General features: G+C 41.0%; 2 protein-coding genes across 4 annotated transcripts; one reads left to right on the forward strand and one right to left on the reverse strand.

Annotated features, from left to right (window-relative positions):
* Nucleotides 1–16,749: 16,749 nt before the first annotated feature.
* On the forward strand, nucleotides 16,750–23,639 carry ARL14EP (ADP ribosylation factor like GTPase 14 effector protein). Its single transcript, XM_063160543.1, has 4 exons — nucleotides 16,750–16,860; nucleotides 18,613–19,118; nucleotides 19,958–20,085; nucleotides 21,062–23,639. Exons 2-4 carry the CDS (start codon nucleotides 18,696–18,698, stop codon nucleotides 21,288–21,290), a joined length of 780 nt encoding a protein of 259 aa, XP_063016613.1. The 5' UTR covers nucleotides 16,750–16,860; nucleotides 18,613–18,695; the 3' UTR covers nucleotides 21,291–23,639.
* A 38,499-nt stretch (nucleotides 23,640–62,138) lies between these two features.
* Nucleotides 62,139–183,981, reverse strand: MPPED2 (metallophosphoesterase domain containing 2). 3 transcript variants are annotated; one of them, XM_063160544.1, is made up of 7 exons: nucleotides 183,890–183,981; nucleotides 178,922–179,164; nucleotides 141,302–141,483; nucleotides 117,539–117,764; nucleotides 69,127–69,242; nucleotides 65,788–65,901; nucleotides 62,139–62,334 (listed from the first exon to the last, which is right to left on the reverse strand). In XM_063160544.1, the coding sequence occupies exons 2-7, from the start codon at nucleotides 179,047–179,049 to the stop codon at nucleotides 62,216–62,218; spliced, it is 885 nt and encodes a 294-aa protein (XP_063016614.1). In that variant the 5' UTR covers nucleotides 179,050–179,164; nucleotides 183,890–183,981; the 3' UTR covers nucleotides 62,139–62,215. The 3 variants fall into 3 exon arrangements, with proteins under 3 accessions (XP_063016614.1, XP_063016615.1, XP_063016616.1); XM_063160545.1 differs by lacking the exon at nucleotides 183,890–183,981 and adding an exon at nucleotides 181,894–182,640; XM_063160546.1 differs by lacking the exon at nucleotides 183,890–183,981 and adding an exon at nucleotides 179,354–181,841.
* Nucleotides 183,982–288,358: the final 104,377 nt, after the last annotated feature.

Genomic DNA, 288,358 nt, shown 5'->3' on the forward strand with positions numbered 1-288,358 from the left:
CAGAAATACCTTCTGAACCACCCAAAACTCTGGTTCTCTTTGGAAAATATCTGTTATACGAGTAAATTCCTCCCACTCAGAAAAAGGTACAGTCAAGTCTATAAAATGCTGTCACTAGTATTTTTAAATGTTGCTTTAACTGAGCAAAAAACTGAGTCTATTTTACTATTGTTTGATCAAAAATCATAAAAAATAGAATTAAATTGATGTTGTGAACTCATAATTGAACATGTGAGTAATGCACTCAACAAAGGTTCCTTTCAGTGTAGAACAAAACACTATTTCTCTTTTTACGTCTTCAACTCAGTCAGCTTTAAGTGTTTATTGAACTCAATGTTTTGATTTCCAATAATGTTTTTTTCCCCTGAATGAGAATGTCCTCTATGTGGCACCTGCACTAAGGGAAAATTCATTGGGAAACCAAGGCCAGACAGATTTTCCTGGTGAGCACTTGAGTTTCCAAAACAAATTACATGTTATTCATTGTGAGCAGTACTTTCAGGAACTCAGCTTTAGTTATCTAAATTAAAATCTCCACAAGTCAGGTTTCCTACATCTCATATAGCCTTTAGTACACAAATGTGTCCCCGGTAGCAGAATAAGCCACAGTCTAAGTAAGAGTTGCCTGAATTCAGCTCTGAAATTCCATCTAACTTGTATGAATTCCTGCATTTGACTTCCTAAATGCAGAATTATTTTATAAAACCAACTCTAAATCGCAAAAAAAGGCTTTTCAGCATAAGAAGCCGTTGTCATTTGCCTATGGAGCATTAAGAGTGGCAAGGAATTAATGCAAACCAAAGGTTTTATATTTAGGTTTTTGGTGGTGCAACTCCTCTCATTCCCCTTTCTTCAAGCAGCTCAACACTCTCAGGAATCCTTGTTAGGCCTCAGCCTTGATTAATGGTTTCTGGGCAATTAATCTCCCTTGAGCTCATCAACTTTCTCTTCCCAGAAAGTTCTATTGCCCAAGGAACTTCTGTTGTCTAACAGAACAAGGCCTTGAAACATTATTTGCCAGAATTACAGCCACAGTGAATCAATATTAATGTCACAAGACTTCTGAGGAAAATCCCAGTAATGGCCACCTCAGATTAAAGCCAGGACAGGGACTGGCAGGGGACTGAAGCCAAAGGCCTGGCAAACCACGAGCAGCAGCCCTGTGACACCCTCTGAGCTTTGCTGGAGGCGGTGCCAGCATCTCCCTCTGAAGGGGAAGTGTCCAGAATTTGCCAGCCCTCAAATTTGGGATGCTCAGAGAACCATCAATACAAGGAGACAACAGGGCTGATACCCCCCTCTGATGCCTTGTGCAGGCTGCCCTAGAGAGAGGCTGGACAGAGCTACAGAATACAGCAGGGATTGTTTCAAAGCATCTCCTCCATGGATCCACCTTGGGCAGCACCAGAGCCCAGCCAGGGCTGCACCCAAGAGGACCCAAAATGGCCCCAAAATGCACGAGCGCTCCCGGGCTCTCTCCCTGGGATCAGTTCTGCTCCATTTGCACCTTGCAGTTCATTGTCCCATTCCAGCTTTAGCCCAGGCACTCCCACCCTGCTTGTTTTTCTCTCTGCAGCCCACGGGGTTTGTGCTCTGGGGCTGAGATTGGCATCATTTGTCCTTGGTGCCCAGCTGGAGCAGGAATTGTTTTGTCTCCCTGCTCTGTGCACAGAGCTCACCATCCCTGAATGTGAAGCTCAGACCCACACACTAAAGCAGCACAGAATGTGAAAATAATAAAAGCTAAAAGTTAAGACATCCCCCCCTGGAGGCTAAACCCATTGCCCTATGAGGCAAAAGCAACCAACATCAAAATTTAACACCTTTGCACATAGTCCTTTGCATCTGTGTGTACCTAAGTGTAGAATAAATGTTGCCTTCTCTCAGCTCTACAGTTAAAGTTACTCTTGAGCTCATATAAATCCTACTGGATTGTTTTTCAAATATTAAATTAGTCAATGATTAAGAGCTGCTAAATGCCTTAGAAATAAATCATTCTGAACTGATTCCAAGCAGATTTCCTTTTGTGAGCCTCACCTCTCCAGTAAGTAATGGAGTGAGCCCTTCACTGAACTTTGGTAACAGTGTTGCTTCTGCATATTTATATTAAATCTGGTTTTGCTAATATCTTTGAGAGTGATTCTTTCAAGTGACCTACACCACTTATTTGCATCAAAGTTCAAAACTCATTTATGGGTGGCTTCCCAACATCTTTTTAAGAATGTATTCAACTCCAGTGTAATTTAAGAGCACCTCTGGGCTATGTCCCTTCCAGGAAATTGAGAAAAGATGAAATGGAACCAGTTACTCTTTAATTTGGGATGGCAAGAGTCTCTTTCATATGGTGCAGATGTTGTCTTTGACTGTAAAATGGACCCTGGCAGTAAGGAGTTCATTTCCTTTTATTTCAGTAGACAGGAATCTTACCTTAGCAATCTACCACTGATTAAAGACAGTGAAATGTCATCTGATTTTGGAGTGGAGGGAGTTTTCCTTTTAATTCCCATAGACCTTATCTGGAAGCATTATTACTCTCTGGATCAATACTTACAGATACAGCATTCAGAAAATAATCTTAGATTAGTGTTTGGAACAGTACAAAAACCTAGGATATTAATAAATTAATATAACCTCTTACTCAGCTCACAGAATTCTAGAAACTGATTTATCTGGTGATTTTACCCCCAGACTGATTCAAAATATTTCCAAAGGAAGTGGTAAAAACTCAATATTTGAAATCTATCAGTCTTAGCAGTCATGGTGAGTCACACAAACCAAGCAGCACCATCCTTTTCCAGCTGAAGAATGTCAACTCTTACAAAGACTCCCTGGCACACCATCAAGCATGGGTACAGATATGAAGTTCCCCAGGTATGATAATCCCCACATGCAAACCTGAATGTCAGTCTCCTGGAACAATTGGCAGCAGTAATTCCTCAAAGGAATTATCTATTTTTAAAAGATGTTAAGACCAGCAGAGGATTGCTGCAGCACATGAAGTGGGGGGGAGATCCCAAAAAAAGAAATTAAATATACACAGAGAAGTTGATTCTCCTAGTTTGTAAGCATCAAATAATGGCCAAATAGCATGCACTGACAAACACATGCCAGGCACCTGTCACTGTCATATTTCCTGAAAAATCCCTTGGTCAGGATTTTCTTCTTCCTGGGAAGCTGAGAGGCCTCAGAGAAAAATGTAAAAAATTATCTGATTTGCTTCTCCTGTGTTTGGCTGCTTTGGAATGTGGTCTGGAGATTGTTTATTCAACAGGTGAATGTTTGATTGGTTCCATGTGAATTGCTTTTACTTAATGACCAATCACCATCAGCTGTATCAGACTCTGATGAGTCAGTCACAAGTTATCATTCTTGCTAGGCCTTCTGATGTACCCTTTCTCTTTCTTTTCATGTAGTTTTAGTATAGCATTCTGTAATATAATATCATAAAATAATAAATCAGCCTTTTGGAACACGGAGTCAGATTCTCAATTCCCCCTTCATACTGGGGACCTCACAAACACCACAGCACCCACACCACTAAGAGGGCATTTCAGACCTACAATGTGGTTTCACCTGCTTTCACTCAAGTGAGTGATGCAGTTGTGGCTTGCCAGGAAAGCAGCAGAAAGCCAATGAAGAATTAAGCATTGCTGTTTCAGATATGCTACAGCTAACAGTTCTTCAAGGCTCTGTGTCATATGAGTGTCTCACTAATTTAGCTGCAAAATGAAGAACGTGCCACGCCCCACGTGATGCTGTGCTCCAGTGACACATTGGACAGAAGGAAAAACTGATGATAAAGAACACTTCTTTGTCAGAGATTATGTTAACTTCAAATAGTAAAAACCATAGAAAAGTAAAAGTCTTTCCAGTTTTTATAGATAACAGGTTTAGAATGCTGCTGCACAAACCAGCCTTGCTTGCCCATCCAAATAGATCTGTGCCACCTTCTGCTGACCAGCCCTTCTCCACTGCATTAAACAGAAGGTATTTGCCATCACATTTCAAGCTCAATATGACTGTTCCTTCCCAGCCATCACTTCTCATCAAGTATTCAGAGGCCTCCAATCAAGCTGTAGTGACAGCTCCCATCATCTTTGTGTTCATCTTTTAGACAGGCACCTCTAGACTTTCTGTCAAGTCAAGAGCTGACACATCCAGAAAAGCAATTTCTGGTTATCTTTCATATATTGCTTAAAATTCTCCTTTCCTGTGATGTCAATAAGAAGAATATTGTGCTGTTTGAAAAGAGAACATGTGTGATCAAGAATATTAAATTGTCTCCCTCACAACCTATCTGTAAGTACCTTTGTGTTATTCTGAAGCCATGAATTATTCACCCTCCTTGATAAAGCCTTAGAGCTCTGTGGTTTATTAAAGGTAAATGTGCAGGTCTCCCTCTGAGGTAAAAGAAAAGCACTCAGCAAACCCACAGAGCAAGATGGTATTAAACAGGGCATTCCCAGGTGAGGAATACTGGCACTGGCACACTCCCTGTCCTGCCTGCCCTGGTCTGGGAGGATGCAGCCCTCTGCAAACAGCACTCAGAAAACTTATCCTTACCCAGAAAGCTGACATCATTCCATGCTTTTCTATTCCTTTCAAGCCTTCTGATGAAATCCTTTCTTACATTCTTTTGGTACAGTATTAATATATCACTTTCTTTTAATATAATATATATCATAAAATAACAAATCAGCCTTCTGAAACAAAGTCAAGATTCTCATCTCTTCCCTCATCCTGGGACCCCAGTGAACACCACCACAGTACTCACTTAATGGGTGAATTTTACAGAGAAATGAACTTTAGGTGAGAATGAATAGGATACTCCAAGCTTTAGGCTCACTGTCACTGCAGAATTAATTCAATTACATCCTGACCACTGCTGCTTATTCAATTCCTGCCAAATACAATTCTCTAGCTGAATAAATGCTTTCCACACAAGCTGACTGGCCCAAAAAGGATATCATTTAAATACAGTGAAAATCAGCATAGGACCAAAAAGCAGACTCAGCCTCTCTGTGCAATTAAACGAGTTATCTGGCCAGCTATTTTTCCTACTTTGAGAAACAAGTGTACCTAGACTGCCAGAAGGATCAAAGCCAGGTTTCTCATACATTATAATTTTATCAAGTGAAATTAACTGGAGGGGGGGAAATTGCAGTAACTTCAGAGCTTTGGATTCCTCCATTACTCCCATTTATTTCACTTTTTTAAATCTTTCTCCTTCAATCCTTCCTTTCCCAGTCCTTGATTCTTGCTAACTTGCATTCCCAGTTCACCTCTAAGTTAGGTTCTCAGTCAGTCCTCAATGGTCCTCCATTTGTTCTATTTCCAGTGCCCTAGTCTCTCATTTTGTTTTCCTCTGGTACCTTTTCCCCTTCTGTTCATCCTGCTAAGTTCTGGCACAAATTCTTTCTGCACTAACATCTGCTTTGGCTTCTCAGAGCTAAACATTTTGCAAAGCTAGAGAACTTGTCCCACAGGGTTGCACTGTACAGGCATCAACCTGCTTGAAAAATGATAATTCAGACATCACTTGGTGCTTGGGGAGACAAGAGTCTGAAAAGGATTGGATGGTTGTACAGTTTTTCCATGCAAATGACTGTAACAGAGCACATTGCCTCTTTTCTGTTAGTCATGGTGCTATCTGGAGAGCAAAGACAAGTCAAAACAATTCATACCCATCCTGCTTGGTGCCACAAATTATCCATTCCCCAACACAAAATCTTTATTCTGCTTTTTTATATCTTGGCCATTATTTTCCGATGCTCTCCATTGTTACAAAGCAAGCAGACAAACAAATAAAAACCTACCAGTGCACAACCCATTGAACACAAGAGTGAGCTGGCTCCAGAGCACTCCCCCTACCCAAGCACAGCACACAGGGACCATATTTCACTGCACAGAATGAGCTCTCCCCTCCTGCAGCAGAAGAATGTTCCACTGTGCAGAGTACAAGTTACCTCATGGGAACGAGCCCAGAACAAAGCAGATGCTTCTGTGCACTTCACTGTGCTGTGCCACCCCAGAGAGCGAAAGAAAAAGCACTTACCATCTGAGAAAGCTGATAGATACACAAAACATCAGTTTATGAGAGCATTTCTCCTGAGACTGAAAGTTCTGAAAGTTCTCTGGAGTGTCCCTCACTTGAAAAGCATCTTAGGATGAGCCTGCACATCAGGACCTTTCAGGTGTCTCTGTATTGTGAGAAGACCCAGGTGAAAATCCAGATTTAAGACCTCTCTCCAGCCAGATCAATACATTACAAAACTGTAATGATTCCAGCTGAGAATTTCTAAGAGGCTATAAAATATTAATAGGAAGCAGCCCTTTGGGAGAAAAATTTTCTCAGCCTACATCCTCAGAATTAATTTGCTGAACTGTTTTGTTGACAGGTTTCTTAATAGAAGAATTCAACAATAGAAGAATTCAATTCTTTGGTTTGCTGTAACTTTTTTTTATGCAACACTCGACACATGCAATTTGCAGACCATAAATGTGGCTCCTGGCTGTCAAACCAGGACAATCAGACACTTACACAAAACTAATGAATTTTTAGAAACCAAGGACTTCCTAATATTCCAAAAGCCATAGACAGTTAGTGAATGAATGCTTATCATCAACAGTAAGAGTCATGGAGACTCTAAAATTTTAGAATTATTCCACTCATTATAGTATCATACTGCAAAGAGGCTGATTGAAAGCAATATGCATAGGCTTCAAAATAAAGGGGAAAAAGCAATAAAAAGCACCAAAATAAAGGGGGAAAGGGCAATAAAAACCACCATAAACACTGAGATTACAGAAAAGAAAAGGAAATGACACAAAATAAAAACAACATTTTGGTCACAGTCTATTAAAGTGAATAATTAACCAACTTGTTTCAGTGGTATGTTTATGTTTTTAAAATAACATGAAATCAACATAAAAAATAGCCCCAAATGTTTGTCTCCTACAGCTGGAGGGCAATAAAACCATAAAAACAAAGCAAAACATAAAACCACAAAAACAAAACATGTTCTGAAAGGATTATCTGAATTTCAAGTATCTGAAAGATAAGTGTCACTACACAGTTATGAATACTTTAAAACTAAAATTAAAATACTAAAAATGTAAGAAAAAAAAGGCAGTTTCTCCTTTGAAAACAAAAACTGAAAAAGAACAAGGAGATATGTTCAAACAGTTAGCAATCATCTTACAGCTGGAAACCTGAAATCATGTCCACATGTCTAGACATCAGCTGGACAAGCAGATAAAGGGAATCTTTTTGTTCCTGCTAAGGAATGAGCATCTGGATAAAATGGTACCACCCCCAATAACAGAACTGTGCTTTGCACTTGAGAATTGCTTGAAGAAAATCTCAGAACCAAAATTAACCCCACAACGTAGTGAAACAATGATTTCTCTGGGATTTCAGTCACCCCTGAGCACATTTTTATCAGCTGTGAAAAAGCCTGTGATGCCTCCTAACAGCAGCAGATTTGGAGGAGGCTGGATGGCTCAGCAACTACAAAAACATCTCAAGGAATTTTTATAAAATCTCAACCACAAGAAAAAAAAAGGTTAAATATCTCGCTACTGACTAAAAGAAATAAAAGTATATCCTATTCTCAGTCACACAGCAACACTGATTGTCCTACATGAACAGAGAATCAAGTCTGAAAATGAAAAATGGGTACTGACACAGCAACTTAATTATCTGAGAATTACACTGAGCTGATCCAAAGCAAGAAAGAGAGGCAAAAACTCCCAACAATTTGCCAACTATAAAGCTCAGGAAAACCATGGGCTTTCTAAACAAAAATTTGTTTAAACAATGAATAATTTATTTTTCCACTGTAAGAGTGGTTCTAGATCATAGAAAATTCATATTACTGACACAAGAAACAAAACCTTTGACATATACAACAAAGACTTAGAGGACAAGGAATTCTTTTATCAGAAATATTATTGGAGAAATGTGGAATTATGTCTGCATCAAACCAGCAGTCTAACATGCTGTGGCTGCCTCAGAGACAGACATGGGAAAACCATTACAGATAAAATGACAGCATGTCATTATGGTGAAGCTGGTACTCAACTTAGCCAGGGAAAAACTTAAAAAGAACATTTGGGGCTGGCTGGAAGGAGAAGAATGTTATGACACGAACAAGTAAAGCCAGCTGATAAAATGAGCTGCCTCAAGAAGCTGTTTGGAGAAATTCTAGAGGGTGTTCAGATATAGAATAAAAAGCACCCTGGGCTCTCAAAGCAGCTCACTGCAGAGCTCCTGGCACTGGACACACACATGGATGGAGCCTCCCCTCAATACTTTGGGGACACACACGACATCAGCCACTATGTTGGCACTGGAATGGCACTAAAACCCAGAGAAACAACAAGTCTCAATGTCACTGCCTCCACAAAGAAACTTTCATTGTGTGGTGCACAGCATCACCTTTCCAAAAAGGCATAAGATGAAAATTCTTCATTTGAAAAACCAAAGCTTAAAATTACTGTCAAAACTAGAACTTCTAGATGGCCTTTACGATTAGTTACACTTTCTTTTGTCTGCACACCTGCTAATATCAACTTACATTCATTTCCTCTGGAAGCTGAGTGGTGCCTCTTATATTACTTGGATTCAATAAAGTCTATAAAGAAAACTGTTGCTGTAACTCCTAATATACTCAACAACATTAGATAAATTGTAGCCTGACTCATATGTTGCTTAGTTCAAGCATAATAAGCACTAGCCCTGGTTTGGCTTTGATACCCAAAGTACACCCACAAACTGGGTCAGGCTAAACAGGTTTACTGTGCTTTTTATGGGCAGTGCAAAACACTTGATTTTCCTTCCATAATTTGTCAGCCTCACCCTGTTTATCTTTCAAAACAATGACAGAGGATAAAGCAACCAAAAATCTCATTTTTGAACACTTTTAAAAAGCACAGCCTAATGCAATATGTAATGGGTTTACATTCATTTCTGCGAGTCAAAAACTGCTAGGATTAGACTGAGACTATGCACAGTAGTTGCTGGAAGCTGCTAACAGGCCTATCAATTGCAGAGAAATTGAGTATTTTCACTCCAAATACCTAATGGGGCATGAAATCAGGGGGCAAACAGTGTGGTTTTAGGTCAGTGATTTGTCAGAAGGCCATAAAACTGATGGACAATGTAACTGCCTCCCATGGCTTGAGAAAAAAAATAAATCACTCTCAAAAGTAAAACCAGAAAAGATATAAATAAACTTGATTTCAGTGAAGGTTTCACGGGATAACTGTCTTATTTCTAAAAGGATTTCAAGGCACCATGGTAATTCCCATAGCTACAGCTGACAGAAAATTTTGATGTACAGTGAGTCACGGAGCAGAGCACTGCAGAACTGAAGAACAGTCACAGAATTTCTTGCAGAGCCCAACCCTTGCAGCACAAGAGGACTGCAAAAAAAAGAAGCTACACTCACAAACGTTTATTGTTTGGTTTGTGCATACACCCAGCTGCAGTGAGCATTTTAATATCAAGACAAGAGTATACGCAGCTCAATTCATAATCAAATGTCAGAGTGAGTTTCTGACATTCCCTGCCTCAAACATTTCAGGACTTGCTGCTCCATGAGTGGAATTGGGGAAGGGTGGCAGAACCCATAAGTCAGGAACAGAAAACTCAGCAAGCAAACATCCTCTTGCAGTAAAACGTTCTAAAACATGTGTCCCATGTGAATTTTGCAGCCACAAAACATTGCACAGGAGACCTCAAGTCCACACTGAGGCTTGTGAGGTGCTGTTACTTTGCTACTGGTCTGTTCCAGGATTTCAGCAAGCCATTCAACTTCCCTAAGTAATATTGCTAAGGACCTTCTCAATGAGATAACCAGCTGGTGATTATTAAGAGAGATGTGATTTGCCCTGGAAAATATCCTTTTTTTAATACAGTATGCATCAGCTACCCATAGCAGCAGTGCTATGCCAGTATAGCCATGTCAACAGAGGAAAGGTTTGCCTTGCATAAAAATAGCACAGGAAAATTTCTCCCTCTACAGACAACATCACACACAAGAGTTTCCAAAAAATGGCTAATAATCAATCACTGCTATTTATACATTTATTTATTTTTCCACTTTGCAGTGGCTGCTGGCAGCCACAGAACTGACAATTCTTGACCTAAATGCTGATCTGTCCCTTTCGTCTCCTCAGCTTTGGTGCTCCATCAAGGCAGCCTTAATTGAAGGCAGAGAGCATCAAAGAAATGCTGAGTAACCATGAATCAAGCCCTATTTAACAGGCAAAAATGTGGAAGGCTTCCTGGAGTGCTGTGTGATCCATAAACCCACACTCACACTGACAGGAAGCCCACTCACAGAACATTTATTCATGGTCTCTTTGCTCCCTGGGACATCAGGGTGCACTGGGGAGAAGTAACACCCAGACAAATGATTCAGCATGCACCAAGTCAAAAAAAAAAAAAAAAAAAAAAAAAAAAAAAGCAGTTTTCCCTATTTGATTCTTCATCAACTGTCAGATTAACAACCCTCATTTGCCATCAAGCCAAGCATGGAGAGGACATTTTTCTCAGGAAAGGACGAACCCTAAATTCCTCAAGCACCCTAACCTGTTACCAGTGAGTAACCACTGACTGTCTTAGGGCTGTGCAAGGATTGGATGCTCTGGAAGTGACTAGAAAGAGGCTGAATGAGATTGCTTTTAGCAATGTCCCTGCTTTTTGAATCAGAAATAAATTCAATACCTTTAGAGAGCAGTAAAAGAAACTCCCAGACATTGGGTTTGTGTCCCAAACTGGCACAGAGTGGCTGCACCAAATCCAAGTTTCTGAGCACATCCCCTACAGCCCCAAAGCAGGGAACACAGAATAGCAGCAGGGTGATGCTGCATCATCTGTGAAGCTGCTCAGACAAGAGGAGCAGGCTGGAAGCAGCAGCCAAAATCCTCCTCAACACAAAGATCTCACTGAGCAGGGAATGTTCCAGGCTATAAATTTATAGGGACTGTCACAAAGTCAGCCTGGAAAGGGCAGAAGATTCCCAAAGAGGCATCCTAAGGTCAATGCCAGTAAAGCAGAGGATTCTCTTCACGACACAGCAACACTCAAAGTGTCGAGGGGGAACTTTAGGGGTTTTTTTCAACCTGACAGAATTTCTGTTATTTCTAGATACCCTAAAAACTCCACATAACACAAATCCACATATTCAACACTTGTGTGCCAAAATGTAAATGTGAATTTAAATAATCAGAAGTCTTTCTAACATTGCCAAATGAAAATTAAAAAAAAAAAAACAAACAAACAAAAAAAAACCAGAATAACTAGGCCAGAGAGCAATTTAAGGCATGACATGCATACTATTATATCCACAGCTAACAAAATAAAACCTATTAGCATGCTACAAAATATGCCAAGGTAATTTTTAAGACTTTTTAAAATGAGTTTTATGGTGTTACCAGACTTTCAAGACTTAAAGATTTAGTGTGAAACAAACAGTTCTGTTTGTGACATTACTTGATGACTTTTAGATAAAATACAGCACTTGGCATCCACATTATCTACAAGGAAAACTCACGTAGGCTATTTATTTCCCTTTTTCCATTTATATCTAAATGCTCCCTACCAAAACCATCAGCTTTTTTCTGCCTTTTTCCCTGCAACAATTGCTCTCTGTATCTCTGACTTCATTTTTCTGAAAGAGCAGATGACAATATTTTATAAGAAAATCCTAGAGAAACTCAAAGCAGACAACATCTATGCCTACTTGATGTTCCAGCACATTTTGTAGGAGCTAGACAGAGATGTTTGCCTTGAAAAAAAGTAAAAGGATCCCTGGTGGTAGCAAAAAGATATAAAACCACAGTTACATTCAGGTTGTTTTTTTCCCAAATACGCCAAATAAGATAAAATGGACATTTTATTTCCATTTGACACTAAAGTTTAAATAAAATTTCACTCAATGAGATATTGATCCTATACTAGTGGAATATCTTAGCTTGTTTCATTTTAATGAAAAACCAACTTAACAGCATCCTCCAACTTGCTTAGACTGAAAAAGAAATTAAATCTGACACTTTCCACTATTCTGCTGATTTCTAGACCAGAATAACTGGATATCATATAGGTGAACAGAATTTCTGGGAGGTTTTTAAAATAAAGCATAAGATCTTAAAATAATGCTGAACAATGGTCAAATGACAGACAGTTGTGAAAAACTTTTGCTTGATTACCTTTGAAATTTGAAGTGAACTACCCAGAGTTTATACTATATTGAATACAGTTACACATGGCTTTCTTCTGAGTCTATCACAAAGCTTTTTGCAGGTCAGCAACAAATCTGTCACTGCCTTAAGCTCTGGAAATCAAGGCAATAGAAAAGTAGCAATTTTTAAGTGATGATGTAAGTCAATACTGCTTTGTGCAATTTTTACACATGAGGGAATAGAGGGACACAAAAATCACTGACTTAGTGAGCAGACACTAACAGGAGAGAGGAGGACTTGTGCTGCTGCACAACAAAAACTCCATCGAAAATAACCTTGACATACATATTGCTTTGCAGCAAGAGCTTTGACATTTTTCAGATACCCTTATGAGTGAAAATGGCAAATGGAGCCAACCTGCACTGGCAGAGAAACAAATTTAAATTCCCACCTGCCACAGCTGAGACAGCCACAACCCACAGAGTGCCACCACCCAACTGCAGAGAGCTTCAGCCCATGCAGAACAGCACCACACCACTTCAGAAGGCTGCGAATACCTTTCTTCTTGTCCTTCAGCCTTTTATACCCCTCATGCCCTGCACCTGTGTGCTCTCTGCTCCCTGTGTGATTGCTCAGCACCCTGGACACTCCATGGCTTGTTACCTTTAATATTATTCACCTGCTTTTCACAGCTGGGGCCAATTGGGGATCAGGCTCAGCTGCAGCCCCACTCCCAATCACCACAAACTCTGTGCCTGCACCCACCCAGTATCACCAGAATATGAGAATATTTCTACCACACCCAGTTCCAGTTCCCCTTCATCCTTATTGGGAATCATTTAAATCCCAAAGGTCTCCCTCATTAAAGCACCATCCCATTCACACACAGCACAGCGAATGTGATTGACCAACACCAGTCTAAATCCATGGCTGGCAGATTTGTTAATCCCCAAATAACCTGGGATCAGCCCCATCCAGTCAGCCTCACATATTGACACTAACAGAGAAAAAGTGAACACACCTCACTGCCCTTCCTATATTTATGTACTACAAATTGATGTCACAAGCTGTAGCTCAAATATCTCCCCTCATGAATTATTCCCCTCCATTAACTCCACATATTTCATCCTAAGCCACACAAGTTAGCAGAAGCAGCCTCACTGAGGCTTTCTTGAATGATAGCACTTCACAGTCTCTCTGTCACTGATGGCCCACTGCATGATTTAATATCTGGAATTTACAATGGTTTTCTTTAGTGGTCAGATGGAGAAACAGCAAATGGCACAACCTGCATGATGCTATTCCCACATATTAAAGCTTCACATTCCCATGCTTTAGAACCCTGGGTATCTCCTGAAGTAGGGAAAAAATAATTTCTTCACAGGCTTTTGATTATTTTCAGACCACAATCCCATCAATTCTCCAACACTGTTCAATAAGTTAGGTAAAAAGTATCCTGATTTAGAGTCTTGCATTCTAAAGGCAATTTCAGTGTCATATTTCTAGATGAAAATACCCTCTCCCTAATCTTTTCATAGTACTGACAAAGGCTACTGTAAATAACAGAATTTTTAAAAAACCAAACAAAAACCACTTTGCTGCTTTGGGTCTTTTGTGATGTTTCTATTCCATGGGCCCAGCTGGCTTCAGTACTCCATTTTCTAATATATAAAAACATAGCAAAAATATACCAAAGTGATAAAAACCTACTGCTGGGTCTCAAGAGAGCACCTAGCACTATATCCAAATATTTATGGGTAAATAAAGCTGAGCTTCTATTACCCAAACTGCTGCCTCATCTCAGTCCCAAATGATTTCTTTAGAACTAAGTGTCAGCACAGCTGTGAATCCCCATGGAATTCCCTGTTCTGGCACTCACACCAGCTCCTATGGCTCACTACAATTCTTCTTTTTAGGTTCTTGCCATGCCTTTCTGTATTTGCCCTAAGAATCAGCTTCCTTACTGTTAACACCCACTGGAGATCTGTTGGAAAGCAATTATTTAGTTAGAACAACAAAAGCTTTGTATGGGCATTAGGAGGTAATTTGAGGCTTTATTTTAGATATCACTAGTACCATCATAATTTGTAATATTATAAATTTAAGTCACTTATCAGGGCAACTGTGTTCTGTTTGCTCTTTGAACTCTAGAACTAACTTTGTTCTAAAAACTAAACACTCCATGAATAATCAGGATGTGCTGTCACAATTTAGACGGGGACCAAATGAAGGCAGGTCAAAATTTCATATCTCCTCCCTGATAAATCCATTATTGTCCTGAATGATGGAAGAGACCTTCAGGATCATCCCAGCACAACCACCACACCACCGAGGCACCTCTTGAACAGACAGTAGAATTTATTTTAAAAAGCCAACCAACCAAAAAACCCAAACCCAACCAATGAAAAAGAGTAACTTTTGAGGGACATTCTGGTGACCAAAAATGAGTGACAGACTTTTGAGGGACATTCTGGTGACCAAAAATAGGTGACAGACTTTTGAGGGACGTTGTGGTGACCAAAAATGAGTGACAGACTTTTGAGGGACATTCTGGTGACCAAAAAAAAGTGAAAGACTTTTGAGGGACATTCTGGTGACCAAAAATAGGTGACAGACTTTTGAGGGACGTTGTGGTGACCAAAAATGAGTGACAGACTTTTGAGGGACATTCTGGTGACCAAAAAAAAGTGAAAGACTTTTGAGGGACATTCTGGTGACCAAAAATAGGTGACAGACTTTTGAGGGACGTTGTGGTGACCAAAAAAGAGTGACAGATTTTGAGGGACGTTGTGGTGACCAAAAAAAGAGTGACAGACTTTTGAGGGACATTCTGGTGACCAAAAATGAGTGACAGACTTTTGAGGGACCTTGTGGTGACCAAAAGAGTGACAGATTTTGAGGGACGTTGTGGTGACCAAAAAAAGAGTGACGGACTTTTGAGGGACATTCTGATGACCAAAAAAGAGTGACAGACTTTTGAGGGACGTTGTGGTGACCAAAAAAGAGTGACAGACTTTTGAGGGATATTGTGGTGACGAAAAAAGAGTGACAGATTTTGCGGGAGGTTCTGATGACCAAAAATGAGTGACAGACTTTTGAGGGACATTCTGGTGACCCAAAGGCCTTGTTGTGTTTTTCCCCTGAATGAAGAGACAGATTTGAGGGGGTTTGGTTTTATTTATTTATTTATTTGAAACAAAGAACAGCTTTGGTAAGAACTGATTTTGGGGCTGGGGTGAGATGAGAAATAGAGGCTGAGGGACCTGGGGGAAGCACAGGGTATCCTGGAACAGCACAGGTGTGAAAAATGCATGTATTATATGACTGGCTTTTCGCAAATATTAAAATGAATATTATATGTGTTGTGTTAGAAAGAAATGCTGTATTAATTCTCTTAAATACTGTGTTAAATATAGTTTTAGGTTATAAAATTTGTTAAAATAAGAACTATATTAGTGGGTTTTTTTAAAGAAAGAAATGAGGCACTCGCAGCAGATAGCAGCCACAGGACACCTAAATCTTTCAGGGAAACGAATTTATTGCCTTCTTATCAGAAGAAACGAACTTCTTCCCGCCTTGAAGGCGCTGTTAGGATTAGAAGGAAGAAGTTGAAAATGACCAGACAAAATCCTGTGTTTGAATGGAATTTATGCATCATGTATGAAGTCTATGAATATGAAACAGGCTATTGTTTTTAAGGGTTAATCCTTTGTTAGCAGGGGTCCTTTTTTGGGCTCGTGTTGCCCAGAAAAAGGTACCTGCACGTCTGTAACTCTTTGTTTTTATTGTCTCATATTGTCCTAATTCAATTTTTCCAAATTGTTATTACTCTAATTGTGTTACTATTCTTTTTAACCATTTTATTACTATTAAACTTTAAAAAATTTTTAAAACAAGTGATTGGCATTTTTCACAACAGGGAATCCTGAGACAGCACAGGGTATCCCGGGACAGCACAGGGCATTCCCGGGATAGCACAGGGCATTCCCAAGACAGCAGAGGGTATCCCGGGATAGCACAGGGTATCCCGGGACAGCCGAGGGCATTGCCAGGATAGCACGGGGTATCCTGGGATAGCACAGGGCATTCCCGGGACAGCAGAGGGCATTGTCGAGACAGCAGAGAGCACTCTAAGATAGCACAGGGTATCCCGGGATAGCGCAGGGCATTCCCAGGACAGCACGGGCCACTCCCGGGACAGCACAGGGCATTGCCGGGATAGCACGGGGTATCCTGGGATAGCACAGGGCATTCCCGGGACAGCACAGGCAATCCCCGAGCCCCGGCGCGGCCCCGGCCCGGCTCAGTGCCGCTCTCCCTCAGCGCCGCCGCTCTGCAGCCCGGCGGAGCCTGCACCGGGCCACGGCCCTCCGCTCACCGGCCGCGCCGGGGGCGTTCGCTGAGCACCGGCCCCGGGAATCACCGGGAATAATCACCGGGAAATAAACACCGGGAAGTGCCGGGGAACACCGGGTCCCTCAGGTCGGAGCCGCTCCTCCGCGCCGCCAGGTGTCGCTGCGGCCGCCCGCCCGCCGGAAGCGCCGCTGCGGCCGCCCCGGGCTCTGTGGCGAGGCGCCCTTGATGGCCACCGCCCGCCGGGCAGCGCGGAGGGACGGAGCCCAGGGCCGGAGCGGGACACGGCCCACAGGGCGGGACACACACCGCGGGCAGGTACCGGCACGGCGGGGAGGGAGGCACCGGGGCGGCCCGGAGGCAGCGGAAGGGCCGGGCCTTCCTTTGCCGGGACGTTGCCAGGCCGGCGTGGGGCGGGCTCCTCCTTCGCCGTGCTGCCCCTCAGGGAGCTCGGGTGTGCGGGGAGCGCTGGAAAACATCGCACACACAAACCCCGGGGGTTTGCTGTTTCTAGCGTTTTCCTCTTTCCGCCGCAGCAAAAGCAGCCGCGATCTCCTTCCAGGCGGAGGAGAAACTGCAGCTCCCACCAGGAATTGCTGTGGATGAATGGATGAGATCCCCATGTTCCCTCAGCAGTAGTGTCCTTTGGACAAAGCGAGGTGACAGACTTGTGCTTTTGTGCAGTTTAATATCACATAGCATGGTACAGATACCACACATTGTAATAATTATTTGGTTTGGGTTTTTTTTTTTTTCTTTTTCTTAGAAGACAAATTGGATTTCTCCATAGGAGCATCTTCCAAGAGTCCTGACTTACAAATGTTGAAAATTCAGACTATCACTTGTATATTGGCATGGTGTGTTTCAGCCACACACACGAACCCCACCTTCCACAGCAGGAATGAGTCTGAAATGCACATTAGCACTTGAAGCAGGCTGGATGGAACAGGCTTCTTTGAGTAAAGTCACTTGGTATTGCCTGAACTGCTGTTCAAATGTTAACTCGTTTGCAGTGAACTTTGGTCATTAGCAGCTCCACTTACCGTGGCTTGAAACACAAACTTTGTGCAGCTAATAATAAAAGATTGTCATTAGAGCTGGTTCACTAAGATGGTGAAGTTTGATAGGTGGTCTTTTAAAAAAAGATTAAAATATCATTCACACACCAGCTGTTGTGAAGTATTTGATTCCCTCTCAGACACAACCAGTGGACTGCTTTTCCATTTTTCTGGGTTTTGCCTTTGCAGAGCAGGGTGTAGGTGAACATAAGCATCCCAGTTAAACTACACTCATTGTAATTAAGGTTCTTAGAGGATTTGAGAGCAAGTGATTCCTTTCTTTTGATAAAAGTTTGTTTTTTATGTTGTGGTGGAAAAAAATAGTGCAAGATGGGCTCAGGCTCTGGTGTGTTAGGACCACAACAAGCAGGGTGTGAGACCTAAATTATTGTTACTTTTAACTCAATAACCAACCACCCGTGCCCACAATGTGGACTTTTTAATGCAATTACACAAAACCACCCAAACCCAAGGAGAAGAAGGTGAAGAAGAAGGACCAGCCTCCACCCCAGAACCTTCATCTTGCTTTATATATATTACTGTATTCTGAAACCTTAAACTCTGCATTTTCCACCCTGTGATATTACACACTTCTATTCAAACTCCACAGCCACAATCCCAGTTCTGTCATTCCATTTTGGAAGCCTTATCCACAGTCTCCACAGTTCTCTTGGGGGTCGGTGCCTGCCAGCACAGAAATTCTCAGTTTCCAGGGTTCCAACATCAGTCTGCAGTGGCTCACTTGGCATTTTGTAGTTTAATTTGGTATTAGTGCCTAACTATGAAATAACTGCCCAACAGAGGGCTGCTCATAAAAGCCACATGACCCCAAAATAAAGCCTCTGAAAGGAATATAAAATGCATGGTTTAGTTCCAGTATAAATTTTAGTTGTATCTGGACTAGAATGCTATATTTTCTTTATGTGTTTTTTAAATTACTTAAATCCAGTATGTCAGGCTTATGGAGAAAAGTTTGCGCTGCAAATCTGATTGATTTTAATGCTTTCTCTAGGGTGGTCTTCACAGAAACTCCTGAAGGCTTCAAAGATTTATTTTGGGCAAAATAAACGAGCTGAGTTGTTCTGATAAAGCAAGATGGATCCCTGTACAGTTGGCGTTCAGCTGCAGGCTACCAACGAGTGCCACAAGATCTATTACACCCGTCACACTGGCCTCAAAACCAAACAAGATATCTCTTCATCTGACCTCCTGCTGCTTCAGCTGAGGACTGGCATAACCCTGTCAGAGAACAACACAATCTGCTTCCACCACGCCAAAATTTACATTGAGAGGTTTGAAGACTTACAAAAATCCTGTTGTGATCCCTTTAACATCCACAGAAAGCTGTCAAAGAAAAACTTGCGAGCCATTGACTTGGACGATGCAGCTTTCCTGAGTGCCAAGTTTGGAAGGCAGTTTGTTCCTGGTTGGAAGCTTTGTCCCAAGTGTATGCAGATCATCAATGGAAGTGTGGATGTGGAACCTGAGGAGCGACAGAGGAGAAGGCTGGATCCAGATGTATGTATATGGATCAGTTTTCCAATCCCCTCTGCGCTCTGCAAGCTGTTCCACTTCATATAACTACCACATAAATTTCATTTTTCTCACCCAGAAATAAGAAAGGATGTAGTCTTTTAGATGTTCAGGTTTACTGTATTTAAACCTTTGTTTGGAGAACCTTAAAATCTTCTCTAATTAAATAATATGGCCTTTGAGTTTTGAAAAATTGTGTCTACTTATAAATTCATGTGGATACCAGACTGCTGCTGGTATTTTAAGCTGTTATTCAAGCCTTGCAAACAACAAACTCCTGTGCTTGAAACTGAGCACTGCAAAAGCTGCTTCTAAAGATGTCTCTTCAGTTAAAAAGGAAAAGAAGGCATTTTCTGCTGCAGCTCATTATGAAATGAGCCTGCAGGGAGGTGCATTAAGTGTGCTCCTGTTGTGGTGTCTGGGCTGTGAAGGTCAGGGACACTGATGAACAGGTGTGGGAGGACACTTCTCCAGGTGCTGAGCTTGGAATGTGGCTGGTGCCTTGCTGGCTGCAGCGTTCAGGCTGTGCACAGGGAGCCTGCACCCTGAGCAAAGAGGAGTGGCATCCTAGGAGCTGCTCCCCTGATGTATTTTTCAATCACGTGTCAGTGTGATTAGGAGGATGATTCGAAAGCATTGATTAAAACTGCCACTGCAAAGCTTGTGTTGCTGGGGTCAGAGACAGTTTTAGCTCTCCAGCATAAAGATTTGAAGTTGTCATAGAATTACAGGTCAAGAATTCATCTAGGTTATTACAATATCCTTGACTAGATATTTTCATAAGATTTGTATTTCTAATGTGGTGACATTCTCTCTTCCTTCAGGGGCGTACAGCTAAGGCTTTAAAGTCTCTGCAGTTTGCTAACCCAGGACGGCAGACTGAGTTCACTCCAGAGACCAGTAAAAGGGAAAAAAGAAGGCAAACAAAAATCTCAGTGTTTAATTCAGACAGGTAATTTGTTAGCTCTGTTTACATTAACTTTCATTTGAAAATAGGTCAGCCTGTAACATTAGCTCTGTGGATGTTTGTGTGGGTATGGATTGGGTTCTTGGTTTTAGGGATGTTGAAGCTCCCTCTCATTCCTGAGATAAATAAAAGAGAAGATAAAACATTAGCTTACAGTTCATATTTCAGGCAAACACAAAAAGGTGTTTGTGAGGCACAATACTACACAGACCATAGATGTAACTATTAATACATGCATAAACTAAAATCCTGATTATAAGATAAATTTGAATACAGTAAGATCAAGTAGGCTACACTGAAATATTGGTCATCATCTTTCTGTAAACTCAGTAGTTACACTTGGTAAACAAAAATGTGCAAGTTAGGACCTTACCTTCCTTTTGAATGACAAAGTTAACATCCAGTTTGGAAATTACTGGATAACAAGCTACAACCTTCTAATGTGATTGATTAAAAAAAAAGTAAAATAGAAAGAAAAAAATCTATATTCAAAATATACAAGAAATAATCACGTTAGTGTGTTGTATCACATTAAGTGTAACTGTAGCAGACAGAAACAGACACTAATATGCTGCTCACCAACTACACATCCTTCCCTCTCCCTCTGTTTCTCCTGCTTAGTTTGGGCACAGGGTGGGGATACAATTTTTTGGAGATACAATTAGGACTGACATTACCAAACACAGTAAGGTATCTTTGAAATTAACAGTGTTAAAGTGAGCACCTGCAGACAGCAAACTTCCCTCCTGTCCTGGTTTTGCATGGGAATCATTCACAGAAGTGATGCAAAGCTTTTAGCCACGAGAAGGCTGTACACACCTCTATGAAAAAACACATGTAAAAGACAAAAGAAAAACTTCTTTCTGGGAAGTTCCTTTCAAAAAATCTCAGCAACTTGGTATCAAAACAATGAGGGGATTATAACACGGAAAAAAATAGCTGTTTGTTTTTCATTGCACAGGCAAGTAATTCCAGCCAAGAGCAAGGTGTATGACAGCCAGGGGCTGCTGCTATACAGCGGGATGGACCTGTGTGACTGCCTGGACGAGGATTGCCTGGGCTGCTTCTACGCCTGCCCCAAGTGCGGCTCCAACAAGTGCGGCACCGAGTGCCGCTGCGACCGCAAGTGGCTCTACGAGCAGATCGAGATCGAGGGCGGGGAGATCATCAGGAACAAGCATGTGGGCTAGGGGCCACCATGGCCTTTGTTCCATCCTGAGTGCGTGGGCCATGCTTTGGGTAAACACAGCACACGCAGGGTTTAGTTTGCTGTAAGCTGTTGGGACTTGTCAGCACTCGCGGGGTGAATGCGCTCACTTTCACTGTTGTTTGCAGCGTGGGTATGTCCATAACCACGCTGCTGTCTTTGCACTGATAAAGCAAGATGGATCCTTGTACAGTTGGAGTTCAGCTCCAGGCTACCAATGAGTGCCACAAGATCTATTAAGATCTATTAAGAATCAGGATTCTTACTCATGCAGCTAGGATCTCACTGAACAGCTCTACTCAACTACAAGGTGCTGAATTCTAACGTGATCTCTCCTGAGCCACTCTTCTTTCACACAATTCTTTCATACATTGCTTTTTAGAATGTACCATCTGTGCATATCCCTCATTTCTCCTGCTCAAATTCAGGATCTCGTGGGTTTTAATCTGATTTATGTGAAAGTTCTCAATGAATTTACATGCAGTATTAATAGAGCTCTCTTTCTAGTATTAATAGTGAATACTGTATTTTCTCTAGAGTACTGAAGCTACATCTGGTAAATCCAATCCTGTTCACTTAAAAAGGAGTCAAAAGCATTTAGGTGTTCAGGTCTCATCCCAGTTACTGGCTTTTGAGGTCAAGTTACCCTTATGAATTCATAAGGATATGAATTCATAGTAAAATATTGAAATTAACCTGTCAAGGCACTGTGTTAAAATATTACTTATTACTTTGTTGGTTTCTGTAGAACAAAATTAAAACAATTTTCCTCTGTTACCAGTCTGTAATTGGACTGAACCAGTACTTCAACAGCCCTCTCCCTGGTTTTTTGTCTTTTTACTGATTTTTAAGGTTTAGATGCAGCTGAAATAAACTTGAGTGTCTGTTTCCAGACCAAGATTATCTAGGCCGTTACCTTCCATTCATCTGGGTTTTTTTGGTATCTTTAGTTGGTACATTATCTGTCCTCATAATATTAAACTTTTACACTGTAAGAAGGCTTATTGAAAAGATTTTGTAAATTAAGTCTTAGTAACATTTTTATTCTTTGTATTTTTGTTGTGTTTTGTATAAATTTCCTGTCCTTTGGTGATTTGGTTTGCTGGGTCACATTTTCTCAATAATACTGTTAAGTTCTTGCAGACTTACTTGGTAAAGTTGATAAAGTTGCAGTGTGCTAGCAGACCTTGTTCTGTTCTGAATGTGGCCTTGCCAAAATCCAAAGTTATGTTTTGAGTTATGCTGACATCTGCTGGTCCTGCTGGAGGATAAGCACTGAGATGCTGCATTTTTATTAAATCTGTTCTAAAAAGAAATAAGAGTCTTTTTTGGTCAGAGCATTGGCATCTGTTGCAGTGGATGTCTCCCACTGTTTCATCTCTTAAGCAATCTTTTGAACCAAGTGAAAATATAAACAGGTAACTTTCAGGAGAGTGAGAGGTGAAAAGCTGGTTGAGTCATGTAATTTCCATGTGTTTATTATTTTTTTTTAATTAGACCAGAGTTGGCAGTACCCACTGTTAATAAACTTAACAGGCTTCCATGTTTGTGCTGAGTGTAACCCCTTCAGGTCCACAGCCAGATTTTGGATTCACTAACTCCTTAAGGTGCCTAGAGCATCTCATGATCAGAACTGGATTTCTGCACCTCCATTCAGTCTGTGCAAAGTGAGCACATTCAGTCTCTCATTTTACAGCTGCACTAGCAGGTGATGCCTTCCCAGATAAAACACTTCTTTCCTAACAATGCAGATAGTGAGTACTGTCCCCGAGGACAATCAGGGTTTAGGTTTTTTTCTGGTAAAAAAAAGACATTTTGGTGTTGGCTGTTCACATGTCTTCCTAAGGTATTTGTGACATTTCCATTTAGCTGCATCTCCTAACATGCCTTGGCTGTAGTGTGTCACTAAGTTCAGTAGCATGTTTTTATACAGTTCCACGTGCCTTTTTTCTCTTAAAAGACATTGTTACAAATCAAACTTTACCATTTTGCTAGATTTAACCTGCTTCCAGCATGAGTTTCTCTTTTTGCTGTTTTTATATACACACAAACTATTTTTTCAATATTTAAAGTGAGTGCATGTGACTCCCAGCTGCACATGTACTTCCCCATCTGCCAGAATTACAACTAAACCTGTTAAACAGGACATTCTTTTAATAGAGCCAAAAGAAACAACTGCTTTCCATAAAATCCAAAATCCAGATGTACCTCAGTGGCTGTATTAAAACTTTCCTTTTGCTATTAATTGCAAAAATTGATGTCTTGGCAAAGTTTACATATTCAAGGGACAAAAATCAATGACAATAAAAGACTGGTTTATGAAGAATGAATATCCCATGAATCAGTTTGGGATTATTGAGCAGAAGTTCGAAAATTGTGTAAGAAACCAAGCCAGTCCTTAACACTCTGCTTTCTCACACAGAGCAAACTTCACTTCATGTTTAGAGAATGTTCAAGTTTAACATCTTTAAAAGTCAGTGAGGGTTCTTCTGTTGGCCCTGTGAGAATTGCTGCACAAACCTGTGGTCAGACCAGAGACAGGATGTGCTCCTTTGGGAAGCTGAACATTTCAAACCAATGAAGTATCCCTTGGGATTATTTGTGTTAAATACTCAACAGTATAGTGCAGTCAGGTAATGAACTCAGAGAAGCTTTACACTAACTTTTTCAGCATTATGCTGCAAAAAGACATTTATTCTTGGGAGGGTGTTATAGCCTTATCCTTAGACACAGCATGAATCTGGGTTTTTTGTTTTTTTAATCAGTTAAATTCATTACTTCAGTAACATAAGACAACTTCTAACTTTTGAATTTCTTGCCATTCAATACATCAGAGAGATCTGGAAGTGGACAGACCTACACAAAATTTGTAATTTTATAAATCTAGAAGTCAGAATTAAAGCTTCTAAGGGAAAAGAAGAAAGTTAAGGTGAGAAATTTATACCTATTTTAGATCTGTTTGAATGTTCCTTTCAGCCTTTTCTCATAGGCATTACATTAGCCAGAATGGACAACTGCACAAACTCTGACTGAACTCCCATGGTGACAGAGCTCCAGAGAGGTTAAGTGGACATCTGTCCCTTGGTGTGTGACAGAAACACCTACAGCACTCAGCATCAAGGCCTTAAGAGTCCTCAGTCTCATGGCAGAACACAAACACCATTTCCAGCTTGAATTTGTTTTCCCCTAAAAGTCTCAATTTTCTTTTGTCGTATTTGCGTGTCAAGAAATGCAGTTCCAGCATTTCTCAGCTGATCTCTCAGTGGAATAAAGGGTGTGCTGACATATGGTAGCTTGTCCCTCATGATCCAGGTGTTTTTCCCCAATAACTCCTCAGCAAACATTCTGAAAGCTTTGTTCATATTCATACTGATTTCTAACCAATACCACGCTAATGCAAATTAAATAAAGGCTCCTTCTGACACTTCTCTCTAAATTATACACTCTTTTAAATCCAGCTGATGGCAGAGGAGCAGTTCATTGAAATTAATATATTCAAAGATCATTAATTAAAAGTTGCATCTAATATTCACCAATGTGGAAGCCATAGCCAGAACTACTGTTATTAGAGTTCAAATCAAATAGCAATTAGATCTCAAACCATCAGCTGCCCTCCAACATGTATTAAAAAATATTGTAGGGAGGTGTGAACTCTTGCCATTAAACTGTCCAGTGGACTGCTGGAAGGAGTTTTGGGCCATTATCCCACTCTGCAGTAGGGAATTTCCACGTTTCTAGTCTCTCACACCCAGCAGAGGGCATCAGTCTACTGCAAACCTGTCCGTGAGTTCTGTGCTGCACCTGCAAGAGATGTGACCCCAGAGCTCGGGGATTCCTCAGGGATTTCATGGGAGCAGTCAAAAATCAAGCACAGGATGAGAGAAGTGTCACCCACAGCCACGAGGCTTCAACAGAGCTGACTCAGGCACAAGATTTGCACTAAAGAGAAATTGATTTTCTTTGTGGCCTTGCCAAGAGCTTTGCAGCCAATCCCCAAACACCTCGATGATCGCTAGTTCTTCCAGAGGAGAACAGCACATTTTAATAGATACATTTCAATTTTGCTTTCCACTGTGAAAATTTGGTTTAGATCTCCTGCCTGAACATTGCCTCAGAAATGCAGTATTGGGTAGCCAAGGAGGCACTCACAGCAGGGCCCTGCTCTCCTGACAAAATGGAAAACTTTCCACACAAACAGGGAAAACTTTCCCACACAAACAGGGACAGCCTTTTCCCAGAGCAGCAATAGCAGCAGCCAGAAGCAGCCTAGCCTGAGGCTGGGGTAGGGAAAAGACAAGAGAGGGACTTTTCCCTTGTTCTCCCACCATAATCAAGCGGTGCCTTAATTCCTGTCTCCTTCCCTTCAGCAGCCCTGTGCACGTACTCAGCAGCAGATGAAATCTGGATCACACACTGAGTGAGTTGCCTTTCTGAGCTCTAGTTAGGACAGCATTTAACAACTTGGGTCACCAGCTCAGCTCTCCATCTCACCCACAGATGTCAGCATTTCCTACTGCAACCTCCTGAGAGGGGCTCCATGCAGAGCTCCAGCCTGCAGCCTCAAGTAAAAGCAATTCTCTTCTATCATCTTCTGGATTTCTCCTTGTTATTCTTCCAGTTCTCCTTGCATTTTAACTGATAGCTCTACCTACTTTTAAATTGATTGTTTTAGCTGCTGAATTAGAACCATGAAACATATTAACAAGTAACATATTAAAAAGAATATATATATATAAGTATGTAGGTGCAGCCTGGGTAAGCTGGTTACCAGCATCATCACAACTTCAATTCTCAAAGAGAAATCACTGGGAATTCAAAGATCCTACTTCACTCACAACTTTTAAGGTCTGACAAGTCATTTGAGAAACCTTTAAACATAACCACTCAGCTTAAAGGTAGAAAATAAGATTTTAGCAAATGTCAGTAACATAAGTGTTCTTAACTCGCCATTTCTTTTTCTAGTTAATCCTGCATTATAATCCAGGTGAGAATGAGTTTTCTTCTCACTTCATCCATTTTCTGTTGCAGGTTTTTTAGCACACAATAAAACCACCCACAAACAACCCCAAACCCCACCCTCAAGCCTCCAAGCTGCTGCTCTCCTGTTTTATAACATGGCAGTGTTCCCTCAGCTGACTTGCTTGTCACTTTTCAATCAGATGGGCTGGATCTTGACGGCTGGCTTCAATGCTCCTGCAACTTCTCTCTTAACCATCTCTTTTTATTAGTCATTATAATTAGAGTGATTATATTTTGGCTTAGTTTTAATTTCTTATCTTTGTGCTGCTTCCTGGGAGTTTCAGTTCAATCTCTAAATAAAAGAGGAAAAAATCAGAGCTAGTTCTCTGTTAAATACACCTGTGCAGGATGCCAAACCTCCAGCGGGCTCCTCGAATTGTCAGCACTGAGGGAGCCCCAAACCTCAGCTGCACTGCTCCCTGTCTCACCAGTGAGCTCCAAATACCTGTCCTGGGGGTTTGAGTGGAATTGCTTAGAGCAGAGAAGGAAGCCAAGCAAAGAGGAGTGTCCTGCCCAGGTGAAACATGTCAGGATGAAATGCTGGCACTGACAGAGCTGTTTGGACAAAGTCACCGCTCACCCTCACTGGTGATGTGTGAAACAGGAGGGGAGATTGTGCCCAAGATCTTGTGATCCTAAGGAGCCACCGTGGAAAGCAGCTACAGAGTGTACACCTAAAATAAAATCGCCTTCTGTTGTGGGATTCCCAAAATAAAATGCTGGGTAACCTTTGCAGGATTGTTCCCTAAAGATCCACAGAAGGCTGAAGTGCCAAATGCCTGGATCTGAACTTCAGTACTTTTGTTTCCCTCAGGATGAGGCTTGGAGATGGGACAGGGCAGCCAGACAGGCACAAACAGAACAGATGACTTTCCTTCTGCTTTCTGTTGGATGTGGTCAGTATCAACAAACTGTACTAATGAAAGTTGGTCATATCTCCAGACAAAACCAGAAATTTATTTTTCACGAGAGAAGATTTTATCTCTTCGTATTGGGTTTGAGGGTTGGTTTTGCTTTTATCAAAAACCCCAGGAAGGCCAAATTTATCCAGCCTAACCTCTCTGCTTTATGACTCCCCGGGTTGGTTTTTTGTCTGTGAGCTGCTGATTTCTTGAAGTACAGATTGGGCTGGCCGTGCTTTGGAGCAGATGAGGATGCAGGGCTGCTGTCAGAGGACATCTGTCACAGGAGCTGCTGCAGAAAATGTCTGCAATTCCTTCAGTGCTGGCTGCAGCACCCAGCTCTGTGTGCACGCTCCATCCCACCAGGCACCTCTGGCCCAGCCATGGTTTTCCTTGTCTGCCCTCTGAGCACATCCTGACTCCTTGGCTGGAAGTTCTATTTCTGCTGCAGTGAGGCAGAACCCACCTCACCAACATTGCACCTGTAACTTATTTAATTGCTGTCTGCACAGTGCTCAGGGCTGAGCCAGATCTCAGTGATGTGTCTGTGTGCACACATGTGTGCTTGTAGGGCTGTAATGTGCAGTTAATCCAGCTAAACTGGGTGCATCTCCTCTCTCAGAAATGCCAGGAACAAATGGCATGGGTCTAAATTGCCACTGCTCTGGATTAGTTTGAATCTGCCCAAGAAGGAAGAAGTAAAAGCACTTTTCTGCCTGAGTGTGTGTTCTGTCCCACAGGGTATGAGGAAAAGGGACCTGCACTCCATTGTACTGACCTCAGTAATTATTCAGTAGTCAGACACCACCATGTGCAACAGAGCTTCTGGAGGAGCAGAGCTGGAGTCCTTTCCCCTTCCGCATCTCCTCCTCCTCCTCCTCCTCCTCCTCCTCCTCCTCCTCCTCCTCCTCCTCCTCCTCCCTTTCTTCTTCTTCTTCTTTCTTCTTCTTTCTTCTTCCTATTACTATTACTACTACTATTACTACTACTACTATTACTACTATTATTACTATTACAATTATTACTCTTACTATTACTATTACTATTATTACTCTGGCTCTTACTATTATTACTATTATTACTATTACTACTATTACTATTACTATTATTATATTTTCACAATATTATTTTTCCCACCCAGCACTGGTTGCTGGTGCTTCTCACATGCCCAAAATGGCTACATTTCAACTTTATTTTTTTCTCTTTTCCTTGATGGAATTGCATTTCTATAAATGTATATAAATACATTTATATTTGAATAAAAAAAGCAAATCATGCATGTCAGCGTATGCATCAGGGAACATCAAATCGGTTTTTTCCAGTTACGAATCTATTTCAAATAGGGTAATGCAATTAAAGGATAATTACTGGAAGTGCAAAGCCAAGGTTATGCTCAGAAATGGTTGCCCTTTCACTTCAAAGGGCTGGCTGACTAAATAAAACATTCCTGTGGGGCAAGTTACCCTGCATTTCTGCAGGTATCCAGAAGCAACGTGTCTACAAGTAGAGGGGCTCTTCCAGTATGAACTCCCACTTTAGGAAAGGGGACAAATAGAAGTGGCTTTATCACTGATTGATGGTTGTACAAGTTCACTTCAGGATAGGATATTAATTAATTATACATTGGAAGTTTTTAATAAGCAGCATCTTAACACACTTTAAATAGCAGTAGTGGTAAACTAGTCGTACTTCCTCAGCAGTGAGCTTAGTTGGAGCTGCCATTGCTTTGATAAACAACCAGCAGCAAGATAAAGAAGCAAAAAGGTAATTCCAGTGTTCTGAGCAGTTCAGAACTGCTGGAATTCAGGGGCTGCTGTTCCCCAAGGGGGCATCAGGTGGGGTGGAGGAGCTGCAGAGCAAAACCCTGAGCCCACAGCAGCTGTGGTGCCCTCCTGTTGCCACAGGCAGGTCCAGGGGCCCAAACAGACTGGCACTGGTGATGTGGCTCTGCCTGTTCATCCCCATTTTGGTCCCAGACCAGAACTGAACCAAACCAACACATGTGTGCTGCACCCTCAGGGCCCTTCATCTGCCAGCAGGAACACATTCCCTGTCCTTCCAAATGGCAAAGGACCTCAGCCTGAAACACTGCCAGAGGGACCTCCCACCTTCCTGCATCCTCCTGTACCCAACTGGTTTCAGCTTTTCTATGTTTCCCATTCTGTGCTGCTTTAGTGTGTGGGTCTGGGCTCCACATTCAGGGATGGTGAGCTCTGTGCACAGAGCAGGGAGACAAAACAATTCCTGCTCCAGCTGGGCACCAAGGACAAATGATCCCAATCTCAGCCCCAGAGCACAAACCCTGTGGGCTGCAGAGAGAAAAACAAGCAGGGTGGGAGTGCCTGGGCTAAAGCTGGAATGGGACAATGAACTGCAAGGTGCAAATGGAGCAGAACTGATCCCAGGGAGAGAGCCCGGGAGCGCTCGTGCATTTTGGGGCCATTTTGGGTCATCTTGGGTGCAGCCCTGGCTGGGCTCTGGTGCTGCCCAAGGTGGATCCATGGAGGAGATGCTTTGAATCAATCCCTGCTTTATTCTGTAGCTCTGTCCAGCCCCTGCTCTAGCTCCAAGGCATCACCCCATGGCAGTGATGGAGCCATGGGGGAACTGGGGGATCCCCTCTCCCATGGAAGGGCTCTCCCTCTGGGCTTTGGCTGTCTCCTGACAGGAGTTGAGGTGAGCCAGAAGCTCCCAGAAGTGAGAAGTTCCTCTTCCAGAGCTGATTCCCCCTCCTGGGGAGCAGCACAGCCATGCTGTATCCCATCTCATCTCAGGGCCATCCACTGGGAATCCAGCCATGGCAGCAGCCCAGCTGTGCCAGCTGTGCCAGCTGTGCCACCCACACACAGCACAGGACTAAAAATGATTTTCCCGTGGCACGAGCATACTTTTATAACAAGCACAAAATAATGTCAGCCCCTGTGTCGCTGCCAGGACCCTGGGCAATGGGGCTTTTTCCTTCAGCTGCCTCAGAGAAAGCTAAAGAGGATCTAAAATAGCTGACAGCTATGGGAGGTATGGTTATAGAGGTCAGGGTGCTTCAAACTTCATTCAGATGAAGTCATGGACTCCCAACCTTCAGAAGTCCAAAGCTTCTGAAAATTCCTGCCTTTCTCCAACAGCCTGTCTGCTGCTGTAGTGCTTCAGCGTCAGAAATGATTAGCAAGGTTTTGCCAATCTCTTCTATTTAAGTGCAGGAAATAAAGCAGCAATCCTTTATTATTAGCTGCTTTATTGGACTGGTAATAGTGCCTAAAAAGGGTTGGGACTCCAATTTGCTCCACTTGGAACCACTGTTAGCTGTGAGAGCACGTGGCCTCATTTCCTGCCAGGGTTTCAGAGGGACAGGGACTGAGGCTTGATCCTGCTTCATTTGTCTTCATCATTTTCCTGGAGGTGCCTGGCAGGCAATGCAGAGTACCTGTTAACTGCACCCTGGGAGCAAGCCTCACTTCAGTGAATGTTCCCAAGCACTTGGGTGAAAATGCACTGGTTTTGGCTGTGCCCACTGGCTTTGCCCTGCCAGGCCCCAGAAAAAGGGTTTCATGATGTTGCCTTGGGAGGCAGCTGAGCCCCACAGAGATACACACCCCAGAAAACACAGAAGGGTTCAGCCCCTGGTGCTGTTAATCCCCTTGTGATCCCCTAATGAGAAGCCAGATGGTGAAACTAAACATACAGAGAATTTGGTTTATAACATTCGCATTTTAAACAAATAAAATAGTATTAATAACAATATGAATGATAAAAGTGATGATGATAATAATTATAGTAATGATAACATATTCATAAATTAAGTGATAATTTATTTTATTTGTCATGTCATACCTCCAAAACATTTATTTTGCCTGCATCCCACAGTACCTGAGGCAGACAAAATTGCCCCTCTGTTTACAAACTGGGTAAATGGGGCAGAACAGCAGACCAGGAAATACTGAGCCCTATGGAGCAAACAGAGAGTGGAAAAGCAGCTGAGGTCAAGCATTTCCCTCATTCCCTGGAGGTATTTCCCCATCTCAATGACTGGAGGAATAATAAGTGAATAAATACAATGTCTTATTTAGCTGTGTTGTTGTTGGAGCCCTTTGTCTGCAGCGTACTCAGGAAAAACTTTTGGATTGATCTGGAGTGCACAAGCCTATTTTCTATTAAAGTGTATTAATGCCAGGTTCTGTGCAATTAGTGAAAAGTCAATTCCCATTACTAGTTAACATTATTGAGCATCTGCTTTCTTTAATAAAAACCTATGTCCAGCATAAAGACAATAAATCGATAGGCAGCCACTTTCTAAATCTATTCTGTCTCCTCCAAAAATGCAGAGAGTGCTGCTGTTTGGAGTCAGGATGGATTTACAAGAAGAGATCCCCTGCAATTCTTTTTTTTTTTTTCTTTTGGAAAACCTTTGCTTTTTTTCTAAGAGCTGTACACGTGCAAACCGGTGTTAAATTTTACATTCATGCAGCAGCACCTCAGAAATCGGACAAAATGAGAGAAATTAGAGAGTGCCACATGATTGAATCAAATATAACTGGTATGTTTTCTTTTTCTGTGAGGGTGCTGAGGCCCTGGCACAGAGAACCTGTGGCTGTGCCACCCCTGGAGGTGTCCAAGGCCAGGCTGTGCTCATGGAAAGGGATCCATTGCATCCTACCATGGCAGCAGAGACTTCTGAGTGCCAGGAGCTCAGCTAAAAATCAGATCTGCAAAAGGGCTGCTAGGTGCATTTTTAAGCTTTTATACATGCAGGCTTCATGTCTGGTTAGCCCTGAAATAACTGAGGAATGTTATTTGAAATTAACAAAAAATAACTAAAACAGGAGGGGGAAAAAACCTTGTTTTTCTTTTGGGTGAGAAAAATGAAAGCTAAAGGAGAATTGAGAGGAGGTGTGAAAGATTTATTGTTCTTCTCCTGATGTTTCTTTAGTTTACTCTGGGCTTTCACTTTCCCCATGGAGCTGCAAAACCCCAAAGGCTGCTGCTCAAAAGGGAATAAAAGGCAGCTGGAAGGCAGCTGCTGTCAGTGGCCTTTTTTGTTGCTGTTAATGTCACCGGCAGGACCAGGGGGAAAGCAGTGGCTGGGTGGCAGAAGGAGCTAAAGATGGCTCAAGGAGAGCAAATGGATTTTCCCTTCATCCTTTATGAGAAGCAAGGAAATAAAACTGCTCTGCCTGTTTTAATGATTATTTGCTAAACATCCGAGCAGCTGAGTTGTTAGTCAGAATGAATGTAGATGAAATTCAGGCATAGACAAAGCTATTTGTAGGAATTTGGTTTTTATAGACACATTGGCAGTACTTTTCCCCCAGAAGAATTACATTTTGATTTAGCTGAGGAAAAGGAATTGTATTATGTGATTTAATTACACGATTGTGACTCACACTTTGTTACAAATACTGAGCAGTGAAAATGGGAGCAAAATGCAAGCTATCTGTTAGGTAAACATGTTCTTTTAAACTGTTGGCTGAATTTGAATCATGAATAAATTGGAGGAAATGGCAATCTGCTTGTAGAGGTTTCAGAAAAATAAAGAAGGGCTAAACTCAAAAGGTAAATTATTAATTTTGGTATATTCGCTTTGTTCCTGTTATTTATAACATAGGAAATGTGATTTGTGTGCATGTGTCATTTTAATATTAACTCAGTTGCCAGCTCAGATCTGAAATAATGAGACAGATGCAAGTCTTTCATTTCCAGAGAAGCATTTTTAATGCAAATGAAATCAATATGGTCAAACATTCTGCCCAAAGAAGAGCTAAACGCTGGGGTTTGGGAGGTTTTACACTCTTCATTTTCTCCACCTGTGGTGGGACAGACACACGCACACATGGAAGAGGATGGTGGCACCAGCTGCTGCTCCTGAGTTCAGCACATGCTGGGCTCTTGTCTGCAGCCAGCTTGATCAGCAGCAACTACAGCACTATAAGGGAAAAAATGAAATATCAGCTACTTAGACACAGCTGTGTACAGCTGCAGGGCCTGAGAGGCAGTGAGTGAGAGCTGATGCTCTTGGGGAAGCCTGCCCAATGCTCTGGTAAGTGTGAAGGGCCACAGCAGCACAGGAACACTCAGGTCCTCTCCTCCTGTAAGTGGATCCGTGTGAATTACCATGGAATTCCTCTTGGACACCAAAGGGAAGTGGCAGAGTGGGTCTCACCTGGCTTTGAACCTGCCCAAAACAAGGAGGGAAACGCCCTGAACTTTGAAGGAAATCCCCTAGAAAGCTGGGGAGATCCCTCAAGAGAGCAGATCTGCTCTCAGGATGCTTGCAGGGCTGCAGCTCTTTCTGGGGTTTTGTGTAGCTGAAATGGCTCCTGAGGGTATTAAAGAGTCTTTTTTTTTCTCAGCCCCGCGACTGAAGAAGAAATTGAGATTCCTCAGCTCTGCTTTTCAAGGTTGTTTATTTTCTCTTTTCTGTAACATTCTTTCTCTGACCCGCTGAGGTCTGCCCAGCAGGTTGGTTTGTGGCACAGTCCCTGCCCTTGGGGTGGTGTTGGCTTTTTATACTAAGAGCTACATGTACTTTATTTACAATAATTTTCCAATACCTATCACCTGTGTTAGACAGTCTGTCTCCACTCTAAACCAATCCAAAAGTGTCACCACCACAGCAGAAGATGGAGGACAAGAAGGACAAAGGCAGGACATGCCCAGATTCCTCCATCTTGCCTCCTGAACCCCCATTCTAAATCCCCAAAATTCTACTTTTTCCCCCTGTGACAAATTCACTATCATTCTATTCAAACCCTTGTGGCCTGTAACTCCTCACACAAAGTTGGTAATTGTTTCCAGGGGCTAAAATCAAAGGCACAGGTGTTTGTGACTCTGTGCCAAGGTCTCTGAGCCCCCTGCCAGTGTCTCCAATCACCCAGGGCAGCCAGAGGAATGTTCTGGGTTCTGACATCTCCTCTCCCTTCCCTGCTCGTGGAGCTCACTGTGTTTGCAGCAGGAAGGGAGCTCAGGTGAGCAGGCCCTGCCACCCATGCCCTGTGGAACATCCCTTGTCACTGTGATATTTTATGGAAAATCCCTTCACCAGGGTTTTTCTCCTGAGAAGCTGAGAAGCCTCAGAAATGAAATGTAAACAATAATTATCTGAGTGCTTGGAGTGTGGTTTGGAGGTTGCTGACCGACAGGTGCATCTTTGGTTGGTTCCATGTGAATTGTTTTTAATTACTGACCAATCTCAGTCTAGCTATGTCGGGACTCCGGTCAGTCAGGAGTTTTTATTATTCATTCTTGTCCAGCTTTCTGATGTCTCCTCTTTCGTTAGTGTCATTTTAGAATATCATATCATATCATATCATATCATATCATATCATATATCATATCAATATCGGCCTTCTGAGAACTTGGAGTCAATTCTCATCTCTCACCTCATCCTGGGGACCCTCACAACACCACAACAATTGGTGACCACAATCCCTGGGGTCAGGAGAGGCCACCCCTCCTCCAGCTGGGCTTGTTCAGCCCCACTGAGCTCCAGCTCACACCTGAGCAGCTCCTGGTGCACACCTGGCCTGGCCCCAGGTGCTCATGAGTGTCACACACAGGGGAGGCAATGTGACAGACAGAAAAGCTTGGAGATGTCCCCATCCACTGCAGCTCTCAGCTGGGATTTTGGCTTTCCAGGCATGGGAAACACAGAGCATTGACTATAAGCATTCTCTGAGCTGGGATTTTGGCTTTCCAGGCATGGGAAACACAGAGCATTGACTATAAGCACTCACCTTGGCCTGGAGGGTTGCTTCAGACCACAGCAGCCCTGTGGTGACGGGTAATGGCACAAGAATGAAATAACCCTCACCACCTCCTGGATCAGCTCTCTCAGCAGCACACATAGAAGAAATAATAATGGGAGTTGTTTTTTTGTTTTCAGCTTGGGCAAACCTTGTGCCAAGCTCAGTGGAAGTTGACGCCTATGAGCTCCAATGTGTGAAAATAATATTGCCAGGCAAAATTCAGCTGTTATTTACATACCACAAGAGGACAGCAGCTCAGGTGCAGTTACAGCTGGATAAAAATGCCTCTTTATTTGACTCAAAGGGTGGTGGAGCAGAGGTGAAGACACTGTGGAGTTTGGTCCAGCACCTCTCTCCTTTATTCATGTCTTGGGCTGGACCCACAGGACAATGATGGCTTCCTAAATGCTCAGAAATTTCCTCTCCTCTTATTTCCCATGCTGCTGACTCCGTGTTCCCCAGAGACTCCTTGTTAACAGCGCACATCACCGCCAAAAATTAAAAACAACCACAAAAAAAAGAGGAATGGGATGGGGAGAAGGGAGGAAGGATGAGGAAACAAGACAAACCTGCTGTGCATTCCCTCTGTGTCCCACCAACAGTGTCATGCAGGAGGAAAATTGTTCCATCAGTGAGTGTGTTAGATTCATGACCCCACCACAACCTTGAATTGGCCTTTAGTTGTCGCTGATGGGATCTGAAGAACAGCTCCTGTCGACATGATTGCTGCTCTCCAATGAATCAGAACACACAGGGCACAGAGCAGCACATTAAACCAGCAACAGAAATATATCACTGCACTTTTATATAGATGTATTGCTTTTGCCCAGGCACATAAATGATTGGGCTATCCACTTATTTTTTTTCCAAGGACTATAAATTAAAAATAAGCTAAGGGTTTGGAAATTATGTTCTCTCTCTTTCCCCCCTCCCCTTCTCTCTCCTTTATTTTTTCATTTTTTTTTTTTTTTAACAAAGCTGGGAAGCTATTTTAGGTCTCCAGTAAAACATTTTAAAGGTAATCTTCCTGCCTATGCCTACTTGACCATCCTTTTTTCTAAGAGAAATCTACCAGTGCAGTTCTTGCTTAGGTAATTTAGCATTTCATTTTGATCCCACTAACTGTAAGTATGGATCCCCATGCTACTTCTGCTGCTAATGAACACCTACAAGGCTGTATTTTTTCATTTTGCAGGACAAGTTTCTGAAATGGCAAAATCTATGTGTGCCAGGTGCTGGGGGGTTTTCCCCTAACCCATATTTTATAAAGCAAGATTATTTCAATATACTTTGACCAAAGGTCACTTTGACTTGAAAGTTAGTGTGATGCACTGCTGCATAATTCAAGGTAGTGCCTCAGAAATGGAAATGCTTCACCATTAAACTGCACCTAATTTTTGCAATTTTCTCTGCTTGCTGATTGAATCATCTGTTAAAAATATCCCTTTAAATTGGAGGTGATCTCACCAGATACCTGCAAAAACTGGCGTGCATTCTGTCCATTGCACATTCCCAGTTTTTTGCAGCTTATCCTTTACCAGCTTTGCAGCCAGAGGTAGCAGCAATAAGAGAGCTGCTCCCCTTGCATCCTTCCCCCAGCTTAGGGAATTTTATTCGGATGAAAGGCAGAACAAGAGTCCAGGGATCCATTTTTTGTGGTCTGAGGCAGGGCAGGCAAGCATCACCTTGTCCGGGTGACCAGCTCCTGGCTGTGGAAGTAGAACAGCTGACCACCACAGGGCAATGTTTTCCTACAAGGATCTGTGGGACTGAGCTTGCCAGATTGCTTTCTGTTGATTTTTTTGTGTTGCAAAACCTTTTTAACTGCACTTTTCTTGCTCTACCTGCTAAAGGAAGTTGGTGGTAGCCACGTGTCCATGTGCTGAATAAAATGGTTTTGCTGGCCACAAGCAAATGACCTGATCAAAGAAAAAAATGAGCTGGTCCCAGCTATTTCCCCTCAAGAGTCATAAGCAGCATAATTGTGTTTTTTTCTGGGCCTTTTCAGCAAGCCTTGAATCTGTGCTGTGCACCTCTTCCCAGCAAAACCAGTAAGGTGCAAATGAAAACCTGGCTGCATCATTGTCTTTAAAAGAGCAGTAATCTCCAGAAGTTATTCTACCATGGTCTCAGCGCCCACAGTTAACCCAGGGCTGATGGGTGAAGGGCAGCATCTCCTCTTTGCTGAGTTTTCTCAGGGAATGGAGGCACAGCTGTAGGGTGAAGGGTTTGTGGTGATCACCTGCATGGAGAGCCATGCTTTGCTTGCCCAGAGGAGCCAGAGGTCAGGCCTGGACTCTGCCTTCACAGAGCCACCAGCCAGCCAGCCCCATCTCCTGTGCATCTAGTCCCTTCCAGAGCCCACCTCTGGGGTATTTTGGAGGTCCCCAGGATGAAGAGAGAATTCAGAATCTGACTCTATGTTCTTAGCAGGTTAATTTATACTATATTATATTATATTATATTATATTATATTATATTATATTATATTATATTATATTATATTATATTATATTATATTATATTATATTATATTATATCATATATCATATATCATATATCATATCATATCATATATCATATCATATTATTACATTACATTATATTACATTACATTACATATTATGGAAAATAATGCTATACTAAAACTATACTAAAGAATGCAGAAAGGATACTTAGAGAAGGCTTAACTAATTAAAAACTTGTGACTGACTCCTCAGTGTCCAACACAGCTTGGTACTGATTGATCATTAAGTAAAAGCTATTCTCATAAAACCAATCAAACATTCACCTGTTGGATAAACAATCTCCAACCACATTCCAAAGCAGCAGAACAGGGAGAAGCAATCAGATAATTATTATTTTCATTCTTCTCTGAGGCTTCTCAGCTTTCCAGGAGAAGAAATCCTGGTGAAGGGATTTTTCAGAGAATGTGACAGTGACACACCTGGTGGTCTGTCCATGTCCGTGTCCGTGGTCCACATCCATTCTTAGGGTAATGGATGCTGATAGCCAGCCCTCCAGATTTAAAAATTAATTTAATTTTATTTAAAGGGAAAAGAGACTTGCTTTGTGGCCAAAGGGCTGCCCCAAGGCATATCTCTCCCTAATTTTCCTTGTGGTCTTGGGAAAGCCAAGTAACTGGTACCTGTTTGCTGAGCTGGGGAATTTGGAAGTTTGGCACGTCATTCTTTTTTCCTTTTTACAGAATTGTGGTAAGCCTTTCCTTTCTAACAGCTTTAGCATATCCTAGTTGCTTACAAAACTAACTTTCAGGCCTGACTGATGCTAAGTTCTAGACCTAATGGAGTTTTGTGTCTCAGGATTTGCTTCTGAGCACTTTAGGCTGTGAGGATGAGTCTATTTCCACTGCCCTCCTGTCAGGCTTGGGGAGATCTCCTGGCAAGGGCATTTCTCCCTCTCTGTGCCCAGCAGAGAGTGGTGCCTGGGAGTAGCTGCCTAGAACAGAGGCTAGAGAAGATTAAAAGAATAAAGTGGGTATTTATTAAAGGCTTTCAAACAGCACAGTCAAAAGCCTCTGAGGCTGCACCCAAGATGGATAATGATCACAAGGTTTTCAGACAATTATAAGTTTGGTCCAATAACATATCAGAGGTTAATCCTCTAATTGAACTTTCAGGTAATGAAGTCATGTTCCCCCTGTTCCCCCCACCAATTCACTTTTGTTTATATTTCTCAGGGCCTGAGGCTGTAGGGTGTCTTTGGATCACAGGCTCAGAGGGATTGTTCTGTCTGACCAAAATGTGAAGAGAGTTAACACACTCTCTGCACGGAGTTTGGAGTTATGCACTAATTCAGTAGAGGATTTCAAAACTATAAAAGCTAAAATCCTAAGGCATCAAGGGGAGCAGAGGGGGCAGGGGCACAGCTTGGCTTTTGATCTTCAGGGACAAAAGGATGATCTCTAACTGAGCTGGGGACTGGCTCAGGTATCTCCCTCTTGTGATGCCTTGTGAGGCCTTGGAGCTAGAGCAGGGGCTGGACAGAGCTACAGAATAAAGCAGGGATTGATTCAAAGCATCTCCTCCATGGATCCACCTTGGGCAGCACCAGAGCCCAGCCAGGGCTGCACCCAAGATGACCCAAAATGGCCCCAAAATGCACGAGCGCTCCCGGGCTCTCTCCCTGGGATCAGTTCTGCTCCATTTGCACCTTGCAGTTCATTGTCCCATTCCAGCTTTAGCCCAGGCACTCCCACCCTGCTTGTTTTTCTCTCTGCAGCCCACGGGGTTTGTGCTCTGGGGCTGAGATTGGGATCATGTGTCCTTGGTGCCCAGCTGGAGCAGGAATTGTTTTGTCTCCCTGCTCTGTGCACAGAGCTCACCTATAGGGGCCTGAGTAAATGTGTGTATGGCAGTAAAAGATCTCTGTATTGTAGAAGCGACCCTGCCCTGATTCTAGTTATTGTAAATGGGCTGCAGCTGTGATGTGCTTGATTGGGCAGCAGCTGTAGCCCGTGTAGGTAGCAGGGATAAAAGGGGGTGAGGCATTCAGGGAGGGCTGGAGAGGAGCCTTGAATGAGAAGTGACAACAACACTGCTGTGAGAAAACCAGCCAGAGAAGGTATGGACTTTAGAAATAAGATATACAACTATATGATTACAACACTCACCATCCCCTCATGAGAAGCCCAGACCCACCCACTAAAGCAGGACAGAACCTGAACAATGTAAAAGCCAAAACCTAGAGGAAGGAGCCTATAGGACTGTCAGGTCAGCGAACCTCGGGCCAGCTCTTGGCAGGAGCATGCCTGCATGCTGTTTTCTATAAAATACCACATCACTTTCTAATCTGGTCTCAAAAGGCCAGAAAAAGCTCTTGAGAGCAGCCATGGGATATGAAGAAGGAGGCTCTAGGAACTGTCTCAAAATGAGATAGTGGTGGCCAGGGAGTAGCACAGGCTCCCAGCACAGTGTTCCATGCCCTGAACTATTCGCATCCAACTGTAACTCAGGCTTGGTCCTGATCTTAATAGAGGTGAAGTTTGAGTGATCAACACTTGTGTAAACACCAATCCCCAGACTCGGACAAACCTGAAATACCCCCCCTCCAATAAGCATTACTTGAAGGACACATAGAAAGTCACTGCTGAAAGGTGCTAACTTTCCTGATAATGAATTAGTTTTCTGACTCCCTGAATGCTTTGTCAGCCCAGTCAGGAGATGGTTTACAGCACATCTCTGGCATTGCTCCTTGCTTATTGATGTCATGAAGCCCATAATTTTACTTAGGGTTCAGGTTATCACCAGATGTTGAGATTGTATTGGGGGATGGGGAGAAATCTTGCAATGTCCTCACCTGATCTATTCAACTGTTCCTGCAGCAGTTGATGTGAAGGGAATTTGACAAATTCCTGATCTCAAGCCCAGCTGCCAGAAGAACACGTGGTAATAGCTGTCCTTGTCAAACGTGCCAATGAATTCAGCAGCGTGTCAATGCAGGGGGACTGATGGACTCCCCATTCTGGCTGAGTAATGAAAGCCCAAAGCCTTGCTAAGCCCATTCCAGCTCCTGAGAGATCCTGCCATCTCACCTGAGCTGTCGTGAGGGGCACTCAAATACACCCACACAGAACACAAGAGCAGGTAGAGGTTCCATGTTAATCTTCATTTTAAGGGTGGAAAAGGATGTGAAAAGAAAGGCTGTGGAGAAATGCCATAATATTTTGGAGTGAATGTTTTGTTCAAATACTGCTTGAAGTCAAATAGAAAATGCAGTTAGAGGAATTATTTCTCTGTGAGAAGCAGAATGTGTTTTGTAGCCTTCCTGTTAATGAGAGGGTTGCTTTTAGAAGAAAATGTGGCCATTGTCTTAAAAAGTTGTGGAAAGGCAGTGTCAGCTCAGCAGGCTCATTAGCATAGTCCTTTGTCTGACTCAGAAATATTTGTTAAGAACTTATAAAACAACAACAAGAAATTGCTGTTGGGGTTCCCTGCCTACTGTGCTGGCTCATCTGCTTGCAATAGAGATTTTAGTTTAATAAATAAAGGCTTGCGGTCTTCTGGCTTTAGAGGGCAGGTTTTATATTAGGCACTCCTTTTACCCAAGGGAAAAAAAAACCTAAACAAAACAACTTTCTTCTTTATCACCATAGCACAGGGATAAGGCTGAGCAGAAAAAATAATAATAACATAAAAAAGAATGAAATGTGTCTCACCCTCTGCTGGGTTGTCACAGCTAGGGGTGCTGCAAATGCATCAAGGCTCTTTGCTTTGAGAAATACCTGCTTGCTGGAAGGAGCAGGGCCAGGGCCAAGCCTGCTTCTCTGGGCTAGCACAAATCATCAGCAGCAGCAGCCCCAGGGAGGGAACAAATCCCACCTGGGATTTTCATGGATGCTCTGAGAGTCTGAAATTAAAAAAAATAAAAAAACAGCAACAGATCTTCTAGGATAATTTAGGACAGCTTTTTATGGGGAGGGACTGTGGGTTCTTTATGCAGTTCAGGAGGTGATTGAGGGACATTACAAGCACTGGCAATGATGAGAAAAGCAGATGAAAAAGGACCAGCAATACCGGTAGCTCTGCTTTCCTGCTTCCTAGGATTTATGTACTTAGGGATGAATTTAATACTTGGTGATCAAAAGAGTTCAAATAGTGGTTGTATTAATGATTTCAGCATAACCTCTAAATCCCAGGATGGCAGTAGGAATCTTCAGCTTGGTCTTAATCTCCTGACATATTTTATTAAGAGCAAAATTAAGTGCTGTTGCCCGATGATAAAGCCTCTTACAGAAGTGTGAACACTGGCACTGCCACCACACTGTGCCCTGCTCTCAAGTCCTGGGCACACCAGCCAGTCCTTTCCCAAAAAAATGAGTTACTGGAGGATAATATCCTCTTTGGTTTTGATTTTTGTTTGGTTTGTTGTTGTTGTGTTTTTGGGGTTTTCTTTTTTGGTTGGTTGGTTTGTTGTTGTTTGTGGGGGGGAGGGCGTTGGGATTTTTTGCTGGTATTTGGTTAATTCTTACCTGGTCTTTACAGTCTCTGGCTCTGACTCTGCAGAGTGATACACATTATTGCCTACATTTGTCACAGTGCACTGCTGTGTTATGTACTGAGCCTCTGCCAACTGCCTTGGTCCTAAATGAACCACTTTTCCTTCCTGATTTCTCACTAAATATTTGGTACCCATTAAAAACGCCTGCAGGGCTCCCAGCTCATACAGGTGTTATGCATCTTGCAGCAAAACCTGCCTTGTTTTGGAGCTCAGCTCACCTGTGATCTGTGCTTTGTGGCCAAAGAAATATTAATGTGCCTCAAAGTAACATGGAAATCATCTCCCCATCACTCTTCTTCCCTGCCTCCCATGCTTTCCCTGAAGTCTATTGATCTTTGATGTGCTGCCTTTCTGGAGCCAATTTGAAGACAAATTGGGATGGAAATAAGTGATATTTGAAGCTGCTCTCAAACCTTAGGACAGTTCATTCTGCCTTTGCTACATGAGTCACAAAGACTCCTCAGTTTCTCACTTAGGGACGGTGTTACTTGCTAACTGAAGGCAATGACATTCCCGAAGATGAAAAGTGCCAGCTGTAGTCTTGATTTTGAAGCTATAAAATGTGGCAAGGTCTGATCCCAAGGGCCTTGAATGCAGGGCAGGGATTTTGGGGTTGACATGCTATTACTGTACTGCCCCCATTGCAGGGGGGACATTATTCTGTATAATCCTCCTGTGGCAGAATTGGATGGTGATAAGAGATAAAATAGCTTCTGCAGAGTTTTTTGTCCTCCCTTACATGAGGGAGCCCAGATCTCACAATATCAGTTGTGATGTAGCCTGACAAATGCTGAGGACAGGGATGTGATAAGCTCCTCTAGGAGCTGTGCTCACTCCAGCACAGTCCCTCCACAGTGCAGGATTTGTCTTTGTCCTGTTCTTCCTGTCCCTCAAGAAACACTCCAAGATCTCTGGATCAAAAATGAAATGCTTATTGTACTGTTATTCTAATTATTAATTAAACAATAATTAATTATAATAAGTATAACAATATAATATTAACTATATAATAATATAATTAATTATATTAATAATTATTTTAACTAATATAATGAATAGATAATCAATTACAACTTATTATTAATGTTATTTTTATGTTCCCACATAGGATGTGAGGAAGGCAAGGTGTTATACTGACAGCTCCTACTTGTTAAAATGCATCTAGGGTACTTCCAGAGGAAAAAAAAAAATGGGAGGAGGGCACAGTGACAGCTTCTCCAAGCTCCCCCACTCCCTGACCCCAGGTTAGTTGAGTCCCTGCTTGTGTAAGATACATGGCAATAATATCTGAATCTTGTGGCCTTCAGTGAATGCAAGGTTTAAGGTGTGAAGGGGAGACATCCATAAATTCTCTGTGATGGATGGCTGGCAGTTTCATTTGAGTACTTCTTGCCACAGATATTTAACATTTTCCCCAAGGTGTCAAGGTTTAACCCCTTAGCTGGCAGCTAAGCCCCACACAGCCCCTCACTTACTGTCCTCTGGAGGGATGGGGGAGAGCATGGCATGGGTGGAAGTCAGGAGAACCCTGGTAAAGGATTTTGCAGGTAAAGACAGTTTAATAGAGAAAGAAAAAGCCATGTGTGCAAGCAAAGGAAAGCAGGAATTCCCTCCCCAGTTCCCCTGGGCAGGCAGGAGCTCAGCCATCCCCAGGGCCCAGCTCCCGTATTGGCATCTTGGGGAGACAAATGCTGGCCCTGAATCTGTCCTCTCCTCCTTGCCCAGCTTTTCCTGCTGATCATGAGGCCATGTGGCCTGGGATGTCCCCTGGGTGAGCAGGACTCAGCTGGCCTGGCTCTGTCCCCTGCCAGCCCCTTGTGCCCCCCAAGGCCCTGGCAGGGCCCAGAGGAGGAAAGGCCTTGGTTCCATGTGAGCTCAGCTCAGCACCAGTTAAGCTTTTCTGTATTATAAGTTAAGCTTTTTTAAACTATTTTTTAAACTTTGCTGTGTTATTGACACCACTCCCTAAACAGCCTGTCCAGACCCAGGACATTCCTCTGGCTGCCCTGGGTGATTGGAGACACTGGCAAGGGGCTCAGAGACCTTGGCACAGAGTCACAAACTCCTGTGCCTTTGATTTTAGCCCCTGGAAACAATTACCAACCTTGTGTGAAGAGTTACAGGCCACAAGGGTTTGAATAGAATGATAGTGAATTTGTCACAGGGTAAAAAGTAGAATTTTGGAGATTTAGAATGGGGATTCAAGAGGCAAGATGGAGGAATCTGGGCATGTCCTGCCTTTCTCCTTCTTGTCCTCCATCTTCTGCTGTGATGGTGGCACTTTTGGATTAGTTTAGAGTAGAGACAGACTGTCTAACACAGGTGATAGGTATTGGAAAATTATTGTAAATAAAGTACACGTAGCTCTTAGTATAAACAGCCGACACCACCCCAAGGGCAGGGACTGTGCCACAAACCAACCTGCTGGGCAGACCTCAGCGGGTCAGAGAAAGAATGTAACAGAAAAGAGAAAATAAACAACCTTGAAAAGCAGAGCTGAGGAATCTCAATTTCTTCTTTGGTCACAGGGCTGGGAAAAAAAGACTCTCTACTGCCTTGGGAGCCATTTCAGCAACACAAAACCAGAGAGCAGCAGGCACGAGGCAGAGGGAGAGTTAACCCCAGCACACAGGGGCCAGTGCCAGGGACCAGGAGGAGGAGGAGATGGTGGTGGTGGTGGTTTCAGCTGCACAATCACACCCCCTGGGCATGGACACCATGGCAGCAAAGCCAGAGGACATCAAAGCCCAATCCAAGCCAGTGGCCCGTGTGGCTTCCCCACACAATGGGAAGGATGCAATGCAGCAGCTGCACTGCTGGGACATCAGCTTTGTGGAGAGCAGCACAAACATGCAGCACCCCCTCATCTGCAGAACGCCCTCATCTCCAACGTTATTGCCCTGGATAATAGCCTTGGGGAGTGCCAACAATCATTAGGCATGCAGGATTGTCACAAGCCAGCACCAAAAGGTGGGAGCAGCAAGCTGGAAGTTGTGTTGGTTTGTTTAGAAAAGGCCAGAGAAAGCTGGGCACTCTGTCTCTGCAGGTTTAAGGCTGCACTCTGAACCTGCTTGGGGGGAAAGGATAACAGGATCTGAAAACCTGCTTTCTTTGCCTCCAAGGACTGAAGCTTTGTGCCCTGAAGCCCACTGGAAAAGAGTAGGGCATGTTGTCCCTGCTCTGAATCAGGTCGATGTTCCCAATATTCAACCAGCAATCAGAAAGGGAAAGGCCACAAGACAAGCCTTTAGCTGTGTCCTCTGCAGCAATTCTGACCTAAAACACATTCAGTTACCTGAGGCAGAACTCAGAAGAAGCATCTCATACTCTCCTTTTGGTGAAACAGTTGGATCCACAAAGCTCAGTGCAAGGCTCACCCTTGTAAATGGGGCGGAACAGTGAGATTTCAAATGAAGAGGCATTTTACTTTGTAAAGGGCCTTGTCCTTATTTCTTTTTCAGGGTGATTTTCAAGTTAAGTTTTTTCCCACTGTTTTGTGATCAAAATATGAGGGGGAAAAAGATAATCTGCTCACCACAAACTTTTTTTTTTTTTTTTAATTTAGAAATATTTCAATGTGAGCACATTGATTACCAGAATAACTACAAGAGTGTCAGGGTGATTTTTAAATCATGAGACATGAAAGTAATTTTGACAAAAGATTTGTGCCAATAGTTTTAAATTTGCTGGGCTCTGTTAAAGGAGTGGAACAGAAGCTCAGGGTGAAAGGGGCTGATTTAGGGATGGGATGGTGTTTGGGATAATTTCCTCCACGGGAGCTGGTATGGGATTGTGTTTTGGTGACAAAGTTGGTCATACAGAGATGCTTTCCTTCCTACTGAGCAGCACTTAAGAGTTTCAAGGCCCTTTTTGGGGAGTTGGGAGGGGACACAGGACAGCCAACCCCAGGGATGTTCCAGACCATCATAGTCCCATGGAGAGCTGGGGGAACAAAGAGGGAAGGGGGTGCTGGTGTTTTTCTTCCCAGGTAACCCTCCATGGATGGAGCCCTGCTCTCCTGGGGGTGCTGAGCACCTGCCTGCCCTGGCAGTGGGGAATGAACCCCTGGCTTTGCTTTGCTTTGCTTGCACCTATGACTTTTGCTTTCCCTGTTAAGCTGTCTTTATCTCAGTCCAGGATTTTCTCACCTCCACCCTTCCCATTCTCTCCCCCATTCCCATCTGGAGGGGAGGGAGTGTGCATGTCCTGGTTTAGGGCAAATTTGGGAGAAAACTTCTAAAGGGGTTTGGAATTTGCTCTAGAAAGGAAAGATTTCCTTGGAGAAAAGGGGGGAAAAAACCTGTTTACCTAACAGGCAAAGCATTCACAAGCACAAAAAGTAAACAATATTAAAAAGCACTAAAAAGTCACCCCAGGACACAGCAGCTGCTGGCTGGGCTTAAACCATGACAGGACAGGTCCAGGCAGTAGAGTTACCCAAGTCCAAATGTTATGAATATCAAAGATCAACCTAGAGGGTTAGATTTCTGTTCTTACCTTTGCACACAAATCCAGGATCTTTCCCCTCTCGTGCCCAACATTTCATTTCTCTCCTCTGAAGAAAATGTGAGTGGAGACACAAAACCCAGCAAACTGAAACCAGCAGCGTACTTTGACTTGAGCAACCACAAAGAGAGAGGGAGCAGAAGGTGCTCTGAAGGCTGGGTCACTCTCTGGGTGTCTCTGAAGGCAGAGGAAGGCAGCAGTGAGCAGCCCAGCTGCCCTGAGTGAGTGAGGGCTGCACCAGCATCCCCCTGGCACAGCAGATGCCACCCTCGGCCTGCCTGGGGAGCAGTGAAACCCAAAGGAGGAGCTGAACAGCAGCTCTAGAAAAAAGAATTTTGAGCCTGATTTCCCCCAGCCCAGGTGTCTTTGGAGCTCCTTGTCTGCTCCAAGCCCTTGCAGGGCTCCTGGGCATTTGGTGTCCCAGCAGGGTGACACAAGCTCCCTCCTCAGGTGGCTCCACTCCCTCTGGCAGTCACCACCAAGACACCCTGCCTTCCTCAGCCATGCCCTATTGATTTCTGCAGCCTCTCCTTCCCTCGGGAATTGATCAAATGAAGAGCAATCTGAGCATTTAATGGGGCTCCTTCAATATGATGAAGTTTGATTGCTTGAAGTTGAAGTTCATGATAATTTTTTATGCTGACAGCACCCTCACAGACAATAAAGCCTGGCCCTTTCCTGAAGGCCTCTCTTCATCAGGGAAGTATTTTAATCCTGCTGTGCTTACCTGATACACTTCTCATTATTAAATATATTTACTATATATATTACTAAATACACTTATATTAATTATTAAGTATATTTACTTCTCATTATTAAATATAACAATCAGAGAACAAAATGTATTCTATTTCCACCAAAAGTGGTATCAAAACTCTTGTTTATGTTCTGTACTCACCAAATAAAACCCAGCAGCAGCTCACCTGCAGTTTGGAGGTTAAAAGCAGAACTTTTGGCTCTCCTGGGTGGAGGATTGGGGCTCTCCCTGCTCATTTGCAGTTGCACAGCACTTGTTAAATCCATTTGTGAGGAAGAGTGCAGCATTTTTGTCATGTCTAAGAGGTCTGCCTGTAATCATCACTGTGAGTTAATAAACAGATTTATCTGCGAGCAGGTGTTTTCATGAGTGACAGAGAGGCTGAAAAATAAATCTCTTTCAACTTCTGGACTTCTGTCATTAAAAACCCTCGTGGCTGAGTACAATGAAGGCATCCTCAAAGTGCGTGTGTGTGTTTGTGGGTATCCCACAGAACCTGAGGATGTTTGTCAATGCACACAACACCAGCAGGTTTGCACTTCTGCTGTGTGTACACACACACACACACACACAAAAGTCAAGAGAAGATGTGGTGCATTTTTACACACATATAGAAATACACAGGTATAAAGGAGCTCTCCACTATAAATGGAGCAGTGTAACTCCTCAGCCCCCCAAAAAGTGAAAAGGCAAAAAAAGAGAAGGCAATTTTCTGATTATTTTTTCCCTTTACTTTCCTCCCCCCAGCCTCAAACAACAGCTACATCCATCCTACTTTTCTCTACAACACAGCTGTTAAAATAGAACACATTTTGGGACAGCCCCACACAAGTGCTGCTTTTCTGTGGCAGACAGAAAAGCAATGTCTGTGGCTTTCCCAGCAGGAATGTAGCACTCACCTGGGCTGGGCACTTGTTGGAACCCAGGAAATTCCTCTGGCTGCCCTGGAGGGCTCCAGCCCCTGCCCAGGGGGCTCAGAGACATTGGCACAGAGCCCAGGACCCCTGTGCCTTTGATTTAGCCCTTGGAAAAAACAATTACCAACCTTATATGAAGAATTACAAGCCACGAAAGTTTAAGTAGAATGATAGTGAATTTATCACTGGGTGAAAAATAGATTTTTTGGGGTTTTTAGAATGGAGGTTCAGGGGGCAAAATGGAGGAATCTGGGCATGTCCAGCCTTTCTCCTTCTTCTTGGCCTCCATCTTCTGCTGTGATGTTGGCACTTTTAGATTGGTTTGGAGTAGAAGCTCACTGTCCAACATAGGTGATAGGTATCGGGAAGTCATTGTAAATAATGTACACGTAGATTTTAGTATAAAAATATAACACCACCCCAAGGGCAGGCAGTGTGCCTCTGTCTGACCTGCTGAATGGACCTCAGCTAGACAGAGAAAGAATTTTATAGCTAAGGAACAATAAACAACCTTGAGAACTAGAATAGAAAAGCTCTGCCTTCTTCAACTGCTGGGCTGGGAAAAGAGACTTTCTAACCCATCTCAGAGTCACTCTGAGCAGCTCAAGCCCCAAGAGGCAGTCCTCCTGTGCTGGAGAGGATGTGGACAGGGCTCTGACACAGCCTCCTGGAATGGTCCTTGAGGTCCTGTGAGCAGCCAGTCCAGCATCCCTGCTGTGTCCAGCCCACCCTCCCCAGTGCAGCTTTCTCTCTGAAGAAATCTCTTGCTCTCCAAGCTTTCAGGTGCAGGGACAGCTGCACGCTGGGCTTAAACATGACAGGACAGGTCCAGGCAGTAGAATTACCCAAGTTCAAATGTTATGAATATCAAAGATCAATCTAGAGGGTTAGATTACTCTTCTTACCTTTGCACACAAATCCAGGATCTTTCCCCTCTAATGCCCAGCATTTCATTTATGAATATCAAAGATCAATCTAGAGGGTAAGTGTCACAGACACATTTTATGAAAAATCCTTTCTTTAGGATTTTTTCTCCTGAAAAGCTGAGAGGCCTCAAGAACAAAATGTAAACAATGATTATCTGCTGCTGTGGAATGCAACAGGTGCATCTGTGATTGGTCTCATGTGGTTGTTTCTAATTAATGGTCAATCACAGTCAGCTGGCTCGGACTGTCTGGTCAGTCACAAGATTTTATTATCATTTCATTCTTTTCCTTGCTAGCCTTCTGATGAAATCCCTTCTTCTATTCTTTTAGTACAGTTTTAATATAATATATATATATATAAAATAAAATAATAAATCAGCCTTCTGAAACATGGAGTCAGATCCTCTTCTCTTCCCTCTGCCTGGAACTCCTGCGAACACCACCACAGGTTAGATTTCTGTTCTTACCTTTGCACACAAATCCAGGATCCTTCCCTTCTCATGCCCAACATTTCATTTCTCTCCTCTGAAGAAAATGTGAGTGGAGACACAAAACCCAGCAAACTGAAACCAGCAGAGTATTTTGATTTGAGCAACTACAAACAGAGAGGGAACAGAAGGTGCTCTGAAGACTGGATCACTCGTGGAATGCCTGGTATTACACAGTGGCTCTCCAGCCAAGGGACTGAGCAACAAAATCAGCCTCTTAAGCCATCTAAATGCAAAAGCTGTGTTCCTGGAGGAAAGTTAGCAAACATGAAAATGGAACTGAAGCTACAAAGAGGCAGCAGAGGTTCCCTCTTGTTAGGAAATTTAATTTGCAGAGATTTATGTCTAGAAAGGAGGCAGAGGTGTCCTTTTACTTGGTTTGAATAAACGGAGAGGCCACGGGGCATTCTCCTGGGATCTCTCAAATTTTTTGAGGACACAACTTCCCTTTTTATCCCAATTTTCCAGCCACATTTCCCTTTTCTCTTTCCCCATTAGCTGAGGTACTTGAAAGATACAAACTTCCTGATACACCTGTTACCAAAAATTTCCTTCTAATGTATAACCCTCCCTTTTAATTTTTAATTCTTATAGAATTTAGGGGGTTTTCTTCCCCATTGTTTCTTTCATCTCTCAATGTCTAATTTCATTTATCAGCAAAACCTAAAGTTTATTTGTAAAAGCAAATTCCTTTTCCTATTCATTGATCAGTAGAATCCTTCCCGTTGTTTCTTTTATCTCCCAGTGCATCTACCAGCACATCCACAGCTTGTTTGTAAAGACAAATCTGCTATTCCTCTCACTCTCCTGCAGCAGTGACAGGGAAGGAGCAGCTGATCCAGGAGGGGAGGAGAGCACATTGGAGGAGTTCCCTTGGATGGATGGCCATGTTTATTCCCTGCTTTGGCTCTCATTTGCTCTTTGTCACATCTCTGCCCATCCCTTTGGACTGTGTGTCACAGCACATCTCGTCTGGCTGGATTGGTCTGACTCCCAGGGATGCCTTGGCTGCTTCCATCCCCCTGAGGGGTCAGGCACGAGAGGCTGGAGCTGCCCCCAGCACATGCCAGGGTTTGCATTTTGGGGGGCACTTGGCTGCTTGGAGCAGGGGAGGGGTTTTTTGGCAGCATGGCTTGATGCCATGAAAGAAAAGGGCTTCAACCTGCTTGTCTCACTTTGAAAAAAATAATAAAGCAGGGATGCAGGGAGGGAGCTGCTCTGTTTCTGTAAGGGAGGGAGTCAGTGTCAGACCCTCTGCTGAGCAGTTCCTGCCATTCCCTGCCCTGCTCCAAGCTTCTCAGTGGCACTGAACTCCAGGTGACCCTCACAGACAGTAATTGCTTTAGCATGGGCCTGACAACAACAGCAAATAAAAATAAGCAAAGCTTAAAATAAATTCCAGCTCTGGAGAGCTGCTGGTGTGAGGAATCCAGTACACCACCTGTGTTTTCCTTGAGGAGCACCACAGTTCCTGGCAGCTGGAAAAAATGAGAGTTTTCAAGGGATTTCCAGTGCCTAACCTGGCAGGGAGTCAGCCAGGAAAGAGAGGAGGTGGCCTTGGAGGGAACCTCATGGGACAGCTCCAGGCCAGCATCCCTGCTCACTTACCCCAACAGCTACATCACTGAAAGGAGGGATTTAGAGAAAACCAAATTTCATTTCAGTGCCTGGGATAAATACCTGTCCTTGCTTTGCAGCTTTAACGAAATGAATTTAAAACGAGTTCATCATACCTGGAAATAAACAGGACCTAAAAGCTGTTCATTCATCAAAAATGCATTTAGTCATTGGGAGGATGAAACAATTCTCTGTCATTCTGCAGGGAGAGGGAAAATTCCAGCTGCAAGTGCTGCAGGAATTGTGTGTTCTGGAAGAGGTGCCCACAGGACACACACAGAGTGAGGCAGGTCTGAATTCCCAGAGCACTTCTGGAGCATTTCCTTTATAACAAACCACCTGCAAAGTAATCATTGTGGCAAATTAGCCCTGGTCCTGCACAAGATTAAAGAGGCGGATGTACTTTGCTGCTACAATGAATCTGGGGTGCAAATTTTCAGTAAATTCAATAGAAAATAACCTTACCTTCCTTTTTTCAAGAAGAGAGTGTTTGACATGAAGAGAATGCAGTTTCCCTTTTCCAACCCACACAGCAGTGGCACATACACACACAGAGGATGGATTTTGATGAGTAATGAAGAAGAGAAGCAATTTTTTTCCCCTGGCTCTTTTTTAAGGACATTTTCCTCAGTGTTCCAGGCTGACTTTCTGCAGGCAGCTGTCTCACAGTATGAACTAGTGAAAGTTAGAAAGTGCCTGCCCACATGGCACAGCCTCCCTTGGTTCATGTTTTTGAGGATGAGACATTAGGAAAAGGCTGTCAGGACATTGCAGAAGAACCCCAAACATGGAATTGTACACAGAAATGAATTTGTAGAAAATTCTTAAAGCTTAATCTGGCAAATAACCCAGACTCCTGTGTTTTATCCTCTTAGGAAGACTTCAAGTATTTCAAGAGAAGAATTCACATCAAGTTTCAATCCCCTATAGAAAAAAATATAGAAAATAAGTGTTCCAAACTTTAAATACCGGTGGGTTCCATGATGTGTTGTGTGAGGCAAGAGGAGACATAATTTCCCTGCATACAGCTGTCTGGAAACTGGCTTCTTTTTCTTTTTCCTCCCCCTCACCAATAAAAACCAGAGTCAGATCCCAAATGTAAACTGAAATACTCACCTAACAGCAAATATTCAGATATTGCAAGTAATTTTTAAGCAGCACTTTCTCCTGTGACAAATGAAAGGTCTGAATTCTGAAAAACATATATATACTCTCCAACCTTTGCCTGTTTTCTGATTAAATACACTTCTGCTCTATCATCACTGCTGAGGTCAGTTTGGTCCAGCAGTTTTTGATGAGACACTGCAGTGGACTTGCTGTTGGCTTTTTATTAAATGCCTGCATTTTAAAACAAAAAAAAAATTGTCTATATCAGCTTGCTAAATAACACAACTCATGAAATTACTTCTTTTAGTCAGCATTTGGATTTGCAGTAATGATGCCTGTAATAGTAAAATGAGATTTTAATGCTGATTAATGAAACTGCTAAATTGTCAGGACTGCTGGCCACAGTTATCAGTCTCTGGAGACTGTGCCCCAAACCAGTTGTCGTCATGTGTGTAATATGGCTCCTTTTGTGGGGCCAGATGTGAAGCATATGGTGACCTATTACAGCAGGGATGAGCTGTGAGTTCAGCAGGGCTGAATTGTATTGGACAAACTGTGAAGAAATAACATCCACTGATCACTGCAGCATCACAGCAACTTTCTAGAGGGTGAGGGGTGGGGAAGGACTTGGGAAACTGCCTAGCTGAGGTGACCATTGCTGTAATTCTGATTTTCTTCCTCGTTTGCTTGTATCCTGGAGGAAAGCTGCGCATGCAAGCACACTGTAGAACATATTGCTGCTGTTTGCAATCTTTATTTTCATGCTGTTCTCCTTCCTGCCTGTCTCAGGGAGGGAAATCCTGTGGGGTGCTGGGTGATGGCAGGGGGAGCCTGTGTAGCTCCCCAGAGGAGGAAAGGTGCTGGGTGACAGGAAGGATGCTGGGCTAGCCAGAGCACCAAGCACAAGACAGGAAAATGAAAACTAATGTAATTAAACTCACTGCCCTCATATGCAGAGACAATTCTGGTGTGCTGGGCACATTTCAGCTCCTTTTGGCCACTGTTACTGGGGCAGGAAAGCAGTGAGAGGCTGCACTGGGCTCAGCAGGGCCATCCTGAGAACACTTGTGCCCTGGGAGGAAGAAAGAGAGCAAACTTCTCTGAACAACCCTATTTCCCTGTGCTCATTACCTTGATTGCAATCAAAAACTGTGCTCAGTCCTCAGTACACTGGCAGGTACAGCCCAGAGCAAAACACAATGCTTTTCAGTTTTGCTACTGCCACTTTGTGTCACTCCTCAAATTTCTCATTTTGTGAACAGTTTAACCTATTTATTCACATGCAAATGGACAGGGTTGAAGATCAGAGGGGTTTCATTTGCCTTGAGGAGCTTCTCCTTTTCTCAAAGGCAAAGGCAGCAGCTGACCTGGATGGCAGGTCAGGCACTCTGTCCCAGCACCCTGCCAGCCCACGTGTGGAGTGACAAACACCCACAGAACACACACAAACTCCTTTTCAGAGGCCAGGGAAGTGTGCACAGCTATTTCAGTGACTAAACACACGAGTCAGATGGTTCATAGGCACGTGCACTGTGCTTCACAGTCATTGCTAAAATCAGTGCTGTGATTGCTGAGGGTCACACTTACCTCAGGCAAGATGCTCTTGCTTGAAGACGCTTGGAGGAGGGAAGAAACTTTGTGGAAACCCCTTGAAATCTGTCATTTTTTCCCAGCTGCCAAAATATCTATTAGACACACTTCCAGGATTTCTCCCATTGCCCTATTCTTGGGCCTGAGGACTGCTCTGTCCAATAGAAGTGGACAACAACTTTATTATCTTCCTACAACAACTTTATCTTCCTACAACAACTTCTTCCAACAACTTTTATATCTTCCTACAACCTGCCAGGTCTCACTGCTTTGTGTGTGCTTTCACAGCAGCCAGCCCTGCACCCCTGACACACACGAGCAGCATCACCAACTTCACCAAATCAGATCCTCAGAAATGCTGAAATTCCATCCTACCATTCTGTAACCATGCAGGGACTATTATCATTATCATTATCATCATTATATATATGTATTATTAATATATATTAATATATAACATATAACAGAAAATATAATATATATCATAATACATAAAATTATATAATTAAAATATATAATCTGCAACGATATATTATATATATTTATGATATATGATATATAAAAGTTATACATTATATGTAATATATAAAATATATACTGTATAATTATATATAATTATAATATATACTATAAATTAATATATAATAATATATACTATATACTATATATAATATATATAAACACATAACATATATAGTATATATAACATATTATATAATATATAATTATATATATAAATTTTATAATTATAAAATTATATATATATATAATTATATCAGATAATCAGCATCTGATTTACTGCAGCAGAAGCTCTCTTCAAATTGTCTGGCAACAGAAACTGAGGTATTTTTATTATAAGGCCAAGCTTTCTGTGACAGATAGTGCTACCACAGCTTAACTGGCATTTCTACAAATTTTCAGGTCTGCAAATAATACTGGTGGAAGCCAGAGCTACAGCTGGGGCTGTCTGCATATGGTTACTGCACTGGGGATGGATAATTTGTTCCTTGGAAAAGTCTGTTTTCACAAAGCAGCCTCTCAAGTGCCACAGTGTGGGGAAAGCACATCACAGGCAGAAGGTAATGACTGCTGACACCAGAGCAGCTTTCCTCTTGTTCCAAATAAAAGCCAGCAAACTCTAAATCATCAGTGCAGCCATGCCGTGTACCTGCCCCCATTGTTCAGCCTTGGCTTTAAGCTGTGAACAAAATCTATCAAAATGCAGCTTCAGGGGGAAAAAAATGCACTGTGTGACACGTACAAGTGCAACTGGCTGCTCTGAACAAAAGTGAACTGGGATTAAGGTTTCAACAAAGAGCACTTCCTACTAAGGAACAGTGCCTTGGGAACTGCTCCATACACACACACACACACAAAACCTCCAAAACCCCCCCTCCCCTCTCCAAACAAAAGCAAAATCTAGGGTGGGATGGTCCTGGATTTGTTCCTGCCCTGGCATTTTGGCACACACACCCCCTTAAGAAGGAAGATTCCAGTAAACAAATTATAAACTACTGTTTGTCCAACATTTGCCAAAACTACAACCTGTGTATTCTAGCCTGGAAATCCAGTTTGTCTCTCAAATGCCCTTCCTGTTATCTGTTGGTTATCTTTGGCTCAAATTATAGTTTTCATGTGAAATCTTTTGTGGGCTTTCAAATTATTTTGTTTCTCCAAATGAGGATAAGGAAGCTGATTCATTCTCATTGTGTGATCTTTCTAAATAAAAAGGTGTGAGGAACTAAACAGCAGCAAAAATCAGAAAACAAGGATTCCACCCTCAGTTTGGCTACAGGGCACTGGTGTAACTGTGGCTGATCAACTTGATTTTCCTCCCACAGCTGCTCTAACTGTAAAAAATAGCACAGTTATTGGCTTTTTGCTTTTCTCTGATTCTTGTTTGACTCAGGCTTCACAGTGAAGGGACCTTCTGACCATGTTTGACAAGGAACACCAAGTCAGGGAAGTCTTTGTGCTCCTGGAGTGCAGCTGAGAGCTCCAGCTTTTATTCACACAGCTGACAGTTTGCTGCAGGGCATTATACTAAGAAAAGTAAATTTTATTATCTGACTATTCACTGTGCTAAAGTCTGACTGGTACCTACAGCACTTCCAGAAAAATCTTAGAACAACAGGTAAGAATTTTTTTATAAGACATGCCAAAAAACCAGGAATTTTTAAAACATGTTTTCAGATACAACATGTGATGGGGTATTCAACCTAAACATATCTGAAAATCTGTCCTCAATTTGCTAACAGAAATGCAAATCACCAATAACAAGAAGCCACCTGAATTTCATTTTAAACTGATATAGCTCTTGGGTTTCAAAGTTCTGTACTGAATGTAATTGATTATGAATAAGTCTATGCATTTTGGAGTTTCAAGTCTGCACAAAATTCAATAGCACTTTGTGCAAGAAGTCGTTCTGTTGATTAGGAGACCTTAATCAATACAATTTAGCTCCTCTTAGGAACTGCCCCTCTCCCAGCCAGAGCTGGGCTTCAGCCTTATGGTGTCAATATGATGCTCAAACAGAGCCTTCAAAATTCTCCAGATACCTCCTAACACAAATCCAATAAAAGGGTGGTGTTACAGACAGAGCTGCAGCTTGTACCTCACAATAATGCAGATTTTCTACCTGCTTCAGACCTCTTAAAGAATCTATGATAGTGCTCATAAAAAAGTTCACATTCTTCCTGCAATTGCAGTAAGTGACCAGAAAAGAAATTTATTTTGCTGTGGTCCTTGCATGACAGTGAATATTGAAAATGCTTGAGCACAGCATGCAAAACCCCTCACATTTGTGGTGCTGTTCCTTTAGTAACTGAGGGCCCAACAGACTGACACTTCTGAGCCACTTCAACAGCAATGGTAATAAAAAAATACATCTCAATGCAATTCCTTTTATTTTATGCTTTTAAGTCTATGCTTTCTAGCCCAGTTTTTTGAATATGTTGCCATTTCTCTGAACTCCTTGGACTTTGTGCAGTCCCAACTCCTGAGTCCATAAATCTGACAAGCCCTATTGTACCACTGACACCTACAAGAAGTACCCACTGTTTGGGGAAGAGATGAAGGTGGGCTGTTCACTCAGTCATCCTAAACTCAGGTTTTTGTCACACTCCCTTTTGTGAATGCAAACCTTCAAAAAATAAGTGACTGAGCTGTGTGGTAAGAATTACAGGGAAATGCTGCCCAGAGGAAATGAAAGGCTCCTCTGATTCTCTCCTATAATCAATCAAGAAAGCAAATTGAGCCTGAGGAAAACAAGAGGGAAAACAAAATGAGATGTATCCACATAGCCACATGCTAATGGAATCACTGCAGCAGTGCTGGCTCCTGCAGAGGTGCAGGCAGGAAAGGGATAACTGCATGGGGAAGAAACAAATCAATATGGATCACTGAAAACTGATTTAGAGCACTGAGCTCACTCAGACCTCTCTTGCATTTTCCCTGGATTAGGCTGGCAGGAAGTGGGGGTGAAAATGTTCAAAGCTGACTTTAGTCTTTAGGCTGCACTCCTGTGCTGGACTCCCTTTTCCTGCATTTCTGCAGAGCTCTGGCAGCTGGAACCTGCCCACAAGGCTGTCCTCTGGCTGCTGACATCCCTGGCCAAGCCTGATCACAACACAATTTCATTTGGGTGGCTCAGGTAAGTTAGCTGGTGATGGTGCTCAGCAGCCTGGTCACAGCAAATGAGGAACCTGCAAGGAAGTTAGGATGGGTATGAAGGGAAGGAAATACAACTGCTTTTACAATGCAGTTCTCTTTCCATTAAGAAGCTGTGATGTTAGGCGGAGAAAAATCAGAATCCCTGCCTGCCTGTAACTGCTAGAGAATATTAAGTTGAAAAAAAGCCATGGGAGGGTGAGGGAGAGAAGGGGTGAAAAGAAAATTCCAGAAATATAATTCAAATACCTGTAGTCAAAAACCAAGCTCTCAAGAAAGGCCCTGGGGTCAATATAACACAAAATGGAAGGACTACAGAGTTTGGACTTTAAGTCATTCCCTGTGACTTAAATTCCATATAGTTTCCAAGAGTTTCCTTAATGAAATTTGTCTAAGGAGAAAATATCGGTGTCAGTGAGGGGAAAAAACTCTGATCCACAGAAAATGGAAAAGAGAAAGGCAGCCTCAACCAGGAGCCAGTCATCAATCTATAGCCGAGACAGAGTCTTGGCAAAACCCACCCTCCTGGTAGAACTTGCCTGGAGTAGAGCAGATTGATTTGACAGTCTCTTAGCCTAATAAATGCTTGACCCCAAGGTCTGCTGAATTCACTAAATCCACTATGCAGGGAGAATTGGGAAGCAGTCACCTCTGGGGAGCATCCTGCTCCTCAGCCCTCCCCTGCTGAAGGCCTTGACTGCTCTCAGCCTCGTGGAGATGAGGAGATGGGAGCTGCTCTCACAGGAGGAAAGGTTAATCGACTGCTCTGCTGTTAATCAATCACCTGGGAGGTTCAGCACTTACAATAGCTAGGGCTCTCCTCCCACCCAGAGATTCCTGCATCTTAACCAAGCACCATCTCCTCCAGCTGGAAGGATGAGTAATAGGCAGGAGCAGAGTCCAGAGAGATGGCAGGTGTCTGATGCAGAGCCAGCTGAAGTCAATAGAAAGACTCCTGGTGAGTTCACTGGGCTTGGACCAGACCCCAAAGAAAGACTTATTACCCAAGGTTTGTTCTGCATGCATGCATCAAGCTACTTTCAGCAGTGAAAGATCCTTGAAAAGAAGCAGATTCATCACACACTTTTGCCTCCCTGTGAAATCAAACTTCTACAAGCCAGGCTGTGTCCCAGTCACCCTGATTGTCAGATATGGCTGACATCCAGCAAAGGAGAATTACGTGCCTGTGACAGCACACACGGACACCTAGAGACATTTCAAAATCTCCAAGGAGCACAACAAGGAAAGAAAGCCAAAGTGGTAATATTTTCCTGGCCTTTTTTGTAATTGCTGCTAGCCAAAATGAGAGCTTCCTCAAAAGAGGAAAACTAGACCAATGCCTGAAAGGACTAAAGAAAACTGAGGGAGTAAAATTTAAAATACCCTGGCATGGAGGAGAACGAGCTCAGTGCTGAACCACCAGCAAGGTGAAGCTGACAGAGCCTGAGAGAAAAAATACCAGGAGGAAACAGAGGGTTAGGAAGTACCCCTGAAGACTTAACCTCTGTAAATTTACAGCTGCATTTAGCACCAGCACCAACTGATGACACAGCAGTGACTGTCCTTGATGTGTCTAAATGGCAGGAGGAAGCCTCAGCTTGCTGGGACAAATCCAGGCCCTTGTATGGCAGTGCAGAACCCCTCAGTAACACACCACAAAGCCAAAAAAACATGTGGCAAAGAGCTGAAACCAAGACTCATCCCTTTAGGACACCCATGGCTACAGGTACCAGCTTAGAGGTTATCCCAGAGGCTGCTAAAGATCTGCTCCCTCACAGCTTCTGGTCTGTCCTCACCACCAGTCTCACCCAAGGCACACTCCTGGATGAGCTTCCACTCCTTTTGCTGCCAGAAGTCTGCTCAAGTGCTGGAACAAAGCTGTTGGCTTGGGATTTTTGCTCTTGCAATAACCCAGTTTCTGTGAAGAGGCAGAGACACAACAGCCTGGTGCTATGGGCCTCCTGCTGTAGCTAATGAAGAGGTGCCAGGCTCTCCAGAAGGCTGGGGAGCAGCAGTGGTTATTCTCTGCTCACCTGAAAATTCATCTGCAGAGCATCTGAGGCCATGGGACTCCCTCCTTATGCAGTGACAAGAAGCAAGAGATCAGTGAAACAGAATAATCCAAGGTGTGCTACACATATGATTTCTATGTGCTCCAAAAATTGCTTTTCTTCCAAGGACAGCAGCCATCTCAAAAGCTCTTTGCCAGCAGACAGCTGTGGTTGTCAAAACCAATTTCCTTGTGTTCTCACTGCTAGATTAAAAAAAACCCCACAAGACAGACCCTGCATCTACACCCAAAAGTAAGGACTAATATTTGGTAACCTTTCTTCCTCTGGCTCAGTTGATAAAACAAGCAGCACTGCAAACAAAGTGAGGCAGATATCATTAAGGAGCGAAGGTACCTATCTATTTCCTAAGGAAACCTGACAAGGAATTCCACATACAGAACAAGAACTAGATTTAAGAGATACAGCAGCTTCTTCCCCAAAAAAGACTTTGGTATGGCAGCCTTATAAATCTGAAGATTTTGGCCAAGATCTGTGACATGCATGTTGCATAAAATACAGACAGTGGCCCTTTAAGTTGTGCTCTGCTGTAAGAGCCTTGGATTTGTTTTGTCTGTTTTGTTTGCCTAATTTTTCTAACCTTTGTATCAAAATCATGTCCAAAGCCACCAACCTGTTAAGATGAATGGGGATGCTCTATCTCTCTCCAGGTGTTGTTGTTACTGAGGATGCAGATTCATGCAAACTGCACCTTATTTTCTCATGTCTAAAAGCAGATTTTTGCAGCCATAGCTCCTGGTTTGGAAGAAGACTCTGTTATTATCTAGATGCCTGCATGCAGCATCACCAGCAGCTCCTGCAGTGTTTGTCATCCCCCTGCCCTGCCAATGCTGGATCCTGCTGCAGCCACAAAACTGACAGGAGATCCACAGAAAAACTGATGTATTTCAGCTACTGACTATTAATTTTTTTAACCCAGAGTGGGTGAGAGCATGAGACACCTGCAGCTCAGTGCCAATGACCAAGTGAGGCAGCAAAAAGGTTATTGCTTGATCAATTCTTCCTGGTGTCACCTGGAGGAGGGTCCCACAAGGCTTAAACTTGGTCCCACAACCCCTAAAGACAAAATCTCTTCTGCCTGAAAGGAATGAGAGATGGATGGCACAGAAACAAGGGAAACTCTGAGTGCTCCACTGAGCCAGCTGGCATCTGATGAATATAAATATATTCAATATAAATGTGTTGAGAAATAGAAAATTTCTTACTTACCTTTATCATCACTCCCCAAAATCGTCCATGCCACGAAAACAACCACAGAATTCCCCTGAACCAAGTATTTAAAAATCTTGCAATTTTATTTGCATATAAAGGCCGCTAGATATAATATCACAATAATTTTAAAGAAACAACTGCTTTTCTAAATTCCATTAACAAGGTAACATAAAACAGAACGAAGCTCAATAGCATTTACAATGGTGGAACAGAAAAAACTATCTGCAACAATATTTTGTGCTAGTGAGATTGCATTTACACACAGTGCAAAATAAGAAAAAGGAAATAAAAAAGACAAGAAGAATATTTAAATATAAAGGACAACTAAGCCTTATTTTATTTAGGCTTGATTGTATCCATTTGACTCTATACATGCCTGAACTACAACAAAGATTTAACTCGGGCTCTTGAAGGCCTTGAGCACTTGGAAAAACATGTCACATCCTTCATAATTTAGATGTGCTGTACAGCATAATTTTGCAGATGCTATACTGGCAATATTAAATCCTAGCTTAGTTATAATGCACAAAAAATACATATATATATAAATTCATATTTAAAAGGAGTCCGCATTTACAATTTTTTTTCTTTTTTTTTACTGCATGAAATACCTGCTCTTTGCAGCTTTCACCCCCAGTCTTTTAAAGCTAAAATAATTTAAAAAAAGAAACAACAGAAGGTAGATATCACATACAGGCTGTGGCTATCAAGATCAGTCTTTATAAAGCAAGTAGAGACAAACAACTGAGAAGTCTATTCTCCCCTTGCTGCCATGAATATTCTACCATGAATAGAAACAAGTTGAAGTACACGCACACATGTTAAGAGGCAAATGGACCCCAAAACACTGTTTGTGCTACTAAAAAAATTGATATAAATTGAGATAAAAAGCTGACATTTAAACCTAGGGAAAAAGAAGACACTTAAAAAAAACCCGACAATAACAAAAGTTGTGCAAATTTGGGTGTATTTAAATGCTGCCTATTTTTTAGCTTATAATATAATATTAAAATAAGGTCTCTCACTTATTAAAAGAAAGCTTGGCTGTCCTTTTGAGAACACTATAACAATTTACAATGGCAAATTTATTGAACAACAAAATTCATTGTACAAATTCACAATGCTTTATCAATTTAAAATGAATGCTGCATTTCCAAAAAGCACAACCTCTAACTTCTCTTCCTGTTTCTTTTGCACCAGCAATTTACAAATAAAAAAACCAAAACAAAACAAAAAAATCCCAAATCCCACCCCAAAACAAAACCCCCCACGGCTCCCCCAAAATCCCCCCTAGCCCCTATTTTGAAATAAACATGAATGTAAGTTTTTAATTAGAAAATGGCAGTTTATAGACCTTCCCCAGTAGTGCTTCAGGATCCTTGAGGGGTGGGAAGGTCGAAGATGATGGGAGGGTTGGTGGGCTGGAAGCTGACAGTGCACGTGGAGGCATTGATGTAGGTGGTGTAGCCATCTGTCATGATGCCATAACCTGTGGGGACAAGGGACACACTCACTGGGATGCCTCGGGTTTCAGCTTTTCTATGTTTCACATTCTGTGCTGCTTTAGTGTGTGGGTCTGGGCTCCACATTCAGGGATGGTGAGCTCTGTGCACAGAGCAGGGAGACAAAACAATTCCTGCTCCAGCTGGGCACCAAGGACAAATGATCCCAATCTCAGCCCCAGAGCACAAACCCCGTGGGCTGCAGAGAGAAAAACACGCAGGGTGGGAGTGCCTGGGCTAAAGCTGGAATGGGACAATGAACTGCAAGGTGCAAATGGAGCAGAACTGATCCCAGGGAGAGAGCCCGGGAGCGCTCGTGCATTTTGGGGCCATTTTGGGTCATCTTGGGTGCAGCCCTGGCTGGGCTCTGGTGCTGCCCAAGGTGGATCCATGGAGGAGATGCTTTGAATCAATCCCTGCTGTATTCTGTAGCTCTGTCCAGCCTCTGCTCTAGGGCAGCCTGCACAAGGTATCAACTGCCAGGGACACACAGACACCCCAAGGCTGCTGGGGCATCCCTGCTGTGCAATAAAACCAAACCGACCTCTTCAAATGACACCAGCCCCTGCTGGTACCTCTGCCACAAAGACTCAACTATTAAAAACCCAGTGGGCTGTGTCTGAGATAAGAACAGGCACTTTTGGTTTATGTACAAACCTTTTTTTACCCCTGGAATATCCTCTCTTGCAACGGGGTGTGGCAGAAACACAAACCACACATGTTCTTTTTCTAATTACTTAATTAGTGAGTTATAGCTTGCATGCCTGTCAGAAGAAAAAAGACCATTCAGAAGCAAAAGATTTTAAAGTAACTTTGGTTTAACCTCAACACCTGCTCCCAACAAACAACCTGAACTCTGTCACCTCCCCTGTGCTGGCCCTTATCACCCTGCTCCTCATCCCAGCACTGCCCAGCTGCTGCTCACGCTGCCTTGTGCAGGCTGCCCTGGAGCAGGGGCTGGACAGAGCTACAGAATACAGCAGGGATTGATTCAAAGCATCTCCTCCATGGATCCACCTTGGGCAGCACCAGAGCCCAGCCAGGGCTGCACCCAAGATGAACCAAAATGGCCCCAAAATGCACGAGCGCTCCCGGGCTCTCTCCCTGGGATCAGTTCTGCTCCATTTGCACCTTGCAGTTCATTGTCCCATTCCAGCTTTAGCCCAGGCACTCCCACCCTGCTTGTTTTTCTCTCTGCAGCCCACGGGGTTTGTGCTCTGGGGCTGAGATTGGGATCATTTGTCCTTGGTGCCCAGCTGGAGCAGGAATTGTTTTGTCTCCCTGCTCTGTGCACAGAGCTCACCATCCCTGAATGTGAAGCTCAGACCCACACACTAAAGCAGCACAGAATGTGAAAAATATGAAAGCCAAAACCTGAGGCATCAGCTTCTGAGACCTCAGGAGCTCCTCAGCAGGTTAAGAACACACACTTTCACATCCTCATGCTGCCCAGAGAAGCTGTGTCAGCCCCAACCCCAAAGTATTCAAAGCCAGGCTGGACAGGGCTCAGAGCAACCTGGGATAGTGGAAAACATCCCTGTCCATGGTAGAGGGCTTGGAATGAGATGATCCTAAAGTCCCTTCCAATCTAAACCGTTCTATGGCTCCATTATTTAATTTATACATGTATTTCAAAAGAATTTTATAAAAGTGTGGGTGTGTTTTCAGCTGACATCTACAAAAAGCTAACAAAGAAGCTTGAAAACATCCAGAAAGTATTTGGCCCAAATGCACTTAAAAAAAAATTGGAAGAAACACTCCAGAGTATCATGGAGGAAGAAAGCTTCCCATTGCAAACCCACAGAGGAAAAAGGTTTTTTTCTTTCAAACCATTATGATAGACTACAGATCACTGCTGTCTGAAAGCTCAGATAAATACAGCTACCCACAGTGCCTATCAGAAAGAATAATCACTTCAGAATTGCTTCCCTGTCCACCTGTATCACTTTATTTATTTAGACTGGCAATTTTGATTTAGATCATCTCATGGTGGGAAAAACCTTGTTTGTGGTTGTTTTGCTTATCAAACAAGGAAAAAGCCTGCATCACCAAAATGTGTGTATGGCCTCTGCTGGTTCAAGGGAATGTGGTGCATATTTATCTCAGCTGAGGCTGGATAGAAGTTAATTGCACCCTGAGATAATGCACTTAACACTTTGCTATTTTTTCCTGTACTGAAGCAAGCCATTCTTATGTTATTCTGTGTAAGTACTAGAAATCACTTTAAATTTTTGCTGGTATTTTTACAAGAATTTATTTGAATGCTCGCTTTTAATATGTCCTGCCACCTTTCCCAGGAGATTTAAACATGCTGCTTTCTCATATGATGGTCCTGTACATTCAGACACCCTCAGCACTATTACAACCACAAGTTTCACCACCCAAATTTACAATTTACACATTTCAGCTGGGAGTCTTGCCATGTTCATTTATTTTTAATATGTGAGGACTAATATTTGTACAAAATACTCAATCTTTTTAATGGGCGCCTTAAAGGACTGTTATTTATGCCTCTGTGCAGAGGGTCATGTCAGTATTCCCAGTACAAACTCTTTATTTACAGATGCCAGGCATGGAAATCATTTCATGAAGTCACAAGGGCTTCAGAAAAACCAACACCACTGGCAGAGAGAGCTGTCCTCTTTTTATTTTGCTTTTATGAAGTCCTGAAATCTTTAGGCCTATGGAGAACCTAGTTAGAGACAATGGAGAAACCTCCAGGGGGAGAATATTAAACATTTAATGTGTAATTTTGAGTTCTGGGGTCATGAAGTCTCACACTCTCTCTCAGGCAGAACTCCTAGTGTTTGTCTCTCAGCCACATGAAAGCCACAAAATTGTATTAAATATTTAAGTATCTCCAGAATGTATTTAATCTCCCAGTGCCACAAACTGAGCTGGTTGTTCCTGAGGCTGACACACTGCTCACACTGCCTGTGCTGGCAACCACAGAGGGGGAATATCTCCCCTAAAACATGGCACTGATGCCTGACTCCACATGCCCTCCTTTCTGCTTCCCCTCATACCCTGAGGGAGGTGAGGAGAGGCAGCAAGTTGTCTGCACATTTCCTTTTTCTCCTCCAGCATCTTTCCTAGCTCCTGTGCTGGGAGTAACGGGGATAATTTTCATTTTGGCTCGCAAGTGTGGGGAATCTCATCTGTTTCTCTAGCAGAGTTTGTCAAAACTTGAATTGCTTTCAAATAACCTGCATGGAACAACCTTTGCAGCACGGTGAAAGATGTAGGTGGCTAAATGTAGCACACATTCCTGAAAGAGTCTGCTTTAATTCTGGAATAAATTCACAAAGTGCCACACAGGCAATCACTTCCCTGAACTCCCTCCTTTACTTTAATGCAATCTGCCATTACCCACTGCAATACACCATCAAAATGTGCCTCTGAAAATGGGAGCTGAAGCTGGGAACAGCTCTGCTGCTTACCTTCATGAATCCCACCAAAGACATGCAGCTTGGGCCTGACTCTCCTCTGCACTGTGTTCAGCAGCTCCACACAGCCCACTCTCTGCAGCTCCTTGGGAACCCAGTCTCGGAAACCTGGAGGCAAAAAGCAATCAGTGCATTAATTTCCCCTATTCAGGTGAGGTTTCACCTATTCTTTCAGGAAGTCATCATTCACACAGGGTTTATTCCATTATATCCAGTCATAACCTCTCCATTAAAGCACACAATGGCTTTTAAGAAATGTTTTTCACTGTCACTTTGCCTTCCTTAAGATTTCCTCCCTCCATCTGCATTAATATTTTTCCTGGATGTGATTTGTTTATTTTTTTTTTTTGAACTATAGGTTTCTTCCACCTTGAAAACTTGGGCACTGCTGCAGATTTTTCCTGGCACTGCTGCCGATTTTTCTTCCCTTTCCCCTGGCTCTGACAGCATTCAGCTCCGTGGTTACTCCAGAAATGAAACAGCTCAGCGTCACAGACATCTTTTCATGCAAAATCTTTCTCTTAAGATTTTTTTCTTCTTGAGAAGCTGAGAGGCTTCAGGGACAAAATGTAAACAATGATTGTCTGCTGCTGCAGAATGCCTCAGGTGGATTTTTGATTGGCCCATGTTAGATCTTTATAATTAATGGCCCATCAAGGCCCAGCTGTCTCGGACAGAGTCTGAAACAGCTGCCTTTTTGTTATCATTCTTTTCTATTCTATTCTTAGCTTAGCTAGCCTACTGAGATAAAAATTTTCTTCTATTCTTTTTAGTATAGTTTTAATGTAATGTATATAATAAAATAATAAATCAAGCCTTCTGAACGTAGAGTCAACATTCTCATCTCTTCCCTCACCTGAAAACCCCTGTGAACGTGTCATAGCTCAAGATGATGAGCTGAGCCACCTCTCAATCCCAAAGATTTAAAATACAGATTCCCACAGCTTCTGGAGGATGTGGTCTGCAGCCATCAGGCCACTTCTGAGCCCTCATCACTGTGCAAAAGTTGCAAAGCAGCTCCCAACAAGCCAGTGCTAATTGACCACTCTTGCAGACATCTTTTATGAAAAATCCTTTCCTTAGGATTTTTCCTCCTGAGAAGCTGAGAGACCTCAGGAACAAAATGTAAACATTGATTATCTGCTGCAACAGGTGGATCTTTGACTGGGCTAAGTTAGATATTTCTAATTAATGGCCAATCACAGTCAGCTGGCTCAGACAGAGAGCCGAGCCACAAACCTTTTTTATCATTCCTTCTGATTCTATTCTTAGCCAGCCTTCTGAGGAAATCCTTTCTTCTATTCTTTTAGTATAGTTTTAATGTAATATATATCATAAAATAATAAATCAGCCTTCTGAATCATGGAGTCAGATCCTCATCTCTTCCCTTTTCCTGACATCCCTGTGAACACGGTCACAGACCATGCTGCCACTTGGTCTTCTGGACAGTACAGAAAAATGCAAAAAGATTTTACAGAAAAATGTAAAAAGCTGCCATGAGTCCCTGCAGGAGCCTGCTGCCTGGACTGGCATAGAAAACATCAGCAGGACAAGGGAATGAGGAGCAATGAAAGGGAAATCAGGAGCCACGTCCAGCTGCAGCACCATTCTACTGACTTTGGTAAAAACATGAGCTTGGCTAAATTTTAGAGTGGCCAAAGAGTCCAGTTACAGCTCTACTTCCCTTAATATTGACTTAACATTAATAAGTAAAAACTTATTTAAAAACCAGTATTTTATCAATGATACCATGCAGGCTGAGTCCTAGAGCCCCTCATTTTAGGGACAGTACTAACACCAAATCTGTGTCTGTGGTTAAGACACAGTGCCAACCTTTTGAAACTGAGCTTCATTATATCCTTCAAACACAAAATTTAAGCAGGCTTGTTCAATGACATCACTCATTGGTGTCTGCAGCATCACAGTATTTCTGTATGAACCCAGTTCAGAGCAGGTGGATGAGCAACCCATGTAAAACAGCACCCATGAAACATTATAAACACACTTGGGTTTTGGGGTTTTGTTTTTTTTCTTCTTTGGGAAAATGAAGTGATTAAGAGAGTGCTGTTCAAGGCCCTGGTTTGCAGCCGCTGGCAGCTCCAGCAAGGTTAAAGGGAATTTGCTGATCTTCTTACAACATTCTCTAGGTAGCATTAAAAACTATCAGAATATAAAAGTAGCAGTAAGTACATTGGTCAAAAACTTTTTGTGGAGCTTTCTTTTTTTCCCCTTAGCTTGGATTGCTGACTCTTAACTTAATTGTGGTAAAAAAACACAACTTCAAAAACACAAGTGGTTTTTGAAGCGTGCATTAATTCCTGACTCCACAGTCACCAAGAAGCTCCAAAAGAACACTGAGCCAGCCTGGAAGGACTTAAAATGCTGGTTTATTCTATTGAAATGCAATTGTGAGAAGATTTTACATATTCACTACCACAAACGTAGTAAGTGACTGCGATTTGGCCACTTCCTGTGATCGTGTGACCCCTTGGGTTACAAGAACTTCCTAAAACCCTGACAAAAATCCTAAAACCCTGACAAAAACCCTAAAACCTCGACAAAAATCATTCTTCTTACAGTAAGGGCAATGAAGCCACTGCCACACTTCCTCATGGTGATCTGATAAGTGACATTTGTATGAGTCGCAGTTGCTGTAAACCCAGCAGGGCTTAGTTTAAATCTTAAACCTGAGCTCAGCCAATGACTCACACTGAGAAGAAAAGCAAAACTCAACTAAATGAGAAACTTTAGCTGCCTAATGAAGAAACAAATTATGCATTCAGTGGCTGGTGCTCACCTGTCATTAAATCAAGTTAGGAACAATTATCTAAGAACATAATTTTATTCCTTCACAAATTTTTTATGAGCCAATTAATACCTTTAAAACTATTCTTACATATTCAAAGTTTACAAGGGCATTATCAAGGAGAATGTGTGACTGCAAAGTTCCAAACTCTTGACTGCTGCTCTCAAACCTTAAAATGACACGACACTGTAGTGAGAAAAGGTTTCAAAAGTTTTAGTCAATCTCTAAAAAGTCATAAGGGATTGAAAACTGGTTGTCAGATGAATACTACTCTTAAATAAAATGTCATACTATAATGGTTATGGTGTCAGATATTTGATCTTCCCTAGTTTGAATTTAATAAAAAAAAAACCCAAGTTTTTTTTATGGAAACTCAACAGATCAGCTAAGCCTAATCATAATTTTCCACTTCTTTCAGAAAGTTTTTACTCTGGGTGCAATTACAGTATATCTTACAGCATTATCAACTTAGGAAGTAAAATTCTCACGCAAAAAATAAAATCACACAGAACTTTTGTTTCACTTACCAAGGGGAGGTCCATGTGTCATTAGTATATCAATTCCCTCAGGAATAAGGTTCCACTTGTCTAGCAAAGACTGACCTCTGGGTAGATTAAAGCCCCATCCATTAAACCATGGTGTCCTTTGGGGAAAATAAGACAAACTGCATCAGTGTAAAATAAAAAAATTTCTTCCCTTCTCCAATTTTTTTTCTGAATTAAAACAATTTCTGTGCTTCAGAGATTACCTGCAGACAGCCTTTTTTGAAGGGGATGCCTCTAACACACACTGATTTAAATACATACACACATATGATTAAATGTCCATTTGAATTTAGATTAATGTCTGAAGTTGTTTTTGTACCTTGAGTGCATTCAGCCCTGGGGGCATTTTCTCACTATAGAGAAAGGAAAAAACACTAAAATAACAAAGTCTAAATCTCAAGCTTTTTATCAAAGTATGGGAATGTTCAACCATAAGAACTCCTTCCCTATGCTAACTACCAAAACAACCCAAGCGTGTTTTTGGAGGCAAAAATCAGTTTATCCCAACACAAGGCAGCAGTTCAACAAGAGGCTCAATGGGGCAGCACCACCTGTGCCACTGTGGCATCTCACTAAACTCAGCCTTGCTCCTTTCATCACTTTTATTACCAGAACACTCACAAAACTGGGGTTTGAACCCCTGAGCCTCCTAGACATAAAGGAAAACAATAAAAATGATAAAAGAAATAAACATTCACACAATGTTTAGCCTTATAGTGGCTTTTTAAAAGGATCTTATAATTTCAGTAAGATTTTACTTATAAATATTTACAATTATATATTATAATTTAAATAATAAAATTTAGTATTTTATTATAATAATAAAATGTAAATAATAAAATTAAAATAATAATAAAATTTAAACAATAAAATCTAGCATTTCTCAAGGAAAATTGACAACCTCAGTGTTCTCCAGGGGACCACAGAGTTGTTCTGAGACACTTTATCCACCAACCCAAGCATGTAGCGATGAAAAGCACATTTTCTAGTATTTTTTTAACATAGAACTTTTTCAACACATAATTTTGATACAGGTCTATCGTAATAAACCCTTTCCCTACCAAACCAGCACACTGACGAAATACAGGACTATTTAGATATGTTACCAATAACCTTTCTTAGTATTGTACTAATTTTAAGAGTTTCCATCTGTGTGTGTGTTTCCTAGAGCTCAGGCAACAGTTTTAGACTTTGATTTCTAGGTGGGATTCTCCTGTCCTAGCCCATATTTCTGAAAGTTCTGGGTAGGATTCTCCTGTTCTAGCCCATATTTCTGAAGGTTCTAGGTAGGATTCTCCTGTTCTAGCCCATATTTCTGAAAGTTTTAGGTAGGATTCTCCTGTCCTAGCCCATATTTCTGAAGGTTCTAGGTAGGATTCTCCTGTCCTAGCCCATATTTCTGAAAGTTTTAGGTAGGATTCTCCTGTCCTAGCCCATATTTCTGAAAGTTCTAGGTGGGATTCTCCTGTCCTAGCCCATATTTTTGAAAGTTTTAGGTAGGATTCTCCTGTCCTAGCCCATATTTCTGAAAGTTCTAGGTAGGATTCACCTGTCCTAGCCCATTATTCTGAAAGTTCAGGCTACTCTTGAAGTCTCCTGTGTGCTGCAGTTCTGAAAACAGAAAACAAATCTGGGGGCAAAGAACAACCACAAACCAACCTTGAAAACAGCCATACCTATTAAAACAGAGATCATTCGAGTCCTGTGTAATTTCATTATGTACTCTGCCTCCCCTGCCCTCTAAATTATTCATTTTTCCAGCCTCAAATATGTATTTGAGTGAGAATGTCCTGCTGAGACGACATCTCTAACTTTTAATTTTTCTTATAATGAAAGCATTTAGTTTTGCTGAGACACCAGTTTGACCAATGAGGGCTGTACCCAGCTCTGGGGATGATCTGCATTCCTGACAACTGGCAGGATGGAAAACCAGCAGGCACTGCTAATATAGGGGCAGGAAGGTCACTGGTGCCTTTGTGACAGATAATAGACATATCCCATGTAGTCCTGCTGCATAATGCTCATACTACACACACACACAGGAACTCATTCAGGCCAGCAGACTTCCTCAATGAACACTGACAAAAGGCAGGAAAATTAGATGTTAGCCAAACATTTCATGCGAGCCGTGGGCTCCTCAGCCACAGGAGAGGCTTCACCTCTCACAGCTGCCTTGCTCTGCACCCACCAAAACACCCAAAAACCCTCCTGGGTTTAAAGCAAGGTCCCACCAAGGTTTGTGTGCAGCTGGGTTAAAATTGAAGGCTGTGTCTTGGCTTTGAACCACAAGAATTTCTGCTTTCCTGAAACACCTATCCAAGTTCCCCTTCCTATAACATTCCTGAGTTTTAACCCATGGAGATTATTGTAACCTTCAGGGCTGCAGGCAGAAGTTAAAATATCCCTTCCTACAACATTCCTAGATTTTAACCTATGGAGATTAAAATATCAGAAGTTAAAATATGGTTTGGCTAAACATTCAGCTGCTTAAAACAAACAAACACACAGAGCTGGGGTCAAACTTTTCACTGTCAATTAATGATTCTTTCCCCACTTGCATTTCTCCTGCAGATAAGACTGTAGTTATTACAACATAGTTAAAGCTGAAATGTGAAACCACATCTGTGATTTCGCTGGAGCTCTTTGGAGACCACGACCACAGGAAAAAAAAAAACAAACTGGATTTATCTGCAGGATTTTTATTTTATTTTCTTCTGAAGCACTGTGGAAAGAGGAGGAGGGGAACCTGAGCTCAGATATATTCCTCATTCACCAACCTCTGTAATTAGCTGTGACTAACAGGCGCCACATGGGAAGAAAACTTTTGAGAAACCTTCCTCATTATGCACAAAAAAAAGAATGGTCAAGTACTTACTTAATATACTAAAGATTTTTATACAAAAGGGGTAAATCAAAGAGAGGAGCAGGCACGACTGAAGAACACCTGGATTACAGATTTAGGCTTCAGGCTTTTAAAACATGAAACAGTGAATTCCTGACAGCACTGCAGGCTGGCCAGGCAGACTGAGGGTCCCTGTTTTGGAGGGGGCTCAGGCTTTGCCAGAAAGCCAAGGATGTGCTCAGAACAGCACCAAGAAGCCAAAGAGCTGCGTGGCACAGGTTCAGGAACACCAGGGAAGGTGACCTGATGGGGAAAATAAGACAAACTGCATCAGTGTAAAGTAAAAAATCTCTTCCCTTCTCCAATTCCAATTCCAGTGAGCATGGGATGGGGTCGGTGTGCTGTGAGCCCTGGGAGTGGCTGGTCACCCCAGCAAACTCCAAGTTCCTGCAGGAAACACAAAGCCTGCTCTGTGGATCACAGAGGGAGATTTCACTGCTGCTAGTGCCTTTTTTGCATACACAAGAGTCTAACAGAGTCACTCTCAATGTCTAAATAACTTAGAAAAAAAGAATTGTGCACAGAGTTAGGTGCCTTCTGCAATGTATTTTCAAGCTGATTACTTACTGTGAGAAACCACTTCCTAGGTTGTCTAGGAAGAAATGTAGATGAGGAATTTTGGCTGCACTGTCATGGTTTAACCCCACAGCCCTTTTCCTTGCCTCCCATGGGGTGGGAGAGAGAATCAGAGGGTAAAAGCACATATTACCCACTCATGGCAAACTACAATCAAACACAAGTAAGTAATGAAGGCTACGTAGTCATTAGCAGCAATATTTCAGATCTGACCTAATTCTTTTTTCCTATGGATCTCTGAGTCAAATATTTCAGCTAATTCCTAAAACTTCATTTTTTTAAGTATAGCTGGCAACAGCAAGAAGTTATTGAATTTAATAATAAAAAAAAAACAAGTTTTTTTAATGGATAATATGATGCTGAATAATGCCACAGGGGAGGCGTGGATGGCAAACCCACAGGGACCGGTAATGAGAGATTACAAATTATTTTGTCATTTTAGGTTTGGTGGACCAGAACACAGCCTGTGTGCAGAGGAACCTAATTGAGGCTCTGCTCCTCAGAACCACAGCTCACAGCTTCCCCCACGTGCCAGCAAAGCCCCAGAGGAATTCCTGCTCCCCAAGAGCTCCCCTGACAGCTCAGCCCGCCCTGAGTGCAGCGCTCCCTCATTGTCGCAGACATCTTTTCATGAAAAACCCTTTCCTTAGGATTTTTACTCCTGAGGAGCTGAGAGGCCTCAGGAACAAAATGTAAGCATTGATTATCAGCTGCTGTGAGATGCAACAGGTGCATCTGTGATTGGTCCATGTTGGTTGTTTATAATTAATGGCCAATCACAGCCCAGCTGGCTCAGACAGAGAGTCCCAGACACAAACCTTTGTTATCATTCCTTTCTATTCTATTCTTAGCCAGCCTTCTGTGAAAACCTTTTCTTCTATTCTTTTAGTATAGTTTCAATGTAATATATATAATATATTATAAATTTTATTATTTAAAATAATAAATCAAGCCTTCTGAAACATGGAATCAGATCTCCATCTCTTCCCTCATCCAAGAACCCCTGTGAACACCGTCACACCTCATCACTGGGGAGAGAGGCTGTGCTGGCACCAGATGCGGCACAGGGAATATCCTCACGAGGGGCAGACACCTGGCCCATCCCTGAGCTCTCCTCAGCTCCTCATTCCTGCACAGGAATCCCAACAGATCCCCCTCCACCTGGCCTTTTGGAAGCTTGTCTGAAATTCAAAGGAGGAGGCTGCAAATTATCTTCACACCTCATGCTGCAAGAGCTGCAGACACTGCTGGACATCGTGCCAGGAGGGAGGGAATGCTAAACTTCCCAACAAGGCTCATCCTCCTTTTCAATTTTTAATTTGTTTCTAAAAAAATTAAATTTTTCTAGGTGCACTGGGAGAATCCCTGGACTAATCCATCTGCTTCCAGCAGCAGGGAGCTGCAGCTTCAGCAGGTGACCTGATCTCCCTTCTCCCAGGTGAGCACTGTACAGCTTTATTATTTCACTAATACATTAAAAAACACCCAAAACAAACCTGCAACAAAAGCACAGCCATGGAGCATGATTTCATGGCACAAAAAGATCACAACTGCTCCTTGGTGCATTCACCTCAGAACCAACACTAGCACATGGGCAAAGGGGACACAAAGTCACAGCCACGTTTACCCAGGTAGCACAGAAATGTCAACTTTAAAGCTTTTGAAGGGTGGCAACTCCTACAACCCACTTTCATCTCTTCTCTGACTCATGAATTTAATTACCTGATCCTCAGAGCTCAACAACTCAAAAGGTAAATGTACAGGGAGACCTTCTATATTCACATTTTCCTCTTGACTCCACCAGCAAATCCATTTATTTCAATAGTTACTTCTGAACAGGATTAGAAAAATGAATTATCTCGTAGGTCTTTAATCCCAGGTATTCATTCATTTTTAAGGATACACAGTCTTTTAGGAAAGCTTCAATTTTATCTTTAATCCAATGAGTAAAGTGCACAGGAGGCAAAAATCTCATTCTGTCTCCCTGCACAGGATAACAGCTGAGGGAGCATCTACCCAGTGGGAAGCACTTCCACACCACCAATAACAACAAAATGCTCTCTATTTTTATCAGCATTCAAAGGGAGCACACAGCCCTGGCTCACGGGGCAGGGAGGCAGCTCCAGCAGCAGAGCAGAGCTGCTGGCACAGGACAGGGATGAGCAGCCCTGGAGTGGTGTGTCGCAGACATCTTTTATGGAAAATCCTTTCCCTTAGGAGTTTTCTTCCTGAGAAGCTGGGAGGCCTCAGGAACAAAATGTAAACATTGATTATCTGCTGCTGTGGAATGCAACAGGTGCATCTGTGATTGGTCTCAGAGTTGTTTCTAATTAATGGCCAATCACAGTCTGCTGGCTCAGACAGAGAGCCGAGCCACAAACCTTTGTTATCATTCCTTCTGATTCTATTCTTAGCCAGCCTTCTGATGAAATCCTTTCTTCTATTCTTTTAGTGTAGTTTTAATGTAATATATATCATAAAATAATAACTCAAGCCTTCTGAAACGTGGAGTCAGATCCTCATTTCTTCGCTCATCCTGAGACCCCTGTGAACCCCATGGGACCACCCTACAGACACATCCCCAAAGCACCCACTCCCCTCCTGGGCCAAGGCTGCAGGACAGCAAAGTTGTCAGAACCCAGAACATTCCTCTGGCTGCCCTGGGTGATTGGAGACCCTGGCAGGGGGCTCAGAGACCTTGGCACAGAGTCACAAACACCTGTGCCTTTGATTTTAGCCCATGGAAACAATTACCAACCTTGTGTGAAGAGTTACAGGCCACAAGGGTTTGAATAGAATGATAGTGAATTTGTCACAGGGTAAAAAGTAGAATTTTGGGGATTTAGAATGGGGGTTCAAGAGGCAAGATGGAGGAATCTGGGCATGTCCTGCCTTTCTCCTTCTTGTCCTCCATCTTCTGCTGTGATGGTGACACTTTTGGATTGGTTTAGAGTAGAGACAGACTGTCTAACATAGGTGATAGGTATTGGAAAATTATGTAAATAAGGTACATGTAGTGCTTAGTTAACACCACCCCAAGAGCGATCAGAGAAAGAATGTAACAGATAAGAGAAAATAAACAACCCTGAAAAGCAGAGCTGAGGAATCTTAACTTCTTCGGTTGCGGGGCTGGGAAAAAGAGACTTTCTAATATCTCGGGGTCATCTCAACAACAGAAACCAGAGACAAAGTGACAAAACAGCCACCAGCAGTGACTTTGTGCAAGGAGAAGGAGGAGAAGGAGGAGGTTTCAGTGCCCCCTGGCCCCAAGGGCACACACACAGGGTTTGCCGGGGCCAGCAGCACACACTGTCCCATGGGAATGCACACACAGGGACAGGGACAATGGCAGGAGGGGAGAGCCTGGGGCATCATCCAGACAAAACACTGAGCAGAGCAAGTGCACAATGCATTTGAAGCCTCAGGTTTTGGCTTTTTATATGTTTCACATTCTGTGCTGCTTTAGTGTGTGGCTCTGGGCTCCACATTCAGGGATGGTGAGCTCTGTGCCCAGAGCAGGGAGACAAAACAATTCCTGCTCCAGCTGGGCACCAAGGACAAATGATCCCAATCTCAGCCCCAGAGCACAAACCCCGTGGGCTGCAGAGAGAAAAACAAGCAGGGTGGGAGTGCCTGGGCTAAAGCTGGAATGGGACAATGAACTGCAAGGTGCAAATGGAGCGGAACTGATCCCAGGGAGAGAGCCCGGGAGCGCTCGTGCATTTTGGGGCCATTTTGGGTCATCTTGGGTGCAGCCCTGGCTGGGCTCTGGTGCTGCCCAAGGTGGATCCATGGAGGAGATGCTTTGAATCAATCCCTGCTTTATTCTGTAGCTCTGTCCAGCCTCTGCTCCAGGGCAGCCTGCTCCAGGCATCACATTGAGGAAGCACATTTTACAGCAGCTTCTGTAAAGCCACTGAAACCTGCTTTCAGTGTCACTAAAGCACTTTTTTGGGTGAAGCTCCTTTTTAAAGTGAAGATTCAAATGCTTTTTCATAATGTAGCAACCAGCAGGAAATGGTAAAGGCTAAATTGTTTCCTAAATGTGCTCATTATGTGCAGTGCTGTGACATGGGTGAGAGGCACAGCCTGGGGGCTCCAGCTGGATGCCATTCCCACCAGCCCTCACCTGCTGTGCCTCAGTGTCCCATTTAGAAAGTGAGAATAATAACACAGAACAGAAAGGAGCACTGGTTCCTTGGGATTTTGCTTACCCTGCATCTTTAAACAGCTGAAGCTCTCACAGAAGTGAATCATCAGTGCTGCAATTATGTTAGCCATGTACCTTCTCATTACCAGCCTGCACTTCACTCAGGAAGTCTCTAAAACATAGTTCAGCTATTTTCACAAGGTCAGAAAAACCTGAAACCTCAACAACCTGCTGGTTGTTTTGATTGGTTCTGCTTTGCAGATTTTTCTCTCTCTAACTCACAGTCTCTAACCTCTGGTTATCTAAATGACAAAGCATTTGAGGCGTAGGACGCCCCATCCTGCAGTGAGTTTGGAGGGAAGCAGCCCTGCAGTGCCTTTTCCCTGGGGAGCAGGGAATGAGGAGCTGCAGGATCCCCTCAGCAGCCAGCATGACCTGGCATCCTCCTTGCCCCAGGCAATTCTCAATTTCTGACTGTACCAACTGGCCAGTGCAGGTTTGAGTTTAAACTCCTGTCAGACACAGATTCAGCCCTGGATCTGTGAGAGCTGTGAAAAACCCAGGACCTTTAGTGCTGCCATTCATCCTGCTCCATGGATGTGCTGATGTGGACCAGATTATCACATCAAACAGGAACAGGACAGCAGCAAGTGCAGCTTTAGCCATCCATACAAATGGAACATGGAAAGAATTCCCTCCTGCATCTCCCCTCTCTCAGTGTCTGCACATCTCTGCCTCCAGACTGCTCCTGCTGTTATTGACAGGGAATGAGCTCTGGCCCCCAAATCTGCAGCCAAATCTACCACCTCTTTGCATACCTCTCACTTATTTCTCCTCTCTGATGGTCCACACCAGCCACTGACATCTCCTACCCTATGTCTGACCCTTTTTGCCAAGGATTGTCCATTCGTGTTAACAATACCAGAACACCACAGTGTCACAGACATCTTTTATGAAAAATCCTTTCCTTAGGAGTTTTCCTCCTGAGAAGCTGGGAGGCCTCAGGAACAAAATGTAAACATTGATTATCTGCTGCTGTGAAATGCAACAGGTGCATCTGTGACTGGTCCATGTTGGTTGTTTCTAATTAATGGACAATCACAGCCCAGCTGGCTCAGACAGAAAGTCTGAGCCAGAGCCTTTGTTATCATTCCTTCTTATTCTATTCTTAGCCAGCCTTCTGATGAAATTCTTTCTTCTATTCCTTTAGTATAGTTTTAATGTAATATATATCATAAAAATAATAAATCAAGCCTTCTGATACATGGAGTCAGATCCTCATTTCTTCCCTCAACCTGAGACCCCTGTGAACACTGTCACACCACAGTTTTTATAAAAACTCATCTGTGGGGAAGATGTGCTTTAGTAAAAAGAAAAGAACCTAAAAATTTAGTTAGAAAACAAATAAAAATACACCAGGGTTTAAGAGGCTTGAGAGCAAAGGAGCAGGAGGTTGGAACCCAGTAATGTCACAGAGGCACTGAGGACAGCAGGACAAAGAGCACAGCAGTAAAGAACACAGTGAGGCAGAGCAGTGGACATCACCACTGGAAAGAACAGGAAGGGACTAGGTGAATTTCTCAAGTTTATGATCCAGGCAACTTTTGTTAAAGTATCCAAATTGCTCATCAAAGGAAATTTCCTCCAAACCTTCTGGGGCTTTCGAATGCCTAACTGCATTGCAATTATTTTATTTAGGGCTTTACTTAATGAGATCTGGGAGATATTTTAATATCCCCCTCAAAAAAATTGAAAATAATTCAAACTTGACTCAAGGGCTAATTTCATTCTACTTTTAAAAAGTACAGAATTACAAAGGCCTATGAACAGAATCAAGTACCAGACCTTACACATCTGCTCTGTGTAGCTGGGGCTGGCTGCAAGGATAGACCTGGCTTAAGTTAGGACCAGACTCAATTGGATGCAGACATTAAGCACAGCGGTGCTGCACTGTGGCAGAGCTCAGACCTCCAGAACACACTCTGGACTGACTTTTAGAACTGCTTCTCATTGTGGAGTGAGCCCTTTTAGTCCTTCAACCCCACATTGAAGGACACACGTGCCCTTGAATCATCAAAGGATGCTGCAGCACAGAAAGGAACTGAAATGACTCAAGTTCTTATGGCAAAATTCTGTGGTCTTGGTAAAAAACATAGAGAATCTTCAAATATCTGTCTAGAGGAAGGAGCTCTCTGGTCCTGAAGCTCACCACAACATAAATCAAATCTCTGCTCCCAGGGACATGCCAAGGGAAAGAGGAAACAAAAGAAAGAAGGAAGAAACCAGCTGCCTAAAATTTTGATTCAATTTTGCTCAACAACTGTGCATGTTTGAGAATGATGCTTGGATGCTTGATTTCTCAGAGTAAGTATGATCATAACATGCTATTGTACCACATCTTAAATTAATTTCCTCCATTCCTCTCATTATCTGTGCAGGAAATGTAAATTGACAAAGCTTCCACCCCAGGTCAGTCAGGGAGAGGCTTTTACTAGCAGTCCTGCTTCTGTGATGACAACACACATTAAAGTAGAGCAAAAAAAAGAAAAAAAAAAAAAAAGAAAAAGAAAGAAAAGCAAAGAGCTCTCCCCCAACACATACTTAATAGTGCATATCTTCAACCCACTGGGGTGGTCTGTGTGCCTGACATGTAAAACATCAAAATCTGAACAGATTTTCTGAACAAAATCTGAAATACTGGTCTAATTACATCCAGTAGTTGAATATTTTATATACTTGTAAAAGCAGCATTTGGAAAATATTAACAGAAACACGTCAGCCTTTAAAACAAATAAGCTGCATTTCAGTGAATTATGAAAGAAATGTTGCCAGATGTAAGTTAGTGTAACAAATAAAACACTCCAGAGTAGTTATGTCAACCTGCCCTATTAGTGAAATTGGTTCTTGCTTCTAAGAAACAACCTCTAGATATTTAATTATTTGGAATGCTCCTTAAAACAGAATTCTTTAGCATTGATAAAGTCCCTGTAGTTCCTCCAAAAAGCTCTGAGGGTCAGCAGATGTGATAGCTTGTTCATTAATTAATGCCACAGACCAGACAAATCCCAGACACATATCTTTATGCAGTGTTTCAGCACCTTTTTATATGTTTATATCTGTGCTGCTCCTAATGTACACAACACTTAATGACACCTACAGGAAAGGTCTTTTTTATACTGAGGAGCCCTAGCACACAACATCACAAAGAAAAAGGTTTGGTCTTGGCTGCCTGTGCTTTTCCCATTCTAATTCCCAGAGTTATCAAACCACTTTGGTGTTTCTGAACCATGAACCAAAACCAACCCAAAGGGACGCGAGAAGCACAAACCTCCATCACAATCACAGGAATTTGAAGGCTTTCAAAAACTCTTTCAAGTGCTTCACAAGCAGTAAATAATTCAGGGTGAGAACAGTCTGGTCACAGCACTGTTTACAGAGGTGCAGAACTAGGCTGGCTAACCCAAAAATAAATTTGCCAGAATTCATGCCCAAGAAACTTGCACAAAGTCAATCAGACAGCAGACACAGAATTCTGCCCTCCATGGCTTTCACCATTAGTCTTTACCAATGATTTAATTATTCTTAGCTACTCCAATGACCTAAAATAAGACACTGAGATTGCTTATTGCCAGATGGTGCTGTTTATCTTTAAATACCACCACTATTTTCACTTATGTTTTGCTCCAAATGCTGGCCAGCATTCCTTAATAAGAAACTGAAACTTTCCAGAATACCTTGCTAGGAAAACCAAACAAGGCTCTCACGCATTAAGTCCTCCAAACATGCACAGCCCACAATATTTAATTGTAGGAACTTGTAACGTAATCTTCTAAATATTTACAGGAAAGAATGGAAACACTTAAGTTATAATTAGGTCACAGGATACTCCCAGCATTTCTTGTTTGTCTGAGGTCTGTGCTACCTCCTGTTCCAGCTTATTCTTGATGTAAAGTCTCTTATCCTCACTAACCAGATGAAAACTGAGTTCCCAGTGTCACAATACATGCTTAGTTGGCATTTAGGTACAGTACAAAATATCATGGCTTGGTCTTAAGCCATCATTTGCTCGTTCACTGTTCAATTGTAAGTTTTAGGAAGTGAAAGTTATGCAGGTTGGTTAATTTTCTTCATTTATTATAGACCTTGCTTCATGCAGGAATTTAACAGCTGGCATACCCAAAATTCCACCTTTGCTGAAAAACGTGATCCAGCCTTGGAGCCTGCAGGAAGGGAAACTTAAAGCTCCTGTTAAGTCTCCATCAAAAACCACTGCTACCTCATCTGCCAAATTCTGCCTCCCAACAAACTTCCTCTGCAAAGCCATCTGGGGAAAGGGATGCTCATGGGTCTCAAAATGCACATCACACCTCCTTCCCAGCTCAGGAACCCTCAGGAGACTCAACTGCAAGCAAAGTCCACACAAACAGAAAATCCCACACCTGATGTACCCCTGGTGCATACAACATGTGCACTTGTGCATGGATATGTTTATATATATGTATAATATAAATAAACATTCATTCCCTGCTGCTCTGCTTGTATCAGGGGAACTGAAAAGCAGCTTGCAGAAATGGCTCAGTGCACTCCCAGACCAACGAGAGCTCCCAGTGCTGCAGCACTCGAGCATGGCCACAGGAATGTGAGCAAACATTTCCAGGTTATTACCTGGAGGAGCTGTCTCATGTATGAGCCAATTCAGCAAATCAAAGTAATGCAGCTACTTGATCAACAGATGAACACAAAGGGGAGATTGAGGGAAAAACATAAGGGCCATTAGAAAAAAGCAGCTGAAAGGACTGGAGAGAGCATTCAGCATCACAGAGCCAAAGAAAGAATTATTTTAATTGAAAAGGCTCTGTTTGAGCAATGGGTCACTCCGTTTTGTTGCCTTCAAGATTAAATAAGGAACTCTGATGACAGTTGGGTCATTTACACAACATTTCATTTTAAGGCCCCCTCCACCTTGGTGTTGTCCTTCCGACAAGGTTTGTGGGAGATGGGAATTACCACAGGCTGAAGGAGAGTTAATTTGACTCTTCTGCTGAAAAAACGAACAATAATAAAATAATATTTCTAATAACAGAATGATTAGAAACCAATGTAGCAGAACTTTTGCATCTGTGTCAGTTACTTGACCAACAAAATATTATTCATGTTCGACCCAGTTCTCACCTTGAGGGACAGAAGATGTGAGCCCCACATCTCTCTGAGGCCACAGCTAACTCCTCTCAAGACTGTTAGTGGAAAATAATTAAGTGGAAGCAAACAGGAGAACAAGGATGCAGGGAAGATGCCTTTCTCAGTGACCACCAGCCAAAATCCCAGATCTTATTGAAAGCCTGAGGTGCCTCCTAGAGGATTGAACTGCGCTTCCAAAGGCTGATGAAACTGCTCCTCCTGGAGCCATGGAGCAGCAGCTCCAGCCAGAGGGCAAGGACTGCTGCTCCTGGTGCTACAACCCACAGAGTGGCTTGGGCTGGAAGGGACCTTCCAATCTACCTAGCTCCAGCTCTCTGCCATGGGCATTGTTACAAATATTATTCTATTATTAGTAGTTTTTTCACCAGAAGAGTCAAATTAACTCTCCTTCAGTCTGTGGTAATCCCAATCTCCCACAAACCTCGTTGGACATGATTCCTCAGGTTTTAGCTTTTCTATTTTCCCCATTCTGTGCTGCTTTAGTGTGTGGGTCTGGGCTTCACATTCAGGGATGGTGAGCTCTGTGCACAGAGCAGGGAGACAAAACAATTCCTGCTCCAGCTGGGCACCAAGAACACATGATCCCAATCTCAGCCCCAGAGCACAAACCCCGTGGGCTGCAGAGAGAAAAACAAGCAGGGTGGGAGTGCCTGGGCTAAAGCTGGAATGGGACAATGAACTGCAAGGTGCAAATGGAGCAGAACTGATCCCAGGGAGAGAGCCCGGGAGCGCTCGTGCATTTTGGGGCCATTTTGGGTCATCTTGGGTGCAGCCCTGGCTGGGCTCTGGTGCTGCCCAAGGTGGATCCATGGAGGAGATGCTTTGAAACAATCCCTGCTTGATTCTGTAGATCTGTCCAGCCCCTGCTCTAGGGCAGCCTGTACAAGGCATCAGAAGGACAACACCAAGGTGGAGGGGGACCTTAAAATGAAATGTTGTGCAAATGACCCAACTGTCATCAGAGTTCCTTGTTTAATCTTGAAGGCCACAAAAAGGAGTGACCCATTGCTTAAACAGATCCTTTTCAATTAAAACAATTCTCTCTTTGCCTCTGTGAGGCCGAATGCTCTCTCCAGTCTTTTCAGCTTTTTCTTTATGACCCTTATGGGCAGGGACACCTTCCGCTGTCCCAGGCTGCTCCAAGCCCCATCCAGCCTGGCCTGGAACATGTCCAGGGATCCAGGGGCAGCCACAGCTTCTCTGGGCAGCCTGTGCCAGGGCATCACCATCCCCACAGTAAAGAATTTCTTCCCAGCATCTAATTTAACCCTACCTTCTGTGGTTTGGAGCCAGTCCCCCTTGTCCTGTCCCTCCATGCCCTGGTCCAAGTCCCTCTCCAGCTCTCCTGTAACCCCTTTAGGCACTGGAAAGCTGCTGGAAGTTCACCCTGGAGCATTCTCTTTTCTCCAGGCTGAATAATCCCAACTCTCTCAGCCTATCTCTGCAGGAGAGGTGCTCCAGCCAAGCTGTAGTGTCACAATTACATATTCACCCCTTGGGATATTATATACTCATAATTTTTTTAAAAAGCTGCATTCAAAGAAAAGTTGTGAGCTCATATTACAAGTTCCCAGCTGAAGTAAATTTTTTACTGATGAGTTACCAGCCTATGCACTGGTGGTTTATAACAGAAAGGCAGACTGACATTTAAATAGAGTGGCTCTAGAATAATGGCTTTACATTAGTATTTTATGGGAGGCTGAATAACCACAGAGTTAACATACTGTATTTTCTGGCAATAAAAAACCCTTTGAAAACAAAAGGTCATTTTATTTGATAATGTAAATGAATTAGATCTGTATTGTACGGCCAAGAGAGTAAAGGAAAGATTAATTCTTGGAGAAGAAGTCAATATATCAGCATGGCTAGGATTGGTTTGGTTTTAATTCCTTAAGCATGCTGTAAAGCCTGCAGTTCATAACCCACAGCCATATATTGCTGTTCACTGGGGGTTTTAGCACAGGCCCTGGACTTGAGGCTGATCTGATAAAAATCTGAAAGTTGCAGCAGGCCATTATGTGGGCAAACGATTCATTTTCTATTCACCTCCTTGTCGTGTCAGTGCAGGGGTCATCTAGAGAGGGGGCCCAATTAATCAAACTGTCAGAGCCCATGAGGAGGAGCATGTTAATGGGACTTTTATTTCACCCAGGAAAGCAGGGCTCTGACAGGAAGCAGAAAATATGGCCTTGATGTTGCTGTTTATTAGCGATGCTGAGATCAGTCCTGATGGGTGCCAAGCAGGCAGAGTTTGAAAAATAAAGCACAGGGGTGTCAGAGCCTGCAGCAGGCACACATCAGGCACACGAGGGACAGAGGGACAGACGGACAGCAGCCACTGGGCACAAGTGGGGCTGTTATTCCAGCACGGTTACAATCATATCATTGCAGATGTCTGTAATTTCTTTTACGTTAAATAAAATGTCAATTTCTGAGCCAAATAGTACATTTAGAGGATCAGGAATCAAGAATTGGTAAAATTCCATAAAAGCAATTGATAAATAAGCAAATAAACAATTGACAAAGGCATAGGTTTGAGCACAAAGATGGTCCTTCAAAATTATTAATCGACATGCGAAGCAAAGTCACTGGTATTTTTGCAGGTCATTCAAAAAACAGCATATCCAATTAATTAAAATTTAAAAAAGCACTTAAATCTGTATCAATACCTGTAAGAAAGCTGGAAAGTACTACATGGAGAAATGTCAAACACAATCTGACTGGGTATAAGAGTTGAATATATAATATATATAAGTATCATATAATGCTAATGTGTGATGCAAGGCATGGCTGTGTCTCTCAGAGCACAGAGCCTGAGCCTGCACGGGACACACACTTGGGTCTTCAAGAGTACATTAAAAATAAACAAACAAAACCAAGAAAAAAGAGAAAAAACAAAAACAAACAGCCCCCCCCCCCAAAAAACAATCAAAAAAACCAAAAATAACCAAAATCCCCCCAAAACAACAAAAAATCCAACAAAACAAAAAACCCAAAAAAACAACCAAAAATCCCCCCCAAAAACCAAAACAACAAAAAACCCCAAACAAAAAGCAAAAAAGAACTCCAAAAATCCCCAGAAATGAAAAAAACCCCAAAACCCCAAAAAACCCAAAAAACAAAAGGAACCCTAAAAAACAAATAACAAAACCCCCAAACAAACAAAAAAACAACAAAAACAACAACAACAACAAAAAAAGCAATAACAATAAAAAACCCAAAATCTAAACAAAAAACCAAAACCCCCAAAATAAATAAAAAACCCCAAAAAACAAACAAAACAAAACAAAACACCAAAAACCCCAAAAACCAACAAAAAAAAAAGCCCACAAAAAACCCCAAACAAACAAAAATAAAACCAAAAAAGCCACCCCTCACTCTTAGAATACCAAAAGCCAGCAGCTCTTCTCCTGCACTTAGAGGTGAGCCTTTGCAACATTCAATACCTGCATGGCACACACAGGGGCTCCGAAAAACCCCTAAATTTGGTGCTGAACTTTCAGGATTGCCTTGAAGGGATGCTCTGATGCCCTCTGAGAGCTGCCAGGACTGGAAATGTTCCCAAGGCACCACCAGAGCTGGGCTTAGCTGAGCCAGAGCCAGGCAGGAGCAGTCAGGGCATTGCCACATCAAGCACCCCAAAAAATCACAAAACACAGTGCTAAAATAACGTTAAAATCAACACACAGAGCATTTCTCCAAAACTGATGTTCTTAACACAAATTGCATCCTCAGAGTAAAGAAACAAACCAGGATATCTAAAAGGGAGTGAGGGGGAGATGGAAAAGATGCTCAGTTTTTGAAGGGCACTGGACTCATTTTAGCAGCAGCCAAGTCATTTGCTGTGTGGGTGATCGATGTAAAATTTTAAATTAATTATTTTAGTAATGTTCCCCCTACATGATTTCTCAGACTGCAATGTATTTTATACTGCAGGCCATGGTAGGCTTTATAATTAACTACTTTTTGAAGCCATTTTAATTATTTCCCCCCACCCCCCAACACCATTATTTCCAAATGAATAGAGAGCTAACATTAAATAGCCTTCTAAATAGAGAGCTGCAGGAATCTACTCTGGTAGGATGAAGCACTTGCAATCACTATCCTAGAAATGCCCTCAAAAAGGTTTAAGCAGCTGAAAGGAAATGTGTTGTCAAAGGGAAACCTCGGGCACTAACAGGGCATGCAAGTCCCCAGCCGGGTCAAATTTTTTCTTGGTGGAAAAGGAAAGCTACTGTGGTTTTGGCTGCTCGAAATATCCTCATCCTGAATGAACTTTTCCTTTTCTCCATTGTCTGGCTCTTCCTCTTGAAGGCAGCAGTACCAGAGTTGGAATGAGGTGATTCAGAACCAAGGTCTCCCTGACTGAAGTGACTCAGGGGCCTGGGGTAGATGAAATGAAAGACAGAAAATTCCACAGATACTGGAGGGTTTGATTTGCAGCCTTGGAAGAAGCTTGGGTTGAAGTAAAAAAATAAAAGTACACAGACATAAAGCAGAAAAATGATAAACTTATGTTTCTATAGTTGTAGGGAAGAATATGCCTTAAGTAAACGATAAATTGTATTGGGTAGACGGTGAAGAGTTTATAGTGCAGTAATGTAATTTTGTAAGAGTTCAGATGTTATAATAGAAGCATGTGTGTGTATCCATGGGATAGCAGCCCATTGGATAAAAGTATCCACAGTGCAGCAGAATGAAGTCAAGGTGATAGCTTAGAAAAACAAAATAAACTTTGTGGCAGCTTTCCATTGGATTAGAAAGTTCTGTATTGTCTTGTACTGAAAAAACTTGTGACTATGAGCTACAGCTGAGTTCTTGCTCCTCTAAAATCTCATAGCCTCTGAGGCTGATGTTTATCTGAGCCATAAATGGTTTTTAGCCCAAAAACAGTCCCATCCCTTCATTAAGGCATCAATATTAGCCCCCTGCAAGTGGACAGGCACAATCCCACCTCCAGAGGCTGCAGAAAGGTGTTTTTCTCTGCTAACAAAACATCCTACTCTCTTTTCCTCAGGAGCCCGAGATGAGGCCACTGACAGCACCCTTGTCAACAAAAATGGGAAGAACTTTTTGGTTGTTTGGTTTTACAGCACTCAAAACTTCAACCAGCCCAAATGTGGGACTGGAGAACGAGAGCACTGGGCTCAGGACAGGTTGTTCAGGGCAGGAGCTGCTTTCCTGACAGCAAAACTCACAGCCTTAGCACCAAACTACAGTTTTGACTATAACAATGCATTCCTGCTGCAAAAGAAATAGATGAAGAACAATAAAGACACTCTTCCTGTCCTAATCTTCTGCTGTTGACAATGCCCTTTTGAATGGTAAAAATTATATTTTCCCTTTCGTACTTTTTAATTTAAAAATAAGGCACAGCGCCTGTACAGCACAGAAAATACATTAGATTGAAAAGCAATGCAGAAAGCTAAAAGGTAGTTAAAATACCTATCTTTGAAACCCTTAGATGGCTGTTTTCACAGCTACAAGAAATATAAATGTTGATGTGTAAAATCTTAATGGTTATGAGCTGCATCTTGTTATTTCTCAGCGACAGTGGCGTTAAAAACATTAAAGTCAGTTCACTGTTAGCAAATGGAACAGTGCAGAAATTTGGAACTATGCTGAGCATCTTTTTAAAAAGTACTGAAGAGGGTTTTCTGTCATTGACAGTGCATTAATTAGCCATGACCACATTATTCTGTTAGTGTTAGTACAATTACCTATACTGTATTAATAACTTATAAATAGTATCATAAGCTATATAAATAGTACTTATAAACTACATAAACTTATAAAGAGTGTTATTAAAAAGTATTATAGTTATAGTATATAAACTTCTAATAGTATTATAAACTTACAATACCTACTATTAACTTATAAAACTTATAGGAGGGGAGGTCTGAATGTTTTGAAATGTTACACCTTCATCTAGAAACATTGCGTAGTCCAAGTATGAGCACAAACCTCCTGCTCCAAAGGCTTTGCAAGAGGGTATTCCTAAAATGCCTGCCTAACCTCCTGGAGATATTGCTCTTACTTTGAAACAAGAGAAAACCTGCACGTTAATCCCACTGACATTGCTACAGGAACCTTATTTACAGTATGATTAAAAAATGGCCCTTTCTTACAGCCTCATTAAATCTAAGCCTCATTTAACTACCAGGACATTTTTACAATGGGTTTGCTGACATACCATGATAAATGTCTGTATAACATCCTTCAACAATGGCCCTGACTACAGCCATAACCACAAAGTGTATAAACACTGCACCAGCCCTAACAATGTGCTGTCCTCAATAGTAGGAAGTGAAGTACCACTAAACACATTTTTACTAAGCCCCATGTCTCCAAACCTGTGTTTTGCTTTAGGTTTTTTCACTGGTTTCTCTTTTGTTTTTTTGGGGGGGCTTCTTTGTTTTCCCTTCTCTGTGGGAAAAGAAATTCAAATTACGAGAATTAAGATGTTAAACTTTGAAAATATCACGGGCCCCTTTGAAATTGTGACCTAGGCAGAAAGGTTTCCTGAAATTTGATTCTTTGGAGATAAAAGGGCTGGCAGGAGGATGAAAGCAGCCCTACCCTTTTTTCCATGTCAGAGAAATGAATGGCACAGCTTATGAATACGTGTGAGGCACCCATTGAGGAGCCAGGCTGGTGCCTGTTTGTGCTGCAATATCAGTGTCAGGTTACTGTGCAAAGCCACGTCACCCTGAGCCAGCACCAGCACATCCACAGCAACCATCAGGACCACAAAAAGCACTTTGGAGATTTAACAAACTTTTCAAACTTCCAGGCGAGGAATCACAAGACATTTCTGTGGGAATCATACTTTCAAAACACCTCTATAAATGGTTATCCACTGTAACTTACTCCTGCAAGGCATCAGGAGCACCAGAAGTGTACAACAAACCAAAAGTGAGCAGGCTCAAATGCTCTCCTGTTCCTGGCTGGCCTCTGATTTAATTTCACATCAAATGATATCTCAAAGCTGGACATGGTAAACCTACAGTATTTTCGCTGGAGACCAGGGTCTGACATTCTGTCCAAATGAAATTTCCCAGTTGTCTCAAGCACTTTTTATCTTATTTCCATGCAAGCAGTTTGAAATGCCACTATGCATTGCCACAATGACAGATGAGCAAAGGCACAAGGAAACAACAGAGCTGCTTCCTGCAATGAACCATGCCTGGCAAATGTGAAAATTCACTTTTGCCCCTGGCTCCTGGCCCACTCCCAGGTATTGATGGTAACAGCTCAATAATGTGACTTCACACAGGTTGAAATATAGAGCATGAGGTAAGAAAACTTTGTATGTATGTATAAATACTCATTTAAAATAGAAATAATTATTTAATAGAAATGCTTATTTAAGAACATTACTAATGGTCAAATCTTGCAAATATTTGTATGTACATATTTAAATACTCATATAAACACTTATTTAAAAACACCACTAAGGGTCAAATCTTGCAAATATTTGTATCTATGTATATAAATACTCATTTAAATACTCATATAAATACTTTTTTAAAAACACCACTATTGGGCAAATCTTGCAAATATTTGGATCTATGTATAGAAATACTCGTTTAAATATGCATATATATATATATAAATACTTATTTAAAACCACTAATTTTAATACTCATATAAATACTTATTTAAAAACACCACTAAGGGTCAAATCTCACAAATATTTGTATCTATGTATATGAATACTCATTTAAATACTCATATAAATACTTATTTAAAAACACCACTAAGGGTCAAATCTCACAAATATTTGTATCTATGTATATGAATACTCATGTAAATACTCATATAAATACTTTTTTAAAAACACCACTAAGGGTCAAATCTTACAAATATTTTTTTGCTTTCTTACCACAGGTTATCAGATCCTGACAGCAACAAACACCCTGGGATACAGGAGATTAAGTCACATGGCCATAATAGACTTTTATGTGGATTAATAGACTGGGACCTAGATGATAGTGGTAAAAAACTAGAAAACACTTCAGAAAACATTTTTGTAGGAGGGGATGCCTCCTGCTCCCAGGGATTTCAGAACCTACAGACATCCCTTCGGTGGCAGCAGGGAGGAGAGCACAGGAACGTTTCTGACTGCCATAACTTGCAAATTCCTATCAACTATAGAAGACCAAACTGTGAACTGGGGTTTCTCATGGCTAAATCCTGCTGTAGTGAAACAACAATCATCTGCCTAACTCCTTTCTATGGGCAACTCCTTTCTGTAGGCTTGCTCATGCCAAAGAGCTGACCACCAATGGGAGAAACACAGACGGGGCTCTATCAGCAATTCCCACCTGGATATTGCTCCCTCTGTCCCATCTGAGGCACTGCTCACTCTGCCCCTCCTGTTTGCCTGCCCTCAGCAGTGGCTCCTCCTGCCTGGTGCTGAAGGGAGCATTGGGATGGGATGCAGCAACCTCCACCAGCGTGTGAAATGCTGCTCTCATCCAAGCCAGGGCTGGAAATTTCACCCATGATTTGTTTTTCAATAAGTTCACCTCTTGCTGTCCTGCCCTTTGGTACTGCTTTGCTTCTGAGAGCACAGAAGACATGAGAAGGTGCATTTCTGTTAGCAGCATCCCCTTTAAAACTTGGCATCCTACCCTCTCTAGAAGGCCCTGCTGCCTTCCATTCCCCAACACAAGCTGTTGCTCAGCCTTCCCCTGCCTTAATCATCGGAAAAAAAATCATTTTGACTGGCACAATAAAGCCCGGAGGTCACCATGATGTCTTTTAAGAGCATTAGGAAACAAACTTTTTAGTGGAAGATAGGCTAAAAATCAAGTCCTGCACCGTGTTTTGGCTACACTCCCCTGAAGAATTTCATCTGCACAACTTTTTTCTTTAAAAGCAGAAAACCCAGGCCCCATGTGGCCAGAATTCCCCATGGCTGAGATGACACAAATGAGACACACCATATTTTGGGGGTGTATTTTCAGCGCACATTGGCATCCACCTGAAAGCTTCCTCTGTCCCCCTCACACCCACAGCCATTTCCTTACAGCAATGCCAGCTGGGCTTCCCCTGCCACACCTGAGAGGAAAAGGGAAAGGGAAGACAGATGGGATGGTGAATTCAGTCCATACATACTCCAGTAATATTTAACGTGCATATAACATTTTACTCCAACCTGTGTTTGAACCAATACAAGTGGAGAAAAAAAGACTTCCTCAGAAAGCTCAATTCAGGAGGTATGAACAAAATCCTCCTTAAAAACCAGAGAAAACTAGAGAAACAGCCTCAATATGTCCTACACACAAGGCCAGCACCCCTATAAATGCATGCAGAAACACAGTGCCTCTATTGTACTTACATGCACATTATTATCCTTAGATGCAGCACACTCCATCGATTTTCTCATATCTACCTCTACACATAAATAGGCAAGAGGCTGCAATCAAGCAATGAAATCAGCACGAGGATTTGCCATGGTGAAGGAGTTTGACACACTTTGCACATCAAAACCTGCAAGCCCTACCAAACTTTGTTCAACAGATTGTTAGGGCAGCTCGATTTCTGCCTGAAATTTCTATTATAAATTATAAATTTATAATTCTGTTTAATTTCTATTATAAAAATTTCTATTATAAATTATGATTTCAAAATTTAGTTTTATATTTAGAACCAATATAAATATAATATAATATAATATAATATAATATAATATAATATAATATAATATAATATAATATAATATAATATAATATAATATAAATAATATAACATAACATAATATAATATATAATTGTATAGAAATATAATAAATATTTACATTGATAAATATTACGAAGATTTCTCTATAATTTTAGAAATGTCTATTATAAATTGTAATTTATAAATTAATTTAGATCCAATTTAATTTATATATTTGAATTTAATTCGATTTCTATATTAATTTATAAATTATAATTTCATTTACAAATCAAATTAAATATAATAAATTATTATAAAAAGAAATATAATAAATTACATCTAATAAATTAATTTATAAAATTTATAAAGGGGAGAACAGTGTTCACTGTTGTGCCTCTGCCTAGTTGCCACCTTCATTGCAAGGTGTATTTGGCCAGATGAATTAGCCCAGTGTTTAAAACACAAGCAATGGCTCTCAGTCATTTTTTCCACTGCATTTAACGTTTTGCAGCGCTTCAATGACTTTCGTGACACCCTTACAGAGGTAACTTTATTTCTTACAATGCATCAGGACGAAACATGACCTGTTTTCATTAGCCACAGTGCATGCAAGCCTATTAACACTGCAGCTAAATTCAGCTGCTCAAAAGTCAAATATTTGGTGCAAGGCAGTTTCCTTGGCTCCCTTATGGGCAGCAGAGAGAGAAAAAAGCCCTTTTTGCAAAGGGTGCAATGTGTAAAGCATCTGGGATGGATTGCAAGGGCTGCTTCCATGAAAACAGGGAGCTGAGGAAATCTTGCTTAGTTTCACACTGCAACTTTTAAATAAAAAAAAAACAATATCAAGGCTCCAACCCCTAGATTTACTGCACCTTAAGGGACACCATGCATTATATAAAATAGAGCTCCTGCAGAAATGTGGTGAGATAGGTGTTTGTTCACACGAGCATGCACGTATATATACAGCACATAAAATCTGACACCTAAAAAAATATATATATCAACTTCTGGCAATATTGAAAAGCCTTCAACATGCCTCTTGTGTGCAATGCTTCTAAGAAGGCAACTGTGATACTGCTTTTAAGCTATTTTAGTAAGGGCCCTTGACAAGCTTCACATAAAATATTCAGCATTGATGCTTTCAAGTCCACACAATTTAACTTAAAAAGCTCTCTTCTTCAACCCACATTACAAATATGTTTATTCTGAAGGTGGTGTGTGGATTAGATGTTTCCCTTATCCTTCCCAAAGCATGATTGTACTGGGCTGCAGCACAAGCACAAGCAGAAACTGAAAAACAATTTCTTTTTGAATTAAAATGGATTCTTCAATGTTTTGAGAATTTTCAAGAAACTAAGAGGCATTTCACATACTGTTTCAAATAGTTGTGTTTACACCTCCAACAAGTAACTGTAGGGCTGAAAAGCAGTCAGAATTAGAAGGGTACTGCATTAATTTAGTCCTCCAGTATGAAACTTTTCTACCCATGCCTTTATTGGAAAGAATTTGTCTGCCCAACTATTGAAATTACATCCTTTCTTTACAGAACTGAGGAGCGAATGCTACTGATTTCAGAGAGAGCTGACTTCCATCCCTAATCTTTTATTTTTCATTTGCATAATGAACCGATAACCTGCTCAGTGTAAGGAAGTTCTTTAAATAATACACTGAAATACCACAGAAAACACGGCAGTCAAACGACTTTTCAAACTCCAGCTGCAATGAAGGCATAAAACAAAAAGCCTTTTTCAAATTCTTACAGGCCTGGAGACTCCAATGTGTTTTTCTGAGCTGTTTAGATGCCCAAGCTGGCAGCAAGATGCAGACATGGCCGGGCCTGCATGCTGTATTTCACAGTGCAAATCTCCAGTCCTGAGTCAAGCAGAATTCCAAGTAAGGAATTTTAATTTTTTTTTTTTTGTCTGTTGTCTGTTGTCTGAGAACCCCAGGATCAAACACATGATTTAAAGATCAGGGGGGAAATCCTATTGGCTTCAAGGAGCTTTGGATGAGACTCAGAGGACCTGAGTCAGAAAGTTTTCCAGGGCTGGAAAAATGCATCTAACCAGTTCTAGGCCAATTTTGTAGCTCAGCACTGAAATTACTGGTCATCTTCATTTTTCATCTCAACTTTTCAGTCCCAGACTTTACTAATCAGATTTCCTTTATTCAAAAATCTAATATTCAATTATCAATAATCAAATGTCTCTTTTCTGTTCTGCTTCTCTTCTCTATTTGGTACATTTGGGGATTTTATCACTGACAACAGAACTCATGATAAAATAGAGACCAATAACACTTTTAACTTCTTCTAGTGTTACACAAAGATATTTTAACTGCTGTTGAACTCCAGCTATAGGAAATTTGAAAGTGAATTTGGTACAGTCATTGAAATATTTCCTATAAATATTTTAGATGGTAATTCTATTCTTCCCAAAGAGAAAATGACTTCATTATCAGGGGTTTCTGCTCACAGTATTCATGGGAGCAGATATACTTTTTAGCATATTTAAAGAAACTAAATTATGAAAAGCATTTCACACAGGGTAATTATTTGATAGTTCGTTATGATGAACAGTACATTTATTTATAATAGGTGCCATGTTTTATAGCATGATACCAAAATCAGATACTACTTCATAGCTGTTAGAACTCTGGTTATTGAGAATTTTTGACTTCTTGTGCTGATAGGCACTGATTCCTAAGAGAATATTACATTTGACTTGAGGCTGTAGGAAAGGTTTCTAAAATTGAATGATAAAATTTGGATTATGGGTGTATAGTTTAAATAAAAGTGTGTAATACCACATAGTAAAAAATGTAAGAGTTTAAGGTTTTAGACTACAGTAATATTTATAAAGCAAGATAGAGGTTTTAGAGTAGAGGCTGATCCTTCTTCGCTTTCTGCTTCATGGTTTTGGGTGGTTTTGTGTAATTAGATAAAAAAATTCCACACTGTGGGCCACAAGTGGTTAATTATTAAGTTAAAAGTAAAAATAATTTAGGTGCCATTTCCTAATTAAACAAATTTATCCTTAAAAAAACTTTGCCATTCCCCATGTTGTATAATTCCCCCCTTTAACCTTGAAGCACGTGTTCACCAGAACCTCCACAGGCACAATGGCTTTCTTCAGCTGGAGAGCTCCAGGCACACAAGGCAAGGTCTGTGCAAGGTTTCAACTTCTGCTTGACTGCAAGATACATCCAAACAGTCTCCCTGTTTATCTTGGGGTGGAGAGGGGGAACAACGTTCCTCTGTCTTCCCATCCCAGGTCTGACAGTCCCTGAGACTTCACCTCCCACTGAAATGAGCAATGAGAGCTCTGCCCAAGGGTTTGAAGTGGATCAAGATTTAATGGAGGCGAGTATTGGCAAGGCATTTACTGCAGAGTTATTGCAAAACTCATTTCATTACCGACAATGATGCTAAAGCATTGGAAATCCATAAAGGTGGGATCAGAGAGACAAAACGCTCACGGGAGCGTTTTGTGGAATGGAAATAAGCTCAGGACCCCAATTTGCTTACAAAGCAACACCTTCTTTAGAGTTAGCAAAATTTTACACAAAGGATTAGTGGCATGCTACCTATTATTTAAAATAGGTGTTATTTAAAATCCCCATTAAAAATGTAAAGAGAGTAGATATGAATAGTGAAAACACAGCAAGGGAGAGGACGGAGACCATAACGCACAATTACTGACACTCGTTCAGGAATTACTGACATTTGTTCAGGGGAGCTGCTTTAACAAGTGACATTTTTCACACCACAATTTGCCGGGCTGACTCATCCCCCTACTTTCAGCCACCCCATCCCATATTTGATAAATCAAGCACAGAGACCACAGTGTGCAGACTTCACTTGGGGTTTTACCAGCAGCCTTTTCCCCCTGCACAGCTCCCCAAGCTCAGTGTGTCTGTCCAGGAGCAGCAGCACAACAGGATCCTGTGCTCAGGGCCCTGTGCCTCGAAGGAATCACCACCCTGATGACAAAAAAAAACACCCAGCTGCTAGGACAGCATAGCAAAATGAGCAGTTCCTGCTCCCTGGCAAAGTTTGCCCTTTCTTGTCAGCTTCTGCTGAAGTAAAAATGACTTCACCTGAAATATAACCACCAGAGTGAGGAGAAGAAAGTGCAATATTATTAGGACCAAAGTGAAAGCTGTGATGTGAAAGTCACAACCCCCTCCACCCCCTCTATTTATTCCAACTAGAATAACAGCTTTGCTCACGCCAATATTCACCTCCTTGTCACTTGAAGAGAAAGAAAAGTCAGACCAACTTTTAAATTAACTTACATACCACACCTCCAGAAGTGATTAATTCTTCTTGAAAGGAAAGTTAAGAACAGCAACAAAAGGAAAACCTAGATTACTGTAAATGGGCACAATTTCTTCTTGACCTAACCTCAGACAGAGATTTAATTGACCATGTTGTAAGGTCAGCCGCTACAAAATTCTGATTATCCAAGGTTTTCAGTGCACAATTCAGCATGATGCTTCTGTGGCAGAATCACAGAATTAACTAGATTGGAAGAGACCTTTGAGTTCATTGAGCCCAAGCTCTGACCTAACACCACCTTGTCACCTTGTCACCCAGACCGTGGCACTGTCCAGAATTTCTCCCTAACGCCCATCCTAACCTCCCCCTGGGGGAGCTTAAGTCAGGCTGAAAAACACAGGCACCTTCCATGACAGAAACACGAGAGGCAAAGGGGAAAATCAGTGGGAAATCCATCCCTGGGGAAGGAAGGCTGACCTGCAGTGCCTGCCCCCATGGACAGAACCCATCAGCTCCAGCACCACCAGGAGCACTGGAGCTGCCCAGAAGCTGCCCCTGGTGTCAGCCTCTGCTGGTTTTAGCTAAAACAGAGATCCAGGAGCAGAGCAGCACTGAATTTCAGCTTGCTGTGCATGCTGAATCTCTGTTTGCATTGAGTGGGATGCCTCGTTATTATTTGTTGCCTGCTTTCATTGTGGAAGAACGCTGGTGCCTCTTTTATCTCTAGCAAAAGGTCTCCAAAAATATTTCAGACTCTACTGACTGATTGCTTTCTTGCACAAATTGTTTTAAGTAAGTTTCCATGGAAAAGGGTATTTTGGAATGATTAACAGCTAAAGTTAAAAAAAAAAAAATAAGGTGGGGACACATTTGAAATCTTCAGCAAGTTTTTGGTGCAACCTCCTCATATCGTGTAGCTAAACATAAACCCAAGTGTCACAAGCAGCTGCCACTCCTGGAACTAAAGGGGGACAAAAGACCCTACAGGAAGGAGAAGAGAAGCCTGGTATGTGGCTTCTCTTGCAGCAGGAATTAAAATTCAAAAATCGAAGGCTGGTAGAGAGACAAAGTCATATTTCTGATTTAATTCACGTGGATTTTTGAGTTTTTACATAGCAAATTCTGGTTTGTATAAAGCACATTATTACTGCTTGGGACAGCTAATTGTTTTTAACATTTACCCTAAAGATGTAACCACGCACACAAAGTCTACACTTAAAATAATATAATAAAATCCTTAATACCCCAAGAAATAAGCAATATTTACTTGTTCCTAAAATTAAAGGTCAACCATTTAACTGAAAGAAATCTCTGAATAAACTCTTAGAATTACAGTTTGCTGGGAAAATTGTTACAGGATTCATTTCTAGAAATGAATTTGCTATAAATTAATTGCTTTTCTAGAAAATAATAATATTTTTGTTTTAGTTCCTATAAGTAGTACATACTAATGCTTGATTAAAATGGAAAGGAAAAATCCCCAAAAACCTGGGAATCAAAACAGGAGAAGTGCCACCTATTATTTATGAATAAAAACTAAGTCTAAAACACTGTGTCCCTTATCTCTGAAATCCTGAAAGACTGGCTTGACCAGGAACAATAGATTAGTTGAAAGAGCTGAGACAAAGGCAATATTTTGTCTTATAAGATAAAATTTGCTGTAATGAACTTTTTCCTTATGCATTCACAGTCTTAAGCTAGTTTCATTCTGGTAAGAGAATGCATTTTAAAACATACTCTGTGTTAATTTATAAATTATTTCTAATAATTTGCATCAAAAGACAGCTGGAATTCATGAAAAAAGATATTAAAAAGCATAATTCACCACTTTATAACCAGCAAATATTTAAATGCATGTACAAAAAGCAGAGCAAAAATATTAATGTATTACATTTTTATACTGCCACTTAAAGAGTCAGCAGCATACTGTCCCAAATTTAAAAACATGACATGCTGCCAATTATTGACACTCAATTTCCTGCACCTGAATAATCACTTGCAGATTTTCAAGAAGTAAAATAGCAACAACAGGGGGGAAAAAATTACAAAAAAAAAAATTAAAAATTACAATACATCACAAAATAAATTTTAAAATAAATCAAAATTAAAAATTAAACAAAATAAGGGATTACATAAATAATAATCGATTTAATAAATTAAAGTGAGATTAAATAATAAATTAAATAAAATTAATTAATTAATTAAAATAAAAATAAATTGAATAATTAGTTAAGTATAGAATAATTATATAATTATAATAATTAAATATATAAATATAATTATATATAATTAAATATATAATAACCCAATGAATAGATTAAATAATTAAGTGAAATCATGTGAGATTAAATAAATTAAATAATAAATAAATAAAATTAACAAAATAATAAAAATTAAAATAAAATAAATCAAGTATATAATGACGTATTTATTTATTCATTCATTTAATTTGGGTAAAATTAATAATTAATAAAAAAATAAATGAGAATTTTAAGCAAGCAATACATTACAAAATAAATAAATAAATAAAATTATTAATTAATTAAAATAAATCACAAAAATCACTTGACCCAGCCCACCTTGCACAAAAGAAAGAACCCAAACAGGAGCCCTTCCTTCCCTCTGCCCCCGAGGTTTTTCCCCAAGCACTGCTGCCTGCTCTTTGTGCAGCTCCATCCCAGGCTGCACTTCCCACTGCCCTCGCCCTGCACCTCAGCCCTGTTTATCCCCCTTATCAGCTCAGGAAGAAATTTGGGCAAAACTCTTCCTCTGGTCACTGATATCTCTGGGAACCGAAGCCATTAAGTTATTTGTGAGCCCCACTTGTGCTGTTTTAACTGTCTGTTGTACAGGAAGGAGCTGATAAAAATAGGATTACAATGGCCTTACAGATGAACTAGCAGGAGGCTTGATTGTGATTGATGCCTGAATAAATATACAATAACAGGCCCTACATTTCAACAGGGCTTTTGATGGAAGGGAAGAAGCAGTGTCAGTTTTCACTGCCTGGACTGGAGGACTCTTTGCTCAAATACCTGCTAAGAGCCTTTCCTTGGAGATTGAATCTTCTACCCTTAGTCTGCCTTTAAATAAAGAGCAGGAGGTGGTTATTAGGAGGTGGGAATGAATATTTGTATTATTTGGAGAGGAACAAAGGTGCATTTCTTCCCACAGGTGCTCATGTGCGGCCCACTCTATTTTCCTTTGAAATCTCAGTATCTTCCCCACAGATAATCAGTGCCAAGGCGGGAGTACTTTAAAAATACACAGCACCAAAACAGCGGGGGGGGGGAGGAATGGGCTGGAATTGGGGTTTGGGAAGGCTGGGATTGTCCAACTCATCTGGGCATTGGGAGGAGAAGTTTTCAGCAGTGAGCCAGGCACAGGCTTGGCCCAGGAAGAGTTTCTGCAGGAAACTGTTCTGGACAGCAGAGGAGAGAGCAGATCTCTGTGCCAGATGGCTCTCCCTGACCCCATCCCCTCTGCAGCCTCTCTGCATCCCTCCAATCCTTCCTAATAACCCAATTCTCAATCAGCAATGCGTTTACCACCCAAAGCAGAAATTCCAGGAAGTAAACTCAGAGCCCTGCAGTTTTTATTTATTAATCTTCCTCTTTTGGAGAAGAGGGCTTCAAGTGTCCTGAAATCACACGCTATCAGCTCCCACTTCAAGTAACACAGCTATCTATTCCACTTCAACAGGATCTCAAGAACGCCCCTTCTTATCCTGCAAAAACCAGACACCTCCTTAGCTCTGCAGTGCAATCATCCAGCCAAGAGCCCCTGCAAGCACACAGACTTCCCAGGGGCAAAAAAACCTCCCTGAGGCTCCCCTGAAACCATTCAAGGAGGAAAGGCTTGAATTTGCTCAGGACCTTGCTGGATCACCTGGCTATAAATAAGTTAACAGCAATACTTGGCACTTTGCAAGTGTTTTCATGTGCTTGAAATTTCCTGTGAATTTCAGAGGTGATCCCTTGCTGGATCACCTCTGAAACCAAGGAATTTGAATTTCAGAGGAGATTCATTGCTGGATCACCTCTGAAACCAAGGAGGCTGAATTTCAGAGGAGATTCCTTGCTGGATCACCTCTGAAACGAAGGAATTTGAATTTCAGAGGAGATTCCCTGCTGAATCACTTCTGAAACCAGGGAATTTGAATTTCAGAGGTGATTCCTTGCTGGATCACCTCTGAAACCAAGGAATTTGAATTTCAGAGGAGATTCCCTGCTGGATCACCTCTGAAAAATAAGTTAACAACAATACTTGGCACTTTGCAAGTGTTTTTATGCGCTTGAAATTCCTGTGAGTTTCAGAGGTGATTCCCTGCTGGATCACCTCTGAAACCAAGGAGGTTGATTTTCAGAGGTGATTCCTTGCTCCATCCCCTGTGAAACCAAGGAGGAAAGGCTTGAATTTTCTCAAGACCTTGCTGGATCACCTGGCTAAAAAAAAGTTAACAGCAATACTTGGCACTTTCCAGGTGTTTTCGTGTGCTGAAATTCCTGTTTAAACGGCAGTCATATAACTGCTACTTGTTTTGTTGATAGAGAAGTTAAACAAAAAGTTGGGACTTTCCTTCCCTGCTCCCTCATCCACATTCTCCACCCTCCTGGCACCCACATGTTTCTCTTCACTGAAGGCACACTCACAGCAGTTTGGAAACAAATTTAAAAACTCAGTTCCACCACCCCTTACCACATTAATTCACACCACACACTGAAATCAGTCCAACCCCCTTGCCATGAGCAGGGACACCTTCACCAGGTTGCTCAGGGCCCCATTCAGGCTGGCTTTGGCTATTTCCAGAGATGGGGCACATGCTAGTGATTTCATCATTTGTTGTCAGCTGCTGCCCCTGGGCCTTTTATTTCAGCTTAACAGGTTTGGGTTTCTTCCTCTCACTGATTCTTTGTGCTATTCAGCTCTCTTCAGATGTACTAGCCTGCATTTTTTCCACAAGGAATTCCCTTTTCTTACTTATCTCAGTGTTTCTAACCTCCTCTGGCATCATTGCTTCCCCCACTGTCGTGTTTATAACACTTCTCGCTAGATTGAAATCTGTGAATTTAATTATTGCACTGTTTACCCCTTCTTCCAGATCATTAATAAAGATCTTAAATAAAACTGATCCCAATACCAATCCCTGCTAATGCAGGCCTTACTTTAAGTACTAATTCTGCTCTGAAGCCATCATCCAACAAGACAGTAAATCCTATTTTGGTGCACCTGAACCCCAAATCAAGGCACTGCAGCAAAGTATTGACCCAGTATAAACCTGGCCAGTCCAAAATTTGGAGCACACACCTCCTAACTATACTCTGGAGAAGAAAACAGAGTTTGCCCCCACAGTGACTTGGAGGAAGCTGTTAAGGGTTAAAATGGCAGATCTCAGACTGAGACAGTGGAACTGAGATTAAGCCCTGTTCCAACCTACCCTCCTGTCTCCAGTTCCAGTGGTGTTTAAATGCTTCCAGCGGTGTTTAAATGCTTTAAACCACTGTGTTTAAGGGCACTGGATGCAGCATCTCAGTGCTGGGGGAAAAGGGAGAAATCCTGGCTCCAAATGCTCCTGAGCATCACTGGGGCTTGGCTCAGGCTGCAGAGCTGCCCAGCCCCAGCCAGCAGGCTTGAATATTATGCCTAGTTTTAATTACGTTAATTAAACTTAAGTTTCAGGTTCAGTTTCAGTTAATTCTTTTTGGGGTTGTACCTCAGTGCACTAAAGATGTTACTAATGGGAACTAATATTCTGCTTATGTGTATCCTAAGTTTATTTTATTAAAAAAACCCCTCCAAACTGTGCCATGTTTGATGAGGAGCCTAAAGGTTTCTTGTACCCTACAGGATGTTACTTTTCTAGCTTTGTGTCATTTATTTTATACCAGGTTGCTCTGCTTTTGTGCTCCTCAAGAGCTCTGCATTAGCACAGACCCAAATCAGCCAGATTTTAACACCTCTTAGCCAGATTTGGTAATTCAGTGGTGCTTTGCAGGGCATGCCATTCCAACCAAGGTGGGATAAACGAGTTTTCCATGCTAAAATTTATAGACTAAAAAATGGGGCGTTTGCACAGAGCTTGTAAAATCCAGCCAAACACAGTAAAAGAAAGTGAAATCTCACAAGGTTGGTTTCATTCAATTGCTGCATGGCACAACTTATTATTCGAGTTTGTATTGAAGCACACAATGAAGTTGTGAAGCACAAAATTTTTCCTATGCCAGTTTAAATACCTTTGAATTTAAAGGAAATTTTTCCTATTCATGTTTAAATACTTTTGAATTTAAAGGAAATACAAATTCAGTGTGCTATTAAACAAATTCTACAGACCCTCAAGCTGCACAGCAAGAAAGCACTTAAACCAACATTGAATTTAAGCAGAGATAAATCTCAAAAATTTCGCAAGGATGAAAGTGTGCACTTAAAAGTGCACTTCAAAGCAAAAGAGTTTATTATTGCTTTTGCAAACACATAAAAATAAAATTTCAAATAGACACGTATACTTATATACAACTAATTATATTTATATTTAATTATTTAATTTAAAATTAATTCTATTATATTCCATTTTGTTAATTATTTTTATAATTATATATATTGTTGGATTTATTATCTATATATTATCTATATATTATCTATTATATATAGATATACAGATATATATGTTTTATATGTATATAAAAACCACAAAATGACGACTGCAGCCAACCAAGCAGCAGACAATTCAAATTGCCACTAGACAATTGAACTACCAACAGAACCATTCCATCCATAGCAGTTTGGAATTTAAAATCCAGCCCTGGAGAAGCGGTGAGGAGCATGGCACTGCTCAGCACACTCTGAATTACAGAGCAATGCTGAGAATCCTCTCCTAGTAAATCTAAATTCAGCCCAGTATAAAATGCTGGTGTAACTGGGGTGGGGGGTGGGTGGGGGTGGAGGAGGTGTAATTGCTCTAAGAAAGCAGAATTATAGCTACTCAGCTGCCAAGATCTCAAAACACTCCAAAACCACAGCTCTATTTCATCACATTTAATTTTTGTACATATATTAAATTCAGCCAAGTCGGTAGATTAAAATAATAGAGTAGATTGTATCAGCCCAGACTTTGGCAAAAATGTGACACAATCCCTTTTCAAAAAGCCTAAAATTGGCTTGCTTGTGAGGACTATCACATGGCTGAATAGTGGCTAAAGGGCTATAAATAAATAGATTGCAGCAGCACAAGGGAGGTGCTAGCACATTGCCACAGGGATTGGTATTAGGATCAGTTTTATTTAAGATCTTTATTAATGATCTGGAAGAAGGGGTAAACAGTGCATTAATTAAATTCACAGATTTCAATCTAGCGAGAAGTGTTATAAACACGACAGTGGGGGAAGCAATGATGCCAGAGGAGGTTAGAAACACTGAGATAAGTAAGAAAAGGGAATTCCTTGTGGAAAAAATGCAGGCTAGTACATCTGAAGAGAGCTGAACAGCACAAAGAATCAGTGAGAGGAAGAAACCCAAACCTGTTAAGCTAAAAGAAAAGATCCAGGGGCAGCAGCTGACAGCAAATTATGCATGGGCTTGCAACATGAATAGGGAAAAAATAAAATTATCTGGGCCACACATGTGGCTGTACCACCACATCAGAGCCTGATGCAAGCCCGGACGTCCTGCAGAAGCAGAGGAAAAACACAATCACCATCCTTCAGTAGGGTCCAAGCATCCAAGGGTCCCCTCACCATACAGCAGTGACAGAATTCTGCAGTTTGGGTCTAAGCCTTGTGGAAATTTGCGGGGAAAAAATGTTAACAGCCCAGATAGTCAATGAAGCAAATATCAGTCACCTCACCACAAATAACAAAGAGGAAAAGAGAAAAATCTGAAGGGATTACAAAGGCTGAGAGTATAAAATAAATGACACAAGGCTAGAAAAGTAACATCATGTAGGGTACAAGAAATCATTAAGGTCCTCTTCAAACATTGCACAGCTTATTTTTTAAAATAAAATAAACCTAGGAAATGTATAAGCAGAATATTTGCTCCCATTACTCACATCTTCACTGCACTGAGGTCAAACTTCAGAAAGAATTAACTGAAACTGCTTTTTTCATTCATTAAAACTAATGATAATATTCAAATAATATTCAAAAATATAGTGTAGGAGACAATCCTGCAAAAGCAGGATGATTTAATAGGTCTTCTCCATCTCTAACTTCCATGATTCCTTAAGAGACAATAAGCAGAGAGACAACCCTCTGCAAAATTAAATCTCTGGGATTCAACTGGAGAACAAAAATTAAATCAGAGCAAAGTATTTTCTTCTCTGTAAGCATTAGCATTAATCACATGCAAAAGTAAAATATTAGTTAATTTGATTTCCTGTGCCTTGCAGACTCTGGTCGAAATGAATCAATGCAGGAAGACTGATTTCTCTGATAACTGGGGAAATGGTAAGGAGGGAGGAAAAAAAGAAGTAAGGAGGAAAAAGGAAAAAAAAAAAGGTAGAAATAGCTAGTGAAAATGAAATTACCAAAAGGAATTTGACTACAGAAAACCACGTTAGAGCACCTATTTCTTCTCTATTCCTAATAAGAACAGTATATGTAAAATTTCACAGTGGTGGCTTTGAAAAAAGTCCTATTTAACCATGGCTAGAATTGGGATGAGTCACCTTGGGCAGTACAAACTCTCCAATTTACTGCTTTAGGTGACTAAAACCTCTGAAAAAGGGCTTTGCTCTGTGTCCCCTTTGGGAGGGCAGCCCTCTGCAGCACCTGGGGTTTGCCACAAGGAGAAGGGGGTGGCACACCAAAATGCCAACTCCATCTCCCAGCAAAGACTGGCCAGGAGGAGTTCACAAGGCACAGCTCATTTGGGTGTCCCTTCCCCTGTCCTGCTCTGAAAAAAAAAAAAGTGGTTTAGGAGCCCCTTCTCCTGCCCTGCTGTGTAAAAATTCCTTTGGAAATCCTTCTCCTGCCCTGCTGTGAAAAAACCTGATTTAGGAACCCATTCTCTTGCCCTGCTGTGACAAATTTGGTTTAGGAACCCCTTCTTCTCCTGCCCTGCAGTGATGATCTCCTTTGGGAACTCTTGCTGCCCTACTGGGAAAAAACCTGGTTTGGAAACCCTTCTCCTGCCCTGCTCTGAAAAATTCGGATTTAGGAACCCCTTCTCCTGCCCTGCTGTGACAAAAAATGGTTTGGGAATCCCTTCTCCTGCCCTGCTGTAAAATATCTGGTTTAGGAACCCCTTCTCCTGCCCTGCTGTAAAAAATCTCATTTGGGAGCTCTTCTCCCACCCTGCTGTGGAAAATCTGGTTTGGGAACCCTACTCCTGTCCTGCTGTGACAAAAAATGGTTTGGGAACCCTTATCCTGCCCTGCTGTTAAAAAATTCCTTTGGGAACCCTCTCTCTTGCCCTGCTGTGAAAAAAAGTGGTTTGGGAATCCCTCCTCCTGCCTTGCTGTTACAAACTGGTTTAGGAGCCCCTTCTCTTGCCCTGCTGAGACAATCTCCTTTGGGAACTTTATTGAGCTGGCTAAGGGGTACATCACCAGCATCACAAAAAACTTAAAAAATAAATGAATAAAGCCAAAGGAACGAAATTGAAAAAAAAAAAAAGAACTAGCGATCTGGTTTGTTTCTTTGGATACATTTTAAAATATGTGCTTTCCTCCTAAAGGCAAGAAACACTGCATTTAATTAGAAGAATAAATCATTACATTTTTATAGTTAGCAGTTTCTTCTACAATGAAACTAGATTAGTTTCTCACTACACATGCTGTTTATTGTTCAAGTTTTATGGTAAGTTCTAATAATTCAAGTGTTACAAACAGTTCAGTTTGAGGTTGGTTTTTGGGTTTTTTTTTGGTATTAAACCAGCTCTCAGAGTACTCTTTTGTTACATATATACATATACATATATATACGTATATATATAAAAAATTGTATTATATATATCATATGTATTACATATAATTAGATATATATATAAAAATATATAAATATTATATATATTACAAAACTGGTTATATATATATAGATATATGTATATATGTACATATATACACATATATACATATATATATACATACAAATACATATATACATACATACATATCTATATATATAGATATATGTATATATGTACATATATACACATATATACATATATATACATACATACAAATACATATATACATTTATATACATATATATAATTGTATTCTATATATCATATATATTACATATAATTATATATATTAATTTATAAATATATATATTATATATATTACAAAACTGGTTATATATATAGAAAACTTGTTAAATATATTATATATATATGTATTTAAATATGTATAAACAAGTATATTTAAAAATATATGTCTCTTTCACAAAAAATCTCTCTGGCTTTCTACCTATTGCAGACAAATACACATTCTCTTAAATGACCCACTGAATGTTATGGGAATAGACTTCTCCCTCAAATTCTACCAAGAGTTTAAAGCTTAGTCCCATCTGTGAGCAAAGTTTGAATTTTAATTCTCACACTTATAACTCACATCCAAAACACAGGTAAAGCAGTGGCTCTGCTGTGACAGGACCTGTCCTGCAACACAGAGCCACAAATGTCACTTATTTATGCCATTTTCTGTAGGATTGCAATTATTTCCCTCTATTTTCCCCCTCCAGCAGCCACACAATCAAGATGTAAACACAAAGAAAGTGCAGCAGACACCTCCCTGATTTCAGAGCCATTTGAGACAGGCCCAGCAGCTCTGTGCTCTGGGCTGATGAGGAAAGCACATTAAGCACTTGCACCAGAACATCCAAGCAGACTTGTTTTGCAGCCTGATTAATAGAAACAACCTCTGAGGACTAATCACAAGTCAAGCCCTGTTTTGTAGATTAATAGGACAAAAGCACAAGAGAATAGGGAAGGTTACAGGACTGGAATATAAATAAGAAAAGGTGTACATTCTAGGCAGATTGACTGCTAGTAATTATCAGCTCATCCTTACAGCAAGGTCTTGCTGCTGTGTGCTAGAACAGCTCATTTCCAGATGAACCATCAGGCTGTGGATGTCCCCAAATATATCTATCTATATCTATATCTATATCATCTATATCTATATCTATATCTATCTATATTGATATATCTATATCTCTATATATGCATATATATTTAAATATCTCTATATATGTATGTATATATGTCTATATCTATGTATGTATGCATATAATATATAGTATATATAATTATTAAATTTATAAAATAAATATTTATTAAATATATATAAATATATTAAGTATATATCTATATATGTATGCATATAATATATACTAATTATATATATAATAGAAATATATAATTATTAAATATATATCATAAATACATATTACATATTTATTACATATAATATAATATATGACATGTATAATATATAATTAATATAATAAATATATAATTAAGAATTTTATATATAGTAAATATATATTATATACAATTAATTAAATATATATTTTATCTATATATAGATATATATTTATCTATAAATATATAACTTATATATAAACAAATAATTACAATATTATATTTAATTAATAATTTGATATGTATAAAATTGCAATATGTCCCTCTTTCTTTCTTTCTTCCTTTCTTTCTTTCTTTCTTTCTTCCTTTCTTCCTTCCTTCCTTCCTTCCTTCCTTCCTTCCTTCCTTCCTTCCTTCCTTCCTTCCTTCCTTCCTTCCTTCCTTTCTTCCTTTCTTCCTTTCTTTCTTTCTTTCTTTCTTTCTTTCTTTCTTTCTTTCTTTCTTTCTTTCTTTCTTTCTTTCTTTCTTTCTTTCTTTCTTTCTTTCTTTCTTTCTTTCTTTCTTTCTTTCTTTCTTTCTTTCTTTCTTTCTTTCTTTCTTTCTTTCTTTCTTTCTTTCTTTCTTTCTTTCTTTCTTTCTCTTTCCCCAAATCCACAAAACAATGACATAACAGGTGTTTGTTCTCTTTTTTCCTCTGAAACAAATCACACCTTCCTCTCACTCTTTCACTTCACTTGGATTTCTAGGCTGATATTAGGTGAATTAAGTTGGTAGCAGTTACACTTTTCAGCTGTGCATCTGTGGGTCAGAAATGCAATCCTGGCACGTGAGGAACTGTTGCACAAGCCCTGCAATATGGGAGCAGATGCTGCAGCCCAGCAGAGATGCCCCACACCCCATCTGGCCCTGCAAGAGCTGTGCAGAGCGATCCATACTTGGTTTGCTCTGTCATTTTCCAAGCTGTCCCAAATGTTCCACCTCTATACATGCAGCAATGTCAGCTCTTGAACTCTATAAATCCAGGAATTTATAAAAAAGATCTGCAGGTTAGGCAGTGGAAGACAATATTCCTTAAAATGGCACTCTGCAGGTTTCTCAAGAAACATGAAACTTATGTTATATTCATCCAGAGAAGAAGGAGCCAAGCTTGCTAAAATCTGAAAAACATAATTGAGGGAGCTATAACTTGAGATTACAGTATTTTAGAGCATTCCATATTAAAAATGAGAACACTTACAGCTTTCAGACTAGCAACTCAGGTTGCCTTTCTCCTTTTTCTTGCAGTGCAGGCCATGGAAGTGTCCCAAGCAGCCCAGATGGAGCACCAAGGGAAGTGTTAAAGAGAACACCTTTCTTGAAATTTATTACATTGCCAGTTTTGAAAACAAGATGCATTAAAATCTGTGCCAGGAGAAGGAGACTGAAAGACAGCCTTCCCTCTTACATAAAGCTCACTTTATATAAAACTGGAGGCGATACACAACTATAAATACCAACAAACCTGACTCAAGAGATTAATACAGTTAGCAGCTGCAAATATCAGCTTTTGTCAGTGATTCACATTGATTCACATGTGCACAAAAATAAACTGGCTTTCTGAAGGACCAGAGCCTTCCTGCAAGCTCTACCCATCCTACAGATGCTGCTGAAGGAGCAAACCTGGAGGTGAGGGTTCTCCAGGAGGAGAGGACAGACAGGCTGGCACATCTGCAGATACAAAACCCAAGTGCTTGCACTACTTGCAAAATAAATACAATGGCAGATGTGTCAGATGATTTCAAATCATCACGAGATCACTTCCTGGCAAGCATTATTCCCTTTGTCAAAGTGGCTGTGTTAGAAATGTCAGCAACCCTCACATTTTACAGGCACACAAACCATAATCCAGACCAGCACCTAAACCTTGTAGGGGTGGTTATAAATACCCACGGGTCTCATTGATTTTCTACTGAATCCATGAGTGTTGACCACTTCTGAAATGAGGTGCCAGATCTATTCCACTGAACAGATTCTCATGAAAATCTGATGAATGCAGTTGTCACTCTTGACCTTTATGTCTCTGCTCAGATTCACAATCAGTGGTCTCTTATTTAAAGTGCATGTGCAATTTTTGCTTTATTTCATAGCTTCTGAGAATTACTTAAAGCATTTTATACACATGTCAGGGTAAAGTTAGCATTGTGATCAATAAGTATTAGATAAATATGACCCAAATCATCTGAAAGACAGTCATGAGAGATCTTACCCTTGCAAAATCTAGTCACTTGCTTTTGGATTAAAAAAAAATAAAAAATAATTGCTTCTCCATTTCCATTGCATTTTATCCCCATCACATCACATGAGCTTTATTGTCAACTCTACCTGCAATGTACATTCTCCCACATTTTTCCTGTTTGTCCTGAATAGATGAACTGTGAAACAAACCACTTGTAGATTGCATCTGTTTCCCATACCCAACCACCTTCCTCCCTGTCACCTCCTCCATCCTTATTTCATTCATTTCACTCCCCAGGAAGCCAGGCTCCATCACATGGAGTGCTTGCTCCAGAAGGCAAACACTGCAAATATCAAACACCATCCCCCCACTTTCCTTCGCTTTTCTATCTGAGCTGACATCGTGTGGTGTGGAATATTCCTGTGGTCAGTGTCCCAGCTGTGCTCATTTCCAAAATCTGCAAGCCTGATGGAGGGCAGGGGTGTTGAAGACAGCAGTGCTGATGCTGTAGCCAAACACAGGTGTGTTATTTGCACCCTTCCAGCCCCCAAAGCAGTGCTGTGAGGAACAAACTCCAGCTCAGCCAGGCCCAACACATCCTCCCACAGGCTCCTCTGCCTGTCACTCAGAGCATCCACCTGCTCCCTAATCCTTCTTGCTCAGGGCACAGGGGAAATGAAGCAATGAGAGTAATGAGGCTTGAAGAGCGCCACGCAATGCAAAATCCATCCTGGTGTCAGCTTGTCAGAGCTGCAGCCCCTCTCTTACTCCTGCACTCTGCTGCCGTGGAGGTGGCTGTCCTAGAGAGAGGTAATTTTCCAGTTAATCTCAACAGCATGGTGTTCTCAGCTTTGTCTGCCTTCCCTTCTGTACCAGACCACCACAGAGAGCTGTGGGGCACGTGCAGGTGAAGGGAAATGGAAAAGCAGGAGCCCTGAAGTGCAGAATTCCTTCAAGCAAGCATCAACACACTGCAAGGAGTCCTGTCCTGTACACAACAGCCTATCTCCAGATTTGCCTTAACAACTCCTCTTTCCCAGCTCCCATTCTTTAAGGGGCTTCAAACCCCTTCCCAAGACAAAGCCTGATGCTCCAGAGTTAAAAATGCCAGGAGTTTTGCAGAATTCTGTTTCCTGCTCTTGGTAACTCCTTGCTGGCTGTGAATACTTTCAGCCTGCTCCTTGCACAGTGACCGCTGTGTTATTCCAGGGCTCAGCTGAAGGAAAGCAAACTGATTCTGGCAACTGAAAACACACCAACCAAAGCAAAACTACAAGTATAAGCACAGCTTGTCTGCCAAAATGTCCTCCTTGCTGAGCAAACCATACTTCAACCTACAAATGAGGAGGGCACCATGAATAACGAGCACTACAACACCAAAACTCATTCTGGCTCCTTGTGCCTCTCTGCTTTTTTCTTGGACTCCAAGAATTAGAGACTCAGAGCAGATTTCCACAATCATTTGTCTGCTGCTGTGGAAGAATTCAAATCCCTGTTTCCACACCAGGGAAAGATTTAGGAGAGCTATCATTTTATGTCTGGCTTAACTGGCTAGAATTCCACTCACAAATAGGAACAGTGTTATTTGTTAACACTAGTAAAGAATACTCTAAAGCTCTTATTCCTGCTGAAGTCAAGACTGAAGAAAAGATCAAGACTTCATGATCTGCCCCAGTGCCAGGATGCAGAGCTGTCCAAAGAATTAAATAGGACAGGTTTGTGGCACAGGATTAAAAATTACCTATGAGTGAGTGTATTTAAAATGCCAAACATCCTACTCTTTATTTAAAAAATAAAAAAAAAAGGAAGAAAAAAAGAAAGAAAGCTTTTAAAAGTAATCAGGACAATTTTTTACTTGGAAGCGAATCTGATATCAAGGAGACCAAAGAAAAATCAGCCACATTCCCAACAAGGCAAAAAATGTAAACAAACCTCTGCAATTCTAGACCAGGGGGAATTCATTCTTCCATTCTAAACCGAGAGACCTGGAGGAGAAATGCCAAGAAAAACGAAACAGAAGCCTGCACCTTTAAACACAGCCACGCTGCAGTGGTGCTGTGTTTGTTTAACATACAGACAGGAGACTTCAGTCTTTGCCAATAATTCCCTCAGTTGCTGACTTCCACTGCATAAACACCAGAATTCCTGAAAAATTGGTGCAACACACACAGCCTCGTCCAGTCTCCCCTGGCTTCCTCACCACTAAGCAGCAAAGAATAACTTTTTTGCTGAATAGCCCAATTTCTATCCCTCCTTTTTTTTCAGACAGGACCTAATTGCCAGCTAAGACCATGAAAATAAAAGAAATGAGATCCATTCCAACCCATCAGTGTATCTGAATCCCATCATGTGAGTTGCCAATTGGTTTTCCAGTCCTCACGCTCAATATCTGCTGTTAATTTGCTTGCTATTTCAAGAACTTGAAGACTGTCAGCAAAACCCATGATGCATTACAAAACTTATAATTGGAAAGGAAAAAAAAAAACCCTCTGACACCTCTCTGACAGGATAAACAGAGAGTCTGAAAACACTGATCAGAACAAGGCAGAAGTACTAACTTGGAGCTGCTTGTACTAAAATATCATTGCAAATGAAGCAGAGAAAGAAATCGAGTCAGGGAAATAATTTTTAACTGATGTAAAAATCATTTGATGAAACCCCAGATTTTACACTGGGCTGAAAAGAAAAGATTGCACAAAACATTATTTTTGAAGGAGATGGCTGATCCTGCCTCTGCTTTCTTAAGGTTGCATTATCTATGCCAATTAAAACTTTGCTTCTGAAAAAAGAGTTAAGGCACTTCCTCTGGAGTTACTAAAAAAAGCAAATGAAAGCCTTGGCTGTGCAGACGTGAGTGATAGTGAGCCGTTTGTTCCTGACCTCTGGATCACCCTCCAGATCAAATTCTTGGACACAGGAAAAACCCACTAGGATTCATTAAAAGCAACTGGGAGGCCAGCTTTGTGCTTCTGTTCTCGAGACCTGAGCAGGCTGCAGCCTGACAAAGGCGCAGGATATTGCTGAACAATGCTGCTGCTCCTGCAGGAGGGCAGAGCTCCGCTCCCACCTGCGCTCAGGGGGAATTCGTGTTCATCACAGGGATGGAAATCACTGATTTCAGGCATTATTTAAATAATTGATTGCCATTTTTATGTTTGTGGTGCTTTTCAGTTATCCACAACAAGCTGACTCTGTTAACCATTGACATCCATTGATTTATACAGAATTGGCTTTTACACTACACATTTCTTCCTTCAAAAAGGTAGATGTATCTCCAGTTATCTAAATATATAAACTGAAAGTCTCTATATAATTATTGTCTATATATTATATATATATATTATATATTATATATTATGTATTTATGTATATTTACACTACACCTTTCTTCCTTCAAAAAGATACATGTCTTGCCAGTTATCTAAACAAATATGTAGGCTGAAAGTCTATAAATTTTTATATATATACATATAAATATATGTTATAGGTATAAGATTGTATATATATTTAATATATATATTTATATATTTAAACTACACCTTTCTTCCTTCAAAAAGATAGATGTATCTCCAGTTATCTAAACAAATATATAGGCTGAAAATCTATATATGTATTATTTATATATATTTTATATGTGTGTATATATATTATAAACATTATATATAATGTATATAATATATACATTATATAATATAGTAGATACTTATTTACATATTTACATATTTGTATATTTTTACACTACCCATTTCTTCCTTCAAAAAGACACATACCTCTCCAGTTATCTAAACAAATACATAGGCTGAAATTTTATATAGTCATTATTTATATATATTTATATGTGTATATATAATATACAATATATAATATATAATATATAATATATAATATATATTTTTATATATTTATATATAATATATATATTATATTGTAAATATTTATTTATATATTTACATTTTTATATATTTACACTACACATTTCTTCCTTCAATAAGATAAATCTATCTCTAGTTATCTAAACAAATACATAGGCTGAAAGTTCCAGACCTCCAGCTTTACTTCTCATTCTGTGAGTGGAATTTCCTCACACACTTTCATAGCTAAAAATGATGTAAAGGATTGTTTTGTTAGATTATTCTACACTTATAGCTTTTGGCATTTCCTGCGAAATTCTTATGCAGAACAGAATTTAAAATCCATAAATAAGCCTATTGCCTCCTTCTTCATAAAGGTAAGAATCACGAATTTCGATGCACACAAAGTTAAGTACAGCAGAACACTTTTTCCTTTTCAACTACTTTTCTCTTTCAAATAGGCAAAACCCTACAAAAGTTATAGAGCTGATCAGCAGAATGAAATAAACCAGCAAAAAATATTCTCCCTGAACAATTGTTTCTGTCAAAATGTGGTTTAAACAAATTCTGTCTCCAGTTAACTGCAGTCCTCTGGTGGTTTGAGTGCTTTTAAAGCTTCATTAGAAAACACACACTGTGAGAATATTTGTATCCAAATGTCTACAGCACACTGTGGTAAATTCAGCCCTCAGCACGGATGAACCATTTCAAATATAATTTAAAAAAAACCAACACATATTTTAAAATAACATTTGAATATAAGTAAAACTTACACTAATTCACTTATGCATATTCAGCACCCAAAGCTGCAGTAAAAACAGACTGTGTCTCCTTACCCTTTCACAGATACATCAGCATGAGTTATGCTCATGTTTACTTCACAGAGGGAGTTTGAAAATTTAAAAATTCATAAATCCATCACTGGTTTTATTTTCCATCCTGTTTAATAGCAAACCTCAATCTCGAATTTCCCAAGGAGGAAACGTTGTCACTGGAATCTCACAGAATTTTTTACTGCATAAACTATCAATTATTTTCCCAGCAAACAAGCCAGGTTCATAGGGCAAAGTCAGAAGGAAGAGAAAGGAGGGGAATGTTTTTGTGGATTGTTATCTATAGACCAAATGGAAAATCTTCAGCCATTTTGTTCCTTCAAGGTACATCAAAGAATCTCCTATTTAAGGTGTGAAAATGTCACTTACATTCTTCACCTCAGAAAATGAGCAGAGCTCTGAATGTGATTTATGTCCCACCCTTGCACTTTTCTCTTTTAGGAGCTGAGACTCTTCTTTTCAACTTCCCTCCAGCTAATGCCATTTAATGCTCTCAGAACTATCGGGCTAAATTCAAATTTTCTGCTCCTCAGAGGCTGTTGTTATGCACCACGGCACATTCCAATTGCAAACACACACCAATGCTCCCATGTATTGTAAGTTATTTTTTTACTCACAAATCCTGCTAAATTGCAAGTTAGGAGGCACTACTTGAATTCTCTCAGGTCTTTAGAAAGCTTTTAGATGTACCCTGAGTAATAGCATGTAATGAATATGAACTGATATCTCCTCTCTGTATTTACACTGAGCTGGCAATTTACATTTTCTAGATAGATGAATTATAGCCAGCCTTCCCAGTACTCTGGCAATTACTTCTTAGAAACCCCTGACAGGCTCAAACCTCCAGAATCACATCTGTTATTCTTGGTTTGATCCCTCTTTTTTAAATTAAAACCAGTAGCTTTATCAGCAAATGAGATTCCCCCCCCCCCCCACCTCTGGAAATACTTACAAAACTGCACATAAATTGAACATACCAACTTATTTCTTGTCAAGGTTGGTATATCTTCTGGGTTAATGACCAGTGCCCCATTTCTGTGACAGAATTAATTGGGGTAAGGAGGCTGTAAATAAACACAACATCCCACAAATTCTCCTCCTTTGGGGTAATCTGAAGATTTATAGGAATAGAGCAAGATGTGATTGGAGGGGAGAGAGCATAAAAATTTAAGAAGTGGTAAAATGCTTGTCTGATCATTTTGTCTCAGTTTCCAGGCACAGAATAAAATTAGAGCAGATTTTACTAATATCTGATGGGACTTTTTCTTCCTCTGAAAGACTGGCTAAAACACAAAAGAAACACCTAGTAAATTTTCACATTTTCTAAAAACTGTCATTATTAAAATTTAAAAAAAAAAGAGAGAGAGAGAGAAAATGCATGGACAATACCACATTTCTGACTGGCTGATTGATCTAAAAAGCTGAATTGAAAATGGTAACCTCAACTCCACACCAACAGCTGCTCAAGACATAATTTGACAACAGTTTTTGGCAGCTAAACACAACTGAAGATCAAGACAGAGAAATCCTCACTTGGTCAGGGCTCAGTGTCAATTTCTCACTATCTAGCTTCATTTATCATGCATCACTAATGGGAAAAATCCAGCTATCAGTGGATTATAGGAAAGATTAATTTAGGTTTGTCTTCCATGGCTAGGTCAGGAGACACATGCCATTCACTTACTACAGCTAGGACCACTCAGGGCCTTGATGTGATGTCCCCTAATATTCCAGAGCAAACATTCTAAATCCGTGTGCACACCTGCAAATTGAAAGAACTTCTAAATGCAGATGGAGACAAAAGGATGACAGATTTCCATTACAGATTTGGGAAGGAAAGAGAAGGAAAAGGAACATGATGAGTTGCCAGTACATATAAATGTAAAGGCGCATCACACAGTTGTCTCCTGTGCTCTCCAGGCCTCTCCAGACATGCTGCAGGAAGCTGAGTTCATTAAATCTGATCCAAATAAATTTGGAAATATGCCTGCACTCCCTAATCACTGGAGAGGCCCTCCCAAGTGTGATGCACACACACAGAAGCAGCTGAACACAACCCCAACCTCATCTTCCCCAGCTCCTCACCCTGCAGCCACCCTCAAACCCACCTCACTACCCAAGGCCTTCTGTGCTGCTATTACAAAAAAATTACTTTGAAATGTCTCCAGGAGATGATTCCTAACCTGAATTAAGACCATCTTTCCCAATTTGCTGATATTGCAAGGATTTAGAGCATTACTCTTTTTTTAGCCAAGCAATGTCAGGCTGATTTAAACTAGTAGCTAAAGGCTATGACTTAAATTAAAAGATTAGCAGCTCAAGTCAAGACTGTGAGATACAGAGCTAGATCACAGCTTTCCAGCCAGCACTGATGCATACAACAGGACGAGGAGAAAGCATTATCAGAAGCATCAACAGATGTGGTGCCACACCAACCCACCAAGGAATGCAGGCCAAGGCAACAAAGACGAGCTGAAGGGGAAAATTTCTAATGCATTTATAGGTTTGTCCCATTTCCTGGTTCAACCCCACTCCTGCTTTCACCCTTAAAGCAAGCCTGACATCAAAAATAAGTTATAAGCTCATACCAAGCCCTTCTTATAGGTGTGCATAAATTAGCATCTCGGTGCTGCTGCTGACAATTGAGAATTCCAAGCAACAGAGTGATTATCACCATCACTCAAGTTCAGGTCTCTGGTAAAGTCTGAGAGGACTGTGGCTGTTCTCAGCATGAGAATTTAGAACAAGTGCTACCCAAGGCTCCAGAGAAAGATGTCAGGCATCACAATTAAATGACATGTAGAAAAAACAAGGCAGGATCTCCTTAGCACAAAACTGGGCAGCAATCTTTCCTGCATGACATGCTTGACACATGGGTGGAACGAGACCAAAAGTGGTTTGAAATTCTGTTATCACAGCTTCACAAGCAAAAAGAAAACAATGCCCAGAACTGCTGAAAAATAAGGCTTAAAGCACCTGCTGCTTTGTGCCCTTGTGCTGTGTGGGTGTTAAATGCCACCACACTAATCTATTAGCACAGCAGATATAAATAGCTCAGCGGTATAGAATGTAAATGGAGTTTCCCTAATGCATCCCAAAATGCCACCACAGTTCATTCACAAGCACAGAGTCAGTATTGACTCCACAGTTTAGGTGCATTCAACAGGCAGAACAGAAATAGTTACAAGTTCCTTTTGTCTTATTTCACACACATGTCCAAACAGAGATTATCTACCCAAAAAAAGAAAAGGAAACATAAATTTAAAAAAATAAAAGCAACTGTGTCAGAATGGTTACAGCTAGGTCTGATTCTGTTCTGCAGGGCAATGCAACAAAGCAGCTTCATGCAGGGTCAGCAGGAATGATTCCTGCTGGGGTTCAAGCAATAAACAGCAAAGAAAGTTGAAATTGAGACTTACCACGGGGCACCATATATTCGGAATCCTTTAACTGTTACCTCTGAATCTTGTAAGTAAATACTATTTGTCAGGAGTGACTGAACATTGTCAAAGTCCTCTGGTTTCAATTTGGACACAGAGGGAAAGCGGTAGTAATCTTGTTTAACAAGGTCTGCCATGAATTCCTTATCAAATGTCAGTTCATGATTCCCAGCAATCACTATTTTATATTCATATGGTAGGTTTCCTGAAATAACAAAAAAGAGGACTTCATTAGCACATTTCCTCCTCCCACAACAAGCAGCCAGCCAGCAGTGACAGAGTGCAACACCCGAGGCCTGGGAGCATCTCCGTGCTGGGCACAGCGCACGGATGGAGGCTGCTCCTCCTGCACCCAGTGCAACAGGGTCAAAATGCACAGAATGACACCCAAAGCCATGGCACAGCACAGAGCCCCTGCTGCAGGGCTCAGCTACACAGCTGCTGGCAGTCAAACCAGCTCCAAAGGGGACCTGAACCAGCACTGCTGGGTTATTCACCTGGATGTGCCCACCAGGCTTTAATGCAGGTCAGGAGCCTGGCAGGGGAGCAGGGAGTGCAGGATGCCTGCCAGCCATGTCCTGAGAGCCCCAGACTGCTGGGGATGGTGGGTTTTAAATTATGGCTTTATTTGATTCATCTGTATTTCAGTGGCACTTATTTCTGTGCTGGCAGGCACTGACCCCCAAGAGAACACTGCATTTCACCTGAGGCTGTGGAGAAGCTTCCAAAATGGAATGACAGAACTGGGATTGTGGGTGTGGAGTTTGAATAGAAGCGTGTGATATCAAAACTTAAGAGTTTAAGGGTTTAGAATGTAGTAATATATATAAAGCAAGATGGAGGTTTTGGGGTGGAGGCTGGTCCTTCTCCTTCACCTTCTTCTCCTTGGGTTTGGGTGTGTTTGTGTAATTGGATAAAAAAGTCCACATTGTGGGTTGGTTGTTGGGTTAAAAGTAAAAGTAATTTAGGTGTCATTTCTTAACTGGACAGTTTATCCTTAAAAGGCCTTGTAGAGAGGGAGATACAGCTCCATTTTTAGTTTGTTAGAGTGAAGTGCTGCAGAGCTCATAGTTTGTGAGACTGTAACACAGATAAGAACTAATAAACATCTGAGTCTGAACAAAAAATACCTTCTCACACATTTAATCCTGACCCTGGCAAAAAAGAAGCAAAGAATCCACATTTATTCAAGACCTAGCCTATTTCCCAAAACTTCAATTCATTTGCAACACACTTTTATATTATTATTATTATGTTTATGAGTATCTCATTTCTTGTAAAAAGCACACAAGTAGAAATAACCATGAAACTCAGCCATATAAAACAAACCAGGAAAAAGGAAAATCTGATTAATTCATTTACCATCAGAGTCAGGAGTAAAGAATCATGTTTGCTCCCCTCAGTTCAGGGGAACTAATAGCATTGTTTGGAAGGAGGCATGGATCATGCTCACAGAGCCAGATTTTTGGAGCTCAGAACAGATTTTCAAGCACTTGGTACTAGCAATCAGTGCCAGATCTTCCAAACAAACATACTGGGTGCTGAGCTCCCTTAAAAATGCAGTCCCATACTGTGGTGTCTTCACAGAAGTTAGGCTCTCTTACAAAATCTGTCCCACTGTGACTTGCCAAAAATCCCACATAGGATTGCATCAAAGCTAACTGCTCCTGCCTTCCTGACAAGCCTGATTTGTCAGCCTCATACCTTATCCTTCATCTTGGTGTTTATTACTAAGAATCATTTAGAAAAGGTTGGATTTGTTATGGGGATTTCTGTGCAGTTTGGCTTTGTTTTTATTTTTTCACAAAGGCAGCAAAATGAAATGGAAATCTTTGGGTTTGTCTTCCAGGTCTGGAATTCACAACGTGTGTCCCAGGGAAGACAGAATCAGATGCTACACATTTCTTGTGAGTACAGTGCTCCTAAACAGAAGTGGCTTTGCTGGTTTAAAACTTGTCTTTCAGCTTTTGAAACTGTTTGGTTTGGGTTCTTTTCAAAAGTGGACTTCAGAGTAAAGCTGTAAGTATATACAACAAGATTAACTTTTCCCCTAAATAGGACTTACAGGGGAGCCAGTCAGAACCCTCTGATTTTTCAGCATTTACAGCACAGAAACAGGAATTGCACGAGGCATCATCTCTGCAAAATTAGTGAATTCTGGAGGAAAAACCAAAATGTTACAAATCCCTTGAAAAAACCTAGCAGACTATGTTTTTCGTAGACACCTCAGGTCTGAATAAAATACATATTCATAACTCTCTGTGGTGGTGCTGCACTAGAATAAAAGCTGGGGAGATGCAATAAATGCTCCTCTACAGTTTTTGACTCACTCCTTTCCCACTTTCCTCCCCTTGCCCATCTCCACTACGTGCTGCTCTGCAGTGCATTTTTATTTAAGAACTCTGTGTGGCATGTACCTGCAATTCCTGCTCTCTGTGACTCCTGGGCACAAGATAAAAGTGCTATTTTCTCTTCTCCCAGGAAACATAAAAGATTATCACCAGCATGAAATTTGATACACTTGTCATAACCATCAATCCCCCAAAACAAGCTAGGTGTGATAATATTCTCAGAGAAGTGGAATGGAGGAGTTAAATTCAGGTTTCAGCTAAGTTATCAACATTTGCCTGCTTTAACACAGAAAACCCTTCATCTTACCTGATACATGTCCAAGCTTTACACTTCCATTTATTTTGATACACTTGAAAACCAGCACGTTTTGCTGATATTATGCCCAATTAAGCCTGGAGCATTTTTGCCCAGTATTTTTTTTTTTTTTTATCTTGACATTGTAAAAATAAGGGCTTACTTTGGAGGCACACAGGACGTGCAAAGGCAAACTAATGGTGACGTCTGTAATTATTAAAACACATAAATGGAGCATTATACATGTTATATTAGCACCTGAAATCTGTAGGGGGTACCCAGACAGTATTTCTTGCAATTGGCGTGAAGACAGCTGCTGGTGTTTTCAGGACTAAGATACATCAAAAGCCAGGGCAGCAGCAAGAGAAAGTCTCATTTAATTCTTCTCTCTTCCTTGAGGAAAAGGACTATATAGCACTAATCACAGTAATAAGTTACCTGCAATCAAATCAGCTATTTATTCATCACATTCTGGTTTTTCCTTCTTGAAAGGCCCCATGGCATTGCACAACATCCACTCTCTCTGATGTAATTTGTGAAATATTTTGTTTTCTTTTGGCAGACCTGCCCTTTGTCTATAATCTGTTAACCTCGTGTTTAATATGGAAATAGAAACAGTCATCTTCAAAAATCTCCTACTCCATGGTAATTTAGTTTTATCTTGACCAGATTAATCTCTGTGTCTCTGCATCAGTGCTGCCTGTACAGCACCACACAGAGGTTGGAAGGCTTTTCCTCATTTTCCTTCACTAAATCTTTGTTAAACACATTTGGTCTTTATTAGTCTGATTTCCCAACTATCAAATCTTCCATTTTGCATCAGCAACATCATCCATTCTAAATTTATACTGTGACTCTGGAAAACAATTAGAAGAATCTTTTCCAAACTAGAAAAAGTGGGATCTGTTTGCTGGGCTGAGCACTTCAGAAACCCCCATTATTAACTCCCAGCATAATAACTGAGCAATTTGAAATACTTAAATGCTTAACAGGTGAGATCAAAAGGCTAAAATTACAGCTACCAAAAGCAACCAGGGCACTGTGCCTGTGAAGCAGAGTCACTTATATTGGAGTATTTGAAACCCATATTTATGTGTATGTACACACACGCACACAGGGTGTGCACATGTGTATCTTCAAAATATATTTATTATTTTGGTTCAGATGTTTTTCAACAACCCTCAACAGCACAAGCAAGGGCACACTGTAATCATTGATCAAGAAAATACTGCAATTAAACAAGCTGTTCTCTTCTGGAAGCCAAAAGGTCAATACTGCTCTTGCTCAGACAAAGGCAACAATGGTTATCTCTGAATGCCTTGGGAAAATTGAATTGTTTACAGTAAATGCATTAATCTGGGAGTCTCAGAAAACTTCTGTGACTGGTCTAACAAGTCAGCCCTCAAGCTATAATCCCAGGTACCTTTGTCCCCCAGAGGTTCATCTTCACCCCTGTGCCATGACACCTTCCTGCCAACACAAGGATTTGGTGGGCACAGAGCAGAGTGCATCAGATGAAAATGAAAAATGAGGAAAAGATGAAAAATGATGTGGGAAAAAAGGAAGGGGGTCTGAATGCTGCTAAGGCAGAACTTCTATTGCTGGCTGCAGCCACTTACATCAGTGCAAGTGTCAGCTGAACAACAGACTGACTTTAAATATATCTATTACATGGGACAAGGGGGCAAGCCTGGGGGCCAGAGGGCTGTGGGGTTTTTCAGCCTACGTAAGGAGTTGTTTCAGTGGTTTTCTTTAAATTCACCTTATGCACTTGGAGCCTAGGAAGCCTTAATCTGTTGAACAGCCATTCCCATTTTAATAGCATGCTTCATATGAGTACAGTTTAGTCACACAACCCAAGTTCTGCAGAGCTGCCAGACATGAAAAGGAGTGTGCCTGGCAGTGAACGTTAACTGCTGAGCCCTTATAAAAATAGAAAACCACATTATTTTTCTACTACTGTTACCTGCAAACCCCACAGGGAAGTAGGGGAATGAGAAATAATGTGATGCTAGCTGTCTGTAGAGTGGTGGAAACTTGTATTTACACACAAATTATATGCAAGTGGTTTTGATGCAAAGCTCTGAATATGCATATGCATGCATTAACTATTCAAACCACACAGCACTTCCATGAAACATGGAGCTTTTTTCATGCCTGTTTCATAGCCTCATAAACCCTTTGGCCATATGCTGAGAAACAGCCTGAAAATCCTTGAAGTATAAATCTTAAAAAGAGGGGAAGCTGCACAAGAGAGAGACATGTGTGCAAATGAATCATATCAAATTTCTGGTATTTTGTGCATGCCCCAAAAGTGTAAAACTGGTCATGGAGCATTTCCCCTGTAACCAGCCCCATACACATCCAGGGGTAAACACAGAAGGAGCAGATTTTGTGCTGCCCCTGCAGATTTCAGCCCCCACAGCTGCAGCTGCTGAAGGCAACCAGCAGAGCCCAGCTCTGGTCAGCAGCTCTGCAACTTCTTCCTGAGAGGTTTCTCATGGAAAGCCCTTGGCACCACAGGGCCATGGTCACTCTCTCTTCCCAGCATCTACAGCACAGCCCCAACACACAGAGGCTCCTTTCAGCTTTTTAAAACAAAGGCAGAATGGCTCAAAGGCTGCTATTTCTCCTTCAGCAGCAGTAAGTGAGTTAGACTGCATTAAGTACAGTTATAGAGACTTGAGCTTCCACAGGATAAGCTGGGCCTATCCCACCAACAACCCACTTCAGGCACTGAAATCCAAAACTGGGCAAGAAAAACACCTTTTCTAAGAGGAGACTGACCAACTGACTATGAAAATATTTTGGCTGTTTTAATCAAGTCAGCCTTCACAAAAAGTCATCAACAGAACAGCTCAAACTGGCATCAACCAACACACAGGCTGAAAACATAGCCCATGAATTTCTATGCAGCTTAGCTCCCTGTGTCTGTAGCAACCTACACAATGAAACAATTAAAAGCAAAAAAAACAAAGCAGCAAATAAGAAACAGAATATGCACAAAACCAGAGCATGCTTCTAAAACAGTACAAAGAACTGAAGCACAAGATCTCTCAAAGTCTTCCCAGTGAAACCAGTGAAAAGTATTCAACCATGCCTCTTTTTTTCTTTTTTTTTCCTTTTCCCCTCCAGTTTTGAAGAAGAAAAAATAAAGGCAAAACACACATGGGCAACAGAGCAAGAGGAGAGGATGAATGAACATGTAAGTGTTTTGCCTTTATGCAAAGAAAACATCGCATGGCAGCACAGAGAGAAGCAAAGGCTGAGACCCTGGAATCCCTGCGATAAATCCAACGCTTGTACATTAAAGCTCCCCTTTGTTGAGAGCACTGTTAGACACAACAAAACAGAAATGTTAGGTGAGTGCAAGCTCTGCCTGTGACCTTTCCCTCTGTAGCCGTCAGGCTTCATTAATTTCCACAAGGCCTGACAGCTCCAGCGTTAATACTCACGCTTGCGGATCGAGCCACACAGCAGGTTCAGAGTCTGCTGCCTTCTCCTCTCAAACTCATGCATTAGGATTTCCTCCATGCTGGCAATGGAAAACCAAGTCTAAGGAACATTAAACACAAAAAACTACGTTACAATAATGCCGGGGCTGAGCCATAAACCCATGAAAGCAAGGAAGCGCTGGGTGGATGTGGAGCTGGGCCGAGCGGTGCCCAGGGAGCACAGGTGCTGCTCCATCCTTGCAGGCACTGCACACAACTCTGATGTGCACCATCACTGGTGCCTAACACCCAGTTTCCACTCATTCTCTCTCTTCCACAAGAAAACCTGGTGAATTTTGCACAACACGAGGCCAAAACATCCCCACGTGCGCTGCAGAACCGGCTCGGCCACAGGTCTGGTCTAACCACGCTCTGGCACTTGGTCACCATTCCTTGCTTTGATGTTTTTATGTCTCAACCATAACATTATTCTAATGTAACTGTTTGTGATTAATATCTCCCTCCTGTCTGCTGAAAGGAGAAATGCAGCACTAGGTAAGTGACAAGGTTTTGTTTCCCTTCAGCGTTCCACGGCTTCCTTCGCGTTATTCTGACATAACTTGTCCTGTTTTTTGATCTCCAAGCTTGTTTTGAAGTTCACTGGGCTGCTGCTATTGAAACATGGAAATCTTCACTAAAGTTTTAACAACTAATACGTGACGTTTCTTTGTTTTGAAACAGAATCTGAAGGTTTTGTTCAGCCTAACCTCAGAAGCAAAAGGGAAAAAGAAACAAAAAAAAAAGCCTCCAGATTTTGCAGCGCAGAGCACTGCCAAGTTTAGGTGTAAAAAGTCCCCCCAAATTGACTTTAAAATTATGAAATCTGAAACGCAAGCAGCACAGATTGCTTGCTAGTCCCTGGAAAGGCTCTCTTTTCAGGCATTTAATTATGCAACCTAAAAGATAGACATTTCAAGAGGAAAAAAAAAATAAAAATCACGTAACTTAAAATCAAAGGAGCTGACAGCTGTGAAATTTCTCTTTAAATTTGGCCAATTCTGAGACACCACCCTACCTGGAAATCACAATAGACTTGTCTGTTCCTTTTCATTTTCACAAGTGCTTCATGCATTCATGGGAGCTCCTGCTCCTCCCCTCTTTGCCACAGCAAACTGATAATACCTGAAGGAGTCCCAGGTCTGTGCCATGTGATCCTTTAAGGGAAATGGTGCTCACCTTGAAAACCATCAGGGATTTTCAGGCCAGAACACCTTTTGTTTGGCAGAGTTGAAGGGTGCTTCCCTAAACAGAATTTCCCTGTATTTACAGTGGCAGAGCCACCTGCATCAAGCCCCTGCAGTTCAGGATCTGTGTGTGCACTGTGCATACAGAGAAATAAATCTGAAGTTCTGTTGGACAAAATGGGATTTTTCTCCTGCAATCGAGATCTTAATGTACAAGGGCTGACCAATTTTAGCCCAATTTCAGCGCCTTGTGTGGTTTCAAATGCCTCTGACCTTGAACTCCAAACTCTAAGGCTGGAACTTAAGCTCTCAGTGCCAGTAGGGCTAAGTAGAAATGTCCTTCTTGGACTGAATTTAGACTTAATTGAAAAGAAACATTTTTGGTTACTATTGCATTAGGCTAAAACGTAAAAATGAACCCTAATACTATCTAAATCTAATAACAGAAAGGCATCTCTCTCTCAAAACTTTCAAAGCATTCTCTATAAATGCATCACGGATCAATTTACATGGTGCTTTTGCCAATAAGCAAAACAAAATCACAGGTTCCAATTGGCTTAACTCATATTGGAAAGCACGAAAGCAAATGCTAGAAAATGCAATTACTGCAAACAAACTCCATTTTCTCCACTCAGGAGGGAATTCCAGAGAACATTTTATTGCCCTCAAATAATATTTCTAAAGGCATCAATACACAATTCTATTTTCTTTTCAGAGCCCACCACACTATATAACCTAATCCTCCATGAAGAAATTCACCAGATTTTGAAATAATACATTGGTTGTTGATATTACCTTGTGCACACACGTACTGTATCAATTTAAATTCTTTTTCTCCATGAATCTTAAGAATATAAAAACCAACTTCCACTGCCTGACACAAACAGATCTGGACCAATTTCCTAGAACATACCCTTTATCTCTGTCATCTACAATTCCAATTAAGTCTTTTTTTTTTCCCCCTAAAATAAATGAATTAAGCCACCGAAAAGGAGGTCATCTTGAGAAACAATTATACAGAAAGTAATTAAGCTAATCATAATTATCACAGACAATGTCTTGGTATTCTAATGTACATGGATTTTCACACTACAAAAGGCCAGGGAAAGCTAAAAGGATGAGATTTTCCAGAAAAAAAGTTTATTTAAAAGAGAAGCAAGGCTTGATATAATTTCTTCGCTACTTAGTGAAGGAAATGAGAATTATGAGTGCAGGAGCCAGATCTAGATTCTGCCCCAAATTCTTCAATTTTACTGATAGAGACCTTGAAACAAGCAGCAGAAACTGCATTTCTGCCCACAGGACTGACACACACATCCCATCAGGATCCTCCCAGTACCTACCCACCCATCTAAATATGAACAAATAAATGCAGGGAAACACATGATCTCCAAAACATTTTCCTGCTTCCCAAGTCTTTGAGCTAGTTCCCATCATTTGCTTTCTCATTTCCAGAAGAAAATCTCTGAGACTTACAAATGCACAAAGCAGTAGGAAATCACCTTCCTCTGTCTTCTGGCCTGGCAGAGCCCAGTCAGAATTTCTGAAAAACAATTCCTTCAAATATCTCCTTTTTCCTATATCCCAGGAAGGTATCCACAGCATTTCTTACAAAGAGAAAAATCTCAAAATACACAAGCAAGAAGCTCCTAAAAACTATTTTCTTTATATGATACATTATATCCTACATAACTTCCTGATTTTATACCTGGAACTGAAATCCTTCCTTTAAAATGATTGTTTTTCAGCATATTGTTGGGAAACTACAAAACATACTGGGGTTCATAATTATCTAACTCTCAGTACCAGTGTTATGTAAATATATATCCATAATGATAAAAGGAAAGATAAAAGCAGGGATAGCAAGAATAATCACAACGAAAATAAACTTAAAGAGAAGAAATACAATAAAATATTTTTTTAATATCCCAGAGGCTTTAAAAGCATGAACTCCTGCCTAAAAGCAGGACTACAGCTTTTTAACAGCTCTGAGAATGTAACGTTCTCCAGTGTGCTAAAACAATCAGCTGCTCTTGAGATTTTACCTTGTGACCAAGGTTTGTGCTTCAATTTGTAAATACTGAAGTATAAGAAGCAAGTTTGATATTCCAAGGTAGTTTTAAACATATTTTCACGTGGCAATACTGATGCTTGTTGGGAACTGTTCCTTCCTTCCTGTTGCTCCTTCCTTTTCTAATTGTTCCTTCGTTTTTTAAGTTGGAGGGCAGAAATCAAAAGCTTGAGCCTAAACTCCACTTCTAGAGTGCAATATCCAGCAGGGATATATATGTGTGTTCCAGAACCACCTCCAAGGGCCCTTTCTGAGCTGTTTGTGGAGGACAGAACACAAAGAGAAGGTGCACAGAGAATGCAAACAGAAATTGCAGCCAGCTCAGATGTCCAGGCAGGTCTTCAGGAACCTCCAGCACTCTCTTCTGAACCCCCTGTTTAAATTTATTATTCCAAATAAAGCCAAACGTTCCATTACAGTCTTCCAAGATGAACTGGGATGCCAGGAATCTCCTGAGCCCCCTAAGGAAATTCCTTTTGAGGAATCCAGTTTACAGAGAGGCTCCTCAGCTACTGAGAGATTCAACCAAACCACTCCGGCTGCATCGTGTTACTGCAAGGAGCTGAATATTCCTCTTGGGCAGGTTTTCTTCCTGGCCATCCAGAATTCCCTGAGCAGGAGGGAATTCCAGAATTCCCTGAGCAGGAGGGCAGAGATCCCTTCCTTTTGAGTTGAACCACAAACACTAAACACTAAAAAGAGAGTGAGAAGGAAGCTTGAAGCCTGATAAAGGTCTGGAGTGGTAACTATGGACATTGGCACCAGTGATTTCTCAGTTCTCTGTGTCACCCCTGCTGCTGTTTCTTGCCACCTCCTCTTTTCTACTGGCTCTGCAGAATTTCAATTTCCAGTTTATTGGCTATAATTTGTGCTGCAGCATCCCAGGATCTCACAAGCAGACTGAAGTTTTTTTTTAAGGATCCAGATCTTGAATTTCATCGCAGAAAACTGAAATACCTCCTAATTGTCCTTCCAAAGGCAGGACAAAACAGAAAAAAAAATGAAAAACAGTGTATGCAATGTAAGCCCCATTCTGCAGCAGAGAGTTTGCATGCTTTTATTTGTAAGATAATTCAGGTGAAATTCTTGATCTTTGCTGCCCCTGTTACAGGAAAAGGAAAGATCTGCTGCTGCCACCTCTGCTCCTCAATAAGGATAATTGTAAGCCTCTAACCTAGGAGTGAAATGTTTTAAAATGAATGTGTGAGATTTATGGCACTTATTGTTGTGAATTTGAAAATGTTCAAGCAACATTTTCACAAGGCGCTTGAAAATCTGTATGATGCACAATCTGCACCCTAGTGCAGAGAAGGACATTGGGAATCCTGATCCACCAATAAATATTTCTGCAATTAAATGCTGTGGTTAACTGTTGGAGCAAGCAATGTTTCACCTTGTGTGCTTTCTGCAGAGTAGGATCTCTCTTGACTTACCCATTTTAGCCATCTTTCCTAGCCTTTAAAACAAAAAAAAATGTGGTGAGAAACCTGCTGTAAAAAGCCATGATATGCAGGCAAAGTTCTGCTGAATAACACAACAACTACAGTTAATCACAGCTGGCCACAAAGGATTCAGAGAGCAGCTACTTCAGTCACTTACTGCAAAGGTAACAATTTATTCCTTATTTATTCTCCCTTCTGCCCAGGTTTTGCCCTCTCACCTCGCAGGCAAGCATCATTGTTTTCACAGCTGGTCTCAGGGAAGCAGCTGTTTATGAATAGCTGTATTGCTTCCCCTCTGGCACCTCACTGCAATGCCAGAGCCCTTCCACCCCCAGAGCAGAGGTGTCTGCTTCCTCCCCCTGTGCCTGTGCCCACCACAGCAGGGCATCCTCCCCTGCCCTTCCACTCTAATGGCACAGGATTGTCATTTACAGCACATGGGGAGTGGCTTTCTGTACAGTGTGGGTCACAGAATTCACAGGGTTGGAAGAGACCTTCAAGATCACCGAGTCCAACCCATCCCCAACATCTCAACTCAACTCTGGCACCCAGTGCCACATCCAGGCTTTGTTAAACACACCCACGGATGGGGACTGCACCACCTCCTTGGGAATTCCCAAAATTCACAGAATCACAGCATTGGAAGAGACCTTCAAGATCATCCAGTTCAACTCACCCCAACACCTCAACCAAGCCCTGGCACCCAGTGCCACATCCTGGCTTTGTTAAACACACCCAGAATTGGTGACTCCAGCACCTCCTTGGGAATTCCCAAAATTCACAGGATTCACAGAATGACTGGGTTGGAAGAGACCTTCAAGATCATCGAGTCCAATCCATCTGAACACCTCAATTAAACCCTGGCACCCAGTGCCACATCCAGGCTTTGTTAAACACACCCACGGATGGGGACTCCACCACCTCCTTGGGAATTCCCAAAATTCCCAGAATTCACAGAATTCAGAGTCACTAGGTTGGAAGAGACCTTCAAGATCATTGAGTCCAAGCCATCTCCAACACCTCCATTAAACCTTGGCACCCCGTGCCATTCCAGAACTTTATCATCCTTTCTGTAAAAAACTTTTTCCTAATATCCAACCTAAATTTCTCTTACCACAGCTTAAGGCTGTGCCCCCTGGTTCTGTCGGTTCCTGGAGAAAAAGCCCAACCCCACCTGACCACAGGCACCCTTCAGGAGCTGTAGAGAGTGATAAGGTCAGCCCTGAGTCTCCTTTTCTCCCCCAGCTCCCTCACAGGGCTCGTGTTCCAAGCCCCTCACCAGCCTCATGGGGTTTTAGAGGGGACAGCAGTCCAGGACCTTTACTCTCAGCACCCCAAGTCTGGCTACAGCTGCATCAACCACTGAAACTTGGGACAGAGGAGAGGAGAAGGAGCAAATTCCTTCCCTGCCATGCTCAGGCTGCACAAAGCTGCAGGAAATCTGTGCCTGCCTTGCAGCCTCTCTGCTCATCTCTCAGGAGTGAAGGCAAATGCCAAGTGCTGCTGAGGGAGCAGGGAGCCTTCAGAGCAACATATGGGGGAGAGCAGCTCAGGGAAAAATAAGGACATGTGGGTAATTCTTTATCATTTGCAGCTCGGTTTTAAACTTAGAACCCTTTGTGTCAGCTGGTTATGCCAAAAAAAAAAAATGTAATGGTAACATTCAAGAGAGAAGGAGCTCCTGCACTCTGATACCCAGCCTGCCCTGTGATGTGAAAGCTTCTGGTTCATTAGAAAAAATGCACATAATCCTGAGGTCTTTATGGTTCACTTACCAAAAATTACAGGAAATTCAAAGCACAGAGTGTTCCTGAGCTCTCATATCCTAATTTTATTAACTCGAGAAGAGATGAAGCTCTGAAAAAAGCAAGTGAAAAAGAGCAGGTCCAGTACTTTATGTCCCTGTGCTCTCCATTTGTCTCCCTCTTCTTTGTAGTCTCCACCCCACCCCCAGTTTGATGTTATTTTGTTCTCCCCGTGTTGGCTTTCCACAGCCTCTCTCCTCACACTGCTGTTCCCCGGTGCGCTGCTTTGCTCCTTCTCCACCAAAGGCACCACCAGTGGCCAAGGAGGGTTTGGTGACTGTCACCTCTCAGCTGGGGTGCAGGACGAGCAAAGAGACCAGAACAGCTCAGTGAGGTGAGGCACTGACCTGAGCCTCAGAGCAACCACAAGTCCTGAGGAACGTCCCAAACATTCCCAAAGCTGTGGCAGGGCCACCACAATCCCACCCTGCTGTGGTGTCACAGGCTGAGGAGCACTGAGAGTCCTCCTGATGCCTCAGGCTTCAGTTTTTTATGTTTTTCCCCAATCTGTGCTGCTTTTTCTGTATTTCTGAGCTTCACATTCAGGGATGGTGAGCTCTGTGCACAGAGCAGGGAGACAAAACAATTCCTGCTCCAGCTGGGCACCAAGGACAAATGATGCCAATCTCAGCCCCAGAGCACAAACCCCGTGGGCTGCAGAGAGAAAAACAAGCAGGGTGGGAGTGCCTGGGCTAAAGCTGGAATGGGACAATGAACTGCAAGGTGCAAATGGAGCAGAACTGATCCCAGGGAGAGAGCCCAGGAGCGCTCGTGCATTTTGGGGCCATTTTGGGTCATCTTGGGTGCAGCCCTGGCTGGGCTCTGGTGCTGCCCAAGGTGGATCCATGGAGGAGATGCTTTGAATCAATCCCTGCTTTGTTCTTTAACTCTCTCTAGTCTCTGTTCTAGGTCAGCCTCCTCAAAGCATCATTAGCACTGATGCCTTCAGGTTTAGATTTCAAATTTTCCAGATTTTGTACTGCTTTAGTATGTAATTCTGAACTTCATATAAAGTGTTAACAAGTTTTCTTCACAGTCTAGTTAGAAAAACAATCCTTTTCCAACCCAAGGACACCACTGCAGCTTCAGACCCAAAAGGGAGGAAACTGGGAGGATGGGACTTCAAAACCTGAAGCTTTGATTGGACAATTAACCCCTATATGTAAATGGACCAAAGCTTATAAAAGGTGTGAAAACTTGTGACTTGGAGTCCATCTTGGGTGCAGCCCTGGCCAGGCTCCTGTACTGCCCAAGTTGTATCCCTTGAAGGCCTTTTATTAAATCCCTGCTTTATTCTTTAGCTCTGTCCAGCCTCTGTGCTAGCTCAGCCTGCACAAGGCATCACAGGGCTGAGGTTGCCTCCTGTGGGTCTTGGAGCCACCCTACAGAGCAGGTGCCATCATTCCCTGCCATGCCCAGCACAGACCAGGACAAGCAATACAAAAGTTCCTTCAGCTCTGGGAAAAGTGGTTCTCCTCTTCTTCTTCTCCTTACCAGAGGCTGGTGCCCACAAACACAACACCCATCCTCAAAAACCAATCTGCTCCCTAAATACAGGCAATGAAGGCTTGGAAGTCTCCTAGCAGACCTGACAGGAGTGGATGGGACACAGGAATTTCTTGTGTGCCAAGACACATCCTTGCCATGCAGGAATTGCCCAAGCTCAAACACTCAGCCCCCTGCAACAAGAGGCTTAATGAACAAGCTACACAGGCTGGTTATAGCCAGCAATAAGCAGCTCTCTGTTTTTCTTCAAGAAAAAAAAAAAGAAGTCAATAATTCTTGGAACATTTATTAACCCCCTAGTATAGGCAATTACTGTAAGAGAAAGGTCTGCCAGCCTTGCATTACCATAAATTGCTGCATGTTGCTTTTCTACAGCACGGTAATGCCCACAACCAGTGTGAATAAATGCTAACATTTGAGTTTTAAGCTCAATTCAGTCCTCTCAATCGAACATTTTTAACAGGTCTTCACTTTCAGTGGCTGTTGGGCCACAAAAATAATTATTTTACACAAGCCAAAAAAAATCCAGGATGGTGTTTCACTGATAGACTGTTTTGTAGCTCAGTTTAAGGTAATCTCACATATTTCCTAACATGCAGAATGGAAAAGAGGAAGGCAGGTGGGAAGTACAAAACCCCTAAGATCATTCCTGCTGTCTATGAGGTTTTGTAGTCACATACAACATAAAAAAATAGTGGCAATAAAAAAAAAAAAAAGAAAAAAGGCTTTGTAATAGACAGAACACCGCCAACCAGCTTTAAATTGAATTACACAGCCTGCTAATCTTTATGATGAAATAAAATTTCTTTGAACACTTCACATTATACTAAAATCTGCAGTGCTTTCTCCCCAGCCCCAACCCCTCTCTGCTCAAAGCAACTCCTCCACCCTTAAACCATTGTTCTTCTCAGCCTGCAACGTGATGCTCTGCTAACAGAAGGGCTCATTTTAATTAGCTATTGTTAATATGGCATGCACAGGGTGAAAATGTAGGGAAGAAGTACTTTTGCACTTTGTGTTTTTGATGCAACATTAAATTTGCAAGTGAAGGAATTAACTGGTGGTGTACAAAGAATCAATCCCTCGGCTGTTCTCCACTGAAATCATTCTCATTTCAATACGTGGCTGTGGCAGCAGCACTGGAGGAAGAATCTGATGAAAAAGTTTCTATTTGAGGGGACTGGTTGTCCCATGCCTGCTCTATACAACAGGCATAAATCTCTTTTCTGTTTCAAAGTGGATTTGTAGGAAAGGGGGAATGGAAATGAAGAATTATTTGGGGTTTTTTTATACATTTGGTTTGGTTATAGCTCGTTATGAGAAAGCTGATCATCCCCTCCCCCCTTCTAAGACAACATTAGCAGCCCAGGGAAGCAGATCCAAGAAATGACCCGGCAATTATTGTGATTGAAAATCCATTCAGGAATTGTGCAGTACTTTGCAGTGCTCACTGGCTCCTTCCTTTCATTGAAAATTACCAAATGAATATATTAGTTTAAACTTATAAAGAGCCACTCACTGCAGAACATTATTCTCTTTGAAAGCACGTTTTACCTGAGCCAAGTTTTCTAGTGGCTGTCAAATAACACCTCTATATTTGCTTTGAATGACCATGGCAATTCGTAAAGAGAATTTTACACTTTAGCAGCAAACACAGTTTTAAAACCCTCAGTTTCTCTAGAGACCATTAGGAGATAGCAAAAATGGATTTTTTGTGCAATCTCTTTATGAAGAATTGCCAGGAATAACAAGAGCAGAACAAGAAAGAACTGATCAGATATGAATGATCTTACACTGCTTCTCAGGCATAAATTCCATTTTGGTCAGTGGGAATTTTACTACCTCAACATTCATTTTATCCAATGGCTTCTATTTTACCTTCTAAGTTGTACTTTTGGGGTTCTGTTTGCCACAAAGCATCTCATACCTGACCCAGAACAGAGAATAAATATGAAGAAGCAGCCATAACTCTGGCACAAAAGGAGAATTTGAAATTATATTGCACTTTCTCCTACCTTTGTTTTCACACTGCACTACACCTTGCTACACCAAGAAAAATTATTCAGCCTATTACCAAAACTCAGTATGGTTGTGTTTTCCCACTACTTTATAAATATAATAAAATGAAACATTCAAACTATTTTTGCATTTGTATTTTTGTGTTATTTTGAGAAGAAAAAAAAACGATAAAAATTAGTAATAATAGATCATAAAAAGGTATATGCTAATGAAAGCTGAGCAGAGATTATTAATTCAGGCAAGCCATATGGGATGAAAACTAAGTACAAATGGGAATTTAAACAGGACATTAAACACAGTTTAAGTTAGAACAAGAGCAAAGGAAATATTCTTAAGCAGTAATATAGCAATCAACCCTAAATAAACTACGAAGAAGTTTCTAAAACTTTATGGTAAGGACAGAGTGAGATCCATAACCCATAGAACTACTAAATCACTAAAAAACCCACAAGTCCTCAGCAGCAGCTCAACCTGTAAATGAAATATCTCCATCCCACCCCAGTGTCTGAAGCTTCTCACCAGGGCCATCATGGAAGGCAGAGTTGTTTCCAAAACTGGATTAACAGATTTTCCATGGAGCTGCTTCCCTCTCTCCCAGAACAGCTGTGCCAAACTCACACATACTTACGGCATTAAAGCCACCTCAGCATTTTCTTTCACTTGCAATGAATGCAATTTTTTTTTTCCAAGTGCTCAGAGTTTTGTTCATCAAAATGGTATTTTATGTTTAGTCAATTATTCATTCTAGCTGTAACAAGCAGAGCAATATAGAGTTCAAAATATGCTCCAGATGGTAAAAAACGCAAATCAGAAATAAATCAATTTATAAAAAAGGAAGGGATTTGTTTTTATTGCCATAATTTAACTTTAAAATATTCACAGGCTTCCTTCTGGTTCTAACTTACCCCAGAATACTTTGAGCTAATACCCCTCTGAATCTGGAGAAATTTAGAACTTACTGGCTGGTTTTTTTAATATGAAATAGTGCGATGTCAGATGCCAAAATAATCAGAAATATGCTTCCAGGGAGCAAAAGCCCTCAGGAACAAACACTTGATGCCACTGGAGCTGTCCTCAGTGTACATTAGTAAAAGGAACACACTCACTCTAAAGCCTGAGTGAGCCATGCCTGGGGAGGAGATGAAGCCAGATAACTCAGTCAGACCTGAGAGACTGAGAAAGGATAAAAGAGGAATGTGACCCTGCATTTTTAAACAGCGATAAGAAAAGAGCTTGATCTTACTATTATACTATTCTGGTACAGTTCATTTTTTAATTTTTTTTTTCAAATTGAATTATGCTGTCTTCAATATCAAACACATTCTGGCAGGTGTCTGGCTTAACAGTTTTGCATATAATTTCAAATTTCCACAGCACTAATGCATAAATTTAACTGTGGACTGGAACCAAGTGTCGGTCCACAGTTCTGAGAGCAACACCACATTTACATTTTGTCATCTATTCCACATAACAACCAGCAATTCCAAGGTGATGCTGCAATTTTCAATTACTAATGGCCACACAGAAATGAACTCTAAAATAATTGGCAATACTTTGCTGAGGACCACATGCACTTATGCAGGGGTAACAAGAAAAACTCTGCATTAAAATTATATAATCATTCTTTTCTTCTCACTTTGAGTAATATGATCAAGGAACTACACCACAGAAAAATAAAAGTGATATTTTTTTTTAGCTCTAGCAACAAACTAGAGGCAAGCACATATTACAGGTAAAGAAATATCTGCTCCAGTACAAACCCATATGTATTTGGCCATTAAACCATCCACAATGTTTTTACAGTCATCATCCCAAAGAAATTTAAAGAAATAACCATTCAGAACAAAAGCAAGACTTAAAACACATGAAAGAGTCAAGTTGCTAAATCCTAGAACAACTCAGGAAAAACCTAGCTAAATTCAACTTTTAGCCCCACAGAAAGTAACCAGGAGTAAGATCACCTAGTGAATTTATCCAAGTCTGCCACTGGAAGATTTTGGGAAGCCCCTGCAGTAATATTCTTTATAACTGAAACCTTGCAGGGGGGAAAACCAAACAAACCAGAACCAAAAAATGAACACAGTGTGACATAAACACTAAAGAAAAAAGTACAAAACGGGCGAGTCGAGAAAAAATTCTGAACTGAATTCAAATTATTCACACATATGCACAATCAGGCCCACAGTAACTGAGCAAAATAAACATATCAACTCATTAAAGATCTATCTGCCTGAATTTATCTTTGCTTTCTCTTCACTTCTTATGGGTTATTCAATCACTTCCCATCATCCAGAAAAGGAAATATTGCACTATGAAGACAGAGCTATAATTAGATATTCTTCTGTTTCATTTCACATATATGACTGAATGAGAATGGATGGGAAAAATATGAACAGAGATAATAATGGCAAGTTGAGACATTCAGTAAAAATTACATTTGGCACAGAATAACATCTCAATTCTTCCTTAGCACAGTAATGCTGTGTTTACTGCAAAATTAGTTAAGTTAGCAGAAGAGATTTTTAATGAAAACAATTATAAATTTAAAATAACTGTGTTTAAAGCATTTAACAGTCCCTAAGGTCAAGTGATTACAGCAGTTACAAGACCCGAGGGACATGTTCACACCAAAACAAAGTGAATAAATTACCTCAGCCAGTGTCTGCAATCACTAAGTGACCACAGAGGTTATTCAATGTATAAGCCCAGCTGACTTCTACGCAAAACCAATAATGAAAATGTAACAGCCAAAGGGAAAAAGCATTTAACTAGCAAAAGTTGCTGCAAGGGCTGAGAACTGGGGAGAATGGGAAAGGGAGGGTGGAAAGCAATGAAACTCCATGGCTGGGCTGTGGAGGCAAGGAGGAAGGATGAGCGTGGATGAAATGGACAGGCAAAAACTGCACATTTTTCCCAGCTGAAAGACCCAAATTGTGGCAAAGGGATGCAAGACTCAAAAGATATAAACCAGCAGGGCTTTAGTGCTCTCAGCCCTGTAAAACTGGGATATGTAATGCCCAGAGAAGGACAAGCAAGGCAGGAGCACAGAATAATCATCTCTCAACTTTCCCCTTAGCTTTACTGCCAGTAAAAATGGGGGAGAGTCATTGTGTTTTAGTTATGGCATGATATAATTCTAACGGAGGCAAGACCTGGTTTTTACCACAGAGTGGGTAAGATGAGCTGCAGAATGAAAGCCAGCTTTGATCTGGCTTCTCTCCCTCATGACATAAATGACACAGATGCCTTGTCTTCACTTCAGCTCCACAACACAACTGCCAGGGGAGAAAACCAGAGCCAGCAAAGACAGAAAAACATTTTTCCGTAAGGACCACCTTGTATTTGATGCATTTGATTCTCAGTGTGTAGCTCTGGAAAAAGGTTCCTACCAACTATGGTGAAGAAAAGATGCTACTGAGGAAGCAAAAGGAATCCTGCTTGATCCTGGTATGTATTTTTTTAACTATAGCACATCATCACCTCTCATCCTTGAAGGCATCAAATCTTCACAACACACACAGTAAATAAGAACATAATAAATGGCAAAACACAGCTAACACATTTTGGAGACAGGAGTCTGAAAAGAGAGGCAAAAGGACATGGCTGGCTTTGGTGGTTTTGATTCCTGGTGAGGAATATTTGCACTGAAGCAAGTATTCATCAACATTCCCACAGGTGAAGCAATTTGCTGGGCTTGCCCTGTGTCAGGAACCTAATAACTGGTATTGTCATATATGTGTGTGTGTGTGTATGTGTATATATATATATATATTTACATGTATTTTTAATATATATTTTATATATGTATATATATATATTTATATGATTTTATATATTTATATATCCATATATGCATATTTATATGTATTTTTATATATTTATGACTATATATATAATTATATTATATTATTACTTGTTACATAATATAGTTATATATATAATATATTCTATTTTATTATATATTATTATGCAATATACATTTAATACATAAATATATAAATATATATAATATATTAATTATAATATCTATATACATACACACATACATATAAGACTTATATATGTGTATATACATATATATACTTATATATGTATGTATATATATATGTGTATCTATACAAATATATGTGTATATATACAAATATATGTGTATATATACACATTTATATGTGTGTATATATAGATATGAGAAAATGCAAGTGGACTCTCAGCATGTAGAAAAAGATTATCTTTGTACCTGAACTATGAAAGCCTGAGGCCAAAGCCAGCAGGCCCTCCAACATTCAGAGCTTCCAGTTTCAGTGAAACTGCCTGCAAAATCTGCTTTTTTCAGATAAACACTGTCTTCTACAAGAAGCTATGCATATATGCTAAGAAAGCCCCCTGGTAAATTGTTGAGGCTGGAACACAATCTATCCAAAGGGTTATAATTCTTCTCTTGGGAATGTTATGTTGGGACCTATGTGCTAAAATAATATCCTCATGAACCCCCTGTGAGATGCAAGGAATGCCCAGAGGATGCCAGCACTGCAGGATTGCCCAGGGAAGGGTGAAAGCACCCTGGCAGAATATTTAGGCTGGCTTTCTGCAGCCCTGAGTGTTTTCAAATGCCAAGCACTGGCCACAGGCTCTGGCTGTGCCTAAAGAGCATTTGTGAAATTTGTGAAATTACTCAGGGGCCAAAGAGGAACTCAGGTGGCCAGAGCCTGCTCTCAGCAATGCACCAGGGAGATCTGTGCTCTTCAAAAGGTAATTCCGCCTCTGGAGCTGCAATTGCACACAGAAAAAGGACGGTTTTGAGCCTACCAAATCTAGTCTCACCTTCTAGAAATTTCCATATCCTTCTAGAAATGAGAACAGTGCAGCTAAGTTGCACTGGTGTGGTTAGAGAGCCCCACTCCCACGTGCACAGCAATAAAAAATTCAAATTCAAATAGGGTTTTGGAAATCAGAGGAGGTCAGCCAAAAAGAAGAGTATGAAGAAAATGCAAAGAAGGATGACAAGACAGACAATGTACAAGTTCTTCTATTTAAAAATTCCTTTTGTGGAACCAAATATCCCTTACACATCTCTTGAAGGGTCAGCCAATGCAATAAAATTATGCAGAGATGCTACATATGATAAAATAGGTAAGATGCACATAAGATAAAATATGCAGAGATGCTGCCATCACACAGCAGGCAAGAGAGAGTGCAGTAAAACCTGATGACAGAGTTTTGCCTTGAAATATTTTTTATATACAGCTGTTCTAGAAATTTCTATTTCCTTCTAGAAATAAGAACAATGCAGCTAAGGTGCAGTGGTGTGGTTAGAGAGCCCCACTCCCACGTGCACAGCAATAAAAAATTCAAATTCAAATAGGGTTTTGGAAATCAGGAGGTCAGGCAGAAATAAGAGTATGAAGAAAATGCAGAGAAGGATGACAAGACAGACAGTGTAGGGGATCTTCTGTTTAAATATTCCTTTTGTAAAACCAAATGTCCCTTACATATCTCTTGATATGAAGGGTCAGCCAAGGAACTCCAATGCAATAAAATTGGAGATGCTAACAGAGATATGATAAAATAGGTAAGATGCACATAAGATAAAATATGCAGAGATACTGCCATCACACAGCAGGCAAGGGAGAATGCAGTAAAACCTGATGATAGAGCTTTGCTTTGAAATATCTTTTCTATATTAAAAATATATTTAAAAATCCATTCTGATGTTTTTTGAAAAGCAGCTGCTCAAGTCACCCTCAGCCCTGGGTATTTCTAGAGCAAGGGGTGAGCTGGCAGTGCACAACCAGGCTGCCAGTGGCATTGCCAACAACAGGAAAGTTGTTCCCACACAAGTTCCCCTCCTTCCTTTTGGTTCTCTGCTCTTGCTATTGAACTGCCCTCAGTTCCAGCAACGTGCTGTCAAATGCAGCAGAATATTAAAGGTGTTTGTAGTGGGTTTGGTTTGTTAATTTGAGGGGTTTTTTGGTTTATGTTCTAATGAGTGTGGTGGGTTTATTGCTGGCTAATCACCAGTGCATTCACTAGGATGCACTCTCTCATTTCTTGTTGTAAGGTAGGACTAGGGGAAAGGTAAAGCTTAAAACTTTCAAAGGGTATAAAGAGAAATTTCTTAATGGTAACTAAAAGAAAAAGTAATAAAAATTATAATAAAACTTTTAGGACACTTCTCACCTTTCTGTAACCTTTTAGTTCTCACTGATAACGTAAAGAAACAAATCCTAAAATTTTAGTTAGTTTACTACTTTTAGACTAATCTTTCTTTAGTTTACTTAGGGAGACAAGTCTTTTTTGTCAATGTTACAGAGACTTATCTGTAAGAAAATAGGGTTTTTGTGTTTCTTATCAAGAAGAGTAGCTGCTTGGGGAAAATTGTAATTGTGAAATTTCTTCTATTTTTTTATCAGCTTTTTTACAGTTGTCTTAATGGGCTATGTTAATTTATGGGGTACTTTTTAAAAGATGAGTTGTTTAAAGGTAAAAGTTTTCATTTCTACCTTTAAAATGATCTTTATCTCTGGGAATAGACTCTATTTTTTTTCTCTCCCTAAAGACAGTATTCTACCAAAGAGATGCTGACAGCCCATGATCAAAGATAAAATACCTGTACACCACATGAAAGGGGCAAGCATATGAATATCACCCACCAAATTCTCCAAATATCATATATATGTATAATATATATATATTATATATATTATATTATATATATTATATATAATATATATTTATTTAATACATATAAATAATATATTTTTATAAAATATAATATATATTATAGATATGGTATATACATTTTATCTATTATATTATATATATTATGCATTATAATTTATATAATATTATATAATAATTATACATAACATATGATGTATAGATAGTATTATATATTAACATTATAGATATAGTATTATTATATATCTCTAATATTATAGATATAGACATTATTTTTAATATATATAAAAATTGTTGTTATTATTATTATATTTTTAAATCAATACTCTTCCAAACAGTATTATTGATTCTGCTACATGGGAAGAAGGACTTTGATAATTTCCAATCCATGCAACTTCCAGTTCTGCTGTAAGCTACAGCAAACCCAAAACACAGCCAGCAGCAGTTTTTGGAGGGGACACAAAAGCCCCCCAGCACCAACTAAGGGGACAAACTGCATCCTTTGCACGAGGTGCCACCACCTCCTCAGCACTCCCAGAGGGCTGCAAGGAATCCTTTCCCTGAGATAATACAGAAATGCAGCAAAGTCTCTGAATGTGTCTTAATCAACAGAACTAATAATAATAATAATAATAATAATAATAATAATAATAATAATAATAATAATAATAATAATAATAATAATAATAATAATAGTAGTAGTAACTATTACTATTACTATTGTTATATTTTATTATGATTATTAACAAGTGAGGCTAGAAGCAGGACATGACACGAGGACAAGCGGAGCGAGCGCGGGGGGAGATTTCTTGAGCGCCCTAATTCAATTAGCAGGCAGTGAGTGACACTGGGATAGGAGGGATTAATTGGGGTCACCAAAAGGCAGTAATTCCTTACCTAACCAGTCATTAAACTTCTTAACCTCGGAGGGCAGTCCCAGCTCGGTGAAGTCGCCCGTGTGGAGCAGGATGTCCCCGTAGGGCATCTGGATGCCATCTGTTCGGGAGTGCGTGTCTGAGACGCAGACAAAGCGCGTGTGGCCCGCTGGCTTTGGAGTGTCATATGGGATGGGGTCGACCCTGGAGCAGACACAAAGATCCCACAACAGTCACAAGGTTCAAAGCCTCACATCCATTATTGCAGATTGCAGCACGCTGCTCCCTCCAGGAGAGCAGCCGCGCGTCCGCTGCCACATGCCGCGCGCTGCCAAAAACCCAGCGCTGCTAGAAACTTACCTGGTGAGGAAAGGAAGATGAAATACAAACAAATATGGCCATTCTGTGGTACTAAAGTGTGTTTAAACACAGGGAAAAATGGATTTAGGAGGCTTTGAGTTGGGATGTCTTACATCCTGTGCCTTATACATGGACAGGTACAGGGGCCATGGGATAACAGGTCTGCCAAGGAACGGGCTCTCACCTGAGCTCGGCTGTCACATTCACATTTTCTGAAAAATCCCTTCACCCAGGATTTTTCTCCTGGAAGCTGAGAAGCCTCGGAGAAAAAGGAAAACAATAATTATCTTATTTGCTTCTCCTGTGTTTTGCTGCTTTGGAATGTGTTTGGAGATTGTTTACCCACAGGAGATTGTTTCATTGGTTTCATGTGAATTGTTTTCACTCTTTGGCCAATCAGGGCCAAGCTGTGTCAGGACTCAGGAAAGAGTCACGAGTTTTCATTATTATCTTTTTAGCATTCTGTCTGTATCCTTTCTGTATCCATTTTATCATATCTCTGTTAGCATCTCCAGCTTTCCTTAATACAATACAGTATCATAAAATAATAAATTAGCCTTCTGAGAACATGGAGTCACATTCATCATTCCTTCCTGCCACGGGGGTCCCAGCAAAAAACAATACTCAGCAGCTGATTTTGTTCAAGGGCACACGTTCTCCTACAGATGCCAGCACAGAGCATTTGTTTACACACAATAAGGTGCATCAGGAGTGCTTTGATGGAGGCTGGAAACTGCAGAACCAAGTCTAGTGGCAGCTTCCTAAACTCAAACAAATCCTGAGCTCATCATCCCAGAATCTATAAAGTCAGGGCTGATGTGTTATCACACATACAAAACTTTTTTTTCTATAGCCAACAATGCTGGGAAAATTTAGTTCAATTGGTTGTTTGTGAGCTGTATTTGGTAATCTTATCTTATCAGCTACATGTGACCCATCATGGAAATCTAGTCATTTGGTTTTTGGTGACTTTTCTTTTAAGCACAATAGAGGAAAAAAATAGGTAGTTGAAATGCTTTATGCATACTTAGTGCTTAGAAGCTCCAATTTGTAACAGAAAAACTTAAATACGAAAGACAGTCCATTGCCTACTTTGGAATAGCAATTATTTCTCTGCAGTTACCATAATTTGATTTGCTCAACACTTGAATAGCACAGCATCTGGATTAGTGCCACAGAAAATCCCATCCCAATCCCACAAAACTTCAGCTCATTCCATTGATATGCCACTTTGATCATGGTTAGAGCTCAGCTCCAGCTAGAAATGTTGAGGTATTTAGGAGTTATGTCAGAATAATAGTGCACTTATATCTCAAATTATCAGGCTAGTGAAACCAAGTTCCAGCTACTTTAAAGCATCCCAAAATAATGCTGTTTTAAGATTTATTTGGGCAAACTGGCAAAACAGGCATTCAAAAATCGGTGCCTGAAAATAAAACTAAAATTAAACAGTAATAATAAAACTAACGAACTAATAATAACACCTTTAAACGGGTTTTATTAGTTGTGCTCTCCACACTGAAAACAAACACCGGTAGACATCACTGTGAATTTGTTTGTCCTAAATCCCCACAGTTCTGATGAGATGTACGGTCAGTAATAGAAAATAAAGCACAAACCTTAAGAAAATACTGACTTTTGGAGTATTGATTTTTTTTTTTTTACTGATCTGTAAACTAAATTAGCATTTAGTTTTTAGTGTACACTAAACTGTGTGAAAATTTCTACCAGTGCCTTGAACTTCAGCTCCCTGCACAGGTGAGAAAGACCAGAAGCATCCTCCAGGGTGCAAATCAGTTCCCTGCCCTGGGGAGTTTTAGAGTGGCTCCAGAAATCAGACTCCATATGGATATGTCCTGGTCTCCAGTGGAAAACTGGCCCTCTGAATGTATTTACTAACAAGATCTTACTGAGTTAGAATTTAATTTTGTTGGAATTTTTAAATTATATTAATTAATTATTTTAGATATTATATATATTATATTACATTAATATATACTATATATACATTTATATAAATATATATTATATTAATTATGTATTCTATTTGTTAGACTATTCACAGCAAAAATAATAGTGAGGGAAGCACTAGGGGGGAGATATTAGATAGACTACCTTTTCCTAGGTACCATAATTAGGTCTTTCCAATCAAGCTATATTTACCATCAAATGCCATACCTTGTTGACACAGGCCACTGAATTAATTTGCAAAATTCAGGCTCTCCAAGATGATGCTTACTTTAAAAACAGATTTTACTGCCAGCTGGGCTGGAGAGCAGAGAATTTGGTGGATGACTTCCTGGGGTTTAGTATTGTACCTCCTGTTCCACCCAAAGCACCAGGTACAATTACTTGAGCCATGAAACTGTTACCACTGCAGAAACCTGGGAGAAAAATTCAACAATCAATGGATTTTTTTTTTCTCAGCAAGGGTCTGAAATCAACACAGTTATTATTCCAGAGAAAAATTAATTTACCCATTTAAATTTCACTGGCAAGCTGGGCAGAACTGCAGTCTTAGTGCTTTCCTGCATGGTGTCTTCCTTCCAAAATATGGGGGTCCCCAAATCAACATTTCCCGGCTTCCCAGCATGTTTACTCCAGACAGCACAAAAAATGAACACCAGCTTTCAGCAGCAGCACAGAACTTGTCAGAGCATCTCTGCTGGAGCTAAACCAGCACTGCCTGCCTGGGGAGCCCAATTCTGTTTGTACACAGCAGCCAGGCTTTGCTCTTCTCTGCAGCTTCCAAACAAACCCTGCTCTGCATTAGAGTATGGCTGAAACCTGGTTTGGGATTTTTCCATTCGTGCCATGACTTAGAGAAAAGTCTATCATCAAAATTCTTCAAGTCCCTGACCCTTCTTTCTCTCCTTTACAAACACTCTGATGTTGCCAAGTAACCAGTTTTCCACATTTAAACTTCCTTCTCTCATTCAGTATTTCTCTACTAACTATTTCCAAGTGAGATACTGCAGGTGATTGTGTTCAGTCCATCCATTTATCATACTCAAAGCAGTCCTTCATGAGAAACTTAATAAAAGTGGTGTTTTGCCAGTCCTAAAGGCTCAAGTTTTCTTTTCACCCATGGCAAACAGCAATATGAAAGCCTCCTTTCCCACTGCATTCCAAGAGGATTGGACTCTGAAGGCAAGGCACTGCCCTGCCACAGCTCTAGTGACACCTATTTCTCCTGATCTACCTTCTTCCTTTTCTACTTTCACCCTTCTTTCTGATCCACTCACAACCCAGCAGCTGGGATCTGAAATCTCTGGGACAGTTCTGCATCTGAGCCTTCCTGCAGATAAAATAATAAATAATAAAATAAAATAATTATTTTGGCCCTAATAATCATAATTAATCCAAATTATTTATGTCCACCACCATTCTGCTGAATCAGAGCACGTACCTAAGAAATTCAACTTTGTCTTTACCTTTGCTCCAAACACAGTGCATCCAGCTAACTCTGACACTCTCCATCACCACCAACAATTTGGTTTTTTCAGTCTTTCTGACATGGCAGACTGAAACACTTCACAGATTATTTGATTGCTCCACTTGGAGCACCGTGCTCAAGGAAAGGTGCAGTAAGAGATATTTCATAATAATTTAAATGTTCATATATTAGGATTAATACAGTAATCAGGAAATAGGAAACAACATAAGATATGTTGCACCTTAGAAAATCAGGCACCTGGCTGGTTTTTAAAAAGCACATGTAAGACTCAGAACGAAATCCCATAAGGCAGCTGAGCAATGACTGCTGTGTGAGATCACGACAGTAATGTAAGATCTGTCACATTTATTGCATTTATGACAAGGGTCCAGCACTCAGAAGGGACAATGTAACCTTCATGTACTTCTACAAGAACCTTGTTTATCAGATAAATACTTTACCAACCTGCCCTTAGCACCAGTGGTTCTCACTTAGAGTCTAAGAACCCCTCAGATTTGCAAAGTTTGGGGGTTCCTGCAAAATATGCATTTCCTCCCACCCTGCCTGAAAGGACAGCACTATGCAGGCTCTGATTTGGCTTGCTCAGGTGGCATTCAGCAAGGGTCTGAAATTTTAGATATTATATATATTATATTACACTATTTTATATATATATATATAAATAAATATATATATAAAATATATGATATTACTATCTCATATATTATATAGTAATATATTATATATTACTGTATATTATATAGTAATATTTATTATAATATATAATATATATTATATACATTATATATTATATAGTCTATATATAATATTATAATATAATATATAAATAATATATATAGTATATTATTATTATTATATATTATATAGTAATATATATATATTATATGGTCCCTTCTATATATATATTATATAGTCCCTTCTCCCTACCAATATATTATAGATTATAATATATATTATTAATATTATATATCCCTAATCTTTGCAACTGATTAAGGATATATTATTATATCCTTAATCTTTACAACTGGTGTTTTAAACTTGTTTACCTGCAAGATGTGCACAAAGAGAGTGTTTTTCTTATTAGCCACTCTAAGTACACCATAGGTATACAAGATGAGTGTTGTTCTTTTTAGCCACTCTAAGTACACTATATGTGCACAAGAAGAGTGTTTTTCTTATTACCCACTATTAAGTACACTATATGTGTACAAGAAAAATGTTGTTCCTATTTTCCTGTGCTCAGGATAATAATGTGTTGTTCCTACTTCCTGTACTCCTGTACTTACTGGGTACATCTGTGACTCAATTTGTGGGTTCATTTTTAATGACATCTAAATAAGTATTCATTATGCATCCATTTAAGCCCAGGCTTCAAGTCTGTGTGTCACATCAAATCCATGTGTGTTGCTGCACTTTTTTACTTCTAAGATGTGTACAAGAAGAGTGCTGCTCCTAATTAGCCAATAATGTGAGCAGTGTTGATTGAGGACCAATCAGGCCCCATCTTCTCACAGCTGCCTATAAAAAGAATGTGATATATAATAATAAACTTCACATTTACCTTTTAACAACATAAAAATCTGTGTCCCTTTATTCAGCCATCCCTAATGCAACAGCAACACATGGGCAAAGGACTTGATTTAGGATGCCTTGCCAGAGAGGAGACGTGTTAACTGTGCATTTCAGCCCAAGCCTACCCCAGTTACTCATCACGGTGTCTCATAAATCAGCAGGGCTGGAAAGCTCCTCTGAGACAGGCAGCGCAGTGCAGCCCTCCCACAGACACAGCTGCAGCTTCACTGGGACCCTGCTGCAGCAAAAACCCAGCAAACACACAAGCACCACCTTCCTGAAAGGAGTCACTTTTGATGATAAAGGATAATCCTGCATGGGTAGGTTCAAATGCTGAAAATAAGGGTCTTGGGGTGTGTGGGAAATGAACTTGTAGAGAATTTTTTAAGTTTAATAGAAAGTTTATGCAGTATGTATTTGTGTACAAACTTTGAGATAAGAAATGTTGATTTAGCAATATTGTGGAATAAGATAGATATTGTTGAGAGAGAAATAGAACTAGAAATAAATTCTAAAGGTTGGTTTAGTAAATAAGACTAGCTATTTTATACTATGAAAGATGTATTGTAATAAGAGTTATGAGGGGTCATTTTAGATGATTAGTTTTAAAACATTTATAGCATAGTGTGATTAAAATCAATAAGTTAAGAAACACAATGCATTGTAATTAAGAAATAGTTTTTGATCGTAATAGTGTAAATTATAACATTTGTATTTTTTTACAGGAGATTGAAAATAGAACAAAAGTTTTTAATTTCTGAGTTAGAAAAAACTTAATCTAACAGGATGGGAATGCCTGTGGCTGGAGAGCCCAACCCCACAGACTGCTCACTGCCCTGCTCCCTCAGGTTTTGAGATATGCAGACTCCAAATCCCCTCTCACAGAGGGATTCCCAAGAAACCAATTCATCCTTGGAGATGCAATAAAAACCTTAGACATTGAGCCAGGAAAGTTTCCAGTTCCTGCCATGGAGTAAATCACTCACACAGCACCACGATGGACAAAACACGACCAGATGCTGCAAACCCCTCCTGCAGTCCCACAGCCCAACCCGGCATCACTCCTGCTCACAGCCCACCCCTCTGCAGGCTGCCTCTGCTACAGGTGAGCAGCAAATCAGGGAATTTTCCTGTCCCCAGGCTCTCCAGATGCATGAGCAGTCCCGTGACACACGGGCCCACATCCATCCCAACATCACACGCTGCCTTTTCATCTCACTAATTACTCCACTGGGTATGTCTGTGACTGGAGTTGTGGGTTTATTCTCTATGACATCTAAATAAGTATTCATTATGCATCCATTTAAGCACAGGCTTCACCTCTGTGTGCCACATCAAATCCACGCGTGTTGTTGCACTTACTCTGTTTTGGGAGTCACTTGGAGACATCCTCTCCGGTAACTAAGTATTTAAAACACATCTATATAACTAGCTTTTAAAAAGCATCCCACTCATGCTTCCTGTGAATAGTCATCACTGTATTTATTTACAGTTTAGTTTCCTCTTGTATCATTTCGTACTTTTCTTGCTACTCCTATTTTCAAAATTTGCAAACAAAATACTTCTTCAAAGAGCCAATTAGCTTGGTGTGTTTATTTTAGAATTAAAATACAAATATTTTCTGAAAAAAAAAAAAAAAAACTTTTAAAAGCTTGCTTCCTAATGCTGTTAGTTCCCCCTCCTCAGCTAAGTCAATGGAAGAATTTTTTTTCAAAATGGGAAAACAAAAGCAATATATTTTCTATATCTTCAGGTTTTTGTTTCTTTGAATTCATACCTCTGTCTCTACACATGCTCCCTCTGGCATGGAAAATACAGGAGAATAGAATGGGTTTTTCTGTGAAAACTGCTGTGTAAATGTATTAGTTTCTGTATCCAAACCTCACAGCTTTGTTATGTTGTGATATTTGTTACTGCTCTTAGAGCCAGTCCCAAATCCTGGAATAGGGCAATCATGTGAAACTTGTGGCTTCATTAATTGCTGTTAAAATTTATCAGTAAGTCTCTCAGATGAAGGAAAAAGGCATGAAATGCACCTGCATGCCTGGCAGCATCCAAGAAATGGAATGAAAGTAACAGATGTGCAATTGTTCTTATTTGAAACAAACAAACCAACCAAACCTCAATGCTATTAGGCCAACTTCACAATTCTCAACTGAGTTTTTAAGGCCACCGATTAGAAGGACTATATCAAACTGTAAATGTGTCTACATTTTGAAACAAAACTTTCATATCCTAATTTCCAAACCTTCAAAACGTGAACACAAATGTCATTTAAGTTCTCTCATCAGAAAAACATTTACATGCCCGTAGCTGATTTTGTAATACAACACATGCTGAAGACACAAAGCCAAACACTAATTTCCTCTCAATACACAAAATTTTAAAAAAATGCCCAAATATAGCATTGCTTTAGTTGGCCACTGTCAGCCATTAATTGTTTAAATCATACATATTAATGCTTTTGTTAACTTGATTCTGTCTTGCAGTGTGCTCAAACACCAAGCCAACATCTGGTTTCTTGTCTGACTGAAAACAAAGGGATGCAAATACCTTTCCACACTTTCCCTGATAGATTTGATTTGTGCAAGCACACACACATCTCTGAGAACAGACTCCCCCAAACCTGCTGGAAAGCCCCAGCTCTTCTGGAAACCTCCACGTACAACATGTGTCACCCACCAAAGCCTCAGAGGGGTCTGGAGAGCTGTAAAACAGAGCTCTGATATTTATTACAGAAATGGCATTAATTGTGTCTTGGTGCAATGTTGAGGGGAAAAAAAAAATAAATTACATTTCCAAAGCCACAGGAGGATTCAATGCAGCGCTGAGCAGCTTACTGCCAATGCTTCCAACAATTATAGCTGCAGGGAAATGATGGATCTTTTTATTACAGGTTCTGGAGCTGTTTTACTTCCAGTGAGATTTATGAGATTAAACAGAAAAGACCTATATTACCCACTGTCATCATCTGGGCAAATTTAAGAAAACTCTCCTTTACAAGGAATTTATAATAATACATCTTCTCAGCCCGATTTAAACCTTAACTAATTAAAGACTCCAAACTCTGCTAAACCCAGATTCTGGTCAGTAATAAAAGCAGAAAGAGCTAAAATCCAGATTTGCCATGGTGTTCTTTGAGGGGCAAATAGACAGCTGGCCTTTTCTGAAGTACCTGACCTCTGCCTTTGATACTAATGGGAATTCAGAGACAGAATTGCTTGAGCATTTTTGAAAATCCTACTAATCATCCCTTTGCAGAAAAAAAATTTCTTTTAAGTCAACAAATTACCTTCTAAAATTTAGCTATCAGTGGCTTTCCAAAGGTTAGAGAAGTATTACAGAACTGAAAAAAAGCTTCAATACCAGTGTCAGCATCACTCTAAGGCCCAGACAGAAGTTTCCTTTAAATAAAATAGTTAACCATTCTTATGCTGGTATGGTTTCAATTCAAATTCATTAAAAAACACTTTTCCCCTATTCTTTTGCTGCTGTTGTTGGGGGACTGCTATAAATTATCTATCTCCCACCCTGACAGAACTTATTTGCTGGCAAAACTGCACCTACTAGGAGGGTAAGGCTATAAGCTCTCTACACTGAAAGATTTTTTATTATTTCCTTACTATAAGCTCTCCAAACACCAACTCATGAAATACACTCAGAAAGTACAACCTGGCACTCCAAGTTTAGATCCAATTTTAATTTAAGGACAATGAGGTTTGAAAAATGCACATTTTGATATAATTAGCAAGGCTAACTTAATGTGTGGTATCCCTCCAATCATTTCATTTCAACTGCAGGAGTCATAAAATGTGCTGGATTTACTTCCAGGATGGAAACCACAGAGCCCTTCTTTCAACAGTAAAACAGTTTTTCCCAAAATGCAGTGGAAAAAAAGGCATCCCAAAAGAAGCAGAGGCAGATCCCCAGGACAGATTGCATTGCTGTAACTTGACATGCCATCCTCCTCAGAAATTAGGGCAGTTCTCATCAGAGGCACCAAGGTCACAAGGTTCTGCCAAAACAGAACTGCACAAGCATGTACTGCAGCAGGTATTCCATTGCTGATGCCCATTTATATTAAGAATCATATCTGGAGAGTCATAAAATGTACAGAATTCATCTGCATAATTCATTATATTTTCTTGGAGATGACAAATTCTCCAAATAGACAATAACTCTTGTGTAATAGGGAAACTGGGCAAGTGGACCTGAAGGTGCATAAAATTTTGACAACTCATTCTCTTTGGGATTTGCTATTAAATCTAAAACCTTTCTTCATGTTTCACAAACAAATACTCATTGTTTAGATACCCACAGGATTAAGCCCAGTGCTTGCAAAGAACCATTTGAGGCTGGTTCCGATTCTTAAAATACTTGAAACATAATTGAAATTTCAGTTTGAGAAACACAAGCGTTCTTCTTCAAGGCACAAGTTAAGGACACAGTGCAAGCCAGAAGCTCTCTGCTCAGCCTGCTCAGTCCTTTTGCTCCCTGCCCTGCAGGTAACACCCTCTCCGAGGGACGGGGTGAAATTCCATCACACACTGCTAAGCACTGGCCTCTCTGCTGCTCTCCCTCCTGCTTGGCTTCCACAGGGCTGATGGAGCTGAGCCACAAAAGGAGCTCAAAGGAGAGGCAACTCCGCTGGGCAAACGCCACTTGTGAGTTACACTGAAGGCACAGAATGCACTGAATGCCACCAAACGCCACTTGTGAGTTACACTGAAGGCACACAATGCACAGAATGCTATCAAACACCATTTCTGAGTTACACTGAAGGCACAGAATGCTATCAAACACCATTTCTGAGTTACACTGAAGGCACAGAATGCTATCAAACACCATTTCTGAGTTACACTGAAGGCACAGAATGCTATCAAACACCATTTCTGAGTTACACTGAAGGCAAGAATGCACAGAATGCCACCAAACGCCACTTGTGAGTTACACTGAAGGCACAGAATGCTATCAAACACCACTCTTGAGTTGCTAAAGGCACAGAATGCCACCAAACACCACTTGTGAGGTACTAAAGGCACAGAATGCCACCAAACATCACTTCTGAGGTACTCAAGGCACAGAATGCCACCAAACATCACTTCTGAGGTACTCAAGGCACAGAGTGCCACCAAACATCACTTCTGAGGAACTCAAGGCACAGAGTGCCACCAAACACCATTTCTGAGTTGCTCAAGCCACCAAACACCACTTGTGAGTTGTTACAGGCACAGAATGCATAGAATAACACCAAGCACCACTTCTGAGTTAGTTATTGCAATGACTTGTGAGGGTTCCTCAGGGTGAGAGAGACAGACGAGAATCTTGCTTCATGATCAGAAGGCTGGATTTATTGATTTATGATATATAATACATTATGACTATACTAATAGGAATAGAGAGAAAGGTTCAGAAGCTGCTAAGCTAAGAATAGCATAGGATAGAATCTAAAAACAAGAGAGCTCTCTGTGAATCTGTTCCAGAGCTTGGTCCTGTGATTGGCCCTTAATTGTAAACATGGAACATGGGCCAATCACAGGTGCACTTATTGCATTCCACATCAGCAGATAATAATTGTTTACATTTTTCTTCTGAGGCCTCAGCTTCCCAGAAGAGGAAAAATCCCAAAGAGAGGATTTTATGAAAAAATGTCTGTGACAGTTAGTAAAGGCACAGAATGCATAGAATGCCACCAAGCACCACTTTTGAGTTCCTGAAGGCACAGAATGCCACCAGCATGCCTGTGGGATTGTCACTGATGTTAGGAGGAACAAACAGACCGGAGCACAGAACTCAAAAAGCAATGTGCTAGCATCTGGGCAGCATGACATACTATTTCAGACATGACATACTGCTGTAAATTAGCAGCCATCATGTGTTACCTGCAATATGAATTTGTGCATGTGAGCCAGCGTGGCTGTTGCATTGAGGATGGGTAAATACAGTGACATTTAGACTCTAAGGTAAAATGTTGAGCTTATTAGAAACTGCACATTTTTTTAGAGGCAGTTATGATAAAAGTGGACTTGATTGGTCATTAATTAATACTCTTTACACTGTTGGTTAATTAGGAATAACATTCTTTTTGTAAACACTTTACAATTAACAAGAATTTCAAAATACTAGGTGTACGATTGTTTTCATTTTAATTAATACTCTTTGCACTATTGGGTAATTGGGAACAACACTCTTTTTTGTCAACACTTTGCAATTAACAAGAAGTTCAAAACACAAGGCGCAGGACTGCTTTAATTCTTCCTTTGAGCTTTCCCAAAACTTCCCAGAGGAATGTCTGGTAAAGTTTATCTGGCTTTTTTCTCTGACCAGTTTCCAGCATCCACAAACCAGTACCAAAACCTGTCTCTGTCAGGATGCACCTGAGCTCTAACAAGGTGTCAGCCATAAAATGCTAAATTCCCATCAAAACACAAGCACTTAACACTGTGCTCCTACTAAATAAAACCCTGCAGAACAGCCTAAAAGGCACTCAAGCTCATCTAGATGAGCCATTTCAGCCCTTGCCAAAGGTTTTTTTTTTTATTATTTGTCTGCCTCCTAAGGTTTAAGGAGCTTTCCACAGGGAAGATGATAATATTCAGACACCATTTAGCTCTCCCTGCAAAGTTAAGCCCTTGTGTCCAACAGGAATAGAGAGGAGATTATGGACTGCCTTCCACCAGCACCAAACACAGGTCTCTACCCAGCATCCAGGGTAACAAAAAGCTCAGCACCACATTAAAAACTGGAATTAGGTAAGCTTTCATGCCCTAGGAGTCACACAGCTGGCCTAATATTTGTGTACTCCGAGAAAATTCCACTGCAAAAAAAATTTTGACACCAGTTGTCTTAAGCTCAATTGAACTCTAGATCTAGATTGGTGAGAGATCTGAAGCAGTTCCAGGGTGTATAGAAAAATATATACTTATCTCATAAAATTTTGTTGCAGAGGAGAAAACAAAAATAAAACTCAATGAAACAAAACAAAACCAGGAAAAAATTAAAACCACCTAACTTCCAAAAGCCAATTTCTGCTCTTAAGACATGCTCTCAACCTTTCACGGGAACTTTGCTGGAGACACAGAAAGGTAAGAGACAACTTTGGGCTGAAAATTCTGCTGGAGAGAATTTAGCACTTGAATCTTTCTATCCTTTATATTTCCAGTGCAATTGTCATCATTAGAGCTAACATGAAATCCAGTCCCAGGCAAAACTGGATTTAATCAACAAAACTGCAATTCCTTGCTGGCTGGACTGGAGGGGGACCACAGGCACTGAAAGCAGGTTATTTTTATTTTATTTGTAAAACTCTGGGCCAAATACATCCCCAGCTAAAAAGATTCTACCTGCTAGCTCTCCCCACCTTCTCTCTCTCTCTCTCTCCAGTATTAAATAACTTATGACCAGGAAACCTCAGGTCAAACACTACACATTCCACAATAATTCAAGATGCAAACATTAGCTCAAGTGAGAAAAAGCTTGGTGGATAAAGCTGTGGGACAGAAAAAAAATCTCATGTTTTCACTAGCAGAAAGCTGCACAAAGGCAACTCCAGCTGGAGATCCTCCTTGGAAATGCACAATTCATTCTGATTTGCTTTCTCCCCCTTTTTATTTTTTTTTCAAATCTCTCTTATTATTTGGTGCTGTCATTTATTTTCCATGAGTATTTCTATGTGACAGAGGCTGCTGAAATCCAGACCACCATCTTCTCATGGAAAATACAAAATATCTCATGGATAAAAAGCAGCACTGACTGTTTCAGTTGTGCCATCACTTTAACTTGACTGTGGCATTTATTTGACACACATCACGTTTATACAATATTATGAAAAGCAGTGCTGCATACAGGATCAGGAGGTTTTATCAATAATGTAGTTAATAAGCAGAGTGTTTGTGGGCAGCCACAGTGCCACAGGTTATCTCAGAACATTTGTGTTTTGCTTATACTTCTATAATAAAAATTAATGACTTCAAAGTCCTCAGTGGGAGTATCTAGGACATTCATATTTATCAGAACTGTTACTGGCTCCTGCAGTAAGCAATTATTCTTATTGCATTAAACCGTTCATTTCCAAAGATGTATCCCCAAAAATCAAATAAATCCAAGAATGAATTATAGTCAAGATAGAAATTTACCTCAGGGATACTTTTAGAAAACTCAATTTAAAAACACATTTACTTTTGCCTCTGTGCCAGCAACAAAGGCAGGAGAAAAGGGGGAAGAACAACAGAATAATTTTGATTTCAGCGTTTCCTACAAGAAAATTCCAAAGCCAAACGAGCTGCAACCTCAACATCCAGCTTCCATCTGTGAAGGGTAGGAAGGCATTGCCACCTATGACTCAGAGGCTGCTGCTAATTGCACAGACCAAATGAATAATGCTGAATATGCAACAGAATATTGCTTTCAATGCTGCCCTTGAAAGCTTTGAAAACTTGCTGCTTCCCAACCCTTGTGCTGAGCATTACCAGGATTTTAGCTGGCACGACAGATGCAGGAGCAAACTGCAGAAAGTAATTCCTGTGTCAAGTACAAAAGGCAAACAGTCACATTTTGAGATTTAGGGAAGGAACATCACAAGGAGAAGCCCTGGGAAGGAGGAAAACAAGCTGCAGCACATAACGTTTGACGATCCAAAATGAGATGTGGGCAATGCAATTTCACTTACGTGATTCATTTTATAAGCAATGCGAATGCAATCTCACTGATTATGCTCCAAAACAAAAGAGGGAATTTCATTACTTCAGCCAGTGCAATTAGACATGCAAGAATCACAAAACATCTTATCTGCAGCAGAACAAATAGAAAGCAGCATTTCCCATTTAGATGGGAATAACCAAGGTGGGTGAAATGCATTCTGTGGTGGTGGGTGCTGGGGAGGCATAAACTGAATTGTGCAGCCTTTAAGCTCACACACAGACACTCACAGAGATTAATTCCACCACATCTGTCATAAATGAGCTAAAGATACCCCAGAACCCATATGACATGAGGTAAAAAAAACCCAAAAAACAACAAAACTAACAAAAAGACCCCCAAACCAGTGTCTTCCCCAACAAAACAAAACACCACTAAAAAAAAACCACCCCAAAACTGCAGACCTATTTTATATACAAGAGTCTTTTCCAGTTTTTATTTATCTTCTGGTTTCTCAAGGCTTGAAAACAGGCAGTTACTCTGAAGTCAGGCAGGCTGTGTGAATTAAGAGTACCATTGCTTTCCCTATATGGCTCCCCAGGGAATGCATTTATTAGGCACAGGCCTGTTTTCTGATTTAGCTGAAGCACTTTTCCTAGAGAATATCACTGTCCACAGCAAGAGGAATTTTCGAGTAACAGCTGCAGAACAGCCTTTTTCTGTAGGAACTGTCTTGAATCAGTTCCCCTATATGGACACACAGCATTGATTTCCAGCCTCATACTCCTCTTAGTACTTAAAAGGAGAAGAAAATTATATGTTTTTAATGGGCAGTCCAATAATAGAAACTGCAGAAAAGCTTCAGCTTCTTGACAATTAACAATAAAACTGACACTGACAAAACCAAAACACACAAATAGATGGAATATCAGGGCACTCAGCTATACTAATTTGGGTGTGTTGTTTTCAGTTTTTAACAATCAAAACCACTTTTGCTTTGACTAAGAATACGTGTAAAATTGCACCCACCTACCCATCCACAGTCATATTTCTCAGTAAATGTAAAGGAAATCCCAGTTCTTTTGATTCTATCCATTAAGGAGCAGGAAAAGGTACCTTCCAGGGACAGATTACAACAGAATTCCACAGCTCTGCAAGATTATGGGGAAGGAAAAAAAAAGAAAAAGAATGTTTCTATGAGCTTGCAGCAAAAAATCATTACTGAACATTCTGTAAAAGATACAGATAGCTTTTAAGGAAATTATGGTAGTTTTTTAAGGAGAAAACTATTAGGATAGTTTTTAGGGAAATAAACTAATTCACTAAGTTGCTTAAGGAGACAAAAAGAGAAAAAAAAAAAACTTGAAAAAGCATGGAACTTAAAGCCTGGGAACAGCTGTCTTAACCATTTCTTTCTTTCCATCTGGATGCACTGGGCTGTAATTTTTCTGCACATTTCTGCACTCTGGCAGTGCCAGGGAAATCCCCATTTGCCCAGCACCAGGGCAGCCTGTGCTGGGGCTTGCTGCAGTCAATAAAGGCAAAGTTCGCAGTGGCCATAACGGGACAGGAATGTGAGCTGGGTGAAACCACTCTGCTCGCATCAATACTCTCACAGTCACCGACATTACACAAAATTAGCAGTTAGGAGTCTCAGTTCTGTGACTGAAATGAGTAATTTCCTGCAACCTTTCTCCTCCTTCCTCCTTCCAAACGCTTTGGCAATGAAGAGCAGGCTTAGGGACTGTTTCACAATGAATACAGCCCTTAAGGGTAAAACTGGCAAGATACTCCAGTCTGCTCCAGAAATCCCTCCTGCAATTCATTATTCCATCTAGTTCTACTCTACTGGTTTAGTCCAGCCTAAGAAATCCTGAGATCCTTCATCTTCTGCAGATTGTGAAGACTTGAGACTACTATACTCTTAAATGCCAAAACCATGTCATTCTAGAATTGAAATGCTCTTTTCTCTCCACCCCCTGGAAAATCAACTCAGCTCTAAATCTTTCCTCAACATGCTTTGCCTGCATGTTGCTGTAGAAAATGAAAGGTGACATGCTCAGAGGCTTTTCCAGTCCTTTTGCCTCAGATCTCCAGCACTTGCTTTTCCCCACTGTTGTTACCTACAGCAACAAGAACTACATCTATCCCTCTCCTTGTCAAATAACATGACAGATTTTTTACAATAACAATCACCTCCAAGTGATGAAGAGAACCCCATGCGGCTCCAAAGAGCTGAGCTCATCTCACCCACACAAATGACATTTTCCTGTCTGAAACGTCACCAATCTCCCCAAAGACCCTTCCTCACCAAAGCAACACTTTGCTGTTACTGTGGCTTGAGAGCTTTACAGAGAGCATCAAATACAACTCAGTTTAACAAGCACAGGTGCATATTTTCTGCAAAAACAGCAAAATCACTTCACTTAGATCACTGTGTCACCATACCTGTCCTCACAAGCCACGCTTGCACCCCTCCCAGCAAACACGAGCAGTCAATGGCTCTGCCCTTGACCTTTGCTAAGCGAGCGGCCCCAGAGAATAGCTTGAATTACAGACTTGCCTTTGAGCCACAGCTTGGGGCAGCCTGCCAGGTGTGTGTACCAAGCCATCAGCAGGGAGCAGGGCTTGGCTGGGCCCAGCTGTCTGAAGGGAACCGAACCTCACAGGGATTTAACAAGGCGGCTCAGTGCCATGTGCCACCCGCTTCTTCAGTTCCCAGCCTGGTGGCAGAAACGGAATTCCACTCCAGTCCAAGCAAAAATGGAATTCCAGTCCAAGCAAAAATGGGATTCCAGTCCAAGCAAAAATGGGATTCCAGTCCCAGTTCCGATGGGAACATGTGGAGGGAGTGTGGGACAAAGGGAATTCAGCCCTGGGACTCCACTGCCACCAGTGTGCCAGGTGTCAGAGCTGCTCTCTGGGGCTAAGACAGTGCACAGCCACTTTCACAGCCAGGAGCAAGTGCTGCTGAACACAAACCCTGCTGTCATTTTTCACACTGCTAAGCAAAACAGACCCAAGTGTTAACCACTTTGAGGACCTGCTGTGCCCTGGATTTTCCCTGATCATTCTGAGTGTGTGAGTCTCTGTTTTATGAGTGTCTGAGCAAGCTCTCCCTCAAGGGAGATAATACATCAGGAAGCCTATCAAGGGTTAAATGCCTTTAACACCCATTCCATTCACAGGTAAAAGCCACTTTTCCTTCTTCTTCTTCTGCCCCTAAGCCAGAACCTACACCTGGAGCTCACATCCTCCCAAGAGCAGGCATGTGCACACTGCATCCGCACAGCCATTCTCCCAGGTGTTATGTGGGGTGGTGTTTTTTTCCTCCGAAGGCAAAAATGAGGAGGTCCTTGATCTAATGAGGGTTTTCTCTATCTGTAGGCACAGTCTGGTCTTGCTCTGCATGTTCAACTTGCAGGTGACTCTGCCAGAGATGGTGTTAGGCTTGGGTGGGAAACGGCCTCCTGAGCAGGCAAGTTAAAGCAAATAAAACAAATTAAGGAAGAAAGAAAGTAAAGCAAATCTTTTTAATATATAAAACATAATAAGAGTCCTGGCTGCAGTTTCCTAATTGTTCTAAGGGGCTGTATTTCAGAACCTTCTTCCCACCTTCCACTCACACCATTGTTGCAGACACATTTTCTGAAAAATCCTTTCTTTAGGATGTTTCCTCCTGAGAAGCTGAGAGGCCTCAGGAACAAAATGTAAATATTGTTTATCTGCTGCTGTGGAATGCAACAGGAGCATCTGTGATTGGCCCATGTTAGATATTTGTAATTAATGGCCAATCACAGCCCAGCTGGCTCGGACAGAGAGCCTGAGACACAAGCTTTTGTTATTCTTCTTTCTTTTTCTATTCTTAGCTAGCCTTCTGATGAAATCCTTTCTTCTCTTTAGTACAGTTTTAATATAATATATATCATAAAATAATAAATCAGCCTTCTGAAACATGGAGTCAGATCCTCGTCTCCTCCCTCAACCAAAAACCCCTGTGAACACCGTCACACACCATCTCAGCCCTGACCATCCAGGCTTTTCTGTCACTCCACTCTTTTTATATCTTCCTTGGCCAAAACTGTATCCTCACATGGTCTCATGTAGCTCCTGAAGCAGTAAAAGCACCAAGTGACCATGAAAAACCAAATGATTCTCTGCCCAGTTTCACAGGCTCTGCTTTTTCTTTGTTTTCCTGCAACCACCCCATTTTTCCCGAGGGACAGGGCGACAGGAATGCCACATTAACTGCCAGCCCCGTGAGAAGAACATCTCAATCACCCACTACAAGCAAGGATCAGACCTCCCAAGCCCCCTGGCCAGGCTGTTTTGTGCCCTTCCAGTAACCCTGCAGCATGGCTATCACCGCCACTTCTTATCTTATCTGCTCAAACACTGTCTGCCAGGGGCAGACAGGGAGCCAGACCTAAACAATGATGTTAAGTGAAGGCTTCCTCCCAACACAGTCTTGAACTTCTGATCAGACTGATCACTCCTCAGCAAGATAACAAGCCCTGCTGGGGGTTTAAGGGCTTTAAAATCCGGCTCAAGAGAATGCAGATAGGAAGCAGGCTTCCAAAAAAAAAAAAAACAAGCAAAGCTCTCAGTGCATGCAAACATTCTTCTCTGGGCACCAGTTGTATGTACATGAACACAGACACATGTGAAAATAAATAACAAATATACAGCATGGGGGTGTTTGGATTCCTCAGTCAAATTCTTCTCTGTTAAAAAGAAAATAAAGGAGGCATTTTGGCTCCTTTAAAACACAGATGAAGCAGCAGCAACTTTTCCAAAGGGAAGGAGCTGGTATTTTTTAATTCTGTTACAATTCAGACAACTCTGCACTAGAATTTGATGCTTCTTAGAGAAAATAAGTTTTTCAAAGTTTTTATAATAGTAAAAAAAAAAAAAAAAAAAAAAGGAACAAAACAAAAACCCTAAACCTAGGAAGTAGCAAGACTTTTGCCTCCATCAAGCTGTTTCCCACCAAGCCCACAAGCTTTACCAGCACAATCTGTGCCATTCCTGGGCAGATCTATTGACATGATTAACATCACAAGTACCCCAGCTGCACTGAAGGGCATCTCTGCTCAGATTAACTGCCCTGGTAGAAGTTCTAAATGGAGATTTGGGGTTTCCAAGGGTGGAAGACATCCCATCCTGCCCAAGGCCCCATTTATTCCACCTGCAGTGGCACCACGTGAGGAGAGGAGACAAAGGAATCTGCAAATTCAATGGCAATCAAGCAAAAGCTGTTCATTGTGCTTCTAAACGTTGTTTATAATTACTTCTTACCTTGTCATGCATTTTTTGGTTGGTAGCTCTGCTTTGTCCACGAGGCAAGAAAGCATCTTTTTATTAATCTGATAGATGCTGTGTCATTTTACTGGGGTTGACACCCTTCTGTCTGTTAACAGCTTTGCTGCTGCTTCTTTCTTCTCACAGCATCAGCTTTTTTATCCATGAAAATGACCTGGTTCTTTAGTTCCAGAGGGTCAGGCTGGTTCATCCAGGACATGTCCATTTTCCTGTGGATATGATCCCACAACCATGGCCACAGCTCCACCAAGGCCTCAGCCCAGCTCCAGAGCCCCTGTGGGGCTTTGTGGGGGGTTTAATCTTATAGATTATATAAATTAGAGATTTATTTGGATTATAGATCTCTGTTGTTTTTTTTTTTTTTTCATCCCAGAGACAAGTCTTTCACTTTCTATGCAAGTTAGTTTATCATGCACAGTCTGCTCTTTTAGACCTTTCTGGCAACGGGCTGCAGGGGTGTCTGGTGGTCCTGTTCCCCCCTACAGCCCATTCTGAATCTCATTTGTGTTGTGTTTATCTCCAGGCACTAGAATGAAGGTGTTTGTCCCAGAAAAGTGCTGCCTATCTCCACACGGCCCCTGTCTCCAGCCACTCCTGCTCCTTCTCACAGTGTGTTATTACCAACAACCCTTGGTGGGCTGCACAGCCACCTGACCATGGGTGTTTGAGACAAACACAGAGCCCTCCTGGAATCTGCAGACACTGCCCCACAGTGCAAAATGCACTTCTGCATTCCTGCACCAACCCCTGCACCATCAATCACCACTACGGCAACACAGCTCAGCACTCTGCACGCTCCAAATGCACTGCAGAAACTCAGACTCTCACTGATCCCCCCACAGGTGCACCCAGGCCCTTCAGGACACAGAAATCATCTCATGTTAAAGAAGATAACCTTGAGCAATGTTGGGAAATTCTTCATGTCCTGCTGGGAAATCACACGGAAGTCTCGTGTGGGTTCATTCCACCCTTGGGCTTCACCCACACAGAGAAGTGTGGGTGAACTCTAAAGCAGCTGACAACCAGAGGACGGCACAAAACAGCAGCTTCAGAGGTGTGTCTCATGAAGGAAGCACCTTTGGAGCACCATAACACAACAGGACAACACAACCCAGCCATTTCATAGCTGTGTCTCATGAAGGAAGCACCTTTGGAGCACCACAACCACAGGACAGCCCAACCCAGCCATTTCATAGCTGGATCTCATGAAGGAAGCACCTTTGGAGCACCACAACCACAGGACAGCCCAACCCAGCCATTTCATAGCTGGATCTCATGAAGGAAGCACCTTTCATAGCTGGATCTCATGAAGGAAGCACCTTCACAAATCCCCTGGCACACATTAAACACGGGGAATCCCTAATCTGTGCAGGGATACAGATCAATAACCTCACCTTCCACCAACAGGGCCAAGCCCTGCAGCTCCCAGTCCCCTAACGCCATGCCAGCACAGGCACAGATGGTGACCAGGGCTGGAGAGCTGAACTGGACACCAAACTCCAGGGATTCCTCTGAATTTTCAACTTTGCTGTGCAATAGAGGCACGTGGGCTCCTCCAGCTAACAGCACCACCACCCCCAAACAAGCAGGGCAAAAGAGACCTCATAAAACCTCTCTGCACACACCTCTTGGCATTGTGAGTGCAAAAACAGTGGCTGGAAGCACTCAAGCCATGCTGGATGACACAGGAGAACTCAAAGGCAAGCCCCAAGGTGCAGATTTTGGTGGAGTCACTGTGCAGATCAGATTGCTAGCCCAGAGTTCAGCATCACACCCAAGCCTTGACTAGGTGTGCAAGTGAAAGGCAAAAAAGGCAAAAGTACCACAGGAAAAGAAAAATACAAAAATATTGGTTTTTTTCTTTTTTTAGCACTAGAGTTCAGGAGAATATTCCGTGGCATCTTGCTGTTTCTGCAAGGACAATGAACACAATCTCAAAAATCTTGATCCCATAGGAAATTGTCACAAAACTTACGTGCACAGAAGCTGCATTTCACCACTTGAAAACATTTCCCCAGCTGGCCTTTCAAATGTGTGTGATGGGGCAGTGAGAGCACACAGCATTGAAGTTCTGCCCTCTTTACCATTTCCATAAACATTTAAGTCAGGTGCTGCAGAGGCAGCATCACTGAAAGCTCCCTCAAATTTCATTCCAAGAATGAAAATCCAAGAATTTCCTCACTGAAAGCTCCCTCAAGTTTCATTCCAAGAATGAAATTCCAAAAATTTCATCACTGAAAGCTCCCTCAAGTTTCATTCCAAGAGGGGTCAGGATCAGGCACCCTCTCACTGGGGGCAGGAAGCAGAAGAATGAGAGAGCAAGAGAAGCTGTCAATAGAGGGAATAATTGCCTGTATGTCATTCCTCTAGGAAATCACAGGCACTGTGGAACCCTCAAAGACCTTTCCAGGCACTGTGTCACACTAACAGCTAAATTTTAAGTCAAATACTGCATTAGCCAAAAGTGCAACAAATAAACAGCAAAGTTAATAAACAGCCTTGCATAAAGATGAAACCCTAATGAAACCCAGTGCAATTTGTTGATAGCATGTGTAGTCTAGGCTACATGCATAATGTAACAGTGCAACTGCTAACAGCAGGCTCACAGAAGATAATTTACACTTGTTTTTATGGACATGAGGAACTGATCTTTGAAGTTGTCCCTAATGAGATGCTGCTTGGCCCTAACAGCATCCTGAGAGAACGTGCTGGGGTTTTTTTTCATCCCTGCCCTGCATCCGGTGCATATTTATGCTGCAGAACCCAGAGCTATTTAAATTGCACACGTGCACTGCTGTCCCCTCCCTGTGCCACCTCACAGCGGGGGAAATCCCTCCTGGAACGTCTGCACTCAGCTTCAGGCCTTTGCTGTGATTAGCCAGCCCACCTTTGCCAAGGAGCAGGAGATGTTCAGGGTTAATGAAGGTGGCTTTTATCCCCCTGCCCTCCCGAGCTGATGGAGCTGCCAGGTCAATTGGGCACACCCAAATTGGCACAAGGCTCCCCTGAGAAAACACGAGCGCAGCCCTGCACTGGGTCTCAAACACACAGGCAGCAGCGTATTGTGGAAAACTCCACAATAACCAATTTCCCCCAGCAGCCACTGTTTTCCTAAAAGAACCACAAAATATTTTTTTTTTCATCATGTAGAGAAATCTCCAGAACATTAGCAAGAGAGATTTCTCTCCATAAGTAAACTAAAAAAAAAAAAAAAAAGACTATTTTCAATGTAGTAAACTACATATAAATTTTAGGGTTTTTTCTTTACATTATCAGTAAAAAAAAAAAGTTGCAAAGAGAAGTATTCTACAAATTTGTTGTGATTCTTACTACTTTTTCTTCTTTCAGTTATCAACAGCTTATCTCAGGTTATTTCTGGGTATTTGAGATCATTTATACATTTCTCTACTTCCATTTATTGGTCATCTAATAAACTTTTCTTTATCCCCTTTTAAAATGTTAAGCCTACTTTACCTTTCTCCTAATCCTGTCATCCTACCTCACAACAAAAAATAAGTACCTAAGTAAATAACCAACACTAAAACCCACCACACTCATCAACACATTAGTTTAAAAAAACCTCAAAATTAAAGAAATCTTAAATTAACAAACCAAACACCACGACAGCAACGCAAATAGGGAAAGGTTTTTGCTGTGCCCTGTGTGGTCACTGCTCCACCCACCTGTGACAGCCTACATTTTACTCTCTCTTCCATAGTTCTCTGAGGCAGAGCCATCCATATGTCTGGCTTCTTGATCAGCACTGCCTCAGGTCCTCAGTTCAAGTAAACTAAGTGGAAACTAAGGCAGTTCAAGAAACTTTTTCATGCTCCATTCAAATGTTTCTTCTACAGCTTTTGGGATGCTGCTAAAATCAGAATATTATTATATCTATTTTTAAATTACTTTTATATATTTATATCATATTACACTATATTATATGGATATTATATTATATAAATATTGCATTGAATTATGTATATTATGTTATATTTTATATTATATTATATATTATATTATTTGCATGTTATATTATATAAATATTATAATGTGTTTATTTATTATATTTTATATCTATAATATTATATATTAAATAATATTATAAAATATACTGTTATATACTATACTATCATATTATATCATACCATATATCATATCATATTATATCATATCATACATTATATATTATAATGTACATTATATATTATATCCTATTATATCCTAATATATTATATCCTATAATATATTATATCATATCGTATTATATTATATTATATTATATTATATTATATTATATTATATTATATTATATTATATTATATTATATTATATTATATTATATTATATTATATTATATTATATTATATTATATTATATTATATTATATTGGTGTTATATTATATAGGCGTTATATTATATTGGTGTTATAATATATTGGTGTTATAATATATTGGTGTTATATTACGTTGGTGTTATATTGGTGTTATATTATATTGGTGTTATGTTATGTGTTATATTATATGTTATATTATATGTTATATTTGATTTTGGTTATACCATCAGAGAATTTACATTTAAATTCTTAAATTTTTGCCTTTTTCTGTTTTGAAAATAGAGAGGGAGAAAATAAAGATCCCTAAATTCTTTGAGCACACCTGTCAGCACTGTCTGTGCTGTATGAATGCAGAGCACAGTTAGCAGGATGCTTGATTTTTCATTTAGAGCTCATTACCTAATAACACAGTAAACAAACAAAAATTCTACCCCACTGATGGCCATTTGGTGCCTTAAAAAAAACAAAAACAACCCCACAAAAACCAAGACAACGCAAGAAAATATTCTTCTTTAATTTCTATAAACATCCTCTTGGTCAGCATGACTGCACTTCCATGCAAACAACAACAAGGCATAAGTCTGGAAGTTCCAAATCTAAAAAACCTTTTTTGTTAGGAAAATAATGAAACACATACAAAGACACAAAAGACAGATTCCAATACAGCAATATATATCATATGTACATATATATCTCACACTGCTGCACTTCATGCTAGGGCAGGAAAGTCTTTAAACCCATATGCAGACAGTAAAATCGTAATAAATAAATAAATATAGGTTCTAGGTGTGATAGGAGCTTCACCTCAGGCCAACAGCTTATCTCAAGTTATTTCTGGGCATTTGAGATCATTTATACATTTCTCTACTTCCATTTATTGGTCATCTCCAGTTCATTCCTCCTGTATTTTATTATATAAGTGTCTGGACCCAAAGAAATGGCACTGTCTCTTTATATATACAAATATACAGAAAATTGCCACATCTATTCCAAATCTTCTACAGGACCCCATTTCATTTGAACTAATTAATAAGAACTAATAATTTAATTTGAACTAATTAATAACAAAAAAAAAAAAAAACCCTCTGCCAGCTTCCTGGCTCCAGGAGTTTCAGTCCATACCTTTTAACTCTCCACTGAATGAGTGATTCACAAGAGGTTTCCTCGTGCCCTGGAATGACATCTGTAAAACTGCTGAGAGGAGCACTCACTGAAAGCAGTGACAGCATGAAGTGATGGCATGAACAGACTCTCAAGGAAGCCAGGTGATCCAAAACTCATTTTCAACCTCAATTAATATTTTTCTCTTGACAATCTAGACCGGATGCAAGGATTCTTTTGAGGAAAATAAGCTCTGTAATAATGATATCTAAAATGAATGAGCCAGAAGACAAGACAAAATCCCCCCCCCAAATTCAGACCATTGTAACTCCTTGAGACCAGGGATTTCCTTTCTGTCCTCACTCAAAGAAAACAAAGCCTTCATTCTACATTTTTAAATCAATCTAATGCCAAGAGAGAGATTATCAAAATAAAACAATTATATATATAAATTTTCAAGTAATTCAAAGATTACACCCAGGTTATATATAATTTTTTTTCATATATGATTGTGTGTTTATTTAGTTTGAATTTATTCACTGCTTTGCACCAAGAGGAAAAGTGAATGCCTGGATGACTTTAAATTTACAAAATAAACACACCACAAAGACAAAATTTCCCTCTTCCTTAATATCTGTCAATTACCATAATCTTATATGCACACTGCTAACAGCCAGAGAAAATAAGTCCTTGAAAAAAAATCATTGCTTAAAAGTGAGGGAGCTGCTTAATCTGGTATTTTTAAGTGGCAGGTCCTGTCCCACTGGAAGCAATAATGATGTCACTAATCACTGCATTTCACAAGAATAGGACAAAGTTCCTATATATTAAATATGCTGGCTGACATGAAATTTTAATTCTGAACATTATTTTCCCCAAAACTATTCCTTCACCATTCACAGGAAAGCAAATAACCCACTGCTAATGCTCACTGCTGGCCAAAAATGGCTGTAAGAAAGGAGGAAGCCAAGAGTAATTAGAAAGTAATGATTTTTTTTCTCTTTGTGCTCCCTGTATGAGAGGAGCAGGAGGGAAGATGGACTGGCACCTTCTCCTTCCCATCAACTGATGGAATAGCCAAACACTGAGGAGATCAGAGGACAAGTATAGGACAAAGTTCCTATTTATTAAATATGCTGGCTGACATCAAATTTTAATTCTGAACATTATTTTCCCCAAAACTCTTCCTTCACCATTCACAGGAAAGCAAATAACCCACTGGTCCAAAGTGGCTTTAAGAAAGGAGGAAGCCTGGAGTAATTAAAAAGTAATTATTTTTTTCTTCTCTTTGTGCTGCCTGTATGAGAGGAGCAGGAGGGAAGATGGACTGGTGTGGCACCTTTTCCTTCCTACCAAATGATGGAATAGCCAAACACTGAGGAGTGATGTGCTGACCTTGCTGCTCACAGCCACTACACTCCATCCCTTATCCCAGGGAAATTGTCAACGTGGCAAACAGCAAGTTTGCTGGCTTACAGCTCCATCAGAGCCAGCCCCTCCATCTCACACCCTCCTTCCTTCCCCCTGCCCTCCCCCAGCCTCTCTCCATCTGCTGTCCCCTGGGGAGAGCTCCCCTTAATGGCCCTATGCTTTTAAGTCTGATGTGCTGGATATAAGTTAATGCCCACTGCTGTAAGTGGAGACTCTGCTGCAAGGAAGCCTCTCTGGTGCTGGTTTTTCCCATGTCAACATCCAGCAGAATCCTCTGTAGCTCTAATGCCAGCCAGGGTGAAAGGAAGAGAGGGTCTGGGAACATGAAATTCACAGCCAGTGACAAAAGCAAACCTTGAAAGACACTACACTGCACAGTAATTTAAATAATCTTTTAGGAAAAACAGGAGACAGTTGGGATTTTATTCGTCACTCCCCTCCACATAATGATTTAAATTTAGAAAATAAGCCCACTATAAAATAGGGCACATAAAAATAAGGGCAAGCATCTCTCTGTCAGTGGAGAACACAGGTGAACTTGCAGCAGAAATAAAAAGGGCCTGATCTATCAGTTATGAAGAGGACAACTGTATTTGGGGATGGTGAATTCTGGATGATGGGGATGATGAATTCTGGATGATCAGCTGCTCTGCAGCCATCCTCTGCTCCACTCTGAAAGCTGCAGCAGAGCTCATGGCCCAGCCCCGAGTGCCAGTAGCAGCAGATCCTGTAGCGCACACAGAATCACAGAATAATGAGGTTGGAGGAGACCTCTAAGATCATCGAGTCCAACCCCTGCCCTAGCACCTCAATCAGACTATAGCACCAAGTGCCATGGCCAGTCTTTTTTTAAACACATCCAGAGATGATGATTCTACCACCTCCCTGGGAAGAGCATTCCTGTACTGTATTACTCTTCCAGTGAAAAATTTTTTCCTAATATCCGACCTGTACCTTCCCTGACATAGCTTGAGACTGTGTCCTCTGGTTCTGTCAGTAACCAACCCCACCTGTCTGCAGCCTCCCTTCAGGAAGGTGTAGAGAGCAATAAGGTCACCTCTAAGCCTCCTCTTCTCCAGGCTAAACACCCTCAGCTCCCTCAGTGGTTCCTCACAGGGTTGGTGCTCCCAGCCCCTCCCCAGCCTCGTTGCCTCCTCTGGATGTGCTCGAGTGTCTCAAAGTCCTTCCCAGCCTGAGGGGCCAGAGCTGGGCACAGCATTCCAGGTGTGCCCTCACAGTGCCAGGCACAGGGGCAGAATGGCCTCCCTGCTCCTGCTGGCCACACCATTCCTGATCCAGGCCAGGAGCATTGGCCCTCTTGCCCACCTGGCACTCTGCTGGCTCATGTCCAGCTGGCTGTGGAGCAGCACCCCCAGGTCCCTTTGTGTCTGGGCACTGTCCAGCCACTCTGTCCCCAGCTTGGGATGTTGTAGGGGATTGTTGTGGCCAAAATGTAGAACTGGGCACTTGGACTGATTAAACTTCATCCTGTTGGACTCTTAAGTCTCTCTGTAGAGCTATCCTTCCTTCCAATAGATCAACACAAGCTCCCAGGGCTGGGGGAACCTCCAGCTTTATTGAGGTCATGACCAGGCTTTACGGCCAACTCTTTAGGAGATAAATAAAATGACTGCAATGCCAGGTACCTAAACTTTATTGTTTGGAACCCAAACTTGCTGTTTTCTGCTCCTCCAACCACTTGGTACAGCTCCAGGAATATTCCTGGATGCAAGATTATCCTACCCTAGCTTTTTGTCTGAAAAAGGCAGCAAAATAAAAACCATTAAATGGGGTCTAGTCTCATTTACCATGGGACAGAATTGGTTTGACTTCAGTATTTTAAATGCACACATTTTCCCTGTTTTATTTCATGTCATCTTAACTTGCTGGATTTTTTTTAACATATTGGTTAAAAATTTTTTAACATTTAAATTTAGCTTTTTTAACTTATTTTTTTTTTTTTAGTTAACATATTGGTTTATATTGTGGTGGCTCTGGCAGTGCTAGATTAATGGCTGGAGTTGATAATCCAGCCTAAACAAATTGATAATTCAGTCACAGCTTCCTCCTAATTAAAAACAACCACACAGATATTCAGATATACAGACCCACCACTGGTGAGGCTACACCAGGATAGAGATCACTGGAAGCAGCTCATTGGAAAAAAAAAAAAAACAGAACAAAACCAAAACTTCAGCTGCAGCACACCACCTAAAAACTGCAACCTCCATGGCCCTCAGCAAAACTGAAAGGAAAGGGGTGAGACTTGAATTTCCAAACCCCAGCAAACAAGCTGTACCTTGTGAAGCAGGTGCCAGGAAGGATGTGCATGCATGCAGCCTCTTCTGCACTGTTCTGGTGCTCACTCACACCACAGGGAAGAGCTCAGAGCCACTCTCAGGCCCTCTGCAAGCAGCAACAACCTCCTCGAGGCCATAAAACTGCAGCTGCACGTGCCAAGTATGAGTCAAACCACTGGAAACAAGAAGTCATTGCTCCAAGGAGCAAACCTCACAGCTCGCTGGAACATCCACTCCTAGGGACTCAGGAAATGGTGAATTACGCAGGGAATGATTTCCCCATGCAGGACAGGGGGGACTGCCCACGCAGCACCAGGCTGGGCTCTGCCTTGCCAGCAGCAGCTTCACAAGCCCAGAGATGCTCTGAAGACATTCTGAGATGTTTTAAAGGCATGTCCCTGCCTCACTGTACTTCTGCTGGGCCTAAAAGCATTCATTTTCTCAAGTTACACTGTAGCATGTCACAGAATCCAAAAGGCAAGCTGTTCAAGTGTTCCTTTGACAGGGAGACAGGCTAGCCCTCCATTTCTGAATTTTTTCCATGATGTTAGGCCACTGACTCCAAAATTAAGCCACCTCTGGGAGCTCAAGATCAGAAATGTTAACTCAAAAAATTACCATGCCGACACTGAGTACCAAAAAAAATCAACATCCGCAACCAACACTTGATCACTTCTGAAATAAACTTATTGCACCACTAAACTTGCATCAAACATAAGCGAGCTGCATATAAAAATTTAACATATAACATGTCGCAGACATCTTTTCTGAAAAATCCTTTCTTTAGGATTTTTCCTCCTGAGAAGCTGAGAGGCCTCAGGAACAAAATGTAAACATTGATTATCTGCTGCTGTGGGATGCAACAGGTGCATCTGTGATTGGTCTCATGTGGTTGTTTTTAATTAATGGCCAATCACAGCCCAGATAGCTCGGACAGAGCCGAGCCACAAACCTTTGTTATCATTCTTGCTGATTCTACTCTTAGCCAGCCTTCTGATGAAACCTTTTCTTCTGTTCTTTTAGTACAGTTTTAATGTAATATATATCATAAAATAACAAATCAAGCCTTCTGAAACATGGAGTCAGATCCTCATCTCTTCCCTCAACCTGAGACCCCTGTGAACACCATCACAACAACACAGACAAATAAACTCACATTATTTACAGGCTTTCCTTCTGCTTATTTGCCCAAAACCAAAAAAATTCCAGCAAGGGTTTGCAGAAGAAAAGAGTCAGATGTGTGACAGGTAGGCAGCCACAGCACTTTGTATCACAGCAAGGGGAGCAGCTCCCTCACCACTGCTGCCAGGGAAGAGCAGCCTCATCCTGCCACTGGGAGAGAACCAGGAGCCAAAATTTCTGCAGTGGGATTTGCAGTGTGGGGCCTGCAGGTTCAGCTGTTAACTCTCTGTTTGGAAATCCACTCTCTAGGAGTTGTTTCACAGGACAGATTGTGCCTCACCCTTCAAGCACTAAATAAAAGCAAGAATCTGCTCCAATTCTGCAAGAATAATTCCACAACAATTCCACAAGTGTTCCACATCCCTACTGTCCTGGTATTTAAAAAAAAAAAAAAGAAATTCACAAGTTTCCAGTGACAGCACGACATCCTGATTGCAACATATTTCCATCTTTTTTGTGAAACTGCTTCACAGAAAAGTTCCCTGGGTGAGCACAAGGTGCTGTGGCAGGAGCCCCTGCTGCACACAGCATTCCTGGCCACATCCCATCACACCTTCCCCCAAAAGGTTTTTGGGAGACACACACACATTTGTGTGCTGCGCATAAACCTGGAAGTGCAGCTCAGCTGTGTCTCAGTGTGACTGACCACGAAATGAACCCTATAGTCAACACCATGGAGTCAGATCATGCAATGAAAATTTCCTTTTCTAGTGCTCAGCTACTGAGTGGAGCCCTGCAGACAAAGTGTTTGTGACCTGAAGGCTTCTCTGCAGCACCAACACACATGAACACAAAGAAACTTCTCTTCCCTCCCTCTCAGGGTTTAGCAACAGCAGCCAGGCTGACTCCACAAGGTGTTTTAACAGCACATTTTCATCAAGAAAAATCTTCCTCAGTCTTATTTCTGCACCAAAGGTGAACTCTCCCTGCCTGCTGGTGGATCCAGAAGCACATAATTCATGGCACTATTTCAGCAGATGCAAACAGCTTGCTTGCTGGGGTTTGGAAATTCAAGCCTTACCCATTATTTCCAGTTTTGATGTGGGCCATGAAGGCTGCAGTTTTTAGGCACTGTGCTGTAGCTTAACTTTTGTGTGGTTGTTCTTAATTAGGAAGAAGCTAATTATGACTGCATTATGGATTTGTTGAGGCTGGATTATCAACTCCAGCCATTCATCTAGCACTGCCAGACCCACCACAATATAAACCAATATGTTAAATGCTGAAGATATTTAAAAAACAACAAAAAAAAAAAAAAATCCAGCAAGTTAAGATGACACTAAGCCAGCTCCCTGTGCTGGCTGCCCCTGTGACTCTCCACTGGTTTGGCTACACCAGGAGAGGGATCACTGGAAGAAGCTCATTGGAAAAAAAAAAAAAAAAAAAAAAACCACAAACAAAACAAAACCAAACCAAACCAAAAATCCAACTAAACCAAAATCCCCACCACACTAGGACATTTGTACCCTGGACTGTTCCCAGGGGTCACTGTGGTGAGGATGGCCCCGAGATGTGTCAGAGCCTCTTTTCTCAGCTCTGCAACTGAAGAAGGAGTCAGGATTCTCCTGTTCTGGTTCTCAAGGTTGTTTATTTTCTGTTATCTATAACACTCTTTCTCTCACCTGCTGAGGTCTGTCCAGCAGGTCAGTCAGTGGCACACTGACTGCCTTCAGGGCAGAGTTGTCTTTTTATACTAAAAACTACGTGTACTTTATTTACAATAATTTTCTAATACCTATCACCTGTGTTAGCCAGTCTGTCTCTACTTTAAACTAATCTAAAAGTGCCACCATCGCTCAGAAGATGGAGGTTAGGAAGGAGAAAGAAGGACAAGGCACACCCAAATTCTTCCATCTTGGCACTTTGAGCCCCCATTCTAAAAACCCCAAAATTCTACTTTTCACTCTGTGACAAACTGTCATTCTGCTTAAACTTTCATGGCTAGTAAATCCTCATATAAGGTTGGTAATTGTTTCTATGGGTCAAAATCAGAGGCACAGTGGTCTTGGGTGCTCTGCCAAAGTCTCTGAGCCCCCTGGCAGGGGCTGGAGCCATCCAGGGCAGCCAGAGGGATTTCCTGGGTTTGGCAGACTCAGTGTCCATCCTGCAGCCCCCAAAGGCTCTGCCACCTCTCCAAGGGCAGGCAGGACCAGCAGATCCAGCCCTGAAGCCTCTCCTTGTATCAAGGATCTCCCCCTAAATACTGATGGATTGGTTTTGACAGGCACAAGCTGCTCTGGCAGCCTGGTCCCCCAGCACAAAAGGGGTTAATCCCCACCTAAAAGCACACCTGGCTTCTGGCTTAGGGCAGGGTGATGTGCCAAGACAGTAATAACAGGGCAATGGTGACAAAAATAAATTATTTTAAACCTGTCCTACATTTATTGTAATAATAATAATAATATTGGCACTTTTACAGCATTAGCCTTCCAGGGATGTCAGGCCATTTTTTTAAAGGTAGAGTTGGTATTACTCTTTTTTACAATGACAAAAAGAAAGGTCAGGAATTTAATCAATTTTTCAAGAGTGCTTAGCATATGATGACTGCACTGTATAAACTCAATACAAGGGGTCTAAATTTGAATTTTAATTACAAAACTGAGCCTTACACCACCACTGTATGAACACTTGCAGTATGCTCCACACCCCAGCATCCCAAATAAGTTCAGCTCCTTTTTAAAAAATTATTTTCATTTGACACCTAAAATTGAAGTTTAGAACTTAGGTGCTGCTTAGATTTTTGCACAAGTAACTCTGAACAGTGTAAAAATCAGGGAGATGGCAGAGATCTTCACCCACACAAATGTGGACAGGCATCAGGGAGAGTTTTCTTAATGACTAAACCTGCACCAAGGTGAGCTAAGCATGAGCCAGGAGCTCAGGAAAAAATCCCAGGTTTAAGTGCATGCACTCATTCAAAGCATTCCTGTTTTCCACGACTTAAATGTCACTTGATTGTTTCAGAGACTATTTTTTATCTATTTATAATAAATATCTATTTATTATAATGTATATCATATACATATTATATACATATATATATATACATAAAACTAGAAATATTTGTAATAAATAATATGAAATATTAAATTTTATAATATATAATTTTTATACTAGATATATTTATGATAAATATGTAATTCTATATTTATTTACTTAATAACAAATAAATATTTATTTATTTGGCAAAATCAGTAGTGAAAAGAAACCTGAATGGTTATAAGCTGTGCATGCTTTTGAAAAAAAAAATTAAATATATTATATATAAAAATATATACAAAATATATATATTAATATAAAAATACATATATTTTATATAAAATATATCATATACATTTCATATATTAAAATATATTTTATATAGTGTTATATATAATATATATAGAATATATATTATATATAATATATATATTTATATAAAATATATATGTCTTATGTATATTTTATATATATATATATACATACACTGACTGCTTTCTGACTGAATCTCCTTTTTCCTCAACCAATAACATTGCATGTACCAGCTCCACTTTTCGGTAAATGTCAAATGAGTTCATATTTTGCTAATGCCAAATATCACACACCGCACATGAAACAAAAATCCAGGCTGCTGCAAATCAAGTCCATGATTTCCCACTAATCTCAGGGGGAGGTTATAAAGCTCATTAAATGCAGGATGGTTTCCCCAAGAAAAGAAAAGGAAAATAAAAAAACAATAAACCAAGATCCTGTCTTGTCAAGGTGAGTAGTCTAAAAAGATTCTAACAATGTAAAGTTTCATCACAGCTGAAAGTCTTTCCTTCTATGATCAAAAAGCTGTGGTTTTATTTTTTTATTATTATATTCTGATTTTAAAGCAAAAATTTTAACTAGATTTCTGATTTTAATGAAGTTGCAGTATTAAAGTTTAAAATTATTTAAAATTCTGTCACTGTGCCCTACTTGGAAGTTTCAGCTTTTTATATATATAAATATATAAGTATAAATATATATACGTATATATGTGTATATATATACATATATATATACATATTTTTCTCTATTTATATATAGATATATAGATATTTATATACATATTTTTATATATATTTACACACAGACATTTACATACTTTATTCAACCAGACATATATTTCTACCAATATAAAACTATGCTTATACTCTTTACAATAAGAATATTCACATGAGGGATTGCTCTAGTGCAGAAAAGGCAGTAAAATTTTATAGTTACAGCTTGAAAAATCTATCTCCAGCTATGAATAAACTTATTTAGAGGACTTTTGCTCTGGCACAGAAACCCCTGTTTTTCCTCACTCCCCTATTATTGAATTTAAACCATAACAAAATGTGAATATGCAGTGAAACTACCCTAAAAAAAGAAGCCACCACTACTCCAAAAGGCTCAGCCTACAGCTATTTTATAATTTTACCTTCACAAAACTCCCTCATCCTCAGCAGACAGGCCTGTCCAAAGGTGTATTTTCCATAATAGAAACACCAGGTTTATTTCACTCTTCTCTGGGTTTTTTTTTTTTTTTTTTTCCTGCAAGTAAATGGGCTGTTGCACCTCAACAGGAAGATTTTTTCTCTTTAAAAATTAAGGAAGGAGTTTTTCACTTGGATTTGTCCCCAGGCTGCATCCTGGTATAAGTGGGTACCACTGCTAGCAGCCTCATACAGAATATTTTAAAAGTCTAAATGGGCTTAAAAAGCTGGTTAAGTTTAAAAATAAACAAACACACACCCAAAAAAACCGTCAAACGTATTCATACACCTAAGGAGCAAGAAGCACTTCCCTCTTTAAATCACAATGCTTGCCAAAAAATTTGAAAGTATGAAAACTTTCAAAAGAATAATCATCAACATGAAGCACAGAGAAGCATATTATAGGTGCTATAATATTAATCACTATATTATAGCTATTTATAGCTATATTTTTAGCTAATTTTTATTATTTTGCAGCTGCCCTTAAAAGCAGGGAACTGAAGTGATGCTGTAAATTAAACCTAACAGAAAGTAAACATTAACTGGACAAAGTAATCAAATACAAGCACTTTGTAACAGTCTAAGTAACTAAAAGTTACAGTCTAAAATATAAGTTACAGTCTAACTGTATCTAAGTAACTGAAACCTGAGGGTGGGAGCATCGCTTCAAGATAATATTTAAGATTATGTCTCTTTATGCAAAACAATTGTGCAGCAAAATTGCCTTTAGAATACCTGTTCAAACATTAATTAGTAGAGAAACAAAATGAAATGAAACTTAATGAACTTAAATGAAATTAAATGGTTGGACAAATTGATTCAAAAGTTGCACAGACAAAACTGCTGTCGCTGCCAGCACAAGCAAAGGGAGCTGTAATAAATATTCTGGTTTTAACTGTGACTATGCTTAAATAAATTGACTAAGGAGTATAAAAAATACATATAAAGATAAGAGAACTCTATCCCAGCTGACTGAACTACATGAAAGGCACAAAATAAAAGTGGGAGAAGGAGCCCAGGACATGTGAAGTGGCAAAGTAGCGCCTTACTCACCAGATTTATGCTGGTGGTATTCCATGGGTTCTCCTCTACTCTCTGTAAAATCAGAGTCAGGCCCGGAGGATACAGGACCTTGCAAATGGCTCAGTGTAGGCCAAGAAACCAGTTCTCACCTTTGCAGTGCATATCCATAAAGAAATTACTTCTAAAACCAATATTTCCTTCGGCAAAGAACGCTGTCCTTAAGCTGCCCCCAGCTCCTGATTGATGTCCTGCAGCAACAGATTGCCCTGCTGCCCACATACAGGGCACAAAACTCAGCCCCCACGTTGTTCCACTCATTTCTCTTCATCCCATGATATTTAAAATAATTTTTTCACTAGAGAACAAAGCCTCTTCAAACTCCCTCTTAGGAAAAACACAAGAAAAAGAAACCAGCAAACCACACAAATGCATTACTTTAAAAGACAGCAACAAAGAAAAGCAGACTGTAAAACCAAATCAAATCAATCCTGGCAGCTGCAGCAAAGTAGCACTAACAGAACCAGAACACGGTAAAAAGATCATGGTTTCTTTGTTAATACTGCTTTTACCAATTTTCTGTTAAGATTTCTCACTTGATGACAGCCTCTTTCAGATGAACACACAAAACTTCCATTACAATATATTAAGAAGCCAAATAAAGGCTCCATCTGAGGCTACCACATAATCCAGTCTCCCCCCCAGCAATAATTCTGTTTCTCACATCACACAAACCCTCAGCACACCCAGATCTTCCCTTCCTTGCTGTCCACCTGGTGGAGGATCCCCCCTCTCTCCTTTCTCAACAAGTTTTCTAAAATCTGTATTTGCTATCCAGACCTGCACCTGGACTCAGCTCCTGCACTGGAACATTTCTATCTCTGCTCCCATTGGCAATCTGAGACTAATTCATTGCCAGTTTTTCAAAATTTTGATCTCCCTTTCATGTGCCACACCCTCTGCTGAACCAGAATTTCTGATTTTAAGAAAGCTGTAATATTTAAGTTTAAAATGATTTTAAATTCTGTCGGTACTTTGAAGTTTCAGTGTTTATTTCAGCTACAGGGTTTTTCCAAACAAGTATCTTTCACGACATCCATCAAGTCAGTATCATTTTACACTATCCCTTAGAGGAGTGCCTGGATGTTTGAGGTTTTTAAACAAAGCATGAGCAATTTTTACAGTGTTAAACACCACACTTAGTCCTAAATTCAGCTCCCGCTGAAGTCAATAGCCATAGGAAGGGGTACTTTAAAACTGCTTTCTGATTTTCTTTTGTTTGCTTTGAATTCCTTCTCTAAATAAGATTTGTACTTAACGTCAGTCAGAAGCCCAGCCTGGAGTGCAAAACACGCAACAGAAATTTGCTGGCAAAAGGTCTGGAAAGTGAATCGAGACGCGGAAAAGTTTCTAAAAATCAAAGTTACATCATCATCGTGGTAGCAACAAATCAAACGTAATTAATGGGAAGTTTTCCATCTTGAAAAGCGAATGCACGACAGACAGACACTCGTCAGCATCCTTCCTAAAGTTGCCTTTAGGAACATTGTAACCACACGAAATCCTATTAGAAGGTGCTGAACTCCTACATTGTGACTCTTCCGGCAGGCTTCTACATAACAAAAATGCAATGAAGTACCATACAACTTTCCCCCCTTATTATGCAAAATCCTTATCAAATTCAATAGTGTGACATGGTTCAAAATCCTGCCTAACAATGGCTCGCAGGATATCCAGGGATGTCGGCTTTGTTTTAGTTTCACGTGCTTTTCAGTCTATTAATGCTAAGGAAAAAAAAAAAAAAAAAAGAACCTTGGCACAAATAACCGATAAAGATCAAAAACCCCACTGAACAATGGGAAGGAAATTCAGAGTTGGAACCGGTGCTTTGCTGAGCGAGCAGCCCTTTGTGCCTAGGTGCCGACCCTGGGTGCCACGGCAGCCGGCAAGGAGGAGGTGAGGGAAGGAGGAACCTCCATCTCCCCTCTCCCCACGGTGTTCCCCGGGCTGGAGCTCGCAGGGAGGTGCTGGAAGGGTTCGCAGCTCCCCGGAGGAGCCGCGGGGCAGCCCCGGCTCCTTTGTGCGGCAGGTTGCGGGTGGAATGTGGAATGCGGCACACGTTCCGCTCACCACCGCCAGGACAAAGGATTCACTGATCGGGGGGGGGGACAATTAGTCCCAATTAGGCCTATTTCGCAGCTGAGTGTAAGCGCTGGGGGAAGGGAGCTGAAATCTTACAGCAACGGGTCCCTCAGGCAAGTGGAAGCCACATCAGTGAAGTGACAAGCTTGAGTCCCACCGAGGTGGTGGCACCTCCATCCAGGAGAGGACGGAGCGCAGCTCGCACACAGCTGGGCCAAAACCCGCTAACCATTCTGCCTCTCGGCTGCCAAGGCAATTTCCCAGTTTTCCAACCCCTCGTGGAGCAGCAGTGGATACTCACATGTGCACGTGGGGAGGCTGGAAGCGGCTCTGGTTGATGTTGTAGTGCGTGAACGCCTGCGTTGGGTTGGAGCTGTACTCATCCACCGTTATGGTAACTTTGCCTTGTGAAGGAATTCCATGAGCCATCCTTCCTCCTTATGGACATGAGCAGCTCACAGCTTGCCAAGGCCAGGGGCAGGGCAGGGCATCGTGCTCCGGGCAGATCCCGGCTCCCAGCAGCTCCGCATCAACTCCGTGACCTCTGCCGGGAGAGACAGACAGCGCACGCTGCTGTGAGCCACGAGATGTAAACACACACTGACCCACTGCTCCCAAGCTCTCCCGACTTCCATGCAGATTTCAGATCTTTTTCTATATTCCCGATGTACCCATCACCCCTCTCCACGAATTACTATTCATTTTGTTGGTTTTTTTTTTTTTTTTTAATTACCTCATCATCCAACTCCATCATCATTAGACACATCCAAAGGATGAATGCTTAAAGAAAGTAAGGGTTTGTCTTCAGGGGGTGGGGGAAGGGGGAATAAAATATCTGTGTTGAAAGCTCCGGTTAAATACTCCCCATTTCATATCCTTGATTTTAAATAACATCTCCTGTTAATTGCAACCACGAAAAACTCACAAGTGGACCCAGCTTCCTGAAGGACAAAAGGCTTTCCACAAACATGCACACTTCAAGCTGCTGTGGCTGTGGAACACGAACAGCTGAGAAACTTACAAGAAACTCATGTAAAGAACACCAGTTACAATTGCACAGCAAAAGGCACACCCAATACCCTCAAATCGAGGTGTTTGAGTGCCCAGAGAAAGGCAAGTATGAAGGCAATGTTAACAAAATATCCCTATTATAGCATTGAAACTGGTTTGGGCTCACTGTTAGCAGACAGCAACGATTTATCTGACTTTAGCGAGATTTTACACATAAACATTTCTGCGTAAAATGAAAGAAACAGGCTCTTCCCTCTCTCTGCATCCCTGTCTTTGGCTTCTTCAGAGTGCTCTTAAACACACCTTGAGCTAGGCCTGGATGTGTGCTGTGGTATCAGTCAGAACCTCCCAAACACGCCCCGCTGCGTGCGCAAAATCCGAGCTTGGATTTCTGCGGTCCATAACTGAGGACACCTTAGGTTATGATATAGAAAAGCTGCCTTCCTTTCAGAGGGCATCTGTGGAAATGGATCAGCCCGTGGTCGAAGGATTCCAAGATGAGCAGCTCTGTAGAAGCCCCGTTTAGAGGCAGGTCCTCAGCTGGGACACAGCTGCAAGGACTTGGGTGAAATCGCCACTCTCTGAAATTCCTCCCTTCAGCTGCCACCTGCAAGAGTGGGCTTCCCCTGTCAGAAGAGCATTTCACAAAAGTAAATCCTTGCTTACTGGGAAGACAAAGAGATGGGAAAGAGAAGAGCCTTGAGCATCCAGCCAAGCAATATTCTTCCAGTGCAACTTCCCTGGGCTTCTCTAGCTCCCAGATAGAAATGTGCTTGCCATGTGTAACACTAAGCATTTGAAATCTTTGATTTGTATTCAAAATATATTTTTAATACAAAGACTAATTTCCAGTTTGGCAAGAGGCACGATGAAAACGCTCCGCAAATGGCAGATGGCCTGCTATAGGCCATTTATTTTACTATTTTACCACCTCAGGCCTATGTAGGCTTCCATATGTTGGTTGGGTTGAGGTATTCTGCAACCTTCATTCTAGTAACTGGATTCTAACCTTCATCTTCTTTAGCATTGGAAGGAAAAAAAAAAAGAAAGCAAGAGGAAAAAATTAAAAGGAAAAAAAATATGATGAAGATGAAATGAAAAGGAAAAGCAGCGATTTCAAAACTGTCACTAGAGATGGTAGAGCATGGTCACAGCATGGTCCTCCCCTCTGAGACCTGGTGGACCTCTCTCATGAGAACAAGGTTTCAGCAGCAAAAACCAGCAAGGGTGAGCTCTGCTGGAACACATCTTTGCCGTGCTAGATGCGGCAGAAGATGCTGCAAGAACTGCTCACACAAAGTAGTGGTTACCACACCAAGTTTGCAGCTGTCTCCTGAATTTCCTTTACAATTATACTTCAGTGTTGTTTTGCATAACAGTAAAACACAACACCTGCTTCAAACTGCAGTCCTGTTCCAAGCACTGCTGTACTGCTGTTCTTTTGAGATAGAAACTACGAGGAGTGAGCAACAGCAGAGCAGAGCAGCATAATTGCCCTGCACTGAGAAGTAAATACAAATGAAAACATCTTCCTGCCACAGAAATTACTGTCATTAACAAGACAGGCCATCAGAGCTCCCAGAGCAAAAAATACAGAGTTTTTCTTGCATGCTGCAAGAACTTTGGAGCCTTCATATGTTAAGGAGTAGTGTGAAAATTACATGCATAATGTTATTTTTTTTTCTGCAATTAAAAGCAACAATAGAAAACAATGCATTAAACCAACAACAAAAATACGCTTGAGCTTTCAAAAAAGCTAAATGACACTGTTTTTAACAACCCAGCATAAGAAAGGTCAGAACATCAAATTTCATATTATAGTTCACTCATGGAAGAAAAATCTAATTTCTTCATGAGAATGAATTATACATAAAGATAATAGGCATTTTTTACAATGTTTGTAACAGTCCATGTTACTGAAAGAAATTACAACTAACTGGCATAAAACAAATGACAAGAGGGCACTTAAAAAGCTGCATTAAATACTTTTAAGTTGACTCTCAGTCAGATTATAAGTGTATAAGCCGCAATTGCTTCCCATTGTTCTAATCTTTAATCTTAAAAATAAATCTGTACTTAAATTGAGACAAAGATGAACAAAGCATCCTTTAAAAATTAAATTCAACAACATGCCAGACTGGGAGTAAAAAAAAAATACATAATTTGAAGCTGGCTTCTGTGTCAATTCTCTTAATTTCCATATTTCCATTTAATACTCCATAGAGTACTACAGCTCAACTATCAGAAGTATCTAATTATTACCTTCTTTACTGTGAACGTCTCTGAAGAAAATAGAAGAAAGAAGCTGAACACTTCAAAACTTTAAAACAAACACATCTTAGGCCCAAAATTAAAAAAAAAAAAAAAAAAGAAATTAAAAGGGACTTCTCCGAATCGCTACCATTCTTCTTTCTCCAACTATGAGCACTACTTGAAGGTTACACATGGGAGATGAGTACGAAAAAATAAAAGTTGGATTATCTTCCCATCTATGAAAGAAAAAACAACGCGTGATATCTTCTGCGCCTTTCGAGGCAGTTTTAAGTAAGAATGTCTATATTAAAGACCCAAGTGATGCTTTTTCAGCACGCTGCCTTTTCCCAGCTACAGGCTGTTCTCCTCTCGCAGCGTGTATTTGCAGCAAGACAGGAGATGTGCTATTGTACACTCTGCCCAGCCTTACAGGTATAAAAACCGGCGCTTTTTCGGAGCAGGGCTGGCGCAAACGAGAGCTCAGCTAATTGTAAACCCTGTCAAAAAACTGCCACGAAATCTGCCCAGCTAGGTGAATTTCAATGCAGCCTTGCATCGCACAAGAGAGCGGCTCACACGAAGGCACGCGAAAAAACCATTTCCCCAAATAAAATATTTACGCCTCCCTCATCTGAATTTCAAAAATCCGCCTCTAGCTGAGCTCGGGCTGAAAGGCAGGAGCCGGGAAGGGTTAACCCCGTGTCAACACCTTGTGGTGCTCGGTGCGCTCTCCGGGCGCTGCTCCACCGACACGGCACCGCTGCACCCACCGGGGCCGCGCCTCGGCCCGCGGAGCGCTCCCGGCTCCCCGGGATGCTGCGCCGCAGTTTGCGCGCAACTCCGCGCTCCCGCTGCCCACGGCGGGGCCGGAGCCCGGCTCTCCCCGCCCCGTTCCCCCGGCACCTGGCCCCCGGCCGCTGCCCACCTCCGGCTGCCGGGCCGCCCCGGGCTCGCCCCCCGGTGATTGATGGCTCCGGGCGGCCAATGGCTCCGGCGCGGCCCCGTCCCGGCGTGTGCCGCCGCAGCCCCCGCGCCGCGCCCCCTGCCCTGCCCTGCCCTGCCCCCGCCCCGCGGCACCGCGGGCAGCGCTGCCCCGTCTGCGCCCTACGTGCCGCGCCGCACAAAGTTCGCCCGGCCCCGCGGTGCCACGCACCCACACACAGGGCTGCGGGGGGAGGATGCTCGGCTCGGCTCGGCTCGGAGGAGGGATGCCATGAACTCCTCAGCAGCCGCGGGCGAGCGGGGGGTGATGCCCGCCGCTTTTTATTGCGGCCGTGCCGAGCCCCGCACCGCGGCCCCAACCCCTCCGAAGGCTCCAAGTGTCTGAGGCCTCCGGGATCACGGTTTCAGAGCGGCTTCTCTGCCGGCGAAAGGGCGAGGGGCAACTCCGCCGGGGAACGCCGAGCCAACCCGCCTTTCCCTCCTTACTTTTGCGGCGTGTCCCCCCCCATCTCCGCCGCCCCCATCCCCGGCTCCCTCCGCGCCCGCAGCCCCGTCCCCGCGCCCGCCCGCTGGCCCCAGCCAGCACAAAGCTCCCCGGCCTACCCTCCCGGCCCCGCCGCCGCAACCCCCGCCCCGACCCCGCAACGCCGGCCCCGCACGCCGCCCCCGCCCCCGGGCCCCCCGGTGCCGCCGGCGCCCCGCCAGCCCCACAGCGGCGGAGGGCAGCGGGGGCACGGCCTGGGCAGCGAGCAGGGCAGGGCAGCCTCGCTCAGCGCCGCCGACATCGCCGCCCGGGCTGTGGGGAAGCGCCGGGGCCGCCGCTCCGACCCGACCCGACCCGACCCGGCGGGCTCGGGCGGTCACGGCGGGGGCGCGGGCGGCCGCGCTCGTCCCCAGCATTGTTCGCTCGCGGGAGGCTGGAGCGGCGCCGCCAACGCCGCCGGAGCTGCCGCCCGCCCCCCCCGCGCTGCCGCCCATGACACGGCACCTCTAACCCGCCGCTTTGTGCGCCGCTGCCCCCGCCGTGCCCCGCTGCTCCCGGCACCGGCCCGGGGCCGCTCACCTTCCTTCCCTCCCTCCGCCGGCTGCCGCTGCGGGCGGCTCGGGGACGCTTCAGCGCGGGCAGCGGGGCCGCTCCATGGGGCTGCGGGGGCGCGGCCGGGGCAGAGCCTGCGCCCGACCCCGCGGCGGCGCCCGGCGGCGGCAGCGGCGGCCCTGGCTCGGCTCCGGCTCCGGGTCCGGCTGCGGGAGCGGCAGCGGGGCGGCGGCGAGGGCGGGCGCGGTGCAGTGAGCGGGGCTGCCACTGGGGTCAGGGAGCAGGCACCAGGAAACACGGCGGCCACGGCGCTGCTCGCTCGCACACACACACAGACACACACACACACACAGAGACACGCACGGCTCCTCCCGCTGCCTCGCACTTCGCCCCCCCGGGCAGGGAGGGAGCGAGCGAGCGCTGCTGCATTTCCCAAGTGCCGCACAAGGCTCCCCGAGCTGCGCTCTCCCCGCCGGGGTCACTGAGCCCGAGCCCCCCGGGACCCCCGACCCGCCGAGACACGGCCGGCCCCGCAGCACGCATCGCCCGCTGCCCACCGAGATGACAAAACAAATAAGTAATAACAATTAAAACCCCCCAAATCCTCAGAACGGGTTTTGGCATCTTCCGCCGCACCTTCCGTCAGCGGGTGTTGATGTGGTGCCCTGCTCCTTTGTAGGTAAGCTCGCCTCAGCGACCAGAAACACCAGGGTTCGCCTTTCAGGCCGAGCATTGTCTTAGGGTAACTGGGGCTTTCCTATGGAAATATAAAATCAGGGATGTGGCTGGTGACTTTTATTTTTTTCCCCCTTTTTTCCTCCCCCTCCCATCCCCGCCGAAATCACAGCAATTGTGTCAACAGCCACAACAGCAACAAAAATTTGACGTGTTTGTTCTTTTACCTTCAAGACAGCAAATGGAAAGGGGAGACTTCCAAAAATGTATGACAATGAGGGAAAAGACAGAAGGAAGACAGAAGGAAAAAAAGACAGAAGGAAAGAAAGACAGAAGGAGCAAGCCCAAATATTTTTTAATAGTTGGGCAGACAGAAAATAAACAGCAGGCCTCTAATAGTGAGTATAAGTGACCTATATATTTTTAAAAAGTAATTTTTACTCTAGCAACCTTCAGATATACATGGCAAGCAGGCAGGTTTTCCTTTGTTGCTGAAAGCCACGAGAAGGGTCTCCTGTATTGCCAGGCAGAAATCCATTGGGATGGAATGTCCTGTTTAGAAACATTGCAAACTAAGAAAAATCAATCTGAAAAAGACTAAATGGCATAAGACATTTTCCCAAATTTACCCTTTCACTCTGATTTTTTTTTTTACAGTCGTCATAACTTTTGAAAGAAGTGAGCTTTGCAAACCACCACAGGAAAATTCCTGTTTCAGACAAAAAGGCCCAGAGATGAGTCATCCTCCTGACCAAATCAGAGCAACACTTCCAGGGAAACTTTTCCTGGGATGGATTCTGCATGAGTATTTTTAGCTGGCTTCCTGTGACCCAGCTGTGAAACCAGCAATCCAGCATCCCACCCGTGTCCCTGCGCTCTGGTGGGAACAGGGAACCTCATCCACCAGGGAAACTGATCCACTCAGCCCCAGGAAAAACCTTCTGCTCTGCTGTGGGTCAGCCTCCTCGCCCAGCCACTGCACAAATTCTCCTGCTGGGACTATCCAGGGAGAGAGATGAGCAGCTGAGGGAAAAAAGAGAACAGGAGAGCTCCCCTGGTCCCAGGAACACAAAGGGAGAGGGGAGCAGGTTTGAGCCTGAACCTGCTGCATCCCTTCTCCACACTCACAGCACCAGGACTTCTCCTGTTCTGTCTTTGCACATCTGGAGCCCCTGGCACTACAAAAGGAACTCCTAGCACAGAGAAATAGGGAAGAAGCCTGGGTAGGGGACTGGAATTAGGATGCTTCCAGACCTTGTGGAATCTCCTCTAATATTACAGACATTTCCCTGGCACTGAGGTGAGCACTTCCCTGCCTCACTAGTCCTAACACACAGCAAGCCCTGTGGCCTCCAAGTTCCTGGTATTTGGGTTTTGCTTGTATGAATACAGAGCGGGACCTGCTTCTAAGCTCACACCTTTTTCACAATAATACCTGCTCAGCAGCAGCAGCAGCAGCAAGCTGTAACACAGTCATCAGGAGCATTTTTGTTCATACATGACTTGGCAAACTCTGAAATATTTTCTGCTAAGGGCACCCAGCAGAACTTTTCCCTTTTACAAACTGTTTTCAGTATGCTTTCCTAAGTGGTACTCACTTTAGAAATGTGCTGGCCCCAGAGTTGTTATATGAAGGAAAAAATATTTTACTTAAACTGATTAAAGGGTTTTCTGAGGGAAGGAGTGGAATCCTGCTGCCTTTCTTCACTAATTCACAAGAGCAGCATCAAAATGCAAGCACACAAAAATAAAATATCTATATTATGGCTGGAACATGTATTTGTTAGCAAACACATGACAGGAGGATTTCAGAGATAAATTCAGAAACCTAAAAAGTAAATGCAGTGTTTGAGTGTCACAGGAATGATGTTTCTAGCTGGGTGAAATTCAAAACAGTGAACAAAGAGCTTTTCTTTGCCTTAATACTGCCTATTAATGATAATGAAAGATATGTTATATATGAAACTTTAGTTCTGTTCAGAGTTGACGCTAGATGTTGTTTTTTTCATGTGTATAAATCCAAAGTGATTATCATCAAATGCACAGATTGAGGAGATGCATGTTCAAAATTACAAACCACTATAGAATCCAGAAAAGCACACCCATTCTTCACAATCTATTATGTCATCTTCAATACATTTCATAGGTATCACTGCCTCCAGGTTCTGCCAAGCACAGGACAGAGCTAACAGCTTATGAGACACACAGGGTACTTCAGACACCCTGAACCACAGACACCTACCTATTTTTGCTCTTCAGGAAAAAAAAAATTCCCAAGTATCTGTAAAGCACTACAAGAAAGTATAACTTCAAGCCCAGCTCTGAGCACTCATTCCTTAAATAATCAGATTTTTCAAGAGATCTTTTACACAGAGGGGAACTCAAACCAAACCAAACCAAAAAAACCTTTTCAAACACATGCAAAGCGCAGGAAATATGAAGAACAAATTCAGATTTTAAAAAGGTTCCTTCCAAAAGGGCAGGAGGGGTTTTGAGGCAGACCCACAGCAATGTCACGAATTCTTGTGCTGGCACAAAGCAATGCAGGACCAAGGCTGGCACAGCATGTGCTGGACCTCCTGAAAGAGCCAGGCCAGGGTTTCACACTATTTTTCCTTTGCACACAGTACCAGAGGGGTTTGGATTGTTTGTTTCAATTTCCTGCATTTTTTTTAGCCATTTTAAGACCAGAGCACCAAGGGTTCTTATTAGCACTGCAGACAATTCAGTTTCAGCCTGCACAGACTGGGACACTCTGGTACAGTACTAGACAATGCATATTTTAATTTCCTAACATATTTTAATTTCCCTGACATTTTAAGAAAGTAGATTTTGGTCCAGTGGATGGCCACTGGTAGCAATCTTCACCAAAAGTCACTGGATTTACCACATGTCAGCACAGACCAGTGCAATTCTACCAAAAACTGCATCTTAACAGGCTCGTTCCCCCCATTAAAGCAGAAATTCTTCCCTAACTGTGAAGACAACAGAAGAAGCAAACTGCATTAGTTTGGGCTTCACGCCCCACTGAGCCCCACAAGGTTCCAAATTTGTTGAATATGTTTGGATAGATTCTCCCTTGCTCTGCTCTTTCACTTGCAGGCCATAAGTCACAGGGCATTTGGTGTGCATGCTGGCCAACAACATGGAAACAACAGAAAAACAGAGTATTACTTACAAACAGGAAAAAAAAATTCCAAAACAACAGAATTCCAATTTTGTAAATTGGGTTTTTTAGCTCTTAGGGCTTCTTAACAAAATTGCAGGCTGGAACTAGCAGCTAATTGAATCCTAAGAGCTGAAAAACCCCCCAAATCTCATGGCTTTGGACTTTCATAATCTGTCCCATTATTAATTTTTATCTGACTTTTTCCCCTCACAAACAGGCCTATAAACTGTTCTATACTCCAGCAAACACTTCAGAAAGAACCCACAGCCTTCCCATAGAAACACACCAGCTTTGGGAGGAAAATGACAATTGCCAAAAGGAACTGAAATTGGAGCCTTCTGTCAGAACCTGCAGCTGCAGAACAGCATATTCTGCTGATAGAGCATCAGGTAAGATTACTGAAGGAGATATCACCAGCTGCCCTCTGGGCAGTATTTTTTACATTTGATGGCCCAGAACTTTGTCACAGGATAATGCTTGTCTGCTGCTTCGCCCCTCTAAATTAAATAAAATTAAATATTTGATTGGAATTTTCCTACTTACCCTCTGTAAAAATAAAGTGATGCAAAAAAATCCCCAGCTGGAGGAGATGTGTCTGTCCTTCTAAGAACCCCCAGTGTAACTGATGTCCATGGTACCTGGAAAAGAAGTAATTAATAACATTAATATTTTAAATATTATATAATATCAATAACATTACTATTATATAATATTATATAATGTTTATAGTATATGTGATATATTTTTAAATATTATATATATTTATAATATATATTCTAAATATTATAAATATATATAATATTTTATATATTATGCTTATGATTAATATGATATAATATAATATATTATACATTATATACATATTTTTCTATATTATATATAGAGATATATGATATATGCTATATGATATGATATATGTCTTTATAATATATAATATTTTATATAATATATATTGTATATAATATGTATATTATATTGTGATATCATATTATAATATAATATATATTATATACATATATGATATATTATAATATCATATATATTGTATATAATGTATATAATGTATATAGTGTATATTATATTATAATATTATATATTATAATATAATATATATTATATACATATTATACTATATTATATATAAAGATATATTATGTATATATCTTTATGTATAATATGGTATAATATAATATTGTATGGTATGATATGATATGGGATATATGATATATGATATATGATATGTCTTTATAATAGATAATATTTTATATATTACATATTTATAATATGTAATAATAATATATATTATAAATATTAATAATATTTTTTTTCCCCTGAACATTCTTCTTTTCACAATTAAGAAGGATCCATGTGTGATTTCTTTCTTCACAACAGAGAAGGCTGTGACTACAATTTTGTATGCACATAATGATGCAAGTGTTTTTTGATGGAGAGCAGCTCCTGCACAGGCATCACTGCAGGAACTCCCAGGTGCTGGAGGCTCAGGGCTCACTGCAGAGAAAGGTTTTGGGGGTCACACTCTGGTCAGTGAGCTGTGGCAGGGAGTACACACCAGTGCGCGTTTTAATATCCTATTTATTGCATTGCAATTTGCCTGTTTAGAAGGTGGATGCCTTTTATCCCCAAGTGATCATTTTATCATTAAATTAGTTTATTATTTGACTCAATAATTCACTGAATCAAAGCCAGGGCATGGGAAAGCCTTCAGTTTAATCCACCTGCAGCTCAGGCACTCAAAGCCCATTTTGTACCAAACAATTTTGTACCAAAATCTGATGGTGTGCCACAAAACAGGCATTGCTAGTACACAAGAGTGTCTTACAAACCTCTCGTCTCCTTGACCTTTAACTTCTTTAACTCCCTGCCCTATTCATCACAGAGATTCTCTCTCCTGTGGCAGACCCTGGTCACACACTGTAGTAGGAGTCCCTGTAATATCTATGTACTGTATAAGTGGTTTTACCCAAGTTCTAGTTATTCTAAATGAGCCACAGCTGCGAAGTCCTTAGTTGGGCAGCAGCTGTGGCTCGAGAAGGTTACTAGGATAAAAAGGGGGTGGGTTGAGAGCCCTGGAGGAGCCCTGATGAAGCTACAAGGAACAGCACTGCTGGGAAGAGCTGCCTGTGAGCAAACCAGCCAGAAGGTACGGATGTTAGAAATATAATAACAACAACAATATGATTACAATATGTAATTACAATACAATAGAGTACGGGACTCTAGAAATAATATAACAACAGTATGATTGCAATAAGTGGTGACCCTGACGTGATCTCTGATGTACGATTACAATAACAAACTGTTTCTGTTCCTGGGTGTAACATGAACTGTGTCCCCATGGCTCTGAGGAGTCACACTGAGAGCAGATGCCCTCCTGTCTATACTCCAACTCTACCCCTGTCCCTCTGACTTCACACAGAAGATTCTGTCAAGTGATTTTCCTTTGCATTTTTCAAATATCAGGCTCCACAAACCCAAATTCCTACAGACGGAGAAAAATTCTTCTCACTGTTCCTGAGAGAATATTGCTATTCTCCCCTATTGCATGGAAAGTTATGTATGAAATTCTCCAAATCAGTCAAAATTCCACATGGAAAGCAAATGGCAAACCTGAAATTGATCTTATTTCTCAGTGCAAGAAAAGCATTTTACATGGTATTGCAGAGGAGAGAGTATTACTCCTGTGCTACCTTCGACACTTTTTCTTTTGAAGACTACAGATTTACTACAGCTTTACTGGCAAATTAATCAGATGATGATGATGACTATTGTCAACAGCTACTCAGAGTTAACCTCTTTACATCTAAACAAATAGAGCTTCACTTCATGCCTTGCATAATTAACTTTATGCTTTTGACAGACACGAAGAAACGTGCTCTCCAGCAAATCTGCAGCTAGTTCTGGTTCATCCAGATTCCCTCTGGGTCAGACCTGTGGTGCCCTGACAGAAAATTGTAGGATGACCATAACAGAAAGCCTTTAAAGGTGTCAGGTGTTCCTACATGGACATCTTTTCCAATCTGAGCTCCCTAAATGAAGGGAAAGACTTTCTCAGGAGCCTTGTCACTTTAAATGTCCTGGTAACACTGCTGATCTGAAGGTACACATAAACATAAGGGCCTGAAGCCAAAATCTTTACTGTGTGCTAATTATCATCTTTATCAGACTCTGCTGCACAGAAAATACAGTTCATGTTGCTTAGGAATCCTCCCATTCTGTGGGGAAAGAGCAAACCTTAAATCCACAGTGCTCTAATGTAAGCCAGCTTTCTGGGAAGGAACGGCAAAGGTCCTATGGTATCACCTCTGGTCAATGCTCATTTTTAACCCTTGATTTGGCATTTAAAAAAAAATCAATATTCCTTACCAGTTATTGTCTGGATTTTGAATGCATCCAGGCTGAAAACACTTGCTAAGAACTGAAGGATGTTACACTCTGTTTCAGGCACCCTCGGAACAGAAATCCTGTATTCCAGTTACTGCCTGGAATTTGAGCTCAGCGTTGGCAAACTGGGCCCTGCATGTCTTTGAGGCACATGGAAATTGATGATGAAAGTGTCTAGTATAACTACAAGTATAATTTGATGGAAACTGCAGCAGTGAACTGTGAGAAACTGCTAAATCAGTGTCATCAAATTCTGCTTGAAAAATAATGAAACAGAAATACCACCAGGACACAAGCAATGCAGTGCAAAGGCTGTGAAACCCGAGAGCAGATACAAAAATTTAGGGAAACCCACAAGAAATTATGTTAATTGTTATTTTTGAAACAAATATACGGTACAAATTTGATGGAGACAGTGACATCACGTCTCTACCAAATTGTTCAAGCCCAAAACCTTGGCAGGAGCTGCTCCAATGGAATATCATGTTCAGCCCTGGCACTCTCTCCTGCCTACCCAAAAATATGTGCAGAATAAGAACAACACCATGGCTAATCCTAGTTAGAGCTCAAGTCCCTGGGGACAACAGGAAAACACCAAAATAGAAAACATATTACAGTTTTAAAGCAATAATATTACTGAGGGGAATAAAATAAATATGACCTCAGAAATAAGATGACATTTATTGCCTAAAAGTTAACAATTCCTGAAGCTGTAAAAGTATAAATAAGACCTGATGATGGCAGTGAAAAGATCCTGATCTTGCTTTATTCATACATTTTGAATGAAAACAAAACAAACTTACATAGAGATCTGAGAGCAAGAAGACATAGAAAGAAGATATTGTAATTTTTGTATATTAGATGTATGTTTTGTTTACTGATGTTTACCTACATCAGTAAACGCACACTCATATTACTGGGGGAAAAAAATGAATTATTCCATTTAGTTTGACCCGTGTTTTGAGATAGAAAAAAGTGTATGTATGCCCAAGAAAGGGATATAAGCGTGCACATTCGTAGACTTGCCAGAAAATTTGTACAAAAAGATCACAGGGAGACAGAGACAGCTGGAAAAATTGGAGCAGGGGCTCTGATTTTCATGCCAGTGTTACACCTAATGCAAAGGGAATGCAGATGATGGACTGCAAGCTATATGCTATTCCTCCTGACACATCTCAGTGTGCTTGCAGAGCTGAGCAAAGACTGGGAAGTAACAAAAAATCCCCCAACAACCAAACACAAAAATCCCCAAAAAGCCACACAAATAAATAACAAAACACACAGAAATTATAGAAACAGTGTTATTGTTCAATTAAAATATGTATCACTCAGTACAGTCAGCAACATTTTCATGTACAAAAGACAATATCAAGATTGAGCAGTGGATACTTCTAAAATTTGAAAATTTACTTAAACTGTACCTTCAACCCCACCATGACACAGGGATGGCGGAAAGCATGAAATGGAAAAGTAGCAGATACAAACATCTCTTGCATGTCATGTATCATGTTTTCAAAGAATTGTAATGAGATGTTTCTGCATATGGATTTATGCAGAATAATTATGAATAAGCCTAATTAGAAAGCTGATATCTAATAATGTCTAATATCTAGAAAATATTATCTAGAAGATTCCTTTCTACTAGGGAATACACAGATAGGAGCTTAGTAGAAAAATGCCAAGTGGAATCCTGAGAGGACTTTCTGGAAATACATTCAGGTTTCTAAACTAATCTAGGTGTGGGTTCTGATCTCTTGTCTCATAAGGTCACCTCAAAACCTTTGTGTTAAAAAGTCATTTTCCCTGCCAGCTAACCCAGACCATGCAGGTGAGGAGTTTTTCAGTGTTTCTTTGCTCCTTCAGACCCACTGATCACAATTCCATCTTTTGTGACTTTTGTGATCCATCCCAAACTGGGACCATGCTCAGAAAACTGACTTCTCAGAGAAAACCAGTTCATAAAATCAGCTCGAGGCCTCAGTTAGAATTTAACCAGGGTACCCTGGTGTGCCCCCAGGGAGGGTTTCTGTGGATTCCTGCTGTGCATTCAGACCTGCACAGCCTTGGGCAGGGGCTCTGTTTGTACCACCCTCCTTGCCACAGTGACTCACCCACTGGGATGTCCCAAAATGGGATATTTTAACTGATTTATGTGTTTGTAAAGACAAACTGTGTCTACAGAACCAGATGTCCCACCTCGGGGAGGGAGAAGGCAAAAGGAAAACACTAAAAACACAAATATGGCAATGCAGAAGACAAAGGAAAAAGCAGGGGTTCAGTTCCAGCTTTCCACAAGCCCATATCCAATATAGGGCCAAGACTACAAAACACCCCAGCTTTTAAAACAAATCCAGCCACAAAACTTCTCCAGATCAGCTTGCGGCTCTACCCACCACCAGCAAGATAACCTAATCATCTGACAGTGATTTCTTCCCATTTAGAAAAAACTGCTAGATATATGCATTGTCTAGCCTTAAGAAGGACAAATCTAGAATAAAATGTATACTTAAGCTTCAGGCTGAGGGCTGTACTTGATGTTGAGCAGACAATACAGAATCACATTCATGCCACTGAAATCCCTGGCTTCACTTCCAGTTAAAACTGATAAAATTGAAAAGAGCACACATTCTGCCCTGCCTTGAGATCAAGCTCCTATTTTTGAGATTAGACATTTGCTGTGGATGTAAAAAACTTTGAGTACACATGATTTTTTAGCCTGCTGTTTCATATGCAAAAAAACATGAAACCATAGTATTTTATTCACTGTTGTTGGCTTCCTTCTACTCTTTCAAGTTTGGCCTGTCATAAAGCCCTCTGTGTAAGCTTAAGAAGAAAATTTCCTACATATGGGGGTTCTACAAAGGGAAAATTACTCCTCCTTATCTGGGGGTCTCTATCAAAATGAAGAGTGTGAGCCAATGAACAGCAAGGGGAGAGATCACTGCTGTCAGTCCCTGCTTTGATTCCTCCAGCCCAGAATCCACCTGCACACCCTCCTGGTACTTTGAAGCATTCCCTCACTTTCTGATGGATTTTCATTAGAGTGCTCTTTTCCACCTATTTGTCGGGTCTGAACGTTCAATACTGCCAAATTAACACAGCAAAAAGAATCAATGATTAAAGCCCACCAGCCACCAGATTGCCATAGTCTGCAAGATGCTGCTTCATTTCCATTTCTTCAAATATTTTGTTCTGGTTACATTGTTGGAGGAGTCCCTGTGCTGTAATTCTATATTTATGGCAGAAAGTGTGCAGGAACTCAGAGAAAAGTCCTGTGGCATTGCCTCTGGTCTCCCAGACATGAGTGTGACCTCAGCTCTGCACCCACAGGGAGCTCCTCCAACACCTGATATCTATCCTTCAATTCCAGCCCTCAGAGGCCCTGACAGAAGAGAACTTGAATGTTTTGGGCTCTGGGCCCTTGCACGTGTTGCAATCAAAAATTTATTTCTTTGTGTGAGTCACAGGAAAAAGAGCCAGGCTGTCAGGATTTTAGAAGCCTGGATTTAAAAATAGAAACAAGAGGAAAATATGCTCCTGAACTGTCCAAGAACTGATCTGACTGCCACTGTCTTAAAATACCTCTGGCCATAGCAGTGCTGATTTATTGCCATTGTTTTGTGCTTCCCTGAGAGGAGTGACAGGATGAGAGTCATCAGATGGGATATTTTATCTGACTTATCTGTTTGGAAAGACAAACTGTGGCTCCAGAACCAGAGGAGCTGGAAGGGCTCCAGAGATGCTGTTGAGTAGGTACACTCTCAATAGACTGAAATTTCTCTTTAAACACAAGGCTTAAACCCAGGCTCCTTGCAGAGCCCAAGGCTCCTTCCAGGCCCAGCACAGCACACTTGGTCAGTTCTCAGTGGGGCTGCAGCAGGGCTTTGAGAAAAACTGATTTAATTCCTGTCTAGGACCTGAAGAGCATCCCTCCCTCCCAGCAGCATCCCTCTGCAAAGCAGAGCTCAGGGCTGGATTTCTTTCTTCTCACCATGTCTGATTGCTTTCTTCCCACCAAATCCCACTTTTTTAGAGAAAATTTGGGATTTGCAATGAATACAGGATTTCCTTTCAGACTCCAAATAACTATTTAGAAGTCCAACTTGCTGCCATGAAAAAGGTCTGAGTTTTGCCGTTAGTTTAAACAGAAGTGACAGCAAGTTGCAGACTTACAAACCTGCCCCTATCAGTGCATTTTCCCTTTTTTAAGCTTTGATTTTGAGCCAAATAAACCCCTTCAAAAGCAAACCCAAATGTAATGTACTTGGAATTCTCCCTAACAACGACAGGAGCAGAGGTATCACTGTTGTCACTGTGTAACAGCACGGGATGTTGATAATGGTGCCATCCAAGCTGCACAAATCTGCACAGATTCTCTTTTAAAACAGTAGCTGGTGCTAAATGCAAAGCTCCTGGTTGTGAGTTGGAGGCAGACTCCACTCAGTTATTGATGCTGCCTGCTCCAGAAGCCATGCAGCTTCTGGAATTTATTTATTTTGTTTTTCCAAGCTCACACATCAGTTTGAAAGTCTCATCCAAGAGATACCAAAGGAATCCCAGCCAGCAGCTCATCCCCACACACCCTCCTCCAGCACAGCCAGGATTTGCATTTCCTATTCCAAGACAATTGTGGAGTAATGGACCTAGACATATTTTATTAACCAAAGTCTCCACATCCAATAATCCACATGTCACCATTCTTAATTTTTGTCTCTCACAGCATTTATTTGGTACAGAAGGATGATACATGCCTTATTTTAAATAGCTACACTGAAAATGAATATTAGAAAATCCTGCATTGTATTTTACCTGTCAGAGGTCATCAGGAGCTATAATTCAAGAAAACTGAAGGCATTAGATGTAGTTTGCCCAGTAGATTAATACTGAGCTGCGAACTTTCATCCTCTGCAGCAAGATTTCCATCCAACTGACACAGAACTGACATGCAGTAACACTTACAACCAGGGGGATCCAATTTAGACAGAGTTCAAATGGTTTCAAGCCACTCATAGGTCACAGAGGTAAAGTATGCATAAGAGAGCTGGCTTTAATCAGGAGGTTTTCAGTAATGTCACACCAGAAGTAATGGGCTACATTGAAAATGAGCCAAATGTTAGGCTGAAGAATTAAATTACCAAATATATTTAAATATTCCAAATATATTCTTTAAGACACTTTCACAAGCCCAAACACTTGGTGGGTTTTTTTCCAGAACAATACAAAAAAGACATGGACTTTTACATGACAAAACCTTTCCTATGTGGCATCATATCTGTGATGTCTGTCTTCAGAGGCTTTTGGGGAAGAGATGAGACCCAAACCTAAGACGAAACAGCTTCATTGTGGGTGACAACTCGGAAATAATTCAAAAAAATACTCCACATTTTCTCCGTAACAGCGCGTTAGAACATAGGAAAATTGAGAGGGACAGGCAGGATTACAGTGAGAGAGAGGATTTAGGAAACTACAATTTTAATGCAGTTATCAAATGCTGACCTACTTGTGGAACAGGCAGGTGGAATCTGCCTGTTAACATTTCATACCAAAGAACAATGTGAAAATGAGGGAGCTCATTGAAAGACATGTCACTGAAAGACCATGTGCTATTCTCTTGGGGCTTTTAAAGGTTACATTCCACCCAGAAACCCCTGAATCTGTCAGGTGTCCTTATTTCAAGTTTCCCTGATCAGTTTGAGTGCATCCAAACCAGCCCTGTGCCCTCCTTTCCAGGCAGATGGGCTGTGAGCTTTGTCCCCATGCCACCAGTTACAACAGGGAGTAAACTGGGAGTTGGTAATGCAGCTTGGGAATTGTGCACCACCTGCTCTGCATCCCAAATACAACAGCAGTTCCTGCACAAAGCACCTCTTTATTCCACCCCACAGCCACCTGGAACCTTGGGCAGACCTTAACAAACCCATTCTTGAGGGCATCTTTCAGCTCATCTCCAAGGGAGCCAGCACTTCTGTGAAGGCCGACCTAAAACTACAGAAAGGAACTGCCTTAGGAAAAGGAGCATCTCAAATCTTCCCCACCACCTGCAGCTTGTTTTAAATTTAACATGAAAAACAAATCCACACCTGTATTAAACACAACAAAACCACAACACTCCAAATCAAGCATTAAGAGAAGGGAACACAAACCCCAAACACCCACTGCCCCCCAGAAACCAGCCTAGAGAGCAGCTCACCCCATCTTAAAAAATAAAACACCTCCAGCTGCTAATGAAGAGAGGTTAGGACCTGAACATGAGAGTTTCTTGCCCTTCTGCAGGGCTTTCTTGAGTGCTTTTTAAGGAGCCAGGCACAGCACAGGACAGAGCAGTAATTTTTCTGCAGAAATAAGGATGGCAGAATAAAAACAACCACGCCTCAACATGTTATCCATACCAAGCCCTGCTCACAGCCTTCCCCTCACTCTGCTTTTCTGACATTGTATTCCCAGGCTCTGCTCTCTCCAATGAATCACCCAGTTATGGCATGTCAACTGAAAAGTCCTCATGAGAATAATGTTTTCCTCATTGAATTAAAGAAATTACACAACACCCATTAAACTGGGCAGTGATGCTATAGGACATGAGACAGTTCATGTTTCACAAATGATTGCCATCAAAATCTCTCCCTAAAAACAGTGACAACTGTGTGTCTGCACACCACCTTAGAGAAAAATCAGCAGAGGGCGTTTATTGTGGTCCTAAATGTGATTTATCTGTGGCCTCCTCAGCATTCATGTGTCTAAAGCCTCCAAACCATTAAGTTATCCCACAAGACACATATCCAAAAACATGCCTTAACAGCCTCCGTTTCCACAAGAACAGAATGTGTGGATTGGAAGGTTCTGGTCAGCTCAAAGGGATCAAAAAGTTGATTGGGAAAAAAAGCTCCTGGGAAAGGAGCTACAAGGGTTAACTTGTGGGCAACCTCAAAAAAACACATTCGTGTTCTTTTGCAGTAAGAACTTGATGACCATCAAATGATGGCTGCATGATCTGAGATTTGGACAAGCTGGACACATTCAATTGCTTTCTCTGATGAGGTCTGTACTTATTTGGCATTACCAGAGATATCTCGATCCCTAAATAATTAACCTACAACCAACACATATGAAATTGCCTCACTAAGCTCACTAGCCAAGACTGTTTGCTGTTAAATTAGCAGAATAAATAATTTACACCAAAAAAAGAAAAAAAAAAGTGTGCGCAGGGTAGCGCCAATAAACCTGGAGAAACTCGTTCATTATTTGCAAGAAAATTGGATGAAAGCACAATTCCCCAAGTACAAGCCATTGTGCAGAGTAAAAGGTGTGTTAGTGTTATTGCAGCATGTAGGGAACAAATGAAGCCTCCTGACTGCTCTCCTCAGACTGTGCTGTGCTCATCAGCCTTTGCTCCACAACTGCGCAGAAATATTTGCAGTGCACTGCACAAGTGAGAACACAGGAGACTCAAAGTTTCCATGCAAAGTCGATTTTTGTGGGCAAAAAATCATGAAAATATTGGAGTTTTATCATCACTCACTTCTGAGTAAGCAAGGACCTAAAAAAGTCGTATTTATATGGTATATCGAAATATATTTATTATAAATATAATATATATTATGGCATATCTTATGCATATTTGAGAACACAGGAGACTCAAAGTTTGCATGCAAAGTATATTTTGTAGGGAAAAAAATCATTAAAATATTGTAGTTTTGAGTAAGCAAGGACCTAAAAAAGTAGTGTTTATAAAAATATTTATTATAGATATTATATTATAAATATAATATATATTACAGTATATATTATGGATATTATATATATAATATAAATATATATTATAAATATATATTATATCTTTATATTATAGTATAGTATAAATAAATACATTCCATATTTATAATATTATATATATTCTCTATATAAAGTAATATAATATAATAATAGCAACTATATATATAATATAATATACACATATATATAAAAATAATATAATAATATAATATATATTATAAATATAAAATATAAATATAAAATAATATATATATATAATATATACATAATATAATATAGTATAAATACAAGTATACAATATGTAGATATATATAGTGTTTATATACTTATATATAAAGTATTTATAAGTATTTAAGTATTTATACATGGTACATACTATTTATATAGTATTTATAAATACATAATATATGTATTTTTATATACTATAATATAGTATAGTATATATAATTCTATATATAATAGTATATATATATAATAGTATATATATTTAATATGTTATAATATACATTATAAAAATATATGTAATATATTAAAATATGATATATTATGGCATATATAAATATCTTATATAATTATATATTTTATATATTATTTTTATTTATTATTTTATTTATTATATATACTATAGTATATGAAAATATAGTTACTATATATGATATTTATAAGTGTGTATTTGTGTGTATGTATATATTTGTAATATATATTATATTATAATATATATGGTATATATATTTTTTTTATATATATTTATAGATATATATAAATATAAAAAAATATATATAGTATTTAAGATTGAAAGGACATTTGTGTATCAATTGGAAAACCCACAAGTCATTTTTTCCAGTGGCAAAAGTCACTGTTGCTCACTCCAAATGCTCAAGAAAAGTGCTCTGCAAATTCGTAATTCGCAGGTTCTTTATCGTTTTTAAGATCACTACAAAATGAAGTGCGGATTAAAGTTATGTCTTGGAAAAGCCCATCCCTGCACGGTTACTCCTATAGACCCTGCTCCAGCACATCATGAATCAGTCAGCATCTCTCCACTAATGTCCCTGGGAGCTGGAGCAGGCCCTGCTGGCTAAGAAAAACAATCCTGGCTCTCTGCTGAAAGTCCAAGAACAGTTTAAAAACAGCTATTCCAAAGGCACATTCAGAATTCACAGCTCAGAACCGACATTCAGCAATAAATAAATGAAATTCAAGGAGAAGGGTTTTGGCACAGAAACTGGTGCTGAGGCCCAAACAAAGCTCGTGGCTGCTGTGGGCCCATCTCCTGTGAGGCTCTGGACAGCTGCAAGCTCCTGTGCTCCAATTGTCTGTGATATAATCATATAAATATGCTCAAATTGTCAACATAAATGCTCCAATTGAAGGAATGGCTTTCCCTGCCCAGTGGGACAGCAGGAAGAGGCTCCCCCTGCCCACTGTGGCTTCTGCACAGCTTCCCTCTGTGGGCTTGAGCTGGGCAGAGTGACTCTGAGATGTGTTAGAAAGTCTCTTTTCCCAGCCCAGCAGTCAAAGAAGGAGTCAGAACTCTTCAGTTCTCTGTCTCAAGGTTGTTTATTGTTCCTTATCTATAAAATTCTTTCTCCAGGCCTGCTGAGGTCCATTCAGCAGGACAGACAGAGGCACACTGCCTGTCCTTGGGGTGGTGTTACCTTTTTATACTAAAAACTATGTGTACAATATTTACAATAACTTTCCAATTCCTATCACCTATGTTAGACAGTGAGGTTCTACTCTAAACTAACCTAAAAGTGCCAACATCACAGCAGAAGATGGAGGCCAAGAAGGAGGAGAAAGGCTGGACATGCCCAGATCCCTCGATCTTACCCCCTGAACCCCCATTCTAAAAACCCCCAAAAATTCTATTTTTTCACCCTGTGCCAAACTATTATTCTACTTACACTTTAGTGGCTTGCAGATCTTCATATAAGGCAGGTAATTTGCTCCACGGGTCATAATCAAAACCACAGGGGCATCTTGGGCTCTGTGCCAGGGTCTCTGAGGCCTCTGGCAGGGTCCTGGCAATCCAGGACAGCCAGAGGGATGTCCTGAATTCCGACACTTCCCTGAGCTGAGGAACACCCTCCAAGCCCTGCCTGCCCTCCCAGCTGTGCTTTTCTTGCAGCCCCCAGCCTCAAGGGACAGAGGTACAGACACCTTCACCTCACCCAGAGCCCCTGGCTGTGGGATGCAGCCCCTTGGCTGAGCTGCAATCAAATGCCAAGCCTCAGCCTGATTTGTTGGGGTTTTTTTTGTTATTTGATAGCAAAGTATCCTGGGACGTGTTTTTTTGACCTCACTCTGTATTCATGCTGAAAACAAACAGTCTCTTTATGAAACCCCAAACATTTCTCCTTAGATTATGAATCATGTAGTTGCATGACCTGTGTCCCAATGCTTCCTGCAATCTGTCTTATTTAATACTGAAAGAAATCATAGATATGAATGCCAGCTTGTCTGTTCTCCTAGAAAACAATACTGGGAATAGCAATTTCACTCATCTTCGTCCCAAAAGAAGAAGAACAACAACCAAAAATAATAATAAAATAAATCAAACAAAAACCAGGTTAGCTCTGTGGAGTAAAAGGTGTCTCAGTGTCATTGTTGCATGCAAGGATCAGATAAGCACTTGGTTTGTGCTGTCTCTGAAGACAGCTTTATCCAAATAAAGCAAAGTGCATTTTATCATTCTGTAATGGAAAAGACCTGTCACTCTTTGAATATCATCATATGGTCGGTGGCCAGCAGATAATGGACTGTTAAGTGTCAAGGTGACTGGCTTTGAATGTGCACAAAACTAAAAATTATAGACCTGTCATTCCATAGGCAGGCCACAATTAGCTGTCTATGCAACTTGAAATTCCCATTTTGCCAGCTGAATAATCAACTGGATACAGTTTCTCAATGTGGATGCCTTTTAAGGCTCTCTGCACTTAGGATTTTATCTTTTTCGGAAGGTATTTCAAATAACTGCACAGCGTATTTAGGCAGAGGAGGTTAGCAGTGAACTGCACAGTTATCTCCTCCCCAAACACACACATGAATACATCCACTAATATTACACAATCAACACTTTTTACGTTCATTTCCTCTCACTGTGCTCTACCCTATATTGTTTCTGCCAGAGATGTGGTGCTAAGGAACACGAGCTACACAAAATTCACAGCTTCAGACTTCCTAGCTGGTTTTTTTCCTATTAGAAACATAACATTATTTTTCCACATTTTGCTATCAGTCCAAACTGATACGATTTAATAATGCAACCTGACTTGGAAATAAAATGTTTTCAATGGCCAGCTTCAGAAAGGAAAATTATTTTCCTTTGGGGGAATTTTTTTTTCTATATCACTTTTTCTCTATCACCAACAAACATTTAAGGTGGTTTTTGGCCAAGACAAGTAGGATGATATATACCCAGAATGACTCTTACTTTCTGCTAGCAAACTCAAGAAGTAATATAATCAGAAGCATGGAGAATCCCAGGACATACATTAATGTATGTGCTGCAGCCCTTTTTGTCCTGGACAAGTAGCAAGCATTTGATGTCTAAAAGGCCATTCTGCACTTGAGAAAGAAATTGCTTAACATTGTGCCAGAAGATGAAAATAAATAAGGCTAAATTCTGGGTTTATAAACAACGTAACATCAGGACAATTGCTGCCTCAATGCCTTTTTGATATGAACTCCTTTCTAAAGAAATGTTATTGCAAATGTTTTCCTTTAGTTTTTTTTTTTTTTTTCTTTTTTTGTTTTTTTTTTTTTTTTTTTTTTTCTTTTTTTAGCTCAACCAAAGCCACTTGGAATAACAAGAAATACATCTGGGATCCTCACTGGACATTGAACCCAGCTGCAATGCAGGGGCTTCCATTTTTCCAGCGCTTCATACATGGATATAATGCATGCTGGCCTGGGAGGTGCAGGGGTGCTTGGATTATCTGAGGAGGGCTGCTGAGCACCCAGGCCTATGGCTGAGCCTGTAATTAAATGCTCATGGGCGGGCTGCCTCGAGTGACAGGGGCTTGAGGAAGCCCTGGCCTTCCCTCACACCCATTCCCTTTCTCCCAGCACAATTCACTCTTCCCTCACTTGCCCCATTTAAGTGCCCCCCTCGTCCTTTTTTGATGATGACTTTCAACAGCAGTTATTTGAAGAGTGTAATTTACAGCAAGTCATGAAAATAGCTGTATGCACAAAGCTGAAGACGTGGCAAATTGCAGCTAGAGAGCAGGAATGAGAGGCTGAGGGGAGCAAAGCGGAAAGTTCTTAAATTCACACTGCAGAGCTACACTGTTAGCCTGGATTTGCTCTCTGCTTTTTTCTCCTCTCTCCCTCTAGAAATAGAGGGTTAGGCCATTAGAGGATTCAATTGGTTCCAGATGGACCCTTAGCCCAGTTCTTCTAATAAAAACATTTTCCTGTTAAACAACCTGTGTCACATGGAATAGATGAAATTCATTTTTAGTGTACCGCCACTGAAGCCTGGAAAGACAAACCTACAGTATGAGGATCTTTATCTCAAATAGAAAAGGGTAATGCAACAATGATTGATCTCACAATTGGGCAGTGGTAATTAAAAAGTAATGCTGGAAAAGACACATAACACAAGTTTCTAAGGAAAGTTACAAAAAAAATATAGCTGCCTTTTTTACGGCAGTAGCCCATTTTTAAGTTTGCTATTATATTCCTTGGAAAAGTGAAAATATAACAGTATGACTTCTAAGTAATATTTTTTGTAAGCTACTTCTCTTGTTAAAAATCTGTAGTTTCATTTTACTTCTGTTTTTTTAATATATAAATCACAGAGCCAGCTTTCCTCATGTAGAAATCACTGACAAAAATCTTGCAGTTATCTCATCAGACCATGAAAGAAATGTCTTTTCACACATTAGAACACGACTTTTACCTTTCTAGATTAACATTCAAGGTGCCTGAAAAACAAAAAGGGACTGAGATTTTTGCATTTGGCAGCAGGTTGCTGAAGCAGCTCCCACCCTCCCTCCTTGGGCTCCACGTGCCAAGCAGTGTTTTGGCTGGCGCAGTCGTTTGTGTTGCCATGCAGCCAGCATGTATTTTATCTTCTACCAGCTGGGTCTGTTCCTTGATCAAGCTCTCTGCACTGCTGTGCAAACAGTTGTGGCAGCACATGCAAGAGCTGGGGACGGCCTGCCAGGAGCGGGGAGATGCCTGAACTGCCTAAGCTGTGGCTGCTGGGGAATCAGTGTTCCCAGTGCCACAGCCTGTGCAGGCTGGCTGTCTACCCCAGCTCCTCAGAGAGCTTCTCGTTGGCTTCAGTTGCTTTCAAATATATTTTATTTGCAAGAAGTACTGCAATTCCCAATTTACAGCTGTAGAACTGAACTGCAACCACGATTCCAAAAGTATCCTTCAGACAGATTTAAATTGTGAGTGCCCACGAAGCTTTCAGAATGAGCTTTTAATTGACCTAGAGGTTTTTGAAATTATTTCCTTAAAGAGCAACAAAGACATGGTTTCCAAGCTATCATCCTAACCAGCAAGCTGTCCTGGCACCCTTGCATTGTGTGTTTCCTTCCATTTTCCCACCAGAGATGACTGTGATATAATTTATTACGATCGTGAAACTGATTATGCATTCTGAAGTCAGCAGATTTACCTTAAAATAACACAGTGCCTCAGTGAAAACCATTACATGTTCACAGTGGAATCTGTCTGGGCAAATGAAAAAAAAAAAAAAAATAAAATGCAACTTGCCTCAGATTCCATCCACCCTCCTCCAACACCCACACACACTCTCTGGTTTATACTTTTACTATTTTTGTCCATTCTGGAAAATTAAAAATTCCAGAGTTGGGGTTAGAGGGTGTTTCTGTGGGGACCTGTGCTCAGATCATTGTCTGTTTGATCCTCTCAGAGCTTTGCTTTGGGAACAGGGAAGAGCTTTGGCACTGCAGCTGGGAGCATTTCTGCACTCTCAGGCTGTGCAAGCAGCCTGCACGCTTTGCTAGATGCTAGCAGGGGTTTGGAAGAAAATTTTTAAAAATCACACATTCCCATTTCTCTTTCTAATGTCTCTTCATCTCAGAGGCTGCTCTGTTGCCAGACTATCCACAGAAAGCTGAAAACACTCTCAGTTAAACTGGACTTTGGTTACAACAGTCCCACACACGTGCTGCCTTGTAAAAACACTTATTTACTTATTTTCACCAAACAGTGCCTTCCTATGGAAGTTTATTAGCCTAGAGATAAGGAAAGCCTCACATCACCATAATTCCTGTTGAGAACATATGGAAACATCTAGGAACATCAGTTATATGGCAACTTAGGAAAAGGGTAGAATGGGGTAAGCAGCAAAATGAAGACAGTAAATCTAAATAATATAGAAGAGTACATTTAGGCTCTATATTAAACCTAAATAACATAGAAGCGTACATTTAGGCTCTATATTAAATCTAAATAATATAGAAGCATACATTTAGACTCTATATTAAATCTAAATAATCTAGAGACTGCGGGCATTAAGTTAATATTCCAAACAGGGCCAGCTCGATGCAGACCAAGCAGCCAGGCTGTCCCCCAAGCTCTCACAACCCGGGTGGGCTCCAGAGGGGCAGCTCCAGAGGGTCCCTGAGCCCGCCGTGCCACCCCGGAGGGACACCAGGGGACACGGGGCTGCACGCCCTGGGTTTGGTGCTGGCAGCCCCGGCTCGGTGACAACCCCTGACCTGCAGTGGCAGCCCCATTTCGGTGACAATCCCACTGGCCTCGGTGGCAGCCCCATTTCGGTGACAGCCCCGTTCCGTTGGCAGCCCCAGCCCCGGCCCTGTTCCGGTGGCGGCCCCGTTTCGGTGACAGCCCTGTTCCGGTGGCGGCAGCCCCGTTTCGGTGACATCTCCATCCCTGTTTTGGTGGTTACAGCCCCGTTTAGGGGACATCCCCAGCCCCCTTTCGCTGACAGCCCCATCTCCGTTTCGGTGACAGCCCCGTTTCGGTGGTGGCAGCCCTAGCCCCGTTTCGGTGGCCCCGGTGACAGCCCCGTTTCGGTGACAGCTCCGTTCCAGTGGTGGCAGCACCATCCCCGTCTCGGTGATGACAGCCCCCTGGCCGCGGTGGCAGCGCGCTCCGGCCACAGCCCCAGCCCCGTTTTGGTGACTGCCCCAGACCCGTTTTGGTGACATCCCCATCCCCGTTCCAGTGGCCCCGGTGACAGCCCCACTCCCGTTTCGGTGGCAGCCCCATCCCCGTTCCGGTGGCCATCCCAGCCCCATTTTGGTGACATCCCCATCCCCGTTCCAGTGGCCCCGGTGACAGCCCCACTCCCGTTTCGGTGACATCCCCAGCCCCGTTCCGGTGGTGGCAGCCCCGTTTCGGTGACATCCCCAGCCCCGTTCCGGCGGTGACATCCCCAGCCCCGTTCCGGTGGCCTCGGTGGCCATCCCAGCCCCGTTTCTGTGGCATTCCCATCCCCGTTTCGGTAGTGGCAGCCCCGTTTTGGTGACGGTGACATCCCCATCCCCGTTCCGGTGGTGGCAGCCCCGTTCCGGTGGCCATCCCAGCCCCGTTTCGGTGACATCCCCAGCCCCGTTCCGGTGGCCATCCCAGCCCCGTTTCGGTGACATCCCCAGCCCCGTTCCCGTTCTGGTGGCCCCGGTGGCCGCCCCTCGCCGCGGGCTCGCCAAGGTCACGGCGGCGGCCGCTCGCGGGATTGGCTCCGGCGCCACGGCGTGTTATTACTGTCTGGTTTGATCGGAGCGGGGGGTGGTCTCCAATCAAACAGAGAAAAGGTCCTGCAGAAGGTAATTAAATCCTGTCAGAGGCAATTATCGGTTCCAGGGCCATGACTCTGGCACTGAATGCAGATGATCTGAAGCTCTATTCTTGTAGAAATTCAAGAGGGCTTCTGGCTCGGATCAGTCAGACATAAAGGAAACAGCAGGCTTTTTGCAAACAATGCCGTGCTGTATTTTGAAGCTCTTTGCACATCTTTTTTTTCCTCGCCGTTCTCGGAGTTTGGCTACCGCTGATCAAAAATATTTCCTTCTCCCCACATTCTCATTAATTTAATAGATAAGATTTACTTACGTATTGTACACGTAATGACAAGCTACATAAGAGAGGTCTCGTTCTGAAACGCTGCCCACTTAAAATGTCTTTCATCAAGACAAAACTGCTTTAGACAATAGAAGCATATAAAATTATTGATGTTTTACTGGAAAAACCAAAAGCTGCAGAATTGGATTAGGTATCCAGAAGGGCAATGGCTCATCTCTAAATCCCATGGATGCCAAAAGGGAATAAATAAATGACTATCCCAGGATAATGATGCCAACACAAGTGTATCAGAAGTGGCCTGATGCTGAAAAAGACACACATTTCACTGGTACAAACAATACGCTGTTTACATTTAGCTCCACAATGCCCAAAGTATTATTTGCTGTATTTTCTTTTCACTTTACTCTGATGTGACAAACCCGTCTGACAAATGAAACCCCCCTTTTTTTTTTTTAACCAGAGATTTAAAAAAAAACAAAATAAAAACTAAAAAAAAATTCTCACAGTTCTTCTTTACCAGAAAGCATGTCCCTGATTTTACACAAGACCTTTTTTTTCACTCAAGTCTGCATCAAGTTATTATTTCAGAGGCAGATTACAAGCTCAGCTGTGACACAGTAAATCAGGATTGACACCATTAAAGCACACGGAGCTACTTTAGCTCTTAGGGAGGGCAGAGGCAGGGCCCCACAGCCTGGGCTGAATCCCTGCCACAGCCAGGCACAGGGAGGGCAAAAAGAGCTGGGCTGCGTGACAGGGGGTCCTGGGGGTGACAGCATTTCTCCCAAATTTGCCCTAAATCCAGGACACAGGGTTTGTGGGGAATCACCATCAAAGTGCATCCTGAGCAGGCTTTGCTCACTGGCAGCACATTCTGCTCCAAATTATTTACAACCACCTCAAATTATTATTCATGTGATCAAACCCCACGTGTTTACTGAGCCCTTCCTTTCTGAGTTCTTCCTTTCTGAGTTCTGACTTGTGGAGCTGACTTTGTAAACTGCTCTTTAAATACAAATATTGCTGTTTAAAAACAAATATTGCAGTTAAAGCACAATTGCTGCTGCTGCCGGAGCGTTTCCCACACTGCTGGTGTGAGCTCTGTGCCATGCCCGCAAGGGCCCTGGGGTTTTTGTGGGCTGGGGTCCCTGGGTGTCCCCACAGAATTGCACGGCATCATTTCATTCCATGGCAAAGCACACCTGGAGAGAGGGGATTAGAGATGCCCTTTCACATTTCCTCACGCAGATAAGGCCCAGGGCTGAGGGAAAGAAATGAATTTAAGCTTTTCTTTAACATTTCAGTCACCTCATAATGTAGGAAGAGTGTGTGTGTGTGGTGGGTCCTCTGCTGAGGAGGATTATTTATTCTCACAAGCAAGCACAGCAGAAGGAAATATTTTTCTCTCTCAGACCATGCCTGGAGGCAGATCCTTCTCCCATCCTGACCCACAGCTCACTCAGGGTCTGCTCCTGCATCACCATGGAGCCTCAGGAGGGTTTCCCGTTGGCCAGCGAGCTCACATTGAAAAAAACTCAGGAAAGAGAATCATAAAGGGAGAGACACTCCCACGAGTCTAACAGAGCTAAAGCTGGAATTGCACGAGTCTTTATCAATCCATTTGGGGTGCCTCCAGCTGCAGAGAGCAGGGCAATTACAGCTGTAGCAGCAAAGGGACATCTAAGCCCTTATAATTCACTCGTTCTCAAGTTTCAGTGCAAGATGACCCACAGAGGCATTTTGGTTGGTGATAACCACCACAGTGGCTTCTGGAATTCCAAGCACTTGTCAAGGGCTGAGCAAGGCATGAACTTGGTTTGTACAACTGTCAGAGAATGACTCCCTCAGTCACTGCCAGCTTGCAGCAGGCTCTAAGTGGTGACACATTGCTGTCACCAACCAGGCAGGCCATGCCCACGCTGTGATCACTCACTATTGGCACATTGTCCCAATAGTGAATCCTCTTGGAAAAGGAAAATTTTGCTTCTGGCTAAGGTCTGTGAAAGAAGATAATGCTGATCCTGATTTTGAGGAATAATTCTTGAGCATAAAATGGTAAAAAAACCCAAAAGACCAAATAAAAGTTTGGCTTTGCAGTGCCATGGCTGTGGTAACACAGATCCTCATCTGCCCCACTTGAGGTCCTCAGCCTTGTCAGCACAAACGTCTGTGCACACTCCTAAACCACTTTATACATACTCCTAAACCATTTTATAAAGGCTTTGGAGAGTTAGAAAAAAACTTTAAAAATTACTGATAGCTTATACAGAACTGAACAAGATTATTGAAAGAACAAGTCAAGTTACAGGAGCTGATTTTCACTGTCATTATCACACTCTGGAATTCTCCACAAAGGCACATCAAACCCAAAAGATTGAGCCAGTTCTGCAGCTGTCAAAGCTGACATCAGGATTCCATACATTCCCTCTGAAGTTGATACCATTCTGATTAATTGCTTGTGAAGCTGATATGATCCTGATTATGCAAATGCTTGCCTATATTAGAAGATAAGCACAATGCCTTAAATTTGTACCTGTATTTTAAAACATGCTCATTCATAATTTAACTCTTTTCATACACAAATCTGTGTGTAAGAGACAGAGGATATATTTCTGTTTATGGGCTAGTAATTAGGAGAAATATCATTAAATGTTGTCACACCAAAATATTTCATTATTGATTCACAGACACAGTATGGGACAAGTTCTTATTTGTATAAAAGCAAATCTTAATCATCTAAGTAAACTAGATATTTTGTTAATAATGTAAAAAATGTTTTATTTCATGGGTGCTCTGAAATATTTTCATATCTACTCTTACGCTTAATAGGAAATTTGAGCAAGAATGATAATAAAAAGCAGAAAGAGTGAATATCAACTTAATTACAAATAAATACCTCCTAAGCTTTTTCTTTTTGCAGTGTTTGTTTATGTGCCATTAATATTAATACTCTTTAAAACAGAAAACCAGAAAGGTCAATAAAACAGTTGATTGCAGCAGCCATAAAGGGATAGATTCTCTTAGACAATCCACAGTCATCACATTACATAGGTAAATTTCAAGGAGCCAATATCCAATTTTCTGTGGTTTCTTTCTTCCCACATGTGTCACACTTCAAATCCGTTTTGACATCTAAACAATGTTTCCTTTATTTCATTATAATTCCCTTATCTAGAGTCAAAGCTTCGTGACAATTCCTTGCAAAGAAACATGAAAAGACTTTCTGGTAGATGGGTTCCTTGTTTTAAAGATTTCTTACAAAGATACACTGACAAACAATCCAGCTGCATGGGGCTTCGCTGGCAATTCCTAACTCTTACCCCACTCACAAATCCCACTGAAGATCCAATTCTCATGATAAATATTCCTAAAAACATAACCCCAAAACACCCCAGGTTATTCCTCATAGCTCATTTCTGCATGGTTTTTCTTTGGTTTGGTTTTTTTCCCTTGAGGCTGAAGCACATGTGTTAATTCCCTACCACTAACATACACAATTTTAATTTATTAAATGCAGTAAAAAAATATTAGTTGTCAGTTTTGTAATACATATTCACTTCTACTTTTTTTTCAGTTTATGTATAAATGCACCCTCATTCATAACCATATAACAGCACTAAAACACATTTCAGCACAGGGATGCAGCCCCTGCTTGCTAATGCACAGCAGCAGGGTGAATTAGTGCTTGCCCAGTGACTGCAGGAAAACTGAAGGCTACCCAGCAGAAAGCTGCAGAAATGAATCAGGAACACATCCTGAGACCAGTTTTAAGCCAGATTTGAGTCTCAGCCTGGCTCTGGAGGAGCCACATCTGCCCAGCTGTGGTCCCAAAGGGAGGCTGAAGCTCAAGAGCCCTTCATTCCTTGCCCTGCACATCCCACATCCTCTCCTGCACTGCCAGAGGTGTCAGGAAGTTTGCAGGTTGCCGGTCCATCCCCTGAGGAGGATGAGGGAACCCAAATCTGCCCCTCAGGGCTCTGAGGAAGGCTGGCCACACACTCTGACCCACACCAGCAAAACTGCAAGGGGCAGGAGGCCAGAACAGACCAGAAAATTCATAACCAGTAAGGAAGAGTTCAAGAAAACAGCCACAGGATCTTTAAAAATCTCAGCTGGTGTGTCCCCTGGCTTTGTGGCACAGTTGAAAATGTCATTGTTGTTATTCCCTCAGTGCCATGCCAGCATGTTCAAAATGCAGCCCGAGACAGGGGGAGAGCCCATCTAATGAATCCCAAACACAGGGCAGGAAGGAACCTCCTAAATCAAAATTAATTGCCTGCTATCACAAGCCACATCATCATCCAATCTGGCTTATAAATTAATCATATTTCATTTTAATAGCACCTTGGCATCTTTCTCCCTTTTCTATCTTCAAGCAGCGTTTCTGGCATCTCCCTCCTCCAAGGATAGAGATCTCCTCAGAGATTTCCAGCCCCAATCTCTGCATCTGAGACCAGGTGATACACAACCTGCCCCTGTGCCAATATTTCCCCTTCTCTTAAGCAGGAAAGGAGTTTTGTTTTGCCTGGTGTTCACTTCTTTAACTGCTAAAGAGCTCACCTGCTCTCCTACAGCTTCTTTTGGAAGTAATTCTGCAGCTGCACCCAACTCCTGCTTTTCTCCAGCAGCCACATCACAGTGGGAGCTCCCCCTCGTCCTGGGATCCTTCTTTTTGTTTGGTTCAACTGATCAGCTCAGATCTTGCAAAAGAAATCCTTATGACTAGTTTTAAAAGCATAACATCATGCTTTGTGGCATTAAATGACTTCCCATTTCCATTATCCTCAATCAAGTTTGTTCTTTATGAAGTCAATCTCTTAATAACAATGACTTCATAATTTAATTGTGCTGCATCTGCTTTTTTCCCCCCAGTGTTATTATAACAGCGACTCATGGGTGGCCTTAAAAGAAATTTCTAATCAAAGTTTCTACTTTTAGAACATTATAGAATTCTTCAGCTACTTTACATGATCTCTCTTACTTGCCTCTATTCCTTCCTTCACTGAAGCTAGGTACAAATAATAATAATTTACATGAATAATATAATTCATCAGAGAGATGTGGCATAATTTATTTTTGGTAAATTCAGTGTGTGCTATCCAATTTTAAATTTCCAGAAGTTTTTGTTCATTCTAAATATCTTCCTTACCTCCTGATTACTAAATCTTGAAAAAGAAACAGTTCCCTAGGCAAATCCTGACCTCCATGCATTGCACTACTTACACAAAACTTTTACTTTTTGGCTTTTGGCACCATATACAATTTTACTGTAAAAATAAAAGAAAACTACAGGAACCACAGTTTCACATGCCCCTTTTTAAAAGACTTATTCAGGTTTTTTCTTTTTCCTTCTTTCTCCCTGCCAGCTTTTCGTGTCGTACTTTCCAAGTTTTCATTTCATTTTAGTTTTACTCAGATTGTATTTTCATACTTTCTATTCTCATTTAGAAATGTGTTGCTTCTTTGACACCCCCCACCACCAATCACCCAACTCCAACTGGTTTGGCCAAAACTAGATTATCCTTGATCTCTATGTCATTTAAATTAAACACAAGTCCCATTTCTTTCAAGCAACTCCTTTTCTTTAAATATATAAGAAAAGGAACTATTTACCATTGATTGACACTGATTTTCTCTCTCTTGACTTTGGCACTTGTCACATCACACTCACCAGACAATTTTCCTACCCACACCAGACCTCTTCCTCTGTTCATTGGCTTCTTTCCTAAATTCTAGTGGCTTTTTATCCTTCATAATCCTTCAGGTCATTGCCCAGATTAACACCACAAAACTGGGCCTCAAAACCTCCCGTACAAGTTTATACCCTCTGGCTCAAGATGCAAATTTCCAACATTTTTTAGACCAAAAGCAGAGAGGTTTCTGAGTTTCACAGTCCAAGTGACTCCAATGAATAGCTCTTTACTTTGATGTCTTTAAATAATTTCTTCAAAACCAGTCTGAGATATATTTCTCTTTAATTTGAAATTAATCAAAGGATGAACCAAGGAAGAGTTTCCTCTGTGAGCAGCTCCTTATTATGTACTCACAGCTTACCAGAGCAGAGGATTGCCTTTTATTCCTTCTGTTGCAACTTGCTAAAGGAAACCAGCACTCTCACACTGAATTCAAATTGGGCCCTGCCACCAATTTCTCCATTTTTCACCCATTTTTCTGTGGAACATGAAATCTCTGCACCACCATCCAATACTCACAGTGCTCTGTCAGACCATGCCACAGGTTTATTTCCTGCCAACCAGCTCTCAGCCTGGTGGCACACAGCTCACTGCTGATACTCTTCTGGGGGAAATAGTAAAAATAAGATGATTTTTAGAAAGCTGGGAAAGCAGGCTTTAGAGACCAGAAAGAGCAGAGAGCCAGCTGCAAAGTCTGAAAGCAGAACAAGTCACAATGGCACAGCAAGCAAGGACATGAAACAACAGCTTGAGTTTTAGGCTTGGCTTAGACCTCAAGACTACAGGAAAATGTTCTTCGCAAGACAGTAGAAGGTTTTAAGCTTAATAATGGACTATTGTGCATAATAGTAATAGAATAATGGTAATAACAATAGAATAATGGTAGTGGTAGTAGAATAATGGTAATGGTAATAATAATAGAATAATGGTAATAATAATAATAATAATAGAATGATGCTAATGGTAATAAGAATAGAATAATGGTAATAAGAATAGAATAATGGTAATGGCCATAAGAATGGTATATTGTATTGTTAATAGAAGGCAGACAAGCCAGCACTGTGTGCAGCAGGTGCACCTGTGCTTTTAGTGACTGGCTAGAACAACTGTCTGTAAGCTCTAGCAATGTGCTGCTGGCTAGAAAGTTTTTAAAATGCTCTGTAGCAGAGAAACCTTTGGCTGCTGCTGGCTGTACATGAGCTTTGCCATCTTTCTATTTTCTCAGCCTTGTGATGAGGCTGCAATGAAGCTCAAGGATTGTACCCCAGCAGTCCCATCCTGGTGAGGTGACAAAAAACCTCCAAGCACACTTCTCCATCATTGCTGAACTAACAGTGAGGCATTTGAGTCCCAAACCCCTTGTTTTAGCCACTCTGTCATTTTGTGTCACTTCACAGGCTGATGAGCACAGAGAGTCCCCTCTCACCTTCATTTCAACATTTCCTACAGCTCACACCCTTCTAGAGGGTTCCAGAGCTGCCTTGCCCACCCTGCCTGGTGCCAGTCCATGCCAGCTGTGTCCATAAACCCTTCTCAAGCTCTTCTGCCAGCTCTCTGATTGAATTAGACATTTTTCTCAATGACCTTGCCCCACACCTGATCATTGTTGCCACCTCCCCTATGCCTCTCCTGATTAATGCTCCTAACAAGTGCCACAAGGCTACACTGAGCTAGGGGAGCTGTCATAAATTCTTCTGAAGTTTCATTTGCCTTTAATGATAGATTAGTACACTTCTCATCTCCTTAGTTTCCATTTAAGGGCAATATTATTTCACACAGTCATCAATAGTTCTTGATATGTATATTAGCGCACTCAGGTGAGCTGCCACAGTTGTCATAGAGATTTTCTTCACATAATTTGCCTTTTTATTAAAAGAACTTCTGTAATTGTCACTCTTCTTCTGCTTGAAAAGGCAGCAGATGCTGTGGCTGATAATGATTAGCTCAGAGCCTGAGCAGTGACATCAATGCAGCCAATCCCCACTCACAGCAATGGGATCAAGATGTAATTCCTGCCAGAGCTGCAGTGAAGCTTTGGGATCTGCTGCCGGGTTTGGTGTTTGAAATCAAACACATTAGTGTGAGTTTAATTGTCAGCTGGTGGACCCTGATAATTGCATAATTAAGGCCACCTTTACAAATTCTCTTGATAATTTACTACTTAAACAGAAGCCTTGAGTAGTATTTCTTATAGAGGAGAGATTTGGGAACAAACTGGATCAAAGAATAGAGTATAGATAAAAACAAACAAACAAAAAACATTTTTGTTATGGACCTTCCCCAATGCAGACTTTAAAAAAGAACAGAATTGTTGAGCAATTTACACCTGTTCCCTATTTGACAATAGTTTATTACAACATGATAGAAACATTTCATTCTGAAGCACGTGTTTCTTCTTGTGAAGTAATAGAAGTATAGTTCTACAAAGGTTAAGGTTTAGGGGTTTTGAAGAAGTCTTTTTCTGTGATGTTTCATGACCCTTTTACCTTGAAGGACCCCATCAAATGACTCAGGCCATCAAGAGTATGTTAGAAAGTTTGATTCTTCCACAAAAATATAAAAGTAAAGAAATAAATTAATTGTAGGCTGTGTGCGCCTTTCAGAAAGCTGTTTTATCTCTGGATTAAGACAAGTCTGATAGTTTGGGATTAGTGCTTCTGGAGATGAGCAAAGTTGTTAAAAGGAAGTCTCATTAGAAAGGCAGAGCCCTCTTCCCACTGAACATCTCAAACAAAATAATATAGTTGAATCCATGCAGCTTTAAGAGAGAAAATTCTGTAGCATTTACAGCTCTGCTGTGTGACAGGTGTTCATCCTCAGCAACAAAACCTGCACAAAGCAAAGCGGTGGGAAGGACAAAGTCAGCATCCTGCTTTGCTCCCTTCTGACACATCTCTATTTCTGCCTGACCCAAGCAGATATCAAAAAGAAGCTGGCAAAAATTAAGATAGCATTTGAGAAGCAATTAAAATGAGAATTAAATTCAGGATAATTAAATATCTGTTGATTACTATATACACTTTCAAAATCATCCAGATGTCATCTCACCCAATGGTGATATTAACTTAGAAGCGAAATTTTTTTATAAACAACTGACTGAAGCAACAATTGTTTTATAAACAACTGCAGAGAGAAGTGGGAAAGTACTTGCCCAAAAATGAAATTACAGTAATACAGAGAGAATATAGCACTGGACATCTTTATACCTCGTCCACATTGCAAAAACCTGAGAGTAAGACTGCCCCCATTGCAGTACAATGATAAATACATACAAATCCTGACCCTCAGCAGAGGCTGTCTGCTAGAGCACTGTACACAGAAATGCAGGCAGGAGCAGAAACCAGCTGGCAGCAGTGGAAAAAAAAATTAAAACACCAAAGGGTCTGAAATGCTTGTAAAAGCCTGGTAATACTGACTCAGCATGGTCCTACATGGAGATGTAGCCCACCTGCAAGCCCTCCTGCCTATTTTATATTTATTTTGTATATATATTTATACATATTTTATGTTTAATGTCTTGTCTCACATCAGCTGCACAGCACCAAGGTGCCTTGGAGTGAAGCTACCACTGCAAGCCTGGGGCAAATAAATAAAATATGCTGAAGAAATAAAGTTGCTGCTTCCCAAAATTATTCTGTTAAATGCTTTGCTGTTGTCTCCCTTCCCAGGGAGAAATAAGGGATTATTTTTCCATCAGGAAGAGGCAGGTTCTGTAATACATTCCTAAAATTCATCCTTTTGTGCCAAAGAGCCAGATTGCTTACACTACCATGTTTAGCACATACTGCTGGCTTTGTTATATCTCAGAATAGATTATTATTATTATAATAATTATTCTAAATAATAATAATCTGATAATAATAATAATATCAGATAATGGATAATAACTAATTGCTGTAGTCTGGTCATCAGTGCCTACCACTGTCACTTCCAGGGTACCGACTGATTTTTCTGACCATGCTACTCCAGTGTAGCAGCATTGGACTGCAGATACCAAAGTTGATAAGTTTATTCTTGCTAATAAGTGATGGTCACAGGTGGGAAGGAATTGGCTGTCTCACTTTCCCCTCTGAGAATCCCAAATCTGAGAGAAAAATACATCCCAGAAAAATGTCACATGTATTTTCAGTTTCTATACGACCCCTTGGCTTAGGGATATAAGCATTTTCCCTCTCAGCAGAAAAACTATGAATGTCTGAGGAAATACTCAGTGCACATGTGAAAAATAAACAAAAAAGCACTGCTTGAAATAAAAGCCTTTTCAAATTATTTCAAGCAAATAATATCAACATAGGCCATATTTGCAAATATAAAAGCTGACCACAAAGAAACCCAAACTGATTGAGGACAGTCAGCTTTTTTCTTGAACATTTACCGTTGTCAGCTTGTTTTCTATTAATCTTCATCTGAGAATTGTTTGAAAGTTAAAGAAGCTTGACCCCAAGAGAATTACTATGATTTATACTAGGATAATAGTGGTGTCATTTTTCACTAACAAATTTTTGAGGAAAAGACAAAAGCTTTTACATGTTGATACATATTGCAAGAATGATAGAGCAGGACTTAGAAGACATTTGCAGAAGTCTTAATTTCTACTTTTCATTTAGAAGAATACCTGTCCTGTGCAGACAAATGCAGTGCAAACATTCCATCTCTGGGGGCAGTGGGAGAAACATCCCAAAACTCTGAGGTGAGAAAAGAGAAAATTCCATTCAAAACATGCATGGAGGCTCCCTGAGTCTGCTTTCCCCATGAGATTTTGCTTTAACTCCTCAATATTGTACCAAGTGTCATTAGTTATGCTACTCCCTGTCACAGACATCTTTTATGAAAAATCCTTTTCTCCTGAGAAGAGGAGAAGCCTCAGGAACAAAATGTAAACATTGATTATCTGCTGCAACAGGTGGATCTGTGATTGGTCTCATGTGGTTGTTTCCAATGAATGGCCAATCACAGTCAGCTGGCTCAGACAGAGAGTCCGAGACAGAGCCTTTGTTATTCATTCCTTCTTATTCTATTCTTAGCCAGCCTTCTGATGAAATCCATTCTTCTATTCTTTTGGTATAGTTTTAATGTAATATATATCATAAAATAACAAATCAAGCCTTCTGAAACATGGAGTCAGATCCTCATCCCTTCCCTCAACCTGAGACCCCTGTGAACGCCGTCACAACTCCCTGCAGGGAACCAAAACATGAAAGAACTCGAGATCAATCACAGTGTTTTGGGTTGGCCATGCTGGAGCAGATTTCCTGGCAGGATTTGGGGCCTCTTGGGGGATTTCTGTGGGAGAGGCTGTTCCTGAAGGAATGCAGCCCGTGGGAGAGTGACCTACACTGCAGCAATTTCGGCAGAACCCACAGGGTGCACTCACACTGGAGAAGTTCTGTCTGCCACGGGAGGGACCCCAGGCTGCAGCAAGGGAAGGAATCTCTTCTGAGCAGCGGGAGGAGCAATGTGTGATGAGCTGACCATGGCCCCCATCCCCTGACTCCCTGCTCTGCTGGGCAAGGAGGAACAGCCCCATAAAGGACCCAAAAGATCACCCAGTCACAATTCCCCTGCCATGGCCAGGATCACCTCGCACAGCACCGGGTTCCTCAGAGCCCCAGCCATCCAGCCTGGAACATTTCCAGGGTTCAGGGGCAGCCACAGCTTCTCTGGGCAGCCTCTGCCAGGGCATCCTCATCCTCACAGGGAAGATTTCCCAAAATCTAACCTAACCCTGCCCTCTGTCAGTGTGCAGCCACTGCCCCTTGTGCTGTCACTCCATGCCCTTGTCCCAGTCCCTCTCCAGCTCTCCTGTAACCCCTCCAAGCACTGGAAAGCTGCTGGAACGTTCCTCCCAGAGCCTTCTCCTCTCCAGGCAGAACAACCCCAACTTTGGAGGCGCTCCGGCCCTCTCAGCATCTTTGTGCCCTGCTCTGGGCGGATCACGCTGAAGATTTATCACATGTTCCTACAGTCCATCACCATTCACCTGCACAGGTGCAAGCAGCTACCACAGCTCTGAGCGGAACCTTGAGATAACACGAAACAAGTATTTAATGAAAAGAGCAGATTGTGTGAGTTTAGGTGCTTTCTCTGGCAGCAGTTTTGTCCCTGGGAAAATGCAGTTGGACATGCACCATAAACAAAAGCAATGATCAGAAAGTTGCATTACAATCCCAGTTAGCACTGCTGCAGATAGTGCTGGTGCAGTAAACTGTTCAAACCCAAAATAAACCAAAGGGGGTTTTCTGTGGCTTTTTTTTCTTTTTCCATACTCATGGGTATTAGAAAGGCATTAAATACTTGCAAGAGCACTGGTACCTAGTGCTCAACAGCTCACACACAGCTTAGGCAATTAGAAGCTGTTTTCTTTGGAAAGAATGCATGAATATTGGCCAGGAGAGCGAAAGGATAAGTCATGGTGTTACTTGTGTGAGACTGACTGTGATAAGGAGATTATATGAGCTTGGCAAAGTGATAAACCTCTGTGGATTGAATAATTTCAGCAGCTTGGGAAGACTGGAAGGGCTTTTGCTGCACTGGGGAGCACAGAATGCACAGAGCCCTGAGCCAGATACCTGCAGAACCAAGGGCAGGATGCTCACACCAGGGCAACACTGCCCCATGGCTAATTATTCATTTCAATTGATTTTCTGAATTATTCTAATCATTCAGAAGAGGGGGGTTCATATGGAATATCAAACATCATCAACGAGCAAGGGAAAATAGATAATAAGAACTAAATAAGCTGCAAAGAACCAACCCCAAAACACCCACCCTGATCAAGCTGTAATAATTTCTCTGAAATTTGCTCCTGCACACTCATAACTCCACCTGATTTATTCAATTTTGTAAAGAGAACAGAAGACTGGTAAGGCGGACACACCAGGATCTTATTCTGGAAGGCCACGTACAAACAGCAGAATCAGCATCAGTGATTTGTGACTACTATTGAGGAAATTAGAAATAATTGCAACCTTTCATTACAAAACCTGTCATTTGGTATCTGCAAGCAATTTGGTGTAAAACTAATCTTGACGACTGAGTCACTGCCAAACCCAATAATTTACTGCATAAACATTAAACCATATAATTGCTCAAGGTGAATGCAAGAACCTATAACATTAACTGTTGCTATAGCAAGACCAAACCATGAAGTTCTTGATTCAAAGAAATGGGAACTGTAGGATCAGGCTTTTATTTATTTTTTTCCCCTCTTTGAACATAATGAGGGTTAATATGAACTCAAATTTCAGGAAAAAAAAAATCCATAACAACATTTCCATTGAGTAAGCTTATTTTGGATTACTCACATGAACTGCTGAATTCACAAACACTGGGCTCAGGATTTTGCACATTTAGACCTAAACTGCTTCAGCCACAACAACTGCACAACGTGGAGAACCCACTGGCATTTATCACAAATCAGATTAAACCCAACAGATTTTTCCACTCCTAGAGTGTGGATCAAACATCCCCACCACACACAGCTTATAGTTATGCCTGGATTCTGCGTTCTCCTTCCATTCCTAAGCATTTCCCCCTAGATTAGTTCCTCCCCAGTTTGCAATCAAAAAAACCCAAACCCAACAAAATAATTTATACCATAAAATGTAATTGATCTGTCCCTCCACCACCAGAACTTCCACCAGTTTCTTGTAAACCTTATGCAAAAAAAATCAGAATTTGTGTCATGGAAATTATATTACAAAACTGCATTCGCAATCTATCTTCTCTTGCCATCTACCATTGTTGTACCCTAATCACTGTATAAACGCATTTTAACACACTCCCATGGGTCTAAGCCCATGAGTTCCTACACAGTTTGCAATCAAAAAAACCCCCAAATTTTTTTTACAACATAAAAAATAATTGATCTGTTCCTCCACCACCAGAACTTTCACCAGTTTCTTGTAAACCTGATGTAAAAAAAAAAATAAAAAAATCAGCATTTCTGTCATGGAAATGACATCAAAAAGCTGCATTTGCAGCCTGTCCTCTCTTGCCATTCTACCATTGTTGGACCCTAACTACTGCATAAATACATTTTATATAAACATAAAATTATTGTGTAAACATAAAATTATTATATAAATACTTTTTAACCCACTGCTATGGGTCTAAGCCCAGCTGGACACCAGGACAGACACTTTTATGGATATCCTGCTTTTCTGCCAATTTTTTTCCAAGGATTTGGAGAGAAAGGTGGATTGGCAAGGGATTTCAGATGCTCCCACAACATGTGAAAATAAAGTTCAAGTCACAGCGTGGTGCAAAGCATTATTGGAAGAGAAAAAGAAAAACTCTGTCCCACAATGTGTTGAAAGCTTCCCAAATGGTGAGAGTTATTTCAGAAAGTTTATTTTCGGTAAAAGAAAGCTTTTTTTTCCCCCCCAAGGAAGTGGTGACACAGGATTACACATTACAAAAGGTTGCTTTCCAAAGCAAAGTGGAATTATTTTACTTCTCTTTTCAATATATCCTAGTTCTCCAGGACCGAGAGAAAAATGTCTGGAAAAGACTAGAAAATATCACCTGGTTCACAGCCCATGTGTGCATGTGGGTAGATTTTATTTTTTAGCAAAACCTCTCCAAGCTAAAACATAAATTTATTAAGTGGAAAAAAACCTCTCCCACCTGTTAAAGGCACTTGAGTGGCTTTAAAAAATACACTGGGTTTTCACAGAACTATAAAGATTCCTCAGATTACTAATTTTTACATGTTCAAGTGATCCTTGCAAAATGAAATGTTAAAAATTCATTCTACCCTAAAAATTATTATTACTATTATTATTATTATTATTATTATTATTCCTCCTCCTCCCAAATCTCACAGGAATTATAAAAAACAGAGCTGTAGCTACAATAAAGAACTGAGTCCCTGGAGGGAAAAAGGAGGACTTTTTTACATCTTGAAGCTGGCCCTAGATTCAACCAAAGCCAGTGAAATATTTGATTTCTTTCATGAATTTCCAGTGCAAGTGACCTCTGTATACAGGCAGGCACCTACATCAAGCGTGATGTTAGCCCTGTTAATGCAAACAAGTTCTTTATTGATCTATTCTGGTGAACACTTGAGCCTACACAGGGAAATAACAAGGGGAAAAAATCCCTGTGCCATTTAAAAAAAGGATTTTTTTGGTTTGAATTAGTGGTTCTTACAGCTCGCTTCCATCAAAAGCTACTTCAGTAAATTTCACATAAAAGTGGAAATCTTCAACCATTTTTGCATTTGTTGTGACAGTCAAGTCCTGCAAGGTACAAACGTACAAAATTCCAAGGCACAAGGTACATACTGTTGTTTCTTTACAAGAAACAACAGAGAAAACAAAAGTTTTGTCTTATTAAACCTACTCAAAGAAAAGATTTCCCCTCCTGCACACAGTGGTCTGAATGCAACCAACAGGCACAGTGTGGAAGGTCTGGGTCATGTCGGCATCAATAAACCATAGCTCCTTTATCAAGAATAAATAATAAGAAATAAGAAAATATTCAAAAATAATTAGAATTTAAAGAAAATAAAAGTAGAAGAGAAAAATTTAAAATAAGAAGAAAAGAATAAAAAAGAAATAGTAATAGAAAGAAATAGTAATAGAAAGAAATAGTAATAGAAAGAAATAGTAAATAAAAAACTAAAAAAGAAAAATAAATAAAAAATAAATCGGAAATAAAAAGAAATAGTACATAAAAATAAATAGTAAATAAAAATAAATAGTTAAAAACCAATAGTAAATAAAAAAACTAAATAGTAAATAAATAAAAATAAATAGTAATAAAAAGCAATAGTAAATAAAAAAGAAAAAGAATTTAAAAATAAATAAATAAAAAGGTAAATAAAAATAAACAGTAAATAAAACAATTAGTAAATAGTAAATAAAGAAACTGCAAATAAAAATAAATAGTAACAAAACCTATAGTAAATAAAAAAGAAATAAAAAATTAAAAAATAAATAGCAAATAAATAGTAAATACTAATTAGAAAACAGCAAATAAAAATAAATAGTAATAAAAAATAATAGTAAATAAAAAGATTAAAAAATAAACAGTAAAAAATAAATAGTAAATAGTAAATAAACTGTAAATAAAAAGAAATAGCAATAAAAAGCAATAGTAAATATAAAAGAAATAAAAATTTAAAATAAATAGTAAATAAATAAAAATAAACAGCAAATAGTAAACAGTAAATAAAAAATAAATAGTAATAACAAGAAATAATATAATAAAGAATAAACAATAATAAAATTAAGAATAATGAGAAAAATTAAAAACATTAAAAGGGCAAACTTTACAAGGAAGATCAGTAAATGCAAAATCAATTTTGCTCATTTATTTCCCTAATCTTGTCATGCTGTAATTGAGTGTCAAGTTAGATTTTCCCTGCCCCCCTCACCTGGAATTTAGGCAGTGAGCATTTTTAACCACCGCAAATGGACTCTGGCTTTCCAGGCCCTGGGACAGTGTGTCTGCTCACTAATGGGTACCCAAAAATAGCTTCATTTTGGGCAAAGCTCCTTTTGTGCCCCTGAACATTAAACAGAGAGCAGAATCTCCATGGCTGATCACTGCAAGATGAATTTTACTGCAAATTGTGCAATTAATGAGAGAAATTCGAGTTTTCTTACTTTCATTCTAAGCTATGCCATTAACCCATCTATTTATTTTGTTGTCTAAAGCATGAGGACCTCTAGGGTTTAACATCACATATTTATTTGGTTGTTGCTGACTAAGAAGGACTGAACGCTTGAGAAGGATGAGAAATATTTGCAAAGTTGGTGTTCTGTACTCAAAATCGCTGCTGTGGTTCCTTCTGCAGAGGTTCCCCCTCACCACCCAACACTGAGCTTCAGCTACCAGAGCCTGTGTGCACAGAAATAGGATTCCAACTTTGTGTGGCACTTGAGAACCACAAAAAAAAATACAAAAAACCCAAACCAAACAAAAAAAAATACGCCAAAAGCAAACATGCAAGCCCCAAACAAACAAACAAACACAAAAATAGCAATAAAAGGGAGAGAACAAGTAAAAAACCCATGTTTTTTGCAAGATCATATAGATTAAAATTTTGTGGACAAGGCATACCTAAAGCAGAAGCACAGTTCTAAAAAAAAGCCTCAAAATATACATTACACAAATGCTAAAGTTATGAAACCCAAACTCCTGGAAGCCCACTGTAATTGCTCCTTTCATATCTGGCACTGCTGAATTCCTTGGCTTCCAAGAGCAGACTGATGGAGATGCTGCCCTGTTTGATTTGGCACTATTCATAAGCTTTGGGAGATAATCAAAAATATAGAGAGAGCAGAGAAGAGAAGGAAAACCCTCAAAAACCAGTCTGGGTTGCTGTTGTGGCTGCCTCCATAGGCAGAAAATTTGTAAGCGCAGAGCAGCTCTGTGATTCACTCTTGTTTCATTGTAGACTGCTTTTTTATGCATCTTGACAAAATAAACATCAGCATCTCTTCAGCAGATATTGACTCACATCCAGGTTAACCCTCTTCACTTGCCAACAGGTAGAAATTTTTTTTTTTTCCTCTTTGCAGTATTTTGGAATGTATGAGTCGTGATGTACATTAAGCGAAAACAAAAATGTTAGAAAAAGCAGCAAGAAGTAAACAGGACAATTTAAAAGGAACGTTAAAAAAAAATCCCAGATTAAATCATGTTTAAAACAGGAAGATTTAAAACATTCTGTGTATAAATATTCAAGGGACATAAAAGTGATTTTTTTCCAACTTCAAGAGGACCCAGTAATGAGCTGGGGAGTCCTGAAAAGCTGCCAAGAAAATTGTGGAAAACCGGGGGAGAGGGAGGGGAGGATATCCAAGCCACCCAGAGGCAGCAGAAGGCTGCCCTAGGATGCTTACACAAGGCTGGAAATTCACAGGAAAGCCTTCCATGTAAACAGGAATCCCCAAATATCAATACAGCCACCAGAAAAGCTCTAAAAGCAGTGCTAAGCTCCTGCCTGTGTGCAGTGGCAGAGCACACAGGAGATGGGACAGCTGCTCCCAAAATCCTGGTCCCCGTTTGCTGCCACCAGCAGCAGGTGCTTGGGACAAACCCGCGGTGCTGGGGGTGTGCCCTGCCTCTGCTGCCTGCAGGAACCCGTGTGGGAATCCTTAAAACCAGAGGGGTTTGGGAAAGCTGCAAAAGGCAGGCCTCAGAGACAGCAGAACTGGTGTTGGAGCTGAGCAGTAGCCATGAGATTGGTCAGCAGAAAAATTATGTAAGATGTAGGAAGTAAAAACAACTACAACAATGGTCTGTGTATTAAAGCTTGTCGAGAGTAACTCCCAAGCTGCAGAAAAGTTTATCTAGTGAGATATTAGGAAGTTCTAAGCTTAATAATGGAGCTCTGTGCATTGTAAATAGTCAAGTACAAGTCAAATCCAATACCTGTTTTAAAGCTTACAAGCAGGTATTGTATTTGAAATAAGCAAGCAGTGTTTAACCAAAGGTATGTGTGCTTATAGTGGTTGGATAGAACTGCTGTCAACGTGCTTTTGCTTTGTGTGATTGGTCAAAAAACTTCTAAAGTGAGTTGTAGCATTAAGTTCTTGATCTGCTGCCTGGGATGTGAGCTGCTGGCATCTTTCCATTGTCATAACCATGGAATGAGAGTGATGCTGGAAAACAAACAGCTCAAGGCACGTTCACAGCATTGCTGTCCTGTTGGTGATTTGTACACAGACCCCTGGCCAGCAACAGGAGCCCTCCAGAGCTGCCTGGGCAGAGGATCCCTCACTCTGCTGGGAGCAGGGAGGCAAAGAGCAGGCTGGTGGCTGCAAGGGGAAGGAATGAGTGCTCCCAGCAGTTTAACTCCTATTCACATTTGCACTTGGAGAGCTGCCAGGTTTCCAGGGAAGCAAGTCATCCAGAGCAGCTGCTGCCCAGTTATGATCTCCTCTCTCCCCAGACTTCCTCCACAAACACAGAGCAGATCCTTGTTGGCCAGCTGGGGCTTTTTAAGGCCCCCACAGCCAAGAGAGGGCTGGAGCTCTTTGCTTGCCTCCAGCTCTGTGCTGCGAGTGGAGAAAAGCAGATTGTGCAGTGCTGGGTGATGCCCTCGGGGATCAAAGACAAAATAAACTCTCCCAGTTTGTGCAGAGCCAGAGCACTGAAGCCACAGTAACACTGTGTGAACAGCACCAAAGCTCAGTGTGGCTGTTGTGCACAAGAAATTAATCCTCACAGAGGATTACATAAAAGCCATCCCACACCCTTCCTCCTTTTTCAAGATTTTGAGATTACTTTCCCTTTCCCCCTCGCCTGCCTGTGTGCACCATGCTTGGGGACAGACGTGTTCCTTAGGCAGCAGGAATGCAGAAAAAGTGCCTTTTTCTGAACAATGCTTTCATCTCCTTATTCCAAGACTTTTTAAAAGTCTTTTATGGTCAACTCTGCTTAGATTTGCCATGTTTAAAGTGAAGCAGAGCTCCTCAAAGTCAGATGCTTTGTCTCATATCCTGTTTGAAAGAGAGCCTGAAGGCTCTGCTGCTGAACATGCCACTTGCATATGTACCTGTACAAGTGCATTAAACTGAAGGTCTCCAAGTTAAATGTTCAAGTGCTTTGCTGCACTGCTCTGACAGGTATTCATTCTTGTGACAGCTGAAAACCAGAAGCATTCCCTGCAGACAAATATTTTTTCACTGATTTCCTTCAAACCTGCTGGCAGAGTGCACTGCCTGATCACTGGGCTGTGGAGCTAAAGCAGAACTGCCCAAGTGAGCCGCGTCCCTGAGTGATGCGTGTCTGAACAGTTGTATTAGACAAAAAAAAATCATCCAGTGGCCAAATTCCAGTTGCAGCTATGGTCCCTTAATGAAATTACATCTTAATGGAGCTGACCTAGTTATACATTAAGACTACTGTACCTAAAATATTACACGGATGGAAACATATTCTTTGCCATTTAAGCTGCAATTTGCAATATTGATTTTAACCCCAGATGAGACCTTGATCCAACTAAGTGCACTATGAATCCAAAAATCCTGACCTCCAGACCAAACATTTGTTCTTGATTCTAAGTGCAAGCAGACTGGGTGAGGGATGTGACCCAAATCTCTCAGTTATCACTCTGGTTCAAAGAGAAATCCTGCTGCATGCAGCTTTCTTTGGGATGAAAGCTACACCAGAACACTCAACCACACACAAGGTAATGACTCCAAGTTCTCAGACAACTACACCGGAGACTATACCAGGGTATTTTCATGCAAAATAGGGAAAAAAAAACAAACCCAAAAGTCAGAGTTCTAGTTTGCAAACAGAAAAAATAACCTTTGATTCCTTTATACCAGAGAAAATTAAGGGAAAAGGAGTGATTTGATCTTGTCTTAGAAGAGACAGAGCTGTTCACCATCCCATCACAAGACCCTCCTGCCCTAGTGGAGGCACTCTTGAAAGATTTTTTCATTGCAACCAGAAGCAGAGGAAGCCTTCAGAGATTTCCAACACGTGTGTGCAGGTTCCCCCTGCAGTCAGTGACACCTGGACCTCCCACAGGCACTTGGGTGCTCATTTCCTGCTGGTTTAACTGGGCACCAAAATGCCTTGACACTGTTTTCTGCCTCCCCACCCCTCTTCCTCCCAGGACATGATGGTAATACAATCTCCCTGCTTCAAAGATGGTTAATGGGAATAAACTACTAACATCACTCAGTCACTCCAAATTATACATGGTCACCCAAACAATTTTTAGTACTTGGGACTCAGTCTTCAATCACAGCAGCCTGACTACCTGCAGTGAATGAGATTTTGAAAAGTAATTTATTCACAAGAACAAGGATTTGGGAATGAAGAAAAAAAAAAAAACAAAAAGGAAATTGTGATTCTAAGGAATAGAGGAGATAGGTTCTCTAATTCTGCTCTGTGCCTTTCAAAGAACCTCTTTAAGGAATTATTGGACTTCATATGACTGAACTGCACCCTCTTTACAAAGTTGACTGCACATCTAAAGCACAGAACAAATCAAATGGAGTGGGCCCTTTTAATCCAGGAGAGCCTCTCTACGTGACCAGCAAGACAGAGTCTCCTCAAACTGATCTGTTTAGTTGGATGGGCAGCTCTAAATGCTCATCCTTCTTCCCTGCTTGCAGACATGAAGGAAGCAGCACTCTCAGGATTCATACCCTGGACATCATTTTCCATTAAATCATTAGAAAGCAACAGCACACAGGAAGAGCACCAGGAAGTATTCTGCAGTACTGTAGTTACTCTAAAATTCAGCTTTAAATAAGGAAATCCATAGGAAAAAAATCAACCCAAACAATCCAAAAATATAATCAAGCTCCTATTTATCAGGGTTTCAGCTGATTTTCTTGACTGGAACCAGCATGGCCTGCATGGAATTAACACTAGAGCTGCTCACTTGCCAATACTTGAGATTTGTAAATGAAAATAAAAAATACCACAGGTGCAGAAAACTGAAGAGCATTATCCAAGTTGTTAACAACATGAAATTAATTCAGTCAGTGTCGCCAGCCTTTACTGAACAGCAGCAAATTTAACATGAATTTTCAAAGTGTCAAACATGAGAGGCCACAGGCACATCTGACTTAGCACATGCCCTTTCATCTGTCATGTTCCTTCTGGCCCAGAATTTCTGGGCTGTGTTTACTTCCACTTTACAGTTGCATGGAAGTAATACTGGTTAAAAGAGCTCAGTGCTACAAGGATCTCAACACTCACAATGGTTGGAAGCTTGATCTCAGGAGATGGGGCTGGAAGAGAAAATAACTCACTTTCACCACTACCAAGCACAGTAAGAGTGAAAAATCCTAAACACTTCAACTATTTTTGCATGGCTCAGTCAGTCGTCAGGGTATTATTCTGGAACAAAGACTTACTATTATTATTTAGTTAGTGATTTCAAAATGCTCAAGAAAAACAAGGAGAATACTACTAAAGAAAAAAGAGGCAGAGAACATTTTAGTAGGAAAAAGAAGTGTGCTTTTCCCACAGTAGTTCTCCCTACTCTGTGTCAGTTTATTTTATGCCTACATAATGCTTTTATTTTTGAACAGGATAACATGGAAGTTTTTTGGAAGGTACTGCTTCATGACCATTATATAAATATTTCAATGATGCAGCTAAGATCAGAAAATCTGAATTCTACTAGCAGAAAACATAACTTTCTGTCAAGATGGCAATCAAGAAGCTTTGGAAAGATCTAAAGCTTCGTCAACTATAAGAGCATTCACAAACAAAACCCACCAAACACTGTTTTTCCAGAACCCCATGAGAGGAAACAGAAAGAAAAAATACACCACAGTGTACATCAGCCATGGCAGAAGCACATATTACATTTGCCCTTCAGATCAACACTGTGCAAGCCATGAATGAATCATTCCTCAAAACTTCTGTATGGAAGGAAAACATTGGGGATGCAGCCGAGTAGAAGTATGTGTACTTTGATGTCATCTTGTGTTCTAAGCAAGTATTCAAATCATTTTACAAACCCAATTTAGTAAAATGATTAAGATTATTGTTATTAAAATGATTTAGTAAGATTATTTCTTGTTACATCTGGGTTTTCACCCTTAGGCTCAGGGTCCTGCCAGGCACTCACAGAACCTTTTTGGACAGCATCCAACTGTACCACCTCAAAACTGGGATGTTCACTTTGTGAGAATTAACTCAATTGTAGTAAAGTGCAACAAATAACTCATGGACACATCTCTACAGCTTCTACCAATGATAGCCTATGGTTTTTCCTGACTGGTTGTTAAATACAGAGGGAAACTAGTAATACATAGTCACTGACTTTAGGTAACAACTAATTTATAGTCATTACTTCCAGAATAAAATAGTGCAGAGGTGGCTCACAAGTATTGTTTAAATCATTTTACTAACCCAACAGATTATTTCTTGTTACATCTGGGTTTCCACCCTTAGGCTGAGGGTCCTGCCAGGCACTCACAGAACCTTTCTGGACAGCATCCAACTGTCCCCCCTCAAAACTGGGATGTTTACTTCTTGAGAATTAACTCAATTGTAGCAAAGCACAGCAAATAACTGAGGTGCCCTGGCTGGATTTCACGAGGATGAGCTGCAGTGAAACTCTAAAATAAATGATAATGCCAAAGGAAAAATTCCTCACTGTTGTCAAGTGCTCGGAAAGTGTTAACACGGTTCATTCATTTTCAGCTGCACTACCATGCTGAAAACATACTTTTGCTGGTCTGCAGTTGATTGATGTACATTACTCATATCAGGCTAATGGCACTTTATTTTCCAACAGTAGCAAGTAATGAGTGACCTTGAGTGCATATTGTTTTGCTGAGAGGTTTTGTTGCTCCGTGTTCTCTACGAGCACCCCCAAGGAAATGAGGGCCCCGTGTTGGTGTTTTTCAGCAAACCTCATTTCTTTCATGGCTTTCTGTAAAAGAATTTGATACAGGGATAGAAGCTAACCTAAGTGAGTAAATGAAATATTGATCCACACTACTCTGGCCTTGCCTTCACCTTGTCCCAGGGCTGTGAGTTACTGACTTTTCCGTTTTGGCTGTAATAGGAATTATTACAACAGGCCTGTGCAAGTAATTACTTGGCATGGCAAAAAGGAGGGTCCATCATATATTTCTGTAGAGACGTTCCTTTCCATCAGGCCAGCAGTCTGCTTTTTTGGCCCTGTCTTTCCTACTCTTGATTCAATTCCTTTAACCATCATTAATCAAGTTCCTTGTCAGCAGAAGTTTATCAAAAGTATTAAGTGAGCAAGGTTGCATGGCCTCCTTTAAAAAAAAAAAAAAAAAAAAAAAAAGAGAGAGAGAGAGAAAAAAGAAAAAAAGCCAAGAAAAAGAAGCACCAATGCAGGGCAGTAAATTTCAAAATATGGAACGCTGGTTCCATGATATATATGAGTGTCTCTTCAGCTGGAATGAGCAGTTTGTTTTAATGATAGATATTGTAGTTTGAGCCCTGATAGAATCCTTCTCAAGTTTATATGCCACGGACTATCATTTATGAGAGACCATGTGTTTCTAAATGGTGAAGGTCATGGCTGATGGCAAAAGTAAAAGCAGCGGTGATTCATTAAAAATAGTTAATAGGGCCTGCTGCTGACAGGGATAAATAGCAACACCCTGCATTTGCAACCCACAAGCAACTGGTTTAGGCAATGCTTCTTGTGTGTTTGCACCACCCCTGGCTGCCAGACAGCTGTGAACATACACTGCAAGATTCTCCCACCCTTCCTGCCCACAACAGATGCACCACGGGTTTCCAGTGTGAGCAGCTCCTCTGGATGCAGAGTTTCCAACCAGCTCTGACTCAACACCCAGCTCCCAGTGATTTTAGCTGATAATCACACTGTGCACTGAATTCTGAGGGGCCACACATGTTTGCTAAGGGCCCTGCTGGGATCCCATCCTCTGGTTTGAACCCCAGCTGATGCACCAGGTGAGCCCATGTGGCACCAGTGGAAGCTCTGCTGCATAAAGGACGCTAAAACAGGACCTGACAGCCTTGGCATGACTGAAATACCAATGATCTTTATTGGTATTTCAGTATTTTATTTATCTATATTGGATCCTCAAACAGAAAAATGCAATTCCCTTAAGTTATTTTTGTGCTATTCAGAAAATTAACTCTCCAAATTCGGTTAGAAAGAACACATTTTCAGTTAGAAAGAACACATGGTTGTTGTGATTCTGTCCCTATTTTTGTTTTGGCTTTAGCTTTAAAGTGCAAACACACACAACAATCATCACTAAAACAGAGATGTACTCCACTTAGTAAAGTTCACAAATATGTTTTGTCAAACAGATTTGGGGCTGCACTTTGAAAACAGAGTTGGGTGAATGTTCTCTCATGGACACAACTCTACAGCTCCTGCCAATGATAGCCTATGGTTTTTTCTGACTGGATGTTAAATACAGAGGGAAACTACTAATATATAGTCACTGACTTGAGAGAACAACTAATTTATAGCCATTATTTCCAGAATAAAACACTGCAAAGGTGGCTCACATTTAACTTCTGACCCTCCTCTGCCGACCTGTTCTGTTTCTCCTGGGACGTTTCCCTACCTAACACATTAAAACACATTAAAGTGACTTTTATTTTGGGAGAAAATTTTGTTGCTTATTCAGCTCAAGTCATTTCCTCCTCAAGTGAGATTTGTCTCAACTGTTTAGAGAGTTCCATTTCTTGAAGCATCATCAAAATTAAGACAATTAACGGCTTCTCTAGGAGCTGATCATGTGCTGCTGGAGTAGACGCTGGAATGGTGCAAGTAACAGCAGCAAAGGAAAAAATAAAAAAGGTAAAAAGAAAGAAAAAAATTAAATATTCTGCTTAATTAAAAATAGTAACAAAGAGAGGAAATGAAAGTGAATCCATTAAGGCTTGGTTAATTCTGCCATCTCCAGTCCTTTCTTCTTCACATGATAGATATGCTTTGCAGCTGCCTAGATCAGAGCTGAAATCCTGATTATTCCATAATTACAGAAAGCTCCCTGACTTTCTTTCCTCTCCCCTCACTGTGGAAAAAGAAGGTTAATTTTTCCTTACTTGATTGCTGAATACAAATCCTTTTTCAAGCAAGCCAGGAAATGGGGCCATGTTGTCTGGCTGACAACCCTTCCTAAAATGTAGTTTTGCCTCAAATGTTTTTACCTTTCTTAGGCACTGTTTAAATGCTGCTTCCTTTGGCTGATCATCTGCAGAAACAACAGCAGCCTCTAAATTAGGGAGGCAAACAGTGCAAAAGATTTGATTACAAAGTAGAAAGGTAAATGAGATGGCTGTGGTGATTATTTTAATGCTTATCTTTCAATACTTCTATAAAAGGATTAGTTACCCTAATATAGTCATTCAGAGAAAGACAGTCTGCAGTGGTTACAAATTGACTTTTTATGGAGGAAAATAAGACTGTTCCTAACCTATTGCACTGATATTATATTTTGTTAATATTTTATGAAATAAAAGTCCTCCCATTAAGGGTGGCAAATTGCTTTATAATTATAGCACTTCGCACACTAGAATGACTACTTCATTTTATGGAAAAAAGCTCCAAATACAATTTCATTATCATCCAGTGTCTTTTCAGCCTTCTCAGGCTTTCAGCAGAAAGACTGTCATGTGCATCTCCAATATTTCCTTTTTCAAATATTAGCTCCATTTAAAGAAAAGAAAATGACGGCTCCTGTTCCATTCTGCTCACTGTTAATGAAATAGTTGTGTACAGTGGACATTTGTACCTGGATGAGTCAAATGAACCAAGTGAACAACCATAAAATATGGACCTTTTAACTTCTGCATTCAAAGGTTGATTTATATCAGTCTGAGCACAGAGTTAACTCAAGTGGTTTAGAAACAGATTTAGTTAAATCTGTGCCACTCCATGGTGCTGTCTACCTTAAATCAGTTTAAGAGAAGCTTAAATCAATTTACGCTGATGTGGTTTATAGGTCTGAATGGGTTTCTAGACCCAGGTAGTTAAACCAGGTTTCCAGGCTGTAATCAGACAGTCTCCAGCCACTCTCTGATCTCCATCCAGAGCAGCACACTGCTGCAGCTCTCACATGACAGCAAGACTGCAGCACCAAAGCATTTTTTTTTTCATCTCATCTTCTCATTTCTCTCATCTTTCCCCTTTGAAGCCTTTGATAAAGCCATTAAAGCCTTCTGCTGGAAAGCATCACCTGCAATCTCATCTCCTGGACAGCCCAGGGACACTTTTGGTGCCCAGACCTGCAAGCTCCAAGGTTATTTGGTTTCCACTGGAGTGATCTGCTTGTCTGCTAGAAGATCATCACTGCAGCACTGTCAATACTGCAATATCAAATATCTATATTCCAAACCAAAACTCAACTGATATGTGTAACTGGGAAACATTAGTAAAATATCCTGATTCCAGAAGAATTCATTCTAAAATACCCTAATTTGATCAGCCAAGGTGCAAAAACTGCTACCAGCCATAACAAGTTAACAAACAGAGCTCCCCTCCCTCAACTGTAAGAACTTTTTGGAATGACCTTTGGAGAAAATATTGACTCCATGCAAAAGAAGCAACAGCAAAGCAGAAATTCGCCCCAAACTCAACCACAAAGCAGAAATTCACCCCAAGTTCAACCACAAAGCAGAAATTCACCCCAAACTCAACCATATGTTGCTTCCTTGAACTGAAGCAACATAAACCTGAAATTTGGCCTTTGGATAGTGAAGATTTCAGCCAACCCAAATGTCAAGGTGGGAACAAAGTGATTGTCCTGACATGTCCAAGACTTAAGGATCAAGAAACTCCAATTCTTTCATACTGTGAACCTTTCCCTAACACCACATAATATACGAACCCCTATATAGTAAATTTAGTTTGCTTTTGGTTTTTTTTTTTTTCTCTTACCCTCTACACACATAGAGTAACTCTTCTATTTTTACTCTTTTTTTGTCTTTTCCCCTCTCTTTTGACTAACGCCATGACATTTTGTCCTACAGTTTCTGGTTTTACAGTTTTAGTTGCTAAGCAGTGAACTTCAGAGCTTGAGGAGGGTGCAGGATGCATCTTCTGCATCTGCAGGATAAATGTCATTTCCTCCATATGTGGAGCATTGTCCCTGCACCACGTACGTTTAATAAAGTTTGATGTTTACTTGCCAAGAAGATAAAATAAGTTGCCTTTTACTCTTCCACTACAATGATGTTTTATGAACTTCAGCCCTTATGAACAGCTAGCTCACTGCACAGAAATACTTGGTGAATTTAAAAAGGCAAATTGTCCCTGTGGCACAACTTGTGTGGTCAGACACAGAAGAAAACTTGTCATTATTTATGTTAGGAAAATTGGTCTAGCTAATGGATTTTCATTTAAATATACTTCTGAGTTAAAAAGCTATTAAAACCAACAGAACTCTAAACTCTGGACTAAGGACATTAAAACCCAGGCACACCTTTCTATTCCCTTCTGCCTCTCTCTGTAGATAAAATATAATTTGGGCTTTCTTTCAAAATAAGCAAGCAATATATTGCTCAGTCAGGATTTTATGAGGTTATTCTTCTGTAATAACTCTGTCTATTCTTCTGTAATTCTTCTAAAATAATTTTATTCTTATACAGTCACCCAAAACCAGAAATCAAAATTATTCTGGGCTGAAATTCTCCATGCCCCTTTTTTTTTTTTTTTTTTTTTTTTTTGCCTAACATATTTTGGTGTGGTGCTGTGGGCTCCATTTAAGGGGACTCTACAGCAAAAGGACACCAAGACTGAGCTGGCAGAGGAAACTGAGGCAGCATACAGAGAGGTGTCTGAAACTTGCCTTGGTGGGTGCTGCTTCAAGTGATTTATGAAGGTCTTGCTTATTTTAAATTGTTTGTTCCTGTCAGGAACAGATTCCAGAGGGGTTTTTGATATTTCCTAGAACCTCAAGAACGCTGAGGTTCACTCAGAGTGGAATCAGTGAAGGAAGGTGTCCTCACCCATCTGGACTATCAGAGTGCAAGCCAAAGATCAAGTGCTATTTTGGTTTAAACACAGCCCCACAAAAGGCACTTCCACATCTCATTCTTTGCTGCATTTACAGACTGGAACATGAATGGTTTCAGATTTCAGTTACAGTGTGAAGGAAGAGAAAGGTTTTGGCCATGGTGGTGACAGCTGGAAAGAGAAAGAGGGAGGAGAGATTGTTTCCAGCCTTGTTCGAGCCTGCCCTCCCTTCTTATCTGGCTTTGGGATGATATCACTTGACTGTAAACCCAGACCTTTTCCTGATTCCCAAATTCTATTACACACTCCAATTTTTACACATCAGGACCCTTAGATTATTTCTACACTGGCTCTGCACCAATATAAGCACTGGCAAAAATTCAAAACACTTTTCAGGGAATGATTAATTGTGTGTAAGTGCTCTGAGATGTACAACAATATTCCCTGGTTTGAATGACCCTCTCAGGCTCTTATTAGCTAAGATGACTTTGCAGAAGCTTACAGATCATTTTGACTGATGTCAAACCAAAATTCAAAGTGCAGAAACTCCAGCCAACAGTATAGATCAACCCATGCCTGCTCCTTCCCGACTTATTTTATGTCTTTTTATTTTCCTTCTAATGACGCAGCTTTTGCTGCTGTAAATAAACAGGTGATACAAATGCATATTGAAATGCAGCACATTACATTTTCAGCACCTTTCAATGGCACAGTATTTCAACAAACTGTCAAAATGGCTAAAAACTGCCACTATTGAGAGTCTGCAGCAGAACAAAGAATAGGAGCAGCTCACCTCACTTATGTCAAAGGCTTACTTTATGTTCTGTGCTGCTTATATCCCATTAAAGAATAAAATTATGCACCTTTTTAAAGATTGTTTTGGGAAAACAGAAAGACACATAGATATACTAGATAGATTAGGTAGATTGATGTATTAAATAGATGAGATGGAGCCACAATCCAAAGTAAATATTTGTACTTTCTGGTAACGAACAATGCATCAGAGCCCACAGGCTTTTTCCTCTCTCTTTTGTTTCCTGTTCTCATTAAAATATTTTTAAATGAAAATGTCATTGGTATGTCACATTATTTCACCCACATTCTACTCTCAGATGCTCATTACTCTTATTCTTCAGATAAATGTTGGTCCAAGAACAAAAAGCCTTTTTCCCCTTAGGAGAAGAATGATATAATAAAAAAAAATAAACTAACTCATCAGCAAACCCCATTCAATTCAGAATATTGTTTCAAGTGCTCTAGTATTAATTTAATACCCTAAAATTGCACCATTCACTCAATTCTAAGCACTATATTAAATTTTCTTCAGTATCCATTTGTAAATGGAAAGCAACCTTTATTTAATACACTGAACAAGACCATGGAATTTTAAAACCAGAGGGTTAAAAATTAGGGAAAATCTGATTAGACACAGATGCAGAAAAATGCAGACCCACAGAACCAAAGCACATGAAATCAAAGGCCTGGAAATCTAATGCTGCTAAGCCAGTGCTCTCAACCTGACTTTAATTAATGTTTTTTCCAATCATCATTATTCCTAGATGAACCTCCATAGCAATTATTAATCGCTAATAATAAATTATTAGCACACACACGTATGAAATCATTCTAATGGAGAGCGTCACACAATTGGGAATTGAAAGGACAGAAGGGCAAATCCCAGAGGCAGGTTGAATTTTTGGGACTGTAAGGCTTGGGATCCAAACTTCAGCAGGCAGAGAAAACCCAGCTGAGCCTTGAAATACGTCTGAAACCTGCTCCTGCCACCTGCAACTAAGGATGCCCAGCTTGAAAATTGAAATGCAAAATGCTCGAGGTGTTTTAGGGTGACCCACTCTGTAAGATGATTTAATCACAGCACTGACTTGCAGGCTTTGTGTGTCCTTTCTCAGACACTGAAAAGACTGCTGGTACCATCAGTGGAGAAATTTATTAGAGAAAAACAACTTCCACAATCGGAGACTAAAGTTTTATCACCTTAGTTCTAAATTACCCAGATTCTTAAAAGGCCGCTGACTTGCAAAAGCACAATAAATGCAGCTGCATCTTTGAGCTCACCCATCACGACCCCAAACCTGGCTCCTGCCCTAACATGCACACTTTTGGGGAGACAGCCCTGTGTTTTATTTTGGTCAGGAGCTCATTTCCGACATGTGCCTGATGGGAAACAAGGGGCAAGAAAATCATCTCTTTCCTGACAAGCAATATTCACAGTAAGAAAAACATTCTAATGCTGCCTTGCAATTTGCAGGTTATTTAAATTATTCCCTCCTGTAAGTTTAGATAAAGTCAGATAAAGTCAGATACAACTTTTGAAGTCTGTAAATGGAACCCTTTATTTTCAGAGGCTTTTGGGTCATGGCATGACCCAGACCAAAATAAAGGTGCAGGTAATTATGAAACAGAAACTTCAAATCAGATTCCAGCTTTCTGATCCACAAAGCCCATTTTTTTCCCCTAGTGCTTTCCTTTAAGCCAAGTAATTAGTGCTTTATGAGTGATCCTAATAGCAAAACTGAAGCTCCATCTGTGACTGTTTATACAAACTGCATTCCCCATCCTGTGTTAGAGAAAATGTCTATTGCATATTCCTATATTTTCTTGGGGTGATGCCTTTTTTTTTTGTTTACTGAAGAAAGAAGTGTTGCCAAAATAGTGATTTCAGAAATATTTGTATTTTATATTTGTAATTGTATAAAATATTTATAATTGTATACAATATCTGTATTCAGAAATATTTGAATATTGGCAATTTCTGTAAATTGCCACCAAAACTAAAGTTAAAGATGCATTTTTTTTTTTTGCAATATATATTTAAATACTAATTTGTCAAGCTCTCCTTTAAAATCTCTTTAAGATAGGTAAATAATGCCTCTGTTATGAAGGAAGTAGAGTGCCTACAGAAACACAGAGAAAGAAAACTTCCTTTTCCCTAACAGTTTTCTGAAGCTTGATTTTGAAACTTTGGGGGAAAACAAACAGGAACTGTTAGCTGAAATACTCTCATATTAAACAAATAAAAGATTTTTATAAATAGAATGTCTAAATTTTAAAATAATTGTATACATTTTAAAATAATGGAATGTCTAAATTTTAAAATAATGGAATGTCTAAATTTTAAAATAATGGAATGTCTAAATTTTAAAATAATGGAATGTCTAAATTTTAAAATAATGGAATGTCTAAATTTTAAAATAATTGAAACTCTAAATTTAAAAACAATGGAATGTCTAAATTTTAAAAATAATTGCAAATCTAAATTTTAAAAATAATTGAAAATCTAAATTTTAAAATAATTGGGTATATAATTTTTAAAATAATTGAATGTACAAATTTTAAAATAATTGAATATTTAATTTTTTTAGAAAAAGTTGGCCTGGTTCTGGCCCTGCTTTTCAGACTAAATGTGCAAGCTATCTTTTAAAAGGTGTCACAGACACATCCAGCCAAGTTCCAAACACCCTGATATTGACACAAATGCAGCTGCAGCTCCCCTCAGCAGAGCTGAGCTGATCATTTGCAGTTGGGATGCAAAGCCCAAGGGCTGGTAATTCACACTGTCCTACCCACAGCTATAATTAATGCCAGCATGGCAGCTGAATTCATCCCCCAAGGATTTGCTTGCCATCCACATGAGTGTGTCCACAAAGATCTTGCAGCTTCAGAAGCAAACCAGCCACCTTCCCACAGCCAACAAAGCTTTCATTAGCTCCTCTTCCTCCCACCTAGGGGGGTATTTTTACTTGGAGCCAGCTTTTTTAGGCACCAAGTAAAAATACCCCTCCATGTAGGAGGAAGTGCAGTTTGGTTTTAAATCCAGAGCATATCTGTCACAGCTAAATAAACATCGAGTTTCAAAGTAATACCTACCTAACCACATTCTCTAAAGGACTTTAAATGAGTAAACAGAAAACAGAAAAAGAGGGGAAAAAATGGTTTTGGCTGCCCTAAGTATTTCCCCATGGCTCCATCTCCATTTTGGCTCCTACAGGGAGCCCTTCCCAGAACTTTCCCTGTCCAGAAGAAGGGTAAGGCTTGAGCACACCACCACAGAGAAATTTGGGTATTTTGACTGAAATCAAATTTGAAGTTCAAACAATTTTTAGCAAGAGGCATCAAAAGAGGGCACAGTGTTCCCAGAGCCCCATCCCTGCCCAGATGAGCTAAGGCAGTGAGTGATGGGGACATGGGGCTGCCCTGATGGCAGGGTGGCACCAGTGCCCAGGGGGACAGGACTGTGGCTCTGGGCCATTTTCTCTGCTTGGCCTCATTCCTACAGAGCTCAGCTCACCTGAGCCCCCTCCCACTGCTCAGGGAAGGAGAATCTCCATGGCATCGTAAAAAACAAGGTTCACTCTCATGGGAAAATTTAAAAGTTGAATAAAGGACAACAGGAGACAAAGACAATAAAGATTTACAGCCAGGGGGCTTCTTCATTCCACCAAGAGCACACCTGCAATTTTGGAAATATCATTTCCAATATTTCCACTTTGGAAATATCATTTCCAATATTTCCATTTTGGAAATATCATTTCCAATATTTCCATTTTGGAAATATCATTTCCTTGAGATATCATTTCTATGGCATCAGCCTGTTGCATATTCATACAAAATGATGCATTTTTAAACTTTTCCCCCAAACTAGTTGACGTGTTCCAAGAGCTGTATAGCATGGCTCCTCCTCGATTCCACGTTTTTAGAGCATGCCCTGTTTCTTGGCTGTGGTTTTAGCCCATCCTCATCACCTCCAGTTTTTGGGCTTTGGTCCATACTTTCTACCAACACTGAGTGCTGATAATTTGCATATCAATATCAGGGACCTCATCCTATGTTCATGGAAAGTTATCCCAACCAAGCAGGGAGTTTAACACAAGAATACTTATATCAGCTATTTCACTACTATGTCTAAGTTTAGTTGACAGAATAAACTTGACAAAATAAGTTTATATGCATTGATTGTTATGGTAGCAATGTTAGCAATAATACCTGATGTACTTCAACTGCACACCACAAACAATACACAAAATCATCAAAAACATTTCTTCTGTTCAAGAGGGAGGGGGAAATATGGGAAATGAATTTGTAGGGAATTCTCAAAGCCTGACAAAAAGCTTCCATAGTTATACTGTGCATCTGTATGCAAACTTTGAGACAAGAAATGGTGATTTAGAAATGCCATGGAATAGGACAGACATTGCTGAGAGAGAAATGGAAATACAAACAAGTTTCAAAGGATGGCCTTACAAATAAAACTAGATACTCTGGAGAAATAGAACTATGAAAGATGCATTGTAGTAGGACCCAGGAGGTGGAGTTTTAGGTAATTAACTTTAAGGCTTTACAGCATGGAGTGGCAAAAGCTGATAGACCAAGAAACACAGTGTATTGCAATTAAGAAATAGTTGGCTTCTGATTGTGATGGTGTCAATTATATCATCTGTATTGTGGGACTGAAAATGGAATAAAAGATTTTAAAACACCTCTGGGTCAGAAAAGGGCTTAATCCAGCAAAAAGCTACAGCAAAGTTACTTTAACATTATACATATAGCATCCACTTAGTTATTTGCAGAAAGCCAATATTGTAATACAAATCTATAGCAGCACCTACAGGGCGGCTGCTGTGCAGGAACATCCCTGGCCCCAGAGGAGCCCCCCAGGCAGAGCCTGCAGCTTTGGAGCTGTGAGAAGTCCCCAAATGCAGCAATAGGCTCCAGCATTGCCACCTTTATGATGTGCCTATGATGCCTCAGGTTTCAGCTTTTATATTTTCAGGTTTATATTTTCTGCTTTAAACTATAAATTCACGTTCTGGTTCGTAGCACCTGGGTTTGGAAACGTTTTCCAAGGTCTCAGATCAAATCCTGTGTTTAATTCTAAGCTTTGGCTTACAAACCCCAAGTTCTGGGAGTTCCCTGTGATGCTTCAGGTTTCAGCTTCTCTATTTTTCCCATTCTGGGCTGCTTTAGTGGGTGGGTCTGGGCTCCACATTCAGGGATGATGAGCTCTGTGCCCAGAGCAGGGAGACAAAACAATTCCTGCTCCAGCTGGGCACCAAGGACAAATGATCCCAATCTCAGCCCCAGAGCACAAACCCCGTGGGCTGCAGAGAGAAAAACAAGCAGGGTGGGAGTGCCTGGGCTAAAGCTGGAATGGGACAATGAACTGCAAGGTGCAAATGGAGCAGAACTGATCCCAGGGAGAGAGCCCGGGAGCGCTCGTGCATTTTGGGGCCATTTTGGGTCATCTTGGGTGCAGCCCTGGCTGGGCTCTGGTGCTGCCCAAGGTGGATCCATGGAGGAGATGCTTTGAATCAATCTCTGCTTTATTCTGTAGCTCTGCTCTAGGGCAGAATTCCCAAGGCACAGCCATGGAAGGGGTGGCAGGAATGGTTATTTTTCAGCCTCCAGCCTCCTCGGAAGGCTGCTCATACATCATGCAGTATAAAAGCTAACACAATTCCAGGAGCTGTACTACATGGCCAAGGTCAGGGACATTTTCTCTGCACTCACACTTTCTGAGCACTTCACAAAAGCTTGCCTTAAACAATAGGTTTGTTATGATAAAGACCAAACAGCCCACAATCCTGAGGGATTGTGTTTATTGTTTTAACCTTTGCAGGCAATGAGAGTTAAGAATCGAGAAATCCAAGGTAATGCACAATTAAGGGGCTGATTTGCATGATTATTTGTCACTATTTCTCACACATATCAAGTGCTACTTACGAATGCCCTGCTAAATAGCTATTTGTAAATACAGATACAGGATTTGTGCACAGCAGATACCCTGCTTAGTTTGACTGCAGGACTACAATCCCAGAGCACTAGGAAATAATAAATGTGTGGAAACCAGAATGCAAGTATTTAAATAATTCAGAACTACAGTATTCAAATCCAAAATTTTGCTTTATGTATTCTGAAAAAATACACCAAATTCAAAGGTCTTCTATTAAAATTAAGTTCTAGGAAGAAAAATCTTGTAATTACAAGTCTTCTATTCCCAAATAATACTATTTTTAAGTAAATATCCACAAATGTATTACTTGTATTACTTTAATATTGATAATGACTATTAGCAAAATAGTTGCAAATGCTACCTGAGAAAAAGTGGAACATAATTAGATGCAATATTAACAAATGAAACAAGCATGGGTTTGGGGCATCTGAATGTTATCCTTCCTCATGAAATAAAATTTTAAAAAATAAATAATACATACAGTACTTTCCCCACACTGTAATTTGTCAACTGTTGAGGAAATTGGCATGTCTTTTCTGCTGATTTATTGGTTAATCCCAACAATTCACTGCAGAAAAGGCCAACAATGAATTACAATGTGAGGAAAAATTAAGCAGCACATTTAAGAAGTGTTTAACCACACAGCCCTTAAAGTCGATTTCAAAGTTCTCACATACCAAACTAAAATATTTTGGGTACTACAGTAGACAATATTTTCTCTTTTATGTGTTATATGCTCTATAGTAGCTTTGCTACTATTGATTTCAAATATGTTTAAAAAAATATACAACCCTTGGGTTCCCAAAATATAAAACATGAAGGCATGCTGGATCTATTACGTTGATTTCCTGGGTACTTTGCATTTCTATGCATCAACTAAACAAATTATTTAATTTAAATCAATGTCTCTTCCTGCTTATTGTAATGGATTTTTTTTTAGGATGAAGCAGGTTTTAAATAAAAATACCCCAACATAGAACTATGCACTTCTAGACTTGGCTTATTTTCACATAAAATAATGGGCACATTTTTAAATTATTAGTAATTTCATGTAAATTCCTTTCCCAGTCCCCCCCCTACACACAGCCCCAGCTAGGGCTGAGCTGTCCAGTTTGGGACTGGTTTACACATTGTGATCCCAGCTTCAGCTAAAATAAAGATTTTTTTGTAAAAACATTTATTTTATTTCTTGAAAAAATATTGGTAATCAGACTTGGCTTCCTCCTCAGCTTTACCATGTCAGAAATGGAAAATAAGGAAGACCTTCAGCCATGAAAAATAAGCCCCACTTGCTGCTTTGGGACAGAATTCAAAGCCTGGCAAAGTACAGCAGGTTTGAAGCAAACACTTTTTGAGGCACACCTTGAAAGGCTCCAGCCCACCTTCATGTTTCATATTTTAGATACACTGCACGACGCAGAACTGTGCAGAAAAATACCAGAGGCAGCACTTAGTCCATATCTGGTGTACAGCCTCAGCTTGCACCCTCTTTTTGGGTAAGAATTTTGAAAAGAACTTTTGGCTCCACTCAAGAGTTCTGTCTCCTGGTGCTTCTCCTTGAGAGCTGTGCCACATGCTCAATAAGTAGTTTTCAACCTGAATTTATTCAATGCAAAATTATGCCCATTTGTTCTCCCACCAGATCTCCATTAGCCTAATTATTGTTTTGGGGTAGGCAGTGAATTTGATTGTTTATGGGTTGCATCCCTTAATGTTGGCCCTAAACGATCTGTGTTGTAACTCCGGCCAATGCTCTGTGATTGGGTACTTGACTGCACATTTCACTGGAATTTCCTTAAACTGAATCCCACAGCACTTTTCAATTCCATGAACTCAATTCCCTCAACTCTTCAGAGCAGTTCATTTCATTGATCCACCCTTAAATGATACATTTCTGAATTTTTCCCTTCTGACCTCACTTTGATCTTCATGCACCTTCTTCCACATCATTTAAACTGAATCACTTGTGATCACTCCTTTCCAAGTTATCACCTCCACATTCCCCCTGAGTCACTAAATTTAAATCTAAACTATCATCATGTGGTTGGCTCCACACAGCACATGCAAAAACAGATTTTGCCACCTTGAGAATAAGCATAAAACACTTTCCAAGACAGAATCCACAGCTTCTGTGTATTTTCAGGCACAAAGCATCACCTTTATTCTGCTCCCAAAAGCAAATCTTATATAAATATTTCCTTATATATTTATTTGCTTACATATGCATATTTAACATTTAGCCAGAATGATTCTTTTAATTGGATAATAAAGCTATACTGTGCATTCATTTCAGAGAACAGGCATGCTTAGTTTAAAAATAAAAATAACAAAAATCAACAAAACTCAAACCAAACTCAGACAATAAACTCTGTGGAGTCCACAAATTGGTTTTCTTATTCTAGTTATCATTTCAGTAAATTTCCAAGTATTTGCCTTGCAACCAGACAGCAGGCTATAACTAAACCAGAGAACCTGGGAAAGAACAAATTCTAAAAATAGCAAGACATTATTTAGAGCAAATATTCTAAAATAACAACAAACTGTTCATTTTGCTCTAAAAGTTAATACCACTTTTCACCCTCACACAACCAGCTAATGTGTCCAGAAATATCACAGCAATCAGAACACAAGACAAACTCTAAAAGAAAAGAGTTGTTTTTTGTTTTTTTTTTAAATGATGAAATCTGGGGTTTGGGTTAGTTTTTTTGGTTTGGTTTTTGGAGAGCTGGATTTCTTTTTTGTCTTTTTTTTTTATCTTCACAAATTTCACTAATCAGTTTTGGATCCCAGAATGTTTGACACAAATCCATGACTCTTCAAGAAGGGAGAAAAACCCTTGCAATTCTAAAAGCAAACACCTCCTCCACAATTAAAAATTTTCATCTGTTGAGACTTCAATTCACTCACAAACTGCAAAATCTGGCAAAACATCACTTGAATTCCACATTTTTGCCTGTTGCTGGAAAGGACTGTCCTGCAGAGAATGCTCTTTGAAAACAAACATCATACCAACAAAGCCCAAGCAAGGGCACACATGCAAAATTAAAATAATTATCAAATTTACCACGAGGTTTAATCTGGGTCATCCAAGACTTCATGAACAAATCTAAAAGGAAATTTGTGAGAAACCAACAAAATAGCCTTAGAGAGGGAAAAACCATTTTTGAAGGTGAAAATTTTTACTTGTCTGTTACTAGCAGAATTTTCCAGTAACTGCAGTGCAAGGCCAATACATTTCAATACATTTCTCTGCTTAGGGAAAGCTGAACCTTCATTTCTCACTCCACAAACCCAACTCACACACAGCCTCTGCCTGTGTGCTCTCAGTTTCTGCTCCTTCAGTTAGAACAAAATATAGAAATATTTAGTGAGACAAAACCAAAACAAAACAAAACCTCCATCATCAGAGAGAAAATGAGTCTATTGCCTAGTCTTACAGTCAATTTTCTCAGAGATCCAAGCTCAAATTTGTATGGGAAAAGTAGTGAAGCAGCAGAATCCTTTTTGTGCTCATAGGATTCGTTCAAATTTCCTTTTCCATTGAGACGAGACAATAAAGAGTTAAGATTTGCTCCAAATGAAAATAAGTTCTTTACTAGCATTTTTTCCCCTTGGCAGCTGACCTGAAGATCCTAATAAAAAAAGCTATTTTCAGATGCTTAATTGTGATTGCAATCTGGAGCCAACAGGATTACCAAGAAGGAGAGGTATGAGTTCCATCTGCTGGCTGATGGTCTAGACGCTGGGAGGGAAGAATTATACCCCACCAACAAATCACCTGCCAAGAAATGCCACCAGAGAACACCCCATCTGTCAGGGCATCACTGGGAAAGGTGAGGATTTGGGCCAGGTGATGATTGGGAAGCCTATTGACAGCATTCCCAACAGTGCCTCTGGGGAGCTGGGCTGAACGAGGAGCCCCAGGGACATCAGCCTGAAATAAGGCAGAGCAGAGGGGGAATGGTGCACACAGCAAGAGCTGGTGACACAAAAACCTCACCATGGTGACACAAAAACCTCGCCAGGGCAAGCAGCTCAGCAGAGGGGGAAGAGAAGAGAAGCACCTGAGAACTGTGAAGGGACAAGGAGCACTCTCCAAGAGGAATCTGGCAGCACCTCATAGCAAAACAACCACTCAGCAATTTCAAAAATGACAGAACTGTGATGATGCCTCAGGGGGGAGATGATACCTTAGGTTCAGCTATTATGTTTTTCACATTCTGTGCTGCTTCAGTGTGTGGGTCTGAGCTCCACATTCAGGGATGGTGAGCTCCGTGCACAGAGCAGGGAGACAAAACAATTCCTGCTCCAGCTGGGCACCAAGGACAAATGATCCCATCTCAGCCCCAGAGCACAAACCCCGTGGGCTGCAGAGAGAAAAACAAGCAGGGTGGGAGTGCCTGGGCTAAAGCTGGAATGGGACAATGAACTGCAAGGTGCAAATGGAGCAGAACTGATCCCAGGGAGAGAGCCCGGGAGCGCTCGTGCATTTTGGGGCCATTTTGGGTCATCTTGGGTGCAGCCCTGGCTGGGCTCTGGTGCTGCCCAAGGTGGATCCATGGAGGAGATGCTTTGAATCAATCCCTGCTTTATTCTGTAGCTCTGACCAGCCCCTGCTCCAGGGCAGCCTGCTCAAGGCAGCAGTGACACCACAGTGGACACTGCAGAATTTTTCTGTGTGTAACACCAGCTCTCATTTCACTTGCCAAACTGTGCATTTCACATCCTGTGCCTCTGTCCTGTACACACAGATCCTCAGCTTTTCAACAGTGATGTCATCTGCAAGCACTTGTTATTTGATAGGAATTCCACATTTGTGTGATGCCATTACTTCAGATAACTGCAGAGCAATTTGATTTACCCTGTAAGAACAAAAACTACATAACCTCATTTCCACATTATTTCAACTCCTTAGCTGCTGTTTATTTCTTACACTGAGAATTTTATCATCTTTCCGGACCTGACATCAGCAATCACTGCTCATTGCAATGGATAATTTCCTGGATCTTTCCTCTGCTGCCCCAAGGGGGTTTAGGGACCGAAAGCTGGGGGATGCCCAGCCATGGGGACAGTGCCAGCCCACCCCGTGCCACACTCCCAGCTTCTGCAGCAATCCCAGTGCTCAGCAGCATGGAAAGGCACTGGGGGCCAGAGGGGAGCACAAACCACAGCCTGCAGCTGCCAGGTGGGAAATGCCCCTTGGCAATGGCTGAGGACAGCCCAGCAGCATCGTCCACGTGCTGGGAGCCTCCCCAGAGCGGCCACGGGATCAAGGGTTGCGCCAAAGGTGTTTTGTAATCACACATAAGGCACAGTTGAAGAATAATCCCACAGAATGTATGAGGTGCCCAAATTCATTCTGATTTTAATGCTTATTGATTTTACTATACTGCTCTTCCGTGTTGTCTAGTAGCGCTTTATAAATGTTTTATGTAAAATAAATAATTTAAGAAAGACACTGCTTTCTTCAGTAAACTTTATGACATCATGAGAGCTATTTTTTGTGACTATGCTGACTGCAATGATAAAAGAAAAAGGAAAACTGGGATCTAGACATTTCAAACGTGACCATTTTCTAAATCATAGCTGCTTTTTCTGTTGCAGCAGCACTGTGTTCAGAACTGTATTAGCTATACATATAAATAGCTAATCTATATAATATACACACAAAGCTATATTACTATATATTTCCTAATACTATAAATATATAAATATGTATTTATAAATCTATATTTTATATTTTACCATATATTTTATATCTATATATAACATAGTTCTAACATAGTTCTGTCCATTTCTGGTACAATTTTTAACATTTTTCCTCCCCTCTGATCCCAATGCCAAGTTCTTAAATATAGCAGACTGTAGTTTGTTGAATTAAAAATAGAGTATAAAAATAATAAAATTAAAAAATATAAACTATTATAAATTATTTATAAGCTATTATAACATATTATAAAATATTTTCTATATGTCCCCATCATGCTGTCCCTTTTGTTCTACTGTGTTCAGCAGCACTCCCATTATATCAAAGGAAGAGCCTGCAAGCTGAAAGAGGCACTTTGGACTTAACTGAAAGAAATTGGAATCTGTTTTTTTTTACAATAATTTTGCTCTACTGACTTGGCAACAGCCAACCAATGATAAAACAATTTTTAATAAAAATATTTCATATCCTTATTTACACTCTCCCTGAAACACCTTTCTGTCAATTCTTGTGGAGCACAGCATAGGACTGAAAATTTACCTATAATATACATATATAAAATGTAATATTAAAAAATTATTATATATATATATATATATATATATATATAACCTATATATATTTATCTTGAGTGGTGCCTCAGTGTCAATGTGCTTTATGCCAGCACATTAACATTTACACTCATCACTGAAAGGGAATTAATAGATTATAAACCATGGCTACATGTCTGTATTTCTTCCAGCTGCTAATCCTCCCAGTTTAGAAGGATTCCTGACTTTACAGAACCACTGCAGCACATGGAATGAAGAAATCCTGCCTGAGGCACACAGACACACACACAGAGATAATTTCATGCAAACCTTGCTGCAGGTCACCATAAAGTCAGAATGCTCCTCACCTCCCAGGAGCCTGTCCTGGAGGGCAGCCAGACAGACCGACAGAAGCAGGCAAAGGCACCAAGAGGTGGAAGCATTCTGCTTGGTTAATTCTGTCCACAAGGATTTTCTTGTGCATTTTTACAGTGGTCTTCAAACCCATTCAGTGGGAACCCAAGGATAACTCCAGTTCCTTGAAATTTAATAAGCCTGTAGGCAAAACTGCCCCTCACCTTCCAGGAATCACCTGAGCATTTTGAAAGAGAAGATTGCTGGGCTACAGATAAGCCCAAACCTCACCGAGAGCAAGTAAATAAAATGAGAGTTTCTGTTCACTTTTCAGTGAAAATACTGAGCTATTGAATGTCAAATGCCATCCACCATCTTTCACTACCTTACGCACTAGAGCCTGGTACTTGCAAGTTGCTTGGCTCTAATTGTGACAACACTGTTTTAGACACATTAAAAAGGCTAAAAGTGCTGGGTGAATGAATAAAACAAGTAAAAAAGAGCATTTTTTCAGAGAATAGTGGAAGTCATTAGCATTTTTTTCACCATTATTGCTTAACAATCCGACAATTTGGTCTTATACATCCATACATTATGTTCTTGTCATATTTTTAAAAAGTGCCACAGTCTGAGGGCAGCTAAGAACCAAATGCTGTCAAAGACTGGAGCAGGGTTAGCAGCTGGAGAGCACCACTGATCTTTAGTGCAGCTGATAGAGTCTCACACATCAGTGCTGGAACAGACATTTCCACACCACTGTGCACTCGGATAAGAATCTTCTCATCTGAGCTACAAGCACAGAGATTACAGCTGGCAGCAACAGGAAGGAGATCCTTCAGCCAGAGAGCAAAGTGACTTTCTGAAGGGATGGGAGCCCTATGCTAATGCCTGCAGAGATTACAGGGCCTGTAGGAATAGTTATGATCATTGTTTAATCTTCTGAATATAATAAGCCTCTCTCTCCTGTAACTTGCTCTTATCCATTCAGAACTTGAACACAATTATCCAGTGTGCAGTGGTAGGTGATGGGCAAATGGCACCACCCCAGAGTGATGAAGCAGCACAAATCCAGCTCCATTCTGCACTAAGCACACCAAACATACCTCTAGTATTACATCAACATTGCTATTATTTCTGCTGGTGAATTCAAATGAGGATGCAAAAATCCCCAGGACACTTTATTTATCAGCCTTAATTCACGGCCTGCTGGGTGGAGGCTTGTCACAGACATCTTTTGTGAAAAATCCTTTCTTTAGGATCTTTCCCCTTCTGAGAAGCTGTGGCCTCAGCAACAAGATGTAAGCAATGGTTATCTGCTGCTGTGCAACGCAACAGGTGCATCGGTGATTGGTCTCGGATGGATGTTTGGATTTACTGACCCCTCACAGCAGAGCTGGCTCTCGCTCTGTGCTGAGACACAGACCTTTGTTTATTCATTCCTTTTCTATTCTTAGCTTAGCTAGCCTTCTGAGAACTTTCCATCTATTCTTTGTACTATAGTCATAATGTAATATATAGCATAAAATAATAAATCAAGCCTTCTGAATATGAGGTCAACATTCTCGCCTCTCTCTTCATCCTGCAACCCTTGTGACCACTGTGGCAGAGGCTTTACTGCAGATTCGTGTTTGGAATGTCTGATCTACTTCTAGAAAAGATATACACCTTTTTGTTTTTTCTTCTCACTGCCAGTATTTATCATTGCCAGTTGTTCCAAGCTGTCATTAACCCTTAGAAATCATATCATTGAAGACTAGAATTGTGTATAAACCTTAGGAAACTGCTGGTGTGAAATGTTTCATCTGCACTGGCTCCAAATGTGCATGGCCCATGAGAAAGAGAAATTAAAATGCTGCCATGGAAATGCACAAGAGACTTGTAGAGCACAATTTCTGCCTGGTTCATTTGAGGGAAACTCCACACACATGGCCAGGGGATGGCTGAGCACGCTCTGCAGCAGCCTCACCACATTCTCCTGCCTTCTACACTCACTCTTGGGCAGTGATCAGCAAGTTCAAAAAACAAAACATCAATACCATCACCATGACACCAGCACACTGTGGCTGCTGCTTATTTCCATGGCTCAGCACAGTGTTTGCAGCAGGAGCAAAGCATTCCATGCAGCTGGTAAAGTGTTTCATCTAAAACAAAATTGCAGTTTTTTAAAAAAACAACCAATTTTCCAAGTATAAGACCACCAGCTGCCTCAAAACTGAGCCCTGATATCACTGCTTCCTCAGAACTGGTTGTCCTAAAGTTCCCGGGGCCACAAAGGCAGTGCAGGTAGCCAAAAGAATGAATAAAAACAGGGGCTTTGCTTGTTGAATGAGAACTGCCAGCAGAAACCTTTTGTGTAGGAATCAATAAAACCTGTTTGACAAGTACAAGGTATTTTGCTCAAACCCTTCTGAAAATTTTATTTTGCAAAGCAAAAACAACGTATATGCATTTTTATTTCTGTCAGCAGAGTTAAATCCTACAGAAAGAAGGTTTTGTTATTAGAAAAAACACACAGCACACCAAAGGCATTTAGTGAAAGCAGGACACTTTGGGCCAGTCAGAGGGGTGAACCTCTGACAGGTTTCTGAGCTACACAAACAAGTTACCTAACAACTTAAATAGGTCTTTTGATGAAATTTTGAATGGACAGGCAGTCTGCACGCTTTTCCCAGCCACACATATATCACATGGGTTAGAACAGATGTGCCCTGAGAGGGTTCTGTGTTGGTGCAATGCCTGCCTCAAAGCCAGAATCAGGTCCTCTAGCTTGTAAACTGTGTGACATAATGATGTGTTCAGATTCATTTCACACCTCAAATGGCAACATTTCTGCACAAGTTGCACTCAGACACAAAATGTTCAGTGAACTCCCAGATCCCATCTTCTTTCTCTGATACTGAGACAGTCTTGATGTGCCCTTGTGCTAGCAAAGGGTTAAAACCTTTTCTTATGTTCCTAGAGGGTTGTAAAAGAAACTGCTGAAGCTGATCAATGACCACTGTTAAGACCTGGAAACCAATTATAAACCTGAAATTTGTGATGAACAAAGCTCTGAAACACTAGGATGAAAACTACTGAATTAGTCTAGTTCATTAAAATCATTAATAGTCATGAAATGAAAACCACCAGAGTCCAAAAAGGCTTAATGCCCTATCCATATTAATTAGATGGGAGCAAATCTGAAGTGAAAAGCAGCACATGCTTTGTAGAATTAGCAATTGCTCTCTACAGACTACACAGATCTCTATTAAAATTCAGTTTAATTAAAATTGATCACGTTAAGAAACTGATGTGGTTAATTAACTGAATTCCTGAACTTCTTTTCATACATTTCACAAATGCATTGTACACTGTTTTCCTGGGTGACAGCTTATGTTGCAGTGAAAATCTCGATTTCACAGGTTAATGCTGCATGTTCTGTGAGGCCCAAAGTTCCTGTGTCCCTGCCAGGAAATCCTGACACCACAGGGAAAATGACAGGCCTTGGAAACTTCCAAAATCCACCACCAGAAAGCCTGGCTGGAGTTTTAAACAGTTTCTCTCTTTTAGGTACGTGTGTAACTGTGGGCACATATGAGGGAACATCCCAAGAGCTGGGTCCCATAGGGTCTCTCATTAGAGAGACAAAATTTCCATACAAAATGAACATGAAAGCCTCCAACAGACCCATACAGAGATTCAAGATCAGCACAGACTGATATGAACAGCCAAAGGCTCTGCTCCATGCAGGTGATGAGTGTAAACACACTCATCATGACTGCAAATGTTTCAGCTCTTAAAAAACCATTTTCTCCCTGTGTCTCAGCAGCATCCATGCTGAAACAGGGCTTGGCCCAGGGCTTAAGCCAAGAGATGTCAAGCAACACAGGACTCTGCATGGAGACTCCCAGGGCAGCCTCCAAGAGGCTGCAGGACTGTTGGAACCCAGGAAATTCCTCTGGCTGCCCTGGAGGGCTCCAGCCCCTGCTCAGGGGGCTCAGAGACCTTGGCACAGAGCCCAGGACCCCTGTGCCTCTGATTTAGCCCTGGGAAAAAACAATTACCAACCTTTATATGAAGAATTACAAGCCATGAAAATTTAAGTAGAATGATAGTGAATTTATCACAAAAAACCAGAAAAAATAGATTTTTTGGAGTTTTTAGAATGGGGGTTCAGGGGGAAAGATGGAGCAATCTGGGCATGTCCAGCCTTTCTCCTCCTTCTTCTTGGCCTCCATCTTCTGCTGTGATGTTGGCACTTTTAGATTGGTTTGGAGTAGAAGCTCACTGTCTAACACAGGTGATAGGTATTGGGAAGTTATTGTAAATATTGTACACATAGTTTTCAGTATAAAAAGATAACACTGCCCCGAGGATGGGCAGAGTGCCTCTGTCTGTCCTGCTGAATGGACCTCGGCAGGCCAGGAGAAAGAATTTTATAGACAGGAAACAATAAACAACCTTGAGAATGAGAACTGAAGAGTTCTGACTCCTTCTTTGACTGCTGGGCTGGGAAAAGAGACTTTCTAACACATCTCAGAGTCACTCTGAGCAGCTGAAGATCCCATTCTCAAAGCAATGAGGCAACAATTTCCAATTAACAGCAGACTTGGCAGTGCTGGCTTAATCATTGGACTCCATCTTAAAGGTCTTTTTCAACCTAAATGATTCTGTGATAAACCATTAGTGCCCTACCAGCTACAGGAGAAGGACTGAATTGCATGTCCTGAAGACTCATTTTTATAATTTATAATTTCATTTTTATTTTATATTGTTTTAAACAATAAGGCCAGTGTGAATTGTGCCATTCTCTTTTTTTGGTAGGAAGACTTCAGAATTTTCCATGGTTTAGCCTATGGAAGCAGCTTGGTTACGAACTAGTGCTGCAAACAATTCTCATCCTTTCACAAAATATCAGCAAAGGGTGCAGAACCTGCCCCTGGCATCATGTTGTAAGGGAGGGCATCATTTCAGCTGCTGTTTGAAGGGAAGTGGATGCATGACCATCTGATCCAGCACAGAGGATCATGCTGCAACATCAAGATGTAACATCTGAACTGCCAGCCAAGTGGCTTCCCAACCTTTCAGGGAGCAGAGTGACACGTGGGTTCTCAAAGACTGATAAGCAACAGACACAGCCCAGGGCACACCTCAGAAATAAAACCCAAAATTTCAGAATTTTGACAACTACTGAAGGGATGTGATCTAAGGTTTGAAAAGATCTCAAATCTAAATGGAGGCTAAAATAATCACCCAGGAATTATAACACAATAAATACATGACAAAGAACAGAGTTTCACATATACATTTTACAAGCCCTTGATTTAAATTCAAATCTGTATGAATAATAGCACTGAATTTGGTATGACTGCATCTCATTCTTCATTACTTCTGACCACAATGTAAATGCTAAAGTGGTATTTTCCTCTCTGAATTCATTTTGCTAAAATAAAGTGCATCTGACTAGGATGTAAGATACACGACTGACTCTTAATTCCCTCATGGCCAAACCCTTGTTAATGTCTTGGCCTGTTTCAGTAAAATGATCATGGTTCAAGTAATGTAAAACACATGCATTCAATCATTTCCCTTTTCCCTAAAGGCAAATACTTTCTTATCATGGTAAAACAGGAGTCGTGTGCTGAGGCAATGGAGAGCCAAAGTTCTTTTAAGCCTCATCAGGAAATTGAACACTTACTGCAACCTATGGTTCGGAGCTGCAGAGTGAAACAAAAGCATAATGCAAACAAACATGGCAGATTCAGTCAGCATTATCTGGTATTGCATAAGCCTAAGCAGCTGCCTTAGAAAATGAGAATACATAAGCAAAGACCAAATAGAAAACAGAAAAATCAAATAGAAAATTTAACTTCAGAAAAAAAAAATCTATTCATATTTAAATCAGGATTTCATAGTTAATAGTTAAAACATAACCAATTGAAAGGAGATGCTCATTATATGCTTGCCTTGGAAGAGGGGTTGTTTCTCCCAAGTAACCACAAAGACAGCAAGGACTTAACATAGCAAGCGCGCACTCTCTATTTGTACAGCATCTTGTTATAATCCTCTTTTTGCAACAGAAAGGGAATATTCATACTTGGAAAAACTGAATGACAGTACAACTGGATGAAATAGTATAACAGAAACTATATGGTAATTAAAGCATGTTCTTCATTGGTTAAAAAAAAAAAAAAATCTTAGAATAAAGTATTTCAAGTTGTCCTACTCAGGTTTCTTACAGGAAACCTGTACTGGATCTTCTGTTTCTCAGAGTGGCTTGAAAATTTCTTGGGCTAGCATGTTGAGCCACATCTCTTCCCTGAGCAAGAGCAAAATAAATGGGAATTGTCCCTTCCAAAGTGAAAGCCAGGCAAGCTGACTGGAGTCATGAGAGGTGACAGAAAGGGAATCAGACACACGTGAGGATTAAATCCATCCTTTAGGAATGGGGTCAGACCCCAAACCCTGAACAACTCTCCAGGTGCTCACTGCCAGGCTCAGTGCTCTCTAAGCCCAAATCTTTAACACTCTGCTCCCTGAACCTGCAGCTCCAGAAGCTCACCAGAATGCCACAGCTCCTCAGGAACACACTTGTTGAAACTCCATCCATCCTTTGCCCATCACATCTTTCCTAGGAAAGCTGATCCCCAAAAGAAGATGATCCAGGTGCATAAAGGTTCACCTCTCTGCTGCTCTCCTGTGGGAAATGCATCTGTAGAGAAATCTCAAAGCTTGACAGAAGGTCCACACAGTGTGCATCTGTATGTAAACTCTGAGATAAGAGATGGTGATTCAGAAATGCCATGGAATAGGACAGACATGGCTGAGAGAGAAATGGAGCTATGAAAAAGTTTTAAAGGATGGCCTTACAAATAAGACTGGATACTTTGGAGAAATAGAGCTATGAAAGATGCATTGTAGTGGGACCCATGAGGGGTAATTTTAGATGATTGGCTTTAAGGCATTTACAGCATGGTGTGGCTAAAGCTGATAGGCCAAGGAACACTTATAGTGTTTTGTAATTAGGAAATAATTGGCTTCTGATTGTGATGGTGTGAATTGTAACATCTGTATTGTCTCACCCTTCTCATGAGACTGAAAACAGAATAAAAGTTTTTAAAACAACTCTCAGTTACCCCATATCTATGTCAATAAAACCCAAACTAAAATCCACATCATATGCAGCGGCCCAATTTAAACCAACTAGAAAGACAAGAAACCCAAACTAAAATCCACATCAATTCCTTTCACAGTTAAAAGTCAGCAACTTCAGAAGGAAACATGTTTACCAAAAGACTAGTTAAAAAAAAATCAATAATAGTATTATACTCCTTTATATTGTTGACATCAGTTCATTATTTTACATGACTTTTGCATTCCTCATGCACAAAGTATGTAAATTCAATAATTCCTCCTCCTCCTCCTCCCAAATACATCTTGGGCCTGTTACCTGCAGCAGCAGAATGCAGACTTTGTCTGGGCTCAGGGCAGAAGATGATGTAAATCATTTAAATCAACCTCTGGAAAATGGAGGCCCTGCCAGAAAATGTTACTGCGGGACTTCATTCCCAAAGTCTGCCTGAGTGCATTAATGGGGAAATGCAGAGAAATCTTCACAGCTGACTTTGGGGAAAGCCCCAGGCAATAGCAATTCTCTGTAAAGCAGTACTTAAGGTACACTAGGGTACAGTTTGGCCCAGTGTCTTGTCAACTTGCTAGCATGGAATCAATGAATGTACACAACTTTTGTGTCTCATCCCTTCCTATGCACAGATTTAAAGACTGCATGGAATACTAGAGATTCTTTAATTATTTCTTGATGAATTACTAAGTAGGCAAGGTTAAGTAACAGCTGCAGTCAAAATGTGGAGCTGATAGGAACTTTTCCCTAGATTCTATTTATTCATTTTATTTCCATAATGATTATAAAATTTACATAATTATTGTAATTCACATAATGAGTATTTGCATTCATGGACACCTGAAAGAAATGCTATGCTCATACACTGAACATTTATGACTTTCTGAAAGTTCAGGCTCATCAGGATGTTTCAAGGGAATGTTTATCTTGACTGACTTCTTCAAACTTGGCGAAATTCTCATCAGTTTCTGACAGAATTCTTGTCATCTGTCTTTTGTCATTTCCCTTAGTGTGACCCTTAATACTACAAAAATCATCAACATTTAAAACACTTAAAGTGGAAACAGTCAAACTAAAATTTCAGGAAGAGGAATTATTAATTGGATTTTATATATGAAAGTCTCCCACACCATACAATTGCATGTGAATGAAAAACTTCTGTCCTTCTTGTTGTTTGGGAAGGTAATGCTTTCTGTGTATGAAGTACATAGATGCTTCATGCAAATTGTCATAAGCAGAGTTGTCTTACTTAGCTAAATACATTAAAATTTGTTAATGGTAAATTATATTCATTATTCCTAGTGTCAGATTACCTTCATCTTGCTGCTGAACTGAGTGGAAAATGCTACAGAAATTCCAAGTGAAAGCACCTAGAATGGCATGGAGCATGCTGGACAGGGAGGAGGATGATGCACAGGAGGAGCCTGCCCTCAGTGAGCTCAGTTACAGTTCATCATATCCCACCAGAGCCCCTGCTTCAATCATCTATTCTTCTGCTGGGCATGGAGCAAGGAGCTTGGAAGCAAACTCCTGCACTAATTTTGCATGAAAACACCATCTGGCCCTGAGCAACTTCCTGGGCTGTGGATCTGTTAGAGCCTAGATATGGTCAACATGATACTGAAAGGTCAAAGAAGGGTCTAATTATATGCCTTAGTACTTAGAGGCCATGGTCACTGGAGCATGAACCTAATCACTCAGGCCAAACAAGACTCATTTATAATTTTAATTATCAGTGAATCAGACATGTCTTGAAGAGTATATCACTGTTGCTCAAAATAGCTGTCTTGTTTGTCTTTAAAATTACCCCTTGAGACACCCTCAATAATTCCCTGCTGATATATTTAGAATCCATCCATCTTCTCAAGCACTGCATGTTAACATATTTGGAGTATTGTATAATTGCACACAAAAAAAAAAAACCCTCCTTGTGTTCCAATCTGTTACAATGGAGTTCACAAAAATCCACAATTCCAAACCTGAGATTTCTCAAACCAGGGCTGACCATGCAATTCCATTCACTCCCTTGCATGGAAGGATGCAATGTGTATAAAACAGACTGCAGTGATGTTTTAACAAGTGTGGCATTTTCTGGGGCTCCCCCGTGGCAGGAAGAAAATGATGAATGTGACTCCATGTTCTTAGAAGGCAAATTCATTATTTTATGATATTATATTAAAGAATATTATACTAAAGAATACTGAAAGGATACTTACAGAAGGCTTAACCATATACTAATGAAAAACCCATGGTTCTCTCCTCAGAGTCTGACACAGCTTGGCACTGATTGGTCATTAAGTCAAAACAATTCACACGTTGGATAAACAATATCCAACCACATTCCAAAACACAGGAGAAGCAAATGAGATAATACTGTTTTCCTTTTTCTCAGCTTCCCAGGAGAGAAATCCTGGGCAAAGAGGATTTTTCAGAAAATATGATGGTGACAAACATGTCTCTTGCTCACCCATTCACTGTATGTGGTGGAGTCCTTTGGGGGTGGGAAATGAGCTCTAAAGGAACACCCACTCTGGCTGCTAGGAAAAAAGCTTTGTTTGCAAGAGACCAGGAGGGCATCACACGAAGGACATGTTGGTAGGTAAGCTGATCTAGAAGGTGCACAACCTCCTCAACTAAAAATCCTAAAAATCACCTGAATAAATTTTTTGCCTTCAGATAATAGGATATTCTCATAGGAGAGTATATATATATATATTCTCCTATACTCATAGGATATGCTGAGTTACAAGGGACCCATCAGGATGATCAAGGCCAATTCCTGGCCTTAATCAGAGTCTCAGGGAAAAACCTCCTGCAGGCAGAGTTTACTTGCCCAAGTTTAATACTGTGACATATGCCCCTGTTACCACTCATTTTACCCACCCACAGCTTGAGTTCCTCCCATGTTTTTACAAGGCTGGGGAAAAAAGGAACAGATAGTTGTATAGTCAAAGCAGCTGGAGTAAAACACAGAGCTAGAATCAAAGACGCTTATCAAATAGAAAAAGGTAATAAATTGGATCATTTGCTCCCATATTTCCTTTCAATCATTAATCAAATCCATTTCCATATCTAATTTTACAATTTTTCTTTTCTTTTGACCTTTAATAAAATGTTTCAATTGATCAGGGTAATAAAAATTTGAATTATATGAGCTGGCACAGACAAAGAAAGACCGTTGAGTAATCTGTGTTCCAGATATAACAAGGAAAGTGCCTCTGATTAAGTACAGGCTAAAAGGTAACTTTAAAAAATTCCAAGTATTACATTTTTATCTTAAGAATCCAGTGAAGTACAAACATCAAAAAAATTCCAAACATGAACAACTAAAACAAGGGGTCCCAAAATGTGGGACTGCAGTTGTCCTTGAGTTGACATACAGAATCTATTTGCTCATTAATACAAATATTTTTTAGCACAAATAAGGACCTATTTTCCTTTGCTCTTGAAGTTTATTTCAATTATGTCTCAAACACTAAACTGCTTAAATTGTTTCATAGCAAAAGAACTTAAAAGTTGGGGTGTTTTTGGGATTTTCTAAACACCAGTGCAATACTGTCAGCAAGAATGTAATCAAAGCAAAAAGCCTGCTGAGCCTGCCAACCAGTAATATTATTTGTTTCAATAGCTTTCCTTTGAATAGAAGTATTGATTTTCTACATCAGAACTCTTCTACAGAGAGCATTAAAAGAGAAATTAGACTTCCTATTTTTTCCTCCATCTTATTACGGACCATTGTTGAAGACTAGCAATAGAGTCACCAGGGATTTGAGCTAAAGTCACCACAAGTTTGAGCTAAATAGATCAGCCATTGAGGAATTCTAGGAAATTTTCCTTATCTTCTAAGAACTCCTACTATGGGGCAATGACACTCCTGCCAGAATGGAGAGGGTTTTTGTGGTTTTTTTTTTTTTTTTTTTCCTTTTGGACAGAGGAAATTAGCTAAATTGCATTATTCCATGACCAGCTGGCCTCAGCTAGCTGTGTTCCTCACATGAAGTCCAGGTAAAGTGAAGGGAGCTAAGAATAGAAGCACAGAATAAAGGGCACCAGAGGACTGGTGGAAAGAAGCAGCTGAACTCTGGGAAAGGAGGTCAAGGTCAGAGGTGTCTGGAAACAAAATTTAAACGAGTTCTGCACTTCATGACACTTGTTAGCTCAGAAGAATATCTACATGCCAGGAGAAATCCCTAATGACAGGTGGCTCAACAGGTTGGGTTACTCCTTCAGCAACATCCCTAGCCTGCCATCCCTGCCTGGATCACAACAGCCTGGGAGAAGTTTCAGGCCTCGGGCAGCAACACCCTTTAGCAATGCTCTTTCAAGAACAGCAGTGGTTTTTGACTTCCTCAAGTTAATATCTATTCTTAAAAAAAGTCCAATGAACTAGAGAGCTACTACTGAGGCAAGTTTAGTGGAGTTAGTCATGTCCATTGAAGAACAAAGACTGGCCTCACTTTTAAATTTTTACTTAAAAAGTATGAACACCTATTAACATATTCATTATAATCAGCTGAAGATCAATTTTCAGTGGGTACATACTACAATAAATTTGGCACAGTTATTTCACACCAGCATATTTAAACTGCAGTTAGCAGAGCTACAAAGCAAAGATTTGCTCTCACTTTCATGACAGTGTTGTTTGGTTCAACAAGGGTGACCCTGGAGCGTCCCTAGTGACAATTACTGCAGCAGGATCACTGAGGAGACACGAGCAACACATTGCCTTTGCACTCTGACTGCTCATTGGGATCAGGGATGGCCAATGAAAGGCACAGGGCTCCAGAAAGAACAGGCAATGACATTTAACTCCTAGGCTTCTGATCCCAAGGAGGGAATTCAGAGTTCTGGTGCCTGCAGTGCATGGAGGAGCTGCACATTTCACAGTGGGATTCAAAACAAGTAATGCACTTGAAGTCCAGGGAAAAACCTGAGCACACAGAGAGAGCACCTTAAATGCTGGACTGAAAACATTTGCTCAGAGCTGCAGACAAGCACCTCCTTCCTCAGGCAGGCTAATGTGGTCTGACACAGGGTTTGCTAAACATGACTGATGTGGTGATTGCACTGCTCACCTTCAACCACAGCTCTCACACCTTTGCGGAGGGTGGAAGAGGTCACATTCAATGCTACCCCCACCTAACAAGGCTCAAGTCCAGTTTTTCTGGCTCCTTTCCCCCAGGCTGTGTATCAAATGACACAGCACTTCCTGTGATTCTTCCTGCTAGCCCTGTCCTGTCATGCAGAAAGAAATTCTGACCTCAGAGGGGAAAAAAGCCAAACCAACCCAAACACGAGAAAGAATCATAGCTGGCTTTAATGACTTCTTGAGAATACTTTGCCTCTGGCTTCCCAGATGTTGATGTCAGCCCCTGAGCCTATTCTGGGATAACTCCTACCCTTCTGGCAGTTCTCTGTACATGCGCAGGTGTGCCAAACCCAGGGAACTGAGGCTCCTTTCTCACCCTGCTCCGCCACCTCAATCATTCAGCTGTTCCACCAGTCACACCAGCACATTCACTCACACCCTGCACATTTCTGGCTTTCCTTCAGAATTCCTCTCAGTTTGCTATATTCTAACCCATTCTTTCCAACACTAACACACTTGAAGCTATCAGTTTGAAGTTGGAATCTCAGTAGGGCATTATCTCCTCCACATTTGTGCTTGAGGAGCAAACAATTGATTAGAAGAATCCAATAAAATATTGGGAGTAAAAGTCTCCAAAAGAGAGAAATGTGGTGGAGGGGATCCAATTAAAGAGCAGCTAAGGAGAAAACTTCACCCCCAGCTTAAGCAAAATCTAAGAGGAAGCTGTGATTACTACAGTGTGCTGGAGTATCCTTACCAGTTCTGGACTGAAAAAAGGATATTCAAACAAAAAGCATATTAACTCAAAGTGCACATTTTTATTTAATTAGAGGTAAAACAGAAATACCAGTAATAGGTCAATAATAATGACTTATTACTTCCTTTATGTGGCACATTTACAATAAATGGTAATTTACCATTAGAGAGACTTATTAAATTTTTTTCTGCTAAAGAAATTAACATTAGTCATGTGGAGAAAGAGAACACTCTCCATTTCCAGCTCAAGGATTTGCATTCAACAAGGCAGTCAGGGGGTATTACAGACCCCATTCCCCCTTCAGCAATGCAGGAAGAATTAAAGCATAACCATGTATGACATCATTCCAGCTGTAGGCTGATGGGCTACAGATCGTTTCATCCATGCTATTTGAAAAACATTCCACTTTCCAGTCATTAGACCAGCTAAATGGATTCACCTGCCATACCCTCAGAATCATTAAAAAAAGAAAAAAAAAAAGGCTTTGGCACAGAGAACCGTGCTTTAGTTTTATTCTTATGGCTGATGTACTATTACTTTTACATCCTAAAAATAACTTAAAATTATTTTTTCACTTTCTCCATCAACATCTATGTTCTCTGCTTTTATTCTTGCTCTAGGCTTATGTCAAAGTTTGTGATTAACCATTTTAGCAAACAAATATAACATGACTTTCTAGACAAAACTTGTCATTACCAGGGCTGCACTGTGCCTTAGTGTTTTTAAATAACAGCCTGTTAGCCTGCTCCAAGGAAAACAGGAGCAGTTTACTCATCAGAAGTCTACTTCTGTTAACTTCCCTAATTGTTTGACACAAAGATAGAGAGCTGCTGTTTAACACTTCTTCCAGTCACAGGGAAATATCACACCATTTGTGCACTCATTATGGCCCTTAACTTCAGACTCATTTGAAAGCTGCAGCTCTACAGGTGGGATTTTTCAAAGCTGCCTCTAAGTCATTAATTTCTAATTGGACATCGCAACCCTCTAGGCAAGCTTTAAAAATCTCATCCTAAATAATCAATATTCTACTCCTTAATAACCTGATCTGCAAAAGACTTGACAGGACAAAACATTTAGTTACTAAGGGAGACTGCTGTGATCATGGGTGGAAAAATAATAGATTGCATATCCTCATCTTAATGGTAGGATTATTTCCTACTCCCCATAAGGTGTGAGAGGGACCAGAATGACAAAGGACAGAGGAGGAGAGGGAATCCTCAGGGGAAAAAAAACCCCACAAATCCAGAATCAGGAGAACAGAACAGATGCAACAGTGCTATGCACTGCTTGGGTGCATACTCAGAGTAAGTCTAAAACAATACGATCAGATGGCAAAAAAAGCCCAACAACAGCTAAAAAGGAGAACAAAATGCTGCACAATGCCACAAAACAATGTATGTGATAAAAACAACACCAAATAATTAAGGTATCATTACAAATCTAACCCCAGGTGTATGAAATGCATAAGATGTGGATCTAAAACACCAAAATAAATATCAGATCTTGCTGGGTTAACTAATAGTTAAATATAAAATAAGATTTCATTCAGGGTATATACATCAGCCTGAGTGACCTAATGAAAATGAGAGAACTAATTATATTAAATCTGAGGCAACAGCAGGAAAAAAAAGTCAGAGAAACATTTGGGAATATCTCACCAATTCAAGACTGTAAATAATTTGAAACATACTCTCCAAATACATCAGAAAGGGGGAGAAGGTAATCTAATATAGACCATCCCTAGTCTAATTAGCAGCATTTAAACAACTGCATTTTCTCAGAGGGAAGAAAAATAATCCTCCCAAAACCCAGACATTTAAAATTTTAATTATTATTTTCTCTGAGTTTCCTACATTCTAGAACAGTTACAGAACTGGGTAATAATTACTCTGTGGAATCCTTCCAAAAGAAAATACCCTTAGCCGCCTTGCAGCAGAAAAAGGATTCCATCTGGTTTAACACACTGGATTTAAAAACACCCCAAGTCCTTACCTGCTGCCATCCAGGTAATTCAGTGCAATCAGAGCACAGCTCTTTCCCTTAATGGCTCTGTAAAACTTCCTTTGCCTCTGCCTTGATTTTTGCACAAGTTATCTGATGGCATGGGTTATGGATGTAAAACCCCAATAATGGTATAAATTCCAGCTATTTTGTTTTTTAACCAGCCCTTTTTTGGGGGGCATTATGTGCATGAAAACCAATCAAGATTATAGTACAGCATCTGTCAAGGAAATTCAAGTTTCCTTCTTTGATAACTTCACAGCTGATTCTTGATATAATATTGTCAAGTACCTGCTTCACATTTGGTCTGACTTGAACTGGTAATCTGAGATGTTTAAAAATATTCTGTTACTAATATTGCTCTGTAAATCAGCAGATGATGTCTGAAGAGATGCAGTGTTATGAATTTCAGGTATTTCAAAACACTATAAATAGATATTTTTATTCTGAGCATTATCTAGGAGATACACTTATTGTTTTGCTCTATATAATCACTGTGCATGCAAAATTTGAGGAGAATTAAAACAAATTTTGCATAATGAAGAAGCTCAGCTTCTCAATGCCAAGGCAGTGTGAACTGAGCAGGTTGAGGTTGAGTTCATAAGTAAGGTCAGCATCAGGATTTTAACTTGCCCAATTCTCTTTTTGACTTTGCCCAAAGTCCTAGCTCAGACTCAATTAATTCCACATTCTCCAGATTTCTAGCTGTGGCAAAGCAGCAATGGTGAGATGGATGATATTGGGACATTCTTTGAATTTCTCTCACTCACAAAATACCTTAATGAAGCTTTTCTTTCTAGTATGTCAATAGCTAGTGACTTTGCTGCCTTTCTCTAGAGAGCTACTGCTGCTATAATGCAAATAAAATTCCAGAGCTGCATCAAAGACCAGCAATTGTTTTTTAACAATCCCTGGTGTTGATACCAGGATATCAAACACTAGAAATCAATTCTGCAGACTAATTACACACATAGTTGGACTCCTAAATTTCATTTGAAGTCACTAACACAACAGATACCATCTGAGCAGTAATTTCCCTTTCCTGTTTTGATACTGCAGTTTGGAGGGCTCTGCAGTGATCCTGAGCAGACACCCACCACACACCCAGGAAATCAGAACATAACAGATTCAACAGTGCTATGCACTGCTTGGGTGCATATTCAGAGTAAGTCTAAAACAATATGATCAGAGGGCAAAAAAAGCCCAACAACAGTTAAAAAGGATAATAAAATGCTACAATGCCACAAAGGAAAATAAATCGTACAATGCCACAAAACAATGTACTTGATAAAAAGAGCATCAAATAATTATGGTATCATTACAAGTCTAACCCCACATGTTTGAAATGTGTAAGATGGGGATTTAAAACACCAAAATAAATATCAGATCTTTCTGGGTTAACTAATAGTTAAATATGAAATAAGATTTGCAAGGGTGACAACACAGGCAAAGCCTTGACACCTTTTTCCAGTTACTGATGCTCATACAGGGAGGTACAAGGACCCAAAGAGCAAGGATCTGCTTCTTTGTCCCAGCCATTCCCCCCACGCTGTGCTGAACCACCCCAAGCAGCTCCTCTGCGAACGTGTACAATTTTCCACAGAGATAAACAGGCAATTGAAATGTAAAAGCCCATGACCGTTCACTTTCTAGGTACAAAATGCTGTAATCTTGTAATCAATATGCTATTTAACACAAAGGCAGCGCAGACCCTGGGGGAGGGGAGCTGTGCTGGGAATATGTAAGTTAGGTGATAAGGTTTGATGCTGTCGTTCTGCTTCGTGGAAACAAACAGGACCTAAACATTACAGCTCAACAATGCTATCTGATGGTCACAGAGCCTCAGATTCATCAAAAACAACGACAGAAAGGAGCAGCAAGGCAGCCCTGGAAAACAAAGCATACCTGTTGGTTCAGGCAGCCACACCGCAGGGCTGAGAGGGAATTCCCTGCCACCTGTCACAGCACTCACAGGCTTTTGGAAACTCAGCCAGCTGGGGGAGGCTGAGAAACTAAAAAAAAACCCCAAACCAAACATGCACAGCGTTGTTTGGCAGAAGTAGAAACTTTGGCACATTCCCAATAATTTATGTTATGGACAATATTTACAACATTCACCCTTTAAGGGAACTCCAAAAAAGCATCACTGGTTTACAGAGTCTATTCCAAATCTAATGAAATTACTAATCCATTATTTTTATCTGATAATGTTCTACTAGCAAATATAACTTTTTTAACAGAAGCATCAGATACTACTACCATTTCTTATGGTTTACTTAGGTAATAAGGAATTAACAGCCAGCTAGATAAAACTAGAAACAAAGTAATTCAAAATCATTAAACAATTTCTAGATGTGCATTTAAGTAAGCTGCTGCCTTGTACTTTCTGACCACTTGTGGAGACAGAACAGTGAATTACACAGATAAGAGCTGTATAATAACTGACTAGAAACAGGGTATTAAATACAGAAATTGCCTCATGTGGAATAGCAGGGTTGTTGTCTTGGTTTTAGCTTGCATTTTCATTTGTACTTAGGAAAACAGTGTGCTAATTACAGCTGATAGCAATTTGAGATAAGTGGCAAAACCACACAAAATTACAAAATTTGAAGAAACTACGTAAATTAGAAATACATGCAAACTTAATGTGCATCAAACATAAAACAAAGCACACAGAATAGAAAACAATCATGCAAGCTCTTAAAAAAGAGCATTTCCCTGTGAGATGTTCCAAACCCTATTAAGCCAAGCTCAACTTTCTAGTTTTTTGCCGTCTCACCCTCTGCTGAAAGCTGCAGGGGCACATGCAGGTGATGTGTCCATTCTTCAGTTTCCAGTTCAGAGGCAGGCACATTATAATGTAAACCACTATTGATTTCAGGTCACTTTAATACCCTGGACTGTGAACTGCGGTGGTGATGGACTCCAATTCATAATCCCTGTCAGATTTAGCTCCCACAGCTAAACCCACAGTGGTTGTGTATAAGAGAACTTAGAAATCATTTCAAAGTGAGATATGATCCAAACAAGAGAGTACAGTTTGAGGATACAGGCACTGAGTCAGAAGGTAAATTACTAACAAGCTCTGCTCCTAAGAGGGTTGCTTTAGTTGAACAGATACTACGAACCAGGAGCTCAGACACACCCTGTTATGAAAGCACTGCGCGTGTGGCACAGGCAAAAAGAAATCACCGCAGAGCTCCTCTCACATTCTGGACACTGCAGCTCTTCAGGGAACCGATTCCCCCATACTTCTTCCCTCACCCTCAAAAGTACCACCCCAAAGGAAGTGAGTCCAGCTACTTTATCAACCCAGACCTCAAAAGGAGCCTCCCACAGAAGCACTACACTCTCTTGTTACAGCATATGTCACAGCATACATGGCAGCCAAGATGGCCACAATACAAAATACAGAGTGTCACCACACAATTTCAGAAAGCTTTAAACATTCACCAAACACAGCAACACCTTACCCCATCAGAAGACTTCAGGCACCTACCCATACAGAACAACACCACATCCCGTCAGAAGGCTGTGAGCATCTACTCCTCTTGTCTCTCAGCCCAGCCTTTTATGCTCTCCTGTTGATGCCCTGCACCCGTGTGCCCGCTGTGTGATTGCTCAGCACCCCTGGGCACCCCATGGCTCCTCACCTTCAATAGCATTCACCTGTCCTGCACAGCTGGAGACAATTGGGAATCAGCCACAGCCCCACTCCCAATCACCACAAACTCTGTGCCCACACTCTCTGGGTGCACAAGATGATCACCAGCAGCGCTGCTCAAAGGTCTGTGACACTGAGCACTGCTTACACAGGCTGTGGCTCCCTTGACGCTTTGCTTTTTTGTGCTTTTCCTTCCCAAGTCTCTTTAGACCTTAACCTTGTGTGGACTTGTACCCTCCAAATTATAGTTAAATCTGTAGAAGCCCTCTTAGGGTAAAATTAATCATGTCACAGGTATATTCTGTCTCTCCACTGATATAACTCCAGTCACGATATCTAGCCCAGTGGTAGCTGTTTATCTAGAGATACATTTGATATGAGATTAACTCTACCTCAAGTCACTAGAAAAATAACTAGGAGTCAAGAAAATAAAAAAGAATAAGAACATCAGATTAGCTATAAAAAAATGTTCCCTCTATACATGAAATAAAGGTGTCACATCTTCAATTTTTAATTTTTCTAAAGGATTGGGCAGACACCTCTAACACATGGTCCTTAAGTAAAGTTCTGCTAGACAAGAAAAAGTGGTGATTTAGTAGTAAGTTGCTGATTTTCCATCAGCAAGGCTTATCATTACCCAAACCAGTAACAGCAGCCAGCCCCTGCTGCCTATTGGCACCCAGAAACACCTCCCCAACACTACGAGACTAACCAGAAATTAAACCTCACCCCCATCCGTAGCCTACTACTGTAATTTTAGAAAACCAATCAAAACCAAAACAATGTGATTCAATCAAAATGAAATAACAGACAACCAGAAGCTCATTTTTGTTTGCATTTACTTTTGTAACGTATTACAGTCTGCACTTTGGCAGGCAAGATCTTTTGTCACATACACAGAAATAGTTGTAAGAAATAAACACGTGTGAGCCCTCTCTGCAGGTCATTATCATGTGTACAAGTTTTGAGAATGCAAGCTGTAGCTCACATATACATAGAGGAATCCCAGGGACCCGCCCAATTCATAGCCCTGGGGAACCTGGCAGTTCACAGGGGCAATATCAGAAGATGAGATATTTACAGTGACAAACTGGCACCACTGAGGCAAATACTAATGAAGCAATGTCAGATCAGAGCCCACAGGGCTCAGGAGCTTCTACAGGTATTTTAAGAGAAACTTATGATCTCTGCTATCAAAAGCCACAGGAAGATCAGTACGAATTAAAATTGACAATGTGCCAGAATCCACCTACTATGAAACAGAAGGTCACTACAAATCCTCATTAAAGCTGTCTCTCTGCTTTGGCCTGATTGAAATTTTTCAAACAGTTTATTATTACCATGAAGGTAAGGGCTGCAGTTGCCCTGCCACAACCTTTTTTCAGGACCTCTGGTAGAAAAGTAGATTTGAAACAAGGTGGAAAACTGAGAAATTGCCTGAGGACAGCAAAAGGCTGCCTAATCAACTGCTCCAATCTCCAGCAAAGAAGAAATGCTTCGAGATGCCAAAGAGGTGTTAATGATAGATATTATAAAAGGGAGCTGCTACGGTGCATCTTCCAAGGACTGCTACAAAAGCCTTGCTGGCAAAAGATCAAGAAAACAGCTTGCAAGTGCAAGACCATATCTATAATAAAAGTACAGTGTGACAAGTTTAAAATCCATAAGCTATGCTGAAGTACATAGTTCAGAATCCCAACAACCCAGCTGGAACTGAAGTTATTGAAAGCCCTGGCATTTAACCACCACAGGAAAAGGAAAGACCCCAAAGCCTTTTCTCATCTTCTCACATCTCTCCACTAGAAGACCTTATGCCCGGAAGTGCAGAAGCCCAGATTGCTTCTATGTAACCAGCTTGGAAAACCACTACGCTGGGGAAACTTGAGCAGGTGTTAATCACAAAGAATATTAATTACAAAGAACAGCAGCATTAAGTATCACAAACCAAAACCCCCAAGCCCACCACAGGTCCTTGAAACAATGGGACAAACTGAGTACTGAGGGTGTCCCACGAGCTTTCCTGGCCTCCCAGCGAGGCCATGCACTCACAGATGTACAGCGAGGTCCCCCAGATCAGCTCCTCTGACTCTTCACTTAGAGTGTTCAGTTCCTTCTGCTCACCACGTTCACTGCAGTTCTCCCTGTCCCATGCACATCTGCTCAATAAAGGAGTTGCCTTTCTGGGCCAGAAACCAGAAAGAAAACCTGGGGACATCAGTTGGTTGCTCCTTCAGGACTAGCAGAATATAACCATACCCCTGTCACATTCATATTTTCTTTGCCCAAGATTTTTCTCCTGGGAAGCTGAAAAGCCTCAGAAAAAAAGGAAAACAATAATTATCTGATTTACTTCCCTGTGTTTTGCTCCTTTGGAATGTGTTTGGAGTGTGATTGTTTCATTGGTTTCATGTGAATTGTTTTGACTCTTTGGCCAAACAGTGCCAAGATGTGCCGGGGTTCTGGAAAAATTCACAAGTTTTCATTATTATCTTTATAGCCTTTTCTAAGTATCCTTTCTGTATTCTTTAGTAATACAGTATTCTTCTTATGCATATTCTTCAGTTTAGTATTCTTTAATATAATATAGTATCATAAAATAATAAATTAGCCTTCTGAGAACATGGAGTCACATTCATCATTTCTTCCTGTCACGGGGCACCCTGCAAATACAATAATATCTGCAAAGCCCAAAATCCCCCAACAATCCAAACCTCTCCCCCCAAACCCCAAGGCTGATAAAGGAGCAGCATTTCAGTAGTTCCCTAAATCTGAGAAGGATGAGTATTTGTTCACGTCTTTGGCAATGTCACTTCTTTTGTGCTCAACAAGCACTTCAATTGAGCAAAGTTTAACTAACTCTGATGCTGCTGAACGCTTTATTTCAGCAATGGTACCATTATCAAAGATCTGGAATGGCCAAAAGGGACTGCATGGAAACACAAGCCTGCAGGGAAGCTACTGGGAAAGGAGCACATGGTCACACCCAAGTCCTGAGACAGGAGCTGGTGAGAGTGCTCTGAATTCTTGTGCTGGTGGGTGGAAGAGGCGGTGTGACAATGAATGTCACTGAAGGAACAAGGAAATGTCCAAGGGGTTGGAGTGAAGGGAAGGAGATGCATTAGTATTTCATTCATAGATGAAGTTCAGCAATCAAGGAATTCACTTAGAAAACGAGGTTGAGCTCTCCTGTGAGATTATTAGTGAATGGACAACAAGGGAACCAACAGTAGAAGAGGTCATCAGTGACACATGACAAGGAAATGATGAAATGCAAATAAATTAGTAAAACGGCCTATACTTCAGTTCTTGTTCATCTCCAGTATTAAAGGAAATAGATGAATTATGGGTTAAATCTGAGACTTAACACACCATCCTCTTTACAACAACAACTGGTGCCAAAACTTCTGACAGCAGAACCCTGTAACAAAAAATTGTGATTTCTGGAAAGACTTGCTTTTTGTCTTTTGCTTATGCCCTTCTGCAATGCCCTCTGTGTGCACTTCCACAGAGAGTTACAGAAGGGCATGAGCAAAAGATATTTTTTTATTTTCTCTGTCTTCCCCCCCAGCCAATGGCATTACTTATACAAAGCATCCACTTATTTCTCTCTCTTGAAACCTTGACCAGGATCTCATTTACCTTCATAGCAATGAGAAGAAGCAGCTGTTTGACTGTTACATTAAAAGGTAACGTTACAAAAATTTTCTCTGAAAATTTAAAACATCCTGTATCTACCTTGATGCCTTGTGAAGGCTGCCCTAGAACAGAGATTAGACACAGTTAAAGAATAAAGCAGGGATTGATTCAAAGCATCTCCTCCATGGATCCACCTTGGGCAGCACTAGAGCCCAGCCAGGGCTGCACCCAAGATGACCCAAAATGGTCCCAAAATGCACGAGCGCTCCCGGGCTCTCTCCCTGGGATCAGTTCTGCTCCATTTGCACCTTGCAGTTCATTGTCCCATTCCAGCTTTAGCCCAGGCACTCCCACCCTGCTTGTTTTTCTCTCTGCAGCCCACGGGGTTTGTGCTCTGGGGCTGAGATTGGGATCATTTGTCCTTGGTGCCCAGCTGGAGCAGGAATTGTTTTGTCTCCCTGCTCTGTGCACAGAGCTCACCATCCCTGAATGTGGAGCCCAGACCCACCCACTAAAGCAGCACAGAATGGGGAAAATAGAAAAGCTGAAACCTGAGGCATCTTTTCCTCCCTTTAGAGGCTCGACAAGGCCTTTACCTTGTTGAGTCTTTATTCTAAATATTTACTAATTATAGGTATTTAATAACAGATAAGTATCTAACAGTAGTAAAAAACTATCAATATAAACATCTAATAATAAACATCTAAGAACTGATAAATATCTAATAGTCAATAAACATCTAATACTGGATAAATGTCTGATAACAGTAAATATCTATCAGCAAACGTCTAATAATAGATAAACATCTAATAATATTAATAATAAACAACAAAAACCAGTAATAAACATGTAACAACAGTAATGCCTCACACAGTCGGGTATCATGCAAAGAAGAATAATGATTATTGTGAACAGTTCCTTGGGCACAGAAAAGGAATCTTTTAACAGGTTTTCATCTGCATCAGTATCTGTTTTTACAGTAGTTTACTTGTATCAATACCATACCCACCTTAGCTAAAGGAACAGAGGATAAAAAGTACCAGGTTATATCACTGTAAAGAAGTAGTGAGGTCAGAGCTGTGTATTTTATATCTATTCTGTCTTTGTTTTATACAGATGTAACGAAATAAGGACTTCATTATTTTGTCCAAAACAAAACAAAGGTCAGTACCATTCCTGGCAATATCACTTATTTGTCTTCCAATAGCTGTTTGTTTCATATTTACTATAAACAATGATCTCCTTTTGAGCTCCATCCCTATGCTGTTGCTGTACTACGTGCATGTCACAAAACTGCTTTCACATTTGGGCTCCTGCAGGTGACAATCCAACACTGCACCACAATAAATGCCTTAATAAAAACTTTAAACACTTTCTCATAACCTGGCTTTCCACAGGCTTGAGCCAAGCAAACCACAGGAGTGCATTGCCTGTGTGCTGAACACAGTGACGAGAGGTGTGACTGGCACACAAATCACACAGCAGGCACACTGTGAGCTCATTTTTTTTCTGAAATGGAGATGCAGTTCCCTGGTCTGGCACTCAGAAATGTGAAACTTTGGAACATAGTTATAAAATCCATCACAGGTCTCACACAGAGCCAGGTCTATATTTCAGTTCAGCTGGACTGGACATGAGGAATATATGGATATTACAATCTAGCTAAGGGGAAAAAAGAATCAAACAGATGGGTATCTTCAAATTCTCACCATGAGAAGAATATAAAGTGTGTAAGATGCAGTTTGTCTGCCTGTGTTTTCAGTTCAACTCCTCTGTGCTCGACTACAGGTTATCATGATGAATGATATTTTCTTTTGAATTTGTTCATTCACTAGGAGTTTTTGGCAAAAGGGTAGTCTGAAGTCTTTGTAGGATGATGCTCAAAGTTCCTTAAAGTTTTGTCTGCAGAAGCTAAGCACTTATATAATGAAAAACACAGGAGGACACAGAATTACTTAATTCCACAGCTTTGTCCCAAGAAATAAATTTGCTGGAACCCCGTGGTTTTGCAATACATGATCCTCTTAAAGCATGATCTATTGCTTAGATGTCTACATACAAATCAACTGATAGTGCCTGATATTGTTTCCCCTAAGAATTATGTCTGAAGCTTTTCTAGGAATATGACTCACATAATTACCCTTTTTCATGCCTGCAAGAATTCCTACAAAAACCAGTAAATCAGCAATACCTGTGGGTACAAAATGCATTTCACATCTCCACGTTTTCAAGCTGTGACAAAAGCTCAGAGTTTCCACCTGTTTGCACAGCAGTAGGAGGCTGGGCCCTGGCCATCTCAAACATCCTGTGGGGCTCCAGATGTACACCATGGTGTGGTCACTCACGGCCAGGCACTCTCCCACCCCCAGGTCAGTGTCCCCCAGGGCACAGTGGCATGGTGTCACCTTCTGCCAGGGCATGGAGCAGCAGCGTGGCTGCCAACAGGAGCAGCAGAAATGGTGGAGATCAACCCTCCTGTGCCTCTGCTGTAAGGATTAAGCTGATTAGCCACTTAGGATCACAATTTTGTTTTCTCACAGGCAGCTTGCAGTGAGCACCATGATCCCACTATGAGCTTCTTACACGGACCAAACAGGACAAAGGAACAGGTACAGAAGAGCAGGAGCTAAGGTTCACCATAAACCCCCTCATTTCTGACCCAAACAGGAAGCAAACTGTCACCTCGTCCTTGCCAACAGTATGTATTTCCAGGCTGGTCCACAGAGGAAAACATTTCTCCTTCCTCATCAAAAAACCTCTTCGGGAGATAAGAAGCAGAAAAGATATTAACATATCATTAATTATGCAAGCAGAAGGCATTCAGGTGTCTGGATTAGGAGACAATGCAAGAAAGCATTTGGATAGAATCACAGAATCCCTCATGTTGGAAAAGACCTTTAAGATCATCAAGAGAAACCCACAACCCAGTACCACCACCCTGTTCACCATTAAACCATGACCTCAGGTTCCATATCTACATGATTTTTTAACACCTCCAAGGATAGTGACTCCTCTTCTTCCCTGGGAAGCATATTCCAATATTCTACATCCCTTTCTGTGAAGAAATTTTTTCCTACGCCCAATCTAAACCTCCCCAGGTACAACTTGAGGCCATCTCCTCTCATTATATCACTTGTTACCTGTGAGAAGAGACCAACACCCACATCCTCCCAACATCCTTTCAGGGAGGTGTAGAGAATGATAAGGTGTCCTCTCAGCCTCCTTTTCCCCAGGCTAAACACCCCCCATTTCCACAAAACAAGGAACAATGAGGAAAAATCCGTTCTGGTAGAAGCTGGGTCATTCTTGTGTGAATATATGGATGTTCCAATAAGTAAGATGAAGTTTAGTACCACTGTTTGTAGGTAAAATTTATTTTCATTTGTCCACAAACCACAAGCCAAGCTACAGCAAAGACACTGCTTGCCTGGAAGCTGACCAAATACATTTCTCCTGAAAGTACATCAATAATATTCCTCCAAGTCTTTTACTTTTCACTTGGCAGTAATTACTTTACTTACTCCACATCACTATTTCATCTTTGTAAAGATGCATGGAGACCCAAAATAAGCTCCTACTTCAGCACAGCACTTAAACACATACTGAACTTAGGTACCAGTAAGTCCAGCAGGGATGTTCACATGCTTAAATCAGCCTTGAGATCTCTGAATTCAGACAAGCACCATTAGCACTGGGAACAAAAGCACTACCTCATCGGTCCATCACAGCCCAGAGGAGTGATTCTGTCAGGCCCCATCACCAGGAGCATGGGGCAGACACAAAACACCCTCCCTGGGGAGGAAAAGGACTCCTTCTCCCACAGAAACTACTGCAGCTCTGCTGCTACACAGCAAACAGCAGGAACATTGGCTATGACATCCAATGATGCTGTGGGAAACAAATGCTGAAGCACAAATGCCTAAAGTGAGTAAAGGAGCAAAGGAACTGTCATAACAGACAGAAATAATTCCATACTTGCCTTCCAAAAACAGGTACCACAAATAAATATGTAAAACATCCTGGCCTGGGAAATTAAATGGCAGCCTAACTACAATGAACATCTCAGAGTTATCTCAGTGTTCAAAGGCTGGCTTCTATTTAAATCAAAAGAGGTTCTCTCTCTTTATTTTTAAAACTCTGAGCGCTGTCTGGCTGGGTTCTTCTCTGCTACACAAATGAAAAGGGAGGCCTATACTAGTTAAAAAGACAAAAAAAGGGTCAGAGACAAAACTAGTACATATATTATAATAAAAGAGCTGATAAAGAATATTCTGCATCAAATTTCATGCCAAGCAGGAGCAAGAACCTCATGATGTTGACAACAGGTACTTTAAACCTCAGGTCAAGGATAGTTGCCATATGCCCTGTCAATACACTGTTAACCGTGATGGATTTGGTCCAGTGACAGATAATCCATTATGCACTCATACTTCAAGCCCACTAAATCAAAGATAGTTTGTCTAGCAGAACAAAGTGACACAACAGAGGAGAAAGCACAGGACAAAGTAGTAGTATTCTTTTCACCCAACATTCTCCTGTGACAGAAGGGAACCAACATATTGCAAAAGGTCTAGCAAAACACAAATGCTGATGTCTCTGGTGGATGTAGAAGAGGAAAAGGAGAACACTGTAATTTAAAAATATATACTGATGAAAGAAAAGCCATAGAAGTTCTAGCAAAATGTCAGAGAGTGTCAGAGCCTAAACATAGAGAACAAAGTAGGGACAGAAAACCTGCCCCTGGAGTCGAGCTGCGTGGAGATATTTATCTTAAACTTTGCAGTGAGGGAACAGAACCAGGCTCAGCATTTCTCATCACCTTCAGTACAAGGGGGGAAAACCAAATTGGATTCTCTCCAAGTGTCAAATAGCATAGTTTACATGCTTTTATTGCCTGGCACAGACTTGCAGTTCCCAGCTTATTCTCCCTCCTGGTCTTTCCTTATTTAATGTGGATATCTGCCTAGAGACAAGATGTCTGGGAACAACATCTTCCCACGTGTATCCCAACACTAATGTCCTAAAGCTGAGGACTGCCCACCTACCAGTCTGCATGAAAATGGAGTGCATCCATCCTCTTTTATTATTCACCCTTACCATCCTGGTGTTCACAGCATCAGGAGCCTGTGCTGGTAAGAGGCAACACATTTCTGTGAAACAACTGAACTCCGCTACTCTGTCACCCAGACACCCTTTGCTGGTCACAGGGACTGAAAAGAAATGGACCCATGCCATATAAAGAATTGGCAGAGGATGTCAGTAGCCTAGGAAGTAGAAGACAGATATTCTGTGCAGATCCAGAGCTTGGAGCTGGGCATGGAGTGCTCTGCGGTTTGGCATCCATACTGTACCCCCAGCCATTTGTTTATGGATTATAAACCAGCAGCTGGTTACCCTGAGCTGGGCATGTGGGTGACACCCAAAGCCCAGAGGGCTGTGCACACACTGCAGGGTGTGATTAGAGCACAGCCCCAGAGCAGAAGTGTCACCGTGGCATTTTCTGAAAAATCCTCTTTGCCCAGGATTTTCTCCTGGGAAGCTGAGAAGCCTCAGAGGGGAATGAAAACAATGATTATTGGATTGCTTCTCCTGTGCTTGCTGCTTTGGAATGGCTCCATGTGAATTGTTTTTAATTAATGACCAATCACCATCAGCTGTGTTGGACTCTGAGGAGTCAGTCATGAGCTTTCATTCTCATTCTTGCCAAGCCTTCCAATGTATCCTTTCTCTTTTAGTATAGTTTTAGTATAGCATTCTTTAATATAATATATGTAATAAAATAATCAATCAGCCTGCTGAGAACTTGGAGTCAGATTCTCACCTCCCACCTGGTCCTGGGGACCCTCCCAAACCCCAAACCCCACAGAAGTTCTGCCAGCCCAGGGCTGGAGGGATGTGCTGCTGAGGGCACCGTGGAGCTGAGCTGCCCTCTGCACACGGTGCCTCCCACAGCTGCACAAAGGCATCTGGGGCTCTGCTGAGGCACCTGGCTGCTGCGCAGGGTGTGAAGGGTTACTAAATAAAATCTCCCCCTCAGGCCTTTTCTTTTGGAGGTCTACATGGCGTGGACCAAAACTAATTTTCTCTCCTAACCACATCTAGCAAGAAAAGCTCAGCCATACACAGAAGCTGTGGAATATTTGACAAGGACAAAAAGACTTGGAGAACAGTGAAATATTAACCTGGAGATAGTGTTCATGCCCCTCACCCTTTAATATGGGACAGAAATAAGAGGGTCAGCCCTTATCACAGAGTAAATAAATAATATTTTACATTCTATTGAGAAAGTACAGTATATATTTTCAATACAAAGTCATTTTACCAAAGCCAAGTAGCCTGCAGATATTTTTGTGTTTCCTCAGCTTTATTATTTCCTTCCCTTAGATTATACAGACATAGCTTTTTCTTTAATTAAAGTAAGTATACTACAACTGTGTATAATTTTTCTCCTCAAGCTTTGTAAAGTGTTGTCAAAGCAAAGAAGGAAAAAAGCCCACCATAGTAGTGATGTGACCTATTTCACTTCTGTGCAGCCAGCAGAATCAAATTTGCTTCAGCTTTAAATGAACTGCCAATTTGAAAAATTTAACACGAGCCTTTTTCCTTCTAATAATAGAGACCATTAGTAAGTAACATTTACACATTCCTTCCAGCCTTTACAGCATCTCCAATATGCAAAACTTGGTATTTTTGCAAAGGCTGAACTCCAGAAGACCCCCCAAGAGGCACATGGATCAGGCCTTGAGATCATATGAACCTACCCTGATACCTCCAGGGGTTTAGGGAAACCATTTCAGCTGAACCTGGCTGAGGAGCTGGCTCACAGCTTTAGAAGGTATTTATTTTCACACTCTGACTGACACTGCAGGCCAACTAATCTAAGTATTTATCCCATTCTGTGCATCACTGATTTAAACTTAATAATACTCCATTTATAGACAAAGAGTAACGGAATTATGTGCTTGCTCCGGGTTGCACAAGAAGCCAAGACCAGGGCAGAAATAAAAACTTTCATTTCTGACATAAATCCTGTATCTGACTGAGAAGCCATCCCATTCTCTACTTCAAAATAAATCATATGGAAGTGTGACCACAGAGGGGACAAGTGTTCAGCTGGCACACGTGGGCACAGCTCTTTTCTTGTCGGCACAGCTGTGCTCTGCTTCAGTAGCTCATATGACCCAGAGTTTGTGTATGTGAAAACTGACTAAACACATGAGAAACAGAAAGCTTAAACACATGCAAGGTGTGTTTATACGGTCAATCTAAAATTTACCTCATTACCAACAAAGTTCTCCCCCCGAAACACTTAAATTCCAAACATTTAATGCTAATTAAAGTAGTTGTTTTCAAAGCAGTCTATCTCCCCTCAAGCAGTTAAATTAGGCTTAGGAAAAGAACATCAGATGATGTACTCATTTCTTGTTACCATAAGAAGAGTGACTTCCTTAGCTGGATGATTTTTAAAGAAATCACATGGTGGTGATATAATTTCCCCCTGGTTAATAACTCTGGTGTGCCTGAGAGGCAAAGACAGACAAGAAAGGTCTCATTACACCAAATAAGGAGCAATTTCAGAATACCTACTGTCACCTTCAGCAAGGCAAAACAATTTAGCCATATATATATTCACATATGTTCAGTTCACTAGAAACTCTATGTCAAAACCCAGGTCATGCCTGGCTCAATGGAGAGCACTCACAGGACACAAATTGCAGACTGCTTCCTGTAACAGGCTGAGAAGAGAGAAAACACATTAAGAAAATGGAGTCCTTGAGTATCTTGTAAATAGAGAATGTCTGCCTGAGCAACCTGTCTTGCAATCAGTCTTTAAGCCCCAAAGGCATAAACTCGTGCTGTATGTGCTGACTGTGACAGAGCCATACCCTACCCTAAGAATCATTTTAAGAAAAGGCTCACATCAAATGTAGGGGTGTGGGAGGGAAGGGGGTGGTGTTTGGGGAAAAAACAAAAATGAAAAAAAAAATCACACACACACACAAAAGGCACAGTCACTTTGGAGTCCACTCCCTCTGAACAGTAGTATTTCAGTAATATTGTAATATTTGATGCACAAATATTCCAACCCACAACCAGTGTCTCAGCCCATCTGTGCCCTGCAGCCTTGCTACCCCCAAAAGCAACACCTGAGAAACAAACGCAGTTGCTGTCTATTTCACTGTATACAAACGGGCTAATGAACTCACATTTTAAATAAACCAGTCATTGAAGCTTTAGTGCAGCCGTATATTAAGATACGAGTATATTGTTCTCTGTCCAAGAAGACTTCAACGCAGGAGACATTAAACCATAAAACCTTTACTGCCCGGCCAGCAGAGCTGCTGCGTGCCTGCCCGTGTCCATGGCGCTCCCTGCACTTCCACAGCCCAGGGAAGCGCTCCCTCAGCTCCCGAGGGAATGAAACAGCTCACCGGGGTCGGCTCCTGACAAAGAATATAGATTATTTTAAATGCGTGCCCACCTAGAGCTGTGTTTGTGCACTTGGGAACAACTCAGCTAAGTCTGGCGGAGACCTTCAAAACACAACTAACAAGGCAGGAAGAGGCTACTGAAAAATATGAACTCGAGACTGGAACATATTAAGGACAAGATTGTGGAGATGTTCACCAGCACCTAAAGGCAAAGCCTGTCTACAGACAAATGCAGCAAATCCCCATCCCCTAGTTCATCTTTACCATGACCCATCAAAACTCACAGGAGTTTGGAAAAAGTAAAGTGAGTGGCCCTGGATATAAACTGGAAACAAACTCTGCCAGAAAAGCCTGCAGTGCTCACTTCCCGCCGTTGGGTAGCGATGCTCCTCGGCCCTGTCCAGTCCCTCAGCCCTGTCCGGCCCCTCAGCCCGGTCCCATCCCACAGCCACGTCCCTCAGCCCGGCCCCTCAGCGTTGTCCGGTCCCTCAGCCAGGTCCCCTGTCTCCCATCCCTCAGCCCAGTCTCTCAGCCCTGTCCCTTGTCCTTCAGCACTGTCCCTCAGCCCTGTCCCCCGTCCCTCAGTACTGCCCTTCAGCACTGATCCCCGTCTCTCAGCCCTGTCCGCCGTCCCTCAGCATTGTCTCTCAGCCTTGTCCCCCGTCCCTCAGCCCGATCTCTCAGCCCTGTCCCCCGTCCCTCAGCCCTGTCCCCTGTCCCTCAGCCCCGTCCGCCATCCCTCAGCACTGTCCCTCAGCACTGTTCCTCAGCCCTGTCCCCCGTCCAACAGCCCGATCCCCTGTCCCTCAGCCCTGTTCGCCATCCCTCAGCACTGTCCCTCAGCCCTGTCCCCCGTCCCTCAGCCCTGTCCCCTGTCCCTCAGCCCTGTCCGCCATCCCTCAGCACTGTCCCTCAGCACTGTCCCTCAGCCCTGTCCCCCGTCCAACAGCCCGATCCCCTGTCCCTCAGCCCTGTCCGCCATCCCTCAGCACTGTCCCTCAGCACTGTTCCTCAGCCCTGTCCCCCGTCCCTCAGCCCTGTCCCCTGTCCCTCAGCCCTGTCCGCCATCCCTCAGCACTGTCCCTCAGCACTGTTCCTCAGCCCTGTCCCCCGTCCCTCAGCCCTGTCCCCCGTCCAACAGCCCGATCCCCTGTCCCTCAGCCCTGTCCGCCATCCCTCAGCACTGTCCCTCAGCACTGTTCCTCAGCCCTGTCCCCCGTCCCTCAGCCCTGTCCCCTGTCCCTCAGCCCTGTCTCCCACCCCTCAGTCCGGCCCCGGCCCACCCGAGGGTCAGACCTGGCCCGCGGGGTCGCCCCGCCCAGCGCGCACGGGCCCGGCCCCCACGCGCCACCTGGCGGCGCTGCGGCGACCCGTCCCTCATGAGGGGCGGCCGTGTCCGGTGACAGCGATGGATAAAGCGGGCGACAAATGGGGGTCCCGAGCACCGCAGAGCGTGTCCGGGCCTTCCCGAGGGACGGGGAAAGGCCAGAAGGGGGTCTGAGATTGTTGAGTCATGCTCTGAATTAATGGGGTCATCCCGTAGCCAGGCAGTCCGACAGAACACCGTGCGCCAGCAGATTTGGCGGGGGATGACAGACTGTCACTTTGCTAAAAGTGACCCCGCATCCGCCCGAGCGCTCTGGCTGCTTATAGACCGACAGCAAAGCGAGAGGTGTGGCAATCAAAACACGATTTAAAGAGGAAAAAGGGCTGAAGTGCCCGGCTCAGCAGCACGGGAGCCGCGGAAAGCCGCGGGTGCGAGAGGATGCAGCTCTGGAATGGGGCAGAGAGAGAGAGAAGGGACAGGGACAAGGACAGGGACAGTACAGGGGTTACAAACCCTAATTAACGCGAGTACAGGGGTTACAAACCATAATTAACGCGATCCCCTCCTTCAGCAGCCCCACAGCACCCACAAAACTTCTGCACTCTGAAGAACTGCTCCGCAGAGTTGTGCTTTGTGTGTCCCAGCACTCCTGGGCTGTGATACCAGCTGGAACACGCTCACTGCAATAGTGAAAAAAAAAATTAATAATTAAATCTGAAGGGGTTTTTCAGTCCTGCATCAACCTTGCGGAGGATGCAGGAATACGTGGCGCAGCCTCCCTATTCACCACATGGCAATTAAAAAAATATAACAATAATGTGTTGCCTCCTAATTCTGCCTTCTTTTTTGGGTTTTAAAAGTGTCCATGCTCTGTGCTATCATTATTAGCTGCTCTGGTGTGTTTTCCATGAGGGTTTTAGATGTCAGGATAAGGCAGAAATCTGTAATGATCATTATTCTGTATTTTAAGGACTGAACAAAAAAAGTCACATTGTTGGGCTTGGGGGCCCTAAGCATTCTTGGTGTTTTGTGCATGTTGTTAGAGAGATGAGATATCAGAGTAGCAAGTACTATTTCCCAACAATTATATTTTAGAATATGAACATATGCTTGTATTCTGTTGTACTTTCCTTCGATATGTATTTCAGAAATGCAATAGTGCATTTCCTGTCTTCCCAATAACTATTGTAGCTTTTAATATACTATAGCAAATCCTGCAAGTGTTATGATCAATATAAAAGCTGCTTGAATCCTACCATGTTGGAATCCTGGATGCTGAGCATTTGAAACTTTCTGTGCTTAAAGGCACAGTCCCACAAGAGAACATTGAGGTCATGGAACAGGCTTAAAATTAATTGATAGTATTGAGATTACATGTGTGTAAGTTGGTTAGAAGTGTGTAATATCACAAGGTACAACACTTAGAACATAGAAATAAATATGAAGCAAGACAGAGGTTTTGAGGTGAAGGCAAGTTGTCCTTCTTTACCTTCTTCTTCATGAGTTGGGTGATGTTTTGTAATTAGAGAGAAAAGTCTGCCTTGCAAGCTTCGAGAGATCAGTTATTAAATTAAAAGGGAAAATGATCTGTCTTTTCTTAATTAAATAGTTTAGTCTTAAAAGACCTTGTAACAAGAAAGAAATAGTTTAGAAGAAATAGTTAGCCATTTTGTGCCTTAGTAATGAAAAGCTGCCAACCTCATAGTTGTAAGACTGTTTTACTAATAAGAAATAATTAACACCCAAGTCCAAACACAAACTACTGTCTCGAGTACCTTCAGTCTCAACCTCAAAATACCAATAGTATCAGTCCTTTTTTATTAAAAAAAAAAAAGAGAATTTATTAACCTTTCATATCTTGGGGTCTTCCTCCTGAGCCCACTCCTGACAGAATCTCTGAAGATTGCAATGGAAGGGATAGGAAATAATCTCTGTTTATTTGTGCATCATTACCATAAGAGAAGTAACAACAATCTCAGTAGGAATTGCTGCAATTCCCCTGCCTCTTGTTGGCACCTAGAACTGAGAGCATTCCCTTCTTCCTACATTTATTATCAGAAAAAAGTTTTAATATTAACTTTAAAGCAATTGTTCTACTTTAATGAAACTATTAAAAAGATATAGTTTAATAACAGGTGCTGGAACACTTAGAATCTGGTATGTATGGATTTACTAAATATACTAAAGGTGTATGGGATCAGACACTATATCAGAGTAGCTGGAACTATGAATAAAAGTTCTATTTCTGCTTAAACCTGGTAAATGAATCATTTGTATGATTTAAGTAAGAAAAAAATCCATGGCATCTTATGCCATGGGTTGTTTCTTCCCATTTGAGATGGGGGAGGAACGCAGTGTATCCAAAGGAGTCAAGAACTCCAAACAAAACTCCAGTGGAGATTCTGCCAAACAAAGAAGTTTTTATAGTAAAGAATGCACAAACCAGCAATAGTATAGAAATACATGCTACATCCATGCCAGACTGTTACTGGAATTAATAATCATGTAAATTATGAGAGACAGAGAAAGAGAATTGAATTTGGTGCCAAAGACACCACCCACATGTAGTCTTTCTTGTTGAACACTTTTAAAAACAAGAACTTACTATTTATAGATCCTGCAGTAATTCTAGGTGTCAGATGGTAAACATATAAAAATAGCATATTTCAAGGTAATAAATTATTTCCCAATCCAAAAAGCATGTTGCTATTACTAATTGTTTTATCCTTGAAAGCCTTGCTCATAGGAGAAGGTGCACTAGTGCATCTCTTGATTTAAATATATCTACTTCTAGAAAGAGAAGTAAAATCTGTGAAGAACATCTACAAAGGATAGGTTTCATTGTTCTTTGCCATTAACCAGGAGTTTAGAATGTATAACTGGAAGTTTGTGTGTCATAATATGATTAGCTAAGAAAGTTTACACTGTAGTATAAGTTCATAGGACAAAATATTTAAGGATTAAGTTAAAAACATAAATATCTTTGTTAGCAGTATTTTATTGATTTATAGATTCTTTAAAAGTCTTGTAACAAGGGGCTTTGTGACTTTTTAAAGATGTGAGCTGAACTCACTCTTCTCGCTTATATAAAACATAAGAAAAATAAACTGCATCATCAAAAACAATTCAGAGGTCTCATCCCAAATTACTACAAAATTCCTCACAAATGTCAATAAACCTCTTGCCTGTCAGGGGGTTGCAATTCTGGAATAATCAAAATCATGTGTCATTACAGAGGGTCCTGTTCTTAAAACTACTCTCATGATTTTTAAGTAGATATTTCAAAAGCCTGGGCCTCACTCTCAGTTACATTAGAATAACCCCATCAACTTCAATTATCTTAAAATAATATGAAGATCAGAGACTTATCATTGTCCACTTGCTGCTGTCTCTGTAATAGAACACTGTGGGCATCAGATTTAGCTTTTTTCTGTGGAAAATGATTTCTCTTTTATACTTTTAATAATGAGATCTAACATAGAATCAAAGTGACTTTTAAGAACATCCTATTTGTTCCTTTTTGATAATTTTTTTTCCTAATATACCCTAAAAACTTTAACCAGAATCTCAAATAATGAGATCAAAACTATTTAAATTAAAATACATGTCTAGACTATTGAGTTATACCTCCTTCAATCGTACTAAACAATATAAGCTGGAGAATCATAGCTTCCAGCCAGGTCTTTTGTGTATTTCGAAAAGCTTTATCAAGCTTTATCAAGTTAAAAACTGCATTAAACTACATGAAAGTTTTCTTCCTAATGTGCATGGCACCATTTCATCTGTAACCTTGCCATTTTCAGTCATGGCTTGGATATCTGTGTGTTATCCCCAGTGGGGAAATCTGCCATCTGAGCATGTCCTGGATCTTCAGTCTTTAGTGTAAGGATGTATCGTGTCACAGGTTGGAAATTGTTTTCTCATGATAATGGATGAGTTTGACAAAACTCTCAATGCAAGAAGGAAATACAAGACTAGGCAATTGCGCTAAAAATATGAAATGAGTGAAGCCTGCTGAAGTGCAGCTGGGGAATGGGCTGTTAACCTGGAGCCAGCTCCAGGCAGGTGTACCCAGACATCCACAGCCATAAGAAACGTGTGTCTTGGGGTTCCACATTTCTTGTAGGAGTCCTAGTAAAATATCTGTATTGTATTTGAATATCTGTATTGTATTTGAATATCTGTATATAGGCCTTGCCCTGATAAGCTCCGATTGGTCTTGATGGGCTGCAGCTGCGGCTAGTGAAGATAACTGGGATAAAAGGGGGTGGGCTTGGCCAGTTTGGGAGAGCCTGGAAGGAGCCTTGACTAAGAAGCAGCAATGAGTAGAAGAAGTCTGTTCTGTGAAGAACTGCCCCCAAGAAATATCACCAAGAAGGTACGGGATTCTAGAAATAAGATAGCAATAATAGGACAAAAACAAGTGGTGACCCTGACGTGATAGAAGATAGGCAGCTGAGAGCTGTGGCAGCCAAGAGCTGTGGAAGAGATTAGGCAGCCTGAGAGTTGCAGAAGAAAAGACAGCCAAGAGCTGTGGGACTGCTCAGAGCTGTGGGGAAGTATGGCTATTGAATCAAGGAGCTGTGTGAGACTATGGCCTTTGAATCAAGGAGCTGTGGGGAAACATTGCCTTGGAGTCATGATAAATGTATGTGTTGTGCAGCCAAGAGCTGTGGTACAATATATGTAGTGTAATGTGTCCCTCTAAATATGTTTCTGTAAAAAGGGGGACAATATAGTAGGAGTCCTAGTTGTATTGTATTGTACAGTTGAGGGCTGGGAAAATATATGTATTTTACAGTTGTAAGTAGAATATATAAAACCTGTAAGAAAAAGAGAAGGGGGAAATATTGTAGGAGTCCTAGTAAAATATCTGTATTGTATTTGAATATCTATATATAGGCCTTGCCCTGATAAACCCCAGTTGTTCTTGATGGGCTGTAGCCAGTGAAGATAACTGGGATAAAAGGGGGTGGGCTTGGCCAGTCAGGGAGAGCCTGGAAGGAGCCTTGACTAAGAAGCAGCAAGAAGCAGAAGAAGAAGTCTATGCTGTGAAGAACTGCCCCCAAGAAATATCACCGAGAAGGTACGGGACTCTAGAAATAAGATAACAATAATAGGATAAAAACACACATTCTTGTGTTCAGTCAAGCTTTTGCATATATTCTCCTTCACTCTATATTTTCACACAGTAGGGAAAAGAGTTAGAGAATATTCTTTGTCATCCCTTAATTTGTCTTTTTAAAATTTATTTTTTCTTCCTTAAATTTTTTTTTTATCTGAATAATCTCTACCCAGAATTTTTTTGCTCTTTCTGTGTTTTCTTCATGAAACCTGAGATGGATGAGCCTGGTCTAGTCATGACTCTGAATTTTAAATTTTTCCTTAAAACAAGGGAACACGTTATTTCAGGTATGGATTCCAGAGATAAAATCTAGATATTCCCCTCTGGATAACCAGTTTTGTGCAGCCTTACTTAACAGAGATGAACTGAAGAGAAGGAATTTTCAGAATCATGCAGTTACTGGATCCTAGCATCTGTATGATACAGAAATCCCATTTCAGAAAAAAACAGCCCCAAAAAGAAACAGATTTGTTTTCAATTACAGGGTTTAAAGTCACAGTGAGATGGACTTAACTGGAACATTTCTAATTTACCTCTGTGAGGAACTTGCCTAGTATCCCTAATAAAATAAAAAATAATATAAAATAAGAAAATAAAAATAATTTTGGATATGATGCATATGATCTTGTAACATTTCTTAACTTTTCAAAGAAGGCTGTGTTTAACCAGTGAAGCTTTTTAGTCTCAGGTAAGTTACATCATTCATGCTAATTTGCTTCCACTTTTCAAATCTAGAACTACAATAAGCCTGTCTTTTAGTGAATTAAACTTCATTTAGAGACAGGATATGCAAGAACACTCTCCAGAAATTCCTTGTGAGGAGATATTTGTACCACCTAGATTTAGATACCTACTTGCAAATCTGATTTGTGCACAAAAAAATGCCTGTAAATTCCAATTAACTTATCAACTAATTATAGGAATTTTTAAAAATGAAATAACTTTTTAAATGGTTGCCAAAGACAATCTAACCTGTCCAAGGAATGAAATAATATGGTTAAAGTTTTCAGAGAAATTGGAAGAAAAACACATTTTAGTAGAATAAATGCAATAAGTTTAATACTGATTTAAAAGCTTATAGATGCCGGTCCCTCAAGATCTTGTGTGAGTTATGAAATCCAATTTTATTCTCATAACTCTGTAATAAAGTTTTATAAATGTTATAAAAAAATGTTTTTACTAAGAGTGAACAGAAACCTGAGATATCTGGCCAAGTAATAAAATTGCATTCCTTTGTCACTAAGTGTCAAGAGAAGTTTTACGATACACTGCTGGAAGATGGAGCATTGGTCATGTTTCAACTGATGATTATTTTGGGTAGAAAAATTTGTTTTTAAAATGTTTTTAATAGCATACACACCTTAGAGAATACTTGTTTGGAATAACATGCACACTTCAAAGAACAATTTTTTGCTGCATTTGTTAGCTTTTGTTGCTGAACATCTCAAAATTCCTTTTTTCACCCTGAATATTGCTTTTGCAACTGCAGATCAATAATTGCTTTCTCACCATATTGTCATATTGTCCCAGTCACACCAAGGAAGTATTAAAAACAGTGTGGAACTGTTAAAAGATATCCTCATTCTACCTCTTTAATTAAGAATGTTATTGTTTTTTTTAATTGTAATTTCTTTCATATTAGGAGATTTATAGAATGCCTAGAGTCTATTTTCACTCTCCCACAAAAATTGTCCTTTATTTCTGTTTATACATGACTGCTATGTGTATTGTAATGAGACTATTTCATACTTCTAAAGTTTGTCACAATTTTCTTGTTTTAAAACCATGTTTCATTTGGTGGATATCTTTGAAAAATCTACTTCATCTCATTCCTTCTTTAATTGCACACAAAGATGGAGAATCTTTGATTCTCCACAGTGATCACTCTAATGACCACTGGTATTACTGTTTTATAAATTACTGTAATATATTTCTCAAAATTTCCCATAGTCTTGAATGGTTTTGGCAGTACAAAATGGATAATGTGAATTAAGTTTAGCCTTTAGACTAATTTTCTATATATATGGAAACTCTGAAGAACCTCAATTTTCAACCAGAAAATTCTTCTCATGCCTTATTCCTTAGAAATTAATTATTCTGAACAGAACAACATGATGGGGGGGAAAAAAAAGAGGAGAGACATAGGAAATGGAAAAAAAACCATAATTACATTTTGTAGCACTTTGGTGAATAAAATCCACTAGTTTCTTTGAAACCATTAGTTTCAACTAAATCAATTAGATCCAACTCCATGTAATTATCCTGAATGCAACTCCAACTTGAATTTAACTTGCTACAGGAGCTGTGCAGTTTGCCTGTTTAAAAAGACAGATTTTATCACCAGCTGAAGGCACTTCAATTAAAATTGGAGGCTTAACCAGCCAGAAGCCTGCTGGCACTGCCTTGATGAACTCTTTGCAGTGAGTGCCCAGCAGAGAACTGTGTCTGTGTTTCCAGGGATGCCCTGCTCTCTGCAGATGTTTCCTACACATGTCTGGAATTTCTACACATCTCTGCATTTCTGGAAGGGCCTTCATGATGTGTTCCACGGATGGGGAAATGCAGAACAGGTCTAGACCCACCTAAACCACAAAGTAGGTTCATTCTACTTTCAGAAGTTTTGATTTTCCTTATTCTGTGTCCTCTAAAATATTTTCCTTCAGATCTTTTTTATTTCATTATTTTGCTGGTGGGGTTTGTGGGAATCAGAAAAACAGAAACTGCCACAGACGCTGAAATGTTTGGTCTGCAGCGTTGGAAGAAGCTTGGATTGATGTAAAAATACAACACACAGACATTAAGCAGAAAAAGTATAAACTTATGCTTCTATAGTTGTAAGA

This window comes from Melospiza melodia, chromosome 6, assembly GCF_035770615.1.
Source record: "Melospiza melodia melodia isolate bMelMel2 chromosome 6, bMelMel2.pri, whole genome shotgun sequence".
NCBI lineage: Eukaryota > Metazoa > Chordata > Aves > Passeriformes > Passerellidae > Melospiza > Melospiza melodia.

Excerpts from the sequence above, each read along its gene's own strand:
- ARL14EP (XM_063160543.1), top strand. The coding sequence starts at position 18,696 with ATGGATCCCTGTACAGTTGGCGTTCAGCTGCAGGCTACCAACGAGTGC. Across the intron at positions 19,119-19,957 it reads GGAGAAGGCTGGATCCAGAT|GGGCGTACAGCTAAGGCTTT; the intron begins GTATGTATATGG and ends CTCTTCCTTCAG. Across the intron at positions 20,086-21,061 it reads TCAGTGTTTAATTCAGACAG|GCAAGTAATTCCAGCCAAGA; the intron begins GTAATTTGTTAG and ends TTCATTGCACAG.
- MPPED2 (XM_063160544.1), bottom strand. The coding sequence starts at position 179,049 with ATGGCTCATGGAATTCCTTCACAAGGCAAAGTTACCATAACGGTGGAT. Across the intron at positions 141,484-178,921 it reads CAGCCTCCCCACGTGCACAT|GGTCGACCCCATCCCATATG; the intron begins GTGAGTATCCAC and ends TGTCTGCTCCAG. Across the intron at positions 69,243-117,538 it reads CGAATATATGGTGCCCCGTG|GACACCATGGTTTAATGGAT; the intron begins GTAAGTCTCAAT and ends TTTTCCCCAAAG.